Raw genomic sequence first — 282081 nt, 5'->3', positions numbered from 1 at the left:
AATTTCTCACTCTCTGTTGATTCCACTTCATCATATTTCCTCTTCCTTCCAGACGAGGCCGTGCTGCAGCTCCGCATTTCTTTTGGCATACTTTCCAGGTGCGTGTTTTACATGCTCTATTTTTTTTTTTACAAGTACAAAAGTGGGGAAAGTATACAAACAGACACTGCATACACTTCCAGCAGGGGGAGAAGGAGAAAAAATATATATATATATTCTTATGTCTGCTCATGAGCTGCGACAAACGAGGAGATGCATATGCGCGAGAATCCTCGCGGTCGTTTCGAGGATCACATTCGTCCACATCTTGGAAAAACATTTCCGCAATTTTATAAAAGCAGCAAGTATCTAATTTCATCAATTTTCCGAAAAGACATGTGTACTTTCTTCCTTTCTAGGTAGCGAGGTATATCCATAACTTCACGTGGTTCCTTCCAACATAGGGAAAGAAGCATCCGAACGAATGAAAGTCAATCCAAAGGAGTTCGCTCCCCCTTCTAACTTGTACGCCTGCACACGCATGCTGGAACAAATGCATCCTTTCCGCTCTCCCACGAAAGAGAAAAATAGCCTTTCTTCATAAAACGAAGCAACTGGCGCAGTAAAGCAGGAGAAAGCAAAAACTTCGAGACACAATTTTTAACCCCTTTAATGGTCTCCGTAGAGGGAACTCCGTGCAGACAGAATGGACGAACTGCTAAGCACTTCCAAAGACAGAAGGATAGAAAACAGACGAAACAGAATTAGGAAGAAACGTAAATCTGACAAAAAAAAAAAAAAAAAAAAAAAAAAAAAAAAAAGACGATGTATTATATGATCTCCTACTTTTACTTTTTATTCCCCCCCCCTCCTATTTCCTACACTTTCCTTTATTCACTTCTCACCCCCTTCGTATTTTTAGTAAATAAGCAGGGGGAGTCACCACACGAGAGCGAACAAACAGCCACAAGCAAAAACCAGAAGGGAGAAAACACCGACGAGGAAATACCAAACACATGGAATGATAAATCTAAATACAAATTTGAATATAAGAATGAAGAGTGTAATGTAAATTACGATAATCTAAAGCGGGAAATTGTTAAAAATTTGGAAGAAAAAAAAAAGGATTTTCTAGGGGAAGTATCCGCGCGGGTGAACCAGAAGGAACAGGTAATAAAAAGAAAACGTACACATGTGGTGCACCCTTTTGCGAGATTATCTCTCACGATGAGACAAAGACCCCTTATATGGACCCCATCACCACTGCACTTGTTTCTTTCTAATGTGTGAATTATCCTTGAGTGTGCAATAAAAGGAGACGACTCCCCATAGGTCCTCAACCTGTACAACAGAACTAAAGCAGAGAAATGCCACTCTGCGTATGATCATACTGAAAATACACTGAAGTTTCTGTCCCCTTCCCCTTTGTAAGCCCTTTCTGGAGGAAATAAAAAAGTATGTCGTTGGGTTGAACCAAAACACCTTCGCCATAGGCTCCAACGCAAAGGAGGAAAAACTGACAGAACAAATCGAAGATACTTACCAGTCAGAGTTCCAGAAAAACATCGCCGATGTGAAGGCTCTGGCACTCAAAGAAAAAGAGTCCTACAAAAAGAAAATAGAAAAATATTTCTCCCTCTTAAAGTATAAGGACGAAAAAATTAAAAAAGGTTATTGCGATTGTTGAGGGAGATTTTTTTTTTTTTTTTTTCCACCTTCGTGACACTTTTCTCCTTCGCTGCACCCCTTTTAGTGCCTCCCACTTTTGCACTCTTGTGATAACGACGGTGCTTCAGAAATCCTGCACTTTTCATCCTTTTTGCAGTGTGTGAAATTAACTCGAAAAATGTCCTATCCTTTATTGAGTTGATGAGAGACCAAATGGAGGGCTACAAAACATACCTGGAAGGTACCCATGACATTCATCCATTGCATACGTTACAATATATAACTTTGTTTACCATTTAAAGTGCGACTACTTTCTACATGAAGACTCATTTCGATTGAGACAACTTCTTATCCTGACCCTTTGCAGACATACTAACCAAAACGCGGGATGAGCTAAACTCGAAAAGGAAGAGCTTGCTGGTAAGGGCGGGAAATAATAAGAACGAAACGGGATCATCCAACACATGTATATGTTTACTCATGCAGAACACATATGCGCACCGTAATTTCTTCAACGCAGAACAACAATAAGGAGATACTAGAAGACTTCATGAGGATGAGAGACCTGGTTCGTCATGAATTATATATTTATATGACCCTTTCTTCATTTAATTTTTTTTTTTTTTTTTTTTTTTTTTTCCCTCGGGGCCCCCCTTTTTGAATGCCATTCATCCGGATAAGAACATCTCCCTTTTAAAGTATCCACAGTTACCACGCCTTTGCACCCCTTTTATTTTTTCCCCCCAAAGAATTCCACTACCTTTCTGGACGTGCTGGAAAGCCACAAAAAGCTGAACCATAAAATTAAGGAAAGTCACGAACAGAATCATCTAAATTTGAAGGGAAAAAATGAGTTACTGGAGGAAAACCTGGTAATGGAAAAAAAAAAAAAAAAAAAAAAAAACCTCATTCGCATGTTCATTAGCGTATCTACATCTGTGCATCCATGCCGTGGATATTACCTCCTATTCACCACCACCGATTATACACACCTCGAAGGATACGAACATGGAACACATACAAGACATCAACCGCATCATCATGGAGAGGGAAAAGAAACTCTACGACAACAAACTCCTGCAACAGAAAAACAACCACAATTTGAAAATGATAAATTTTTACAAACTCGAAATAAACAAACTGAGAGAGGCTCTCCTTTCCATTAAGACCTACTACTACAACTATAAGATCAAGTCCAAGTAAGGCTCACCAGTTCGGATCCATATGGGCAGGCACACAGATACACACAGATACACACAGATACACACAGATACACACAGATACACACAGATACACACAGACACAGACACACGGGTGGAATGTACCCTCAAGGCAGGCATTTTCCCCATGCAGAAAAGTTGTATAAATGCCCTTAATGAACAATAACATGAAGGATATTTATGATGGGGTATGCCTAAATGATGCCGATTCCACATTTCGCCCTTCCTCTATTTAGAAAAAATATCAGCGAGCTAATAAATCAGTACGAGCGAATCAAGTTTCAATTTATTCAGCTGCAAAAGAGACAGAAAAGTTATGAGCAAAATTTTCAGAAGAAGTATGCCAAAACGTGGGATTTGCAAAAGAGCGAGGTAATTGGTTTGACTCTCAAGTTTATGCGCCACTAATCCGCAAAAGGAAAACGGAAAAAAGTGTTTCCATGTCCCAGAGTGGAGATTCATCCATCCTTCTGGCAACAGTGTACCAGTCAAAACTCCCTCTTCACTTTTTCTCACTTGACACGACGCTCTCTCTCCCATTTCAGGCAAACAGACACATCGCTAAATTAATAAGTGCAAACCAAATAATTCATGAGCAAATTTTCATGAAAGAATTCTGCAAGAGAAATTATAAACACCTGCTGGAGGAAAATTATAACATAGGCTCATGCACACTTAAAGGTTTTTACTACATTCCCATTTAAGCAGTTTTCAGATCCTTAAGTTTGTCATCCACTCGATTTGATGGCATGTTGTAGTGCACATTGAAAGGAAGTTACGCCAAAACAGATTTCCTTACATACCTAAATCTATGTCTGCATATCCATTTCCCCTTTTTTGCGTCTTTCCCATCCCGTTCAGATGACTCAGAGTCGATCGATGCCGAAAACGTAAAGCAAGTCACACATAACCAAATCGAACAAGTGAAAAAGCTACTCCTCCAGGAATGTAACTTTCTAGTTGATGGGGTAAGCACGTAAAAAATTGACAGATGTAAAAATGAAGGCAAAGTTACCAGGCGAATTGACACATAAGAAGCTACATGAAAAACGAACCATACGTCTATCTCTCCTTACTTCCCCTAAGGATGCAGAGGATGAACAGGAAAAGCTGAAAAAAATTTTCAACTACATCGGCGTCCACACGCAAGACGACTTGGAACTCCTGACCCAGTTGTTCTACGTTGGTAAGAAGAATGCATGAGCACGAAAATAAAGAAGAAAATATGAAATTCCATCCCTTTTGCCAATATTCCTGCTTTATTTGCTTGATCCACTTCACCCGCACGAAAGACGATCAACAGGAGAACGACGATGGGGACCTGGCGCAAACCTCGGAATACACACTGGACATAATTTTCAAATACTACCAAGAGAAGGAAAAAGAAAATGTGTGCAGAATTGCTAAGAATAAGCAGAAATACAAAAATGTACGTACATCGTAGGATCTTCCAAGTGGTGGAAAAGCAAAACAAAAGAAAAATAAAATAAAATAATAATAAATAAAAAAAAAAAAATGACACTTGAAATAACACACGTTTAAATAATTCCGTGAAAGGAAAAGCAGAAAGGGCACGCCTTCCACAAGTGACCTCTCTGCTGAAATATTTTCCTTTTTGTGCCCCTTTAACCTTCTCAGAGACTAAACATCTCCCTAAAACTAATAATGGAACGAAAAAAACAGGAAAAGGAGTACTGGGATAACCTCGCTTGTATCACTCCCCATGACACGATAGAACTGTGGAAGGTTAAATTTGTTGTTTTTTTATTTTATTTTATTTTTTTTGCTTGTAAGGGACGCACTTAAATGTGACCCTACATGTAGTTACACCAGCATATCGGTTTCTTCTATCCTCCCCAACGTAAACTTCCCCTTTTTTTTTTTTTTTTTTTTTCCTCACCTCCACAATGCAGACGTTTTTAATTTTTATTGAAAAGTACTATCACTTGCTCAAGGAAAGAGCAACCATCATACAGAATATTTTCTCTGAGGAAAAGCTAGTAAAGGAAAATATGAATAAAATTAACAGAATGAAGGAAGCCCTCTCGAAGTTGTAAAAATTGGCAGTTCGTTTGTCTACTGGTAAAGAGGTCTGTTTTACATGGAGTCGCGCCGCAAAATGAGCAAACACACAAGCAACAAGGATACAAATGGAAGACAAAACGGAAAGGAAACGAAAAACGAAGCAAAAAATTAACCGGCTAGGCGAAAAAGACGCTCGTCCGCCCATCTTGTGAGTACCCTTTACCGCCAATTGGTTTCTTCCTTTTCGCGCCTTTAAATTTCCCCTTGCTTGTCGTAGATTTCTTTAATTTTCTCGAGTAAAGATTCATTGTGCTTTAATAAGTCGTACTGAAAGAAAAAAAGAAAAAAATATATAATAAAACTACTGAGCGCCAAATATCCAGCTTTTTTCAACAAAAAAAAAAAAAAAAAAAAAAAAAAAAAAAAAAAAGTCTTTCCCAATAATTCGTCAAACCTGTATCTCCTTTTTATTTTTATTTTCTTGCATTTTCTTTAAATTTTCGCTGCATTGAAATAGTTTCAAAAGGGTACATAAAGCAGAGCCCTTAATGTGGACATATTCGCACATTTAAAATGATTCAAAAGAGCTTAGTTGCTCTCTTAGCTTGTGTGTACTGGGCTTTGCACAATTCTCTGGACAGGGATTTTATTTTTCATTCCCTACTTCTTCAAAAGTTGTAGTTCGTTCTGCGAGTCCAGGAGCTTTTCCTTCAATTCAATCTCTTCCGCTGTCAGTTCGTCAAGCTAAAAATGGAGTCCACCAATTGGGTCAGATACTACGTATACCCATGTTAACAACACAACATGGTATTGCACACATGCAGATACAAAGTATCGAAGAAATGACTTACGAATAACTTATGCTGCTGCCACTGTTCCTTAAAATTCTGGTTGTTCATGTCATTATTGTGCTCTATGATATCAATCAGATTTTTGTAGTAGTTAATATTTTTTTGTATTTCGTTATTGATCCTTTAAAGGGGGGAGGAAGAGTCGATGGGAGGCACCTATTTATATGCACATATCGACACGTACACGTCAGCGTACACAACTTTGTCTGAATACACTTCTATAGGGGCATTACAAATACACACACATGCGCACAATTTGTGTGCGCTTTGCCCTTTTCGATTTACATTAGCAGGGCGAAGCCACGCTTCGGACACTCTACAGTTATTTGCCTTATTATTTCGTCTATTAAAAAAGAAGGAAAAATCATACAAAAGGGGGGTAATATATATATATATATATATTTTTTTTTTTTTTTTCAATCATTTTGGCTAGTTATATTTTTTCAATTTTTTTCTTCTTTCTTTAATTAAGACCTAATAGCTCAAAAATTATATTTTCTATGTTGAAAAAATTTAGTTTGTTCTGTTCGTTATGCTCTATATTCTTCAGAACGGCTTGTATCAATTCCAAGTCGTTTTGAGTGGTATCTTCTGATATTAACTACGCGAAAATGATGAACAGGGGAAATGGCATAAGCATGGGTTTGCAGTTTTACCCATATGGTCTGCACACCAGTCAACGTAACTGTTCAAATATAGACAGTGATAACTAAATATTTCAATGCAAATCAAGTAGCGTACACACACGAGCACCATGCATTGTCAAGTGACCTACGACTCCTTTTTTTGGGGGTTGGAAACTGTCCATTACCTGCACTAGCGTCTTTCCATTTTTGTTAAAAAATTTCACCGGGAATAACAAAGATAGGTTGAAAAAGTCATGCATGTGGAACTGCTTTTGTATTTTCAAAAAAATATCTTCATTGTAGCCGTTGCTAATTTGGAGGGAAATTATGACGTGGATATGCAGCAGTAATACACTTTGACTTTCATGGGAAAAAACAGACTTTTTCTCATACAAATAACAACCGTAAATCAGAGGAATAGGGGGAAAACCTAAACCGTTTTCTTTCATCCTCTACAATTGGCACAAATAACAAAAAAAAAAAAAAAAAAAAAAAAAAACAAGCTAAGCTGCTTACTCCTCGTCGATTTTTAGATCTTTAATCAAGCTCATGTTATCCTCCAAGTAGCAATTTTTCGTTGATGTCTTTTCAAAATAGTGCTGATATTCCTTCATTGTTTTCAGCATGTACGACTTTAGCTCTTTGCTCATATTAAAGCTGTTGCCATATTTTAGCTAACCCCATGGCAGCGAATCGCGAATGAACGATAAAAAAAAAGAAAAAAAAGTGTAACAAAGTAGAACAAAACCAAATGGCGGTTGTACTCCCGCGCCACATAAGTAGACGCCCAGAATGTTACTACGGAATCGGCATCTTAACTCACAGAGACATTCTAAGGTCACAAATATATGTGACCCTTTACACTACACTACACTACACTACACTATTCGTTCTTGTATTCATCTTATTTTTTATTTTTCTTTTTTACAATGTTGTGATTCTTTTCCATCTTTTAAACGTTAAAAAGGGGATAAGGAGGGAAGCCTAAATACGAGCGCGCAGGAAAAACTCATTTTACTTAGCTACAAAATTGTCTTCACAAAGATCAGTGCGAAAAAATGCCTTTCAACATGTGTAGTAAAAAAAAAAAAAAAAAAAAAATGGAAACATTTTGCTTACAATACGTTCCTAAATATTGGGACATTCAGGATAAATTTTGTCCGTAAAAAAATTGGCATAAAATTTTCGTACCGCACACAAAGCGCTGCTATTTTTTTTTTTTTTTTCTTTTTTCTTTTTTTTTTTTTTTTTTTTTTTTTTTTTTTTTTTTTTTGTATTACTATTTTGTACGTTCATTTAACGCGTACACTTCATACAATGTTGCATTTATTTTCCGCATCCCCCTTTTATTTTTCCAAAATAATCGAGGGGAATTTTTAAACCTCCCAATTTGTGTTTTCCATCGCGATTGCTGCTTTGTACAAACTTCCATCACTGCAAAGCAGGGCCAAGTATATGGCCTCCACGTAGTTACACTACCAAATAATGTCTACCATTACTCCCCACCCTCACTGGTGACATTCCATCATAATGAAAGATGAATCGTAAAAAAGAAAACCAAGAAAATGAGGGGGAATATGAGAACGTTTTAAGAGATCGTAAACTGAAGTATGAGAATCTGCGGAAAAAAAGTACCCTCCATAACAGGTTTATGTCGCCCATATTTAACCTAATAAATAGTGCAATAAACTTCCTGAAAACCCTTTTTAACATAGTAATGCCAGAATTATTGCGCACAAAAGAAGCACATAAACGTTTTGCTAAAAGTGTACCCGCACATGCATATATAATATATGTATGCAATTGTACACACCGCTACATAGGCAGCACTTCCGTCCGCTTACCCCTTGCGGAACAATAGCGTGTGTACAGCCCTTCAACAAATGATGTTAATATTTTTTTTTTTTTTTTTCAGCTAGCTATTTTTTTTAAAACATTATTTGGCTTGTCTAATGGCTCAAATGTAACCCTTTTTAACAACCATCCCTTCTTGCAACGAGGAATATGTGGTTGTAGAGGGGGCCCTCATATGCATATTTCTACAACATCCATGCGTACACACAAATGTGTGTATTCTCAACTGTACATGTAACCTCGACGTAACCTCCGCGCAACCCTCTCGCAGACCCTGGGCGGACGCAACGGCGACGGAGATGATGATTTCTTCAACAAGAAGAGAAAAATGGGAACTTTGCAAAAAAGCAGAATGATGGAACTGAAGAATTTGGGCACCTGTTTGGGAAGCTCCTGAGGGTAACTTCTCTTCCCTTCCCTTTTTCCACAGGAAAGTAAATCCAAACAAATATCATCATAAATGATTTGCCAATTTGAAAATACAAATATAAGTGTATAAATTGACAATGAAAAATGATGTTGTGTTTGTTTGCATCACATATATGAATTGTATATCAAACTGATTGGAAAAAAAAAGAGGAAAGGAAGAGACTTACAAATTCAGTACATTAAATTATTTTCTCTTTATTAAACATAATTGCCTTTTTAAGTGGAGTCTTTTTTTTTTTTTTCTGTCCTATTTTTAAATAATCTTGTTAAGCAATTTCCTGCTTTCAGGAAATTAGGTTATTAAAATAAGACTTAAAAGTTTTGTAAATTTAATTTATCGAGGTATACATTATTGACAATAGTTATATGTGTGCAAATGGTCCATTGGCCATTTAATTATCTGGGTTATGTCTCAAAAATATTTTAATACATAGGAACAGGTGTGCGTATATGTACATAAAAACGTGCACACATGCACATGCAGGCACGCACATATGCGTGTGCATAAGCCCACGGGTGATTAAGAACTTTATAAAAATGCCTAATTACTTTAAAATGGAAAAAAAGGATGAAATAAACAACTAAGCGTGGGATCATGAAAGAATGTATTAAGAAATCCAACGATGCAATTGTAAGTTAATTTATGAAGTAGGAAAATATATATATATATATATATATATATATATATATATATATTAAAAAGGTAACAAAGCAATCGTCAGAAAAAAAGAAATAAATAAAATGAGAATAAAAACACCTGCGCTAATAGAACATAAAGGGTAACGATGGTGTTACATAAAAATATTAAAACATAAACACGATGTCATGCGATCAAAGATGGGAAAAAATTACTTTTCCTTTTTGGTGACATTCTTAGGAACTGGATTATCGCCTTCGTCTTCACTTCTGATATCCGAAAAGTCTTCATTTTTCACTGCAATAAGGGGAAAAGGAGGCGATGTTTGGTCTGTACGCATGTTTGTTGATATGCGCCAATGTGATCTGTATAAGATTCATTTGTATCGGTGAAACCTATGTATTATGTGCACTTATATGCGCCGATTCTTCAGCTCATTACTTGTTTTGGCGATAAATATTCGAGTCATCTTCAGGATTAGGAAAAACCAGTAAAAATGCATAACCTGCGGTGGGGCCAGATGTGTGTATGTGTGTGTAAATAAATGAGACAATACATTGGTCCATTGTGCTGCTGTACATACATACTATCCGAAACAGATACATAGGTGAGGTCACCCTGACCAATGCACACCTGGCGCAACAAAAAAAAAATTCACTCCTGCCGCGTTATACCATGAGTATCCACAGAAGCACAACGGGGACTATACCGGCGGGTACGTCCATATAAGATGTTATAAACCCGTCGGTGTAGGATTTTATTATCTCCAAATTGCTCAGTGGAATGACAATATAAAAAAGGAATATAATAATACGGAAAAAAAAATAAGAAAAAACAAAAAAAATGTAAAATATTGTTAACGCTTTCTGATATCTGGGATTGGAATAATTCAAGCTTTTCGAAATATACAATGCCACGTCAACTATGTCGTGAACAAAAAGAACTAATAGGCCCATCCTCCAAAAGTTAAAAACATATGAATAGGATAGTAACAGAATTGTGGACAAATGATGTAAAATAAACACGTAAAAATCTTTTCTCCTTATTTCATATTTTAAGTAAAAAAGGCAGGAAGACCAAAAAGATATCTGTAGTAGGTAGAAATAATGCACTGAATTGTCTGCATACATATATGGCCATCCTCTTTTATTTTCCATGTACTCATCTTCGGTGACTAAAATAAACCATTTCCCTGTTGGTTCTTCAAGGCATTTTTTAACCCACCCGTTCTTGTTTTTCATGTAACCCGACATAAAAAATAGCAACATAAAATTATACAAAAAAGAAAAGCTATGCCAAAATGCAAACCAACAGTTTTCCTTCCATTTGTATATACATCCATCTTTTGCTATGTCCCATTTTTTGTTTATTCGATCTAAAAGTGATTTTCTCGATAAAGTATACAGTATATTATTCTCTCCAATCAAATTGGTATATATTCCTACTGCGTAAAATCTCACTATGGTTATGAACGAAAAAAGTAAAACAAGTACGAGGATGTCCCATCCAGAAAGCTTGCGGTTAACTAGGATCCATTCTAAGTTGCCTTTATTCTTCACGTTCGCGAAGTACTCATCTAGCGTGTGCAAGTAATGGTTCGTCATCGTTGCACTGGAATGGTCCACGAGTCGAAAGGTATGTAGGGGCAAATTTGAGGCGTCAAATTTTCGATGCCGAATTCAAAGTGGAAAAGTTGATGAGGCTATCTCCCAAAATTTGCTTTCACAGAACGAATCCCGATCAGCGTGTGGACACTACGGAATAGCAATGCATACGCGGATACCTACTCAATCAAAAAATGCAAATACGTAATTTCATCTTCGCGGACATGCAAAAATGAAAAATCTACCCCTTCCCCCAAAAAAGACAATTGCCCTATACATGCGATGGAGGGGAAGGAGTCTAAAAAAAAACGAATGCGGAGATATGAAAAATGCACAAATATATGTGTAGCTTCGAGGGTGGAATGGGGGCTTTTTATCTCCTCATAGAAAACAGGTTGCGAAGATAATAATGATCAATAGAATAAAACGTTAACATTTATCTATGCATATTTATGTGGAAGAACGCATGTGCAACACGCCCGTATGCTCTTTTCTGCGTATATCCATACGAATCAAACGATCAAAAGGTGTTAAAAAAAAAATTCACACTTTTTATATTTCCTCTGATTTTTGCCTCCCTCAAACTTGTGCGATAATGCGGATACGCGACTGTGTGGTATTGCTGCGCAAAAAGTTTTATACGTTCACGCTATGTGCATTGTTGATTGGGGGATTCCCAACGAAAGAACAAATGCTTCTCGAAAAAACCACAAACCTAACGAATCGAAGAAAATTGGGGGCCCTACAAGGGGGTGCAGGGGCCATGCACGGATAATCGAAAGCAAAGACAATACAAATGCAATGTCAGTAGTAAGCGGAAATCAATAAATAGTACCATTTGAAAAAAAAAAAAAACAAACAAAAAAAAAAAAAAAAAAAAAAAAAAAACACGGCGGGCAAAAGGCGATCTTGGACAAATACAAGAAAGCGATATAAAAACGTAAAGTATCACTGCGAGGTTCTTATAAAAACAAACTACACACTTCTTCGTTTTAACGCGAATTTTTCAATGAGATCATACCAATTTGATTAACTAAAATTGGTAATTTACTTGTGTAGAAAATAAGCATAGAAAAGAGCTTTCCAAATTTTAACTCGTCTTCAAAATGGTGCAAAAAACATATTAGTTTAAAAAAAAAAAAAAAAAAAAAAAAAAAACTTAATAGTGCCATCAAGTGCGTTATTCATCTACTAGTATCTGTTCCTCGCGAGGGAAGAATATTCATGCCCATGTAAAGGCGTCACAAATGAGAAAATGTATTTTCCGCTCGAGGATCAATTTAGAGGAAATCATTTTTCTTTTCTTCTTTTTTTTTTTCGTTTTTTCATGTGGTATTTCTCAAATGTTTACATAATATGGAGAAACAATACACAAATCCATTTTGGAAGACAATTTTTTTTTTTTTTTGGCAATTTTTCCCCACAAACCTCTCTAGCACACTTTTTCATTTCGTATTGTATTTCCTCGTTTTTTCCAACTTCTTTACTTTTTCCTTTATTGGCAATTCAAAGCGCTGTGAAGCGTGGTAGACATATTTTCATACGCAGCGCGTGTGCATAGCACTGTTTCATAAGCATGGACAAGTAGCTAGACGTTCGGAGTGATATTCCCCCCCTTGCTGACTGCTTGTTGTGCGCAGACAGAACTACCCTCCAGATCAAACTCCCGCCAATATGATATCGAAGCGGAGGCAGTAGTTATGGTATGCCCGTAGACAGTTCGGGGGAGGTTTCTTTTGTAGACGCTAAAATGTGAAATCATAAAAATGGCAAAAAAAAAAAAAAAAAAAAAAACACATATATAGGTATCATATGTGTACTCACCAAAAGACCCCAACTGAGTAATAAACAAGTGAAAACAACTCTGGTCTAATTTTAACTTCATCCTTTTTGTTCTTAAAAAAATGTTACTTTGAGCATCATACAGCAGATGGTGGTGTAAAAAGAAAGAAGCGATATGTCCACACAACGCGGCAACAGCGACAGTAACCATTTTATACAAACAAAAAGAAAAACATTAAAATATCACTAAAACAAGAAGATTGTTAGAATGAAAGATTACACAGGAAGGTTTTCACGGGGGCACCACTAGTCGGACAGGTGAAATTCCTCCTCACACGATTTTTCAAAACTTGTCTGCCTAACAGATCTGCGTCTCCTTTCCTTTTCCACGCTTTTGCGCTTCACTTCGCATGCGTAATCTACGGTATTCGTTAACGATTTTCTCTTTTTAACCTCTGTGTTTAACGCTTTGGAGGAATCAAAAAGCGAATCACCATACATGTTATTAACCGCCTTCTTGCCTCCATTGCCATGTTCTAACCCGTTCGTTCCACGCAAATTTCTGTCCACCCGCACAGATGCACCATCGACAGTGGGCGAATAGAACCCCGGTCGGAAAGAACAACCGCTCGTGCCACCATCCAACAGTGCGTGTCTCTTCCTTTCGCTGTTTTTACCTATTTCATTATCCTTTTGTATCATATTAAAATACTTATTGTAGGACTCAAAGAAGGCCACTAAATTTACGAACAAATCCTGTGAGTATTTCACCTTCCTTGTTTCATCCACGTAACTAAAGAGAGGGTAGAATGGCCTGATGTCTCCTAACCATATGATAAGTGCTAAGTATTGCTTTATCAGTAGAACTAAGCGCGAAATTATTAGCAGCATCTTCCCGTACACTTTTTCTACAAACTCGTGCACCTTTTCGAGAAATTTGTCCTTAAGCAGATTTTCCTCATCGGTCTCCATATCGACCTCTGCATTGACCTCCCCTGTCGTTTCCCCCACGCAGCAACTGCGGGCAAACTCCGAGGTACCCATTTCTCCACGCAATTCAAGGAAAGAGTTAATAAAATCGATGGATCTATCATATAGGTCCTTTAAGTGAAACTTGCTAACCTTCTTCAACTCCTGCAGTTCCTTGTCGCTGAAAATCTCCCCTGTGTGTTCCGCCAGAAGAACCAACATGCATCTATCCCTCGATATTCTTCCATTTTCTAAATATCCATGAAGCATTTCTACCTTCTTCACAACTGTGTCCCACTGAAACCACCGGTACCTTTTCGGCTCATTTAACCAATTACACAAAAACAAAATGTTGCAGAAGAGCTGCTTGAGAAGAAGATGCTTACTTGCTATCAGCTCGATGATCATTAGCTTATTATGAATATGCTTTAGGAGATCCTCATAAATAAAATGAAAATTCTCTATCAACACCAGATAGCGAAATCTCTTGTGAACATTTGGGATGGTACATATGAATAGGCAGAATTCTTCATCTTCATATGTTTCAAAATTTTCTTCATTTTGCTTCTCTTGGATAAGGGTTCCTCTGGATGAAGACATGGATGTGTGTGTTGCATTGTCTAACTCTTCTACCCCTTTGGACGAAAATGAATCACTTAAACAACCATCGTAGGTATTCATTCCTTTCATAAAATCGTATGTCTTCAACTCAAATTGATCATCCTGTTTTTTTTTCCTTCCCGTTTGGTCGTCATCCTCACCATTCTCATCTGACCCAGACTCTTCAACGTAGGGGTCACTGTCACGTGGATTCGCCAGACCCATTCCTTTTCTTTCGTCATCCCTCCGTGTATCTTCCCCTCCGCCTGCTCGCAACAACTTTCGAATTATCCTCCTTTTCCTCTTCAGCCCCAGCTGACTTTCCAGCCTATGCAAGGCCTCTGTCCAGAGAGAAAAATTTTTGCTACTCGCTTCCGGTATGGTGTGCAACATTTTTTCTAAGGTAGTAGAATCACATGTACAGAGAACAACAGCGGAAATTATTTTCTTCAAATTCTTAAATTCGCTTTGTCGTTTCAAAGAGCACAACATGATGGTTACTGGTTGGGTGAAGTACCCCATACAACTCAACCTCTTTTTGATTCTTCCACCCAAGGGATTATTATTTCTATAGTACGATTTGGCTAAAACATTCTTGTTCATATTTTTTTCTCTAACCCTTTTGGTGAACCACAATGCTAGTTTTTCATCATTGACTAACGAAACTGATGGGAAGAGAGACTCCATATTGATAGAATAAAAAATGGACACTCCTAAAAATTCCATCATTTCATTTTTAATCTCTTGTGACGATTTGAATAGACTAATTTGGCTCCTTCTACTAAACATTAATTTATTCTCATTGTTTATGCTGTATGGAGAGATGTTGTTAAAATTACCCTTTGCTTCTTCCTTGAGAATTTCATCGTACATGGCTATATCTTTTACGTTTTCCTCACTTGGAATCAAACTACCTTCCATGTCTTTGCAACTGAACAGACCTTCGTACATAGCTTTATCAAGGTCAATCATGTCGAGAGAAATGTATCCTACAGACGTGCTAATCTCTATGTGTAGATTCGCTCTGTTGTTATTAATATTTCTTTCTATCTCCACTCCTTCATTTTTCTTCTCTCCTTCACACAGCAGCATACTCCTCTTCAATGATTTCGTAAAATCAGATATATTCCCACTTGTATTTGATTCTGCACCTTTGGATGCATTCATAATTTCACCTTTTTCAATCCCTCCTTTTAACTTCCTTTTAATTTCGTCATTTATGCTTAAAATGATGCTTTGAAATTTTAGGGGCATTTCACTCCTTGTCTGTTTTGTTCTTCCCAGTTGGCCACTTTCAACGACTGTAAATATTCCACCTATACCTTCTCCCCCTTTTACGCGAGGCTCGCCTTCCTCTTCTCCACACGAATCATTGTTCAGGCGGCCCATTTCCTCACTACCCATGTGGTGGCTAAGAGGTTTCATTGGTTCCTTCTTATTCTTTCTCTCCATGTCTGGCTTATCCTCCTTCATCTTTCTTCCTCCCTCAGGGTGGTCTTTATCCATTTCCTTCGCACGTTCACCTGACGAGATAGTTCCTTCTCTACCCAACAAGGAGTTATGGTTCATACGAAAATTTTCCTCCCCCGAATGCGCACTCTTTTCATTTGAGTGGCCATCCATGTCATCACCAACAGGGGTTATCTCCCCTAGGTGAATGGAACTCTTCTCCTCACCTTTCTGCACCAATTTGGAAAGTGTTTCCTTCTTAAAAGATACAAAACCTGCGTTGTGCTCTTCCGCCTCAGGTGAGTAACCTTCTGTCCTCGCTAGACATTCCTTCATATAGTATTCTCCACGTTTGCCGTTTTCTACTGAGCTTATGTGAACTCGATCGTCTCTTCCTACATCTCCCTCTTGGTTATCCCCTAGTGAGTTACCACCACGGGCATGCTCTCCATCGATAATTTCGTTGCCCATTAGGAACTCAACATTTTCCAAAGTTAATGGTTCATATGAATGATGAAAATATACCACCATGTCGAGACTTTCTTTTCTCTTATTTTCCTTTATATTTTCATCTAGGTTATTTTCCTCCTCGATGCAAAGACCTACGGTGGACATTTTTTCCCTCTGAACCGCCACCCCATCGTACAAGTGAGTGACTTTTCCTTCAGCTTTAACCGTATCGTTAGCTGATGAGCACTTGAAATTTTCTCCCCCTTCGCTTGTTTTCCTCTTTTTGTTGCTAATAGCGAATGTGTTGCTTCTCATGTACACGCTTTTGTTTGGCCCACCCTTCCTGGCATCAGGGGGGGAAAAGCTAATGGGGCCACCACCAACAACTCCACTACTTCCACCAATAGTAGAATTCATCCTCTTCACGTAGACGCTATTTTGAAACCCGCTCGGTCTGTTCAACATGCCAACCTTCTTGTTCACAGCGCTCTCCCCCTTTTTCAAGTTATCCCTAGTTAAAAGTGAAGCCTTGTTGCTGCAACCAACTCCTTCGCTTAAATGGCTGTCCCTGTTATGGGCTCCTTTTGTTTCTACATAAACGCTTTTATTTAAGTTGGTTATTGGCCTATGGGACGGCGCAATGGATCCCCCTTTGTGTAGTTCATTTTTTACAACTTTCCTTGCAAGGCCCATATTTTTACTCAATAGGTTATTCATCCCGATGCCACTTCCAATGCCTCTCCCACTAGTAACATACACGCTCCTGTTAGTGAGAATGTCTTCCTTTTTGGCACCCTGCAATTTTGAGTGCTTGTCCATGTATATGCTTTTATGGCTAAAGGGAAGCTCCCTATTCAAGGCACCTTTAATTACACTCTGCTTTGACCCATATACAGATTGATTGAAGAGAGGCCGCCTCCTGAATTCAGATTGATGTAGCTGTCTACCAGAGTTGTCGTAACATGATTCTGTGTTCCCCTTATCATTGCTCAATTGTGTTTTTTTCTTTTCGAAATATTTTACGCAACCTTCGGAGTCTTCCTTGTATGCACTGAAGTCTAGAGCCCCCAGATTTACGTAGTTGGATTTGTTACTTTCGTGGATGATGGCACTGGATTTTGCATGGGAGGACTGGTTCCCTTGGTGATGAATCGTTTCCGGGGCTTTGGGCACGGAAGTAGGCACTATGTTGGTTGTATCTACGGGAATATCTCCCGAACTATACCTCTCCTCACTACAATTTTCCTTCCCTACCAACGGGGGGGAAACCCTCCCCGCACTGTCTACCCCCTGACCGATGCCTCCACACTGTGTCACCTCAATAGACCCTTCATTCATGGGTAACTTCATTTTTAATTTCTTTCTCATGACCATTTCTTCCTCCCATGTGTCATTTAACTGCTTCCTCCTCTTCAATCCCTCAAGAAGATCCTTCCCTCCATTTTCTTTGCATCTCCTTCTGATTACCTCTTCGTAAAAATTTACAAGATCGAGAGAAATCAGGTATGCACACCTGTACCTATTCAACAGGGATAGGAGTTTTTCGTTTATCCTTTTCAGCTTCACATTTTCCTGAAGTGTTAATGTTTGGTGGGGAGGGGATGAATAGAGGTGGTTCTACACATGTATTATCTTCTACCAATGGGCAGTTGGAGCGCGTGAACTAGGAGGGATAATCATGCGGCTGGATGGTATTCCCAAAAAGTTACGTTTACGTTTTTTTTTTTTTTTTTTTTTTTTTTCGTATTTCCTCAGCCAGTACATGATCCAACATGGTGCCAACTTCTATGGGTGAAAAACTTTGCTCAAGGGGAGATGATCATTGGACTTTAACGCATTGGTATGCATGCATCCATGTTTAACCGTATTTAGCCCTGTCCAACTGCAAGTGGATACGCGTAGTCACTTACGTAGAAGTACAGACTACTGCGTTACGTGTCTACTTATACAAGCGGCACTTTAGTCGTGCTCTAAAAATAAAAACGGATGAATTTTATTTTGACGTGGAATTTTTTTTTTTTTTTTTTTTTCATTTCCATTCGAGATTGTCGAAAATTTCCTCATTGTTTAGTGATGCATAGAGGTAAAATTGTTCATGCCGCAAGATGTGCGCAAAAAAAAAAAAATATGCACGATAAAAATAAGGCGGGAAAAATGTGCACGGTGAAATGTCCGAGAGGGGGAGGCCGCAAAATAATACAGCCCCAACCCCCCCAATCAAGTGCACACCTTGGAAAAAACGGACAGGCATTCCCCCCTCGTCCCCTTCGCTCAGTACATCGGGAGAAACAAAGCAGCGGGATGCTTGAAAACGGGAAAACCATTTAAAAGATAAAAGAAGGGCTTCAAAGTGGAGGGAAATAAAAACTACGGGAATACTCCTCCACCCTCCCTTCTTCCGGAAAAGTCATCTTAAAGACAAAACATGATTACACACCCGCGCAGCGGGGTGATTCTACATGGGTAAATATTACTCCAATTCTGATGACCAAAAAAAAAAGAAAAAAAAAAAAAAAAAATACTGCGCATTATAAACCCCATTTCGAAAAATGAGCATTCCTACCCCCTCCCCCCGGATTATTAAACCTTTATAAAACTGGGAACGAACTCGAACGGGTAGTATTTATAATCCACACCTTCCTCAGCTACCTGGACAATCATGAGACCAGATTGATCATTTCCTGCCTGCATTCCCACAGCGGAAATTGTTATTTGTTTTATATTTGCATCAATATTGTTCTCCCTATTGGCATGCAAATGTGCACAGAACACATGATTGACTTTGTATTTTTTTAACATGTCGTAGATAATAGTTCTGTTTTCCTTCTTGATGTGAAATTTATTTTTTTCTGTATAGTTGTGAAATTTCTCACTATATATCAGGCCAATATTTTCATCTTCTTCAATATGGTCATACATAAGGGCATGATGTAAAAATAAGAATTTATGCTTAACATTCTTGGAAACCATTTTTTTTAAAGTTTCTTCGAGCCATAAAAATTGTTTCTCTTTCAAATCTTGTACTTTGGTATCGTTAAAACAAAGAGCAGAATTTAAAATGATGAATCCACAATTATTGTAAATATAACTGTAGTATGCGTCTCCCCAAAGCTTTTCAAAGTTCTCGATTGTCTCGTGTGTTGGTTCATTTCCAACATCATGGTTTCCACAAAAAACATACATATCGATGGACTTATCCAATTTTTCCAAATCATTTCTGAAATCTTTATATTGGTGATCTTGTACTTCATCAATGGGGAATTTATTTGCCAAATCTCCCAATGTTATTACAAAGGGTGGTTTTATTTTGTTCGTTTTGATGATTGCTTCTTTAAGTAGTTTGCGCTCTTCAGGCCATCCGTGATTTCCCCTGATCATTCCATATTGTACGTCTCCATAGAGAACAAAAAAGAAGGGTCTGAACTTCCCTTCGTTCACCGTTTTCCCTTCGTTATTCTTTACTTTGATTAAAACCATTTTGTTTAATTCATTCAGGAATTTATCCCTCCCACAAAAAAAAAAAAAAAAAAAAAAAAAAAAAATCTATCTACTTAATCTGATCTTGCCTTCAGGGCATATGCCCAGTATCTGTGTGTTTCTCTTACAAATGTTGTCGGTCAGTAGTTTTCCTTAAATGCAATTTATTCAAGTCGTCACAAAATGGGGGCAAACGTTACATACACGTAATGTTACAATCCTTTTGCGCTTACGTAACTGTCAAACATATGACATATACTAATATTATGCGATGTATTGTAGGGTGTCCTCCTTTTACGTGATGCTTTGTACCTTCCGAATTATATAAGGATTTGGCGAAAAGGGGAAAATCAATCACTTGGCTTTCTTTAACCTTCTCACAGGGGGGAATCAGCGTATTTTACTTTAACATCCCTTTGATAATATATCTTTTTTTTTTTTTTTTTTTTTTTTTTTTTTTTTTTTTGCCTCTCCTTTTGGATTTATATAGATTTTGCGAAGATACCCCTACTTTAATCCTCCAACATGATGATGGAGCTATAATCCAGTTTGTCAAAAAGGGAAAAAAAAATTCACATCGCCTCAATGATTCAACAGCGTAGGTGATGATTTAATATCCCACTCCTTAACGTACCAGTGGGGGTACATACAAAAAGCGTGTACGTGATAAGTGCACGTTATACCGATTAGTGGTGCTATAAATAAAGCCTCCTACGCCACGAGAAAAGGCTGAATTTTCTGCAATTTATTTCGGCCACGTGTGAAAAGGCAAAAAAAATTAATCCCCCTACAGAGGTTGTCAATTGTCGTACATAAGGCAAGAGAGTGGCGGAAATATATTTTGCCCCACTAACGCGCGGTGCTCAAAAAATGTTAATCGCTTCATGTCAAAGGAACCCATATAATAACAATAAGGCGGGGAGGGGGGGGGGGGTATCACCATATCCCCAACGAAGCGACACAAAGAAACAACATATCCACCAAAACGCACCTCCCCAATGGTACATATTAAAATGTACTGCTTTTTTCCTCGTTGTGTATTAGCCAAATACAGAAATGTGTTAGGAAGAGACTAATTCGCTCTTCCGCCCAGTTACTCATTTGAAGGCACACCCCATGCCGAACAAGTAAATCGAATTCACGTGAAACAAAAAAGGTAACACAAACGTGCATTATCCCGTATGAGCATTTTGTGAATAGGTCATACTCCACCGTACCGACCACAGATCTTTCTCCACACGTTGCACCCCTCGTGTAACCTAAAATTGGTCGGAACGAAATAAAATGAAGCAGTACAGAAAGTGATACACAAAAGAGAGAAGTTTTTTTTTTTTTTTTTTTTTTTTTTTCTCTCCTATGTTGCTCACCCAAATTGCAAATTATTTCCCCCTGTAGTACGCCCAAATGATTGTGTAGAAATTTTACTCCCCTCAAGGGTCTCCACACGGGGGTGAAGGCGACAGTAGCATCAGAGCAGACCCGTTATGCTAAGTCGACCATGTGCCATATACCAATACGCTAACACTGCTACTTTCGCACCGCCAAAATGAAAGTCCTCGGGAGGGACGAACCCATCACCAAGTTTGAGGCCTTCCTAGTCATCAAGAAGGAACTGGAGTACGCCAAGCAAATAGACAAGCACCTCTGCAGTAAGCTGATTCTAAAGAAGGAAGACACCTTTAAAGAAATGTACGAAAAATATTTCATGAAACTCCTGTCCGATAAAATCCTCTACAAAGGAATACAAAAATACATCGCCGATACAAGCCCCCACTTGATACCAAAGGAATTCTACAACAAGGATTCCCACGAACTGGCAGAAATGACCAATAGCACTTCTGAAAAAATTGTTAATTTTTTTAAAGAAATAAATATGTACAATTTGGATAAGAAGGAGAAAATCCAAATGATCGACATCAACTGCGTTAATTTTGTGGACCTCTATGTGATTATGAACTATGAGGAGAAAAAGTAGGTGTCCACTAGGGGGCACTCCAGCTTGGCATCCCCATCGTCTTATCCATACGTGTGTGCAACGTGATGGAAAAAAAAAAAAAAAAAAAAAAAAAAAAAACGAAGCGAAGCGAAACAGACACGCGCTGCCTATATTTTTCTCACACATTCCAATTTGTACTACACCCATTCGGTAGTTGTGACCTACACCTTATGTAATTCCAACTGAATATTTGTTTTCCTTTTTATTCCCCCCCACTCCCTAAGGTGCGAAGAAAACAACATTGAGCATATGCTACACTTGTTGAAGAAGGTTCATATCTCTCATGCTGATAGTCCCATGGAGGAAAACACCTAACCCGACTGCTAATCGTTCAGGATGCACATAATCCACTTCACGAGAGGATCGTACCCATGTGTCATTTATTAATTACTCTTCATTACATTCCCATCCCCCCTTTATTTGTAACCTCCCAAATGTCCACCCTTAGTCGTTCCAAATAAACACTGGGTATTTCCCCTAAATGATAATTTAACTAAAATAGTGAAACCATCTCTGGGTATACGTACACCTTCGATTGTAGATATCCCCAAGAGTATCCCTTCCCACCCTGGAAGTACACCTTTTTTTTTTTTTTGTAAATATTTTTGCTCTGTTCAGCTATACTTTGTCGTCTCCTTTTTCTACTCACATCACTACTCCAATACGGTAACTTTTTAAAATATATTTTTTTTTTTAAAAAAAAAAAGTTATGTAAATAAAACAAGCGGTAACGATGTATCTGTTACTTTGCCATTTTAAAGCAACACGATTATCACATTTTTAAATTTACACATGCCACACGAATGTACATACACAAGAAACATACTTCAACTCAAAAATGTGCCAATCGTGCAAAAAGGAATGAAGGAGAAAAAAAAAAAAAAAAAAAAAGAAAAAATGGAAAGAGGCTATAAGTACACGAAACAGTTATACATATGTGCGCATATTATGTGTACATTTCGATGTGCTTCGTCTGCTGGGACATAGGTGGTCATTTTAAAAAGTAAAACTGGGGATGACATTACGTTCCACGCTCCATTCATCAGTTGCGCGGTTAATGCAAACTACCCCCTTTCGTTTCGCGTTTTTTTTTGCACCATTTCGTTGCGTTCCTTTTATGTGGCTTTTTCTCCCCTCAATTTAGTTGGAGCTCCACGAACAGGGCACAGCGAAAGGTAGGAGAACAAAACCCTGCTGCTCTGTGCATGAAATTAACGGTATTATAAAATGCACCACACAAATGTGCGTTACACTTTGCATAACACTACGTAAGCAAGTGGGCCGCTCCACCAAGTGAACAGTTCACACAAATTGACACAAGCGTGCTCCCTGTTCACCGCAAAAGCGTACGCTCAACTCATTTGACATTTTCTTCATCTGTCCATTTCAGCACCTGCGGGCATCATTCTGAAGAAGCCTTCTTCAAATACTCAATCAAATCTGCTCTTTCCTTCTCCTTTTTAATTCCAGCAAAAATCATTTTCGTTCCTGGTATGTACAACTTAGGGTTCAGTAGATATTCATACAAATGCTTATCCGACCAGACAATACCTGAGTTCTTATTTGCATCTGAATATGGGAAATCCGCTTCTCCAGATTTTCTTCCATAGAACCCGTGTAGGTTAGGGCCCTGCTTTACCGCTCCACCTTTTTAAGAAAATGGTGAGAAGGAAAGGTAAATAAATACATGCATATGATGCACGCACAGGTGCTCTTGGAGATTGCCCCCGAATGAGCATAACTTTGCTCTCACGGGGATGTACACTCCACACACAAAAAAGCAGGTACATACACAAACGTAGGTACGCACACAAACGTAGATACGCACAACAAACGGGGGGTCACCTCTCCCCTTACCTTTATTTATCGTGTGGCATTGCGCACACTTCGCCTTAAAAAGTTTGGCACCCTTTTGGTAGTCACCCTTAGGAACGTCTACTTTAGGTTCTGGCCTTACCGACATGGTTGTGCTGTTTTCAGAAGGAAAATTTTTTTTAATTAGGCAAGAATGCGCAATGAAGGTTAAAAAGGTGTGCACTTAAGTCGGCGCGAAATTCTACAATGGGCACGACGCTTGTTGGTGATATTATTCAAAAATGATCTAGAAAAAAAAAGAAAAAAAAAAAATTAAACATAAAAAAACAATGTACATATATGCCAACTGGGGCGTATCATAAATGTATTCATTATTTGCGCAAAAGATGTTCTCTTTAAATTGGGGATTTCTTCAACCATTGCCCTAGTTTTTTCCATCTGTTGTGTTTTCTTTTACCCTACATTAGATCATGCATACCTGTTGCGCTCTTTACGTGCGGTTTCCCTTAAGTTGTTATAAGCTCCTTTTGCGATTTTAACAGGTTAGGGGGGGGAGAAATGTAGCATACGTACATACAAACATACATGCGTACCTGCGCGTACATGTACATACAAGTATTGAAAACTTGGGGTTCAAAATTTACAAATGGTTTTAACTTCGCAAGTTAATCTTAACGGGGGGGGTGGGAGAAAATTTTTCTCTTTATAGGATCAAATGGGTAATTTTTTCAAAAGGAAGAAATGCTCTTTTTTTTTTTTAAAACTATCACGTATATTTATTTTTACTATTATGCTAATTTAGTAATAAAAAAAAAAAAATAATAAATAAATAAAAAAAAAACACATGTGAGGAACGTACATGTTCACACTTACTGAATTGTGCATAAATATGTAGAAAGCGTTTTGTATATTGTAACCCCCCCTTTTTATTTATTTTTTTTAACATTTTGCAAATTTCTCCGCCTCGGTCGTCCTTGCTACCGCACAGGGCAATTGGTACTCTCTTCCTTTTCACAAATTTATGCCCGCATTAACTGAGTGTTTCGCAGAGCTGAAAGGGCGGCATACAACCATCCACGCAGAACGTAGGCATAACGGAACAAACATAATATTAACACAAACGTACACTTATGTATACTTTGCGCAGATGAAACAAGTGTTACCAGGGGCACACCGGTCAATGTGCAAAATGGCGCTCTTTTCCTCTAGATCATTAAGCGAAACAGAAAAAAAAAAAAAAAAAAAAAATTGAAACTCTTAAATTATCACACAAGTGTACTTATTTCGCTTTTTACTATTTCCAATGATCACTTTCAATACTCAAATGGGGTGCATTGTTGAAATGTAATTTTTGTGGATTTTCTTTTTCCCCCGCCCCCGCCTGCTCTGCCACACAATCGAACAAATGAACAGTTGTATATTTACACCTACAACACTTACTCTAAGTTACACAGAAATTACATAAAAAGGGTAAATTTTTGTAACAAAAAAGGGGTGAAAAAAAAAAAAAAAAAACATGTACATAATGCATGTATTGTACGGTCCAACCTTTTTCCCCTCAAAATGAAATAAGAAGAAGTATGTAACTAATTTTATTCATGTAAATGTCTTCACATTCTGCATATTAATATTTAATAGAAGAAGAGTATACAGTTATTTTAAAAAAAAAAATTCATATAGACATATATCTTCCTCTTACCACGCAAACAATACCCATAACCTATTTCATACCCTCCCCCCTTCAAAAGGTAAATCTGCATGGAAATTTAACTCCTGTTCGAATTCTGTTAACCCCGGATTATTATACCTTTCCATTTTTTCTAATTAATTCATTTCCCAACAAATGGTGAAAGAAAAAAAAAAAAACTTAACGAAAGGGTAATAAAACGGGCAAATGGTCAACCAAAAACCATGCCGTGAAGGTTATCTAAAAAAAAAAAAAGAAGACCCATTATTCTTTAAATCTCTAAAAATGTGATGACCAAATAATGAAAGCGCGACACGTCGTGATCAACCCCTGCCCGTGCAGACAAAATAAACACATGATGAAAATGTAACGAAACCATTTCTCAAAATATGTCTATAACAGCATCAAAAATTTCCAGTGAGCTCCCCTTGAAAGGTGTCCTTTTTTGTAAAGTTTCAACTGCGTATTTTATAAGTAAAAGGTGCCCCCACACACCCCCAAAAAAAAAAAAAAAAAAAAAATTGTAAAAATTGTCTTCACAGTTCACGCAATAATGATTAATTTCAAAAGGTCGTAAAATTATTTTCAAAAGCTCCACACTCCCCCTTCATATATACTTAATAAGACATCGATCACGATAAAAACATCGAACGGAAACAACTGCATCATTCAACGTACATTCATATATCGCTGTTGATTTAGAATTCTCCCCAAATGGAAGTTCACAAACTCTTGAGAGCACACGTCTTGTTTATCAGTCAAAAATGCATATACCATGTAGTACCCAATGGAGCACAATAAGACGAGAAAAATGTCCTCAAAATAAAAGCAAAAAGGAAATAATACGAAAAGCGTGCAAAGTGAGATAATAAAAAGGTATAATTAAACCTTCACAAGGAGTAAAAAAAAAAAAAAAAAAAAAAAAAAAAAAATGCGTAAGGAGTATTTCTCTTTAAAACGTCATATGTGTAGACACACACGAAAAAGTAAAAACCCTCAGGAATTTTTCTTTTATTTCACGTTAAACAACAAAAAAAATGAACTCCAAGGCGGAAGAAGTACAAATAAAAAAATAAGAACATCTTTACAGTATTGCTAGCTGAGTATACGAAAATAAAAAAAAAAAAAAAAAAAAAAAAGGTGCTCGATAAATAGCATACTAAAGTGTAATTTAAGAAAAAATGGATGATAGTGATGTCGAAAATTTTGAAGGCGTTGAAGAACTGAGCGAAAACGATGAAGTCAAGCCGGAAAACGAAAACGATGAAATCAAGTCCGAAAACGGAAATGATGAAGTCAAATCGGAAAACGAAAACGCCGATGTCAATATAGAAAACGAAAGTGCCGAAAATAATCTAGAAGATGGTAAAGACAACGAAGGGGACGATAAAAACGAGGCCGAATTGTCTGATAAACTGAATGAAAAAAATGAAGCAGATCCTGTCGGTGAAAACGCAAATAACACATCGGCAGAAGCGAAGAATTTTCAAGATTCTTCCACTTCTACCTTTGACAAAAGTTCATTCTCGGCACCAAAGGTAAAAATGTGTAGGGCGTTGCATGGCCCTACGATTGCGAGAATGGGGGTGCAGCTCTGCACATTTTTGCGTGTTTGCGTTTTCGCTTTTCAAACGTTTTCACTGCATATCTGTTTTAACTCGTCACCATTTACCCCCCTCCCCCATGCAGTTCTATCCCTATTATCTCATGAAAGACCACGTTGTGCAGTACCTTGAACCCATAATTAAAAAGGCCAGAAGAAGAAATTTCATGTGCTGTTGTTGACGGAAAAAAAGGCCTAGACATGAAACTACCTTACGAAAAGTAGTTACAACACTGATGGGGCGTTTAAATATGGTGAAAGAAAAAACAAGAGGAGTTAAAGCCACGCGAAAAAGAAAGTGCATAAAAAAATGTAGACATATACATGTTACGCTTAGTATAGGCATCATGCATACTTTTTAGAATCAAATTGCTCTATATTTTGTTCCCTCTTTTAAGCATATCACATTTTCAAAAGTGCTTATTCTGCGATGTGGTATATGTGTATATATACGTATGAGCACATGACGCAGAAAAGGGTGGAACGTTTTGCTGTTCACAGGGAGTGCACTGATTATAGAGAAGCACATTTAATGCGCACACATGTTCCAATATGCACATATCGTTTCTCATGTGTACTATCTTCTCCTCTTTTTCCTTACCTGAATCGTATGAGAATTCTTGATTTCACATTCGAAATTTGAATTCAATTCAAAGCACAACTCTGCAAACATTCGGTTATGCCTCACTATAAATTTCAACAAAATGAAGTGGCAGATGATAATACGTTTTTTCGGGCAGAACCTCTTTTCTTCATGTAAAATGGAAAAAAAAATTCTCCCATAGAAATTTAGCCATATTATTTTAAATATACTCCTAAAAAGGCTAATTGAGACACAGCCCAAATGATGCAACTAGCAACACTTCTGGGCAACGTCAATTAACATTTTAAACAGGCGGTTATATGCTCATTTGCATAAATGGATAAAAAATAAAATTTCTCTATGTATCTAATTTTCCAACACTTCTACCTACACGTGGTTTTACCTAGCTTACCATAGCTTAAATGTTGTCAAATGAGCAAAAAAAAAAATTCGATCGAACTTATTTTTCGAGTAAGACATAGCCAAAAGGAGTGCCTGCTCTTCTGTCTCATTCGTTTGTATAATAAGAAAAAAATCGAAGCAGTATTTTTTCATGCGCAAGAATATGCATTTATTTATATATATATATATATTTTTTTTTCCCCCCAATATAGCTGTCTCCTCCAAATTGCGTGCTGTTGTAGACAATTCTTTTATACTCAAATAAAGCGCTCGAAGTAACAACGAAAATGCCTGAACGCGAAAGGCAATTAATGGGAAACTTCGTTTAGCTAGCCATTAGAAAAAAAAAAAAAAAAAATAGCCATTTTTGAGAAAAAATCTAGCTATTTGCAAGAAAAAAAAAAAAAAAAAAAAAAAAAAAGACTGCTTTTCGAGGGATAAACAATTCGAGAGTTGTTTAATCGTTAATGTCTATACGTGTATCTCAAAAAATATAATATGCAACCAGTTGTATTCTATTTGGTTTTCTCATTTTATTATCATTTTCACTTTTATTCTTATTTTCCGCCATACTTTTTTTTTCTTTTACAATTTGTCATAATTCTTCTTACTTTCCTCCTTTCGTAACAACTACTTGTAGTCTTTAGCAGAATTCAAGTCATATGCATAAATCGCTACTTTCTCTTTTCAGAGGAATTATTTTTCGCTCCCCCCCCTTACGCTTTTAAACTGTCCACATTCCTAAAGAAATATATACCCCTATACCTATTAACCCATTCACCCTTTCACCCATTCACCCTTTCACCCATTCACCCATTCACCCATTTCCAAGATGAAACGTGTTTTAATTTTGCTCCTATCCCTACTCCTTGTCTGGGCTTACGCTCACGGAGAAAGCTCTAATATAATCCCACACATGGTCGAACGAAAAAAAGATACGTCAGCGACAAAAATTTTTTCCCCAAGAACAACAGACAAGGAATGCATAAAATGCCTACCCGATAATTTCTGTGAATGTGAGTGCAGCTGTAAGAACAAAACGGGTTTTACCATGAAGTATAGACACGCAAGTAAAGGGTCCAAGCAAGCGAGATATAATGTACCTACGACTAAGAAGAATACCAACTCGGGACAATCTACAAATATGAACACTAAAAGTTCCATGCCTGGTGTACGTACGGAGGATCCCCCACAACAAGGCACCAGCGGGGGGAATGGAACATCCGAAGGAACTAACACCCAGGATGATAATATAAACGAATGCTCCTCCTCATGCAAAAGTGTCACGGGTGTTCAAACCGAGGAATGCAGCTGCTCCTGTTACTGTTAATTCGGATGAAAAAGGAATATCAGGCATCTACAAGTTTGGTGGGGATTTTACCGATTGTCTCCTTTTACCGAGGGGACTCCTATTCCCTTTAGATACAGCCTTACTGCATATGGACGTGCGCCTTTTCCGTTGTCACTTTTTTTAATGAAAGCTGGAACTGTAGAGCGAATATCTTGTCATACATCTGAATTAACGTTGCCCTTTCGTTTGTTCGAGCCGACCTGTTGGTTCCATTTAGATCCTTTTCAATCATAACATTTGTTTTTGTCCATGCGTCGTTACATGTGTGCCTCCTTTTCGCAAAAAAAAAAAAAAAATATATATATATTTTTCTTTCCCCTTTCTCGCTCACATGATCACACAACGGTATATTGTACACAAACATGCAACATAAAGAAATAAACCACGAATATTGCGCACCACTGAAAGTACCACTGTGTGTACACAGATGCACGGGCGTTCCCGTCGAGTGTCCATTTCGGATGCGGTTTCCCCAATTAAGAATACCATACCTCCGCGTCCATTTGAAGTGAACGGGCTGGTTAAAATCGCAAAAAGTTGAGCGGACTTCACCTTCCAGGATTGTTACTTGGTCTGCCCAACGCATATCATCCTTTTAAGGAGAAAGAAATAAGTACATGTGTGGAGTAATTCACACACATGAAATTTTAAAAAATATATCACCACGAGTAAACCATACTGGGGCAAAGTGCAATTAGCGCTGCATATTTTTTTTTTTTTTTTCCGCTTCTTTTTAAAGTTTTGATCCACCAAGTGGAGGATGTTAAAGGAGGAAAAATCAAGCGGTGTAAATTTCGAAGCAGTGAACCCCTTTAATTACGGCGCAGTGCAGAATAAAAAGGGAATAAATGAGTAAGAAAACGATATGGCCCTTTTTCTTCCTACCATGTTTGAATAACTCGCAATATCCGTGATCAATCTGACGCGGGGAAAATGGGAAGTCGTAATGGAACAGTTTGAACACGTCATCTCCCACTGACGCCGTTTGACAAAATAACAAAAGCAAAAGCGATTTAATTAAAAGGGGCGAAATGGTGGATATGGGGAAGTATACATTTGTATACATAAGATGAATAGCTTCTTTTTTTTTTTTTTTTTTTTTTTTTTTTTTTTTTTTCGCTTGTGCTGATTTAAGAAGAATCCAGAGTAGCGCATGTCAAGAGGGCCCTGATAATTACACACGAGGGCAAGATTTAGCATCACAGTGAATGCTAGAAGGAAAGGTGAAACGAGGCTACATGTGGAAAAGTACATACATATAAAGCGATAATAATCGGTGGGTAGCACCCCACGTCTACCGTCGCCCTTCATTGGGATGTTAAGGCGAATGGAACATTCCCACACGATCACTTGGAATGCACACTCAATAAATGTACACCCCCCCCCAACACAGACAATACATGAACAAAACAGTATGCCGCCCGTAATTTACAAACCCCCAATGCCCGTGCGCCTAAAAGCGCCCAAAGGAAGAATAGTACCGCTCAATGGCCCAGACATAAAAATAGGCAAGTCACTTATAGCTGCATGCCCCAGAAGAATAAGAGCAGAAAAATTGGCCGAAATGAAACAAATTATACGTAGATATTTAGGAAAAAAAAAAGAATATTTTCTCGATGTGCATGCTACGTATAGTGTAACAAAGAAACCAGATGGGACGAAAATGGGACAAGGAAAAGGAATCATCGATTATTTTGTTGCTAGAGTTCCAACAGGAAAAACAATTTTCCATATTCCATCCATCAGTCCGTTTAATAGCTTAGGATTTGAAGACCCGGTTTATAGAGTTCTAAAAAAGGCAGCAGCTAAAGTAGCCATTCCTTGTGTATTTAGGACACAGAATAATTTATTTCGAGTCAACAACGTAAAATATATTTCCCAGAAGAAAGTCGCTGCTGATCAAATCATACAGTTTAATCAGTACAGATCGAAGTTGTTTCAGAAGGGAGAATAAAAATATATACATATATATATATCCCACTGGGATGAATTACATTACAACTGTGAGATGGACAATACTGCACCTGTACCATACTTGCTCATAAAGAAATGTTTCACATAAACACTAAATGCAATTTTCTCCATGAGTATATGGCAGGACAGTCTATCACCATCGCCCCCTCCTTTATGGGAATCTTCCTTCAATTCGAGACGAAGAATGAAAAATATCCCGCAAGGACATTTTTTTTTTTTTTTTTTTTTTTAAAGATGAAAGTATAAAAATGTGCCAAATATATTTTCGGTATGTTCAAGCGATATCAGCAGCGCTGACAGTAGGTAGAACATTTCCTTCCTTTGCTTTGTTTGATATTTTTTTTCGTAAAATGGTAAGCCAACTAAGACTCTATTTTTATGCTAATTGCCACAAAAAAAAAGGCTCAATCGATTTTGCCCATTTTTGCAGGAGATGGGAGCAGTATCCTCTCCTCATATTTTGGCCCACTCGAGCGGGGAAATAACGGCATCCTATTTCTTTTGCCGAATGCATAATAGTAATTAAGAGAGCCTGTCTCGCATACTGTAATGGGAGGGGGGGGGTGGTCAAGATTCCATTACAATATTGGCATGGGGGAAATGTACTTTTGGCGTGCGTCAAATGGTACTTTTTCATTTACAAGGTTATGGATGAACTTGTTATTTTTATGCCCCCCCCCACATTTGATGGGGTCTTTTTTTTTTTTTTCCTTCCCCTATTGGCGCTCCAAAAAATGGGGAGGAAAAAACGTGAAAAGTTATTTACCCTCCGCGTTACGTTCCTTTTTAAGCAAAAAAAAAAAAAAAAAAAAAAAATGAAAAAAGGACACAACAAAAAAATGCGGCCATTGCGTAATATGCAACTATGTATGTAATTTTGTTTGTAGATGGTGACAACAATGAAATATTCTTTTTTTTTTTTTTTTTTTTTTTTTTCCCGAATTTATTTATATGCGGTCTCCTTGGGAGCGAAATTAAGCACTAAGCTTATTTTATGCAAGCGACCCCAGTCATATATTATCATCCTTCTTTTACTTGCATCCTCCCGCTGTTCATTTTTGATGCATATTTTTTTACCATCCTTGCGTTATTCCAACACGTTAAGTATGATTTTTTTTTTTTTTTTTTTTTTTTTTTTTTAAAAAGGAAAAATTTACTAATATTGGAAGGCCATTTTGGTAATCCTCACTAATAAGAAGTTACAAAAAAAAATAAAAATAAATAAAAATCTTTCATCCCATTGAACGGTACAAAAATAAGCATTCCCCAAGGAAGGTAAAAAAGAAAAAATGGCAATGTAGGACCAACAATTCCGTTGTATACTTTTACTTATAAGAATGTTTATGTGTACGGCACGACCCGTACGTGCAACTGAGCATATTATATACCTAGTGGGAAAACGAACTGGAGGATGGAAGAGCAGCATCAAGGCAACCCAATGGAGGATACGGAACATGCGTCCAGTAGGACGGATGATCAATCAGTGAACATGGCGGGTGAAGAAGCGCAAGCTGAGGCAACTCCCCCCAGTGGCAAAAATGACCAGAAGGGAGAACATAAGAGGAAGAGGAAACCTGCGGTGGAAGGCAAAGCAGCGACGAAACCGTTAGGCGAAGAGAACCAACTAAGTTTATACGCACAGATAAAGAAAGCCAAAACGAAAGTGCCTAGTAACGAGGGGAAGGAAGGGGGGGCAAGTGCTGACGCGGTTTCCTCAAGTAGCGAAGAGGATGAGGTGGAGGATGATGTAATTGAGGAGGAGAAGGACGATCATCTGGTGGGCCAACCGACCAGGGAAGAGGGGGAAAAAAAAAAGAAAAAAAAAGAAAAAAAAGAAAAAAAAGAAAAAAAAGAAAAAAAAAAAAAGCACAAGCAAAAGCAGGAGAAGCATTCAGAAGTGTTGTCAGATGGACACTCGACTGCACCCGCGCCAACGGACGAGGTCAATCCATCCGATTACGAAAGACTCCTTGCGTCGGAAAAAAACAACAGTGCCATCTGGGTAAGCTACATAGCTTATCACCTGCAAAAGGGTAGTCTGGAAGAAGCCAGGAAAACAGCAGAAAGAGCCCTAAAAACGATAGATATACACAAAGTAGAGGAAAAGAAAAACATCTTCTTCTGTTACATAAATATGGAATGCACATATGGAGACAAATTAAGAGAAGTGTTCAAGAGAGCTCTCCTCTGTTGTAATGAAAAGAAAGTGTACATGCACACAATGAATGTGCTAAAGGTAAATAAAAAATATAACCAATTGAAACAATTAAGTGAAGAAGCGATAAAGAAATTCCACTACTCCAAAAAGATCTGGTCGCATTATTTAGAAATTATACACAGCACGTTTAATGATGAAGCATATGCACACGAAATTCTATTGAAGTCTCTACATTGCCTCCCGAAAAGAAAACATCTACGTATGGTAATAAATGCAGCAAGGTTTGAATATAAGTATGCGAATAAAGAAAGAGGGAAAAGTTATTTTGAAAAATTAATCCAAGAATATCCGAAGAGGTCAGATGTTTGGTTTACATACCTTGACATCCACATCAATTCTTTAACCAAAGGTGAAACAAAAGGAGAAAAAAAAAAAAAATTAAATTTAAATCAACTTCAGTTTGTTAGGAATATATTTGAAAGATTTTCTTCCTGTAAGTTTAAGACAAGAGTTATGAAAATGATTTTCACAAAATGGCTCTTATTTGAGAAGAACCATGGCAACGTTACTAGCCAGAAGATGGTTCAGAAGAAGGCCTATGATTACGTCGAGAGTTTGAATGCACTTGCTTGATGCGTTTAGAGGGGAAAACACACCTCCTCACGTGTCCATGCGTTCTTTTGTCAAGCGGAACATTGCTTCTCCCCGTTTGAACGCCCCATTTTTGCGCCTTTTTTATTTGTCCCTTTTTTGCCCTTTTTGCCTTCCCCAGAGGGAATGCCGCCATGTCGTCGTCCCGCCAATTTGTGTACCCCCCATTTGTCTAATTTTTTTTTTTTTTTTTTTGACGCTACTCCACCCTTGTTATTGTTCCTCTGGATATATTTTCCATTCGTGCGAACAAGAGGGAGGGGGGGAGGTTTTCTCCCCCATGAGCATTTAACTTCTTCGATAATCTCCCAAAAAAAAATTGTCAATAAAAAAATTGTACCTTTCTGGAGTCATCTTCAAGTTGATTTCACTTCACCCACCCTACTCTACGACTTCTGCAAAAAACGCCGGAAGCCACCCCAGTCACTGGGCGCAGTAGAATTTGACGAACGTAAAAATTCTTCCAACTGACACAAAATATCATCCTCGTAGGATGAGTTCCCTTTCAAATGCTTCAGTAGCCTGTGCGATTCCTGCCACTGTCCACCCAAATACAACTCTAGCGCATTTTCAAAGAGCCTCAAATATTCCTCTGGGTAATTCATCTGAATGGATTTTATGTCTGCGCTCTTTGAATATTCTTCGTACAGCTGTGATGGGTATGTCAAGGGTGTTACAATAATTTTTGGTGACTTCCCCTTCACTGGCATAACGCATGCCGAGAAACACGCCAAACAGATGATAGAACAGCCCGGAAGACAAAAAAATGTATACGCATCTGCGCGTATATGGTTAGGTCGCAAAGATTTTACGTCATAAGCCAGATTGAACACTTCCTTCTTCCGACGGCGCCTCTCCGTCTTTTGCTTTATGTCATTCAAAATCTGGACAAGTACAAGTAAAAACATTATTTTATTTTATTTTTTTTTTTTTATTTTTTTTTTTTTTATTTTTTTTTTTTTTAAGTGTGTAAAAAACGAAAGGGTCTCTCCAAATGATAAGAATACCTTTATCATTTTTATGTCAACATTTCTGGCCACATCAAAAACTTCTATGTTTTTCTTCTTCGGAATCTGAAACGAGAAAAGGTTAAATGGTTTTTGCTTTTTTTTTTTTTTTTTTTTTTTTTCTGGTGGGTGTGGCAGATCCAGATGTACCTCTTCCCAGATATACAGAGGGGTAAGTGGAGCATAAACCATGTGATATTCCACATAGTCACATACACGTACGAACGGGTGATTGTCTCCTCTTTACCTTATCTAGACGTATGTCAAAAGTGTACAGATCTAGTGGGTTCCCACATCCCTTCAGAGTAACACGGTCTATTCTCCGCAGGAATTTCTAAAAGATATGTGAAAATGGGCAGTACAATAAAGGGTGCTCTACACATGGCATGCATAGAAGGAGAGGTGAAATGTTAAATGTAAAATATATCACAACGGAAGGGAAAAGACATGATTCAAGAGAGATAGTGATAATAATAACAACAGGGGTGGGAGAAGACAAAAATGTATAAACACCCAACTGCAAACCTTGAACCCATCAGACAGGTTTTCGTAAAATTCTCCAGAAATAACAACGTTCCTTTTGTATGTCTTAGAAATGTCCTGTAGTCTACTCGCTATGTTAACATTTTCTGATAAATAGGAGAGATCGATTTTGTAGCTGCTTCCTATGGCCCCTTCGATGGCCCAGCCGAAATGCAGACCGAAACTTAACTCAATGATGCTCTTTCCGAAGAGCTCGTGGATCTTCTCGCTTTTGAGAAAGGAACGTATTTTCTCCGACTGCAGGGGGTTAAGTTGGTACCGCGCCTTGGATTGTTGTATTTTTGTGTGTCGTACGAAGGTGCGTTTTCTTTTCACACGCAGTGCTTACCTCGTGAAGCCTGATTAGTGTCTTCACGGTTGACAGAAACGCCAAGTCACAAACCCTGTTTATGCATGCCTTGTCCGAAACTTCTCCCCCATTCCCCTCACCTCTCATGTGGCACCTTGACGTCAGCATACTTATCTTCTCATTGTGGAAATCCCTCTTTTTGCATTTCCAGACCAACAGGAATGCATCTCCGATGTTCTTATTTATAGATCCTCCGTAGAAATCGCAGCAGTCGTGAATTATCTCTGCCACCAGATTTATAAATATCATGATCTGATCGCGATGGTGAAGTGGTGTTACAGGTGTAGCTCCGCATCAGTGTGGCAATGTAGTGGCATCATCTCGGGGATGCGTCTGTTCATCTATTCGATAAGCACAAACAGGTAAAGACACCGAACACTCTAACCTTCTCCTTGAGGACCTCCGTTATTTCGGTGAAATTCCTTATGTCGCAAAATGAAAAGACGGAGTAAACCACTTCCCCATTCACCAACAAGTTCACTCTCTCCTGTGCATTGATATTTTTCGAAATAATTTTTGCGCCCGCCTCTCCGAATCCTGCACAGAGATTGAAGAAGCGGTAAGAAAGTAATGGGGCCGGTGAGAAAAGTTCAGCAAAAATGCAATTAGATATTTCGAACAGAGGGTATTCCCGGTTATGGTTGGCAAGTCTTCATTATGAGCACTTCACAAAATTCAAATGGACAAAGCAACATTTAAAATCGACCGTACCTAACAACATGAGGGTTCCTAGTTTCATCAAATTTTCCTCCATCTTCAAAATTTCGTAATTCTGCTTTATGCCTTTTCTGCATTTTCATGTATTTGTGGGGAAAATAATATATAGATGTAGACGTATCCATATGTGCACCTCCTCCTGCGTAGATGCCTTTTTCTTTACCGCTTCAAATTTGTGTTCCTTAGTATATTGTCCAGTTCATGGTTTAGAAGTTCCTCCTGCATCTCCAGTGCCAACGTTGGATTCGATCTAAGAGTCAGTGGGTTAAGAAGGAAGGTGCAATAAAGATATAGATGGACACATATACACCCGTGGCGCAGAGAAACTGATACAACTAAGCGGCGACCTACTTCATCAGCTTCAACTTCTTCAATATACTTTCTATTGGAAACAGCAGAAGGTTCAATTCGGAGGTAAAGTAGAACAGTATAATGAAGGAGAACTGCAAGGGAGGATTAAAGGGAAGGTGTCGACCTTGCTATTTTTTTTTTTTTTTTTTTTTTTTTTTTGGGGAATAAGGGAGGAGGCAGTACATTGTGATCCCATTTGTACGTGTACACCCTACCACGATGACAAGAATCTTCAACAGGACAACGTTCTTTATTCGCTTCTTCACATTTTCCTTAACATTTATGTAAAAGGTAAACTCGGCCGACTGGTACACTTTCGTTTCGTACCTCCTCAGGGAGTCTTCCGGGGGGGGTGAATTGGTGGGGTGGTTCCCATTGGATAATTACGTATGGAGCGTGTACATGAAAAAACGTGAAATAATACATACATATATATACGTATACTAAACTGTCACTTGATCTAAACTGCACATCTATGCACCACTAAAGTGCAATTTTCTTTTTCGTCTTTTTACTAAGATCCTTAAGTGTGCCACTGAGAATTACTTCCTCTTCGTCGTCACGCCCGTTTGGGGGGTTCATGCTTATAAATTTCAGAAGTTCCTTCTGCGTGCATTTGTGAAGTTGGTGGGGGTGGATATGTGATGCTTTCGATGCGCTGGAGGAGACTCATGCTTCGTTCTCTGGAAGGGCACCAATCCATTGTAGTGTTTACTCTCCCCCCTTCGCCTTTTCAATTGCAATCCTTTTTTACTCTCTCTCCTTACGTGTGACAGATGGGAAAAATCCCATAGCGTCCATTTTTGTGTCCCTACATTTATCTCCTTCTTGTTGATGAAATTTTGCAGTTTTCTCTTTGATTTAAAGCTAACTATGTATTCATGGGCCCCCTTTTCCTTTTGTATTTCCTACGTGGAAGGTTGTAGTTGCATAAGTGAGACAAGCGTGCCTACCCCATCGTTGCACGGGAGGTTCCACAAAGGAGTACCACCCGACTAAGTTTTTCTTTTTTTTTTTTTTTTTTTTTTTCTCCCTCTCTTTTTCTGCTTCCTTCCCTCGTACAGTGTAAAAATAAAGGGCCTTCAAAAATTCAGATTCGTAATAATCCTCCAAGGAAATTCTACAAAGATGGAAGGGGAGAGGGGAGCGTAGGACACACGTAGAGCGATACACACGTGGGTCCCTGGAAAGAGGGATATTTCAAATATAGGAGAAAGACATTCTTATTTTTGTTCTTTCCCATTTTTGTGAATTTATCAACTCCTTTTTTACGAACAAGTCAAGGTTGTAGATGAAGTACTCCATGGAGTTATTCTGTACTTTGGGGATGGACATCTGTGAGGAAGAAGCAGTGCACGAGTGGTGAGCTAAACGTGATAAATTATATCTCCACGAGAAAGGAAGTCTCTCAAAAAGATATGCTCTACATAACCATCACATGAAAACACTTACCGTCTCGATAAATATAAAGGATAGCATCACGAAAAACATGGACATAAAATATCTTTTTATCAGCGCCAGGTGCATTTTGTTCGTAAATTTTAGACTCTCCTGAAATGGGGAGAAAGCATCTCCATGGGGGTCACTCCATTTTAACCACTACACTTTATATGCACAAATGGCCACAGAATCCCTCCATGTAGTTTCGATCCACGTAAACAACTTCTCGCATAGAGGAAAAACCCCTACTTCCCCCGGAGTTTTTACCTTCAAATTGGTTCTATTTTGCATGCTTTCCATTTTTTCGAACTTTAGGGGGTGGGTGGGTGGTCCATAAGGCGGGGAAATGGGGGTTCTCATAAATGCATAAATATGTGGACATATATTTATATTCCAAATTGTACATTAGAAAAATGTATTCGCAACAATGCATCAGCATTACATTCCACTCATTCCTATGCTTGTACTTCTCCCTGGTATGCCTCTCGACAAAGCAAATAATCAGCCTATATATTTTTGTAACCCTCAGAGCCTTCACCAGATGTATCAGATAAACCACTTCTTCACTCCCAACATCACTTATTCCATTTATTCTACAAATGGGGAGAGGAAAGACTACACTAATAAGCAGTCATTGGTGCCACCATCATTTGCAGAGGAGGACCCAGCTCTTTAGTTCTCATCATCTCTTGGCCGTCCACCTCTCCCCTCAGACACTAACCTCTTCACATAGAAGTCGAACAAATCGAAGAGGTAATACTCAAAAACGAACAAATCGGAAAATAAGGATATCAAAGAGATCACTTCGAAAAACATAAAATAGCAGGTGTATGTTCTTCTCGTTAAAAAGTTTATCATCATTTCAACGCAGTATATGAAAATGAGGAGGAGGATCAGATAATCCGAGAGCGTGTCATACTTCTGAGAAGAGAGGGTCCATGTAAAGGTTTACATGATGTGAAGGTGTTTGCCATACTGTTTGCCTACTGGCAGATGCATAAGTGTAGAGCATAGGTAGATAAGCCATCTCTACTGATGACGAAGCCTTCTGTATTCATCTTTAACCTTTTCTAGAAGAATGTAAAAAACATCTTTGCTAAAAATTACAAAGAAGAGGTACAGAAGGTACAGTAGATTGACTAGCCTCGTCAATGCGTCAGAATACAGGTCCTACATTGGAAAGAGAAAAGTAATATGTATACGTATATGTGTATATATGTATATGTATATACGTATATGTATGTGCTTATGGGGGTAAATAAAAAGGTTACAAAAATGCCTTCGCTTATGGCTTCTTCTACTTTTTTCTATCCGTTATTTTCCATCACGACGTTGTCTCTGTCTTATTCTACCACTTTTCCATCCCTACCTCATATTTCGAAGTTTCCAATTGGTTATCATACTTTTTCTCTTCATCTATAATTTCCTAAGAAGAAATTACCCGCGGAGTCAAGTACAGTATTCCCTGTTTTTTATAGGTCTTTTAGAATGTGTATTCTCTGGTAAATGGGAGAACACCCTCCACGTTTGTATTTACATGCACACATTGTAGAAGCTACAGAACGGTGAAATAATACAAAACGGTTGGATAAAGCAATAATAATTTCCGTTTTCCGAGAAAATAGGCCACTACCAAAGAAGGGGAAATATTTACGTGGAAAAAAAAAAAAAAAAAAAAAAAAAAAAAAAAAAAAAAACGACATAACACACTATCGTAACATGTATCCAATTATGAAAATTCCCGAATGTGATTGTGGCAGAACAAAGGGGACGATCGACTCCTCATTGATCCCAGCCACATCTACTCCTCTCCCCTCATCAGTATGTACATTGTCAGAGGTAAAGGAGTATAAAACTTTTTCCTTGGATCTACATTTTAGGAAATATTTTTTTAGCTTCTCATTTGGGAAGATTTCCTTTGCATATATGTGTTTTAAGTCCGGCATCGTTTCGCTTCTGGATTTTTATGAACCACTGTAGAACGGGTAGTGGTGGGAGGAGGACAATAACAGGACAAGTCAAATACACGCCAAGACAGGATAGACATGTCTCTTACAACGAACAAGGCAAAAGTGTGAAAATTAAAAAAAAAAAAAATTTTTTTTTACTTTCTTTTTTCTGATGACATCGAAGGAATATGTTACTTCTCTACCCCCACCCAACCCCACGTATGGAAGGTGCCTATTCCCACTTCTACTTCTTTGCCTCAGAAAAGTGACATGTGCAAAACGCATTTCGTTACTTCGTAGACGTACTTGCGTTTTATTTCGATAGCGCACAATTTTGTTATCATAGATATTCACCATTTCACTGTTTCACCATTTTAACATTGCTTCTTTTTTTTTTTTTCAATTTGCTTTTCGCCTCTTCTCCTTATTTTTTCTCTCATTTAAATATTCCCCCCTTGTTGTGATTTCCCAATTTTAGCGCATCCAAATGTTTTGACAAATGTTCCAAAGCGCGTCAATCACGATGGATGTTATTTTTACCAAAAGAACGGAGGAAGCAATTTCCCATAGTGGTAACCCTGTAAGCGGAGATGGGTCATTTGGTATAGTCCCGTGGAATGTGCCGGAATGGATGCGCAATAAGGTGGAAAACTAAAAAAAAATTTTAAAAGACAAAGTAGAGAGATATATTTTCGCTCCTAATTAGCCCTTTCTATAAGCATTTCAAAATATCGTTCATTTTACTCCCCTACAAAGGGTGCACACGCACGTATACATGATAACATGGTAAAGTTTTGCGGACAAGCCTTAACGGAATAAAGGCGCCTCTGTTTAAAGGAGGACCGATCGAACGATAGCATAAAGGAGAGGAATGAGATTCATTTTCCACTCTACGCAGTTCCTATGGACCACTTCTTCTTGACAGATTTGGTCCTCCCAAAAAAACTCATGCCATATCCCCTACACATTTCTACCCGTCTCCACAAAAGGGGGATAGGGGCGGGGGTTCATTCCCCACCCTTCGGGTCGTTCCCGCGATGATATTGTTACGTTATTAGTAGAGAGTTCTTCGATTTCTACTCCTTAATTCCTTAATTTTTAATGTTCACAATTTTGCGTAGGCGGCAGCAAGGCCGCCGCGGCAAACACAAAGCATAAGTTTATTATGGACTAGGGATACATGGGAAAAAAAAAAAAAGAAGACTACACACTGTAAGCCTCGGTAAGATTATTAAAAATTATATGCAGATGCATTCCTTTTGGCGGCATGCAGGTGTGTGCAAATATATTTATATATGTGGAAAGAAGACGAAAAAAAAAAAAAAAAAAGGGTAAGTTTGGCAACAGGGGTAACTACAACTCCCGGACATCTCGAAATGGACGACTGCTCTTCTGTGGAGTTTTTTTTTTTTTTTTTTTTTTCCCATTTTTTCCGAAATCCTATGCATTGAAGTAAAACGTTACGATTCCCTTCTTCCCAAGCAGACAGGGCTCAATAACATATTCGGATAAATCAAATGCGCAGGATAAATTAAATGTTCTTTTAAAATCACCAAAGGATAGGTGCAAAGAAATGGACTCATCACCTTCTTCGACATGTTTTAAATTAAAATTAATAAAAGAGTGTTCAGATAAACAGTTGACCAAACTGGGCAGAAGCTGATTTGTAACTATATCTAATTTGGGTAATTTAATTAAAAATAATTTGTTTGGAATAACAAGATAAATACAGCTAACTGATCTATCATTTTTATAATAAAATCCTGCTGATGGAGAAATATCTAAATTTCCTTTAGAAAAGTTACAAGCGTGTATTCCATGTTCATCTGGTATTGAATACTCTTCACTAATTTCTCTCTTCAAATTTATTTTCACTTCTCCCTCTAACAACTCGGACACTTGTTTAGGTTTGATCGAGCAGAATAATAAAATGTCACTTGCGTCTTTGTCAATCTGCAGGTGATACTCCTTTACCTCCCTGTCTCTATGCACGACATCACTTATATTATATTTCAATTTGGGGGAATAGGTAGTAATGTCTGTGTTGTTCACTATGTTGTCTTTTGATGGACAGTACACCCGAGAATTCTGGAAACACTTCACTTCGTATTCTTTGTTAACCCATATTTTCACTTCTTCTCCGTGGTGTGGGTTCAGGTTGCACACCACTTTTGTTTTCTCCTGCGGAATGAAGTTCAATCTTTCTGTGAAATCACAGGAGCATATATTTGCGATGTTGCTCTGGTTGGCTTCATCTATGGGCATTACTACTTTTGCATTCCCTTTATCTTGTGCATCTCTTCCTTCCTCACCTTCCGCTTTGGGGATATCTCCTCCGTTGCGATCATTCTCCCCTTCGTTATCACTTATAATACTGCCATCGTTTCTATCGATGGACACGCCTTTTCCACCAATGACCCTTCCCACGCCGCCGTGAATCGGATCAATGACATTGCGTGTTCGTAGGCCCACCGCCCTTTTAGCACCCACTATCAGAAAAAGAAAGCACACCACCAGGGGAGTTTTCATTTCTACTTTGTACTTTCTCCTTCCTACTTTCTACACCTTCTTATTCCTACTTCCCACTTCTTACACTCTGTTTTTCTCTTTTTTTTTTTTTTTTTTTTTTTCTCCCTCTTAAGGCGAATGCACTTTTTCCTGTTTGCATGCATTACACATTTACGACCGCCAAATGTTACGCATTGGTGAAGTTACACTGGAAAAAAAAAACAAAAAAAACAAAAGGTTACGGTTCCTTTTTCAATTTTCTACATCCATTTGCTTCGTTCATTTGGTTAAATTCGCCTAATCAACATTTACATGGGTGTGTCAGGAATTGGCTAGCCACAAATTTGCTCATTCTTAGCAAGTGAAAAAGCAGGTGAAAGCCGGCTTGCTACACATAGGAACTTATGAAAGAGGGAAGGGGAGGGACACAAATTGATCTCTTCCTATTCACATTTACTGCGAGCATTTTTCCTTTTCAATTTTCACGTTGTTTTTCATTTTTGATTCATACATGCTTTTCTTCCATTTTATTTCATTATTTTATTTTTTCGACTTATTATTTTTTTTTTTTTTTTTTTGTTCTCCCTTCAAAGGTCCCTTCCCCTTGCATGCACAAAAAAAAAAAAAAAAAAAAAAAAAAAAAAAAAAAAAGCGTTGTAAGAACAAGAACAAACACGGTGGTAACACCACGCAGGCTTAAATGATCACCAAATCAAGGGAAAAAAAAAAAAAAAAAAAAAAAAAAAAATCCATAAAAAAAATATGGCACTATTTATAATGTTATTTTTGCCTCTTAAAATTTTTTTTTTTTTTTTTTTTTTACCCACTCAATGGTTACTCTTTTTTTATTTTTATTCTTTACCTCTTACGTGGATTATACATATGTGTTATTATATTTTTAGTCACAACTGCTTTATTTTATTTTTTAATTATTTTTTTTTTTTTCCACGAAATTTGTACCCTCCAAAAGGAGGTAACACCCACTTCTTGCTTGCACAATTTACAAACCTGGGTTCCCCCGAAGAAAAAACATTCGTTCGACGTACTCAAGTAGAGGCGCTTCGAACAACTGGGGATCTAGCTCTCAAATTTCGATTCCTATTCGGTGTAGCGAACTTGTGAAGGGGGGGAAAAACTTGAGATAAACAATTTTTCATCTCGTTGGTATTTTATTTATTGAGCCCCAAAACTTTCCAAACTATGTCCTGACAAAATGGACGCAGCTTACAAAAACCTCAGGCAAACATCAGTTAAGCGAAAATTTCAAATTTAATTAAAAGAGGCGGAGAAGATATTCCTCCTTTCAGAGAAAATAAAATAAAGTTGAAAAATATATGTACAGTACATATACATACTCTATTTTCTCTTACGCATTATGCTAAATTGCAAACGGGAAGGAAAAAAAAAATAACATAAAAGTGTAATACAAAAATGGAGGGGAAAAATAATCATGTTTTGTAGAAACGTATGCGGAGTGTTGTGCTAAATGTGCACACGAGAATGATATGTAAAAAGGAAAAAAAAAAAAAAAAATAAAATAAAATAAATGGAGAAATGTTTTTTTTTTTTTTTTTTCCTTTATCAGTAATAATTACACAAAATGGTGGTTCATACTATCGATTATGTAACATGAACGGCAGGGGTAGATTATGTATAAGAAACAAACGAAAAATTGGGTTAAAGGAAGGGAAAGCCACAAGGGTTTTACACAACTGCTAATTTGGCAAAACGATTATATATATATGTATACATATAAGGGTGGCAAAATTACAAAAACAACGTGTTCCGCGGGGAGGGGGGATCCACCGTGGTGCAAGGCACTTCAGCTGCATATACAAAACAGGGGTTAACTCCCAAGCGGCTTCCAGGAGGAAGAAAAAAAAAAAAAAAAAAATTATTAATTACACACACGGAAGAAGTAAACCGATGAGGAATAGGGTGGGCTCTTCTTATATTGTACAGAGTTTTGTTCCTTTTCCATTTTTTTCATTTTTTTTCTCCTGCGCCTGATTTCCTTCGGGGTGAATTTACCGCACGACAGAACACTTGGGATGCCTCGTAACGCGCGTATGTGAAATGTACACACAGTTATGTGCTACCCATATGTAGGTACGCATTTGCGCTGGGTCTACCCCTCCTCCTTATATTGGCCTGTTCCTTTCCCGTGGGCTTTTCTGCTACACTACTCCACAATGTTTGATATCAACTCAGGAGGGAATAAATCTCTGTTGTTGTTTATAAGCCTTTTCCACCTCACCATGGTCAGAAAATATTTAGTAATGAATTCTTCCACCAACTGGCAGTAAGGAGGTACCTTGTCCTTGAAGAGCTCCTCCTTTGTCACCTCCACAGAATGTTCCAACTGTTTATACAAATTCACTTTATTTAAAAATAATTTCTCTAAATTTCTAACCAAGTCTCCCTCTAGTTCGATCAATTTGTTATAAACTTTTGTCATGTCAACTCTCGAGTCCTTCCTATAATTAACCAAATTCATAATATCCTCTCGCTTCTTCTTATACTCTCGATTTATCTGTTCCCTGTTCTCTCTAACTATTTCTATAACACTGTCCACTGATCTGTATATAACAGAGAAGAGCTTTTTCATTTCTCCTTCGTCTTTCACCGTATCTAATTTATTCATCACGTTTTTGTACATGTTCATAAAATATGGCGACTCCAAGGTGTTCTTGCTAATGGAGTTCCCATTAAGGTTACCTGCATGGCTTAGTATTCTGCTTAGTAGCCCACCCAGAGCACCTGTCAATGCGTTTCCTAACCCTCCACTGGGCAAAACGTTGGATGTGGAATAATCCATCCATGGGGGGAAAATCACATCTCTATTTTCTTTATACGCATTAATGAGAAGCCCCTTCTTCTCATTCAGTTCATTCAAAGTGAGTTTAACGTGCCCCTTCCATACTCTCCTAATCGTTTTAAATTCGCTAATTAAATTGTCTGTCTGAATTATATTACTTACAATTTTTAAAATTTCATCAATTTCTCTTTGCATATTTTCAGAGGCAATATCAAATGAATTTGTAATAACCTTCATCTTCGCAAGGTTATCCTTATACACATGTCCAAACTTTTCAATATTATTTTTTATAACTTGTAGACTATGTGTAGGATGCATTAATTTGGCTAGCTCCACCTTAAATAGAATTACTTTCTCCGCTGCATTGTTAAACCCATCATTTAACTTGTTCAGGTTAGAAATTACATCTGCGTTCATATTTTTATTAGTTTCCTTAAAAAGATTAATCATCTGTGTGAGTATACTAATCGTGCGCAGTAGGCGGTCAACTCCCTTTATCAGGATTTCCGTTCCATTGAAATTCTCGATGGCATACCATGCCTTCATGTACGACATGTCCAGGGTTCTGCTTCTCGAATCGTACAGAAACTTATTCAGCTCCTCGTACAGCTTCTCATATTTCATCAATAAATTGAAATTTTCGTGTATAATTAAATCCCTCACCTTCTCCACCAAGTTAAGGCAGATCTTCAAAACTTCGGCGATGTCGTCCCTCTTACAGTAGGTTAAGGCATCCTGTTCCTTCACCCAGGAGGAGTGCTTTTCCAGGAGTACCATGGTTTTCTCGAACACGGGCCCGTCGTCCTCACCATCACTATCCTTTATATCCTTCTCACCATTCGTGTCGTCTACAGCGTCTCCGTCGGTTTTCATTTTATTTACGTACTCCTCATACTCACCCCGAATGCTTTCAATGTTCAGGAAATTGTTGTTCTTTACGATGGATAGCTTGGGGGAATTCTGGTGAATGTCCAACCTCGTGATTTCATTAGACATATCCATGTGTTCCTTCTCCAGAGTCGTTATCCGTTTTTGAAGTTCATCTTTCGTTTTGGAAACTTGGGTTCCCAATTCGAACATCAATTTCGATATCACATCTTCCACCAGGTTCAGCATGTTCATATCATTTTCTTTTCCATTTCCAGCATCTTCACTGATGGGAGTGCCCTCCTCACCCTGTATTTCTCTCTTAAATTTTATAATATATCCATCCACCTCATTTTTCAATTCATTCAATCCATAGTTTAAGTTATAAAGAGAAACAACTTCACCTCTTAGTTTTCTCAAAATGTCCTTAAGCGATGTTATATTCGAAATTATTTTATCCTTGATGTCAATAAAGTACACACTGCTTTTATTATCTTCACTTTTCTTTGTACTATCCACTGATTCATATACTTGATTAAAAATGGATGAATATTTTTTTTTTAAATTTTCAATATTTTCATATTGGCCCCAAAATTTATTTTCGAAATGACGATAATTCTCACCAATGTTGAAAGAGCTTTTATTAAAGTAATCAAAAATTTTCTTCACAAGATTTTCCTGCTTTGTAAATATAATGGTTAAAAATTTCAATAGTTCATTTTTGACAATGTCTCCCTTAAGTCCAATGGTGGATGGAAATTCTGTTACTAATAATTTTTCAACAGTTTTAATTATATTTTCTTCAGTTTTTCTGACACTGCTAATGTAGTTTTTTACATGTTCTTCTGAAATAAACTTTTCTATCGTAGCACGAACATCCTTGTTGTCAAATAGGGCTATAAATTCTTCGCTGAAATTTTGTCCTCTTAATGTACTTGTGTATACATCTTCATCATCACTTATATTTTCACAGAATATGCTAACCGTACTCGGTTTTATTAAACAACATAAAATTAGAAAATAACATATTGCAAAAATTATTTGTACCTTCCTCATTGAAAATAACAATTTTTTCCTTTCTTTTTTACTTCAAAAATGGAGGAAACCACAATCGGCAAAAGGGATGATTGGAAAAAAATATATAAATATATATATATATATATTTCACATTAGATTGTACAAATTGGTCTGAGACAACTTTTAACACGATTGCGGCAACATCGCATAGAAATATACTGCGATAAGATCATTTCTTCTTTGGGGGGGCTATCCCAAATGTCTGTTTTTTTTTTTTTTTTTTTTTTTTTTTTTCCTCTTCTTCCAAGGATGGCACAGATATGTGTTCCTCCGTATATATATTACATGTCACCTACGGTGTGGTAGTGTCTCGAATTGCATTACATACAACCAGAAGTGGTACATATGCCTACATACATACGTATCCTTCTTGCTTATTTAAGCTCCTCGGTTCGTCAAAAAAATAGCGGCAAGGGAAAAATCGTATCTTCCTCTACCCCTTCATTTGAGCGAAAACGCAGAACGAATGGCAACGACGAATTCCGCCTACGATCCCCGTATATATATAGCAGGGCTTCTAGAAATTATACTAAGCACAAAAAGTTAAAAAAAAAAAAAAAAAAAAAATTAAAGATATTGCCTTGAACGTTTTTCTGAAAAAGTTTAAATTAAAGAACTCTTTTTCCTTTATCGTAGGGAGTCTCTACAACTTTTAACTAGAAAAAAAATGTATGGATTTAAAAAAAACTGTAATATATAAAAATAAAAAAATGTATAAAAATAAACTTTTAAAAAGGTATCATCTTTAATCTATGTACATAGGTAAATCACCGTTTTTGAGAAACTGAAAAAGGAGTGAATTCTTTTTTCTCTTCCACAGTATGATGGTATGTGGTACTATTTTCAATTAATTATTTTTATTATAAAAAAAAATATATACCCCTTTCCTGTTTTATGAATAATTTAAAGTTGAAGGGCAGCCTAGGCCTACATAATATATAGGTGTGAAAGAGAGCGATTTGCAATTAAAGCGGGAAAAAGGCAAATGGAAAAAAAAAATAATAGAAGTAAAATTGTACCGGAAAAAATACGGCGCAAGGAATAATAATGCTTCCTTTTTATATGTTATTATATCAGGGTTATAATGAAATGAAAAAGGGGGCGGACATCATTTATTACTATTTTTTTTTTTTAATTTTTCCTTTCTCTTTTTTTCGACTTCCTTTTGCCCCAAACATTATTCCGCACCTTTTCACATTTATCTTGAGGTCGATCCCAATTAATGCCGACCTTGAAACATGGCGCTATACCGTCTGGATTTCTTCCCCTCCTAAGTCGTAGAAAAACTTTTCAAACGTTACTAAAAAAAAAAAAAAAAGAATGCGCCTTATTTTTTTTTTTTTTTCATTCTTCCGGGGATATTAAAAAATATTGCATCAAAATTTTATGTAGGCTAAATGGTTCTGATGTTACCCTGTAGAAGGGAAAAATAGGGCTTGTCTGATGAGAAAGTATCTACTGGATTGTAATAATATTATTATATATACCTTCTGTGTTACTCCTGTTGCGGAGGTACCCCCACTATATTATTATTTATTATGTTAGAAGAAAAAAGCCCGCCAAGAAAAAAAAAAAAAGAAAGGAACAGAACACCATTGCAAATACGCCCAGTGCGTTATACTTTATATATATATATAGAAAAAAATATATATACACGCTTAAGTATTTTTCTTTACTACGTTCCTTGGCCTTATGCTATATACTCTAAAAGTCGACACCTGTCATTTTCATCTCTACCTCCCGCTAACCGCCACGCATAGAACTTTTCCTTCGAAAAGTTAAACCATATAATAACTTTTTACCTTGCCGTGGTTTTGCAGATGCTTCCCGCTTGCGACTCGATTGGCAAATTTTTTTTTTTCGTTTTTTTCCTTTGCGAATAATGATAATATAAATCATTTTATGTTCTTCCTCAATGGCACGAACAAAATTACTGCGCAAGAAATGTATCCAAGGAAGGCAGGTCCCCTAAAGCACCTGGATTATAGGCACGTTTAAAAAAAAAGAAAAAAAAGAAGAAAAAGAAAATAATATGACTTCATAAAAAAGATTTACTCGCGCTAAACCATATAATATACAATAGCATATTTAATTACCTCTTTATATATTTTTGCTTGGTGGTAATTTTACATGCACTGTTTTTTCACCCCCAGAACATTCCCCTTTTCTGCATGCACGCCAACGGGAAAAAAAGCCTCCCCCAAATTTATACCCCGAGCATGCGTCAAAATTATTAGTTCATCCTTAAAATGGACTTGTTTGCTTTACCCCCTATATTATATAAATATTCAATGGCTAAAAAGGAAAACGGCAATGTTTCATGCGTGTAAAAGTAAACAATGTAAATGTGCATAAAACATATACATTATGTAACATGCATATGATCGAGGTGCCATGTTTATATTGTACTATGCGTGATGAGTATATTTCTCTCACCTTTTTTTTTTTTTTTTTTTTTTTTTTTTCACGCGTTCGCCTTATGCTTATTTTGCTACATCATCGGGAAAAGTCCTTTTTTTTTTTTTTTTCTCTTCCCTTGTTTCATAAAAAAAAAAAAATAAAAAAAAAAATAAAAAAATAAATATTTTATCGAACAATACAAATCTTCCAAACGCATAAGCGAATAGAAGCCAATTTTCTTCTCGAGAAGGAAAAAAAAAAAAAAAAAAAAAAAAAAAAAAAGTTGCAAAATTTCCCTGTACATAAGTATTCTTTTTTTTTTTGCGTTGAGTTTTGCCGCCAGGAGTTAAAAGGAGGCATAACAAGGGTGAAGAAGAAAGAGAAGCCAGACGATAATATCTCTTGGAAAAGACGCGTAAAGTAAACGCATCGCTCCGCCAAGCCACCTGCTTGATACTCCTCGGCACAATTGCCTCCCCCACCCACCATCACCACCAATGAAAGTTCTGTTCTATGCCACGTTGTCCCTGTTTGGCCTCGCCATCGTGAGCGTCAATGGGGAGAAAAACAACATCTTGAACTCCATCAAAAATGATGGAAAAAATGATGGAAAGAATGATGGGAAAAAAAAATCCAAAAGCCAAAACAAAGGCGCAAATACGAACATGAAGGATATGTTCCACTTCGAGGATATGGAAAAAATCAAAGAACTCATAAACGAGAACAAGTTGGAGGAAGCCAATGAGCTATTTAACAAAATGAAGAAAATTTACAATAACAATGTAAAGGATAACGAAACTGAGGACCACATGGACAGTAACAATTATGCACCAATGAAAGACGAAAATAAATTAGCACAGGATTTTATGAATAGCAATCAAGATTTCTTCTCAAATTTAATAAATCCAAATGACCTCCATGAAATGATAAGATTTTATATGTACTTGCAAGATCTGTTAAGTTCTAAAAATGAAACTTTGGAAAAAAAAATGGTGAAAACATTTCTTAGAAAAACAATTGAAAAAATGGAAGACAATAAAAAAACAGGAGAAAAAAAATCCATTGATGATATCATAAAGGATACAGAAGGACATGCACAAATGCTTGAAAAATTAGCAGATCTTATGAAAATAAAAAAAGAAAAATTACAAGATGAGGAGGTCAAAAATAAGTTAAACCAAATACTCATTGGTATGATGAAATTTATCGATTACACAAACAATAGCGATATTGCAAAGGCACTTATGGACGAAATAAAAATTAAGGAAGTTAAAAGTGCAGATGGTACTTCGAAGCCGAAGCTTCAAGTCAACATCGGAAACAGCAAGGCTCACTTGGAGATGCTTCAAAAGGCCACCAACTTTATGGGCATGAACATTGATCCCGAAGAACTCAAAAATCTCACCATCAACAATAAGTGGTACGAAAACTTTTTGAACAACCTTCTCAACGGTTCGGACGAATTGTAAAGACAGGAAAAATGAACAAGTGATGAGATGTGCACTGCCATAAAATGGCTCCACCCACCCACCCCCCTTAGGGGGAATCGCTCCAAAAGGTGTTTGTGCTTTACCAGAATGAACGAGTGGAAAAAAACGCCAAATTGATCCATACACGGGGAATCCCCCCCAAACAGGAACAAATCCCATCGTACGGTGCAAACCTCCTCACAAGAAAAAAACTAACATTTGTGGACGAACAAATCTGCCACTAGTGTTTGTTTTTAACATCGTTTCTGTGCGTGGATTGTATACCTTTTGCGTGCTCCTTCCTTCCTTCCCTTTTTTTTTTTTTTTTTTTTTTCTTCACATCAAGTTTTGAAGCTAATTTTTTTTTTTTTTTTTAGCTCGTCTTAATTTCACACATCACGAGCGTTCTTGGAGTTATGTTCACACTGTTGTAGGGTGACTTTGCTTTTCTTCAATATGTGCAGAAAAGGTTTTAACTCTCTTATAATTTTTTTTTCTTTTTTTTTTTTTTATGTGAATTATGAGAATAATAAAACGTTGTATTTTGTTCCTCCTGCGTGCCAATTTTTTATGTTTTTTTTTTATTTTTTCTTTTTGTGTTCATTCTTTCAATCCAATTTACATCCCTGTTGTATGCTTTATATATGGACACTCCTGAATTTGTGTGCATCGGCGCCTTGGCGCTTTCCCCAACAACTTCATTATGGATTGATTATATATCCAATTCAAAGCCATTTTTTTTTTCTTTACGACTTTGCGTTTTTTCCGTTGGACAAAGAAGATGATGAAAATGCTTTCTCCCGTTTTTTCTCAAAAAATGTTCCTCTGCAAAGTGTCCCCCGCAAAAGAAGAAATTTCAACCTTTCCATTCGAAGGAATATATTTTTTTTAAATTTTGAAAAAATCTGCAAATGGTACTTTAAGTGAAACTATATGCTGAGGGTGTACTCTGGGGGGAACAGAAAAAAAGGAGCAATGAAAAGAACAACAAAATTGGGAATGATACAGATGGCACTGCAGTCGAAGAGCCCGCTGAATAATCACCCATATGGGTGGAGTTAAACATATACAACTTCAATATAACGGGAGAAGGGATTGGACACCGGGTAATATATGCAAACACATGGCTAAGCCCCTTCCTGAAAGGTTTAACAAACAAGTGAGCAAAAGGACGATGAATTTTTTTCTATTTTTTTAGAAAGCTCTCCCCCTAAATTGTTGTCGACTTAAAAATGTGATCTTAAATTTATGTGTGGAAACCAAATGGGAATGCCAAAAAAAAAAATTGTTTTCCCTTATTTCTTTCACGAGAGATACGCAAATGTGCGCATTTTGGTGTACACCTCTCCACGCGCTCGTGTACGTGTATGCGTTGGTTCCGAAGCAGGACACATGCGCAGGGAGTTATTTTGTGCCTGTAGGAGGGTTTTCTTTATTTTTCGCCCACCTCGGGGCTGAGGCATATGTGAATCTTCATCAGGCAAATTCCCTTCACTTGATTCTCCGCAATTTATTAACCCTCACACTTGTAAGAAGGTTAACCCTTTAACTGCTCATTTCTGGAGCCCATTCTTTTTTTTTTTTTTTTTTTTTTTTTTTTTTCTTTTCCACTCTACGGCACAGGTGCGTTATGAAGAAGAATTCCCCCGGAGATTAATCGCCATTTGGAAACGTCATTGGGCTATTCAACCACACGTTTGTTCCGAAGACTCCTTGGTCATTTTATATAACCATGAAGTTGTTAACTGGCTCTTCAGTTATTTCATTTCCAAAGTCGACTCACATCATTTCCTCCTTCTCGTCACGCCTCCACCTGAGAAAAGAAGACCCGTAACCCACAAATAGCTAGGAGAATTCCCACCCAGAATTTAACCCCCATCATCACAAATGCAATAATTGGGAATTCTCACACACCCGCGCCGCCACCCTCCGACTGTGCAAACACTTGTTCCCACCATACAACCCTCGACCAAGTCCGGGCAAATATACAACAAAAAAACAGAAAAAAAAAAAAAAAAAAGGAAAAAGAGAGTGTGCAAAAATGGATGATGAGGACAGAATTAAAAGTATCTACCTTAGCTTGAAAAATAAAAACAAGAGAGAGTGGGCTGAGATGATGCAACATTTAACGAAAGACCAGAAGAGAAGATTAATCTTTTACATAAGGAAGAAAAATAAAAATTCCCGTAAGTTCATGGAGAGAAATATATTCACCTGCACATGTCTGTGTGGTACATTTTACTTTTCCATCTCATTCCCCTTGAGAAATACTTCCACCCCTTTTCACAGTCAACAAAATCAACAACATTAAAGTGGAAAAGAGCACTGAAAAGGATATCCAAAAGGTTAAGGCTAAAAGTAGCAGCCAACACCGACAACAGATTCTAGTGGATTATTCCAATGTAAGAAATGAGCCCCATATGAATGGAGTAGCCATATGGGAGAACTTAAAAAAAAGAAAGAAAAAATCGACTGTATATCTCCCAAAGGGAGTCATTCCACATAGAGCGTAACAGTCAAGCCGATTGGCTAGTCTCCAACGACAAGTTAATTGTCTCACTCACTGTTTTTCCCCCCACATACATACATACATATATACATATATACATATACATACGTACATATATACATATATATACATACATGCATATACATACATGCATATACATACAAACAAACGCACATACATGGACTAACCCATTCAGGTAAAGTACGATCTGAACTTAAAAAACTACATTGCCAGAATACTACGCATTTACAAACTTAAAGACAACTTTGACTTCACCAAAGCTCTCCACCTCTACATGAACATACTTTGCCATGTAATTTTTAAAAAATTTTCATTCGAATATAACAAGAGGGATTCTAAAAATAAGAACCTCCTGATATTCCTGAAGAAGCTCTTCCCCTTTGAGTTCCAAAACTTTCAAGACATATATAACATGAGATGGAGCAAAGATTTCAGCACTTCTGAAAATGTCTTCACCGTAGGAAATTCGACAAATGTAATAAACGAAGCAAGTGGAAATGCCACGATGAGTGATGCGGGGGCATCATATGGAACACACAGACAAGTCGATCATCCATGTGCCGATGATAACAACGTAAATCCTTCCCACGTGGATAGACAAAAAGATACCACAGAGACTGATAAATGGGCTAACATCGATTCTTTGAACACACATAGATGTAATTATGCCACCCTGGATGGAGAAACAGAGCATAATGTAACTCCTCTCAGTTCCTTGGAGTGCTCACTACCAAGTGGGGGGTGCGTACCCCCTGTGGAAAGTTCCCCAAGTGCAGTCACCTCTAATACAAGTGCGGTCCACCCCAATGTGTTAGTCAAAACGGAGCCCGAAGACCCAGATTACGACAGGTTCCGCCTGAACAAAGAAAAGGCAACGGAACCATCAGAGGTGGAGAACCACCTAAATAAAAACATCAAGAGAGAATATCCAGTTTACCAATTCTGTAGACACAAAGACATGAACCAAATTTTAAAAAACATATATGATGGAAGAAGGTTCGATTATAGAATTCGATTAAGGAGCCTTTTATCCAGAGGGTTAAATCACAAAGAGTATGAAAAATATTGTGACATGAGGGAGAAATTATTTAAGTATAAAAAAAAAAACTTTATTAAATGGCTAGCTCAGTTTACTAATATTAACACCTTGGATCTTTTTATTGTAAATTTTTTCATTTTTCTTTTCCTCGACCGATTATATTTGATTCTGGAGACATATATCCGACTTAACTACAACTGCAGTGTGGCATCTTCTTCATCGAATGAATATTTGTTCGACCATGTGGATGAGTTTCTAGACTTCACGCACTTGTTGGATAATCTATTTGGTGTGTCTCCTTGCGGGCGGGAATCTGTACAAGGGAGAGTCAATCCAGGTGCAAACGAACCAACGGAAGGTACATATGAGGTAGAAGTGCTCAACAAGCAATACGACAACATCGTGAAGGAGAACCCTCAAAATTTCTTCCTCTCCCTTGACTTGATCTACAGCCTAGACATATATAACTTTAAGATAAAAAACAAAATTTCCTTTGAGAGGCTAATCAGGGTGGACATGTCTTCTTACATTAATGAAACGAATATTTACGGCCTGATTCAGTTCGACGAGAAGAAAAACGAAAGCGCATGGCAAGCCTTGACGCGCTTCACCCTCATGCAGAACAGGTAACGCGATGAAAATATAAATATATATATATATATATATATATATATGTATCCCCCTTCATTTTTACAAAACGGTGTATGCCCCAATAGAGAGAACCATATCTGCAATACGCGCTGTACCTAATCTTTGGGTTCTTCCCAAGATGGAGAGCATGTACACATCTATGTACATTCCTATATAGAATCCCCAAAATAAGCAGTGTGTTTAATAGCGCCCATCATTTTTCTACTACCCCCGCCCCGAGTAGGAACCTAAAACTACCGAAATTCAATTGCTTCTCTATTTTCCTAATTGTTCGCTTCAAGTACTACCTAGACGAGTTTAAGCATTATGCCAATATCGACTACATTTACAAAACAATAGAGGAGGAATACTACCAAGTGGAGAAATATTTAGCAGATAAAAATAACACTCAGGGGAAAGGGTCCACCCACATGAACCCCTCAAATTGTGCACATGATGAGAACTGTTCTGCACCTTCTACAGGTGACACAGGTAGCGATAAAGAATTTGAATATAGCCATTTGATTCCCTTGTACCTGGATCTCCAGAAGGAGCTGAAAAGGGTAGGAATTGTTCTTCCTCCGAATCGCCAAAACGGAGAAGAGTTCTCACCGCATATTGGTGTGAGAACTTTTCTCCGTTTTATGGAAAGCATAATAAGTTTAAAGAAATTCATCACATGGGTAAATGTTTGAAATAATTTTCAGTTATACATTTTTGCAATGCTGTATTTACTATTCCCCCCACCCCCTCTCCTTCAGGTGAAAGAGTATATACGATTCTATGGGAACCTCCTATCGTTTGTGAACTTCATCGAAAAATATGCAAACTGCGTTCCCTCTAAGAATATCGTGAAGATAGAACCAGAGGAAACGAAGGTGGACTACTTCGACCACGCCTTCTTCCTCGCATCTCATTTGAGAGACAGGGTAAAGAAGGAGTAGTGTATGTGCTTTGATGTGAAACGAGTTATGCGTAGTCGCCGCCTAGCCACTTCCAACACAACAGAATTCAGTTTTCCCCTTTTTTTAGTTCCCACTAAATATATTCCCTTATCCGCTATGTGTTAAAGAAAAACGGTTTACTTTAAATTCGTTTTGTTTATTTTATCCTGAAAGGTGGCTTCTCCACTTTTTCATTTTTTTTTTTTTTTTTGTTTTCCAAATTCGTTCTACAGCCATGCCTTTGGCGCATTCTTATCTGCCATCTCTTCTCCTTTTATGTACGAAAAAAGAATGGACGGGTCCTCACATGCGCAGTATGAACCCGCCGTTGTACTTCCTCTGCAGAGGCATAACGATTGATACCCATATATAAAAACATGTGCAAACGCGCGAACGTGCCACGCACATTCGATCATCTCAGTTGAAAACGAATCCGCAAGAACTCGTTACAAAAGGGAGTTCAAAAAAAAAAAAAAAAAAAAAAAAAAAAAACATATACAACATACGTAATATATATTAATATATACGTATGTAAAGTCAAAATATTCGCACAGCTCCTCTGGAAGTGCAATTAAAAAAAATTGTCCATTACACGCGACGGCTGTGCACAGACACACAAATGCAAAACTCTGCTGATTCTTCACAAATAGGTTCCCAAAAAAAAAAAAAAAAAAAAAAAAAAAGCGGAATATAATGTATATCCTCCACTTTTAACACACTGCGTGTCTACACCAGGTAATCAACCAGATCACTATGAATCTCATCTGTGTATGTGTGTGTGATCCAAATTTACTTTTCGTTTAAAACTTCTCCTGAAGGTTGAAGGTAGGTTTTTTTAAAATGTGAACAAGTTAGGCGTGGAGTCAATCTACTAACCCGCTAACCAGGTGGTAGGATCCCCCGGGAGAGAATTAGCTTTTAAAGTCATAGGACAGCAAAAATCAATGTAGAGCCCTACTGTGTGCCTTGAAGTACTTCTCCCGGTAGTAGACAATTTTCCTTTTCTTAATTTTGGATTTCTTCAACAGGGACCAGAATTTGTCTTCCTAAGGCGGGGAATTTCGCAAGGGTATCGCATTCATGTTAAGGATGTGGCCATTCCATTTGGCTCTGCAAGAAGAATGGGATCTTCCTCCAACACCACAATGTGATATAGTAACTCTAGTACTCTCCTTTTTTCCTCTTTCCCTTTTACGATAAAAATGCTCACCTGTATATGCGTGTTGAACGAAAAGGTTGACAAATTCTTCACCACGACGTCCACATTCTCAACATGGTGAAATTTGTTGAAGTAGCTGAAAATGCACAGGATTGTCTGCAGGAGAAAAAATACAAGTGGTGAGAAAATCGAAATTATACACGAAAAAAAAAAAAAGAAATTAAATGGAGAAGTTCATTCTCTCACATTACATAACAAAATTGATCAATAAGAATGAGCCCGGAAAGGTCTTCTACATACACAAGGGAAGGAGTATCCCTCCCTCAAGAAAAAAAAAAAAAAAAAAAAAAAAAAAAACACAAAATTGGGTTACATTTTTGCAATTACCTCGTAAATTATTTTTTCATTAAAAAGGTATATGTCGAATAGGCGAATGAAAATGTGAAAGGGAAGACACCTGTAAAAAGAGGGAGAAAATATGTATATACATATATATATATCCCTTTCAACAAATGGACCTGGGTGACTACCGAAATGGAAAAAAAAAAAAATAATAAAATAAAATAAAATGGCAATAAAAAATTAGTAGACACTCCACATTGCCCATCGAAGTAGTGCTCTTATATTACGTCAAAAAAATGGTATAGATCCACTGAATGAAAATGTTATCGATGTTATACTGCTTGCAGATCTCCTTGTAGATTTCCACATTTTGTTTGTTCAATATTTCCTTGATGATGTAAGTATAAATTTTTATTTCGTTGTTGTTGAAGCTGTAGAGGTTGTAAATTTCCTTTCGCTCCTGTTAGGGGAAGGTGCATTTTGTTGGGCCATTTTGACATAGCATTTCCGAAGCATGCAAATGGCGTTCCCACATCAGCGAGTTACCTAAGCGCATCTTACCCTGATTACGCGGTAAATATGGTAAAGCTCGCTGACGCGACTGATGTGGATGCAGTGGATGAAGAAGCTGCACCTCTCTTACCATAAAGTTAGCAAAGTGCACGAAGGCCTTCTCCAAATTACAGTACAGCAAGAACACCAGAGCGATGTAGGACATCCCTTGAACGTACCTATGGACAAGATGGAAAAAATGTGTCTACACATATATATCTCTCTCTTTCACCACATGCATATGTGCACTTGGAAAATCACGCTTTTTTTCAGAATCAATAATCTTGCGCATATGGAGAGATAAAATGCTCACGCTGAAATCATCAGCCTTTTTCCTTACCCCAACTCTGGCTTAAACACAACGTACATCTGGAGCAGTGTGTTCAGCTTTGCCTTTGTCTCTCCCAGGTCCAGTGTCAACAGAAAACTGTCCGTACATACACGGTGCTTTCTGAAATATTCTTGATTCTTCTTTATTATATATAAGGTTCTGTCCAGGTCTATCAGAATTTGGTAGAAGAATTTCTGAAATGAGAAACGCTGCAGAAGGTTCAACCCGGCAATACAGTTATCCTCCTCCTTCCTTTGCACACTTTCCCCCTCCTTCGCCTCCGCACCATGCGGCTTCTCCCCCATATCAATGTTCTCCTTCGTGTTGTCTTCCCTTTTCTCAGTTACCCCGCTAGTGGCTTCCTTCCCACTCGCATCATCCACCATAGCACCTCCATCTGACTGAACCCCTCCAACGTTGCTATTTCGAAACGTAATTAACGACTTAAAGTATCTACTCACATGGTTATGGTACTGCTTGTTGTTTGTATAAACATAAGACTGGATAAAGTTCGTGTTCTTTATTAATATTTGAACAAAATAATCAGTTATATTTAGCTTATTTATAATATTAATTTCCCAAAAATATGTTTTGATAACAATGGGCATGTAATTGGTAATCATAAGGTCGATTAAGGTTTTTCTTTTTTTTTCGTTGTTAACCAAAGGTAGGATTTCTTCATACCATAATGTCACGGTTGTTATTTCCTCCAAATTGACAGGCATTTCGTTTACCTCTCCTTCTCTGTCCACTTTCCTTACACCTTCGTAACCGTGCTCGTAACTTTTTTGTTTTTCCGTGTGATTTTGCCCCTCAAGACCTTGGTAGTTGCCCCCCTTGAAAAACTGGCTCCCTTCGTTGGTAGCACACACTGGGGTACGACTATTGTTGTCACTGTGGTTGTCGTAGCAACTGGCTCCACCGCTTGGATTATCCGATAGGACAGAACCCTCGTTCTCACTCACCGGCAACTGCACATACTCGTTTTTATGATCATGCACATCCTCCCTATTATCCATTGTGTTCATCTCCACCGATGAGTATCCAAGGTCGTCACTGTTGTTGTCCATCCGCTTCCATCTGGAGAGTCTATTCTTCTCCCCCTTACTCCAGTACCCATCATCCTTCTCGTCCACCTCCTCATTATTTCTGATACTCCCATAGGCCGATATCCTAGCCGACGCCCTCTCTACCCCTGATCCAGTTGGCACATGGGCAAAACCCTCTTTACTTTTTTTTTTTTTTTTATTAAAAAAATTTAAAAAATAGTTATTGTTCACAAATTTTTTACTACTGTTTTTGTTCTTCTCATTCATATGACCACTATCAAATAAGTCTTCCCTACTTTTTATTAAGTGTTTTTGCATGTCGATTATCTTCCTCAGGTTTTTTATTTCATTCTGTAGATTTTTATTTACCTGTAACAGTTCCACGTACAATTCGTGGTATATAACATTATGGTTGTACTCATCATAAACATTTTCTGGTGCCTTTTCTTTACTCCAACTTGTTTTCTTCACCTTACTTGGGAAGACAAACTTTTCTTTTTCGTTTCCCTCCGTCGTAGAGTTGTTTCTCCTTGACTGTTCCATCTGCTGGGTTATTATTCCTTCCTCCTCTGCGATCTCATCCTTGGACAACATGGAGACTCTTCCATCCTGCATATGGAGAGAAGAGGAAGAAGACGCACTACCACTGCTTCTCCCTACCCCGGTGTGAGCATCTAACTGCTTTCCATTCGCCATTTCTTCCTGCACCATGGAATGCTTTCCTTTTCCCTTCTCATTAGTGAAGGCATCGTTCTGCTCGAAAATATTATCATTAAGATTAGCAATTATGCTCTCCGAAAAATTTTTATTCTTTTCAACCATGTCGTCGTATACACTGCAACTATCTGGGTCATCATTGTTCCTCACCATTTCGTTACTTTGCTTTCTCGGTGATGCTCCTAGCTTCGACTTTGCCGCTTCATTCATTTCGCCTTTATCCGTTGATGCATCATTTGTTGATCCTTGATTCCTTGCGGGTCCTTCCTTTGCGGCTACTCCCCCCGTGGCATTGTCGTCCTTCTTTTTTCTCCCCCCTCCCTTCTTCAAATGCATGGTTTCCGCAGGGACTGTTTCTGGCGGTGCTCTGCCGCTTCGCTCAGTGTCAGCATACTGATCGTTCATGCTTGTTCAGTTTTCACTTCTCATTCGCATCGCACCATTTTTCGTTTTCTTTTTTCTTCTCTTCCCCGCCTGCATCAATTGTAACCTTGCACCGGGTGTATTTCCCAAAAAATGTGCAAAAAAAAAAAAAAAAAAAAAAAAAAAAAAAAAAAAAAAAAAAAAAAAAAAAAAAACCTTGTTCAACCTGACCGAGAATAACTTGGCACATTTTTAAATCTAGCTAGAGGTTGCGGCTTCGGTATGGACGTAACATGGACAGTGCTCTTCCGTGTGTTGTGCATCCCCCATGCGTTTGGTCAACCCTCCATTTAGCTAACTCGTTCACCTGCTCATCCCTGTGTGCGGTGTCGGAATTCTTCCCACTAGCATGTACATCGAGGTGGCCTTTCATCACATGTAGCTGCCAATTCACCTACCTTTCTCTACCTGTGCAATGGCTACTTCTTTACCTCAGTCATCCTAATATAACATACCATACAACCCTAAATCCAATTTACATGGAACCCCCATGCCCATAATTATTTGTTACGCATCCCCTTTTTACGTAGGAAAATATGTACTCCTCATTGTGTAATCTGTTCTCATTTGCTCTGCTCGAATATCACTTACCCATGTGGGCTCCCTGGCCAAGCTAAATTTCCTCCACTTAATGTTTATTTTTTTTTTTTTTTTACAAAATCGGGACAGAGATAAAAAAAAAAAAAAATAAAATAAAAATAAAATAAAAATAAACATAGATAATTTGTCCCCACGACGGAGGGCGATGAATTGGCAAACTCTCCCCCGTGTTGGAGTGAAACCGCGCATACGTACATTTTTCTTATGTACCCGTCCTATACGATAAACTGTTAAGTCGTATATCTGCCAGAGGAGTTATCCTGGTGAAAAGCACCCCATTAGCATTCCTTTCATACGAAGGGAAAATCACAAGTGAAAGGTGTCACTAGCGTGTTTGCAAAGACGAGCTGTTTGCACAGACAAAAGTGTTTTCGTACAAACCATGTCGCACGAGAAGGGCGCAGACAAGCAGGACGCAGGGCGCGAGTACTACTACCTCTACATCTTCTTCAAAAATCAGTGCATCTATAGCATTGATTTAAAAAATGAGGAAAGAGAAAAAACGAGTTCGCCAAACAAAATCGAAAAGGAGAAGCTCCTCCTGGGATCCATCTATGCTCTCAACTACCTCTGCTTCAACATACAACCGAACAAGAAGTTAAAAAATCTCTACAAATCCATGCACAATATCAATAAAAATATCAACCACAGTTTGAAGACCCACAACCAAAATATTGCCAACACACAGAACAATCTACACGTTGGCAATTTTAACTCTTTCAACACCCCCTTTTACAAATTGCATTACTTCGAAACGCTCACAGGTCAGTTTGAAATGCACATAACTCGTTTCTATTCAGGCGATATTGTTTGAGCACCACCTTTGGGTAGCACATATCATTTGTAATGCCTTCCCTCTCATCTCCTGTCTTATCACATCCCATACATTCCACTTCTTCTGTCCTCACAATATGCAGCCTACAAATTTGTTATAATCACTCATAAGAGCACCCCGAATTTGTCCGGTTTTTTGAGAGACATATACAAGACCATATTCCTTGATTTTATCATCCTAAACCCACTTTACAATGTAGGAAAGACGAACACATATATCTTTGCGTAGGATTAATAGTGCCTTTTTCGACATAAGCAGATTTCTCCACAGCGAAGCAACCTTCTTTGTGTGAACATTTTTTTTTTTTTTTTTTTTTTTTTTTTCCTAACTAGACAGGAGACGAAATACGGGACAAATCATTCGACGAGAAGATACTTGACCGCATTAGGGGGCTGACTCCAGCATAGATGTGACTCACCATCGATTTACCAACCATTCACCAGTTTGTACCAACACCTTGGCAGTGAACTCCGGTCGGATTGGTCATCCACACATGTGTAAACGTATATATGTGTGTTCCACATGTGTACATTTCTACGCACACATATATGCTAACGAAGCAGTCTCAAGATGACCATCGGTGAAAAACGCCCTTATACTGAATAAATCTGAACAATACTTACTGACAAATAAATAAATTGTGTTTGGTTCCAATTGTAAACTGCCACCTAACCCTTCGCACAACTCGTCACGGACGAACACCCAGTACTCTTCCTCACTGATATAGGACAAAGTCAGACAAATGAACCATGGCGGTAGACGCGGAATTATTTTACGGAAAGCGGAAGAGCGAGAAACCTATATTCGAAATAAACATAGAAAAATACGGAATACTGAAAAGACTAAAACGGTTCGATCAGTCTGTTTCGCAGGGTGTAAAGAAAAGGTCGTTTTACAAACAACACGAGGCCCTTTCGCATTACGCCCAGTTGATTGAAATAGATTCAGACGTGAAGGCAGATACTGATGTGGAGGCGGAGGAAGGGGCATCTAGAAGTAGGAACGCCTATTCCAACGGACAAGGAATAATTATATACACGGAAGAGATAGAGAACGCTAAGAGATGCTTCGTACTGGATAGTCTGTACCACTTCCTGAAATTCTACTGCTTCTACGCGTTGTCGTTGGAAGATATATACTTCGATGATGGGGGGATAAGCGACGGGAAAGCAAACAAAATGCCCTTATGCAAATCGTCTTCATGCAAATCATCGCCATGCAAATCATCGCCAAACAAAGCGCTCACAGGGGGGCCCCCACCAAATGACCAGCCGATGCATCTCTACGAACTTATTTTAACGAACGAAAAACGGTGGCTCTTCTTCGACCTAGAGTACGACGTGCTAAATGGACACCAAAATAAGGATTGCGTGTTGTTCATATTCCTCATCGAGCTGTGCCTGTTTGTATACGCCAACTTCGATGTAAAAATTTGCCTAAACGATGCCATCATTTTAGATAGCTCCACTAGCGAAAAAATATCTTTCCATGTAATTGTAAAAAATATTCATTCACTTCAAGATGATGATAATTATTACGAATATTTAAAAGATTATTGTTACTTTTTTCAAAATCGCCTGAACAAGTCAGGTGATTTTTTTTACGACAAGTACAAGAAAAGGCAAACTAAGTTGAATGCACAAATGAAGCAGAAAAAACTTCTCCTCTTTGACAACGAAAATTGCATAAAATATTTTGTCGACCTGTTTATAAATTATATCGCGGAGGCCATACAGGAAAACGAAGATGCTTGTGTCATTAATTTGTCTACTGTTTATATAAGGCGTGAAAAGGAATCTCCTCTTCTCAGTGAAGACAACGCAAACTTCTCTTCCCTTGAACATAGTAAAGTGAGAGACAAAACAAACGATACCCACGATGAAAGCATCACTTCAGGAAAGGACAACACCACCTGCTGTAACTCCAAAGGGAGTTCTCCAAATTTATCTGAGCCACACGGGGATCATCATAAGGGCACTTCTCTCAACCCTGATTCGCAGGACGAAAGGAGCGAACCGAGCGAACACCCCGTTGAGGAGAAAACCCCGTTTGACCTGATAAACGACTTCAGCGAGATACACGATTTGTTGATGGCCATCAATGAGGGGCAGATTCCTGCAAATGATATGAGACCGGCCATTGGAGGCATAATCCCCGGTGATCAGAGTAACACCCTCTGTGGAATGGCACCCACGAGGGAAGGAAACAAAGAGAGCAATGCAAAAGAAAAAAAAAAAAACAGTTCCTACTTCTCCATGTACACTAAATCATTAAACGATATAGTGGAAAGTTATGTTAACAAATTAGAAAATGCAAAAGGAAATAATTGTTTTGACAGAGCAGATGAAAATTTTCTCATTCTTCTTTTTGCAATGAAGAGGGAAGAGAGTGTAGACAAATCGCTTGAAGAGAGTATCTTCCATATGGACAAGAAAAACGGTGAGTCAAATCCCCAGAAGGACACTCCAGGTGTAGTGGACACTGAGTGTATTACCCCATGTGAAGAGAGAAAAATTCACGTCCATGTACAAAAGGAGGAAATTTTCCAAATGGATAAAAAAAAAAATGGTGATCAAGAAATGGTACTGCTCAAATGTATTGTGGATAACTCTGTGTATAGCAGGAATAGGAACTTCCGTATGATATTTTCGAGCAAAAAGAAAAAAAAAAATAACAAAAAATTGATGCTTAGCAGGTATAATGTTAAGAGATATAGTAAAGCGAACGTAGACCATTTGATATTAAAAAGTTTGGTAACCTTTTATCAGGAGGATGATGTGAATTGTCAAATAGGGGAAGACGTAATTTTTAAGAGGGATCACATGAACAAGTTTAAAGAATCACATGGACACCTGCTCGGGCAGATGAACAACCCGATGTGCGCCTCCCCCCATTTCACTTTTTCCAGGTTCAGCAATGGAAATGCCAAAAGACCGCGCAAGGAAACAACGTTCACCAGTACAGATCTGTACGTACACAGAAGCATTCAAATGGACGACATTAATCATGCCCACGTGCACACCATTTTAAAAATTATTTTCTTCTGGAATTTTGAATTATATAAAAGTTTTAAAAAAAATAAAATATATCTAGACAAATTTCAAGGAGAAATTAGCAAGGAATATTTTTACAGAATTGTCTCCATCCATAATAAGCTACAGTACGATCTCTACAGCCATGACACGAGCGATGGGCAAGCCGCCACATCGGAGGAGTATTCTTCCATGGAAATGGCATTAACCCATGAAATAGACAAAAGAAATAGCACATCAAAAGACATACAAAAGGATGGACATGTGTTCCCTTTCCGAAAAGGAATAACCACACCACAGTTTTCCAAAAACTTAGATACATATGATCATTTATTTTTAAAAAATGCGCAATTCTATTCGTACGTTTTGGATGAATATACAAAATGCACACAGATAAAAAAAGAAAAAAATTTCTCCCTCCTTTTGCTCATAAAATATTTTATATCTTCTATCACATGCAACACGGAGGAGTACATTCTCCATTTCAGGGAAAACAAATTTTGTAAAAATAAAAATCGTGCACACAAATCGAATCACATATATATTGTTTTTAACCATCTGAAAAATTTGTTTGTGCAGAAATGCCACGACAGTGAATGCTCCCACTTCGTTTCTGAGATTTATTACCTGTAGAGTAAGGAGCACAGACAACACAACAAGGGCATCCTGGGGATAGCGAATCCCGCAATACTTATTTTATTCAATTTCTTACTTGCACTTTGCGGCAAAAAAAAAAAAAAAAAAAGGTCTTCCTCAAGGAAAAAAGACGAAATGACCATGTCTACAGAACTTGTATAATTCTACTTTGACAGAATGTCATATCCGTTTTTCAGCAAATCCGATAACTCTCGCTCATATTTGGATGCGAACATTTTGTTTTCCACGTGAAACAAAAGTGTGTAGAAGGAGTCCATGTCAAATTTATAATTAAGTATGTTATTTTTTTTTTCATTTTTTAAAAGATTTTTATTCTTTAATAAATTCCTCGTGTGGCATTTTAACCTCTCAGAGATGTTGTCACTTATACCTATGTAAAAATATGGTTTTTTTTTTTTTTGCGAAAAAATGCACAATATGTACACTACACTTTTGTTTTTAAAAAAAATGGGGACATCCTCATTCATTTCAATTTTAAACACTTTCCTTTTCACTGCATCTTCGATTTGTTCAATTGCTAAGGTCAGTTCCTTTTCCTGCATTTCTCGGGCCACTGAACGAATCATTTCCATGTCCAGAGTGGAGCTCCCCATATTTCGATCCTCACTATCGTTGGAGAAGCTTTGAACATATAATTCTTCTCCCCTCACATTCGAATAATCCTCCCTTTTGCCATCTCCCTTCTCTAAGTCTCCTCTCTGCAAAAATTCCAAACCGTGTGCCATATTTTTCCACCTGTCATGTTCAAATATATCCATCATTTTCTTTCCCTCAGAAAAATCACCTTTGTGTGTTTTCCCTTCCCGCAAAGAGACACTCAAGCAATATTCAAAAAAATCGTTCATATTTTTTTTTACATCCTTTACATCATTACATTTTACGTACTCTATAAACCTGTAATACAGCGTGTCGCTTAGGTTATGTATCAACTTGTATTTCTGTTGGTACAAAGTTAAGAGCTCCAACATTTTTCCATCAACATTTGTGTGTCTACATGTTTCCAAAGCTTCGCTATTTTTGCAAACGCCATTTTCCAGCGTGGCTCTTTGCTCATATGCTTGTGTCGTCAAATAATTTATGCTTTCATTAATTTTTTTAAAAACGATATTTTCGTTCAGGCAAATTTTCCGCAACAAGTCGTAGTTGTGTGTGATTATTATTCCGCAGTAATTTTGGAGGTAGTCTGACAGGGCGCTGATGATCACTGCATGAGGAGAAAAGGGAGGGGAGATATTCTTTCGTTAATCCTTTGTACATTTTATATTTTCACATTGAGGCTGTTTTTACCGAATAACCCTCCTATGGGGAAAAACACACACTCCTCGACATTACCTGCATTGTCAACTGGCGTGGTCGCTATGCAAGGTTCGTCGAAGAGAATGAAAACTTCTCCATCCCGAGAGGATTGTCTGGAGAAGGGGTAGTTTTCCTTGATCTCCTCGATAATTGAATTTATGTAATATGTCTGCTCCCTAAACAAGGACATGTTCTCTATCTGCTCTTGGTAGTTCACATTTTTTAAACTGTAGAATTCGCGAAATTTAGAAACGATGCTCTTTTCCTCGCAGGGGGCATACATGCCTGGGAAGGTGAAAAAAGAGTGCCACGATCAGGATTGCACAAAAGGTGGAGAAACATGAAACACTGTCAAGAATAAGCATTTGGCAACTTGATAAAGGAGGCGTCTAATTTGGACGGAACACAGTGAGCTTACCCAGGTTAGCCAGAAAAAGGATACATAGCAACGTAAACGACAGTGTAGTCTTTCCACTCATATTTTTTCCAGTCAAGAGAATGAACTTTTTTTTTTTTAGAAAAATATCGTACTTGATTAGGTTGTCTTTATTCATATTATATGGCTTGGCTCCTAAAATATACGTTAGAGAGTCATTCATGTAATTTTTTTTTTTATAAATTTTTTTTATCTCTCCGACTGAATCGGGATCCACATTTTGTGAAATTTTCTTCTCTTCTTCTTCACTCAGTTCGATAAAATGTTTTTCATCTGGATCATTCAAAGGGTCGTTCTTTCCATCCGAATTGTTTGCCACAACTGTATTTTCTTCTTCCTCGTACAGGCACTTTTGCATGTAACTTAACTTCTCGTCAATGTTGTCGAAGATCTTCTTTGTGTACCTCACGGTTAGGTGCTTGCAGATGGGCAAGCTCCACTTGCGCTTGATACTGTTTATGGTGTGGTTGTAGAGGGCCTATTCGTGTGTGTGTGTGTGTGTTTGGGGGGGGGAGAAAAGGTAAAGTGTGTACGTGCAAAAGGTGGAGAGAGGAACAGGGGAAGCTACGCCACGCATTAATCTAGCGCAGTGCAACCAACCTGAATGATCTGCAAAAAGTTAGACACGAAGGAAAGAATATGCACGGAGGAGGATAGTTGAACATTCACTCCACGGATAACTTCACTAATTCGACGTTTCTTCTTATCAATAGCAGACAAGTAGTTCTTGATTTTTCTCTGAACGTGTTCAGTCACATAAACGTTTTTCATTACGTCAGATTTTTTATTCAACGGATGAAAAAAATGCGAAGATTGGAAATTTTTTTTTTTCTTCTTTATCCCAATAACATCGTTACTGTTGTCCACTTTTATTATCTTCTGCAAATCATCTAAATCGTATTTTTTCTCCTCTCCATTTTCCTTAACATCAGCATAATCCTGAATGATGCTTTCAAGTAAATCCTTCCTCGCGGCTATGATCCCCTTATTTTGTTCAAGGAGCAAATTCTCGTTGATTAAATTATGCACCTCACTCTCATGATAAAAAACGAACTCATTAAAGGAAGGAATTTCAGATACGTAAAGAAAATTCGACGGATATATTTGCAAGTTGGCCTCCAAAATGTTTTCAATATTCTTCAACAGATGATAAAATTTTATGACATTTAAATTAAAGCTATTCTGGTGATTCATCACGCGAAAAATGGATGTCAGGAGAGAGTACTCGAATCGATCCATGCACTTGTGTACTGCCTGCACATTGGTAAATATTCTCTTCAATGTTGTATGATCAGCTTTTAAGTTAGACAGGAGAGTTACAATTATGTTGTTTCTAAAGGGTCTAACATTCGGAATAATTAAATTCTCTTGATTCTTTTTAATGTACTCATTTATGTATCTTATATGTTTCGTTACTTGGAAGGGGGGATAGAAAAGGAAAACGTTCTTAAAGAATTCCATCGATTCGTTAATGTTGATGGAGTTAGAGTCACTGTTGGATGCATCCACTATGTTGTAGAAGAGGTAACTGCTTCTGTTATCGTAACAATTATTCTGCCTGTACACGCCCATGTTATAACTGGTGAATATATTCAGGGGTGTGCAATACGAGTAATATGTTTGCGCATCCTTGGTCTGTTCGACCGATGTATCACAGTTATCCCCCTTAACGCGAAACACACTCTTGTTTCTTATAAGCCTGAAGAGGCCTTCCACATTTATCTGCCTCTTCAGTTTCTCCAAAATGAACAAATGAAAGCGTAGACTGTTGGAAAAGTTATTAAAGAGGTAATAATTCTCGACCCGAAAAAGTTGCGTAATTTTTTTCGTAAAGCTTGTATTGTGGTGTTGATGAATGTAAGCTTTTAAAAAATTTGTATTTTTTAAATAAACATTTAATACATCGAAAGTTATGTTGTCAAAAATAGAAATTGTTTTCAAGCTCAAGTTAATTTTGCTAAGGGAAAAAATATTTTTGCTTTCAATGTAAATGCACACAATTTCCTTCACCACGAAATGGTTCTCCAAATCGTATGTCTGGAAGAGGAGGCTGTTTCCTTTGTCAGACGATTCATCCACGTTGTTACTCTCCTCTTGACAGTATTGTATGTTGTTCAAATAAATGGGAAATTCAGGAGTTACTATCTGAGAAAGGTACCTCTTTTTCATTTTCAACGACTTTTCATTCATCTCCTCATACACACAGACATTTAAATTGTTACTCGTTAGTATATGTAGCGCTTTGTTGATACTTGTCTTGATAAATCCACATGATAATTTGTTGTTCATTTTTTTTATATTTAAAAATTCAATAAGGAATATACAATCCAATCCATATGTCTCATAAAAATCTCCAACCCTTACCAAAATAATGCAGTTACTGTATTTCTTTTTCTCTTCATTTAAAAATTTTAGCAATCCTTTATTTTTGTAGTTATCAAAATAAAGCAAATTATCATCCTTTAAATGTTCTACGCAATTTATGGCGTTCATATTTTTTAGCCTCTCCAATTTCTTTATCCAGTAAAGGGGAATTTTCCATTTGTTCTTGTACATCTGCAGTTCGTAGTCGGATGGCTCGAACTGCTTCTGGTGAACCGTACCGTTGTCGCTCCCTTCATCCGGCAAATTGCCAAAATTTTCTAATTGCTCCAGATTGCCCCAATTGCTATTCGAGATAATGCTCGCCCCACTGGTAGACTCATCAGTAGACCTATCCACCACTTCCCCTATGGTATGCTTATCCGCGCCCTTCTCCACCTGGGGGGCGCAGCCCTCCACCTGGTTTATCCTATATATATCATCCTCCCTAGTATATATCAAATTATTTACGTAGCACTTACTGAATCGAATTACACTTTTTCTTCTCCTCACATTCACCATAAGGACAACTTTTGCCTTCTCCAAGCAGTTAAACAGTAACATCTTTCTCAGGCACACTGTATCTTCGGAGAAAAGTACATAAAGGCCTATCAACAGGTTAAGGCACGTTCCGGTACTGCTTCTCATTTATGTGGTCTTCTCTTCTCTCCTTTACATGTTCCGCCTAGACTCTTCTGCATTCTTCTACAGTTAGTTGTGTGCACACAGGCGAGGGGAGGGTTCTTCGCCAAGAGCCACACACCCTCCGAATGTCTCCGCCGTGCAAACGCTCCCTACACAGGTAGGTAAACTCTTTACATCCATATGACAAACTCTACCTCACTAACCGCGTACTAATTGGAAGATATCACTGTACATCGTCTCCCCTCCCTAAGAGGGATATACACTTACACGCGATCGAAAAAAAAAAAAAAAAAAAAGAAAAACTCCCCAAACTGCCCATTTTGATCTACGATAGAATATTTCCCCACATGTCATTCCATTCATTTTTACAAAAATGTTCTTTTGAAATGTCGCCTCAAAGATGAGTTGCGTCACCACGTTGCCGCTTCCCTCTGCGAAAAAAAAAAAAAATAAAAAAAAAAAAAAAATAAATAAATAAAAAAATAAATAAATAAATAAAATAAATTGCCATGTGTGAATAACAGAATGTATAGCCAACAGTATGGATGATCATCCCGACAAGGTGCACCCCATACTCACAAGTCGTGAAATTGCTCAGTCAACAGACCCAACTGAACAGAAAAGTCGCGAAAAGGAAAGAACACCACGTTACTACCAAGCTGTTGCCGCGGTACAAAGTATGGAACACCGCAGGTAACCTGTCAACTGAGGAGATACACAGAAGCTTCAATCGCAGACGCGCGAATCCGAAGAGAAGTAATCCCCCTCTCTGTTCGTTTCGATTTCTTCCCTTCGAACGATGATCGGAATTACCATCATCACTGGGTTCCTGGGGGCGGGCAAAACCACCCTGCTCAAGAACCTCCTTAAGCAGAGCCGCCAGAATGGGAAAAAAATAGCTATAATCCATAACGAGTTCACCGAGAATAATAACAACATCGACAAAATTGTATTCAAGGATATAAACGATATTTATAATTTCCCTAAGGAGGACGGGGGGGCAGACAGGCGGGTGAGGAAGGGCACGAACGACCTGAACAACGAATGGAAGAATGACGGGCACTCCGATGGAGAGAGCGACCAGAACGACATAACCATTGTGAACCGAATCGAAAAGGAAGAAGGATACATCTACGAACTGAATAACGGTTGCCTCTGTTGCTCCAACAAAAGCAACTTCGTTAAATTAATAGAAAATATCCTTTCCATGAAAACTACTTACGACTACATCTTCGTCGAAGTGGCGGGGGTCTACGACAACATACAGCTGAACAACTTATTATGGCTAGATGAACTAAACAAGTCTCAAATTTACCTTGACAGTATTATCTATCTTCTGGACGCATATAATTTTGTGAATTCCTTTCAAGGGGGGGATTTATTCCACGGGCATGGCGCCCTGGCGGAGGCTGCATCACGGTTCGCTTCTATTCAGATTCAGAAAGAAGAGAGCCTCCCTTCCGAGGAAGAGGAAGAAAAAGAGAAGAGGAGAGAGGGAAATATGAACCCTCCCCCCAAGGACACCTCCCCAAACGAACAACTAATTGTGTGCGACGTTGTAATTATAAATAAGATAGACAAAATTAGTGAACAGGAAAAAGAAAAAATAAAAACCTTCGTTAGCAACATGAACCCATTAAGTCAGATTTACCTGACCAGTTATGCTACCCTCCCGATGGTACAACTAACAGAACTCAAATGTTACGAAAAAAAAAATATAAAAGATATTTTAGCTAATTCCTTGAGCAGTCACACTGCAGATCGTAAGGACGTATTCCATTACAACGATTTTGTGAATTGTTCACTTCACTATGAACACAACATTCCATATCTTGTGCATCTAGGTGAACAACTAAATAGAATGAAAAGTGAATTTGTCAAAAATACAAGTAAAAATACACTGAGACAGATCCTTTCTTTAAAAAAAAAAAACATTTTTTCTTTCAGAAAAATTAACGAAACTTTGGTTTCCCTTCTGTGGGGTAAAAATTTAGAAATTTATCGGGGCAAGGGTGTTTTTCTCGCCTTCAATGATGATGTATATAGCCATAAGAGTAAGTTAAAGCTAAACATGTACTATTACCAAAGTGTTGGTGATCTGTACGAAATCGACTTGGTTATGAGCGACCTCCATACGTTCTTTCCGTCTGCTCTGCATGAGATGCAAACAAACCTGGAAAGTGTGACAGTGTGCACTGATAAGGAGAATGACAATCTCTCTGAACCTTTCAACGATGGGGACGACCTATCCGACATTGAGAACTACCTTTCGGACTCCTCCTCCGGAAGCGACGGAAGCGATGCAAGTGGCAGTCCGGACAATTGCGGCAATCGCCGTAACAGGGATGGAGGAGAGTACAACGTGAAGAACATTTTAACTGGGGGCGACGTCTTTTCGTCCTCCTTCCTCTTCATAGGGAAAAATATAGATGTGGAGGGGATCAAGCAAAAATTAAGTAACTGCATGTGTGATTAAATGGGTCCAGTTGCCACCTACACGAATTGCTCTTCCACAGTTTTGGAAGAGGGGAATAAGCAAATGGATACGAATCATAGTTCACACTCTTTACATTTTTTTTTATGTCTTATTTTATTATTAATTTATTCTTTTTTTTAATGCACCCTATCCAGACAGGTACACACACATGCATGTGGATCCGTGGTTGCAGGAATTCGCTGCGCTACATCTTACACGTGGGATCTTTGAAACCCATTTGTCACTTACTCTTTTCACATTTCAATGCAGTATTTTTGTGTTTCCGTTTTTTCTTCTTCAAACAAAAAACGAGCAAGTGGAGGGGACAGAGCGGTTTCTTCTTCCGCCTTACCCCCACACACACACACACACTCGCATGCACATTTGGGGGGTACATGTATGCAAGGCAACACAACAAAAGGGTGTTTAAAAAAAAGGCGCATCGTCATGCAGATGTGGAGAAACACATATATGTGCGTCTTCGCATATGATAAGCGCTTCTCAGAAGTCACTGTTTAGGCAAAAGACTTGATCCTTTCTCTGTGCCATGACTCCAGATTTCTGATAATCAGCGACACGTTTCTCGAAGAAGTTGGTCTTTCCCTGCAGAGATATGAGGTCCATCCAGTTGAAGGGGTTCTTTGCATGAAAAATTTTCCGAGACCCCAGACACTCCAACAATCTATCCGCCACGAATTCAATGTATTGTGACATTAATCTTGAGTTCATCCCAATTAAATCGCAAGGTAATGATTCACAAATAAAAGAGCGTTCTACCTCTACGGCCTCCTTCACAATATTCTGGACCACTTCTTCCGGCAATTTATTTTCCAGAAGGCTATAAATCAGACAATTAAAATCTGTGTGTAATCCCTCATCCCGACTAATTAGTTCGTTACTGAATGTGAGTCCATGTAACTTGTTCTGCTTTTTAAACCAAAAAATGGCACAGAAACTTCCACTAAATAAAATACCCTCTACACACGCATTCGCTACTATCCTTTCGGCAAAGGAGTTCGTGTCGTTTATCCACTTGGCAGCCCACAGAGCTTTGTTCTTCACAGCGGGGATGTTCTCAATAGCGTGAAATAGATTCATTCTCTCCTTCTCATCCTTTATGTAGTTGTCTATTAACAAGCTATAGGTCTCCGAATGAATATTTTCAACGGCAATCTGGAAGGAATAAAATTTCTTTGCCTCCGTTATTTGCACTTGGCGTAAAAATTTGCTCGCTAAATTTTCCAACACTATTCCATCACTGGCTGCAAAAAAGGCCAACACATGTTTTATGAAGTGTTTTTCATTTTCATTTAATTTTTCGAAATCTTTTAAATCGCTGGACAAGTCAATTTCCTCAGCTGTCCAGAAGGAGGCTTCCGCTTTCTTGTAAAAATCCCAAACGTCTGGGTACAAAATGGGGTACAAGGTAAATCGGTCTGTCTCTTTACTCAGAATCTTCTCATTGGCCTCTTTGCTTTTTTGCAAATCGCTAAATGCCTTTTCCTTTTTTGAAAAAATCGGAACCTTCGAAATGTTCAGCACGTCCGCCATTTCGAGAAATTTAATTCAGGGCAGGGGATCCAAAAAAAAAAAAAAGGGTACCACACTCAATCGTGGAAGGGGGGATATTATCTTTAACACACACCGTATGCAAACACACGACGGCAGAGTGTATCATCGAATTGCCAAGCGAGCAGAGAGAAGTGGGCGAACACAAGCAGGTATACATAAGCAGGTATACACAAGCAGATATACACAAGCAGATATACACAAGCAGATATAAACAAGCGCAAGCAGAAAACAAAAAAAAAATTATAGTAAAAAAAAAAAAAAAAAAAAAAAAAAAAAAAAGTCACATTTATCATACGTTTGCTACAAAAGCGTTTTTTTTTTTTTTTTTTTTTTTTGCACAGGGATGCTGCACGCGACGTGGAAGTGAGAGAATACGAAAGTACAAAAGAGGAAAAAAAAAAAAAAAAAAATAAAATAATGTTTGTCACGGTGGAAAATACTGTTAAATGTAAAACAAAAAAAAAAAAAAAAAAACGAACGCCCGAATGAATGACAAAAAGAGTGAACGCAAGCGACGCCAACGGGCAATCGATGGACCGATAAGTAAAGGAAGTAAAGCAAGGGAAGGAAAGGAGGCAAAGGAAGGGATCCTTGGGAACATATCCTACCACAATGAGGAACTGGAAAACACGTAATAAATACAGGAACGAATGAATTTTTTTTTTTTTTTCCCTTCGTTGCGAGGCGAGGGGGCTTCTCCTCTCTGTGCCATGTGTATAGTTCAAAGGACGCCACAGGTACACATTTCCATCGTGCGAAATTGTGTGCATGCCTCATCAATTGAGAGCAGGCCTCCAATGGCTCTTCTCCTAATGTGTGTACTGCGTGCCTATCTACACACGTTTGCAGCGCGGAAAATAAAAAAAATGAATAAAACAAAATAATGCAATGCCAAATAAGGCAAAAATAAAAAAAAAATAAAAAAAAAATAAAAAAAATCGAAGGATATAACATGCTCCTTGCACGTGCAATTGTGCGGCGCGCTGGGAAAGGGAAAGCACATGCCTATTTGTCTCAGGGAGAGGCATATTTGTTTTTGCCTGCTCGACTGCCTGAAATCCTTTCGACAGTTATGTGTATCCTCAATTGGACGACGCAAAAAATGATCATAAGGGAAGTGGCATAAACCAGCAAATATATACTCAGTTTTCCCAAGCTTGCGTAAACCCACTGTAATGACATAACAGTTGTTCCATAAGACATGCAATGAAAATATTTGCTAGTGAAACTCACGGAGAAATCTTCATTTCCACAACATTTACGTAATATTCGCAGAATTTACCACATCCTCTCCGCTACAAATTCGCATCGGACTTCACCATTATAGTACCCCCTCCACGTCTATTTTTTTTTTTTTTAAAAAGAAGCGATTTTTCCAAATTTCTCACTTTAGCGTTAATTTGTGTGTGCAAAGTTTTGCCCATCTTTACATCACTTTTTTTTTATGTTTCTTTTTTTTTACAAATGACGGAGGGGATCCTCCCAGTTTGACAAAAATTACGAAAAAAAAAAAAAAGATAGACAGAAAAATAAACCACGCCCGCGCAGTCACTGTAACGGTGTCAGATGGTTATAACAATGTTGCCTCTCGCAAATACAGATATGCAAAAAAGGATAATGCCCTTTGACCTAGTACAGGGGTATGTTTACATAATGCATACCTACAACAACGTACTTATGGACAAGGCCACCCCGAGCTATGGCGCAATTGCCGCGTAAGCACCCCCCCCTTTCCTCTCCTTGTACACACGATGTGACCTACTAAATTCTCTCCTTGTGGACGAAAAAAGAGGCATATAATATAAAGTGCACCACTACACTACGAGGATGCTACAACAAACTGGAGGCTACTTAAGTCAAACTGTAATTAAAGTAAAAAATCGTGAGTCGAATACATACGGTCCAAGCGAACCAAGTCTGAAATTAAAAAAAATAAATAAATAAAAAGTTCATAATTCCAACTGCGCAATCATAGGTAATGCACAAGTATGCAAATCTGATATTCACTAAAAAAAAAAAAAGAAGAAAAATAAATACATACATAAATACATAAATAAATACATATATAAATACGTAAATAAATACATAAATAAATACATATAAATAAGTACATAAATAAATACATATAAATAAGTACATAAATAAAGTAACGTCCCTGGAATGTCTACGCACAACGCAGGAGGAAATATGCGTACACCCATGCACAGGCGACTGCAAATCACATCAACATCACCACCTGAGGCAAAAACGCAACTGCGCTACCTAGCACAAAAAAGGGGAACGCGCAGGCACGTATGCATATGCCATAAAAAAAATTTTAAAAATTAAGATTCATAAAAGGGAATCAAAAGGAAGAAACTGAATTATGCAAAATGAAATAAATTTCGCAAATTTTTTAAGTGGACAAAAAAAAAAAGAAATATGTAAGGGGAAAAAACTTTTAATTGTTTCAAAAGCAATTAACCTGGCACATGATATGTAAGTAATGCTAACGGACGAATAATCTATATGCGTATGAAAATGAAGAGACGCCTACAACTGGATCGTCCCTCTATATGTTTTACTTCACATTCTCCCCCACCTCTATTCGAACACATATGTGCATACGCCCCCCGTTTGCCTTCCACAAACTGTCCACGGAACTGAACCTCACCTGATTCAGATTTTCCCAATGGGCTTTCTGCAGAGGGGGCAGTCGTTGTTCCTCTTCAACCACTTAAAAATACATTCCTTGTGATAGTAATGCAGGTAGTTACATGGCAAAATACAAATATCATCTTCATTCAGGTACTCGACGCAACATATAGAACAAACGTAATCGGAGCACTCGATATTTATATGAAAGGAATGTTCCTCCATGTTATTTTCATGTACTACTTTAACATTGTCATTTTGTACGGAATTATTTTTTTTCTTCAAAACTTTCTGAAAGTATTCAAATACTGCTGCTGATTTGCCGTCTTTATTTGGCCCACCATTTCTTTCGCCATTTTCTTCACCACTTGTATTTGGAGCATCACAGTTGTTATCGTAACTTGCGGGAGGATGCTTATTGGCGTTATCGCTACCATTTTGATGATTACCATTTGCCGGGTCGTCTCTCCCCCTATCGTTAGGTCGAGTACCCCCCCGATTGTCGGACCCTCCTCCTCTACCAATAGCTACCCCCGCACGATCATAAAAAAGGTGCCTCTCGAGGTTACTCCTCGTGCTGCTGTTGCCACTGCGGGTTGGTCGGTCATTCGGGCTACTGCTAGGGGGATCGCCCCCCTTCGGATGCCCACTTCCATTTGCACTGATGTCACGAATGCAAGACGTTGCCGTCGAGATGGTCTTCCCCTCTGCATTTCTGTTTGACGTGGAATCACCTGAAGAAACTTCTTCTCCTTTATTATCTCCACCAGATGTAGCTATGATATGACCTCCCTCCATCGCGGTGGTTGTCGTGGCCTCCCGTGGAGCCGACACGCCCTCCCCGTTCAGCTCCTTCCAGTTGGTAAAATAGGCACTACCAAAGCATGCTTCCTCTTCACAATACTTCCTATACTCGACATATTTCATAATTTTCAACTTTTTCAAAATCTTCTTGGGCGTGGGACTTTTCCTCTTAACAAAAACTAAAACCAAAATGACAACTATAAAGAGAAGCCTCAAAATTATATATAAAAATATCGGCATAAAATAATATATTATAGCTAATATGATGGCGAAGGAAAAGGTGGAGCTTATGGGGTAATATTTATCTTCAAAAAAATAGATATATGCACACATGGAGAAATACACCAAAACAATAACATGAATTTTGGCCTCCACAGATTTTAACATTTTGGAAACTTCGGATTGTCTCAATAACACTAAAGACATATATAAATTTAGGCAAAGATGTAAAGCAAGCATGCTCAGGAGCAACCCACAAAAGTATGTCATTGTTTTCTCCTTCTGTGAAATAGGAGATAGCTTGATAAAATCATGACATAAAATACCCATCAGTAATGTTACCATTAATAACAAAGTCCCATGAATAAATATTGAACATATGTGAAAATTTCGATATGCTCTGCGGGATAAATTTATGTCTTCTTCTAACATGAAGCTGCTTGTACTGTCTGCGTTTTCTTCGGGTCTGTCATCCGCTGAAAAATTTCCTTCATCCAGTGGACAATCATCCTCTACATTTAACACGCCACTGATATTTGGAATGACCCCACCGTTGCTCGTCCCTCCAGTATTTGGAATCTTATCATTATCATCACCATTATCACAAGCCTTATTATCATGATTCATGTGCGGGTTGCTACACCCCTCTCCACATGTGTTATCATTTGGGGCGTTCTCTACATACGTGTCGTTGTTACTAATTTGGGTTTTGTGCTTTTTCTCCACATCGATTTCATTTTTAACATTTTTTACCTCATTGAGAATTCCTTCAGGCTGCGCCTTTTTATCACTGTCCACCTCTGTTCGGGGATTTTCCTCGCCTACAAATTTGGCACTTCCTTCTTCAATGTGGGATGCCTCGCCACTGCATCCGACACACAAAACACTACTTCTTAACTCGTTTTCCCCAACCGGAGCGCAATTTTCCACCTCTACAGATTTCTCATCATTCGCCGCACCTTTCATTTTCTCCATTGGATGGGGCATACTCTCACCATCATCTGTGGGGGACACATTTTTGTCATTTATAACTCCGCCGCTACCTTCTTCCTTCTTTTTTCGTTCTGCTATGCTGACCTCATTTCCTGTATGTTCGCTAATGCTCATTATATGTATGACGTACAGAGCACGGCAAATGGACTAAGCTTCTGCTTACAGTTAGCTGAGGCTTTGGTCCTTCTACGTTTATCCGCCCCTGTTCAGTAGCACGGATATATTTTCATATGTACCTGTATACATATGTATTTATGTATATTTTTTTTTTTTTTTTTTTTTTTTTTTTTTTTTTTTTTTTGTTAATTTTGGCTAGCTGACTTGATCTCCGTGCAGAGCGGGGGAAAACTCCTCTTCGGAAAAAAATAAAGAAATGTGCGGATTTCTCAAAATTACGAATATTCTCAAATTGTTAAAATTATAAATATTTTCAACACATTTGAATATCCTCAAAAAAAAAAAAAAAAAAAAAAAAAAAGTATTCATAAATTATAAATTACACATGGCGGTGTTCATTGTACACGCATCACACCTGTGCAAAGTGGATGGAACTTCAAAACGGCGTTGTTTTCTTACGGGGGAAATAAACGCTCACCTATCTTTTGCAAACGCGATGGTTACTTTTTTTTCTTACACTTTAATGCTACTTTATCACTGTAACATCACTGCGTTCGTATTACCATGTTGAGTGCTATACCGAATGAGTGGGATGTATCCTCTCACTATATACTACAATGTGTTTAACTGATAGTTTTATCACTTCTCCCACTATTATTTTTGCATCTGTTTCGTATGACGCTGTTTTGCATGTCCCTTTTTTAGATTTTCCACCAAACGTATGACAGACAATTAGCCGAAGGACTCCAATCGGATTCCTGCTGAGAAAACACTGCGCGTCGTGCCCTCTTGTAGTGTCCGCGTCATGTATCGTTATGCACACAAAACAAACAAACACTTGGGGGAGGGAGCGATGTGCGATGGACACAAGTGTGAAATGTAAATATTGTTGTACTCTACGTAAAGATAAAGAAAATATATATTTTTAAAATGGGTGCTGCAAAAGCAATGCGCATCAGGCGGTGATCATATTTTTTTTTAAAAAATACCATCTCATCAAATAATTTTTCCAAAATTGCGGAAAAACTGGAAAATTATTATAAAAGCCAGTGGGCGGCGAAAACATTTCTCTGTTATGGCGAAGGCGAAAGTAGTAAGGTGAGAAAAAAAACGGAATAAATATGGCAGAGAAGGAAAGCAAACAATACAGCAGAAAACTTAGCAAAAAAACACCGCAAAAAAAAAAAAACACAGTGAAAAACGCAGCGAAAAACACGGCAAATTCGTGATGCAAAAAATGTACCTACGGGAATATTTCACATGTGTAATATTCGCATATCGCACATCAAAACTTTTGCACAACGCGTATCACATTTTTTGCGTAACGCGGAATGTCAAAAAACAAACGAAAGGACTTTGAAAAAGGGGTCTTTCATGGAAAACGCGAAAACGTCGAGTGATAATTTCCCCTTTTACAGACATAAAAAAGGGTGTTCTCGTTTTGTCCTATTGAAAAAGGCCAATATGTGTACACGCGGAAATTAGTAGGATGCATATACAAAGGTCTTTTTATGGCAGTTCGCTCAAATTATGGGGTCTGTCCGTGAAATGCTTTGTTTTTCCGTTTATCGTTCATTTGGTTACATATTCCCGCGTTTGTGAGCTCATTCATTCGTTTAAGCCATCGCTTGCCCGATCGCATAGCCTTTCTTTTGCTCATTTGTTTATTTTATTTTATTTTATTTTTTCCCCGGGGAAGTGGAGGACGCCCTGCAGAGGACTATATGCGGGCAATGTTTTTAAGCAGCAAGATGAACTTCATGTACTGTACACACATGAAGAGTACACAGTTGTTCAAAAAAGTAAAATAAAAGTAGAACGAAAAATGACGGCTTTATTGATTTTATATATACTTAAAGTTCCATTGGATTGAGCGTATCACACACATGGTCCATGCTCCTTCTGCGAAATTTCCCAAACTTTGATCTTTTTTCTCAATTCTCACAACATCCAAATGTCGGAAAAGGAGTGCTCGAACAAGTCACCCAGTGGTGAGTACATTTAAATAAGGCTGAATGCACACATAAAAAACATTTACCCCTATTTTGTACGTACAACTTTACGCTTACATAAAAAAGCATTTTCTACATTTCGAAATTAAGAATGGAGACAAAATTTACCTGAACAGTCAGGCGAAAAAGCGAAATAATTTTTTTTTTTTTTTTTACCTGAACAATGTATGGTAAAAAAAAAAAAAAATTGACAAGCGGCTTTCCACATTTGCCTTGTTCATAAATCCTCCTTCCAGTGGTAAGCTCCTTGCCCCTTGGCCCATTTTCACATATGCCTCCCTTCTATGTGTAAAAACTTGTAACATTTGTGGCAGTAGCTTTGTTGCGAAAATTCTGTCGCCGGCTGTGCCACCTTTCCCCCTCTCCATCCGCATCCACCATGCGAATTAGCTAAATGTTCAACGAATAAGTTTTCAAATGACGGTGGTGAGGTTTTCAGCTTGATGGAAATTAAAAAAATTCAAATGTACGCGTGTGAACGTAAAAAAAAAAAAAAAAAATACATACGCAAGATGCATTTCCCTTCACACACAACCACACATAAGTGTACTATGTGTACAGGACGGAAAAGTTTCCTTCCGTGTGCGCAAACAGCCATGGGCTCCTGCCCGACCAGGTGACATCGCAAATCTTTGACTCACTGGATAACTGCGTAATTGGTAACAAAACAGGGTTGGTTACATAGTCTTGAAAAAACTTCGCATAAAACAAGTTCACTACTCCATTTGAACTTAACGAATAAAACAAATTGTACTTCTTGTGAAACTCCACCTTCTTCAAGGAACACTCCTGGAGGTGAAATTTCTTGTACGGATTGCACGACAGGTCCAAGTCAAAAATGAACACGTTCCCATTCTCATCCGAGGATAAAATGTAACTTTCGTTAATGTGTACATCCACGCATGTTATATTTTGAATGCCTCTTAGTTTTTTTACGATTCTCTCATTCTTCGACTTGGCTTTCAGGTTATATATCCTGCAAAAAGCAACGGCGAAAAAAAAGAAAAAAAAAGAAAAAAAAAAAGTGATCATATGCAAATGGGGCAGTATACATAACAAGCTGCATTCTGACGAAACCATTTTCAGCTCATGCATGCTGTATCTCCTGTCTTACGTGATCCCGTTTTCAAAGGCTGCCAAGAAATAAGGACTAGAGGGAAAGAACATGGACTGAACGAGGTCTCCCCTCTTTTGATTGTATTTCTTTATCAGTTTGATTGACTTCATTGATTTTAAATGATGCAAATAGCAGTAGTGGTACTGTCCAACTTTTCGTAAGCACGTTACGGAGAGGTAATTTCCTAAAGGGGGAAAGGACGCAGAATTAAATGAATACGTTACGATGTGCACACACAAGCAGAGAAGGAGGGGAAACAACATTCCCCTTTTTTTTCCTTTCCATATTCATATGCACTGTATTGGCAACTCCATAGCTATTTACTCCGCCGGGCTTACCATTTTTGTTCCACGAGAAGTTCCTTATTTTTCCCTCATGCTGGATTGCGACGCAATACTTTATCTTCTGCGGATGGGAAGGAAAATATACATATATATACATATATATATATATATATATATATATATATATATATATATATAAACAGAATAAAAAATGTAAAAACAAACATAAATAGGCCAGGTCGCGCTAGTCCACAAAGCATCTGAACGAACGGCCCTGCTACACCTGAACGACGAACGTGTCAATAGCCGCTTGGCACTTACCCGGTCATTCGGTTTTATGTACTTCCACTTCACGTCCACATCGGGGGAGTACACGTATTCCTCCGATGTTTTAAAATTTTTATGGAACACGCTCAGTAAACCTTTCGTCTTACAATAGGCCATAGTTTTACTCAACTGTTCACATTTCTTTCCAGAGTGTTTCTCCTCTGCGTCTTCCTCATTTTTGTCTAATTCATCATCCCCATGGTTCTCATCGTCCTCGTCATCATTATCCTCATCATCCTCATCATCATCTAGAGAACCCTCGAAATGGCCATCGTCATCATCGCCCGACAAATGTGCCGCTTCCCCCTCACTGTCACGCTCTTCCGACAGAGTGTCGTCACATCTGCTATATTCCTCATCGTCCTCAGCGGAATTCTTTCTCCGTTTGGAGTCAGTGCGGTATACTTCTTCAATATTATCCGCACTTGATTTGGCAGGAGGAATGAAGTTCTCATAATGGAAAAGAAAAATCGTATTGCCAAAGGACACCGCCACGATGTCGTACGCCTTATTGGCCTTTATACGAATGTTATCAAAAGATATTCCTCCCTTTTTTTCCCCGCCCTTCGCCCTGGGCAGTGTGGCCCCATAGTAATAGGCCAGGTCTATCACGGCAATATTGTATGATGTCAGAATGTCAAAGATATAGAGCTTGCCACACTGAACTACATAGACGATATGGTGATCTTCCATTACATCTATCTGGTTCAAGTATTTATTTTTGTCTCCATTAATGGCTTCATCCATGTTGTATTTCACAAATGGGTATTGCGGATATGGTTTCAAGGATTGGGTGGAAGGTAATTTTGGAAGTAAATCCTCCTTCTTTATATGAAGTACATTTTTCAATGACCTTGAGCAGAGGTATAAATCTAAACACCTCTGATATAATTCAAAATATGTTTTTTTATAAAATTCGATATTTCTGATTTTTTCAAAATTTTGAGGAATGAAAGCATCATTATTTTGTTTTAATATTTTTCTTCTCTCCGCTGAATTGTACATTAACTCAGGGGGAGGATTGTAACTGTATTTATGTCCTGGCAAAATATTTGGCAAATTCATTTCATTAAAGTTGTTAAAATCGTCGTAAATTTTATTCCTCCACAAATCGTAAAGTAGCTTATATTCATCGTCTTCTTTTTTATATTTTTCTGGATTCTTTTCCTTATCCATTAAGTGCATTATTATTTGTTCTATTTTTCTTTTTTCCTCTGCTGATTGTTTATACTTGCGGTTGGATGGCTCCTTCACTCCCAATTTGTATTCCTCCTTTTCATTTTCGTACACGTAATTTTCCTCGTTCAGATATTTAGCCACTTTATTTTGACGAATACTTCTGATTATTTCTAGGTCTTGGTTCGTAAGCTCCACAATTCGATTGTTTTTTTTATCTTTTATTTTTCTCCATGCGTTTTTGTCTGTCTTGGATTCGATGAAATCGTCGATGGCGTTTTCGTCCGTCTTCTGGATCTTATTTCCCCAGATGTCGTAGCCTGAGGTGAAGGGGTGGTTATCAAACAGGGGTGACCAAATGAAGTATGGATATATAGCTAGACAGAACTACACACGTGCATCTCCATCATAGCGGTGTTGAAAAATAAACATATGCACGGGAAGGGAGAGAGAAATAAAAAAAAAAGGATCACACGAATTTCCCTCCCCAACGTGGAAGTGCGCAAATGGCAAGATGCAGGGGAGAGTATCATCCACCAAGATTCCCACATCGGATCTATATGTCAATTTTCGCCTTACCCAAAATGTCCAAATCTTCGTAATGCTTCATGTCGAAATTCCCGAGCCTACTCAAGTTGTACTCATCGTCACTCTCTTCAATTTCTTCGTTTGCAAAAATGTTTTTTCCCCTTTTGGTGTTTTCGCTCCTTACACTGGAACTGCACAGGTCGCTCCCAGTGGTATCCTCATAATCCGTCTCCTTTTTGATATATTTTCCTCCATGTTGTTTTCTTCCTTTTGGTAGTTTTCCTTTCCCTTCCTTTGGGCTTTTCTTTTTTCCTGTTTGACAGTTGGACTTTTCGGATCCCTTCTGTGAAGTGATTTTTTCGTCCGTTCCGTTTTTACTTTTCCTTTCCGATTTATTTTCCCTTTTTTTTTTCTGTTTCATCCCCGCTTTGATTCCAGCTTCTACCAACTCCTCCGTCTGTGAGTTCTTCTTCTTTTTCTTTTTCTTCTTCATTTTTGCCGCCGTCTCCTCTGCCTTTCCTTCCTTATCTGATTTACCTTCTCGCTCCGCATCGAGTATCTCTCCTTGTTCAGTTTCCGTCTTACTATCAGAACCGTCCTTGGGGGTCTTCGCCATTTCCCCCTGTTGGTCCTTCCCTCCACCAAGGTAACTCTCTGCGGAGGTACTACCTGTGAGGTAATCCTTCTCTTCACTCATCTTCTGTGAGGCTGCAAAGAAGGGGTGTCCAAATTAACTCTGTGGCCGTATCAATAATGTGCCTCCCCAATTTGCCCTCAAAGCACTACACAAGGGAAGAACAGATGAAAAAAAAAGAAAAAACTCTTCCTTCTTCTGCTCCGTTCTGCTCCGTTCTGCTCCGTTCTGCTCCGTTCTGCTCGTTTGTTAAAACTCCCCCCCTTCTACAGGCCGATAATCCACAAATTCAACTGAAAAAATGACACTTTTTAAATTTTCCTATGCAATCAAATGAGGTATGGTATTCCCAACAAGGGGAACATCATTTGATCATCTTGGCTTGGCGAAGAATTTTGCTAAACGGGAGTGACCCTTCAGTGTGGTTAAAAGAGGAAAATTTACAAACGCCAGGATTATAACTTCACAGTAAAGAATACCATCTCAAGCTTGTACATGCGAAGTTCTGCAATAATTACGCGGCTGCAAAAAAGGCTCGCACGAATTTTTTTTTCCTTTTATCAAATTGATCGCTTTTTTCATCGGAACAAATACGTGGCCTCCATATCACAATGCGGGTCGGTCATGGGAAAGTAAAAAGGAACTCAAAACGCAACCCACTTAATAAATCGTTATGTGACATAACGTTAAAAACATGTCGTTAAAAAGGATGTGAAGTAACGACGCGCGAATGTCTCCTCCGTATTCTGGTGCTACTATAAAATCGCCGTAGTGGGAATTTTTTTTTTTTTTTTTTTTTTTTTTTTTCTGGCAAATTTTCGCTTCCTATATATAAAACCATGTTGTGGTCCCTTACAAAAAAATCCAATTCGGCGCTCCGAACGACGGTTGTAAGTATACAAATCGGGTATATCTATATATACCAATTTTTAGCAAATGAAAATACAGCCCATGGGAGGAAATATTATTGTGAAGGGATGGAGAAAAAACAACTGAAAAAAAATTAAAAAAAAAAAAAAAATGGAAACTCAGTTTATGCCCCCTGTATAGAAAAGGATTTCACATAAACAGAAAATATAATCTATATGAACAAAAATTATTTACTAATTCTGTGTTATATAACCTTTTCTTTCCCCTTTGAGAATTTTTTTTTCCACCTGCGCACAACCATTTATTAGTCAGTAGCCATTCATTAGTCATCAGCTATAATGTAGTGGTTCCTTTCTTTGCGCATTTACAATTTTGTAACTTTGGAGAAAGGTTCCCCTTTTCTCGTCCATATTTGAAGGGGTAAGAAGAAGAAGAAGATCCATCCTGGTGAAGGAGGAGCCGACTGGACTACGGAGCGAATCGACTTGGCCCCGCAGCAACCCCTTTTTGTGATGCCCAAAATGCAGTGAGCCAAATATGGCGAAACGAAGCGACAAGAAAAATGCCCCAATTGACAGGCACAAAGTGTTCGTTCGGAACATCAGAGAAAACGACGTAGCCCCCCTGGAGGAAGAGTTCAAAAATATATGCACCAAATATTTCTTCTTTAAAAATAAAAACAACTCCACGAAAAGTGCCATCTGTTCCTTCAAAACAGATCGTGAGGCAGAAAATTTTATCCAAAAGTACCACGACAAAAAAATACGAACCAGTAACATAAAATGCGAATTTGCCTTCAGGAAAAAGTACAATGATAAAAAATTAATTTCTATCACATATAGAAGACATAAGATTAACCACTTGAACTCCATACAATTGTACACCAATTGTGATTTGGACACCATAGTCGTCTTGAGCTACTTGAAAAACCTCTTCCTCTTGAATAAACACTTGTTGGTAAAAAGCCTAGATGAAAATGATGAGGCCGAGAGGAAGATGCCCACAAGGGAGGTGGCATCACAGGACACGGATGGAAAAAGCAGACCCAGGGATAATCATCGGATTGATGAGGACGAAGAACATTCAAAACAGGTTACACAAAACAGTGAGGGTAACACAGATGGTAACAAATCTGACCAATCGAATGATGGGGATGACATCCAAGTAGTTGCCGAGAGGAAACTCAAAGAGTTCGAAGAAATTGTTCTTAATATAGAAAAAGAAAAAAAAGATTTAGATAAAAAAATGACGAAAAAATTAATTGCAAAAATGCCGAATAAAAATAAATCTTTAAGTAAAAATTGCTTTGTCTACACCGTTGAATTCTTAAATTTAAAAATGGCTGTTCATTTCTACAAATATATTAATAGAAAGAATTTTTTAAATTATCTAGAAGATAATGTTAAAAATGGAGGGGAAAAAAATGTGTTTTTTTTTCATGATCTGTGCTACTTGAACAAAAACAACAGAAGAGTTATCGTAAAAAACATTAAAAGGACATGCCATGTGGAAAATTTACAAAAGTTATTCAAACATATAGAAAAGGATCCATCAATTTATTTTCCCAAGAAAGATAATAAGAAGCAGGGGTACGCCGTGGTTACCTTCTCCAACTACCAGAATGTGAAGAAGGCGCTTCTGCTGAACAAATCCAAGGTGTGCGGAAGCACCATCACCGTAGAGGAGGACAGGAATCCAAGGTTCCTCAAACTGCTCGGCGTGCAGGGGGCTGACGATGGGGAGAGTACCAACAACAGGACGCATGATGGGGAAAACAGCAACGACGAGAAGGACGATGGGGATAGTAGCAACGACGAAACTGACGGTGGGGAGAGTAGCAACGACGAAACTGACGGTGGGGAGAGTAGCAACGACGAGAAGGACGATGGGGATAGTAGCAACGACGAAACTGACGATGGGGAAAACAGCAACGACGAGAAGGACGATGGGGATAGTAGCAACAAGAAGGCAGACGATGAAGAGCGACATGACAAGCGAACTCGAGACCACGTGAGCGACGTCGAGGAAGGGAAGACACTGTTCATCACGAACATTCCTATGGGGAGCACCGACGAAGAAGTGCAGAGCTATGTCACCAAGAACATCAGCAAGAACTACATCTACATAAGGACATGCAGAAAAGACGGGAAAAAAATTTCTGCGTTTGTGAAGCTCAAATATAAAGAAGATGCAGACACATTTTTGAAAAAAATTGGCGAATACCACGAAGAGAACGAGGAAGAAGGAGAAGAAGAGGAAAACGTAATTGACAAATTCTACAACATGAAGAAGAAAAAAAAAGAAAGAATGAAACAAATTCTGCTTAAAGATCATAACAGTGGGAAAAATGCAGAAATTTTATTTTTCAAAAATAATTATTTAATGATCAAAAGGGCTGTGAGTAAGGACTCCATAAAGGAAAAAAAAAAAATTCCTATAGAGGAAAAAAACAAAAAAAAACAAAAGGACAGACTGCACAATAACATCCACCTGGTACAGGACAATGACATCAACAATGAACACCTGGGAGAAAACATAATAAAAAGAAACAACGACTTGATGGAAAAAAAGAAGAAGCTCTTAAAAAATAAAAACTTCCTGATAAACCCATGCAGAATATACGTTCGCAACTATCCAGCCTCTTTGGAACAAAATTTATTCAGGCAACTCATAACGAAATATTTCACCCCCCTATTTATGCAAAAGCACAATTTAAAAAAAAAAGAAGCATTCAAAAAAGCCAATGAAATTATTAAGAAAATGAAAATTATGAAAGATCACACAAAAGAGAAAGAACCAACACAAAATGAGGAAAAAAATAAAAAATTAAAAGATAAAAAAATTAGCAACAAAAATAGCCAAAATTTGATATGCTTCATCGATATTAACAAACATGAACATGCCAAGCAAATAATTCACTTTCTTCAAAATAGGAATATTTACGAACTGATTAACGAAATAATCTACAAAAAAAAGTTTCAAACCATTCGCAAAAATAAGAACATCATGTATGTCGATTACTGCATTGAAGACATACGAATGGTGCATATCAAAAAATTAAAAGAAGAAAAATTTTTAAATCACATAAGGCAAAAAAATGGAGCCGAAACGAACTCACTCACCAAAAAGACTATTAAAAAAAAGAAAAAAAAAGAAAGCAGAGGAAAAAGGCAACGTGAAAAAAGACGCCTTCTAAAAATGCAAAACGAAAACACAAACATCGCTCATATAATTAAGAGCACATCGTCAATCCATGTGCAACAGTCGAATGCGCCAAATGGGCCAGAAAAAGAAAACGCCCAAACGAATGGCGCACACAACATTAGCGCAACGAAGAAAAAATCAAAGCTTAAGTTGAAGGAAAAGCACCTCAACCAGGTTTCTCATTCCAAGGAGGCGAGTAAAAAAAAGAAAGTCTCCTTCCAATCCGAGGAAAAAGAAGAAAATACAAAAAAAAAGACAAGCAACAAGTTAATCAAAAAGACCGGGAAAAAATCTGCAACCAAAAATGATAAAGAAATTGTAAGGAAATGAGAAAAAAAAGAAAAAAAAGAAAAACACGTGATACCCCTCGCGCGCATAGGCCTACACTCTACTGTGTAGTCCACCTGTACGTTACTTCGTGTTACATTACCTTTGCACACACGTTCACTAACACACCCATTCACGCGATTCACACCATCCCACCTCCTCCGCAGGAATCGATACAAAAGGATGTTTTAAACTTTCTCAAGAAAAACAAAAAATAAAAATATTCGCCGTGGATTTCACCCCTATTTTTCCACAGCCCTATCGTTGTCTAGGCGCGAATTTGTTCTCCCCCATTTTAGGAAGTCTAGAAATCTTCGCGTAATTAGGGCTCCCACTACCTGTAAACATAGGTCAGGAAATGAATGTTTTCCACGCGTGCATGTTTGCCTTTGCCTTTTGTATTTTATTTTATTTTTTTTCGTTTTTATTTCTTTTTTTTTACCCCTTTTTTTTTCCTTTTTTCGCTTTTCTTTTCTCCATTTGTTTTATTACACTTTTCAAAATGTGTCCTTTAAGCTTCCTCAATGTGTCTTCTTCAAATAGGTCATTTTTTTTTTTTTTTTTTCGCTGAACTCTTTTTTGTTCAAGGTCACATGCTGACTTGTGCATAAAAAGAAAAAGAAGTCATAATTTACAATCTTTTTTTTTTTTTTTTTCAAAAATGGGGAAATAGTTCTGACTAGCCAATGAAAAGACGACAAATTCGTCTGAACAAGTCAGCAAAATGGGAAGTTACACGGATATATACAACTAGCCATTTTGCTATTTTTTTTTTTTTTTTTCTTTAAGAAGTGCAAAGCTCTTTTCACCAATACGCAAAAAGTGGCAAGAATACAGTGCCATACCATTTCGTGGAAACCTTGTATATTTGTTTTAATCAAAATTGTTAATCAAAAGGGTTAATCGGAAGGGTTAATCAAAAGGGGGGATACTTCCAAAAGGTGAATATACAAAAGTAGCTGGAGTACTTCTTTTCCCTCTTCTTCTCACCCTTTGCCTTTTCCGACTTATTTTTCCCCCTTCCGTTCCCTTGCCAAAAAATGCTTCAGTAGGGAAAAGCCCTTTATGGTTCATCTGTCCACGCCCATGTTCAGGTCGCACAGATTTATCCAAATTTTTGGACAGTCTGATTAGGGGGAAAAAGGGGGCCGCCGCAAAATGGTTGCAACGAGACAGGTGTAGCGAAATCAGCGTACCAAAATCAGCCCAGCAAAATGAGAACGGAGAAAGAGGCGCCACAAAACGGGTGGCCTCTCATTCCATACGTTTCAATCTTGAAAAAGAAAAATTAAAAAAAATTCCAGCTGCAGGGAGAAAAAGTTTAATAAGTTATCCACGTCCTTTTACCCATTTATCGGGAAGGTGAAAACTTTCCTGCCGTTTACCCAATTGGGGGCTGCATTTCAGCCATCGTTGTCCACCGAAATTATATTAAGTTGATTCATATTTTTTATTCTTTCCAAGCAAAAGTCATTCACATTCCTCCCCAGGGAAGACATATCTTCTTTTTCCAAAAAAAAACATGTACGTCCCGTAGGCAAATCACGTGTAGCTGGTGTAGTCGCGCGTTATAAACTCTACGGCAATTGTGTTCATTTCAATGTTGAAGGAATAGCCATTTTTTTAAATCATGCATGATGGTACATTTTTTAAATCATGCGTGATGGTACATTTTTTAAAATTACTTTGAGAACACATGGATGGTGAATAACTTCTTGCCATGGACAGGACCTTTTTCCTGCTAATCCGATGATGTCCATTTATTCCCCTAACACCCCCCAGGGGGAAAATCCATCCTCATTTTACACGTCTCCCCTCTTCCCTCGTAATGTTTAACCATCTTCCTGCTAAGGTAAAAAAAAAAAAAATAATCCACTACTCTTTTGTTAAATAGCAATATCATGTAGTCCAGGTATATGGATACTTCCCCAACTTCATTTCCCTGCTCATTTGCTTCGCCCCGCCTGGGGAGCTATACTCCTACCGATACTGCTAGCGGTGTGTTGCTTCCCCCCTCGAAGTCTCCGCATCACAACATTAAACTCCTTTTCGCGCAGAAAAGGGGAGAATGTTTCGTTCTTATTGGGTAGACAAAAAAAAAAAAAAAAAAACAACTTCATCTTTTTCCTTAATTCGTTCACTTTGTACACATTATTGTGTGACGCATCTTTCCGCTTTCGGTTCACATTTTCCTCATTGCTGTTGGAGCTACTGACAAACTCGAAGGTGGGCTGATTACTCCTTGCCGCTTTCGCAACTGATTTATTGGAGTAAAAGTGTTTTTCGCTCCATGCAGTGGATAACTCTTGCTCATCCACTTCCGCGCCATCTGAACTTCCTCCGTTCCGTCGTGGCACCATGTGTTGTGTCTCTTTGCTCATCCTACTTATCAATCACCGTAGTCTCATTTTGATTTGCACATTGCTTCCCATTTTGTTGCATAATTTTTTTTGCACGAGCAAATGGCACCTTTCTATTTGAACATCTATTACGCTCAATATGTGGGAAAATAACTTCGCCACACAGAAGAGAAGCTTCTTCCCTCTATTAGTAGCATCCCCACTATTTTCCTTTCCCTTTTTGCAAAGGTCCGAAAAAAAAAAAAACGGCCTTTTTTTTTTTTTTACCTCTTCTTTTTTTCCATTTTCATATGAACCGTGCAGAAAAAAATTTTCCACTTGGCACCGAATGGACCATTTTACAAAAACAAATTTTACGTCGTTCAAATGTACGCGTAGCGCATTTTTTTTATATTTTATATCCACGAGAATTTAACTAATACTAATTTTTTTTGTACTGATAGATAGGGAAAAAACGACGCAGTTACTCCGAACGAAGGTTCTTCCAAGCTGCAAGGGTTTCTTAAGCAGAAGGGCTATTATTAAGAGAGTTGAAACGAGCACAATTGCAGTTGACAAGAAAATTACTAGCCATCTCATGGATAAATAGGGGCACGGAAAATAGCGGCAAAGCTAGGTAAGTGAACGAAAAAGAAAACTCCCGTATGCTTAATATTTCCTTTCCCTTTTTTTCTGATTAAACGAAGTGTTGTCACAATGAAATTACGCCTACTTTCTGCGTATCAGTCGAAAACATGCGTAGAATGTGCATCACACACGTTACCTACGTTCGTACGTTCACGAGCACCTGCCTGGCTGCTACATTGTCAACCACTTCGAACTAGCCTGGGGATGCTATCATCCATTTATGTGCACGTTAACCCCCAGATGAAGTTGTTTGCATAGGACTAAACATCCTTATCGTGTGATATCTTCAGTTGCAAATTAAATTGAAGAAGCTTGCAACGTAAAGATACTTCACTCGTATTAGAAGTACACCTACATAGGACAGTATTCCCCATACTTGTTTCATCATTTTTTTTTTTTTTTTTTTTTTTTTTTTTTTTTGAACATTCTCAGTTAATATAAAATTGCATGAACAGGTCAGCAAAAAAAAAAAAAAAAAAAAAAAAAAAAAATGAACGAAGAAGGTGATTTAAATGTTTTTAGAAAGGACGAAGTTCCCGCAAAGTGTAAGAAAGAGAAAAGGGGAGATATAATTACACACATAATCCTAGATCGATGTCGTTGTGAGATTTACCATTTTTCATAAATTTAGAATGAGTTCACTATTCGGAGTTTTGTTATCATAGCTGGGGGGAATTAAAAACCATATGACCTGCAGCACATGTAATGGGAGTATTTTATTATTATTATTATTTTTTTCTTTTTTTCCGGCAGCCATAGAAGGTTGGATTATCATCATCACGAACATCCACGGAGAAGCAAGGGACGACTACATAAGAGATGTTTTTGAAAAATATGGACAGATAAAAAATTTGCACTTAAACTTGGACAGACGGACGGGTTTTTTAAAAGGCTATGCATTTCTCGAATTTGAAAATTTTGTGGATGCGAAAAGGGCCATTGATGGTAAGCATGTTTTTCACAAAAACGCGTACGACATGTTCCAATGCTTTTATCGGCGTTACTTCCGCATCGAACATAACTCACTTCGCTGCTGTTCGTGGTATTACACGTTGAAATAAAATCCGCGTGTGGTTCTCCTGAACCTGTATTGAAGTCCCATTAAACGTAATTTCCTTTTTTCTTTTTTTTTCCAGAAATGGACGGCGCAACGTTGCTCAATCAGGAAATTCACGTAGATTGGGCATTCGTTCAGGAAAAAAATAAGAATTGATTTTTTCCTCACATCCCCATATGCGGGACATAAATGTATGAAGTGATTTGTTCTCTGTCCCTTCCGACCCGTACACACCACCCCTTCCATACCGCATATCCCCATGGACGCAACGAAATTCTTTTTCCTCCGACAGAAAAATCTTCCTGCAGATGGACAGTATGTGTAGATTTATTCCTATCACAACAACTAGGCCTTTTCAGCTTCGTCCAAGGTCGAATAGTCGTAATTGTAACCGTTCGCGTGTTTTGGACGGGAGAGACGGCCATTAAAAACGGATCCGAAAACCCCATAAAGCAGCCTCTTGTCAATTTTTATTTTTTCTTGCAAATCCTTTTGCTACTCGGAAAAGATATCGTAACAGCACCATTGCACACGTTAAGAGGGCGAGAGAAACAAAAAAAAAAAAAAAAAAAAAAAAAAAAAAAAAAAAAAACATAATAAGGGCAAGATGATTCGCACGTGCAGCATACACGAGGCACAAATCAAACACAAGTGCGGTAGACACAAAAACAAAGGGAAGTATCGAAGGGGAGTTTAAACCGCGTAAAGGCCAAATCGGCTTTTGGCCAAACCCTGGAAAGGGTCTACGAAACGGCCTTCTTCTTCAGCAAAGACGAAATGGCGATGGAGAACGCCTCGAAGGAAGATAAGGGGTGGCGAAAATCAAGCGTGAAGTAATCCTTTGAGTTTTTCCCAAAAATTAAAAATATTTCCTCCTCATCGTTGTTCAAAATTTCAAATTTTTTTTCTTCTTTTTTTTTAAAATTATTTGTGATCACATCAAAGGGAAATTTTTTCTTGAGCACGTCTTTCTTAATTGAGTCCCCCTCCCCGGTGCAGCTCCCTTCGTAGGGAGAATGCGAGGGGGGTGCACACGTAGGAGGCCCCTGCGGAGGGTGACCATCTGTTCCTCGTCTGGCACATGTGTTAGCTATTGGGGAATCCCCCCTGAAGGTGTCACTGCTAACATACTCAATAACATCGTTCATGGTTTTTCCTACAAAGGAAGCCTTCCGCGCATTTGAAATTACACATTTTTTTAAAATTAATTGCAAATTTTTCGCACTTGCTAACTTAACTCTTCCATAAAAAGGCAACTCGTAAATTTCCTTCTCATCATTCCAAACTGGACATTTATTTTCGTAAATAATTTTAACGTCTTTATTAAGCTTGTAAATACTACATATAAAATGTCTAGGCAATTCACTTATTATATTTGATTCAAAACCTATCGAAATTATATTTTTTCTTTCAAAGGAAGGAAAAAAATGGGCATATTTTTCCGCTATGCCATTGTCATATATTTTAATTTTCATGCCTGTAAAATTGCAAATTAAAATTCCTAAAAAACCGGAAATGTTGAAAAAAGGCTTATTTTTTTCCCCCCCTTGGTAACTTTTTTTAATATTTTTATCATACCTGTACAAGTATACTTTATTTTCTCCCTTTTTTTTAAACCCCATTAAAATTTTCTTCTTCTGATTGGTCTTTAAAATGTAGCAACAGGAGTAATAATCGCTAAAATTTCGCAGCCTTTGTATTTCATTTATGACATATCCCTTTGGAATGTCATTATAGTGATAAAATTCCTTTTTAGTTTTTTCGATAAATGGAGAAAAAATTTTCTTGTCAATTAAATTCTTGTTAAAATGTAAATTCCCTTTGTTCATGTCTACCTCCGTGATGTTGTTACACACGTTGTAGTGATTATTCGGTTTGAAAATATTCAGCGGTCCATAAAACGCTACATCGTAGTTATATCCATCATAATTCCCACCGTGGCAATCAACGTAGAGGCAATTCCCCTGCAGAAGACAACTCTGCTTCCTTTTATTCATGTCTATCTCCGTTTCTCCCATCCTCTGTTTCATCACCCTTAAATTATCTCTCATTTCGTTGTATTTTTTTTTCACCTGACTCTTTGCCTTATCATCCACTACCAACCAACATTCTGGTAATTCCTCACTTTCAAATATTCGTACTAACTTCCAAAAGCAGTATTCGATAATTTCCCTGTTATGGATTTTATACCCACAGTAGGTTAACATGACAAGGAATTCATTTTTGATATCCTTCGCTAATATTATCTTCTTTAATACATTGAATAAGTAACTCAACTGAAAGGTATGCAGGGTAAACAAAAGTTCGATATTCAGGTACGTATCCCCCTCTCCTACAATACACGAAAGTATGTGTTTTATATAATTTTCCATTTCTTCGGTTTCCTTCTCACCAAGGGTGTTTGATCCTTCTGGCAACTCTTCCACAGGAAGACAATCCACCTCATCGGTGCGATCCACGTAATCCCCATCATGGTACACATAACCCGCATCCTCAGAAGCACAATACTCCTCCTGGGGGGGACACTCCTCATCATGGGTACCCCACTGAAATACATGACCACTTTTATCACTCACTCGATTCGTGTAATCCGCGCCACGAGTTTCATCCCCTCCGTTTAGCCTTGCAACATCGTCACTCTTCTGTGTGCAGTCGCTAATTCGCTTAGTATAAACTGTGTCCCCGTGGCCGTAACAACTATCCAGATCTGTGTACCTCTTACAGGGGGTCCCTACCCCCATTTGAGCGCGCGCCTCCACATTCGAATCATCTCCTCCATTTTCGCAATCAAAACTTGTACTATTGTCAGATGCGTCGTACATCCTCTCACTGTGATCATCCCCTCTTTGGGATTTCTCCACACCAATTACATCCATCTGTTTTCCTTCCTCCGAGAAGATTTCATCTTTTTTTTTTTTTTTTTTTTTTAATTTTCCCAAAATGAACTTATAAAATAAGAGATAATTTGATTCGTCACAAAATGTGTACTCCTCCTTCTTCAGCTGATAAAGTTCCATGAAGTTTATCTTTTCATTTTTTCCCCCCACCAATACGAATTTCATTAAGTAACTGTAAAACAAGCTAACCATTTCGATCAACAGATGAATGCTCCTCAGACTTACCAAATTCTGATTCGTTGTTATAATTATTTCGTAAAATTTTAATGATGCTTCTTTCCTCATTCGGGTGGAGTATGTCATGTGCCTTTTGTCTGCTCCGAGTAAGTACGCCCTGCGTTGGGGGGAGACACAAGTGTCGCGCATGTCTTGAGGTTGTTCAACCCCGTTGTTGAAATTATCATATCTGTCGTAGCGATCGTGGTGATCGAACCGCTCTTCAGCATTGTTCGAGTAATCCTGGCATCCCATCCAGTCGCGGTTCCCTACCTCATCATAACTGTCGCTACAATCCTTCGACGGCTCGCGCAAACGCACTTGATTCACCTTCGTGCCCCTCATTTGCACACCCTCATACGTGCAGTCTTTCTCTTTCCGCATGACATAACTGTATATCTTATTTTTCACCCTCTCGATAATGCCAACCCTGCTACTTATATAATAATGACTATGCTCATCGTGGGACAAATTTTTTAAAACCCCTTTTAGCATGGGAAGGGCATTCAATATTTTTGTCCTTATCGTAATGATGGTTGAAATGGTGTAGGTTTCCATCTCAACATCCTGGCGATCCTCTGCCACACTCGTTGCGCATGGTGCACTTTTTTTATTAACGTTATTGAAAACATGTGGATCATCTTTCGATAAAAAATTATTATACACAATATGGTCGATGTCAGACTGGTTCCTAATTTCATGAACATAGGAATCTATATTTTCAAGCAATGTCTTGTAAGCTAAAACATATCTATCCAAAACACACTCCTTCTGTACATACTCTGTTACAACCAGTATGACGTGTTCGCAGTTGTAGCATTTACAAGGTTCTTCCGGTTTGAACTTCTTTCTTGAAATTAATCCTCCAACGTTCTGCTCATCCCCTTTTATATCATCATGTTTGTTGTAAAACTGCTTTTTTATTATGCTCTCCAAATGATATTGTCTATCTTCCCACTCGGTCCTGTGAACCTCCATTTTTTTTCTTCTCTCTGCATCCCCTTCGCCGTTTCGCACTTAACTCCTTGGAAGGCTACTTCCCAAGAAGAGCGAAAAATGAGGAAGAAGAGCAGAAGGTATATCAGCCGAAAGATGGAAGTTTAGGGCTCACAAGACCAACCTCCTTTATGATATTCCTTTTGGATGGAGGACATACCACCCATGGGAATACTCGTAGGAGAGAGAAAAAAAAAAAAAAAAAAAAAAAAAAAAAACTATGGTTGGCAAAGTTCATATGACATGCTCATATTGTTATCACTTAATAAGTTTAAGTGTAAACAGAAGGTAAAGGGGAAAAAGGCGGGCCCAGGTTTCACCTTAGCATTGCAACGACAAGGGGGAGTTACAAAAAGGGGGTGGGTACCCACCTTACCCCTTAACGGTTAACATATATTGTGAATGTGCAACGTCTGGGATAACTTCAGTGCAGAATTAAAAAGAAACAAAAAAAAAAAAAAAAAAAAAAAAAAAAATACAAAAATGTGTGCAGTGTATTATGCTGATATATATGTGCACAGTTTCAAACATATTGCGAAAATTTTCGCTCGATTGCCCAGGAACGAGATGCCATACCAACACGCCACTAATAATACAGAAGCCCTGTATCTTTTAAATTCTTCCTTAGGTAATCTTTCCAAAGACAATCGTTTTGTAACGCGGGACACATGCCTCCCTATTCGCTGCGCTCACCTCGCTCTGTAGATAAAAAAAAAAAAAAAAAAAAAAAAAAAAGTTAAACAGAACGTGAACTTTTTCACACACTTGGACTTGATCAAATTGGCATGAATTTGTACAGATTTATTTTCCTTCTGCGTTTTCCCCTACCGTCTTTTTTTTTTTTTTTTTTTTTTTTTCTTGTTCCCCTTGGTAACTCTCGTTCTTGTCCCACTTGTTTGCTCTTTCCTTTTTCTCATTACAACAAGGTCAGGCGACTGGGACACGCTCCCATGTGGACATTTTCTTCCTTTCAAAAGGAGCGAAGTTATTCATTTTTTACACAAAGGATTAGCAAAATTGGAAGGTGTGGGATTATTCATTACGGAAAAAAAAAGGAGAAAAAAAAAAAAAAAATTGGTATGTATTTAACTTTCACCAACTGAATAGGCTGTTGCATATGTACCACTGTGCCCAGGTGGGGGAAAAGTCGTTTCTATACGCATCCTCAAGGGAAGGGAGAGAATCATTGGTCATGTATTTTATACGTAATATTATTATGTGCATTTATTTTATTTTTTTTTTTTTCCCTTCTATGGCAACGCATTTCTTTTTCGTATCAGCTAGCGTCACGTTTTTTTATGTTAAAGACGATCGCCCACTGGTGAATGTCGTATACCAAGAGAAAGAAGGGGAAAAGAAATCGGCCGAATGAGAAGAAAAGTAAAGAAATTTTCTGCACCAAAAAGGGGAAGGAAGTGAAGTGAAATTCCAGAAAAACCTTCCTGGGCGGCTAACTCTAAACTTGCAAATGATGCCAACTATATAAAGCACCTTTGAGATGTTTCTCCAGCAGAGATTTCACCTGTACATCATCTAGCGTAGGGCGTGTGCGGCGAGGAACATTCCAGAGAAGGCATTCCCCATTTAGCATACAGCTTACATGCATTTAAAGTAGCGTGTACGTGAATCCCTACACCGTATGTGCAAGCATCTTTTGCCTGCTACACAATCTGTCATGCCGAAAGCCCTCACGGTCAGTCGGTTCTCTTCCACTTTTTTTCTTGCCACCTTACGGGATGCATAGCACCTTTATATGGGGAAATAACCTTTTAAATCTCTCAAAATGACACAACGAAGATTTTTATTTTGCCTCCTTGGTTGGAAGGGAATAGTTTTTTTTTTTTTTTTTTTTTTTCTAAAAAAAAAGATGGCATTATAAAATTGCGCGAACTTTTATGCGCAAAAAAATGTATATCCCCAGTTATAGGAATAGTGACATGAGTAATTATGTCATCACTGTGATCATTTGTGGCTTATCTTCTCCAGGCTAGCCAGGGGGGAGGAGCCTTTTTTTTTTTTTTTTTTTTTTTTTTTTTTTTTTTAACCTTCAGTTTTAATGACCTGTTTGCAACATTCCGTTCGCAGCAGTTCCCTTTTTAACAGTTCCATTGTAACAGTTCCTTTGTAACAGTTCCTTTGTAACAGTTCCTTTGTAGCGGCTCCATTTTAACCGGCCCTTTTTAAGATTTTCCTGGGGGCGATTCTTCTCATCCCCCGCCTAGAGCTGTACACAAGCTCGCACCTTCCAAATGTGACGACTTGGCACATGTCAAGTGCTACCAGTGTGAATGTACCCGCCTCCTCTCAATAACCGAGCAGCATCGAGGTCGTCTGTTTTCGGGCACTAGATTCACACGAGCTCATAAGCGGTCAGGAGAAGAAACGAACAAGTGATAGAGGAAAAAAAAAAAAAAAAAAAAAATTAACGTGTGAATGCAAACGACATGGCGGCAGACGAAACGGAGCAAAACAAAAACGAACCTGAATCAGTCGAAGATGTGGACCCATCGAACTTGAAGAGAAAAAGTGATGGATTCCTCTTCAGAAATTTTAAAAGGCTCAAGCAAAAACTGCAAGGGAATGGAGATCAGGAGGAGGAATCTGAGAAAGAGCCACCAACTGAGCAATCAGATGATCTGCCTGAGCAGAATCCAGACGATCAGGACAACCTCAACCCTCGTGTGCACATCTCAAAGAACTTCAAACACAACAAGAAGAGTAAAAAAATTATAGATGAAGATTATGGAAATGACGGAGAGGAAGAGGAGGTGGTGGACAAAGAAGGAAACGATGAACCGACAGATCGCAGGAGGAAGAAGCCTAAAAGGGTGAATGATAACCATGATCAAAACGCAACGAAAGAAGGAGTGAGCAAACATGATGGTGTAAAAACGAAAGTTGATTTAACAGTTGCAAACCTGAATGGGAATGATGTAGAAAAGGGGGGGAGTAAGGAAAGAGAGTCAATGAATAATAACTCTCCTGTGGAAAAGGAACTTAAAAAATCCAAGGTGGGTGAGGAGGAAAACGACGATGAGGAGGAAAATGATGTTGAGAACGAGGAGGATGACAATGACAATGACGATGAAGAGGAAGAGGAAGAGGAAGACGATGACGAAGCGGATGAGGACGAAGAAGAAGACGAAATGAAAGGATTCATCGTAGACAGCGAAGAAGAGGAAGAGGACGACGACGATGAAAACGATGATGATGAAGAGGAAGGCAAAAAGAAAAAAAAGAAGAAAAAAAAAAAAAAAAATTATGATTATTTTGAAAACAAAAGCCTAGACGAAGAAGATCTAGAACTAATAGCAGAAAATACTGGAATGCAAGTAATTCGTAGCGAAAAAGACACGAAACATCGAAGATTAAAAAAGATTAAAGATTTACAAGGGGGAGATGACGACGATGATGATGACGATGACGATAATCTCTTTGCAACAACTGCAAAGAGCGATGACAAGAATGAAAACAAAATCGATCGGCTAAAAGATAAAGACTACTTTATTGACGATAGCGAAACGCCACAGAAGAAGCACAAGGCGGATCTGAAAAACAGCCTTTTCAATTACGACGATAACCAGTCTGATGGTGGCGAAAATGAAAACGATGTCGAAGCAGATGACGATGAGGAAGAAGGATACCCAATCTCATCAGAAAATATTTACAAAACAGATTCTTATATCCATGAAATTATTAGCCAAACGTTTGGAGATGTTAATACTGTTCTGGACATAATTAACGTATCTCCTGTGAAGAAGAAGAAAAAATACGATTACGAAAATGATGAAGAAGACGACGAAGAAGAGGAAGAGGAAGAAGAGGAAGATGAGGAGGAAGAGGATGATAACGAGGATGACGACCACGCCGGGAGAAATCGCGAAGGACATGGGGGTGATAACCTGTTCTCTGGGGATATCCTTCTCGACGATGATGAGGAGGAAGAAGGACCCAGGAGAATTAAAAAAAAAAAGAAAAAAAAATCCATCAGCTTTTTTGATCAAATTAATGAAGACATGAAAAAGAAGGGGTTGGAGGAGGATTCAGATTATGAGGTAGATGAGGGGGAGTATGAAGTTGATGAAGAAGAAAATGAAGTCGATGACGACGACGATGATGATGATGATGGTGATGACGAGGATAGTGACGACGATGATAATGATGATGACTCTGCCGATGAGAACGACGAAATGGACGGAGAGAGCGACCGTGAAATTTACGAGCAGGAATTCAAACAAGTGTGCGATGAAGAGTACGAAAAATTTGAAGAATACGAGGAGTACGACGATTTTGATGATTTTGACCATCTGCCCTATTATGATGAGGATGCCATAAGGAAGAAGGACAAGTATGGAGGGGGGAAAAGGGATAAGGTGAAAAGGAAGAAGGTTTTAAGCATCCTAGATGAGAGCGACAGGGAGGAAGAAGATGATAAAGATGATAAGGAAGATGATAAAGAAGATGATAAAGATGATAAGGAAGATGATAAAGAAGATGATAAAGATGATAAAGAAGATGGTGAAGATGAAGATGATAATGGAGAAAAGAATAAAATAGCAGTGGAGGAAAATCAGATAGACCTGTTCGGAGAGGAAGACATGGTCGAGGCGAAGGAAAAAATGGGAAAAACTAAAAAAGGAAAAAAGAAATCGAAAAATAACAAGAAGAAGAAGAAGAAAAAAAAAAAAAAAAAAAAATTAGATACAATATCAAACAGATGGAAAAGAATCGCAGAACCGGATGAAAGGCTCAGCCAGTTATTAACAAAAAAAGATGACCTAATCAGGTACTCCGATATCCCAGAAAGATTCTACTTCCACTACAGTAAAAGAAAAACCAAATTAAACAAAAAGTTGTTACTCATAGAATCCAAGTGGATAATACATAAACTGAAAGAGAAATATCCAAATTATTTCACAGTAAAAAATATGGAAAAAATAATCGAGCAAAATTACGACAAGACCTATACACATATAAAGGTGCAGGAATTTTTAAGTGATAATTTTCTTTTAAAAAAATGTATCCTCACATTAACGTTATTATTAAAATATAAAAATGAAATTCCATTTATTTTCTTTCACAAATTCTACTTAATCTCTCCACCATTTAATTTAAATATACTATGGGATATATATGAGTTGGATGCACTATGGTATAAAACATTCTCCAAAATGAACAGGCTAAGAATTAAATTAAAGTTGTTAAGTAATTCATATAGGATCCATTCAAACGTCTTTGACATTCTCGATAAGAACAATGATCTGTACTATGAGGACATCAACATATTTTATTTCTATGTGAAGAATGAACTCTTCAGGGGGATGAAGATGGAAGAAACTGCCCATGGAAAGAACTCCTCCATTCTTTGCATTAAGGACGAGGGGGAGGAAAACGCCGATTTGGAAAGAGAAAATACCATTGGAAGAAAGGAAAATGTGCCCAGTACAATATCCACCATAGCGCATGTAAACGAAAAGAAATATGTCCATTCCGGGGGTACAGGTGACGACGACACGGACAACCAGAACCTCGCGGATGATCTCTTTGGAGAAAAACTGCTAGAAGAAAATACCTCAAATAAAAACGAAGCCCCAAAAAAAACGATCAAGAAAGACGAAGAATCTAAACTTTACAACGAAAAGAGTGTCCCAGGATTTCTCTTCCTTGAGTATGTAAGAAAAAACAAATTCAATATTTGGGATGACTACCTCCTCACCACGGAAGAGTTTTATGAAAACATCGCTTACATTTATGATTTAATAAAGAATGAAACGATTTGGCCAAAAGACGATGCGGCAGATGCAGGAGAATCGCAGGAGCATCAATACGACGACTACAAATACGGGGATACCAAAACTAGCCGATATGCCAAACATGAACTGGGAACACATCATAGCAAAGCGAAATACAACAAAGAGCAATTAAGCACCTTCACGTATAATTGCTCCAAGATTAAACACATGGTTACAAATGTTCCAGAAATTTATGGCAACGATGTGAATAATCAGAATCAGGTGGAGGAGTGGTGTAAATCCTTCTTCACACGAGAAGTATCAAACAATAAAGAAATTTTCAAAACCCTCGTTTGTTACTATGCAAAACTCTTGGCTTCTCACCCATGCGTGAAATACATTTTAAGATTCTTCTTCCTCAAATACGCTTCCCTCACGACTGTGAGTACTAGCCAAGGAGAAGTGAACATCGATGTTAGCAACCCAGACTACTTCTCCTTCCGATTGTTCAGATTCCCAGTGTATCACTTGCTATGTGGTGAATATAATAAGAGCGGAGGCGAAACCGTCGACAGTAGTGCCACCGAGGTGAGTAAGGGGAATACACCCTACCGCCCGTCTCACGACCCATGCTATGTGCACAACTACAATGTAAACTTTTTCAACACACAACTGGACGAAGGAGATATCAGCATGGACCTGAAGAAGAAGGAGTTAGAGAACTACTACGCCAAGCACAAATACAAACACATCTATCTAGAAATTCTAAAAAATAGAGATAACAAATTAGTGAATCTGATTATCCACCCAATATTGCCGCAAGAAACAGTTCCATGGAAAACGGAAGATTTTGTAGAAAGGGAAAAATGTAAAAAGAAAAAAAAAAAAAAAAATGATCGAAATTTGAAGGCCTTCTTCGAAAAGGAAAAAAGTAAATTATCCAAAGCAGAAGCTATGGACAACGAATGGATCAACAATCTCCTAAAGCAACTATCTTACGCTTATTGCTATAACGACCTTGAGGACACCAACCTCTTCGTGCATGTACAGAAGAAAATCTTAAATAACTTCCTGTGTGTTGAATTATTGCCCTTGTTTAAAAGAAATATAGAAAATATGTTACTCGCTAGTGCACAAAATTGGCTCATGGTGTACATTCATCAGTCTTTCTATCTTACACTGAATGTTAAACCAATTAAAATTTACAAAAATTGGGAGAAGGAAAAGGCCAAACTACGAAATGGAAGAAACGAAGATAATTATTCTTCAGATTATGGGAGCAGAGATTCCTACTCCAAGTACGACGATGTGCAAAGCAGGCACCTGCGCCATGGAGGGAAAAAGAAGTACTACAGTGACGAATCTCACAACAGCAGTAGTGATGATCATGATGATGGTGGGAAAAGATCCAGGCGCATCCGAAAGGAAGAAAAAAAAAAAAACAAAAAGATGGAAAGCAAATGGGGAGAAAGTGATGACTTAACAACACCAGAAATGAAAGAAAAAAAAAAAGGGAATACAAAAGGATCTCAGAAAGGAGGGACCAATTGGGATCTCAGTGCCGACCAAAGTGGAGATACCAACTGGGATCTCAGTAGAGAAGAAAATGCGAAACACAAGTCGGATAAGCGGTCAAATAAGCCCGAACTCTTCGACTCATCACACTCCAATGGAAGTGATGAGGAATACAAATCCGACGGAACAATGAAAGAAAAAGAAAGTGGATACATGAAGCATCTGTCCTATGATGATAACTATTCCGACAAATCTGGAAAAAGTTACATTTCTAACAAACCAGATGAAGAAAAAAAAAAACAAAAAATTTTAAAAAGTATAAAAAAAAATCATAACGTGTATGAAGTGGTGTCCATAATCTGTGAACCCATAAACTATGGGATCAGGTTACACATAATGGCTTGCGACATCTATGGTGATATTATCGAATACATCTACCTAGATAATCTCTACCTGGATATTGGGAAAAAGGAGAAAATGCCAGTCGAGCAGGAGAAAATTGCCAAAGATATTAATATATTTAGCAACTTCCTCCGGAAGATAAAGCCCGATGTGATAGTCGTCGGTGTTAGGGATGTATACTCCTACCTCGTCTATTCCTACATGTTGAACTTCACCAACGGGGGCATGCAGAACATAGGGGATGATGCTCATCGGTATGGCATTGGGGGGAGCACTCACCAAATGAGCAATTCGCACCTGACGGGTATCCCTGGCAAGTATGTGGTAATTCCCGAAAATCTGTACATCCCAAGCATAGTAACGAATAGTCTAAAGTACAGCGCAGATTTGACGAGCAAGTATTCGAGGGAGGCGCTACTCTGTCTGTCCCTGTGCCGCTTTGTACAAAATCCGCTCTGTGTAGTTATATCCCTTTTTGAGGAAGAAAATAAAAACATGCTTAACATATGCCTGCACGATTTACAAAAATATATCTGTAGCTACAAGTTAGAGTCCCTGTTCCAAAGAATTATATTAGATGTTGTAAACAAAACCGGGTGTGACATAAATTTCTTGAAGAAGAAAAAAAAACACTTGGGAGTTATGTTAAGTTACGTGGCTGGATTAGGTTTACGAAAAAGAGAAGAATTAATCAAACTTTTACACAACAGGAATTTAAGTACCAGGGAGGATCTACTCACCCTATCATCGAATAAAAACCTAATAGGGAAGTGCATCTATCGAAACTGTTCCTCCTTTATTAGAATTATAGGGCACGCGGATGAGTATGTCGAAGCGCTAGACAACACAAGGATCCACCCCCTCAATTGCTATGATATTATCCAGGATTTATTCAAAAACGTTATAGACACAAAGAAAAATAACTTCTTAAAAAGCACTTACGACATTGTTAACTATATTATTAATAAAAAAAAACTTATTCGAAATATGGAGATAAAGGAGTATTCTAGGAGATTCTATGATGAGAAGAAAATATACATTTACCCCTACCTCAAGTTTATTCAGACGGAACTAATGCATCCGTATAAGGACTACCGTTACAACTACGAGCGGAAAAAGGAAGAAGAGTTGTTCTACCTAATAATCAATGAAAAGAAGGAAAACCTAGCCATTGGATCTGAGGTTGTATGCAAAATGGACTACCTTAACAAAAATAGCAATTATATTAAAATCACCATTCTACCATACAACATTAAGGGTATCATTACCGATTCGAAGGAATTTCTACGACAACTGAAAAAGTATTACATTGAACGAATGAACCTAATTAATTCTAATTTAGAAAATATAAACACATCAAATAGGAGATACCACCATTACGGAAATAGCAGCAATTTGAAGGACACTGAATATATTAACAACTCCGTCTTGGGTGAATTAATCAAAGGGAGAATCTCTTCCATCAGCTATAATTTGTACAACCGCTTCGAAACCAACTTCCAAGTTGTCGTAACGGATGAAAATATCAAGAAGGTTAAAGAGCAGACACTTATGGATAGTTTAAAATGGCCACTCACTTATAATTATCTTTCCCCTTTGGTTGAATTCGACATACACCACGACACAAACACGTTCATACAAAACCATTTCAGAAAATTAAATGACAACGAGGATTTTGAAGATTTCTATGAAGAAGACGAGGAGGACGAAGACCAAACAGAACAGAATCCATCGCATGATCCACATCAGGATGGACCTATGACAAATCGCATTAACAACAATAGGCAACAAAAATTGAAAATAAAAATAAAAAATAAAAATAAATATTATCAAAATAAAAAGCTCATAAATCATCCTCATTTCAAATTATGGAATTATCATGAAGTGCATGCATATCTTAAACAGACGAATATCCAAATAGGAGAGTCCATTATCTACCCATCGAACGAACTGAACAAGTTATACTTACACGTAAAAACATCAGATGATCCTTTCATCATTGCCAAGTTTACTGTATACGAAAAGAACATTCAGCATGCAAATAACAGTGGCACTGCCTCCCTACATAAGCATCTCCAGGGAATTCAACAAGTGTACCTTATAAATAACGAGCAGTTCCACTCCATTGATCAAATAATCTCTCTCTTTTGTGAAAAACTAAAACAAAACTTAATGGAATTGTATAACCACCCCAAATGTAAGAGAAGAAAAGACTGGGAAGAAATTAGAAAAGAACTATCGCAAGAAAGTTTACTGAAACCTGAACATATCGTCTGGGCCCTTATCCCCCCCATTCCCTTCCTACCCAAAAAGAATGCCAACGAAAATGATAATAAAACTGCCAGTCCAGAGTTTAATCCCCTTCGATTTACCCTTATGGTTATCCCGCCACATAATCATCACCAACAGCTGTACGCAAATTATAACAACGACCTTCATCGAAAGGATCACATCGTTCTCCAAGATTCCATCTACGTCGACCATAAGTCCTTCAAATTGTGGACCAGGGTTGAGCGCAACTTTAAGAACCTCATTACATGGTGGAAGGAGAAAGGCTACTGGAACAGACAAAACGAGCGACAGGAGTACATGAACGAGAAGAAGAGGAAGATGGAGGAGTACCGCCGCCTCCGGGGGGGCAGACCCTAATGACGGGAGTGACAAGCCAACTGAAATGACAACTACAGTCGAAAAATATCGTACACTACCCCCTCCCAGTGCATGCAGAGCCGCTATATGCTGCCTACCCAGGAGGAACGGAGAAGGGTACCAGTGAACTGTAAAGGAAAAACTTAACCGTAGTGTGCACTGAAAGAGAGTGTGTTATAGGCAATTTCTAATGATTCGTCCCATTTGTGTGAAATTTCCTGAGCGGGAATGAAGTCCAGAAAGGGGAAAATATATCTTCGTCCCCATACACCTCCCGTGCGGGCCGTCCTTTAGCGCGTGCACATATGCATGAACATGCATCTATCACGGAGTAAAGTTGACGGATAGCCTATTTTTCGTCCAATGGAGCTAAATCTTTGTCGTAGCGTGTGCCTTAATCACACTTTTAAAAATATAAATGAAGATAAATAATGCTTTTTCTTTTTTAACCGTGTCTCCGTTTTTTATAAAAAAAAAAAAAGAAACAACCCATGTGTTTTATTGAACTTGCTAAATGGAAAATAAATAACAATGATGTTTTTCCTACAAAATTAACATTTAAACAAATTTGAACAATGGTGTTTTCATGGTTAAATTGCGACGCCTCTCTACACATGTGTGTTCATTCATATTGGGAGAACCCCCCCCCCCTCATACAAGCTTTTATTCTTTTATACCTCTCTGCGATATGAAAAATTCGACCACTTCAAGCACACACCCTCCTCTGCAGGTGGGCTGTAAAACGATAGCGCTATAATTTTCTCCACCTCCTCAATGTGGAACCCTTTTCGAATGAGAAGTGTTTCTGAAAATTGGAGCGAACAGATGAGAGCTAGTTCGGCCTTATAAATACATTTAAAAGAAATAATAATTACTATAATAATAAAACACACAAAATATTTTTCTACACACTTATAACCCCTCTGTTACCACTTTTGCGTTAATTTCTCCGTTCATTTTTTCTACACCACCATGTGAAGAAAAGTGGTTATTAAAGAAAACCCAAAATATCTACAGAGCATTTTCTAATTCTCACCCATTTGTGAAGCGCTTATACTTCGCAAGGAACTACAAATGACAGTACCTCCAAAGGGTTTTAAATGCACCCTGAACCCTCCAAAGAAAAAAAAGAACCCTCTTTTTGATGATTTTTCCTCTTTCATTCGTGCCATATAACCGGTAAAATGCACGCATTGACATAGATGTTGAGATCAATGCGAACGTTTAATTCATGGTCTCCCTCCCCTTTCCATTTATCTATTTCTCGTGCCCCGATAAAGCATCAGTCATGCCTGTTCTATATTCACTTTTCCACCCTCTGTGCGTTGCATAAAAATTTACCCATTTAGTCAATCTGCCTCTAGTCGGCCCACTTTTCAACCAACAATTTTATTTTTGCCTGTCGTGCGAGAAACGGTTCTCACTCTGCTTAACTAAATGGAGTGACAAATAAACGCAGTAATTCGTTATGTACTTTTATTTTTTTTATTTATTATTATTATTTTTTTTTTTAAGAGGAACGACATAAATAATCATAGGCCACTGACGGCAGAAATCAGAAAGCAGTTACCTCCAAACTGGAAATACATTTTCCAACAATTTGATTATAATAAAAAAAAAAAAAAAAATTTCAAATTTCTAGTGAACAAATATGTAAGGCCAAAATTTTGAATCTTTATCCTTAGGAGGGAGGGAGTAACACATTGGGACTGGTTTTGCTTTTGTTCTTTCCTTTGGAAGTTTTTCAGAACCTACTTATCTGTTATTCATTCCCCTTTGGCATTGGAACCTAACATATCTTCATGCACAGGTATAACCTTGTAATTATACCTAAATGCCATCGTAGCAATACCGTTTTGTGTTTTCCTCTGCTCTTGGGCTCGTTTCCTTTATGCCTTTTTCAGTCCTTCTGTTTGTTTTTACGTCCCTCGCCACCCCTCTTATATTTGCTCTCCGAACTTGGGTGTACTTTTCTCACCCTATTTTGATTCACCTAAACATATTTTGCCTTGTTTTGCCATATATTTTTTTTTTTATTTTGTTTTGCTCTTTTCTTTTTTTTTTCTTTTTTTTTTTTTTCTTGTGTGTGTGTTTCTTTTGCTACCTTGGTTAGCTTCTTCCGGGGTGTGTCCCGCTAGGCAGAGCTTCTTTTCTCAATAGCTCAGTTCATCCACAAATTTTGTGATCATTTAGCCTATTTTGTCCTCTGTACAATACTGTCCCCCCGTCCAAGCACATTGACACGCATATAATTGTACCACCCGTGAGGTAAGCACCCAACCTCCCCCCGTAGTTTCCACTGGAGAAAAAAAAAAAAAAAAAAAAAAAAAAAAAAAAAAAAAAAAAAACTTAAATGGGTATTCGCAAGGATAAGTTAATTTTGGTCGCCACCATTTTACACCTCCTTAAAATTTCTGTTATCCAAATGACTACAATAGTTGGTCATCGGGGTTGTGGAACCAGTGAAGCAGGGGGGACTTCCCCCTACCCGGAAAATTCACTGTACTCATTTAAGAAAGCACTGGATGAAAATATTGATGGAGTTGAATTAGATGTATGGCTAACCAAGGATAAGGAAGTTGTGGTTATCCACGGCACGGAGGATGGGTTGCTAGGCCATACCTTACTGTACGATGAAGATTCAAAACAAAAACACATAGAAGAATTAACAGCTGAGGAAATCCAGAACTATCATTTTAAAGAGCCTTGGATCATAACCAAAGGTAGGCAATTTTATCAGCAGGGTTCCACGACGTCAGATGTATCCAGTGTCGAAACGGAAAACGTGGCAAGTGACCATGCGGAGGGAGAAGGCATAATTGGACACAACGATAAAAACGTATTCAGTTGCAACAGTGGGCATTACCAAGGTGAGAATTCCCACGCACTTCATCTAAAAACCCCCGTGAAAAATGGACAGACAAATACAAAATTCGCTACCCTCAGTAAAGAAGAAAAGGAAAGAAAAAGCATCGAGTACGCAGAATATAAACAGCCCTACATAAATATGAATGAAAATGATCAGTTGGAAAAAATGTTTGACGAAAATTCCTTGCAGAATTTGTTTGCAAAAGAAGAAACGGAAAGCGAATTCCACCAATTGCCTACAGAAGGAAGGAACGCTCCAATGGATGACCAACTCCTAGAAGAAGAATTTATTAATTCCATAAAATGCAATTTTTGTAAAAATCTTTACACAGACTATGTAAGGAAAAAAAAATATAACTTGAGCAAAAAAAAAAAGCTGTTCATATTTTTATCAAAATTTTATCATGTACCCCTTCTAAAAGATATACTTAATTTGTACAAAGAAAAATTATCATATGACATTGAGCTGAAGGGAACAAATGAAGATTTGGGGTTCCACTTATTGGACATTCTGGAGAATTACAAAAACTATAAAATAAAATTTAGCTCATTCAGTTGGGTACTAAATAATGGAGAAATGGAAAAAGAAAGTGAAGAGAAAAAAAAAGAGGAAATTTCTAATGACACTTGTGGCCACCCTGAAAATCAAAAACAAATTGATTTATTAAGAGCTGTTCGAAATAACAGATTGAATATCCCTGTTGCTATGCTTTTTTCTGACGATGAAGTGATGCCAAATTTTGTTTCCATTTTATCCACCATGAAATTCTATAATGCTGAGTGGGCACACTTTTCCTATAGATCCCTCAAACAACCAGTCATCATGCATGGAAATAAAGGAGAACAAGTCGTTACTCCTCCCAATGACATCTTCCAGATGCTACGTAATAATAATAAAAAAATGATGATTTATTGGGGCACTGAGGATAAGGACGAATACGAAGACCATTTGTTTTACATAAAGATGGGTGTCGACTCTATATGCCCCAATAATATAGACATTGCTAGACAGGCCCGTTTGGACGCTTACTCAGCGTGAGTATACCGCCGGGGAAGTATCCCTCCTGAGAATGTTTTCGCATCAATTTAATCTGAATTTTCGTTCAGCGCGCGTTAACTTTTGTTTACACGTATATACACACAACAGGCAGCTCCTTTTTATATACCATCAATTCTTGCACCCCCTCCGCAACATATGCAACGTTCAAGTTTCAATTTTTTTCTGTAATTTTTTTTAATCCTGGAATTTTTGCGAAATATGAGAAAGGGGGGAAAGCATCAAAACTATATGGTAGTATCTCCTTTTCTGAATTAGCAAAAAAAAAAAAAAAAAAAAAAAAAAGAAAAAATTCACCAGAGGATACCAACTTTTTAATTAAGCTTTTACTGTTATGAGAGATTCATGTGGGTGGGCTCTCATGTAGAGAGGTTGCCTTGCAAAAGATGCCCTTTTTTGAGGCGTTTTTTCTGCTGCGTGTTAGATTGACTTTTTTTTTTTTTTTTTTTTTTTTATGTGTGTGTTTATTTATTTTATTTTTTCTCTATATGAACTACCCCCAAAGGAGCCACATCCCCTCGATAAATTTATAACCATTCCTTCGTGTAGAATAAAAATGCGAAATGTACATTTCCGGTTTGGATTCCATTCTGGGTTACCCATTAGGTTTAAGTTCACACAGGCAAGGCACATGCATCTGCAAGGGGCCTATCCGTGTATGTATTACCACTCGATGTAGGAGAAAAATTTTCGCATCCGGCGAGTAACCCTACTCCTGTTTACATTTCCTTTCGTACTCTGAGCTCCCTATAATGAGTGGAAAAATCACAATGAGGTACAACACCTCCCACTTTTGTTAAAGCGAACAAAACGAAAAATAGAGTAAGCCCTTCGGCAGATAAAAAAAAAAAAAAAAAAAAAAAAGAGCACGCACACCCACAGCCAATCGCTGTACTCTTCCAAACTAAATGAAACTAAAATACTGTTGGTATGCATTTTACATAATCCAAATTGTGACATGCGTAAAGTGGCAAAACAAATTGACTGATCTTTTCTTTTTGAATTACGTTGGCAACCATTTCGTAGTAACAAAGGGGGGGAGGGAAAGAAGGAAGAACATTTGGCGCAAGGCATACGAAAATGGCAAAAGGAAAGAGGTGAACATTTTTACAAAGTGCGGCGGGGAAAGGATATCCCACGTGTGGAGCAGTAAGAGCGATGAAGATCAAAGTGATTACACCTCGAGTGGCGTATCCCCTGAAGCGACTAAGCAAGACACCGCTAACGGGGACTCCACCAATCTCGCCGCTATCCATGATGAAGACATTTTAAGAAAAAAAGGGGCGCAGAAAGAAGTGGAAAAGAGTGTCGTCCCGCTAAACATGGACTGGGTAAAAGTGATGAACCTGATCTACGCAAGCAGAGATGTGGACGCAACTACGTTGGCTTTCAACGCGGCCATGTCTGCAGTGGAAAAGAAGGGCTGTCTGAAAAGCATGTTGGAGCTATTCGAAGTAATGAAAAAAAAAAATATAAAACCAGATTTGGTGTCCTACAAATTGTTGCTCCGACTATGTGCCAATTACCATCTCGGAGACCACGCGGAAATTTTATTTGACGAGATGGTAGAGACGGACAAATTGACTCCAACGTACGAAATTTACGCTCTCATGATAAACTGCTTTGCCAAGGTGGGGGATGGGCACAAGGCTGTTGAATTTCTGGAGAAGCTGCGGAGCGACCCTCTGGTAGAGGGAGTAAACAACTGGGAGGTAGACGGTAGCGGTGATGGGAACGGTAGTGCTGGTCGCAACGTAAGCAATGATGGAAACGTAAGCAATGATGGAAACGTAAGCGATGATGGAAACGTAAGCGATGATGGCAACGTCAACCGTGGAGAACGCGGAAATTACTTGTGGAAGGACCACTTTGACGAACAGGCTGCCACAGAAGAAGACGCAAAGGCTGAAGGAAACGCATACACAAATCAATTTAAAGATATAACGAAAAAGATCAAGCACATCGAAAAGGGGAGCAGCAAAATCCAGTACAGCGAATACACTAATGTAATTTTCGCATGCAATATGTCAAATTTACCTGAACAAGGAATAAAATATTTCGAGGAATTATTAAACACAGGAAAGTACATGCCCTCTACCCTCCTGCTGGAGAGCATATTCGACTTATTAGCAAAGAATGGGAAGTACGAAAAGTGTCTAGACTATTACAACAAACTGAAGGACGATCCGAATTTTAAAAAATATATTAATGTTAATATCCTGAATAATATTTTGAAAGCACTATGTGTACATGGGAAAATTAACATTATTGAACAAGTGTGGAAAAATGAATTCGATGAATTAATGTTAACTCCAAATGCTATTTCCTATGCATATATGTTGAACGCATATAGCATTGTGGATGATTATGAAAAAGCATTCAAGCTATTTAAAGAAATGCAAATGAAAAAAATGTTAAATAATAAAAATATTATTCCCTTTGTATATACAATTCATGCCTTTAAAAATTGTGGCATTTATAATTATGCCATTTATGTTTTGAGAGTAGCTAAATTGTTAAATGTCTCTTCGGAGGATTTACTGAAGCTTTACAACGACGCCATGGTTGCATGCATAAATTCCAAAAAGTACGAAGTCGTTATTTCGCTTTACGCAGAATTAGTCACTATGCAAGAAAAAGGTGCACCTTCTCTGGAAATTAACATCAGCACGCTTGGGTTCGTCCTCTTGGCCTTTAAGGAACTGAACATGCGCGACGATTTTATCAATTTGAAAAATTTAATAATTCAGAAAAATTACAAGTTAACTCCGCTGTGTGGGAAGTTGGTTAACGAGCAGCAGAACGACTAGTGAGGGGCCATCGGAGCGCACAACGTGAAGGTGCAAACATTTCGTGGATACATGTCCGATGGGTTTACACATACCATACTTACCCCTCCGGGGAAATTTGTTTCGGCGCACTCTCCACCCCCCCCTTCTTCTTGTACTTGCGCAGAAACTGGATCTTGCGATTTACCAGTTTGGCGTCGTGGCATTCCGCCTTGAGAAAATTCAAGTCCACCTTCAAATCGTTAATCTCCTTCAGAAGGAGCGAATTCTCGTTCATCATTTTGATTTTCTCTGTGCGGAACGCCTCCGATTCCTTCTGCAATTTCTCCTTCAACACGTCTATCATATTTTCAAGATGCTCCTTCTGGCGAAGGTATTCCGAAAACACATTTTTCGTATCGTAGTTTTTCACGTCGTTCACTTTATGGAACTTATTATACAAGTTCAGGAAGGACGCGTTAAATATTTTCTTATCATGAAGGTGCAAATAGCACTCTTTAATATGTTCCTGTAAATTTTTCAAAATTTTTTCATAGTTTCCAATTGTTTTATTATTACATAGCAAATCGTCATGCAAAGATTTTATCTTCATTTTGTATTCATTAATTTCTATCTGCAAGTTTACTGTTTTTTTGTGATTGTTTTCAAAGCACTTTGACATTTCTTCAATTTTTTCTCTCATAATTTTTATTTCTGAATTTTTGGGGGCTAAATTCGACTCTAAATCTTTTATTTTTTGCGAAAGGACAATTTTAAGCTTTTCCAGTTCTTCATTTTTTTTGTTCAAATTGGATATGTTTTTGTTCATGCACTCGATTTCCTCGTCCTTCTCCGCGAGGTTGTCTTTCAACGTTGTCACTTCGTCCTTCAGGTGGTCAATGCTCTGCGTGGGTGGGGACCGGAAGTGAGTATCGAAAAAGCGCTATAAACACCAAGTGGTTGCAATGCGAAGCAACTACCGTACATACGACAAGCGGTTGCAATATGAAGCAACTACCGTACATACGCCAAGCGGTTGCAATATGAAGCAACTACCGTACATACGACAAGCGGTTGCAATACGAAGACATGGTAATGCACCCTGCACAGGCAGTTCACCCCTCTTTACACGCAACTCACCTCCTGTAGCCGCTTCGCAGTGATGTTGTTCTTGACGAACTTCTCCTTCTCCACCTGAATGCTCTCCTTTAGCTCTCCCTCTATGTGCTCATAGAGTTTGAATTTACCAAACCAGTCATACTTGTCCTTTTTGAGCTGACCAATCTGCTCCTCGTACTTCTGAGATATGAGAAGAATCTCCTCATCCACGTCTTCCTCGATCTTTCTTATATATTCTTCTTTTTCGTTCTGCAGATTTTCGTACTTGTCCTTCAGGTTTTCTATGAGTTCATTTTTTTTTTTCACTTCCTCATGCTTCTGCGCTGTCAATTGTGTTACCTTCATTTGGTGCTCCTTTTGCAGGTCAAGGAGTTCCTCTGTCGATTTCTTCTTATATAAATTAAACTCCTCCTGAATTTTCAAAAATTTTTCCTCACATATTTTGTTCGTTAAATAAAATTGTGCATTTAGCTGATTCACAAAGTAAGTGTGCTTTTCCTCCAACTCGTAGAGGGATTTCTTACACATCTCCTCCACGTTCTCCTTCTCCTTGATGATGTTTTTATTTATCTTTAGAAGATTTTTTATTTCTACATTTTTTTGTTTATCTAGTTTGTTCATCTCCGACTTGTGAATCGATTCCCTATTTTTCATTTCCAGTTCCATTTGGTTTTTCAAATTTGTAATTTTCTTTTGTAATTCCAAAAATTCTTTATTTTTTTTTTGTACATAGTAAAAGTCAATCAGGATATCGTCGCTCTCTTTTTCTTCCTCCTTCAGCACATAGTTCGTTTGGTTTTCCAGATCGTACATGAGGAAGTTATTTTTCATTTTACTCTTCTTCTTTGGTACATGTAAACCGTGACCGCTTTTGTTATCACCCTCCCCTTGGTTCTCACCCATTTCTGCGCTCAAGTCTGACAGAACTAATTTCTTCTCCTCGGTGGTAGCTCCTTTATAGGGGAGAACCTCGTTGGAAGAGCCTTCAAGTCCTTTCGGATCGTCCCTTGCGGTGGGCAATTTCCCCTTAGACAATAACTCTTCGCTGTACACACCAGTTGTGTCATTGGCACTCCTTACGTGTTGCCCCTTCTTCGAATTGTCCTCATCGTTCTTATCATCATGCATGTATTCCGTAGCCATATTTCCAACCTGTGCAGGGTTTGTAACCTCCCCTACGGAGGAAGAATTATTTTCAGACAAAAAAAAAGAATCCATTTTTTCTATCGAGAAAATGTATATAGAGCCATCCCTTGAACAGCTAAAAAGTAATTCCCCACTTGCATCTAGTTTCAAATTAACACAGTTCAAAATGTGGCAAGGAATTTCCAAAAATAACCCACAAAGAGGAAGAAGATAAAATCGTATTCTGCAATAAAAACCATTATAAAATGAGGCGATGAGAAATTTATTTTTATAAAGTAATATTTTATCTATAACATATTCTGACTCAAGGACACACTCCACCTTACTATTACAAAATTGTTTTATAGTTTTATCATCACAAGAAACGAAAACATTTTTCATTTCATTTGTTCGAACGTTGTTAAAACTTTTATATTCATTTCCATATTTCCCTTGATTCGGACTATTATCATTATTCTCTTTCTTTGTTTCTTTTTTCTTATTTTTCTCGTTTAAAATTTCTAAATCTATACTTAAAAATTTTTTATCCTTCTGCATCACTTCCATGTTCTTGTTTCCATTATTGTATAGGGAGTATTCAAATAGGTAGCCATCCTTCCCGATGGAGAAAATCGAGAAGTCGTTGCAATTCCACACCAAGTCGGTAATATAATTAACGTGACTCTTTAAAACATACAACAGTTCGTATGTGTATGTTTTGTATATATAAATTGTAGAAATTTTGGAGACAGCCATGAAACTTCCTCCGTTGGAAAATTTGCAACATGAACAATTTTTTAAAAAAAATTCTTTTTTTATTTTTAGCTTATTATACAGGATGTGGAACAATCTCAGTTTGTCTGTAAAGGCTACAAGAAGTAAATGACCTGAACAGTGAATAGACAAGTGCAACGGTTCATTATTAAAAGAGTTGGACATCACTACTTCTTTCTTCTTGTAGTTAATTATTTTTATCACATTGTCATCGTAGCATAGGATGATTAGAGGGGGTTTCATGCACACGTCGAAGTCGTTTATCTTCGCGGGACTCACATCCTCCAGTACTGTCTCGACATGCTTTTCGTAGTGCTTGAAGGGCGGGTGGCTACCCATGTCAAGCGGGGAGTGCTCATCCCCTATAGGTAATGTGTCACCCCCTGTAGGTAATGTGTCACCCCCTATAGGTAATGTGTCATCCCCTGTACGTAATGTGTCATCCCCTGTACGTAATGTGTCATCACTTATCGGTGAGCGACCCACATCTACGATGGCATGTTCTGCATGCAACCCGTTGTCCCATTTGCCCCTCTCTTCGCCCCTGCTCCCACTGCATCTCCCCCGCCACATGTCGAACTTCTTCAAGTTCCCATCATGCGCCAAGAAATACAAAAATTTCTCACACGGGGAAACCAAGCAGTAGCCATTCATCAAAACAGAGAAGTTGAATGGTACGGAATAGTTCGATACGTAGCACATGTTGGTACTCAGATCTGGGGATCTCTCATAAATATGCACACTCTCATAATCGAAGAGGAGAAAACCCCTCGAAAGACAAGCTACCTTTACAACCTCCAGCCTACTCAAATGCTTGTTGCATATTTTCACTTTCTCCTTCTTAACATCGTAAAATATGAGGTGATTATTTTTGTTCGTTAGCAGTAGAACGCCATCACTTAGCCAACAACAGTTGGTGAAATTACGATCGATTTTATCGAGTTTTTTATTTTTTATTTTTATTTCTACTAAGTTTCTTTCGACGTTGTGGTACAGGAATACGTGTCGCAGGGTGGGTGTCCCCATTGGGGGCGTTTCCCCCTCCGCCTTTTGTCCTTCCTCGATATGGCTACTCTCCTGGATAGTATTCTTATGGCTCTCTCCACGGGTGGCGTAATCGATAGTTCCATTGACAGTTCCGCCGGTAGTTGAATGTCCAACCCCATTGGCAGTTGAATTTTCCGTCAAATTTGCAGTCACTTGGCCAACACCACTATTGTTCACAGCGCTCACCGAGAGCAGTGCAATGTAGGACGAATTTTGAGTATTCAGGCAAATTTCACAATAATCGGAAAAAAGGGAGGGAGAAAAAATCTTGCAAAACATTAACTTTTCCTGTAGCCAGTCGTAGCAGAAGAAAAGGCTCTTGGTACTTCCATTCGTTAAGCAATACACATATTTATTTTTTGATGAAAATGAAACGTTCATAATTTTGCACTCATTGTCTGCAATTTCTAAGGTTAACCGTTTGACCAGTTTAGAATTCTTGGTGTATATGGAGAGGAAAGGTTTCCTAATGGACCTCTCCCCTAACACTAGGAGCTTTCTATCATTGCTTATCCCCAGACATACAATCCCGTAACTGCTTTCATCGCTAAGTAGAAACTTTTGTTTTTTTTCTGAAAGTGAGTGGATGACTCCATTGGTTCCTATGCAGTAGAAAAAGCAATTATCCTCTAGAAAATAAAATGGATTCTTTATGTTCCTGTTTATCCCGTATGCATAGATAGCTTTGGTGAAATAGGTTTCTTCTTTTTTTTCGAAGGCATACATTTTGGCCAAGCACTCCCCTCTTTAAATTTTTTTCAAACTTGGTTTGTACAGCCACTGTGAGACGGCATGTGCGACAATCCCTTTTTCGTCCTGACCGACAATTGCGGAGAGGAACATCCGAAACAAAAAAAAAAAAAAAAAAAAAAAAAAAAAAAAAAATACACATAAGTTGATTGTATATACATTTGGGAAATCATTCCATTCTGTTTTACTTTTTCTTTAATTTACACTACTTTTTATATGATATCCATCGTCCTTTCCCCTCCCCTCTCCCATTTTTTTTTTTTTTTTTTTTTTTTCGGATTCACCTCCCGTTTATGTGTCTACTACCCATTCACCAAAATGACAGCTCCGGACCACTCGAAAGCAATGAAGCAGAATCGCCTATAAGAATAGACGCACCTATTCCTTTTTAACTTTTCTCTTATGAGCCCTTCTCACAATATGCGCATTATCCCCCTTATTCTAATTTCGTAACTATATGGGAGAGTCCCCTATTAAAAGGGTCTACTTCGCGAAACACACTTGAAATACGCATTTCACACACACATTGGTTCGCTTTTTTTTTTTTTTTTTTTTTTTCCCCCCATTTTCCGCTAACTGTGCGCACTGAGTGGGTATTCCATTTCGCTTAACCTCGCATTAGGTCCCTTTCGAAGTTATGTTTACATTTCCATTTTACACTCTTTCCTCACTTGGCACGAATGCAATTTGTATCTATATGGCTTCCCTATTGCTCAGCGCGCAAAACTGGACAAACATATCAAAACAGTGATGAGTAATGAATCTCGCATGGGAGATGGAACCACACATTTGTTCGTCCATCTATACTTTTGGCGTTTATGGCACTTGCATGGGTTCACGCTCTTACGGCAAAGTAGAGAAAAGAAACGGAAATTATTCTCACACACAATGGTTGGTATATCCAAAAGGGCGATAGGAAATATAACAATTAGTCATTCCTTTTTCTGATTACTTTCCTTTGTAATGTCTAGATAATGGCTTCTTTGGAGAACGCTTCGTCTCATCTGGTTGGGTCCAGTCAAGGCTTCAGATAGCCTTTTCCCTCTTCGCCCCAGATCCTCTCACCTTTTGTTGTTATGTAGCTTGTAAAATCCGTCACATTTGCACTAAGGGTGCTACGTGAAATAAACTTTTTAAGTATGTTCCCTTTATTGGCTTGCATAAAAAGGTTTTTTTTTTTTTTTTTTTTTTTTTTTTTCTCTCCGCACTCGTTGTAGTTACCAATTGGAAGAACAAATGCGCCTTCACCAGGTCGGTTATCAAGCACCTTTGGGGTGAAGCCTTACGAGGTTACGTTTTTCCAGATGAACCTTCTCGGGCCGTGACCACCAAATTGTCGCAAATGTAACAACCTGCCTTTGTACTTCCCCCGATTTTCACTTTAAAAGGATAGCTCTTTTTTTAATGGGCAAAATTGTGGAACTAGCCAAAGAAAGGAGATAAAAAAAAATAAAAAAAAATAAAATAATAACTAAATAAAAATAAGAAAAATACGTCAAAAGGAGAAAAGAAAGAATTTGAAAAACAAAACAATGTAATGTTGTGTAGTTGTGAAACCCCACCTTCACGAATCTCCAAACTTGGGGGCTTCTATTCACCGACCCAAGGTGTGCGCGGCAGAATTGTTAACCAAAGGAGAGCCAACATTCGCCACTTACGGGAATGTTGGGTCCCATCTGATGAATGGAATTCTTTTTGGGGTAAAGCCAGGTACTTGGAATTGTTAAGCAAGAAAGTGGAGACATAAAGTGAGATGCTCCCCCCCCCAAGTGCACAACTCTTCCCCTTGAGAACACGCATGTGGCCACTCACCTCGAATCAACAGCCAAACAGGAAATGAACGCGCTTTACCTCCTGCTCTGCATGGTCACGCTCAAACTTGTGGTAACCATACATACAAGAACCCAGCTGAACTTCCTAAAGAGCACGTACCAACTGAACAGATGCAAAACACTCAATCTACGAAGAGTCTGCAGGAAAATCAAGCCCAGAAATAACAAGTTATTTGTATCCCTATTTGACGAATATGATGAAAAATGTATAAGGGCACTTATTATGGCCAGAGAAGTGGCCAAAAATAACAACGAAAAGGAAATCCTACTAAAGCATCTCCTAATTGCCATCATCAGGATTGACTCTAACCTAGTAAAACATATTCTAAACTTTTTCAATATATCCCTAACGACCTTTTTGGAAAAGTTAAATAAGGAAATTAATAAAAAAGGGGGGGAAACGAGCCTTCAAACGAAACAAGACGAACAAAATGGATCCCCAGGGGGGGATATCCCTCGACAAGCAGGGATTGAAATTCAGGAGACACCAACAAATCAGCATCACGCCGATGGGCGAAGCAATGATGTTGTAGAAGGAGAAAGAACGTATCAGTCGAACGACCAAGATGGAGAACACAAACTTATGAATACCTTCATCAACAAACACATCCAAGACATAGAGGACAAAATAAATCAACTGAAAAATATAGACAAGGGGCAGAGTGATATTTCCAGGGAGGTCTACGATTCCGACAACTCTGTGGAGGGGTCAGACGAAAGGGATGAGACAACTAGGAACCTCATCCATGACGCTGCGAAGCGAGTTTTGGGAAATCACTCGGGCGATCTGGAGGATGCCCCTGATGGACCGCCCCTTCTGGATCCGGAGAACGGAGACCAGTTGCCCGACGAATTATCAAGCGATCTGTCAAAGGAGTTGTCCCGTCAATTGCCAAGAGACCTTCCAAACGGTCTGCCAAATGAACTACCCGACGAAAAGGCCGACATAAAATTTTCCGAAAACTGCAAACGAGCTCTTCACAACGCGGTGCTAGAAGCAAGGAGGAAAAAAAAAATGTTCGTGAACGTGACTGACATACTCATAGCCCTCATCAACATGGCACAGGAAAATGAGAATTGCGAATTCTTAAAATATCTCAGTGAGCTCAACATAAGCGTCAACGATTTGAAGAGAGAGCTAATTGGTTATGATGAAGAGAATTCCTTTGCGCCCCCCACTGGGAGAACAAGCCATAGCGATCAGCGAGATGACGACCAGAGTTCTAATCAGGCAGATAGACGTGAAGAAAATGGCTCCCTCATGGAAGCGATCGAAAACAGAGATGACAACCAACGAATGCGCAACGTGAACAACGAACAATCAAATCACAACTTTATGAACAACCTAAATAATGACTACCTGAACCAAACGAGGGAATTCAAAAATTACGAAGAAAATAGCTTCCCCTCAAACAACAAATTATTTGGCTCCTCTTATGTGAAAGATTGTCTAACAGATATGGTACATGCAGCGTACGAAAAAGGGGATGAACATTTCTTTGGAAGAAAAAAAGAAATTAAAAGAATAATAGAAATATTAGGAAGGAGAAAAAAATCCAATCCATTACTGATTGGAGAAAGTGGAGTCGGAAAAACAGCCATCGTCGAACATTTGTCCTATTTAATATTGAAAGATAAAGTGCCATACCATTTGCGCAACTGTCGAATTTATCAACTCAATGTTGGTAACATCGTAGCAGGGACCAAGTACAGAGGAGAGTTCGAAGAAAAGATGAAACACCTCCTAAGCAATATGAACAAGAAAAAAAAAAATATTCTTTTTATTGATGAAATTCATGTTATTGTAGGTGCAGGAAGTGGAGAGGGATCGTTAGACGCGTCCAATTTGTTGAAACCTTTTCTTTCATCAGATAATTTACAATGCATTGGCACCACGACATTTCAGGAATACACAAAATATATCGAAGCGGATAAAGCACTAAGGAGACGATTTAATTGCGTCCCTGTGAAGCCATTCAGCGCCAAGGAGACTCTCCTCTTATTGAAGAAAATTAAATACAATTATGAAAAGTACCACAATATTTATTACACGAACGATGCCCTTAAATCAATCGTTATGCTCACGGAGGATTATCTGCCTACGGCTAATTTCCCCGACAAAGCCATCGACATTTTGGACGAGGCCGGCGCGTACCAGAAGATCAAGTATGAAATGTTCATGCGGCAAAGGCTGCGCGATGAGCGTGGTCGCAGGGCAGATGCAGAACCGCGGAATGCGGAATCGGCCAATGGCGACCTCGCAAATGGAAACCTGACCAATGGAGAACAGATGATTAGTCACCAGGTGAACGCCACGGAAACCAGTAGCGATGATCATCCACCTGGGAAGCTACGCACTGATGACAACCAACCCGCCTTCGTCCACGAGGACAGAAATGTCGAAGCAGAGAATTATCTCGAGAATATGCACATGAAGTACGTCACGTCAGATGTGATCGAAAATATTGTGAGTAAGAAATCCTCCATATCATACATAAAAAAGAACAAGAAGGAGGAAGAAAAAATTATAAAACTTAAGGAAAAATTGAATAAAATTATAATAGGACAAGAAAAAGTAATAGATATTTTATCAAGATATCTGTTCAAAGCCATAACGAACATTAAGGATCCAAATAAACCCATTGGCACCTTGCTACTATGTGGGTCATCAGGAGTTGGAAAAACTCTGTGCGCTCAAGTGATATCCAAATATTTATTCAATGAAGACAACCTAATCGTTATCAACATGAGTGAATATATAGACAAACATTCAGTAAGCAAACTGTTCGGTAGCTATCCAGGGTATATAGGTTATAAGGAAGGAGGAGAACTAACTGAAAGTGTAAAGAAAAAACCATTTTCTATCATTCTTTTTGATGAAATTGAAAAGGCACACAGTGAAGTTCTACATGTTTTGTTGCAAATATTGGACAATGGAATGCTAACAGATTCGAAAGGAAATAAAGTGTCCTTTAAAAATACCTTTATCTTCATGACAACCAATGTAGGTTCCGATATTATTACAGATTATTTCAAGCTCTACAATAAAAATTACGCAAATCTGGGCTTTAAGTATTACCTTAATAAAAAGAAAAACAAGGAAGAGACAGATGGTTCTTCCCTCCACAAGGGGCAACTCCCTCAAGGAGTTAACAGTGTAGGTAACTCAGTGGTAGAACATCCAACCGGATTAAGCAACAACAGTGCGACCGACGTGCAAATAAATCACAAAAGAGACCACGAAGTAGAGAACCCCCCCACACAACAACCAAGTAGCTACGAACTTTTTGAAGAAAAATTACGAACCAACGAATGGTACGAAGAGTTACAACCAGAAATAGAAGAAGAACTGAAGAAAAAATTTCTTCCAGAATTCCTAAACAGGATAGACGAGAAAATTATTTTCCGTCAATTTCTCAAAAGAGATGTGGTGAATATTTTCCAAAATATGATTGAAGATTTAAAAAAAAGAATTAAAAAAAGAAAAAATCTCAATTTAATTATCGAACAAGATGTTATTAAATATATTTGTAGTGACGAAAATAATATTTACGACATGAATTTTGGTGCCAGATCTATTAGAAGGGCACTGTATAAATATATTGAAGATCCCATTGCTTCTTTTTTAATATCTAATTTGTGCGAACCAAATGATTCTATTCATGTTTCTCTGTCCAACGGTAACAAAATTAATGTGCAGCTTTTGAAGGCGTCCGTAGATCAGCTTGTGTTGTAAAACGCTCTACCCGTGTTCGCTCGCTTTTTATAATCTCCTGTCCCAGTAGAGGTGTGGAGAAGGTCGGGTGGGGAATTAGTTCACTCTATTTGTTCCTCTACATGCGACGAGTTGCCAGTTGTTCACCGTGCAACTCTTCCATTGGTCGTATGTGCACATCAAGCCGCTTCACTGTCATCTGCACACACATGCACTTGCAAATAATGTGAAGCCTAATTTTTATCATTCCCCTGGATAGGTACTTCTGCCATCAGAGCTTTTATCATTTCTTTCCTTTCCTTTTTTTTTTTTTTTTTTTTTTTTTTTTAAATTGGTAAGCATCATTCGCGAATTTTTTTTTTTTTTTTTTTTTTTTTTTTTTTTTTTTTTTTTTAATTTTGACTAGCTACTACACACCACTCTTGGTGAGCATACAAAAGTTGCAAATCCATTCCCTTCCGAACAAAGAAATGCTCGAAAGGAACCGAACACGGTTTTAAAATTTTAATCTTCTTAACCATGTCGTGAGCAAATGCCTTATGGTTCTTAACCCCCTTGGTACATTTTTCGCAGCCTGAGGGGGCAAACAGGAGAAACTGCGGTAACCTTTGCATATTCTCCCTAAAACTATTAAATTATCAAAGGAGAAGGGGGGAAATACAAATATACGAATATGCCTGAGGACATCCATGTGCGCATGTTAGTCATATCCTCTTCATTTCTGTCGCTACCCCTTATATAGAACCTGTGGAAGCGCAAGGCACATTTTGAGTAAATACGAAAATTTGGATCCCGAATGAGCTCGAGGGGGCGTTCCTTCATAAAACAGAAGTATTCGCGTTTTCACGTGATTACGTTGACAAGAGATCCCTTTTCCATGAGCTCCCTCTGCCATGTCCATCACTGATAATTCCAAACTGAGTATAACCCCCGTGCCAACTCCTGCGTGCGCATACGTAGCCTCTCCTCACAGAACTACACCCCCCACAAAAAAACATATACACACAAAAAAACATATACCCACAAAGAAACATATACACACAAAGAAACATATACCCACAAACACATATACACACAAACACATATACCCACAAACACATATACCCACAACACTTATACCCACAAACACATATACTCCCATACCAACATGAGCGGAAAGCTGGAAGACATAGGCGAACTTGTTTTGCTTATCGGAGATTTCCATTCCCCCATGAGAAACTTAGGACTCCCCGACTGCTTCAAGGATCTCCTTAAAACAGACAAAATAAAACATGTGTTATGTACAGGAAATGTTGGCTGTCGTGAAAATTTGGAACTCCTAAAAAATATTGCGGATTCGGTTCACATAACCAAAGGAGACATGGACGATGAGTATGATTTCCCTGAAGATACTTCTCTCACTATTGGGGATTTTAAAATTTCACTAATCCATGGCCACCAAATTATTCCTTGGGGGGATACGAATGCACTCTTACAATGGCAAAAGAAGTATGACAGTGACATAGTCATTTCAGGACACACACATAAAAATTCTATTGTCCGTTATGAAGGCAAATATTTTATTAACCCCGGGTCAGCAACTGGAGCCTTTCAACCATGGCTTTCTCAGCCCACCCCAAGCTTCATATTAATGGCTGTGGCAAAAAGCTCCATCGTTGTTTATGTGTATGAGGAGAAAAATGGGAAAACGAATGTCGAGATGAGTGAGCTTCAAAAGTGACTAGTCATTAAGAGGAATTGGGATGATACACTCCCCACACACACTTGGAGCTATTAACTAGGCTGTTACTCCATGGTGATATTCTTTATTAGTTCATTTTGTAAATTCTCCAACGCACTTTTCTCCAAGCACCAGAAGTTATACATTCTACACCTCTGAATTCAGTCCCCTTTTTAAAAAGCCATACCTAAGAGGGTAAATATATATTTTTTTCTCTTTCTCCATTGGTTTAGCTAACAGGACCTTGTCGAGCACTTGCTAGGAACAAATTATGACATAGATATGGAACTACCTTAGTGTTATTGTGCCTTAATCACTTTTTTTTTTTTTTTTTTTTTTTTTTTTTTCTAATATCTACGAATGCCTTGGGCAAACCGTTTGTTAAGTGTAGCACATGATACACAGAGAGGTAGTACTTGGAAACTGCCGCAATGAAAATGTGCAAACCGAACCTTAACATTTTTACTTCACCTAAGAAGTGCTCTATCTGTTTGTTAACCCTCTCCCCCCGTCAATAGGTTTAACACATGGAGAGTGGGTCCACAGAAAGTTCCTTTCAACCATTAGTTTGGTTGCCATTATGATTCTCTTTAGAACCACGTGGACCTTCCGATCTTTTGTAAATTTAGTGTAAACCAAATCACAGCATAATACAGAAGAAAAAATGATTTGATCAGTGAATCATGAAAGTAGGGGCGCAGCGCCATCCCCACAGTGGTCTTTATTACCCATTTGCAGCAAATACACTATCACGTAAAAATAGAACCCGAATTTTTTGGTTCATTTTTTTTTTTTTTTTCTTTACACACGTCAGGTGTGTCTTCCTTCTATCGCGTTCTTAAAAGAGATAGATAAAAACATACACTCCCCCATTTGCAACGTCAAACATTGCGTCGGCATGGTGAAAGCAACTTCCAAACGTTGGGCATTTAAATTTATGTAACAATCTCTACAATGGATACCGTGTTTTCCTCTCGGGGGGAGGAGGGGGATTTTCCCACTTGCTTGTCTTGAAAATGTCCATATATGTGCATGTATACGTGTGAGCACATATTAACAAATAAAGAGTTTTTGATGAAAAAATAAATTAAATGGTGGAATCAGAGACTACGCGGGATTATTTGCGTGCAATGTATTAACTATGTCGTTATGTTCTTTGCTTGTTTTCGTTTGGATTTAATACATTTTAGGCTTTGGCGCTTAGCGCTTTGTGCGTGGCGCTTGGTATATAGCATATGGATCCGTCAGCGCTTGATCCAGGGGCACGGCAACTTGTAACGTGAACACACATATAGACAGATATTTTTAAAAAAAAAAAACAAAATTTAAACAATTGACACATGCAAACAAAGGGTTACGCAGGGTAGTAGGCATTTTGATTCTGCTCCTGGGGATAGGGGGTGTATCGAGAAAACTTCTCGACTTGTTGTTCCACATCATTCGTTAACTCCGTTTCGTGTAGGGCGGGGGACACGTGGTTCACCTCCGGTTCGAAATAGTAAGACCACAGAGATACAGCTCCCAGGGCCAACCACAATAGGAAGTTTGAGTAGCAACCCGAGTTGCAAAATATTACGAAGATTTCTACAAAGGGGGATGGGGAGGGGGGGGAAAGGACACAAAGGTGAGGTATTAAGAAATGGGGAAGGGCACATTTACATTTGGCAAACTCCAAACATTCACTTCTGACGCTGGGCTCAAAAGGATGAGCAGAACACGCCTCCTCCCCACTTACCTGTCAATCCAGCAAAGGCAAACATCACACCGTTTATGTACGCGTGCAAATCTCCGGCTCCCTCATCGTGGTATACTTCCAACAAGTATGCGGCGAGACCATATAGCAAACAAGAAAAGGCATGGACTAGCCTAACAAAAATAAAAAAGACCCATTCGCTTCCTCCCTCATTGAAATGCACATACCATTTCCTTGTGTAAAATTTGGAAATATACAAATAAAAAATGAACTGCAGAGTTGCACTTATGGTATCTAAAAAGGAGGCCAATCGCAAAATCTTCGATCCGGCTCGATAGCCTCTTGCCCAGCTGAAGAAGAAAATTGGGGGTGAAAAAAGACAAACGCAATGAACCAGGATTGTAAGAATTATTGCGATGGAAAAAGTGAAGCGTGAATGGGGGAGCGTGAATGGAGGAGCGTGAATAGGGAAAAGTGAACGGGGAACCAAGAATTCCTGCCTCCTGGGAGATGAGTGGGTCATTTCTATCAGCGCTCTTATCTTTTAGTATCCTTGTGAGGAATTCATTTTACGATTTTTTATTTTCTTCCTATTTTTAAGGCAAGCATGCGCATCCGTATTGACGATGATTTCGTTTCGTATTTCTCCCTTTCGTCCATTAAGACGCATGGAGATATACCCTGTGGTACTAACACTAATTTCCCCACTCCAGATCCGCTCCCCTCTCTCCCCTTTTCGCCTCTCTTCTTACCAAGTATCATCCGCAAGAAGAACCTGAAAGGACATGATAAATATGGCCCCTATCAAGTACACCCCTGACCACAGCGTTATGGAGTTTCTGAATGCCTGATCCAGACGATATTCATCCTTCATATTTTTTAAGTCATAACTGAATAGTCCCTTTCCCCCACTTGACCAATACGCCATAAACAGAAAGGTGAGGGCAATGAACTCCAAGAAAAATCCGATTCGAAGGGTCGTCCCGAAAAACCCACTTATCTGGAAACATGGTCCTCTATTGGTGTGACAGTTGTCATCAAGACCGTCTTGTCTGGTCGTGAACCACATCTTGACGTAGCTTGTGTAATTAGACAAGGTTGTTGATCCCAGTGAAATTGTCTACACCGGTGAATTTAGCTATCGTATACTTACTCCTTTTATTATACTTGCACTTGTGTCTGCACTTGTGTCTACACTTGTGCGCGCGTCTGTGTATTCAACCGATACATACGGCCTCTGCTACCTCACCGTTCACTTTACTTTGTCTTATTCCCCTTTCTTAGGTTTTTCCTTTCTAATCCACAGGCTGCTGTTTCAACGAACGGATAATTTTCAATTCTCAATCCTTTCAAATGTGCCACAAAAAAAAAAAAAAAAAAAAAAAATATATATATATGTATATAAACGGAATAGCGAAGCAATGGTATAAAATATGGAAACGGAAAAGTTCGCACTCATAAACCTGATGTTATGTACATCCTTTATTTTAACAAATAAAAGGTGTTTATCATTCGTGCAAACTTATTGTGTATGCACAGATATAACCGCTCTGAACTGCGAAACGAAAAAAGAAAAAAAAAAAAAAAAAAAAAAAAGTGAAATGCAGCGAAATGGCGAAGGTGTGAAGCGGGATTTTGATGTAGAAGCAGCGCAGTAATGACTTGGGGATGCACGCAAAAAAAAAAAAAAAAAAAAAAAAAAAAATTACGTCCCAGCGCAGCGGAAATAATTTGAAAATTTAAAAAGTGCAAATTTTATTTTTACTAACAATGACAACAGGGAAGTATGTACTTACTATGTACTTAGTGTGTATTTGGTATGCACATATATATATACACACGTGTGAGTACATGTGTACATTTACGTGGGAACGTGGGAGGCACGTGTTTACACGAATACGTTCTTGTATACACTAAAACTGTGACTGCGCTCCTTTGGGGGTAATCATGTGTACACCCTTCCTTTAAAACTGTTAGCGTGATTGAAAAGGGAGTGTGTCGCGGGGCGAGCGGCGTAATGGACGCGATGGACACAATGGACGACGAAGCGGACAACGCAGTGCGCGGAATATGTTAGCAAAGACTAAAAAGAAACATGGAAACCTACATGCACATAATTAAAACTTACTCTTTTAATTATGTACCAAACAACAAAGTCATTTTATAACTTCACGTTACACAAACATAAAAGTGGTGGTAATTGAATGACGGAAGTTTGTGAAAGATCCAGCTATTTTCCAAGTACGGGAAGGAAAAAAAAAAAAAAAAAAAAAAAAAAAAAAAAAAAAAAAAAAGCGTAACATTGCATGTCATCACATGTATGTATATATATATGTGCAATCTGTACGATACGTACTCCTAAGTTATAAAGATACAAAAATTCCATTAAACATGTGTGATAATTTTAATTTTTCTAAAAAAGGGGAAAGTGGTTTTTCTTCACTTATGTATATACATGTTCCTGTTTCCACGTGTGTTACTCTTTTTTTTTTTTTTTTTTTTTGTGCGCATTCCCCATGTACACATATTTGACCCATGCGTGCACGCACATATACACATTTCCGGAACGATAAACATGCGTAGAAATAATGTCCCGCTGAATTGTGTACACTCGTGAACGAATGTAATAATTTGCGTGTTTCAATAGATGGAAAATTTTTGCTAAGGCTATCACAAAGTCGAAATTGGTGCGTACTGTTTCCTGTTCTGGTACTTTATTCTGTTTTTTTTACGTCACTTTTTTCCGTCAATTTTTTTTCCGTCAATCTTTTTTCCATCACTCTTTTGCGTTACTTTTTTCCGTCACTTTATTGCCTCATTTTATTACCTCCTTTTCCTTTTTTTTTTCCCCCCCCCCCCGTGTGCGTGTTGCTGTGTTCAATATATTTCCGCACGTGCGTATCCAAGTGCACACGTACAGATTTATACGTAAGCGCATTTTTGCCCCACCTGTTGCTTCTTCATGTTAACTTATTTACCCCCTTTTTTTCTGTTCTGTCCCACGCTGTCCCACTTTTTACAACACTTAACCCGTAAGATAGGATGGATGAAGACCAAGTGGCAAATGTCCCCCTTGATAATCTGTTCAGGTTAATTTTTTTTTTTTTTTTTTTTTTTTTTTTTTACACCCCAATTTTTTCTTTTGATAATTTAAGTACACGCCCTTGAGACGGACACCATGTTGGATCGTTACACAGGGTTGAGGACTCACGGATGGGTATGGCACACTACCTCATCCTGTACACTGACATGTACATACGTGCGTAGTCACAATACATCGACGTGCAAAACGCTAAAGTGAATCTTACCCCCGTGTTGCTAGAACACAGAAATATTTGAGTAACCTTTTTTTGAAATTAGAACTACCTATCCATCAGCAGAGCACCACCGCACTGAAACAAAATTGGCATATTTTATGCGTTCATCCCGTTAGCCTCCCCGTGTTAGTATTCTTCATCCGTGGCACTAAGCACCTAAAAGCAGTATGCACACAAGATGCTCGTAGCACTTTGTGCATACCGACGTTGTCCTTTTGCATCTGATAAATACATTAAACATGTAGCATTTTCGTGCCCCATGGGATACTACGCATGTGTACATTTCGCAGAACTGAAAAGCAACATCTGTACCATCCCACAAGATCCATCGGCGAATTTTTAATTCCTTTGCACATTACACAAAAGTGATGGTTCGAGTGTGGGGGGGTCATATGGTGGGCACCTCAACGCGATCATATATTTTATCATGGGGGAAGATTTCCCCTGGATGTTACACTCACCTAGGAACTAACTCTATGGCAATTAAATCTAAAACACCTGTGCATAATTACCACGTGTATATGTTATCGTACACGTTGTAGCATCTTCTACCTTTGGTCCCCCCCCCCTCCCCCCCCCAAATGACCCTTCTCTTAATCCCCCTTAAAATAACAGCCTTGTCCGATGGAAAGCATGCATTTCACCACACAAGGAGAACATACTTAATGAGGTTCAAAAAAACGCAACAATGTGAAAACTTCCCACTCTGTATATTATGTGGCACAACGTGGGAAATTTCGTCCTGTTCCAAAGTATATCAAATGTGCATACTCACACATTTATATATTTAAATGCGTATGATTTGGTGGTGAAAATCGCTTCCTTTCTTTTTTGTTTTTCTTTTCTTCTTTATTTTGATATCCCCCATCTGCAAGGATAACTTATCAAACGCTTGATCTACTTTTTCACATTGACGGAAAAATCATTTTTTCACATTCACATGAGCACTTGTGTAATTCCACCCAGTCACCATTGCACATTCGTCCCTCCAGTAGGATTTATACAACCGTTAGCGCGTAATAATTTTTTTTTTTTCCCCAAAAATGCGTATGCCTATGGAACACATTTTCTTCATCGAGAAATCCCCCCTCCGTTGTTTTTTAATACAGCGTTATGTTGAATATGAGGCGGGGGCCACATGCCATGTCAAGGTGCCAACTCTTCTTCACATTCCTCTTGCCTTATTTCGCAAACCGGTTAGGAAGCGAATAATCGCTACATTTTTATTGAATTAATTTCATTTTTCCAAATTAACGCAACGCCACTTAACTCGTTTTTCCTTCGGCGAAAATGTGTCATCCCCACCGGGACTTCTCTTCCCTAAAAGATATTTCAAAGGAACCACGACAGTTGATATTTTTACAATTAAAAATTTTGTTAAAAATAAAGTGAGACCTTTTCTATGTGTTATAAAAGAAATACACTCCTTCTGTGCAGAGGAGGAAAGTTTTTTTTTTTTTTTTTTTCCCAACTGGTAGATGCCTGTATCACTTACAGTCATTTGGTTACATAACAGTGGGTTCAGGAAGGTCCTATGACATTCCTCCTATGGTAGGAATTGTGTTAAATTACCATGTACATTCCTCACTCAGGGAAAAAGTAGGGTTCATACAAAGGAAGCATCAAGGTTCATAGAAACACCTATGTGGGGTAAATAGCTCCTTCGTAGTGAACACCCAATTCAGAGGAATGCACGGGGGGTGTACAGTTACCGCGTGGCCAGTAGGACCAACATTTTTAGGCAATAAACTGGTCTCTCCATAGTTGACTCTGCGCAAGGAATATATTTAGGTTGCCAGGTGGGCTTCTCCTCCATGAAGCCCCTCGGTTCAAGTGTTGCCCTAGTTCATGTTCCCAAAAAAAGAGGGAAAAGAACACACACCACGTAGGGTGACTCACAAAGTATCACATAAGAAGAAGAAACAGAATGAAAACATCAAGGGGGAAATAAAAGCCTACGTGAAACTTTGCAACCGATGAAAAGGACAACCAAAGAAACAAGGCCTCTCCATATTCCACTCTCCATCCCTGGCAACCATGGAGAAGTCCAAGAGATACGCGAGTCTGCTCAAAATGATGGACCGAAACTCCTTCCCAAAATACCGACTGCAGCAAATACTGGACAATATGTACAAGGCTAAAATTACCAGTGTAAGTAAAATGAAAAATGTTCCTACTAATATAAGAAGAGAAATGAAAAAAATATTTAGCGAAAATCTGCTAAGTATAAAACCTTTGAAGGAGTACAAATTTGATAGGGCATACAAAGTCCTCTTTGAATGTAAAGATAAAGAAAAGATAGAAGCCACATCTCTAGATTTTGGTTCTCATAAATCCTTGTGCATATCAAGTCAAATAGGTTGTTCCTTTGCATGTAAATTCTGTGCCACTGGTCAGATAGGTATAAAAAGGCAACTCGAATTAGATGAAATTACAGATCAACTTTTATATTTTCAATCTAAAAATGAAAACGTAAGAAATGTTTCTTTTATGGGAATGGGAGAACCATTAGCTAATCCACATGTTTTTGAGTCCATTAAGTTTTTCAACAATGTCAACCTCTTCTCCTTATCAAGTAGACGTATAAATATTTCCACGGTGGGGCTTCTTCCTGGAATTAAGAAATTAAATGATCTTCACCCTCAAGTAAATTTATCCTTCTCTTTACATTCACCGTTTTCTGAAGAAAGAGACAAACTTGTGCCTATCAATAAGTTGTTTCCTTTCCACGAGGTTTTAGATTTGCTAGACAGTAGAATAGCCCGCACGGGCAGACGCGTATGGATTAGCTACATCCTCCTTAAAGATGTTAACGACTCCAAGGACCACGCAGAGGCACTTTGCAATCACATAGTTCAGCGCCCACGCGCGGTCAGGTACCTCTACAATGTGTGCTTAATTCCCTACAACAAAGGTACCATTCGTGCCTGTGCCAGTCTTATACATGAGATAAAGGTGCAACGACAGTGCGGCCATATTCATGATACTATGGTAGTACGCCCTTCCATGAATTTGCTCTGTTTTGTGTTGTTTTGGACATTTATCCTTTGAACTTGTATGTCACCCCTTGGTGCTCCCCACCTTTCCTTAGCAAAGAACGTTGAAGAGAGCTTTCACAGAGTGGACGAGGAAGACAAAATCCTTCAGTTTGAGGTAATCCCATTTATCACTTCATCATATTAACGCCATTTAATCTTTTTTATATCTCATTAGCACTTTTTTTTTTTTTTTTTTTTTTTTTTTTTCCACTCCCTTGGAAATTTTCAGAAAGTGTTGAGGAAACACGGAATATCATTTTTCTACAGGTTCAAAATGGCAGAAATGTGGAGGGGACAATTTGTCTTCCCGTCACAATGCCATTTAATCCCTCCCTATAAAGTGGCACTTTTCAGGGGAGCCTTAAATTCTTTTCTTTTATTTCGTTCATTTATTTTTATTTTTATTTTTATATTATATTATATTTTTTTTTTTTTTGCCCCAATTTTTAGAAATTCCTTCGGACTATCCATTGACGCGGCATGTGGTCAGCTGTACGCAGGTAATGTGATCACACGGGAGAAACACCCGTTCTGTGAACTCCTCTGTCAAAACCGAAACCATGAGGGGTCTCCAAAAACTGGAATAGACGCACCTTTATGATTCATGCTGCGTACCTTACCAACTCTCCGCAGGTTACGAGCCCAAAATAAGGAAGGAATCAATAGGAGTTCGGAATGCGCCATTATTGGCACAATAAGTTACATGCTTTTTTTTTTTTTTTTTTTTTTTGTGAAGATTAATAGCAAGACAAAGAGTTCACTCAGGTACATTCGTCCAATTGTATCTCCTTTTGGCGAAGACGTGTGTATATTAGTGCTTTGTTGTTTGTTTTTTTTTTAACTGTTATGCTTCTCTTCTGTGTTGCATTTACTTTGTTCCATTTTGTGTTCGCACACATAGGGGCAAGCTATTCCCACCGTTTAACTTCCACAGCTCCGTTGCCTCCTCATCAGGAGGTTCCTCGTTAATAACTCTTTACGCATTTTGTACTTCTCTGAAGATCGAAACAATGTCTTCTCACCACATCATTTTGTGGCTGCACGATCAACGAACTTCGAGGAAGTGTATTCAAAAAAAAAAAAAAAAAAAAAAAAAAAAAAAAAAAAAAATGTATGTACACACTACACGTTTGCACCACCCGAGGCATTTACTAACAAAGAGATGACATTCGTTTTTACCATTTTTGCATTCTATACAAGTGATAAATTAAGCATAAGCATAATTTATGTGCATTTGCATGTTCCTAGACAACTTCCATTTCTTTTTCATTTTTGTAAAGTTTGCCATGCTTTTCACACCTAGCGCAAGTCTGCAGAGAAGCCACATCCTCTAAAGTATCCTTTGTCCACCACGACAATTTTGTGCAGTTATCTATCACTCCAAGTGAAATTCACTATTTGCGATTCATTCAAAAGTGTATGTCACTGCTTCTGTTTTACCCAAAGCGGTATTTGTCTCTTTACCTTGTTTGTTCTTAAGAATAAAGGTTGAAAATATTTCCGCCCCTTTGTCAACAAGCGTACCTATAATTGGGTAAGGAATTTTTTCGTCCTCTTCCACATCTGATAGAACACCGTGGATATACGTACAGCCGATTGCCGTGTGAATGAACTGCATACATGTTCACACGACGAAATGTCAAAATCATTTCTTCACGCCCAACCTGTACATTTTTTTGATTAACTATTTCTATACGTGGCTAACGTATCTCTCAGTGGTTAACGCGCGTGCTTTTTTTTTTTTTTTTTTTTTTTTTCTTTATGTTCATTGGATCAAAAAAAACTCTCGTAGGTCTTTTCATGACAATTGTGGAGAGCCCCCTTTTTCTTTGTCTGCGGAAATATCACTCTTCTTGAGTGCGTATTCGTCCCATAAAGGAAGGAGCTCACACCGGTCTCCACAATAGAACGTAGACACCACGTCTAACATTAACGTAGAGTAACAGATATATCGACTGGCTCCACAAAATGGTAAACACCAAATGCATGAAAACCCTAGTGGTTGTCCATCTGCTCATCCAGTTGTTGATCCAGATAGCCCCCCTGACGACCCATGCCAAAGAATGGTGTAAAGTGAAATTCGAATTTGGAAAAGCAGATTACGCAGAATGTCAAAGCGAAACGGAAAATATAGCCAAGTACATGATACATACAACTCCAGTAATTTCCAACGATGTAGATCTCTATGCTAATGTATCCTTAGTAATGTCCAACGGATATGGATTCAAAACAAAGGAAATCAACATCGGAAGTGAAGAACAAGGATTGTTAAGCAAAACATTTGCAGTGGCAACTGATATAGGAAGTCCAGAATATGTACACGTAAAAATAAATTCAGTAAAAAAAAATTGGAAATGCAAAAAAATTACCATCTGGAAAAATTACAAATATTGGGTCTTTGATTGTGCCGCTTCGTTAAATGACAAAAATCCCCAAGGCACTTATTTCCTCTCAGGAAATAAAATGTACACAGCATTTGTAAAAACGGGAAATGAAGTCCAAGCAGGAACAAGTGGGACCGTTGACATCGTCCTGGTAGGAAATAACAGAAGAAGCAATACCAAAGTGCTACACGAAGGATTCCAATCTGGTGTGCTAAAAAAAATAAAATTTCAAGCATCAGATGTGGGAAAGATAGAAGACATTATATTGACAAATAATGCCAAGAGGGATGATCCGTGGTACTGTGATTTTGTCAAAATAAAGAGTGACAATAAGCTTTACATCTTCAATGTTAAGAGCTGGATTGGTCATCCTTACGAAAAAACTGTAAAGATTAATATAAGGGCAGATCAAAGTGTAGATGGAGGGGCAACAAAAGACATCGACTGTCACATCAGGGGAAATGATTTAATCAATATGAATAATTTGCCCCATGCATTACAAAGTAAGGTGCAAATATTTAAAGTGAGATGTCCACAGAATTGTCAAAATGCAGAATTTGCTTCGGTAGAAGGTTCCTCTATTCATCCTTCTTCTTCATCTATTTGTACATCTGCTATTCATGATGGGTCCTTAACTCCAAGTGGAGGTTCTATCATAATCACAGTTGGAAGCGACTTACATCAATATCATTCTGTTAAGGAAAAGATAAATAACATTGAAGCTATTGATGTTCTTACCAAAGTGGACGAACCCAATTTCTCCTTCTACACATACCGTCTAGAATCCATTGATGATGTGAAGAGTAACGTCCGAATCGTAGATGCATTTGGAAAACTGTCATCCTTGGGGAGGTTAGAAATTAGACGAAGTGACAACACCTGGGGAACTGTGTGCAAGAAGGGACCAAATTTCACCTTCTCCGATGATAGTGCTAAACGGGCTTGTGCAGATTTAGGATTCGCAAACGGGGTGTATATTAAGGAAATGTGTTTCAACCTGAATGGACAAAATTATTGCGCAGGTTATAAGTACCCGTTCAGTAGTGCAGGCATGGTATGTTCTGGAAATGAAAAAAGCTTACTTAACTGCAATGCAGATGATTCATCCCATTGTGTAGACCACCACGATGATGTTATCATTCAATGTCTAAATGAACAGACCAACAAGGAATCACTTAGCGACGGGATGATCAGACTAGTCGATATAACTGGAGCACCCACTACCAACGGAATTGGAAGATTAGAAATGTTTTACAATGGCTCTTTCGGTTCTGTGTGTTCAGAAGGATGGGTAAAAGAAGGAGAGAAAATCGCCTGCAGAGAATTGGGCTACACAGGACTAAAGGGAAACGGCTTCTCCCACCACCTGTGTGCAAACATCGCAGGAGAAAATCTGTGTGGACATGATGCAGATAAAATAAATGCAGTAAATATCAAATGCAAGGGAGATGAAAAGTCTCTCCAAAATTGTGCACATGAAACGCACGAAGATATTTACTGCTCCCACGATGAGGATATCGTTCTTGGCTGTTCCGGTGGGGAAGGAGGAGAAGAAGAAGAATTCCAAGGGGGTAGCCAAGAAAATGCACAAAACAATCACCATATAAGCACAGCCCCAGGACTTAAAAAACATTTCTTAACATTGGAGAAAAAGAACTTTCCGCGAAAAATCGAATTAACATGCTTCGATAAAATCGTTTCCATAGCAGATCTCAGCGCCGCACAAGTGGGAGAGGTCTTCTTAGCTAGCTGTCCAGAAAAATGTGACGAAGAAATAGGAATTATCAAAGGAACATTTTTATATACCTTCGATTCGCCCATATGCAAAGCGGCCATACACGCGGGAGTTCTCTCAAGCAATGTCGCAGATGACATCGTCCTCATCATATCGCACAAGCATCACAACTTTGTCGGTACGAAGCGAAACAATGTCGAATCGCACGAATTTGCTGGGACCTCCAAGGGTTTTAGCATCAGTATCCCGACCAGGTCTATCATCCAAGAGGAACGAAAGAGTAACCACAAATATGCAGAAGAAAATTCAGACAAAGCTTTTTCGGATGATGACGGGTTGGAAGATCAACATGCAGAACATTCATATTCACTCCTGGCACCCCCGCATATTCAGCGACAAAATGGGAGATTAACCACAAGAGTGATAGGGACTCAACCAACATTCCAGTGGATACCCCCAATGGGCTCCCCAGGATTTAACGGAAAAGAAAACGATTTCGTTAATTGTATCAATTTGCCAAATGAGAAGTATATTAAGAGTATGTCTAACTTTACCTTCATCATTTATTTCACTGTAAGCGGTGGAGCAGGAAACTGGAGAACCCTACTATCTCACAGCTTGTGTGACGGAATCTCCATTTCAGTGAACGAAGAAAACGAATTGATAATTGAACAGAACTGTAATCCCCACTTGTTAAAGAGCAAATTCAAGCCAGTCATCGGACAAACTTACCACCTCGCAGTGGCCTTTAACAAAACGAACAAAAGTGTCACGCTCTACGTAAACGGAAAGAAACTTCCCACGGAGAAGGTGAAGTATGATTTTACACTCAATGGAGATTTAGTCATTGGCAGATCAAACCAAAGCACGACAGATTATTTTATCGGAAGTATCCACCTCGTTGAAGTGTACAAGTTTGTTTTAGCCGATGACGAAATTAAGCAGTTGGCAAATGCTGCTCTCTCTTTGGATTACCTCAGTGGAGGTAGCGATAGCAACTACAACGATATAAGAAGAACAAAACGAGGAAAGAAAACAAGTGGAATGAACAGAAAAACGGTCGATGGAAGAGAATGCATGACCCCGTGTAAACCCCAAAGTATCATCAACAAGGAGCTTCAAATAAATGCAGAGCAAATCAACCTATCCTGTAAGGATGATCTTTTGTCCCACCAATTTAATAGCAAAATTGGATCCCATTTTTTGGTTCACTGTTCAGATAACTGTAGCAAATCCAATTTCATTGTAAAAGGAAGCAATAACTACTACACCCCAGATTCCTCCATATGCAAAGCAGCCATACATGCCGGGGTGTACAGACCTAAGAGAAAAAATGGAGATGAAAATAACTCTTTTATTTTAAAAATTGTCAATGGGTTATTTGAATATAAATCAGCCAGGGGACACATGGGTATTGTTTCAAAAGCGGAAAGACAATCTCAATTACGATCCTTTTCTATTTTTCCTGAAAATGACGATAACATTCTTTCCTGCTCTTCTAATGGACACTTATTTTTAAACTTACCTGTTGGAGAAAAACGAACTATCATATGTCCATCAGGTTGTGACAAAATGGAAGGCAAAATTTGGGGTACAAATGTATACACTCCTTCGTCTACTTTATGCAAAGCGGCCATACATTCTGGAGCTTTATCAAATCAAGGGGGCCTCGTCGATATGTCTATTGGCTCAGGTGTGGATAAATTCACGGGCGCTACACAGAACGGAATTGAATCCCATTCATCCGCTCAGCATAGCCGCTCTTTAATATTTTCGACCCATTCTCAGTAGGAATTTAGAATGAATACATGGACGAATGGCGTCTAACATACACGAGGTGCTTTTCTGCCTCAGGGGTGGTTGGATGCTACATACTATTCCTCATGGCAACTACACGTTGACGTGAAGAGAACTTTTGCCATACAGCCATGCTGAGATAAAGCTACACATCACAAACCATCTCGTTGCCGATTTTAAATTTATGAAATAATTCTTTTCCTTGTACGAAATATAGGAGCTACCTATGGGGTATTCTTACGTTTCCCTTCTTTTCCCCTCTTAGCTAAACCTACGCACAAAATGGGGCACAGATTATTTAACCGAAGCGGCTCAGCGGTGAAACCACCAAAGGTATTTTTTCTGTTTTTTTTTTTTTTTTTTTTTTTTTTTATTTTGCACCTTTTGTAATGAACTCTCTTCTCTAGACCTTTCCACATTCGTGGGGTACCCTCAACAAGGGACAAAGGGACAAAGGGACAAAGGGACAAAGGGACAAAGGGACAAACGAACCACGCACGGCAATTTTCTGCACAAGCAGGATGAACGTTTCCACGTTAGAAAAAATGACCAAATGGACAGTGTTCGCAACATGGTGGCTTCAACAGAAAAATGGAAAAATGAGGAACCTACCAGATCGTAAAAATCAGTCTATTCACTTCCCGGCTGCTTAATGAACAAAATGATTTCCGCTCAATTCGGGCGTTCTTTTTTTTTTTTCCGCGTAAGGACATGTTTGCATGAAGGGGTGTGGTTTGTTCCTAGTTGCATTTTCCAGGGAGACTTGTTTTTTACGCAATTGGTGAAAAGTAATGACGTGTGAACTCCTGCACTTTATATGTCCAACTTTTGTATTTCATGCTTAACATTTGTCATTTTATATTTACATTTTTTTTTTTTTTTTTCACTATTGAGCGGACATCTGTCAGCGTCAGCTCCTTACCATGTGTCCATATTGGATGTATCAGGACGGGGGCCCACTCTCATTTCCATCGTACCTTTTAGCATAAAGAAAAATGCGGAAAATGGGTCTACCTGTGCGCGGCAGACATCACCGCAAATTTGCCAACTTGTCGCTGAGTACCGTTTTTGTGACATTTTACGATAACCCCCTTACGTAAAATATAGCAAAATTTTGAAAAAAAAAAAAAAAAAAAAAAAAGAAGAAGAAAATAATATATGTATATATATCTATACATATTAGTGAGGAAAATAAAAAGGCGCAATTGTTTCAAAAGCATCGCTTGTACATTTAAATTGCCATCCCACTGACGCGGTAGAAAAATGCGCCTTTGCAACGTTCACTCCCCTGTATGTGCTGTACTTACTGAATTATTCCTCAAGGGGTAGCGCTTTCCTTTGGATCGAAAAAAAAAAAATAAATAAATAAAAAGAAAAGAGCAATTTTTTTTTTTTGCGAATCCGCCCACTCTTCTTTGCCTAATTTGAAAAAAGAAAAAAAAAAAAAAAAAAAGAATCGAAATGACATCATGCCAATCACCAGCCAACCGTAACGGCACATACCAAAAAAATACATAACATTACATATAGCCGTATTATTGTATATTTGTTGTGCTGATCGAGGAAGGATACAACAATTTCCTTGAATGAAGCAACTTCTCGGAAACGTGATTGCTTTAAAAAAAAAAAAATAGCATATTTTTATAGCTTAGCAAAAGCGGAAAAAAAGAAAAAAAAAAAAAAAAAAAAAATATAGAACATCCAAAAAGTAAACGTGAGCCGCTATACTCAGCTGAAATGAAAATTTGCGTTTTTTTAACATCGCCACGTGAAAAAGGATGTAACCCAAAATATATACCATCTTTTTAAAAGCAGTCGTGGAGAATTTTAACTTCGTCGAATTTTTATAATATGCCATTTTTTCCTGAAGGCTGTGTAAAATAAGCGCGAAAAGAATATATATGCATATATGTATATAAACGACGAGAACTGCTTTTTCCATTTGTTTTAATTTCCCCCCATTTGGCGCTTGAATTCAACCCCTACGCAAGCGCTGTATGCATTATAAAAAAAAGCGCCAACATATTAAAGAAGAAGAACTGGCGCAATCGTAATAGAAACATATACTTTTGGTGTTTGTAAAGGTTTCTCAAATTTGAATACATATTTTTACGCTGACGCAAAATGACAGGTATTTAAAAAATTAAAAAATGAAGTTACAAGGAAAATACAGTGGCAATTTTTTTGCCACCCATTTTTTTTTTCCCTTCAGCATTGCATAATATGCCCCCTTTTTTTTTTTTTTTTTTTTTTTTTTTTTTTGTGATTAAAAAGGGGGGTTATTCTTACGAGCTTTGTTTTGTTTATATAAAGACGTGTACAGATCCCGCAGTTGTACCATAACAAAGCGCGGAGGCACACGGGTTCACCTTCTCACGTTTTTATTTCTTCACACCCCTTCCCCTGTAGACGCATTTCGAGGCGGTTCCGGGAATTTCAAAAAAGGCAACAAAGATTTCAAGAAAGGAAACAACAACAATAACAATAATAATAATGCGGTGCGTAAGGGAGGCATGTGGAAGGGCAACAATGGAGGACGAGGTGGAGGTGGTCCAAGGGGCGGAGGTGGTCCAAGAGGTGGAGGTGGCCCAAGAGGCGGAGGAGGAGGAAGAGGCGGAGGAGGAGGAGGAAGAGGAGGAGGGGGAGGAAGAGGTGCTAGAGGAGGAGCAAAATTTGGTGGAGGAAATAACAATAAAAAAAATTTCAAAAAAGATGGAAAATCAGGAAAAGTTATTGTAGTACCGCATAGATTTCCAGGAGTTTTTCTACTAAAAGGAAAGTCAGACATTCTGGTAACAAAAAATTTAGTCCCAGGAGAAAGTGTCTATGGAGAAAAAAGATACGAAGTAATGGGAGACAATGAAAAAATAGAGTACAGAGTATGGAATCCATTTCGTTCAAAATTAGGTGCATGTTTAATGGGTGGTGTTGGAAACATGCCTATCAAACCAGGATGTAAAGTTCTTTACCTAGGAGCAGCGAACGGAACATCTGTATCTCACGTATCCGATATGGTCGGTGATGAAGGAGTTGTTTATGCTGTTGAATTTTCTCACAGATCAGGCAGAGACTTAACGAACATGTCGAAAAAGAGGTCCAATGTTGTTCCCATTGTAGAAGATGCTAGACAACCAATTAAGTATCGTATGCTCGTAGACATGGTGGATGTCGTTTTTGCTGATGTGGCACAGCCAGATCAGGCACGTATTGTTGCTATGAATGCCCATATGTTTTTAAAAACTGGAGGATGGTTCATAATATCCATTAAAGCTAATTGTGTTGACTCCACTGCCAAGCCGGAGGTCGTCTTTGCGTCAGAAATGGAGAAATTGAAAAAGGAAAACTGTAAACCGAAGGAGAAGCTAACGTTGGAACCTTTTCATCGTAACCATGCCATCGTTTTGGGTATGTATAGGTAAAAATTCCCGAAGGTTAAAGGGGTTTTCCACATGGGCATCAACCCGCATTGTTTGTAAATAACGCTTCACTATCATGGGTACGGTAAACTTATCTATCACCGTGCACAGCTTGTGGCTACATCGGAATCCGCATTTGAGATTCGGAAAACAGAGGAGCAAACCAGTAATGACTCAGACGACAAAAAAAAAGGGGGTAAACAAAATAAAAAACTATCATATAGCTTACCTCGAAAGAAAATGAAAATGTTTTCGTGTTCCTACGCCGCCGCATTACCACCTGCACAGTAATGTATAATTATTTTTATTAATCCGAATGCGACAAGAAAGATGTGTACACTGTGCATTTATAGTTCAAGTTGCAGCAACTTCGTCATCGCGAATGCACGCACACATATGTTCACATCACACGTACGCGTTCGAAGCGGATGGATGCCCTCCATCCCCCTTTTCAACTTCCCCTTGTTTTTAATATTGCATTCGTATGTGTAGCGTATCAACTTTGCACACTTATAGGACACCACTTTTATCGCATCACCTATTTTGCTCATGGAGCATGCGCAGCTTTTTTGTTAATCAGTATGTTTTTTTTTTTTTTTTCCCTCTCACCTTGGGATAACTAAATTTAAAGTATGCAACTTTTCTTATTTTTTCTTTACAGTATGCTAACCTTTTGATTGCACAGCCGACGGAAACATGCGGGTGAATGCATGTATTAAGTGTCCATATAAAAGGGTGTGTATGTACATATACGGGCGGCTCCCTCCCATGTCGGAAGGAACCACAGAAACACAAAAATTAAATGGGTTTACATAAAAATGCTTCTTCTGAGAGATCTCAAAGGAAAAAAAAAAAAATGATCAGTTCAACATTCGCACACACACAAAAAAAAAAAAAAAAAAAAAGAAAATTTTTTTTAAAGCGTACTACATACAAAATTGAAAATGCATCGTCTTTAACAACGTATACGAAAAAAAAAAAAATAAAAAATAAATAAATAACATGCCAGAATATACTTGACATACTTTTATAGGCTTCCAAATGTGTTTTCTTTTATGCGCTTTTACTGTGTCTTAGTTTCCCTTGGAAACCCCAATTTGTCTTTTTCCTTCTACCACATATTGAGCACTTGTTGTGGAAGAAAAATCAGTTAACACAAATTTGAGCGCGTATTGCGCGTGAATGAATTGCAAACTGTGCCCATTCTGCGCGTGCCCAATTTTGGGGGGACTTGGCGGAACAGGCTTATGCGTCAATTGGAGGAACTTCCTGCGGCACCTCTATGATGACGGGAGCTGGAGAACTTTTGATGAATTTATTCTGAATAACATTCGACGTTATCATCACCAACACAATTAAAATAAGGACGAGGGAAATTCTGCAACACCAGGTCGTCTGAGAATGTTTTCTCATGACTTTCTTAATTTCCACATTAACTTCTTTCACATTATTTTGCGTTTTATCAGTGTGGTCCTGTAAATCTATAATTATTTCATTTTGTTCTTCTGCCTTGTTCGTTATAAAAACGGCATTGGCACCTATTCGATCGATAACTTCTCCGATTTTCAAAATCTCCTCGTTAAATTTTTTATCTCGTTCTTTCCACCTGTTTATTATGACCATGTCATCTTCTTCGTCATTGTTGTTGCTCGTTTCTTTTCCTGAAAAATTGGAAAAAAAAAAAAAAAAAAAAAAAAAAAAAAAAAAAAAAAAAAAGTCTAATGATGTCACACAAACGGGAGAAAGACATCAACATGGAATAGTACGCCTCCCACACCTGCGTAGGTGGAGGGGGAAAATATAATCACTTACTCTCCACCTGCTGTTTATTTTTAAAATCAGAAAAATCTATAACACAAGTATCCTTAATGTGGTCATAATTGCTCAGCTTCTTGCATTCATAAATTTGCTTTTTCAACAACTCAAAGCTTTCGTTTTTATCACATAGCTCTTCCTTGGTGTAGGTATATTTTTTCTTTTCCTGCTTTTTTAAAATTTCTTCTAACTTTAAAAAGTATGTATCAAGATTTTTCATATTCTTATATATGATATTTCCCCTTTTTATCACCTCGATGTTATTGCCATGGACATTTTGTAAGCTTTCCTTCTCCCTTATGCATTTTCTGGTTTCATCTAGGACATTTAAAATGTGTATTTTAAGATCATTAAACGGGTCACAATTTTTTTTCTCAATTTCTATTTTTTCGTCTGTCTTCACTTCTGTTTTCCTTTTAAGATCTTCCAACTTGTTTCTGATATTGTCTAAATCCCTTGTGTCATTTCGCCTGTTTCCATACGCCTCTTTTTTCTCACTCCCCTTATTCATTTTTGGCCAAGCTAGTTGCGATGTTTTCAGTGTTTATACATATGTCGCCGCGCCTGTATGTAATGCGATCCATATGCGCATGCATATAACGTTTTGTACTTTTGAAACACGTCTATCTGGGAGGGAGTGGCCGCAAACCGCCTCTTTCGCTATACTTTAAAGAGGGGTAAACTTGCGTGCAGAAAAACGTGGGCGGGAAAAAGGAAAAACAAAAACGGCGATTTTTTGCTTCGTCATATTGGAAAAAGTGGCGCTAAAATGGAGTAAAATGGAGTGAAATGGAGAGAAGATGGAAACATGTGATGGCAAAACAAAATCGCTACGATGGTACGAAAAATCACCACCACATTAGCACATTCGAAACGGGGAAGTGGGGCACATAAACGTATACATCCGCATGGACGTACATATTATCATGTGACAGACAGGGGGCAACAGAACTGAGTAAACGCTCAGCTCTTCAAATGCAAACATTTCCGTGTAAACATTTGCCACATTATTTGAGCTTCAAAAATGGCTTCGAAAGAATTGTAAAAACATCAACAATATGAGCGCCACGCGGACGCGAAATTTTCCGCATCAATTTCTCAAGGGCCCAAAAAAACAGTTAACGGCCGAATATCAATTCTGAAAAAAAAAAAAAAAAAAAAAAAAAAAAAAAATACGCCGCATTTTACGCCCATATACATACAGATATAATTTTATACTTAAATGCCAACAAATCCGATGTAGGATCTTCTGAACAGATTAAAAAAAAAAAAAAAAGAAAAAAAAGAAAAGCACACGTCTCGGATGTACAGCAATAAACTTTGTATATATAGCTGGGTCGGGCAAAATAAAATATGTACGAGACTTCCCAGCTTTCCCATCTCGCCGCTTAGCGAATGCTGAAAGTTTCTTTCTGCATCCCTCAAACACATCCCAATTGAATTAAGGAAGTTAAGGCCCTTATAACTCCCCATACGTATTATATAAAGCATATACTACTACTTCCGCACATCCCGATGATTGTGCGTATTCACTCCAAACAGGTCGTGTTCCCTCGCTCATCGTGAAAAACCTCCTCTTTTTTTTTTTTTTTTTTTTTTTTTTTTTATCTTGGGATGAAGCATAAATGTAGGCCTTTTCCTCCTACCCATTATTTTCCACTATATGTAAAAACGATGACATATGGGTCTGCATTTAGCTGAGTGAAAAAATTGCATATCATTTTGTAAAAAATATGCTATTGTAGGAAGACGTACAAATTGAGGAAAAGGCAATTATAGGCTTTCCCTTCCTTTGGGGGAAATTAACTGCTAGCCATTTTTACCTCAATCCAAGTCCACATTATGTGCCAGCTCGTTCATATATATTTGTCCCCTCTCCCTCTTTTTTTTTTTTTTTTTTTTTTAAACACCTTTGTTTATGCCTTCAGAAAAAATGATTGACAAAATTAGTATGCTTCTTCTTGTTCGTTCATCCCTCATGTTGTAAAAATTCGCTATAGCATCGTTGCCGATGAGTATATAGTATACACTACGCACGGCCCTATGTGACGTACTGTTAATTATGCCCTCTGGTAATTTTATAATATGCATGCAGGAGGTGTACCACTTGATACTTAAGAGCACAGTCGTTTCATTCTTTTTTTTTTTTAACGTATTTAGGTGTTTACTGTGGTTACTTCCCATACGTTGCTTCTACGTCCAGTGTGCATAGCCCTTTCATGGGAAAGACGTCTACATGCGCGTACGTACGATCGTGACATACGTATACACGTAAGAGCGCTTCGCACGTTCCCCCAAGTAGAGGGCATAACATAGCTAACCTTTCTCTGTCATTACCCCTTGCAAAGGAAAACAAAAAAAAAAAAAAAAAAAAAAAAAAAAAAAAAAAAAAAGAAACAAATGTGCCCCGTATATTTACGTACAAAGACCCACGAATGAGGAAAACGGCCTCTGCAAAAAAAAACACCGCTGCAGTGTGTGGAGGTCTGAAATGGTTGCTACCGCGCCTTTGTTTTTTTTGAAAGGGCAATTATTAGGTTCGCTCCGTTTTCTTCTCCCTATTTTACTTGCGGCACTGGGTTAACCTCGTTTCGCTTGCGTAGCTTGGCTCATGCCATTGTACGATCCCTCTCCCCTTTTCAACGCGCAGCCACACAATGGACAATAACTACAACAATGCAGAAGCCCCCGCTTCATACCCACCCAATGTACCCACTCAGCCCAGTCAACTGGGTCAACCCAATCAGCTGGAACAAAATGGCATAAACAAGCAAATGTATGACTACTATTACTACAACAGTAACCCCGATGGGTCCATGGGCAACAAGATTGGTTATAACAATATGCCAACAGATGTCCCCTTCGACGGTAATGCTTGCATGGGAAGGCACCACAACTTTGACTACCGTCGTTGTTCCTGTGTTTAAGGAATCGAATTACTGCACCATTCAACATAGCACACACACATCCCTCTTCACGACGCAGGAAATTATGCTCTGAATTACGGATACGTGGACCCGTCCTTCTATCACATGAACAGTGGAATGCACCCCATGGGTAATATGATGAACCCATACAGTAACGCCATGAGCAGATTCCCAAGCAGAATGGAAGAACACCCAAATAGCTACAGATATAGCAATCCAGACCATACCTATAGGGGGGGTATGAAATATAAAGTGGGTGCAAACAATGCATCTAGTAGCTCCTTCCATTCATCTCTAGCTAATTACAACAATGAAGAAAAAAAAAACATCCTCGAAATGACAAACACTACAACGTACAATGTAAATACCTTACTTAGAAATAATATTTTATCGTCCGAATATTTCAGATCGCTAGTTCCATTGAAAACCTTTAAGGAGGTCGTAGAAGAAATTCATTTATATGCGGACCATGTGGAACCCTATTGCATTGGAAGTACAAGGGCACCCTCGACTCTTTTTTGTTGCCTCTATAAGTTATTCACCATGCATTTGTCAGAGAAGCAGGTGAGGCATGAACCTTTGTGTCAATGCTACCCTAAAGATCACCACTTGTTAAGTGTGTGTGTGTGGGGGTACACCATAGTGATTCCTCTACATACGAGGGATGGTGTCGACATTACCTTATCAATGTAATGCATAATATTTCTTCACATCACATACCATCGTTGTATCATTTCCTATTTTTTTCTCCTCCAAACAGATGAAGATGTTGATCGAAAGTCGAGAATCCTGCTACATACGAGCCTGTGGATTTTTGTATTTGAGATATGTCCACTCGCCTGCCAATGTTAGGAATAAAAAAAAGGAACCCCTCCAATGGATAACATATTTCCTCCGTGGAAATTGGGATGCTCCCTCCATAATCGCATCCATGCGTCTCTGTGTTATATACATGTCCCATTCTGTCAACGTTATTTTATTATTTTTTATTTTTTTCCTTCCTCCTTCACTTTCTAGCTGTGGATGTGGTTCGAACCCTACCTCTTGGATGAAGATGAGTTTATCACATCGGCTGACAAACGGAAGAAGCAGACGATAGGCGAGTACACTCAATGCCTCTTGGCAGACGATAAGTATTTCAACACAGGTTCGTTTAGTGCGTCGAATTAGTTGGGTTCTGCAACCCAGTTGAGTTGTATCTGCCACAGGGCGAGGAACACTCGTATGTGCGTGCCTTGAGCATGTACGCTCCCCTTGTGCAGAACAATCATATCAACATATAACTACACTCCACTATGTTCTCCTTGTAGTTCTCCCTAGAATGCCCATAAAAATAAAAAACACCTATGGAGCACGATTGATGTTAATGAATGACCATAGGAGGAGGCTCAGAAGGAACAAGGAAAAGATGCACAAATTTGTCAAGGGCGAACCCATTATGGCCTATGTCAAGTAAGCGAAACACACATATGTGAGACCACGAAAAAGAGGGATTCACTCCTGATGAAATCTCTTGCATATCCTTATATATATTCCTGCAAGGGGGGTTGTGTTCCCACGGAGAGCGCATCAGTTTTCCTCCTCGGAAAGCGAAATCACAAGTGGTCCTTATGACCAGTAGGCTCTCTACGTTTGTGCATTTTTTTTTCATCTTTCACTTTTTCGCATTTTTTCTATCCGCTCATTTCCTTCTTTCCTTACCTTCCCTTGGTGACCACCCCAGCGGAGAGTGGGAGAAGGGCGAAATAGGAGGCATCGTGAATCACGGGAAGGAAAAAATTTTCATCAGAATCAGACAAATAGATGGAAACGAAAAACTCGTTAATATGGGATACGTGAAGCTGGGCTCGGGGGACCCCGACAGGGAAGGAGACACAGAAAATGGGGATGGCACCGAAAGGAGCCGAAACAGGGATGAGAAAACGCACAGAAGGGGTAGCAGAAGTAGGAGCGGTAAAAGGAGGAGGCGTAGAAGCAGGAGTAGAAGCAGGGGCAGAAACAGGAGCAGAAGCCGGCATAGAGGTAGACACAAGGATAGGAGTCGCGATCGAGATAGGAGTCGCAATCGAGATAGGAGCCGAGATCGGGATAGGAGTCGCAATCGAGATAGGAGCCGAGATCGGGATAGGAGCCGAGACCGGGATAGGAGCCGAGACCGGGATAGGAGCCGAGATCGGGATAGGAGCCGAGATCGGGATAGACGCAGAAAGAGACGAACGAGTGAAGAACGGAACGAAAAAAAACACTCCTCGCACGACAAGTCGCATAGAGACCACCGTGATAGGTCACTCACAAAACGCGGAAGAACATCATACGAAGATTTGCACAAGAAAAAAGATATGTCCTCATCTAGATCGTCCAGGTCGTACAGTTCCGAAGAAGATGGTAAAACCCATAGAAAAGACAAGTACGAACTTAATGAAAACGAATTAATTAATAAATATAGAAAAATAGAAAGCCAAAAGGCACTCGCTACTGGAAGAGATTATGCTCGAAGGCCGACGTCATACAAGTCCTCTCTGACCGTAAAGATGGAGAATATTCATAACAGAAGACAGTCCATTTCCAGATCTCCTAAAAGAATAGACAAAACAGTAATTCATTCGCAGAAGGATGAAAAGGGAACCGAAAATAGTGCGATGGAAAACTCCAAATTAATGCAACTAATGCAAAAGTATAACAAAGAGGAAGATGGTGAGGCGACAAACAAAATGAACACAGGGGATATGGATGAAATGGATGTCATGACGTTGGGGTAATTTTCCCAAGAATGCTTCTCTCTAAATTTTGTTTCGTTTTCCTATTTATCTGTTATCCATCCCGTGGGGGGAGCGTCAATCGATAATCCTTTTTCTGTTTCCACTGCCCACATTTTGACATTTGTTAAGGGTGAGTTTTTCACGAAAAATATCCCCTCTTAAATATGAAAACTCTTCCCTCACCACAAAGTTGAATCCAATTCGATGTTTACAACTCCTTCACACCAAGAAGACTTATTCATGATTCAGGGTAGTATGTATCTCCCATTGGAGCCACTTGTGCATCTGTCTACCCATCATCCTATGTGTACTCACGTGTACATACATGAGCATCTCGTCTACCACCAGATATCCTTTCAACGCACCACCAACCTCACAGAAGTAAATTCAAGACATAATTTTTTTTTTTTTTTTTTTTTTTTGCATATCACATAAAATTTTGCACACATAAAAAACAGTTATATGTAAATTTTGAATTCGAAATGTTTAAAGTTTTTAGAAAAATGGGAAATAATTAAACTTTTGTTTGCTATTCTTTTCTTTTTTTTTTTTTTCTCGTCAAAGGGTGAAATAAACGAATGGACCAAAAAAGAAGGGAATATCTATAGGCCGATTTCAATTCGATTTTTCAAATTTGAAAAGAGGCACACCCAGGTATACCAAAAAGAGAGACAACAACAAAAAAATAATAATTATAAAAAGCGTAAGAAATTTAGACGGCACGAATGGAGAGGTGAGGAAATAGCCGCACAGAACGGGCGAAGTAAAACGACGGGGGGGGGATGCAAAAAATCAAATACGTAGGAAAATTAAGAATGACAAAAAAAAAGAAAGAAGAAAAAAAAAAAAGCTTTATCCTTTTCCATTTCTAATGCCTACACGTATCCTAAATTATGCACATATTTTTATGGTGAAGAAGCAGTCCTTTCATTTCAGGTGACACCCTGCATCTGCATTCATTGAGGGTTCCCCTTCACTTTGCCTTTTCTTCCGATCCAATCATTCCTCCGGTTAGCTCTGCTCCAATCTCTTAGAACATATCTTCGCGTACAATGAGCGCGTGGACCATGAGCTACATTACACACGGCATACACACGCATGTAAAGGTTACCGTGGCTACTTCGTGTTGCATTCCCCTCATATATAGTGCTTTGCATGAACATCCTCGCAGACATGCATACCCTTACGGGAACTATTGTTCCTTCTTGAAATTTGGCTCATATGTACCTGTTTCAACAAACTGTTTATTTTTTCATAATACTTATTTTTTATGTGATTATATTTTTTGTTTGCACAATAATTTTCTCCATCTTCTACGCTGTGCAAATGGAGGGGTTCCCCTTTTAATAAAATGGATTCTTGTTTAGTTGGGATACTGTTATGATCCAGATGTGTGTGCCTGCTCATTTTGATGGTGCCGGCTTCGTCCCTGGAGTCGTTGATGGAGGGTGTAGGGCAGGAGGCACCGTCACTTGACGGCGCGACGCAGTTACGACTGTGTGTGCCGCTCTCATCGAATTCGTTGGAGAAATTCAAAAAATTTATTTTTCTTCGCTTTCCATTTTCTTCTATGTGAAAGAAATACAATCTATCTAATTTTTTTCTTTGTTCTATATCATCTTCCACCTTTTTGCAAGAGATTTTATTAAGGTCAAAAAAAACAGGCACGGTCGTGCATCCTTTGGCGTTTAGTTCGCCTTCATAATGGCATGCCACTTTTGCCTTTTTCGTATTACAAAACGTGTTGTTAATGAGGATATATCTTTTCATTTTCGATTGAGCGCGGCTTAAGGTGCAGGCGCATTTATGCGAACAAATTGAGAAGTGGCGGAAACAGAAAGCAGAAAAAAGAGCGAAGAAAAAGAGGAGAAAAAAAAAAAAAAGAAAAGAATTCTACACATATATACGCATCGTGCGCACACATACACCACATACATGTTCCAGCCTTAGGTCGTTTGAACTTGGAGTCACATTTCTTTTATTCTTCCCCTTACGTGATGCATTCCTTCACTGTTCACGTGGACCCCAACTGCTATATAGCTGTTCACATGCCAGGCATATACACAGGAGCAAAAATCTAATGCACATAGAATAAACTCGAGGACAAATATAAAATATAAATATATTTTTTTTTTCATCCCCTCGATACAAGTTCATTTTACGTGCATATATTTCTTGCCAAACACTGGCTATACTCCATATGTTATGCGTATATTATATCTAATTTGAAAATTTCAAAAAAAAAAAAAAAAAAAAATTCGTGGCATGTCCTTATTCGTAATTCATAATTTGACATACGTGTATATAGCGGATCGGCAATAGGGTCCAAGCGCTGTAACGTGGTGGTGATATTGTACAAAGCGCGTGTACTATATATACATATATATATAATATGGATTTCTTACACGTGTGCTAAAGCGGTAACCTCTGTGGTGTATAGCAAGAGCCTTCCATGCTGCGTACCGCTCACCGCATATGTACTGATACGCGTAAGTGTTTTTATACGTCTCGGATACGATACGTAAAATGATACGTACCGTATGTACCAGTACCTGTACGACGTTTACTAAACTGATACATAAAATTCCTTGTTAAAAAAAGGAGGCGGAAATGGAATAATTCATTCTTAACAAGGCGTAAAAATATGAGCATGGAAGTAGGCACTGGCACGAGCATACGGCATAGTTATAATCTTTAGCACAAACGTGAGCGTTTTTACATGTTTTTTTTTTGCCTGCCTTGCACGATTCGCTCATTTCGTCCGTCCATACATACGCACGTTCATAAACCACAGCATGTTTGCTCGGTAGGAAAAGCAATTTTCTTTTTTTTTTTTTCCATGACTCAAGCAGAAAAGCTATTTCTTCTCATTCGTATAAGGAAAAAATAAAACGAAAAAAAAAAAATAAATAAAATAAAATCATGGATTAGCTTTTTATGAAATTATTTTCTTTAAGAATTCTCAATTTGCTCATTTTTAAGTTTGTACATAATAAACAGTTACATTTTATTTTTTCATTTTACTAATTTTTTCTTCTCATTCGTAATTTAAAATTTGTAGAAACAGTTTACATCATATTTTTTTTTTTTTTTTTTTTTTTCTGTCCCCATTTGGTATAGCACAAATTTTTTTGCGAAAAAAAAAAAAAAAAAAAAAAAAAGGACAACAAAAAATTGTTTTATAATTGACTTTAAGACACCCCGAATCTTTCTCGTGACTTTTGGTATGCTAAAAAAGGATGAGACTTCTTACGCATAACTTTTTAAAATGGTACGTTTCAGAAATAGACTTCTTGGGAAGTGCATGCTTGGCCGCGCAGGAGTGTACAAATGTATTGTATTCAAATGTTGCGTGTGGAGACAGCCCTACAAAACATGCGCAAGGGCGTATATATAATGCAAATGTACGTGTATATATTTGCGTATTCTCCATATTATCATATATTTATATATTCTTATATATGGTTGCAAATACTCTACATTTATGTGTGCGTATGCACGCACGGGTTTGCTCACCAATTCCTATAAGTACACATATGCTTTCTCAAATATTTGTATATATTCATACGTATATATATGTACGCATTTCTTCTATGTGTATGTATTATATCCCTGTGAATGCGCCCTTATATGGACTTAATCATCGCCTAACCTGCTCTCACACCACTTATACACTTGTTCCTCCTTTCAGCAACGAAACCCAGTGTAATGGGGGATATCCGCTTTCAGTGGCACTGAACAAAGATGCAGAGGAAAATATGAAAATACTAGAACAAGAAATTAATGTAGAATTTGTAAAAAATGTTTTAACGAAGGTGGACTATGACGTTTTGTATCAAACGGCTAAACAGGTACATGCCTCTCATTGTACTTCCTTTTTTTTTTTTTTTTTTCATTTCCATTCCATGCTTTCTTCATTTTTATCGTACCAAGCGCTTTGTAGACGTAAACATTGCCCACGTATAATATTACGATATTGCAATTTCACAGTGTGCCCTTGTCACATTGTCAAAATCTCTTTTTTCGTCCGTTCCCCTTTCAGCTAGGGATAAATTTGCTGCCTAGCTACACAAGTCAACACCTTGAGGATGAGGAATTCCTGAACTCAGTTCACCATGCCCTTTTTAAGGTACCCACATGGGAGAGTAAATCGGTCTTAGCATTTCTCATAAAGGGGAATTTGCAATGTGATTACGTCAAAATGTGAAAAGCATCATAGAGGCAAAAAAAAAAAAAAAAAAAAAAAAATTTCAACCCATTATCATTTTGTAGGTGCACATAATGGAAGGAACGTTAATATGCCCCAAATGCAATGCTTCCTTTCCGATAAAAGATGGTAAGCATCCCTCGGCCCTTTTGAAGATGACCGACGAACTCGCAATACGCACGATGCAGATTTTACACTTATATATGTGTGTGTTTATACACCTAAACACTCATCGCGACAACTCTCCCTCCCCCCAATAGGTATTCCAAACATGCTATCGGGAAACGAGAACCAAACGGCGTGACCCCTTTTTTTGTTTCTTCCTTAAGCGCATTTGACAAAATATTTGACGTTAGGATACTCCACAATTATACACGACTCATCATTTTTGAGGAAAAATATTTTGGGCTCCTGATAACTCGATTGGCTACCTGAAGACAACACATTGTTAACATCCTGGCTTCTGTTTTCCTTTACCTGTGCATTTGTATACACGTGTAAATCTTCATTTGTACACTGTCGTCCTAAAGTGGTGTACGCACCGCCTGTTTCTTTTAACATTATCGTTTGTGCCTTTAGTTTTTCCCCATTTATTTCAAAATTGTTATTTTTATTTTTTTTTTTTTTGCAAGTATATGAGTCAGACAGGTCACTTTGCTTGATGCAGTCTCTGTCAGATTCGGAACATTCTTTACCGTCGTGGTAATTGCTATCATTGTCATTATCATTGTCATTATCATTGTCATTATCATTGTCATTATCATTGTCATTATCATTGTCATCGCTGTAACTACCAACGCGGGCCCCCTTTTTTGTCCCATCAATATCCCAATTTTTATAATTCAGAATTATTTTCTCAATTATATGCGCTACAGAACTGGCCAACTTTCCGTTTGAATTCCCCACCTGCGCGTTAACCCCCTCGGCGATTTGTTCATTGAGTTTACTCTTCCTTACACCTTCATCCTTAAGGTTCTTTTTCCGCGCCTTTGTCTTTTTTATTTTTTCCCACAAGTATATGTCCTCACTAGAACAAGTGGAGTAACCATCCATGGTGTTTGTTTGGACACTGTCAGAGCCGGCCACCCCATTTGTATAGTTCTTCCTTTTATCGGCACTAACGGAGCGTCCACTTTCCTGATGATTAACTCTGTTCTTCTTTGCATCACCATTGTGCCCCCTTAAATGACTACCTTCCTCCCTTTTTACAGCGCACTTATCCTCGTTCCCCTTTTTTACAACAAGAAATTTGTAAGTCTTACTTGCCCTTTCTGATTTGTTATTTTCCCATAATTTTTCCTTGTTTTTTGGTGAGTCGCCTGAACTAGCCGAAGCAGACGTACCAGATGAACCGTCTGAAGGGTGTTCTTTTTTAAGAACATCAACTTTGTTACTTTTTTTTTTACCGTTGAGGCACCTATTTCGGTTCTCTTTTGAAGGATTGGTTCCAAAATGTTTCGTTTCTCCGCTTTTGTTATTACCCATTTTTGTTGGATGTGCATGCTTTTTTAGATTGGTTTGGACCTCTCTCCCCATTTTTGTGTCTCCTCCGCATCCCTTTCCCTTACTTCCACTATTACTACACACCGTCTTGAAGCACGCAGATGGATTTGTTTTATTTTCCTCCTTCCCCGCGGAACTTTCATCTCTGCACTTTTCGCACTTCTTCGACGCATAATATTTTAGTCTTGCCTTCTCGATGATGTCAGCACTGATTGCCATTTCCTTCTCCACTGTGAGACCTTCCATCCCGCTTAATGGTTCACAGCTCATCACCTCTTTTCCATTCCCCCCCTTTTCATGCTCCATGTTATTTGTGAACGATGGATCCTTTCCCGTGCTATGCAAATCATTAATAAATTGTCTCTTTTCCTTATTTTTAAAAATTTCATCATGGGAATGGGAACCCAGTGCAGTTTCACCATATCCTTTTAGCACATATTTACAGCCACTTTTTATCACACCTTTTTCCATAACTGTTTTCTTCACCTCCTCTTTGCAAATGTGGTTCGTCACAGTACCATCATTCGAGTGGTACCTACCTCCATGTTTGTTATTCAGTCCATACTGATTTTGCTTCCTTAAACTGATTATTTTTCTTTCCTCATCCATCATGACGTTACCCCCTCGTCCACACACATTTCCACATGCAGTGAGAGCATGAAAGTATGGGGCATTAATACAATTCATTTTGTGAACAGTTGGTACAGTTCTGTCAAGTAGACATCCGGAGGACCGAGATCTATCATGTGTCTGATGAGACAAATCATTATTTTTCTTGAAGACGATAGAGTTGGCTGATTTATTTCTCCTCAAACAATTTTCATTTTTTTTTTCGTTACAGAGGCTGTTATTCCTTATGTAGGAGAACAGCTTTGTGAAGAGGCCTTCCTTTTTGGGTTCATAATCCCCTTTTTTCTCCACTTTGGCATTCCTTGAAGAAAGAAAGCAACTTTTTCTATCCGAGCCGGTTACACCTGTTTTTCTCTTAGGCAGGCACTTAATACTTATCGTGCTGGATTTAATAGGGTTCTTATCCTCTCCTTTGTAGCTATTCGTCCTACTCGTATTTTGGCTCTGCTTTGAGTAACTACCATGTTCTGTTTCACACTTTTTTTCGCTCAACTGGGCACAGTTCAAGGTTCCTAAAATTCCTCGATTCGCACATCCCGAGGCTTTTTCACTTACCACCGCAAGTGGGTTATATTTGTTTTCTCTCGTTTCAAGCTTTCCCTTTCCTTTTATTTTTATTAGCCTCTTCCCTGTGTGTACCTTAGGCTTGGGTACTGTGTCTTTCTTGTTTCTATTTCCTATCATACCGCTTGACACCTTGGAGTGGTAACCGTTTGAGTGCATGTTGGAAATCTTATTCTTGTCCATTCCTGAGACATCATACTTCATTGTCCCCTCCGGAGGAGAGGAAACGTTCCGCTCATGCGAACAGAACTTATCATTTGTTGGATCCTCGACGACCAGATTTGTGAAATTTCCAAAAGGCATGCAACACGTGTAGGAGCAGATCCCTCCCGTCGGCACTCCACTAAATGTGCATCTTTGTACATATCGATTCTCCCCAGATTTAAAATTCGATTCTATAGGATCAAATCCATCTTTTTGTGCAGTATCTGTGGGGATATCCGTTTCGATATATTCTGTGGGGGAGTTTGTTCCTTTAGACGGTGCTCCACATTGGCTAAGATCATTTAAGTGAAAGGAATGATTTTCGCTTCCTCCAGGAACAGAACAACTAGTACATAAGCAAGGATTAAAAGATTTGACACAATTACATTTTTCTGCCTGCATGGTTGATTCGTATGTCTCCTTCATATGCGTGTCATTCCTAACGTCTTGATTGTTACTTAGAATGATCTCCATAAATGTTGACGGTTTAGCCTTTATTAAATTTTTATAAAAAGTGGTATTTTCCCAATTTTTTCCCTTCTCTTTTTTTTTTCCTGTATCCGCCTTTTGCTCTTTTGTACGCAGCAAATTAATCTCATTTTCCTGCATCATCAAACACATTTTTAACTTCTCGTTTTGTTCGCTTTTTAAATTTATCAACTTTGTTAAGGTTTCCATTTCTGCGTCCATCTGTGCCTTCACTTTCATTTCTTCCTCTTCTGAGGAACGAGTGGATACACTGCGTTTTTTCTTCTCCTCTACTCCTCCCTTCTTGGACACGCCTTTTCTTGGAACAGTTTCATTTTTTACCCCTTTGGAAGTGTCTTTTTCTTTTCCCCTTTTGGTGAGCTTCTGTTCACGCGAGATGGCCGAATCGGGTTGGTGACTATTCGGGTAGCTAAAATTGTAATTTGATCTTTCCTCCTTGTCTTTTGTGATATTTCGTAAGCTGTTTTTCCTACCCACTCTACCATCTGACTCACGTGGGAGGTGCATCAATTGACTATACAGTTGATTCCCTCTTTCCTTATCATACTTCCCTTCTACTATGTGTACCTTATAACATTTGATCGCTCTTTCTTCATCCCCTTCTCGATTTATCCAATCCTCTTTTTTCTTCAAATGAAACTTATTAAGCTCGTTGCAGCTTCCGTATGATTCCATTTCCACCTTTTCCTCTTTAATCAATTTTAACAGGTCCTCCAGATTTAAGTTGCGCTTTTTCAGATCATAATATACGGAACTATCGCCTAACCCCGCCACGAATTCTTTTCTCCTCATGTCGCTACTTCTTCGCTTATTCGAGATGGTTGTATCCCTTCCGCTATTTCTGTTGCTAGATTCGTGTAAGTAGGTCCTATGCGTGCCATTTTCCTCTACCGTTAAGAAGGAACTTTTTTTTTTTTTTGTTTTCCTTTTATCTTCCTTCTTTTCAGTGTCTTTGTTTTTTCCTAAGCAGTATTTCCATCTGTCTTCCACTCCCCCTATTTCTACATCTACACCACTGAGGATTTCTCCACCCACAGGGCACGCCACTCCGCTCTGCACATTCCGTCGAACGGGATTCCTCAAAGCACTTACACCAACACAATCGCTCATCTCATGAACTGGTCCACAATTCTTCTCACGATAGGTGACACCAGCAGTTCGTTCGCTCTTTCTGTTCATTACTTTGCGTGCGAACCCGCCAATTGGTTCTACCCCAAGTGGCAACCGTCCAGTGCTTTCCCTTTTCCTTGGTGGCATATTTTTCAAATTTAGAAGAATCTTTCCTTTTTCACACATACTTGTGTTTTTATTTCCCTTCATTTGGATGTTTCTTACCCCAGATATATGAGCATATTTAACCTGGTTTGCCGGCTGCTCACGAGTTGTTATTTTCTCGCGGTTTTCAATTGTCGTGGGCACATCCCGATTTATCCCCTTCTTTGAAAGAACCGATGCTGAAACAACCTCCCTTTTATTTCCCCCTCTAGTTTCCTCCTCAGCTTTCTCCTCAGTTCCCCTCCTTGCATCCTTCCTGGATCCACTTCCGCTATGCCCACTTCTCGTTGATTTCACACCCCCCACACAGGAGTCTGATTCAAAGTTGATGTCCACTTCTCCCGATATAGAGATTTCATACAAGGAACTTTCCCTTGAGGAGATCCCATAGTGCATGTCTTTCTGTTTACTTTCTCTTTCAGTAACCCCGGTAAATGGTTCTGGACGCCTCAGTTTTCCCCTCGTTATTTTTTTTTTCTTCTTCACTGTGCAATTAGGGGTTTTCTTTTTATCCATCTGCCGTTCCTCCTGTTGGATCTTCTTAGTTTTCCTTCCTTTTCTAGTTTCGCTTCTGTTTCCAATTTTATATATGTTACCCCTCAGCAAAATATTATTTGACACTTCCTCGGCTTCTCTACTATCTCCTACCTTGGGTTCTTTCACAACATTTGAGTTAATTAAAAAATCATAATTTTTTCCCTCCAGTGTATGTCTACTATTTACAGACATGGAAGCAGTTTTTCTTTTCCCATTTTGCGAGTGTATTTCTTTACTTAATATTTTTTTCCTTGCCTCGTTGACGTTAATTTTTTTTATATATTCTTCTTGTTTCTTTTTTTCCTCTTCGTGTTTTCTTTCTCTCCGCTGAGTGTAACTACGTGAGTCATTAGTAAAGCTACTCGTTTTTCTCCCGTCCCGTTTTATGTCTCCATCTGCACTACGTTTGAGCCCGTATCTGCTGCTGTTTATATTGGTCTCCACTGATAAATTTCTGTTTCGTTCATTTTCAAACTCTTCCTTATGTACGTACACTTTGGAGTGTTTTCTCTCCACCGCACTGGAATATCCGTTTTTCATTTGGTCTAATATTTTCACACTTGAGGGGACACTGCTTCTGTGCGTCCCTTTGTTTTGACTCACCACTTGGCTCTCCCTTCCTGTAGCGGCTTGATCTATAAAATTCTCAGCTACTTTACGACTACTCTTCGCCGCCCCTTTTGCTCCCCCATTTTTTGCTCTTCCACGAGAGCACCTTCCAATACACATCCCCCCACTTCTCCGCCTCTTAATCTCGTCATTCTCCTCTCTCCAGCAACTAACAGCCTTACTTTTCCCCCGTTGTGACACTTTCAATTTCCCTCTTCTATTTACTTCAACGGAGGAGCCCAAAATGGGGATCACTTCCCTTAGGTAATCTTCCCAGTTGTTGTAAAATCCAGGGTGCATACTCAGCGGATCGTATTGCGCCGAATGCTTGTCACCCCTTTGGGCTTTCTTCGAGCTGTTACATTTCAAATTGGGGAAACAGTTCTCGCTCGGAAAACAGCAAGCTTTCATTAGTCGGGGGATAACGCACTTTACCATTTGGTCAAAGGGAATTCCTGCAAATATATATATATATATATATATATTTCTTTATTTCCAATTTTCTATGTAGCTTCCCTTTATACCCCCGTGCAAATTGTCACTTGGGTAGAACTAATCTGACTTCTACCGTTTTCACTTTTTTGCATCACTTTTCAAAATATTTGCCGCGATGAATGCCCTTTAACTTATCTTAACCCTCCAATATATTCCCACACACACGTGTGTACACATATATATGTATGTGTATTTTTCGCATGCGTTGAGAAAGTCTCCACAAGTAGCCATCTGGGAGACAATATGACACCTCGTATAAACCCAAAAAAGGAACTTCGCATAGAATGCTAGACGGATGTTATTTTATTTTATTATTTTTTTTTTTCATAACTTTTGCGCAGTAAAAGAGAAGCTTATGTTCTACCGTCTAACAATTAAAAAACAAACGAATATTTTAATTATTCTAAAAATTCTACCATTATCTTCTCAAACGTTTAAAAAACAAACCCAATGTAATGAAAAAGTATGTAATATTGTGGTATACCAGGCAGGAATTGACAAAAAAAAAAAAAAAAAAAAAAAAAAAAAAAACTTTAGTCTAAGAAAGACTACTCAAATGCTAACATACTGATAGCACTTCATCACGTAAGAAATTTTTCCATAATTTTGAAATGGTGAAAAACTCAACAATTTGTTGGGAAATTAAAAGCATTTCACCATTTGTTAAACAATTCGGTAATGCGCAATTGCAGCGTGACTTTACAACAATAAGGAAACCATACAACTTTGGGAATTTTTTTTTTTTTTTTTTCCTTTTTGGCATTGCCATAAGAAATATTTCATCCCCTTCATGTTACACTGGTAAATGCTTAAAATTAATTCTACTTTTATGTAGGCACTTCCTCTTTCAATTTACCTCTATTTTTACAAAAAATGTAACTGCACACTTTGAGCACGGGGATGCCCTGTCTACACAGGAGTCTTCTTTCTTTCGTTAAAGCACCTGCGTCATCTTTTTTTTTTTTTTTTTTCTGAGATCAGACAATGCAATTACCGTTATGAATAAAATGAACTTTCCTGTCAATGTAAAATGACAATTTAACTCTACCCGTACATTTTCTGCATATAAAAGCCTTTGGTGGGTGGGCAATAGTTTTATTTTGTTATTCCAAGGTGCAGGAGAACAGTTCTTAAGGGTTTAATAAGGAAGTTACACAGTTACGGCCGGAACACATGCAGGTGTGTTGTATATGCGTTATGCACATTTACAGGGAGCCCTCCTTTCTGTTTGACACGGAATTGAGCGCTAAAACCATTAGGAACAAATAAAACACATTTTTTCAAAACAAAATAACTGAGGTACCAAATTCTGCTTCCCTTGCTGCAAAATTGCAGTTAAAGCAGCGCAAAAGAAAAAAAAAAAAAAAAAAAAAAATTATTTCATTTTTCTTTAAGAATATTATCTTGGCACAACAATTTATTTTTCCAACTCAGGGTCACGATGCTGCAAAATGTGCCTCACAATTAAAGCCGATGGAACATTTCATCCTTTTTTTTTTTTTTTTTCTTAACCACATGGAAATATTTATTTTAAATGCCTTTTCATTTCACGAATCATCAAAAGCAATATATCTGGGTAAAAAAAAAAAAAAAAAAAAAAAGCAATATGTATAATGTATACCCATTCGTGTGTACATAAGCACACATATAGGCTCATTTCCTGGCCAACATAAATGTGGGACTTTTAACTAAGGACCTTTAAAAACAAATTCTTCATTACAACGCGGTTATTAAATATTTAACTTGCCAATGCCCGCAGGCAATTTCTTCCGCTTATATATCCAGCTCGCATTGCGAACAAGCGCAAAAAAAATAAAAATAATAAATAAGGAGTAATACAAAATAAATAGTATCAAATGTGGAAAAACGCGTCAAAGAGAAATAAGCCGCCTTCGAAGGGAAAGTGTGCAGAACAGATCTGTCTACATAAGACAATTGAGCTGTGAACCCTCGGCAAAAACGCGAAAAAAATATAATTTTGAATTTTTGCAATAAAAGCGCAGCCATTTAAGTGTAAAAATCCAGCCAAAGTAGAAAAAGCATTAAAAAAAAAAAAAAAGACAAATTAAATATATAAACGAGTTCATAAGAAAAACAAAGTTAAAAACCCACAACGCGCAACCAAAGTGTGAGCGCCCTATAAACAAATCACAAAATGCACATTCTGAAAGGTTCACATTTGGGTTTTCCACATCAACAAATGAAAAAAAAATTATAAAGATCAACTTTTTTTTTAAATTCCTAAAATGCATGTACAGTCAGGTGAAATATGGAGGGTGTGTATCTAATCCGTTACCCAGCTAGCTTTAAATGGACAGCTGTTGGTGTAAAAAAAAAAAAAAAAAAAAAAAAAAAAAAGGAAGAGAAAAAAATTATGAACAAGTCATACAAAAAAAAAAAAAAAAAAAAAGACATTTAAAAAAATAAACTATGAGTAAATGATAAAAAGAAGACGTTAAAAAAATAAAAAAATAAAAAACGAATGCGCCTTAAGCTTGTTTTATGTAAACAAAAAAATGAAAATTTTATGCGCCTTATACTTATCCATGTGAACATTCACATTGACGTAATTAAAGATATGTGCATGTTTTTTTTTTCCCCCCCACATCCCTTCGTTAAAATTGTCCAACGGTCACTTCCTTTCCAACTTCCACCTGGGAGATTCGCTTAAGTAAGACTTACCACACAAGAGGAAAAAGTTCCAAAAGGAGCAAGTAGCATAGCCACAGGGCGATAACATCACAAAGCAGCAACAACGCCACAACAGAGCAAACCTCCAAGATGGAAAAAACGAAAGAGCCAGTCATGCCCAAACCCTTCCAAGCTGCGTACAGCTTCGAAAGCTACGAAGAACCAAAAAAGTACAACCTCGAAAAAAAGGCGAAAATATTTACCCCCACGTACTTCTTCGATGGGAACTCCTGGGCAGGACTGGAAAAACCGTTGGTCCTTAGAAAAACGGTGTTTGATGATGATCGAATAGTTATACTAAAATCGTTCGAAGACAGAAATCCACCACCAGAGTTGGAGCCATCCTTAGGTGGAAAATATGACATCAAGGTATATAAATGCAGAGATATAATAGTATGTATCGAAGGGGAGCAAAAAGTCTTAATGAAATTGCCCATAACACAGAATATTATTACTTGGAATAGCTCGGAGCGACTTCCAGTTTTAGCCAAGACATGGAGACCCACAATCTTTATACTAAACCAAGGAAATGTATTCATTAGAATTATCCCAGAGAAATGTCTAGTTATAAGCAAAGTGAATGACACAGATTCATTTAAAGTAAGTTGCATTAACTATTCTGACGGGTTCTGCTGCTGCCATCCTATTAACAACTTAGCTTTGTTGTATGGTGCCTATGAGCAACACCAAGATTCCAGCATCATGAAATTGCCGAAACTGCCCTTAAGTAGTGGGAAGTATAACTTCTTTATACATTTTTTCTCATGGGGAACTATGATAGTGCCGAAAAATATTAACGTGTTCAAAGGTCATTTCTGCGGTTTCAAGAAAAACACAGCTGCCTTAATTATCGTACCGCCAAAGATACACATATATGTGGAGTTTCGCAGCTCTTCTCCTATAGCAACCTCCATGGATTATAAGAAAGATTTCCTGATAACAGCAAGGAAGCCTAACCTTACCGACTTGGAAATTTATTTAATTATTCAAGATCAGTTAATTAAATATGATTATTCATATGACCTTCGATTGAATAAGGACAAGGCACCTATTTCCCTTTTGCATATTCCTATCAAGTTTAAGATAACGAAAGAAGAAAAAGAGAAAAAGAAAGAGAATCCCTACTACAAATGCAAATGGACCTTCATCGACACCCTTGATCAGACTTTCATTACGGATTCGTGTAATTCATCCTCGGAACATCTGATGTCACCAGATTTGGCTTGTGTGTTTGACGCGGAGACAGGTATGTAAAGTGGGGAGCAGGAGTGGAAACGCTCAGACGAAATAGCTGCACAAACAGACGTAGCTCCACATCGGCATTACGATAGGTTGCCATATACAGGAACTCCGCGCCAATGCTAACCTTGTTGGTTGCTAAAATTTTTTTGAATAATCCATAAAAAAAGTGTTAATAAGGGTTGGGCACTTTATCATAATATGTGCATACCTAAATTAGGCTATATATGGTTGTTCCATCACTCCAACTGATGAACGGAAGGGAGAACTGTGGGGTATTGCACAGATATGCGCCACGGTTTAGCCTCTTAACAAAATTGGGAATTCACACAACATACTTTGTACCAGCTTATGCAATTTCATTGCACATAAAAATTTGCATATGAATCGATTCGTACAGAGATACTTATCACATGCATAGCCCTTACACATGTACCTGGAACAAATGCTTTTTTTTTTTTTTTTTTCCCTCTCTCCGCAGGCACGTACTTCTCTACAGAATATGGAATAAACCATTGCAAAACGTTTAAGAAGTTGCGCGTCAGCAAATGAGGGGTGTTTTTCTTGGAGGTAATAAGCGAAATATGTGTAAAATACGCAAATGTTGCGATGTTGCCATATGTTGCGGGGGGAGATAAGGAATGCTACCTTTTACATGCTGCCCCGGTGCTAGCGTGCATGAGTGCGTTCACATGTGTAAATATACATAATTCGTGCGCGCTTACAGAAGGAGCTTATTCATTGCGTATAAGCGGGGACGAGCATATTTATGTCTCCATGGCCTTTTCTCCACTTCTTTCGAAATGGTGATTTCACTTTCGGTTCGAACATTCTTTTATTTATTATATTCATGCGCACTTCTGATGTAATTCCTCCCCCACCCCTCTGCCTTGCGTTTCTTTCGCTACTTTGTCTGCCGCTCGTCATAATGCCATTTTATCATTCCACATTAACACATACACAACTGTATGGTACACAGATGGGTGAAACAAATGCCCCCTGAACAATACACACATACAGACGCGCATGCGATGGTACTCATATGCATGTAGTTTGGCCAACGCGCTTTCGCTCGAAAACACTTTTGCGCAATTTCAATTTTGCAGGTGTAAAGGTTAGAGAACACGGGAAGGACGGGGACACACCTCTGGACTTATTTTTCCCAAATAATCACAAGGGGCCAAATCGACCATGCTATAAAACTGTCATTAACGATGTGTGTTCTTCGTTCACGTATTGACACAAAATGAAATGAATTGAAGTTTTGCACAATCAGTAGCAGCCGAGTTACTACGGACGGTCCTATCTGCATTTGTTTTAGAACGTTTCCTATTTTTTTTTTTATTTTATTTTTATTTTTTTTTTTTACCTTTTATTCGCATACGAAAGAGTGAAGCACGACGTTTTCAAACTATTTTTATGTATGTACATTGCTTAAAGGCAACTGCGCAAAACGATAGCCAGATGCACAAAATAAAAGATCTTTTGAGCTTCATGAGGTGGCTAGGTGTTTGCCTTTAAGTGAGTGAATTAAAAAAGCCTACCTTCGGCAGACGAAAGCACCTTTTTTTCCCCCCCCTAACCTTTTCTTTCCGCGCGCGAGTGGAACACAAAACGAATGTACGTATTAATTATATATATATTAATACGTACATATAATACGTACATAAATACGTGTACATATAATACGTACATAAATACGTACATATAATACGTACATAAATACGTACATATAATACGTACATAAATACGTACATAAATACGTACATATAATACGTACATAAATACGTACATATAATACGTACATAAATACGTACGTATAATACGCACGCGCACATGGTATATAAAAATAGCAATTTTGTACCAATAAATAATAATATTTTTTGCACTGAACGTAAAAGTGGCCGATCCCCTTTGCCCTTTTTCTTCCCTCAGAACTTATTTTTTCTTTTTTTCTGTGCTCAACGTAAAAATGACCCCCCCCCCTGGACATTTTTTTTTCTCCCTCCCATAACTCAGTTTTTTTTCTTTCTTTTACGCCTAGTAAGGGTAAAAATTCATGTATAATATATACCCCGGGAACTTACTTTTTTTCCCCCGCGTGCATGTTTCTATTCTATTTCTTTTTCTCATTGCATTGCACTACTGCACGTCAGCGATCTTGACGGCAATTCCGCGCATTAACGTTTACCTGCGAAACTGGTCGTGGAAAGGCAGATAATTTAAACATATAAATTCGTCCTAACAGTCATTTTATGTAAATTGGGAACAACGTCAAAAAAAAAAAAAAAAAAAACTTCCATTCAAATTGGAAATATTTATACTTATATATTTGCGAGCATTTTCCTCGTAAAAGAAAATTGCGGAAATGGGGTAACTTCTAGTAAGTGCTCTCTCCATATATTAAGATTACTTGGAAAAAAAAAAAAATTAATAATCTAGTCCTCGTTTCCCTATATATCCATATTTTATATATTATAAAAGAGTTAAATTTTTCAAATTAAAATTGCAAGTTGACGCTATTTTTTTTTTTTTTTTTCCAAACAAAAGAAAGCACTATTGACAAGATAGTACATAAATATATATACATTTATTATATGCATTATATATATAAGTACATTCGAGCATTTTTAGAGTTATGTTACGTGTTCTATAATATCTTTGTGCGCATTTTAGCCCATTCATTATTTTTTTAGTCGGATTTTACGTAAAACCCGAAACCAAAGGGGGTAGGGGCTGACGGGGTAATATATAATAATATTAATGGGGTGCTTGAAATCGCAAAAAATATGACAAAAGTGATATTAAATTTATTTTATTACCTTTTAATATAAATTTATAAAGGAAAAGAACTTAACTTATAAATTACCCATTAATCCATATATACTCCCATAATACAGCAAATAGTCGGAGGCAATATAATCACGCATGTATAATATAAAACGCTTCCATATGTTTTTATTACCATTTTATTTATTTTTTTTTTTTTCAAGTTTCCATGCGCAATCGCAAATAATAAAAAAACAAATTTGTTTTCCCGCTATTTTTCTAAACAATTTTTCTGTAAATTTTTGAGTAATGTAAAATTTATAATAGTTTACTTTTCCAAATCTACAAAAAATAGCGATAAAAAATATATATTAATATTTTCCTTCATTCGCTAATCTTTTTTATTCATTCATTTTTTCATTCATTTGGCCATTCACCCCTTTTTCGCCTATTCGCCCTTTTCGGCCATTCAAACCCCATTGGGTTATTTTCATACTTTCTTTCTTTTTTTTTTTTTGTTTCAAAAAAAATTCTTTAAAAAAAAATTATTTGTAAGATTTACAAATATTTTTTATTCCCCCGGCATCATTGCTGTTCGAAAATTCGTTTAGAAAACTCAATTTCATCCAAGTAAGTTTAAGCGAAGAAAGTACCATAACTCCGCTAACGCTAATAAGCAAATTAGAGAGAGCGAGATCTGTTCGGCATTCGTGCGTGAAGTATATCTATAATATATGTATATTTCATGCCTCCCTATTATCGCCTTCTCTTCTTGAGCGCGCTAAAATTGTATAATTGAGGTTATGTACCAATTGGATGTACTTTCCCTGCGTCAGTGTTATATAATATTTATCTGCACTTGGCCGCAAGTATATATATATATAAATATATACGCCAGGGCGATGCGCATATCTGCCGAACGGTTGGTTCCATTCGATCGGTCGTTTTGCGCTAAGGCTCACATGTTCACTCGTACGGATCTGTTTTCCCTACGCGAATGAAAGAGTGGCGCGCGCAAATTTATGCTATACTTTATATGTATATACTTGTTTGCCTTGCAAGTGATATACATCTCCCCAAAATTGTCATCCATCAGATTTGTCTTCCCTTTTATATGCCGTCCTATACACTTGCTTTCGATGAGAGACCAACCATACTTTGTGGATGCTTACCTTATCCATTTTACTAATCACACCTTCATAATTTTTTACGTAACGCTTCACCCCCGCAGAGGAAACCCTTTATGCTTTAAAAGGAACACCTAAGCATATAAGTAGATGCACCCTTTTGACCCCTCCGTAACACTCATCCAGAAATACCAACACACATACATCTAAATCAAAATGGATATAGCAGTGAAAGAACAAGACTACTCAAACGGGCTTATCAAAAACTCAGCCGCGTTTGAAAATCTCAAATTTAGCAATATCAAAAATTTTAAAGTTCAGAAAAGATTCCAAATACTCTATTTCATTCTGTTTGTTTTTGTAACGGGGATATTTTTCTTCTTCCTAATTAGTACCTATTTCTTTTCCCCCAATTATAACGTTAACAAAATTGTACAGAACACCGAACATTTAACTTTAGCTTTTAAAATAGAGAGACCCTATGACAAGGTATTAAAAACTATCTCCAAGAAAAACTTGAAAAATTATGTGAAGGAAACCTATAATTTCTTCAAATCTGGATATATGAAACAGAACTATTTAGGAAGTGAAAATGATGTAATCGAATTAGATGATGTAGCAAACATTATGTTTTATGGAGAAGGAGAAGTTGGAGACAATCACCAAAAATTTACACTCATTTTTGACACTGGTTCAGCCAACTTGTGGGTCCCAAGTAAGAAATGTACTTCCCTCGGATGCCACATTAAAAACCTGTACGATTCTAGCAAATCCAAAACTTACGAGAAAGATGGAACTAAAGTTGACATCACTTACGGATCTGGAACCGTAAAAGGTTTCTTCAGTAAAGATTTAGTAACCTTGGGTCATTTGTCCATGCCATACAAATTTATAGAAGTCACCGACACCGATGAATTAGAACCCATTTACAGTAGCACCGAATTCGATGGAATATTAGGTTTAGGATGGAAAGATCTTTCCATCGGATCCATTGATCCCATCGTTGTAGAATTAAAGAACCAAAACAAAATAGACAATGCCTTATTCACCTTCTACCTTCCCATCCACGATGTCCACGCCGGTTACCTAACCATTGGTGGAATTGAAGAAAAATTCTACGAAGGAAACATCACTTACGAAAAATTAAATCACGACTTGTACTGGCAAATTGATTTAGATGTACATTTTGGAAAACAAACTATGCAAAAGGCCAACGTCATTGTTGATAGTGGTACAACAACTATTACCGCCCCTTCAGAATTCTTGAACAAATTTTTTGCTAACCTAAATGTTATTAAAGTTCCTTTCCTTCCATTCTACGTAACCACTTGTGATAATAAGGAAATGCCAACTCTTGAGTTCAAATCAGCCAACAACACTTACACCTTGGAGCCCGAATATTACATGAACCCACTTCTCGACGTCGATGACACCTTATGTATGATTACCATGTTACCAGTCGACATTGATACCAACACCTTCATTTTGGGAGACCCATTCATGAGAAAATACTTCACCGTTTTTGACTACGACAACGAGAGTGTCGGTTTTGCTATCGCTAAGAACTGATCGGAATGGTTAGGAGAAGAATCAAGTGGAGAGAAGAAAAAAAAAAAAACAGGGGCTAATATTAACATTTACTCTTTCTACTACACACATCACTTTGGAATACCATCGAAGGACAGTGCTTTTTTATTCCAATGACGAAACATAGAACGGAAATTAAATAATATGAAAGAGAGAGAAAAAAAGGAGACTGGCAAGTAGCGGAGTTACACACACATTTATGCGTTGATGCTATAATTAGAGTACAGCCTCTGCCCGAGGGGAGCTGATACCCCCCCTCCAAAAAAAAAAAAAAAAAAACAAACAAAAAAAAAAGACGTGGTAATATCCTTATGTTATTTATTTTCCTTTTCTTTTTTTTTTTTTTTTTTTTTTTTTTTTTTTTTAACTCCCTTACGCCTTTTTCCGACCCTTTAAGTCATTTTCATTATTGGTAATCCAATCGAGTAAATGAAAGAGGAGCTTTTTTATAATATTTAGAACGACCATGATTCAGCGGGCCGGGCAACTTGATCGGCTCCGCCCCAACTGTCACTGTATGTTTAAAGAAAAAAAAAAAAAAAAAATGTGAAAATAAGCGTGCCTGCTTATGTGTGTTGTCGTGTTAACCTTCCTTTTTTTTTTTTTTTCCTTTTCTCTTTTTTTTTTTTTTTTTTTTTTTTTTTTCGGTCTCTCCTTACTTTTAGCACGAATGCATAATATATATTCCTATGCGTGTGGACCCATCCATCTATGTTTTGCATGAAGAAGTTTATATCTAAGGAGAGAGGAATGTACATGTAGATAGAAAATAACAAACGATAAGTGATAAATGATAAAGGATAAATCTTCTTATTACCACATGTGTATACCACATTTGCGGTTGGTATGTATGCCCATGTTACATACGTGCCCTCATGTTTATATGTATGCACACCACGTCTGTACCATAATAATATGAAACAGAGAAATCAGAAAACTTCCAAAGGAAACTACAATGTTGTAGATATATGTGTATATACGTCTTTCTTCCACATAAAGGACACAAAACAGTTTGGAAGGGTTGACAGCGCAGCTCTGAGTTATAAGTCTCAGGGGTTATCCATCTCAACTTAAGAATTGACATTTTTTTCGGGGTGGAAACACCAGATGAACGATAGAGGAAACACCGGTCCCTGCAACGTACTCTGCCGTATGCTCCTGCCTTGTCTTTCTATAATTTTTACGCGCTCCACATATCCGCGGACTGACGCACCACCATTAAACTGGGCATCCTACCACCGTTATATTTTTTTTTTTATCTCGCTGGTGTTGCAAACGTGTTGACCATATTTAGAGCGTAAAAAAAAACGCAGGGGCCTCAACCGGCGCCAAGTTTATTTTCACCCCTCGTGCATGCAGCAGGAAGGCCTCCTCAGTTATATACCCCGCATGTTGTGTATGCGAAGGGGACACTGAGGAAATAATGAATAAAAACAATGACACTTGCTACTACGCGGGGATTTAAAATATACATACATATATATACATACATACATATACATATACATACATATATATACCGTAAGAAATGGCTAAAAAAGGGGCTAAAGAATGGATAACACCTATATCATCAGTACATAAAAAAAAATAAATGTATGGTGAGCCAACGTCACTATACGCGGGGGTGGGGCCCTAGTGGGGAGGAGGTGTATATACATATATAAAATATAGCACATATATACAACATGCGTAATGGTCGTGCATGTGGCACACCTTATCCTGGGGTCGCGTCGTAACTGCCTTCGCAACGATCAAACTGAGGAGAAAAAGTAGAAACTATATAATCATTTCCCTTTTTCCCCCCCGCATCCCCTGTGTTAGTTGTCGTAAAAGCTCTTCATCTTCCTCTTCCGTTTGTTCTTTTTAACCGATACCAGCCCAATCGCACTGCTAGGGCTGGTGACACTAGAAGGGGTTTTCTTCTTATCTTCATCGAGGAATTCTTTGATGTATTCCTTTTCCATTTGCTTCCTATACGCTATGCACTGTTGTTTGACATTTTCAATTTCCTCGTAGGTCATATTTTTGGTAACCAGAAATCTTTTGGCTCTCCTCTTCCCACCGCTAACTTTATACTGGGCTGTCCAGCTGCTTCTGCTTTTTTCAAAATAGACTCCAGAAACACCGGTTGGTCCAAAAACCTCTCGCAGATTTTCCTGATCAACGCTTGTAAATTTTTCTAGCTTCTTAACTCTTGAAGATTTTATTTCATAATTTTGTGAAGGCGACAAAGATTTCACATTTTTGTTTTTTTTTTCCGTCTGTTGATGATATTTTCCAAATTTATTTCTTCTCATAGTTCTTAACTCTCGATTCGTTGCTGATTTGTTGTTTAGGTCTTTCGCCGCAGTGTTACTGGCCCACATTTTATTTTTTCCTCTTCCTATGTATCTGTTCTTAAGTTCCATTTTGGCTACACGCCCTCTTCTTCTTCCAGGCCCGGTGGTTATACCTACCCCTCCACCAACACTTGAGGATCTCCTTCTAGTCCTTACGACAACTTTAGTTCTACCTTCATCTTCCACCTCATCCTCCTCATCATAATCACCGTCGTCACTATCCTCGTCATCACCATCATCATCATCGTTACCGTTATCATCCTCCTCGTATGCTAATCCTCCATCGGTGCCTTCACCAGCGCTTCCTCCCAGTCCTTGTTGATGATTCATATAGATAATTTCATCTATAGTCCTATTCATTTTTTCAATATCATTCTTTCTTAACATGTAATATTCTTCTGAAGTCATTTCTCCATTGAAACAAATTTTTAAATCATCATTAGGGTTCCCATTTTCATTGTGAAAAATATTCAGGTTATTACAATTACAGAAAAAATCACTTTCTTTCATAAAAACATCCAATTTTTTGTAATTTCCATTTTTTCCTTCATTTAAATTATTTCCAAAATTATCATATTGAATTCCTGAGCACACAGAACAAAAGCTCTTCAAGTCTACTGAGGAAATTTCCACGTTGTAAAAATCCTCCTTCCCGCTTCCATATGTTTTGTTCGTTTCGCTGTTCGCTGCATCGCTGTGTGTACCACCATCTACGCATGTTGTCCCTATGGTGTACAAGTTTCCAAAGTCCCTCTCTGCTTTAAACCTTCTGTTCAAATCTCCCGTACTTACTTCTCCCTCATCCTTCCCCTGCTGTGCATGATTGGATTCCTCTGCTCCTTCAGGATCGCCGCTTCCATTGTCCCCCTTGGCTAGATTATTGTTATAGCTTCCCCTGGGGTCGTTGGCAGGAAAATTATTATTATTCACCTCCACACCGCCGCCACGTGTCACCTCACCGTATCGAAAGTTCTCCAAATAATCATACAGCTCGTTTAAATCTGTTATCAGTATGTTTAAGTTGTTTAAAAAAATATTGTTACGAAGGTGCCCTTTGCTACTACGCTTGTCTCCGTGCGCTCCTTTCGCAGCTCCACTTTCCGCCCCCCTTGCGGTAACCCCTTCCTCATTGTTCATATTTTTCTTCCCCTCGTAACCAGACTCAATCTCGGTGTTCTGCACATCACTGTCACAACTATCCTCGTTAAATTCGCTCTCCTTAGCGCTTCCATTATCATTAGTGTCGCTATCGCTACTTCCACTACCCTTACGAAGTAAGATTCTACTTCTTCTAATGTTTACACTTCCCAAGAACTTTGCAATCACTTCCGCAGTGCACCCCGAAGTGCTCCTGCCTCCCTTGTACCACTGCGAAGAGGGAGTATAATTCGGTACCATCTTCGGTTCCACCACGGGCAGAGGAGCTTTCTTGTTTTTCCTTTCAGTAGTTTCTTCCCCCTTCATGATGGCATCTTCACTGGGGGGATTATTCCCTTCAGGTTGATCCTTTGCATTGGAGGTGTTCTTCCCCTCTTCTGCAGTTCTATCTTCCCATTCGAACTTCGCACCCGTATAATGGTGCGTGCTCTCTACCATGGACACACTCCTTGCCTTTTCATCAAAGTGTTCGTAGCTTTTTCCTAAGCGCTTTCCATATCTACCGCTTCTATCACGACTGCAGTTTTTGTCGTTCATCTCCGTAATTTCATCTGCAGTAGTAAATGCTCTCCTCAGTTTGTGTGGCCAACGTGTGTTCCCAGCATCATATTCCTTCTTCGCTATAGATGGTCTCCCCCTTCCATGTTTCGTCATCCAAGTGAAGGCTTTTTTGGAGGGCCTTCCCCTTCCAAGATGCATTCCTTTACTATGTTGACGAATCACTACATTGGTTTTGTTTTCCCGGGGTGCTTGCACCTCGTCTATCATCACACAAAACGTTTCGACAAATTCACTTATGAACTTCTCGGTGCCATTCTTTCTTAAGTTATCTGCAGGGGAATAATTCACATCTTTGTATTTCTCAACAAAGGAAGAAATTTTATTCTTGTTAATGTAAAAGGAGTTCCATTTTTTGGTAATATTAATCATCGTGGGGGAATGGGTACTAATAAAAAGCTTCAGTTTTTTTTTTATATCTGACGATTCCTCCTTATTGAAAAAGTGAAAATAATTTTCACTGGCATTCAGTTTGTTCACATATAAATGCTTGCATGGGTCATATAGAAAATTTAAAAATTGGGCCTCTTCTTCACTTTTGTTGTTTTCACTCTTTAGGTTGTATATGTTGCTACTCCTGTTTCTCTGATGGGGAGTTTCTGTTTCTCGGTTCCATTCCTCCGCTTGGTTTTCCCCCTGATCGGCCTCCACCACGGTTGGCAGATGTGGCCGCAGCTGCTGCGATGGCAACTGTGGTAGTAACTGTGGTGATGAATGCCTTGGCGACTGGTGTGGAGACTGGATTGGCAACTGACGTGGAGACTGCGTTGGGGACTGGATTGGAGACTGCCTTGGCGACTTCTGTGACAATTGCTCCCGCTGCTGCTTATGCTCAGCGCCACCCGACGTACTAGACACCTCCCCGCCGAGATCTCCGCTGACGCAAGGTCCACCAAAACACTTCGAAGACTCACCTAAAAAAGTATTCTTCCCATTTATTATGTGCGTAAAGTCGTAAAGCATAATATTCTCCCCCTTGTTAGTAAAGGTTGAAAAAATCTTTATGCTTACTAAATTGAAATATATATAACAAGAAAATATAAATTTCTTCAACAGAAAAAAGTACATATAAATGTCTTCCTTTCCGCACAGAATCTTATATAAATGGTAATTAAAATTTGACATGGGTCCATCATTTGTGCAAATGTAGATAGAGCACCACTTTTTCTTTTCTTTATATAGAAGCTGATATATCGTCAGGCAATTCTCCTTAATCATCTTTATATCATAGTTGTATGGATTCGATGTTGAAATGAAGAAGCGACAAGAATTGGATAGCTTCTCTTCATAATTATTGGAGTTAACCTTCTCACGATAATAATCCATTAGTATCCTTTCCACATTAACTGAATTAGCTGTTAATGCAGTGTCATGCATATCTCTTTGTGCTCTTATTTTCTTCCGCATTATTTTTTCAGGTGCGTCAGGATTATATATTTTTCTTCCACTTTTATCGCACCCGTCTTCTCCTGCCTTGTACTTTTCCTTCCACATTGGATCCTTGCCGCTGGATTGTGTCTGTTCTGTTGTCGCTACGGTCACGTTGTTTGCCACACCGTCATTCCCAACGTCGTTACGTAAGTGGATTTCCCTGGGGTACAAGTAGCTCGCGTTGTTATATCCGTCGGTGCTGAGCGTGCTCGCGGGTTTTCCAGCTCCGACAGTGTTGCACGCTTCAACGGTATTGCACGCTTCGCTGCTGTTGCCCGCGCTGAAGTTGCTCTGCATAACGGGAGCATCACACACCTTCCACTCATCATATGCACTCGAATTTTTGAACGGATGGACACTCATGTCTGCATTCGTGTTAAGGTTCACATCTGCATTTAAGCTGTCACCGACGAGACCCCCTCTGTTTTTCTCCTCAAGGAATATATTTGCCACTTTATGGATCCCTTCAAACATAGTGGAATCTAAATTTGAGCTTTCCTCCCGATGGTTGCTACCATTGGTGCAGTAACTGGGGTCATCCGCTTTGATTTCACAGGGGGGAGTCGCAGTGGTGCTACTGGAACTAACTCCACCGGTACTCACATTAAGTGAAAACTTCTCCTCCCCATCGTGGTAGTGTTGCTCATTGTTTGTAGCATATTCCTCGTTTCCGTCCCCACAATTGTTACCATCAAACGTATAATCCGTCTTAGTGTTCTTTTCTACACTGCTTCCAATATCTGTCGCGTGGTTTTGAGCGCTACCCATTTCTTCATCCTCTCCACAGTATTCGCCAGATATACCTTCCCCTTTACGGATTATTCCTTCACCCCCTTCTCCATCTTCCTCTTCCTTTTCTTCAGCATTCTCCACTTCTCCTTCTTCCTCTGCCTCCTTGACGTCTTTCTCCCTCTCGTATTTCTTGTTAATACTCTTGAGAACTCCAAAACACAGATTTCTTAGATTACTTGCGGCGTTCACCATTTTGGGAATTCACCGGCTCATCTTTCGATTCCGTTTCTTTTTCGCTCTCTTTTACTGTATTATGTTCCGACTGAGGGTCTTCTCACGGGAATCGCCCAGTGGGGTGGAACGTTGTTGTTCAGATGTATACTACGCTTATTTGGCGCAAGTAGGCACAAATGTACACCGTGCCAGTACACAAGGTTATGCACTAATCAAATGCACGTTGGTACTTAATAATGTACCATAATCATATACACATAAAGGCTACGGATGGGAGGGACATGGCACCCCCGCTGCAACCACGAATGGTAGTTTCAGCCTAAGTGCTTCCTCTCCCTTTTTTTTTTTTTTTTTTTACAACACGAAAAAGGGTTCTAGAAATTGGGTTCTAGAAATTGGATTCTAGAAAAATGGGTTCTAAAAATTCGTGTTCTAAAAATTTAGGTTCTAGAAACTCAAATTCTGGAAAGTTGAATCTAGAATTATAGGTTCTACCAATTTAATTGATTTCCCTTAATTCTTGGAGTGTTCACTCCGCACTCAGAATTGAGCTGCTCATAATGCTATACTACCGTAACAATAACCTGTTACTGTTACTGTTATTACTATTAATTTTGTTTTTTGTTTTTTGTTATCATTAGTATTTCTATTATTCATATTTTTTTTATTAATATTACTGCTTTATTTTAGGTATTTTTTTTTTTTTTTTTTTTTTTCCATCGTGGTTCTAACCTAGCCAACTCGCAGCCCGCTAACTGCGCAACGGAAATTTTTTTCTTTTTGGCGGGCAATACAGGGTTACCTACGTCGGTATTCTTACCTGTACACGTATATATATACTAATATATGTATTTGTACATATATGCAACGCCTTCCTTTTGTTTATTTTGCGCATCGGTAAGGAATACACAGTTCTTACTACTTTTGCACCTCTTTTTCTATTGTCGGACTGGATATGGCACTACCCCTCTTGATGTATAAATAAATTTATGTAGATACATATCTAGCACTTCTGACGCGCTTCCTACGCATTTAAAATTGCGCTAGTACTTGTCACGTATATGTAAATAATATAATACGCGTTTCTAAAAGGCAGAGGTGGAAATATAATCTCTTCTTCGCAATATTTTCTGTTTCAACACCTTAATGTCATCGATTTTCCACTGGCAATATCTTCGCTTCGGATTTATTTATAGCACATATGTAATATCTACGTTTTAGAAGTGAAAGGCGAACGCATTCGCATAATCTATCTACGTTCTTTTATTGGGCGTAGTAAATTGGAGCACAGTTGTATAGATATAATATGGCTACTGCTGTATTTATATAACCCACGCAAATCTAGGGGAACCGCAGAGCAAAATCGTTCCTTTTAGTTATCTGTAAATAGCACCCTATTGGAAATATTCATTTATGCACAAATATAAATATATTCAAATGTACTAATATATATATATATCTAATTTTTTACTATTTTTTTTTTTTTTTTTTTTTTTTTTTTACAACCTTTTTGTGCTTTCGTTACATTCTGTTTTTTTTTTTTTTTTTTAATTTGTTGTTCGTTCACGGATAGATAAACGCTACCTACGTCCTTTAGGTCAAACAAAGTGGGAAAAACGGCTAAAGCGTTTAATCTACACAAATAGGAAATATATGCATATGGAGATGTATGTTTACATGGAAAAATAGAAACATGTTTTAAATGTTAACTAAAATAGATGTACGTTTAGGTATACCATAGAGGAGGGAGGGTGGCAATCTGTAGAGTCTTTTTTATGTTACAGAAATTGCTTCTCCTTTTTAGATGCACGTGGGGAGTATCACATATGTGTATCTATTGGTAGGGGGAAACTTAAAAAAAAAAAAAAAGTACTAGAAGAAGGCTGCTAATTTGTGTAGGCAAACTTCACGCGGAAAATAAGGGGTTTTTAAGGGTGGCATGAATCGATAAAGGTAGATAACTTATCATACTGTGTGATACGTGCACACTCTGTGTATGTTCTACGTAGGAATATCACCTGGATCAGTGGTGATAGTCTCTCGGTTGCAATTCGAAGCGGACAACTATGCCTGCCACACAAATAGCAGTTCTCTACGGAGGCATAAATATTTGTGCACGAAAAAAACAACAGAATAAATTTTCAAACAGTTTTCATAGTATACATCCAATGTGACATACACCACAAGTGGGTTCATTCAAGGATAGGCAGATGAAGTTCGGTTACTTCGAATCTGTTACCACAGTTCTGTTATCACACTTTTTCGTAAATAAAATTTTGTTGCTCTCTTCTTTTTTACTTGTAAAATGTACATATATCACTGTGTTACACACAGGGGCGGAGAAGGGATGACACTTTTTATGTGTACATGGAAAAAAAAAAAAAAAAAAAAGAAGAAACGACACATGTATGTGTACACTTCTACCACAAAATGTGTATAGATTCGGGCACTTCACACCTTTTATAATCAGCACCGTGAGCGTAAATTTCATTCGTCTTAATGGTGTAATGAGATAACGTTGCACGGAAGTACATATGTACGGAAGGGGTAAGTGCTATTTCGCCATGTACCACACACATATACATACATTCAAGCCACACAAGATAATTTATGATTCTTCATTAGTATTCATTAGTATGTAACTACCCCGTAAAGTACATGTGCGGATGAATCAGAGACTCCAGTTATTAATTGCGAGTCTTGCAGGACGTACATATGTAGATCCATCCATAAAAATTACAATAAATTTAGCTGAAAAGAGAAAATCACCAAAACTCTAGTACAACTTTCTCATTGCATACATTAATTTGTACAGATGCAAAATTTTATATAATAACAAAATGGTTTGAATTATGAAGTACACTCTTTTAAAATAATATGGTACAAGTAAAAAAAAAAAAAAAAAAAAAAAAAAAAAAAAGTGGATGCAGGTGTGAATCGTTAGGTACTACCTGAAGGTAGAACTACCTACTAGTTCGCTGAAATTTCCAGAAGAAGGTAGATGTAAATAAACTTCACTCGATTAATTTCTCCTTTTTGTACATTCGTTCAGTTGATGCGAAAGTGGCGCAATTTGTGTGTGAATATCCACCGCTGTATGCACCTAGGCCTATACGTACCAGTAGGTGCGAAGTTTCGCAGAGGGAGAAAATTGCTATGGCTAACGTTGGAAGAATGTACGTTACTAACGAATTTACCTATGCAACCACATGGGCATACATGAGATACTCAACTGCACAGGAGAGATATCCCTTCTGTTGTACAGGAGAGCAATTATCTATTTTTCCCCCAGCGCTTAAATTCTATGGATGAAATTACAAAACTAAAAAAAAATGCTCTTCAAGTAGGTTCTTAAAAGGTGCGCATAAAACGGACCCAAAACAAAACGGGGGATACAGTGGTAGAACACACGGTATGTATAAAAGCGCGGTTCGGTTAAAGGAAAAAAAAAAAAAAAAAAAAAAAAGTTAACATATAAACTTAGAAAAAAAAAAAAAAAAAAAAAAAAAGGCATTAATTGTCCCTATTTAGTTGTCAGAAAAGTGGGACTTCTTTCTTGCACACTATGGGCAAATATACATATAAACAAATAACCACTGTTCAGCAGATTAGCACAAACGTGCCTACGTGCCAGTAGGTTAACGCCCCGTAGAACTGCAATAGCAGAAGGGACACGGTGATCGAAGGTGCGCAATCCGAAGGCGCTTAAATGGGACAATAACTAGCACACTCCTCAATTTTGCGTGTGCATGTGTATTCGTGCCATAGAAGATTGTTGCAAAAATGAAAAAATAAAATATACATATATATATATGCATAGATCATGAATGTGTGCATTTATGCATACATTCGTTTACCCATACGTGGTGCTCCTTTTACGTTACTGTACGTTTTCTTTTTTTTTTTTTTGAGTGAACATATACTAATTTGGGGGTACCGTGCAGTCTATAACGCTGCGGAGAGCCGCGTGTTTACAGTAAACGGAAATCTCGCTTTTATACATATGTATAGATACATACACATAGCACGGATTGTGGGAAATTTTGCCTTAAAATGTGAAAAGCGGTTTTGTTGATCAAAGCCAAGGAACATGTGTCGTATGCACCAAAAAAAAAAAAAAAAAAAAAAAAAAAAAAAAGAGCCTATACTAATTATTCGCTCATATATGTAGGTCTAATGGGATAAAAAAAAAAAAAAAAAAAAAAAATCTGTTCAAAAAAACATTTTTGAAATAACTTCCAAACGCATTTTCATTACAACTCGCGGAAAAGGGAGTTGTACTTTTTTGAGCCAACAATTTGGATAGGTCTCTCCTTTCGCTCAGTTAGTAGTCCCATTTGAGGGGATCCCGACGGTAGCGAAAACAAATGAGGGAGTCTTCACATGTATAAATGAGCAGAGAACTGCTACTGCATGTGTACTTTTGACATACGGTGTATATACACTCAAGGCGCACCTACTTGCGGATACATAAATTTTGCACATAGGGACATCTATTCACACAGATCAATTATTTTACCTTCCGCTTGGCACACATATATGTACCTTTTTATAGATACTTTAGATATGTACCCTTTGTGCACGTGTGGAGGGGAGTTCCTCCGGTTTGCAGAGGATTCTTCGCAATGTACGTGAAGGAGCACTCCCCAAAAAAAAAAAAAAAAAAAAAAAAAAAAACAGTCGTACAAAATGTCGAAAACGTATTGCCGCTGTGGAACGTACCAGTCACAAAGATTTCAATACGTTGGCATGCCCCACAACTGGATAGTGCTTACGTTCGAGTTGCAAAAATGAAAAGGCTACAAACAGGATGGGGATTTTTATCCTCCTTAGTTTAGTTATTTAAATGTACGGAAATGCTAAACAAGCCGTATTTATCATTCATCACTCTGTCCACTGCTCCAAACACACTGTGTAATTGTTACTCCTCTCACAAATCATACTATTTTGTGAAAAGGAAAGCGGACAAAGGTGAAATTCCCAAAAGTACGTTCTACGCGAGAAATGGGCCTACCCGTAAATGAGGGTGTGGTACCAGAACGCACGAAGAAAGGGATTAAAGCATACAAACACAGAGCAAGTGGAATGGAAAACAAAAGAATAAATTTCGGCAGACATAGACGCCCACCATAAAGGTAAGAGGGAAACGGAGACACAGTTAAGGAGCGCCCATTTATAAAAATAAAATTGGCGTTCCCAATGGACAAAGAGAAGGAATTCTCCCTAATGACGAATGGACACACTTCCACATGTAGTGTTATAAGTGTGCCTCAAGAGGCATACCACGGGGAGGTACCACTCGGGAGGGGATTCCACGGGGGTAAGTACAAATCGTATAAAGGCCCAAAGGGGTATAGAGACAGATGAGCAGGTATTCAAATTTTTAAGGTGTGAAGATGAGCAAACAAGTGGAGGGTCAAAATAAAATAAAGAGGGACAAGTCTCCCTTCGACTAATCTTTGTCGCTGATTCACTTCCACAGGCGCATTTGCCATGTGTATATCTTTACATGGAATCTTTTTATCAGTTGGTAACATTCACACTGGGTGTGTATTTACGGATGGATATCTACATTAACAAATATGCGTCTGTCATTCGAATAAACATTTTTATTATCAATGCGTAGTGCAAAATGGTAAGAAAAAAAAAAAAAAAAAAAAAAAAAAAAAAACAGCCTTAAAAGAAGGAAAAAATATGCATTCAGGAAAAGGGATAAATGACGCCCCAACACACACAACTGGCGCTCTCCTTTTCTCATCATTATTTTGAAAATAGCTCGAAGAAGAAAATCTCCTAAGAATGTAGAAACATGCTACTGCACAGCGCATATAATTCGGCGAGCCGAACTATAATGAATGGCTTGGTAATTAAGGATTGCTGATGCGTATGCAGGCTCTACAAATGCATCCCTCGGGACGGAGCCGAGAGGCACAGCGCCATAAATGGAAAATAGCGCATCGTGTGTATCTTCCTAATTATTTTGCACAGTGTGTACTGATAATGCACGTGTGCGCAGGCACTCACTGCCACAGTGCATTATAAATACATGTCGCACAGACACCCACAAAGAAGGAAAAAAAATACGCTGACAATCATCAATTATCATGTTAGCCAAAGGTAATAAGGCTAAAACCGAAGGAGGATTCACCTGGGGTGTGTCAAAAAGAGAAAAATGCCGGGGTATGTGTGATGCGCTCTGCTTTTTATTGGGCACAGAACACACCGCTCCGTGTGCGTATTTGTATTTTTTTTTTTTTTTTTCTATTTTACAAAGGAGATTCGCTACATACACATTTCTGTGTACCCCCATTCGAGCCGCTACACATTAATCATTACTACACCGTATCAGTATAAACATCTTCCCACTCCGCGTGGGTCTCGTCTATTCTCCGCGAAAATGTGACCGGTAGGCACGTGTACATACGTGTGCCGGTATCCACGTCTAGCGAGCCCACGCAGAGGCATTCATATCAAGGCCGACGAGCGATAGGTAACATTACTATTTTTTTTTTTTTTTCGTTAGTTATATTCGATTGGTAGGTGCAGGTTACTCTTTCGGTATGACAAGAAGGTATTTCGCCAAATGGCATTCACATATTCGTAAAAAGTGCCACCTAAACCGACATATAATTCTGCTCAGAAGCGTTTTTTATAATACGAACTATGGGCGGGAAGTAAACAAAAAGGGAAAACGTATTTTCCTTCATGATGCGAAAGGAGTGTGCATCTACTCTTCTTCATATGTAGAAAGAGTTTTGCCTCTTTTTTTTTGTATCCCCTTATTTTATTCGAAGGTGACATTATAGAGGCGCTCTCCCCATCAGGTGCCCTTGAACTTACGGGACGTTGAATTTAATTAGCGAAAAAAAAAAAAAACGCAAAATGGAGGGGAGGAAAAAAATTGCAAGAATTGCCAAAGGGCAAAAAATTTTCAACAAGGACAAGGAAGTCTTTACGATAATGTAATGGTAATCGTCCGAACAGGTCTTCTTTTTCTTTTAATTTTTTTCTCTAGGAATTTTCTTAACCTTTTTATAGTGCCACCACTTCGATGCACAAATTAGAAACGGGTCCCCTTTGGTGAAGCGCCTCGTTTGTGCACACCTGTCAAATATCATTCACCTATATCTCAGTGTTGCCACCGTTTTCTCTTCTTATTGATGATGTCCTATTTTGGTACAAATATTGATTGGCGCAGATTGCAAAGGATAATTTAAGAAGGGTGTACTGGTGTATCCTTTCTACTAATGCAAAAATATACAGTCACCTTTGCATGCAATTATTTTCTGCACCCCCTAATGAAACAACAGCAAATTCCTCCTTCGCAAAGCCGTGTGGCCAAGGACCTCTGTGGGGTAAATAAAGGAAGACTCGACACAAACTGATATTCCTCACTTCGTAACACAAATTTTGCAGATGCGAAATTGATGGCGGTTTTGAAAAGATATATAGATGTCCCCACCCATTGGGTTCATCACAAGAGTATATGCAAACTGATGCTCTTTCTTCTATAATAATCTTCGCCTTTCCCGTTCTTTCTTGCGTCCGTTCCGTTTTCTTCTTTTTTTTTAGCACTGTGCTCATGAAAATGGAACGCTTTCGCGAAGTAGGTTCTTTCCCCCAAGCAGCTGTCCCCCCCCTGAGGCCATTTCTGGAAAGCCGTTTTTCAGAAAAAAAAAAGAAAAAAAAAAAGAAAAATGAAGTAACGAAACAGTCTTTTATCAATCCTATTTGTCCACACAGTCATTCTGTTCTATTTATTAACCATTCGTATTTGACAAAATTTCATTTGTTGCAGTTCCCCTGGGGGGAGTCCTATTTTTTGGTGCATTTTATGGGGCCTCATTTCTTTGGTCTCTTTGAGCCATTCATGTTTTTCATGCATAAAATGGGGGGGCAGGAGGGGGGAAGGCGACTTTTTTAACATTTCGTGGTATGAATGTTGCCCCCTACGTAGCAAAAAAATTTACCAAAAAGGTACTTCAAAATTGATCCAAATTAGTGCAGAAAATTAGCCCAAGTGTGCATGTGTCCACGAAAGTGCTAAATTAAGAAACCGACTTGTTCGCAAAAGTAGAATCTTCCTTTTTCTCCCTATTCCGAATCCCGCTTGGGATCATGGGGGATAAATCCCACTTACCCAATTCACGTTCATGTTGTGTAGACCTGAAGAAGAAATCAGACAAAAATGGCATCCCCTTTTATTTTTCAAGCTTGCAAAAAATATGTCCACCTTCAAATGGCGGCACTTGAAAATAAAAAAAAATAAAAAAAAAGAAAGGTAAAAAAAGTGAGAAGCAAAAAAAAGAAGTGGGGAACGAGTTTCCTTCTTCATTTTTCGTGGTTGCCAATTAGTTGTTCCATTTGCAACTTCCCTGTTTTTCTATTGTGTTTGTCCTCCTACCGATTCATCCGTCTACCCGCTCATTTCACTTTTATTTCTTTTTCCTTTTTGCAGTGGATTGCTTTTTATATGTTCTACACTAGTATGGCACAAATGCAACTTTTGTTGCAGAATTATTCTCATTATAAGCTATCAAAACATGCTCTTAATTTTACCCCTTAATTTGTTCATAATTTGCCCTACATTTTAGTTTATTTTATTTTTTTTACCATTCCATTTTGTCCCACCGTTCGACTTGTCAAATATGTTTGCAAAAGTGGAAAAAAAAAAAATAAAAAAAGGACGGGAAAAAAAAAATTACAATTTTTGAGCCCCAAAATAGACCACTTCCCTTTTGTTCAATTTTCTGCTTCGCTTTGTGCATGTTGTATGTATTTCCGTTATACATTCGTACGACATGGGATCATCATTACGTCAACGCATTGTCTCATCGTTACACCATCGCATCGTGCCATTGCTGTACCACCGCATCACCTAAATTTAATTTTTTTTTTTTTTTTGGATTATAAGTCCACTGGTGCCCCGTCATGAATGTCTATACAGGTTTTCATCCACACAGGAAAAATTTTTCAGAAAAAAAAACCGCACGTAAATTGTACTCATTCCACATTTTCCTTCCTCTGCTGCGAAAAGGAAATTCATGGATGCGACAGAACTGACAACCTCTATCCCCCCCGAAAATTTCTCACACTTGGGAAGGCTAAAGAACGGGGGGGAAATTAAAGGCGTGAGAAATGTGGGTAGTTTGGAGAGTTCTTCCCACTTGAGATGTACTAACAGTTGGACATATATGAATCACCTCGCGAATGCATGCAATTGGGGCAGTTTTATCCATCTGCAGGATTTGGACGATACTGACTTGGAAATCCAAGAAAACCTAAAAGAAGCAAAGAAGAAAAAGTTTATCAAAAAATACGAGGAGAACAGAGAAGGTAAAATTTGAAAAAAAAAAAGAAATTCATAACTTGGCTCTTCATTTTTTCTCCATCGCAAATGGTTACAAATTTGGCTACAATGATAGTACTCCGGTGTATATAAACAGTGCACGCCACACCACCTCTTCATATACTTGGTCTCTGAAACGTCTAGTTTATTTTTTCCACAATTCGTCTGCTTACCCCTTTGTAGATATCCTGCGAAGAATCATCAACAGCCTGAGGGACGACTATCCGAACAACAACCCGAGTGGCGGTCTCCAAAGTTACTCGTCTGAGAAGAGGCACCAAGTTGAGTCTCCCACAAGGACCGAAAACTCCAATGTAGAACGTTTAAGGAGCATGAGCTCAACGCACGGGTAGGTGTCTGAATGAACCATGGCAATTAGATTCATGTGTCTATACATGTACCTACACATGTACCTACACATATACCTACACATATACCTACACATGTACCTACACATGTACCTACACATATACCTACACATATACCTACACATGTACCTACACATGTACCTACACATATACCTACACATATACCTACACATGTACCTACACATGTGCCTACACATGTACATGTTCAGATGCACCTAACTAAATGGATACCCACTTGGAATTCTCTCGCCCCTTTCTCCCCCACGCTAGCTTATTGAAGATATTCCTCATAACCTTCTTCGCCTCCCTCGTCTTTTTGGCCTTGGTAGTTTTAATAAAATATGTGTACAGGAAATTTAAGAAACACATGGAAAATCGGTTGGTGAGTGGACACAAATAAATGCACCTTTATACATATGCTTATTTATGTGGATCTGCGCTCTCCGCCTTTTAGCCAGTTTCTATTTTCTCCCCTTTCTTTGCATCCTCATTTCGCAGCGCAAGTACAATAGTGGCGTAGAAGCGCTAAATTACATCCCCTAGTGTGTTATAAGAGCAAACCATAATTCTTTTCAGTTGCCTTGAAGATCTACAAACTATAACCACCACATGTGTAGCTCCTTTAAAGAGACAACTCATAAATTTTTACAGAGAAAAAAAAAATGAGTCACTACATTTGAATGACAATTTTAAGTCTTCCCTCGTGGAGGGGATCCTCTCGAGGCATTTGAAAAGGCTACGTGCACATATGCATATGCTCGCCGATTTTTTCGTTTTATTTTTTTTTTTTAAAAAAAACATACAACATGCCACCCTTCTCCGCATGGGGATCACTTTTTTTTTTAATTTTCATAAACGTAAATATTACGAACAGCGCCCTTTCCCTCGTCGTCCCATCGTTGCCATTTCATTTTATTTTTTTTCTTCCAAGGGGATTTCCCCCGTAGTGGCGCAAAATTGGTTGGGAAAAAGAAAAAAGACATCGAAGCATGTCACAAATCTTCCGTTTAAAAAATTTAAAAAAAAAAAAAAGTTTCCGTTTGGACACAGAAAAAAAAGGAATTATTAAGACAGAATAGGATAAATCAGACTCGTTAAGGAGATGCACACGAAAAGCTACTCCTAGTGTAGACCGCTGCAATGGGCAATGGGCAATGGGCAATGGCCCCGAGAATGGTAGGGGAAGAGTGGTAACCACGAAAAGGTATAAGAGGAGTGGTAACCACGAAAAGGTATAAGAGGAGTGGTAACCACGAAAAGGTATAAGAGGAGTGGTAACCACGAAAAGGTATAAGAGGAGTGGTAACCACGAAAAGGTATAAGAGGAGTGGTAACCACGAAAAGGTATAAGAGGAGTGGTAACCACGAAAAGGTATAAGAGGAGTGGTAACCACGAAAAGGTATAAGAGGAGTGGTAACCACTTGAATGGCGCCTCGAAGGCAGGAGGCACAAGAGATACAGGAAATTCATTAGAGGGATAAGCCAATGGCTAGTAAAGGGCCTTACAACTGTACAACTGGTAGGTCGCGCAAGAAAAAAAAAAAAAAAAAAAAAAAAAAAAGAAAAGAAAAGAAAAGACACATATATTTGCTGCACCTCACAGCGCATTCTCCTACCTAAATCATCTCAATTTTTTCCAACCTATAATTGTACACATACTTCTCCAAATCATCAAAATTAGTGGTCCTCTCCTTAAACCTTTTCTGAAGGAGAAGAAAACACTTTTCCTTTTCTTGGGATGGAAGGAAATTGTTAATGAGGTTCACCAGCATACCCCACACGACCTTCAACTGATCGGCGGTCATTACATCGTTGAAGTGTGCTGTTGCACTTGATTGGACATATGTTCCTTTGAGGGAGTCCTCCTTGACATGTTCGCCTTGTTCAGGGGATCCTTTGGCGACTTTCCCCCCTCCCAAGTCTTCTCTTCTTTCTTCAACAAAATTCTGAACAACTAGCTCCAAAATTTTGCTAATCATCAACTCATACTTATTCTCGCCGCTCATCCTTTTAGTATCCCTGATGAGATTGAAAACCTGCTCATAAATTTCTTTCGACAGAATTTCCCTAAAGGATGATATGAGTGATTTGGCGTTTTCCAGTTTGGTGCTGGAGAGCTTAGCTCCAGGTGCCTTTTCCTCATCCACCACATCAGTACTTTTAAAAATGTTAAGTTCTTTGTTATCATCGACCAAAATACTCTTCTCCTCTTTTTTCCCTTTGGTGATATTCTGTATCATGCTAAGTATTTTCGGTTGGTTTTTCATCTTCTTAATTGGGTTGAAGACAAATTTGTTCTGTGCCATGGAGTGTTTGTTCCTGTTGGTCTTATTGTTACTGCTCTTGATATAACAGTCTTGAAAATTCTTCCCGATTTGTTTCATATAGCTATTTGTATTTCCAGTAGCGCTGCTGCTATCTCCCTCCCCTTTTGTATTTTCCCCTCCACTTGCACTAGCGCTTACGTCTAGATTATTCTGTTCTATCCCCTTAAAGAGTTCAAAAAATTTGTCTATGTCACTTTGTATTTGTTCGATATCTCTATATATGCGAAAGTGAGTTCTGACCCATTTGGAGATTTCTTTAATTCTCTGGTTGTTGGAAAATCTGGAATCTAAAAAGAAAATAGACCCGTAGTCATTTTTGTGTCGAATCACTCTTCCAATGGATTGGTTGATAGACCTCATTGCTTCTTCATTGTACCATTTATTCCCCTTGGAAATGTTCGATAAAGTCGTGTTGTTTGATAAGGCACCCGCTCCATTATCCCCACCTAGAATATCATTTGGAGGAGAAAATTCGTATTTAAAATTGTCTAGAAATTCTTTCTTGAAAATAATTTTACTGTCATATACATTTCCATATGGCAAACCACAAATAATGACTCCCCTACAGCAGTCATCCTTGAAGTCTATTCCTTCGGAGATTTTTCCTCTACAGACCCCCATAAGAATGGCTCCTTTTCTTTTTTTTTTGATAATATATTCGTACTGTTGTAGAATGTCCTTCAACTCTGCTGCTTTATTTGGTTCCACGAAAATCGTCTTGTATGAATTTATTTTTTCGAAAATTTTAAATTTTTTCCAAGCGTTCACCGTTTCGGTCATAGAACTGTACGACGAAAAGAAAATTAACACACCGTAAGGGATGCAAATAATAAGGTCGAAAATACAATTCCCCAACGCCTGGATGTAATTATCATTGCTCCTATTTTCATATGTCGAGAGCAAAATTTGATTGTTGTAATGTGTCATGCATCCAACAAAAAGCTGATGAGATTTTATTACATGATCATTTTCAAGAATATGTTTGAACGAGAAATAATTCCCGCTAAGTTGCTTCGAAAAAGGTTCAATTGGAGACAGTGTTCCCGATGTTACAATGATCGAATTCACTTTTTCTTTTAAAATTCCACATAAACTTGCCGTGGCGGAAAAGCACAAAAGTGATATATTCTTGCTCATGGTGTAATTATACTTATCATATACAATCTTGGTTTTACTTTTAGTAAATTTTTTCATGTTATCATACACTTTGCTTACATCAGCACATTCAGTATAGGGTACTTTCTCTTCATTAATGAACAATTGAAAGTATTCAATGCAATTCCGGACTACATCGCTAAACAGGATGCTAAAGGATTTACGTATGTTATCAATGGTAGCAATATACTTGTTGATATTTTTAACATCCATAGCAGTGATTTTAAAATCGTTAATATATCTATTCAGTAATTCCACCATGCATGTCAACAAAGTGTGGAATTTTTCAAAATTATCCTTTGTTATATTTATGTTATTTTTTTGAAAAATATCAAAAATTTCTTTTCCTTCATAGGTCTTATGTTTTTCCTTAATTTTATTTTTCCCACTTATTTCCAACCTTTCATTCTCCAGCCAGGAGATCAACGCTGTGATGCTTCTATTTAGTTTGAACAATTCGTCCACACTGATTCTTTCTCTCATTTCCTTATCAACATCCTTCACTTTGTCTAACACAGTTAACGTAGCCTTGATGCCATCCAGAAACAGGTTCAAGTCTGAGTCCTTAATTTTGAACGACACTGCCTCTTCTGCAACAGTTTCTATATTGTGGCCTTCGTCAATTATAATGATGCTATTTTCTAAGTTTAGCTTGAGAATTTTCCTTGTGCTTTCTTCGAAGAGGTAATTATATGGAAGCAGAATTACGTGGCATTCATTTTGAATTTCCCTCGTTGCGTAGAATGGACAAAAATGAATATTCTGTCCTACCGAGTTCCCTTTTCCTATCTCACTAAGTGTTTCGACATCCATCGGAATCGTAAATAAATGTTTTAACTTGTACAGGTACTTCAATCCATTGTGGTACATGCACTCCCCATTCTTCCTCGCCCTCTTACACATATTATTTAACATGGTTCCCTTATAGTTGTAGTTAATGTTGTGAACACATAGCTGATCTCTGGAACCTAAAATAGTTGTTAGAAGTTTATACTTTTCATTGTTCTTAATAAAGTATACATTTTTTAACTCCTTTATCACTTGCTTCAACTGACTGTGGGTTCTAGATGCATAAATTATCTTGGGAAAGTCATTAGCGGGGGAAGCTTTAGGTGGGCTACTTCTGCTATTTTCATTTTCCTTAAAATCTAATGATATGTTCTTCTTATTTTCCGTGATGTTTATATTTTCTGAGAAAGCTCCCTTCTTTTCCAACACGTCTACCAGGTAGCTAATACTCGCGCAAAGCAGACAGAGCGTCTTCCCCGTACCAGTAGGGGACTCCAAAATCGCATTCTCCTTTTTCTTCAGTGCATTCAAAACGCTCAACATGTAATTATACTGACAGTCGTACAGCTCGTAGGGGAAATACACCTCTACGTCGTTGATAGTGTACCGATGGTTCACATCTTCGTTCTTCACCACTTTGTACCTCTTGTGAATTTTACCCTCCATGGAGTTTCTCACACGTTGATATACCTCTCCTGCGACCGCCTTGAATTGAACACCCCTGCGGTTCAACTTCCGGAAGCAACAAAATTAACTGCTGAGCGGGGGGAAAACGATTGTGTTGGAACGTATGCTCCTACTCACTCGATCAGGGCGAACTGAATAATAACTTTTACGAGGTTTTAAGTTGATAAAACCAAATCGACCAATTCAAAGTTGCTCCAAAATTCGGTTATAAATCCCTTCAAACTGTGAGGAAAAAATTGTCCTAAAATTACACGGAACTATCTTAAAAAAAAAAAAAAAAAAAAAAAAAAAAATTTGAAACGCCTGTCTCAGCTGAAGATCACAAAGGTACACATTTCATATGCTTCGAATACTGTTTGTAATTATGTTTCTCCTTATTTTTTTTTTTATTTCCTTCTTGTGAAGCATTTTCTTTCTCCCCTTCTGCTCAAACGAAAATGAGAGAACCCTTGATGATTAACTCGGAGGACATCTTTTCACTTCCTCCTTTCGCGCACAAAAAGAAGAAAAAAATTTGCGTTTCTTTTTAAAATGTATCATATGTATGTCTCTTTCTCCTTGTATTTCTGCGCTTCTTATTCAGAAGCCACGTTCAACCTCTTTGTTCACGTGTCTGGCGAGAGCGTCCCTCATGAGTGATCATTCTATGCATGAAAACTCGCTTACGTGGTCTTTCTCCGAATGCTCTCTTTTTACGCCTAGCCAAAATAAATGCAAAAAAAAAAAAAAAAAAAAAAAAAAAAAAAAAAAAAAAAAAAAATTGCGCCAGGAAATTCTCCCCTTGGGCAAAATAAAAAATTTTAACAGTATCCACGGGGAGAGCATACAGAAGGGAACACAAGTGGAATAATTTGAAATAGTTTTAAATTATTTTAAAATAATTTTTTTCCTTTTAAAGTGTCTACTAGGTCTACTCAACATGGTTACAGAAAAAAGGTGGGCCTTTTAAAAATCACGCAAATTAAATCTTGATTTTTTTTATGTCTCCCATATGGCAGCTTTATATGCTCAAATGGACGCTTCAAAAGTGTATGTAACATGAGGGGGGGAGGAATTTGTTTGTCTTTTAAAAAATGGAGAACACCATACGGTGGAGGCCTTCAAATGGGGAAAATTCCCGGTGTGTTTTCCACGTGCCTTCAAAGAAGGTGGTAGCAATCCGGGCGGCAGAAAAAATGCATACTTATTCAAAAGCGAAACACCACAATGAATTTTGCGGCCTTGGAATTTTACAGAGAGGAGTACAGCACAATGGTAATCAATTAGTAATATGAATAGGTGGAAAATGGCGGGTGGCAACTCTTCATATGTTTAGCACCCCCACAGGAACGTATTCGTTGAGATGTGGATTATCACAAAAGGAAAATTTTCCTTGTGTGCATCAGCATCAATACGTATATATATATATATATGTAATTAGTTAAAATAAAACATTAAAAGCTGTATTGTGCTTATTTAAAGATGGGAAAAAAAGGTGTTTGTGCTTAAATCCTGCAATGAGGCATCTCGCTCTTACAAACCCTATTCTTATTAGGAAAAGTAAAATATACAAAAAAAAAAAATGGAAAAATTGTAAAAAAAAAAAAAAAAAAAAAAAAATGTACACAAATAGGAAAGGCACTTTTCCCCCGATCTGGTCCCCCCCTAGGACGGTTTGCATTTGTATGCACCATAATAGAAGCCTTTAAAAAATTGCCAATCAGGAAAAAAACGAACCCTAAAAAAAAAAAAAAAAAAATCAAAGTTTTGAAGGACCCAAATTTCTGCAAACGAAAGGAGACTGTTCCGAAAGATGAAAACATTTTTTAATTTCATATTTTGCATGCTAAAGGGAAAGAAATTATAATTTTTTTTTTTTTTTTTTTTTTACGTATAAGTTTTTAAATATATTTCTGGTCCATTTCTACTCTTCTTTTTCTATTTCTTTTTTTTTTCTTAATTTACCCACCTCCCTTTGGCTGCAAACGCGATGTCCTTCTTTTTTTTTTCCCATAAAAACGGGCCTCTTCCATGTCACAAAATGGGCAGAGGTAACATGATCCAATATTAAAGGAACACAAGAAAGGCACTTTTTACTACTTTTTCAAGTTCACTAAAGGGAAGGGGAGAAAAGGAATAAAAAAAAAAAATAATAAGCGCCATAATAGTACGTCATGCAACAGAAAGTAAAAATGAGCGAAGGGGAAAAGGATATTTCAATTAATCAAGCTACGGAGGAAGAGAAAAGTAATAACCATGGAAGCAACAACGTGGACAGCACCCTCCAAGAGAATAGCGATAACATCTTCTCCAACAATGAAGAATTACAAAAAGAAATTAACAAAATGATTCAAAGGAACGTTGTTTACTTAAATATAAAGAACAAGAACAACACCATCAAAACGATCAAGAAAAATAACGTGAATGGAAAGAAAAAAGATCACAAAAATACGCATTTGAAGCGATTGATGAAGGAGGGAAGAAATTTGGAGAATGATATGCTCGATGAAATTAGCGAACGCAGAAAAAAAAATAAAATAAAAAGGGAACAGAAAAAGGCCAAGAAGTTGGAGGGCGAATTGAAGGTCGGAAATATGACCGTTATTAAGGACATTTCCAAAATGAGGAAGTGCGATAAAAAGGCCAAGAACAAAATATACAAATTGTCTTCAGACGTTATTCACAAAATTTTGAAGAAAAACAAGTGAAGATATTGAATGGACAACAAATGCCGCTTGTTTCATCATTCGGTTGATGCATCATGAGGGTTATATGCCACATCAACGCAGGATGCCTTTTTTAGTTCATTTTCACCAAAAGTTCTGTTTTCATGTATGGAAACATGGCCACCACGCCTCGTAAAAGGTACTATCATACTGTATGCGTAATCCGTTCATATAGCGTCCATACATAACGAACCCTTTGCGCAAAGGATCATGTACACCTCTCTTTTAACGATAAAAGAAGGTGGTGAGATTCTTCCCAATTTGAATTTATTTGTCACCCACCCCAAAAAAAAAATAAAATAAAACATTTTTAACTTTTTTTTTTTTTTTTTTTTTTTTTTTTTGGACATTACTTATTTGATATTAAAATTTTTGCCGATTTGTGAAAGAGCTTATTAGTTCTTAACCCCCTCTCTCGTGGGCAACGTAAAAGAGCAAATATTTACGTGCAAAATCACATTCCTGTTCCATCTGTGGGAATTACGTGCATACATCCATCGCACCCTCCACACAGGTATACAACTTGGGCTGCTAACAGCTTATGCCACATGAAAGGAGCAGTAAATGTAAATTAAAATTGGGAAAAGAAAAAATAACTAAGAGTTGTTCCCCAACCATCATTAATTCTGCAATTATCATATGAATGTAAAGAAGGTCGCGGTTGGACATTTAATCCTTTTATACAAATTATATTTCTTTTAACGTATATTCTTATTTCTCCTATCTCCATTAATCACATCACCCCGCATGATGCCTCATAACATATGCATACACAAATATACCTAGCAACAGTTATCTTCTTCACCCATTAAACTACGCTAACGCTCTTGGTGGAAAACAACAAAAAAAAAATATATATATTCGGTGCGGAAAATAATCCAAAGAGGATCCTATTATGTGAGCGTTTTGGTAAAATATCCATGACGAAAAAAAAAAAAAAGAAAAGAAAACAATACACATTGAGAAGGCGCTAGCCTGGCACAGCATCGCTTTATTATTATTTTTCGATCCCATGTGAAGAACTCGAAGCTGTAAATTTTGAACATTCAAATATCGCCAAACGGTATAAATATATATGCATTTGGTCATCATAAAGGTTACGTAGCATAAGGACTCACCTTCATGGGGTAGTTTTTTTTTTTTTGTTTTTGCCCTTTTATGACAATATTGGAAAATGCGAAAATGGGGTCACTGTGCGTATAATAATATAGGTGAATACTTTTCCACGTGCGGATTTTTTTTTTTTTCTTGGGTTGCCTCCCTGAGGCATATATAACCCCCTGCAGTTACCGCTGACGCCGCCGCTGCGCACAGAGGGATAATTGGCAAAACCCAATCCGAACCGAATCGCGCCTTCCCACAAAAAGGAGAAAGCTGCAACTCTGTTTCAGGTCATATAATCATGTAATAAAATAATATACCATATGGGTGAGGTGAATACAAAAAAAAAATATCTTTGGGTTGATGGAAAAGAAGAAAAATATAAAGTGGTGCACTATAAAACTGTGCGAAGTTCATTCCCATTTGTTAGCAGCAGAGCACCGCTATGTTTCTACCACTTTAAGGGAATTTAGCAACCCTTATTGTTTTAATGACATTTATATTTTTTCGCGCGGGATATATTTTTCTGTTCATATATAATATATACACTTTTCCAAATGGGCAGCGGAAAAGTATAAATAAAATATGTACATGCGCATTTTTATACATATATATATATATATATATATACATACCCTCTTCTTTTTTATAAAAAAGGCTAGGTGTTCACGTTAACCCTTTTCGCGCATACGTGCTTGGCACATATTTGTAAACCCGTAAACCCAATAATACGACGCCCGTTCAAAAAAAAAAAAAAAAAAAAAAAAAGGTTATAAAATTGATATTATAACGCATCATGTGGCATTTATTTTTTTTCATTTAAAAAAAAAAAAAAAAAATTATAAACTTTTTTGCGAACATTTTGTAACCCTTTTGATATTTATCAAAATATGTATTCCTTTCATTTTGGAAACTAACGTTAGGAATATTTTAAGAGACTCCTTCATCCATATAACGGAAAAATAACAGTACACTGTTTAGTCGCTTAAAAGGTAAGTTGAGCGTATAAAAGTGGAGTATGCAAATAAAAGTAGGGCTCATGGCCTGCGCATACGTATGTACGCACAATCGCACAACTGTACAAGCTTGCATTACTCAGCGCGATGCTGCTACTGATAACAAAAGAGGAGCACATCATCTCAAATCGGCCGCGCGAAGCTGCACGTGCGGTGTTGTTCACCATCCTTACATACGTGCGCAGGAAGGGATGTCAAAGTTAAAGCCCTTATGCTTGCGTTGCGCGAATTAGTCGTACATACTTGTGAACTGCATAATTACCGCGTAGTATTTGCCCGATGCCTATACATTTATTTCTTTTTATTTGATCGCTGCCCCTAGTGAACCATATCCCCATGTTGTGTTTATTATGCGCCCTTAACCATTTGCGTTATTTGGAGAGAAATATACCATAATTAAAAAATTATCACCACTTATGCACGTGAACATATCTGCGTGAATGCACCTTCATGCGTTATATATTATACATATATGTGAAGTGATAAGGCAGAAGAAAGTTGCACATGCATATGCTTTCTCGGTAAGGGGGAAAAATATATACCCCCCTACCCCACACCCCTATTTGCCTATTTTGAATAAAACCTTTGTACATTTACCTTTCCACATTTTTGAGAAAAATGCCTTTTCTGTATTATTTGCTTACGTGAAAATGCACACATAATTTTTTTTTTTTTTTTCTCTTTGGAACCCCGCTACAGATGGGTATCAGCAGAGACGGCCGACACAAACTCCGCCTTACCGGTGGAAAAAAAAAAATCCACAAGAAGAAGAGAAAGTATGAATTAGGAAGGCCCCCATCGAACACCAAATTGGGTAGTAGACAAGTCCATGTTGTTAGGGGAAGAGGGAAGAATCTCAAGTATCGTGCAATCAAACTTGATTCAGGCAGCTTTTCCTGGCCAGCATTTGGAGTTTCAAAAATTACCAGAATTATCGACGTTGTTTATAATGCATCCAACAATGAGCTCGTCAGAACAAAGACATTGGTTAAAAACTGCATCGTCTTGATTGATTCTCATCCATTTACTACATGGTAAGTTGCGAACGCCACGCCCATGCAAGGATAAAAAAAAAAAAATGCCAAAAAGAGTCGACGAAATGGAGCAAAAAATATATGGCACAGCCATAACGGAGCACGTTAAATAATCAAAGGGAAAGAGGAGGAGATACCCTTCAGACAACGGCTAGCGTTTTTTTTTTTTTTTTTTTTTTTTTTTCTTTGATGATGATAAGAATATATACCATTTAAATTTCCGAAAACAAATTTGAGGAAATAATATATTCGTAATATAGCTGGAATTACCGACTGAATAAAGAAAAAAAAAAAAAAAAACAGCTCCAGAATTGGCAACTTTTAAATTATATGTCTGTCGTTTGTTTGTTTTTTTTTTTTTTACAAAAATTAAGAAAAATTACATCTTTTTTTACCCTTTTTTTTAACCCCTAATAGGTATGAAAACACATTTGGTGTAACCCTAGGAAAGAAGAAAAAAGGAAAAACTGATGAAGAGAACAAAGAGGAGAACAAAGCTGAAGGTGAAGAAAATGAAGAAAATAATGAAGAGAAAGATGAAAAGGCAAAGTCGTCATACTCGGTAATTAAGAAGATAGGAAAATCCAAACAGATCGACCCAGCTTTGTTGGAACAGTTCAAACAGGGAAGAGTGTTGGCTTGCATCAGCAGCAGACCTGGACAGTGCGGTAAAGCTGATGGTTACATCATTGAGGGCGATGAGTTGCTATTTTACAAGCGTAAAATGGACAAGAAAAAGAGAAATTAACTGGATATATCTGTGTGCTTTTATTTAGTGCAAAATATGGTTGCTTTGCAAAGGAAGAGAAGAAGAGACAAACAGAAGAAAATTTTACACACACACACCCATTGCACGAGCACATTTATTATATAACATTACATAGCTGTACAAGTACTCAGTGCGTGCACGCATATACGTGCATCACGTATATATGTGTATGCTTATGCCAACCTATCTTTGCACCCCCCTTTTTTCATTTCTAACCACCAGCTATAATGACAAATGAATGTATCCCCGTACTACCCATACCATGTTGTTAAACCTTTTAATAGATTTCCAATTAAAACTTAATTTAAGTGCAAGAAAAATTGCACGAATAATTTTAAAAACGGTGTAATATTTTTAACTCAAGCCCCCCCAATGAGGGTAAAACGCTCACATACGTATATTTTTACACTGTATATGCATTTATATGCTTTTACAATGTGCGTATTTTTCCCAGGGAAAATAACGTCAAAGAGGAACAAACCTATACCCAAATGATCCTAAGCAGTCGTACGAAATGTGGTTTGTTCTCGTTGTGGAAATATAAACTCCCGCATAAATTTTTTCCTTTTGAGGGAGCTCATGGTCAACAGTTATGTCCAACAGATCTGCTTCCCTGTACCTACCTTCATCGGCGGGTAAAATATGCTCTCTCCATGTAAATGCTATTTTATCATTTATTTGGTCCTTTTTCCCCCGTTTATCATATTAAAACATGGTAATTTTTTCAAAAATGCAACATAAAAGGGTAAAAAAAAAAAAAAAAAAAAAAAAAAAAGTGCTCATATATACACTCGTGCAGAATAATGCAGCAAAAAATGTTCGCCGTGATCTGCGTAGCAATTTTCTCCATGGGGCTAGGAAAAGAGGGGAAGTATGTTCAATAAAAGGGGGAAGGAGAAATTTTTTACTTCACAAATGTGCAAAAACACATGGCGGCCAATTTAACGCGAAATGAATGTTTAAGATGACTAAAGGCACTGCGGAATTATTTCCCACTCCGGTGAGGTCTCTTCATCATCTTCCTGTTCCTGCTGCTTCTCTTCGCCCCATAAGTTGAAGATGTCTTCATTGACAGACTTGATCTTTTTAACCTTGGCAACAATGTTAAGGGAGAAATTCCTGAAAAGGAATTCTTCGTAGTTTTTAAAGTCCAAGCCGTCTAAAAGGGGGGAAGTGTGGGGAGCGGCAAATGTGGAGAGCAGAAAATGGGAGGAACGGTCATGAAATAGGGAGAGGGGGAGCGCGCTGCACTGGACAGCGCTGTTGCTATGAGCGCTGTTGCTATAACTGCTGTGGTTGGGGATGTGGTACTTACTGAAAAAGTGAACGTTGAGCGAGTTCAACAAGCCAGAATTATCTATGGAGAAACTGTTGTCCGAGTAGAAGGTGGCGAACTTTTTATTCTGAACCACCTTGACTAGCGACTTGGGTAGAGCCCGGATCTTGTTCAAGGGGGGTTGGTGAGGGCCAACGGTGGCCACGAAACCCAGGAAGGTGGTGCCGGACATGTGTGTAGATGATAAGACTGGCTTCCATATGTGCAGACACTCATCGACGCTCTTTATAGAATAATCTTCATGCCACAGTAACAAATATTTTTTAGGATAAGGGAATAGAAGGTTAAGAATTTCTTGGGCAGATGCACTTGTATACATGCTGTTGATTGATATATCTGTCATTTCCAATATGGGAAAATTATTATCCGCTGGCTTGGAGGATGCATAATGGCCAAAAATAATTTTATGCTTATTTTTACTCATCATTCCTCTATCCTTAGGGTCTATATTTTCCGCTTCGTAGATGTAAAATTGCTCCGAGTTCTTGACTGGATGGTTAATCTGCTCGGCATATATAGCCGCTTCGTCGTTTCTCTGCGATCTGTTGAATCCGAAGATGTCGCTTAGCAAATCGTTCGATGGCGACTTGTGGATGGGGTCTCGTTCACTGGGGGGGGCGTTCCTATTCGCACCAACACCTAACGATGCACCTCCTAACGATACGCCACCTAACGAAGCACCGAGAGCGTATTCGCTAACCTCTTGGCCGAACGGGGCCTTTTTCTCCACGCCAAATGTGCCTCCCTCCCTGCCTTCCAGAGATTCCTGAACAATTCGCTGGCTAGAAATCCTTCCAGACCATATCACCTTAAAATACGTATGCTCGGTAAGGGAAAACCTAAAATTCTTAAGGTACTTTTCAGCTTCACTGAAAAATTCCTCCGCATATCTCTTCTTATCCTCTATATATAGGTCCTTCTGGAACTCCGTTTTTTTCATATTTTCCACAGGGTTCAGAGTAAAGCACAGCTCGTGCAAAGAAATGGTGGAGCCCAAAATGTCAAATAAAACATTGACATAGTTGCTATCCCGGATATTTAAAAAGTCGAAAAGGATTCGAATATCCTGTTTGCTGCAGATGTAATCTAAATCATCCTTGTCAAAAATTTCTTGAAGTGTTAATTGTTTCTTTTTTAAACTTTGTCTCACAGTTTGTTGCATAATTTTAAAGGCATAAATATCTCCATTCCCTTCAAATAGCTTTTTTTCCACCATTTCTAATTCGATATTTTTCTTAATCAACAGGCTCTTCTTCTCAGGCATTTTCAGATTACTCTTTGTTAGACTGTCCTTCATTATTCTCCTTTGCAGATATAAATCATTGAAATAGCTAAATCGGTGCTTTGGTGCATTAAAATTCAAGTACTGCAGTAACAAGTTCACATGTGCATCAATAAATTTTCGATCCGAGTTAAAAAATTTGCATACGCTGTACACTATTTGTATTTGTCTGGAGATATACTTCCTCAGATTATTTCGGTCCGTAATTTCGATGGGCGTGAACCAAAAGTGGTAATTATACAGATTTATGTGTACATCTGAAAAGAAGTTTTCTTCCTTTACTGGGTCGATTTCCATTTTTTCCTTCTCATAGATGGATAGCATTTCTACGTTTTCTTCCTCCTTATCCGCCCCCCATACTGTAATCTCCCAATTGTTTGTATCACTCACGTTTTTATTCTTTTCTACCTCCTTTTTCTTAATCTCCTCCATAAAAAAGTGATCCATATCGCCCCCTTCGTCCTTTTCCTCCAATGCTATGCTAGAGAGGTTGTTGTTTAGTCCCCATCCGTCACTTATTAAATTTTCTTGGAACATTTCTTCTTCCATGAGGTTTTCTATTTTGTGATTTAAATCGGGACCCTTCTCCTCTACTTGCGCATTGTTTGCACCACTTTCAAGGACAAGATTTGCATTTTTCTTTGGATCCCCCTTGGAAAGAAGGTAAAAACTGTCTGTCTTTGTTAAATAGGAGAATCTACCGGACAGGGCCATGGCCACTTTCTGCCTATTGAACTTCTTATGCATGTAATAACGCAACGTTTCCGCTTCCTGTAAACTTACAATGATGTACTTTTTGTTTTTATTACTAAAGTAAAGTTCCATTCTATTTAGTAGAGAAACGAAGCTGGCAAACCTGTTGCCATCAAACTCATTTTGTTTCACATGATCTGTCATAATTTTCGCCAAGTCGTAAGAATATTTAAAAGGATTGATGTCCAGAATATTTAGGATCTCCTGTATATTGTCTTCCTTTAGAATATTCCAGATATTTTCCAAAGCTTCCTTTTCTGCATATTCATCATAATTGTTGTGCTTCTGTTGATTCAAGTGGGTGACTTGTTCTTCTGCATTGTGCACACATTCGATAACGACCAGAACATTCATAATCTTCTTCCCCTTTTTTGTGTTGATTGAGTCTAAATTTGTAAAATTTTTGGAGACATACACATAGGAGGGGAAGTTCAAGTAGATATCATTTACTGGTAGTTTATTCAGAGGGATGAACAGATGGCTATCTTCCGTCAACCGATTGAACTTCTCTACAACTTTATTATTTATGTAAGAAATGGTACCACCAGTTGCTTGTTCCCCTTTGGTTTGATCTGCCTTTTTTTTTTTTGTCTTAGCTCCAAATAAATCTGAGTTAATATCGTCCATGGTCCATCTGTACAATTTGTATTCATCTTTCTTACATTTTATGTTTTTTTTTTTTTGATCTTCCGTAATTTTTTCTTCTTCCTTTTCTTTTTCCTTTTCTTTCTCCTTTTCCTTTTCTTTTTCCTTCTCCTTTTCTTTTTCCTTTTCTTTCTCCTTCTCCTTCTCTTGTTCATTTTCTAGACTGAATAAGTGGTTGTCAATCGAATTATCATCCTCCGCATTGTACTCATTGCTAGTGTTCCTCTTGGTGAAGTTTTTCTTATATGACAAAACACACTGGTCTTTCTTAATCTTCTTGAGTTTTTCAAATAGATCTAAAATTACGTGCGGCAAATTTGTCTTCATGAAATCCTTTCGAGGAAAAAAGGCGTCAAAATACATTACGATAGTTTTATTGGAAATATCATAATGTAAGCAAAAGTAGCGATAAATAATATCCTGAAGAAATAATTCATCCTCTTTGGTGAAAATATTCTGAAACTTCTCAATCAGCTGCACTATGCAAAGTAATGAGCTGCTCTTGGAGGGTACCTGTGTCTGTACGTCAAAATCAATACTTGTGTTGAAAATATCCAAATAATCTCTATAATTAAAAACACCAATGTTTATGTAATTATCTAACAACATCTTGATACTCTTCCTCTTTATAATATTAACTATGCCATGCACACAGAGAAGCTCACATTGCTTTATGTTGTTACTTATGTTGTTCAAAATGAGGTAGTACGTCAACTCTTTTAGAACCTCTTCCTTTGATTTCTGTCCTAAGTGAATACTATTGTAGCAGTCGATCATGTACATGCATTCTTCCCGCGGGTCCATCACATGCCGAGGGTCCTCCTTCTCTTCATACCCCCCAAAGGGTACGCCATCAATATCGTCAACCTGGTGAACATTACCATGATCATTTATATTTATCTCATCGATGGAAGAGGATTTCTTCCCATGTCCACTTTGATTGTTTCCAACGCTGTCTATGCTGGACGCGCTTTCCCCACTGCTACTACTCAAGATCATGGTCGCCTCCCCGATGCCGTTATCAGACTCCGTCTGACTGCCTTCACTGTAGTTCTTGTTGCACTCGCGCATAACTCGCTTCTTCCGTTTGACGAACCTCTTCAACATTTCCTTCTCATCGTGCGAGGACGGGTTCACACGTTCTTGGCTACAGTGATTGGAGTGACCTCCTCCACCTTCTATTCGTACCCCTACTGATTTCCCCTTCACGATCTCCGCCAAAACAGTGTCCTTAAACAGACTCGTGCTTATGTTCATCAGTTTCACCAGGCACATGGGGATGAGGAAGAATATCTTCTGGTTCATGCCAATTGATCGCAAGCGAAAAACTCCTTGGCTGAAAGAAGAAATGTCATTCCCGATATTAACGGTAACCAAACTGTTCGCATTCACGTACTGCTTTATGTCCTGACCAAACGTATTGATGTGATCAAAGTAGATGAACCGTTTCTTAATTGGAACATAACAATCTTGCAGAGGAATAATTTCCACATTCAGGTGCAAGTTATTTTCTATTTTATTTCCACTTTGTTTATTACTACTTGTATTTTTTTTCCTCCTTCTTTTCATAGTCGATTTGGTATTCTTGCGTGTTTCGTTCGTACGTGGAGTTGTCTTCCCGGTGTGTGGTCCACTATGTATCTTGGCGTTTTCCCCTTTTTCTTGGCACTGCATAAGAACCTTATTTCTGTTTTTTTTTTTTTTTTTCCTCCTTCCTCTTCTTTTCCTTTCCAGGGGCAACATGCACATGTGCTTGCCATTATCGATGTACACACAGCAGTCGATATAGTCCAGGAATTGCAAAATGTAGTAGGCCACTTTCTTTGGCGAAATATTATTAATGAGGTACCCTGTATCGATAAGGCTATTAAATTTTATTTTTGAAAAAGACAAACTCCTTAAAATATCAATGGGCGCAATTTGAGATGGCAAGAAAATAAAGTTCACTATCTTAGGATCATTAATAATGTTAAGTATAGAACCAATTGTTCTTTTTTCAAATTTACATTTATGAATTTCTTCTGGCAGTATATCATTGCTTGTGCCACTATATCCTACTACATACTTAAACAAAACATTGTTCGTCAAATCTTGGGAATTCGATGAAAGCTGCTTCTCTGTATGCTTGATATATTTGTTAAGGATGATTCCCAACAGGAAGTAACTAATTAGTAATGGGTTCTTTCTCGTTAAATTGTACAGATCGTACAACATTTCTTTATCACCTAAATCTATCCTATCTATATTATCTACGTAATTTTTTCCTAGCTTGGTTCTCTTACTGTGTTCTCTTCTCTTGTTGATATTGTTGTCATATATGAAAAAATTCGTGTTGTTAATATCCTTTTTCGTTTTCCTTATTTTTGCTCCACTCGTTTCGATCACTTCTCTGTACAAATCGTACATGTTTTTTAACTCTCTCTTCGTTTGTTTTGTGCTTCTTTTGATCTCTTCACCTGTTTTTTTAGCGTTTATGTTCATTTGTTCACCTGTTCGCTTCTCCTTCACTAGTCCTTTGTGCGATTTTCGCGCTTTCTCTTTCGATTTTTTCCCACTCCATTTGTCGGTGGACATCTCCCCGTTGGAAGACTTATCCGTATCCATCAAGCTGCTCCTTTTAGAAGAACTTCCATCACCTGCTTGGTCCCCACTAGAGTTGCCGTACCCGTCTGTCTTCTCCGCAAGAACATCATCACTGGCGCTTCGCTCGTCGCTGGTACCTCCCTCATCACTGTTCTTTCCCTCATGGCTATCGCTGAGCACAACACTGCTGCTTTCCCCGTCAGTGACACTCCCCTCGGAGGACTCGCTCTGCACATGCTCGTAATCCTTCTCCAGAGAATAGTTGTACAAAATATTCTTCATGCTCAGGATGAAGTCAAAGTACCTCATGCCTTGGTACCGATAGGATAAAATTGTTAGCGAAACTACCACATCAACATTTGTAAATTCAGACATTTCAGAGGGAGTGTCTTTCCCAATGTACGGAACGGCCAGGAAGTATCTACTCTTGCTCATGATCATTTGGCACCTATTAATCTGCTCCGCGGAAAGGATTCCATAATGTACCGTATTCACTTTAGAAAAAACGAATGGCAAAATTCCATTGATGTAAAGTCGACAAAGATTTAAAATTTTACACAAAATATAATCCAGCGTATTTATCTTTTCAAAGATTTTAAAATGGTAATCACTTGATAGGACATGCATATCTTCATTCCTCAGATTACTCGCATCGGTAGAATAATTCTTGTTAGAAAATTTCTTTATATTTAATAATCTCCTTATGGTGGAGCTACTAAAGTTGTTATCTTTGCACCTATTCTTCACGTTAATGTCATTGTAGCCAATGCACAAAGGGATGCATAAGTAGGATTCAATCACCTTTTGAGACACGCCACTTATCTTATAGCATAGTAAAAAGTAATATACATAGCGAGCAATGATCCAGATTATATTATCATACCATTTAAAATTTATTATGTGGAAATGTGGGATCAATGAAATGTCGTGATTTCTTATTCCTTTTTCGATTTCTTTGCTAAACGTGTTTAGAAGATCCTCTATATATTCTGTGTTTGTATTGAAGTGGATATTCATGGGGATAGTGAGCTTCTTATACACAGGGTAGAAAAAAAAATCTATCAGAACCCAACTTAGCTTATATCTGAATAAGCTCAAATCAATGTACGTATATGATGTGCCCGTTTCTGCACTATTTGGCATCTTCACAGATCCATATCTGTTTGTTTCATTCATTACTAAGCCAAGTCCACTCCCCGATATGGCAACATCTGCCATGTTACCATGAACTCCCCCATAATCACCAGCATCCTCTTTTCTATACAGATGCGTTGATAAGGAGTTGTTAAAATTGTTGATGGCTCCATTTTTGAGTCTCATTCTGTTGTCAGTGCGGGGATGGTCTACATGGTAAGAATTGCTACCTCCCGTACCTCCATAATTGATATGTTGGGCTACCTTCCTCACATCATCATCTTCATCGTTACCTCCCTCAAACTGCAATTGCCTCTGTAACTGTCTCTGGGCTTGCTCCTCCTCCCGAAGCTGTCTAATATGATTCAACAAATTGGCACTAACTTCTCTCCGATTTGCTACGGCAATTTTGACGCTCCTAATATCCACATCGTCGTTTTTATTATCGTACAGAAATTTCAAGTAAGGGTTGTTCATGAACACATCAGTAAAATTTCTCACCACATTGACCAGATCAATCTCTCTGTTTGTGCCATAAGGCCAGTGTAGCTCACTCTTCAAGGGATGCAAAACGTTATCAATTTCGTCAATCAGTAAAATACTCTTATTTAATATATCAAATATTCTAACAGACAAATCGAGCTGTTTTTTTAGCATATTGTAATCACTTGTCGTGGGTGGTTGTGCAGACTTCGACGCATGACCAGATATACTCGTGCTTGCTTTTTTGAGTCCACTGGAATTACCCGCATTAAATGAATTCTCATCATTTTGAAACCCTAGAAATTTCGTCAGGGCATCGGTAATGTGCGTTTTCGCCTTCTGTTTAATCATGTCAAACGTTTTCATATTATTTAGCTCCTGTATTGTGTTCACCAATTTAAGGAACAGGGACTTGATGCAGGTTGGACTCGTCACCAAAATGTATTTGTTCTCCAGTGCAGTACACAGACTTACATACAAATCGGTAGTGATATTATCGTATCGACTGAAATTGAAGTAGTAGATGTTCTTCTTTATGATGGAGGAAAATCTCGATCGGAATGTATTTATCGTAAAATGAATTAACGGATGGGGACACATATTAAATACTAAGAAGTAGTTGGAAAAAATTAAAAAGTAGAGAGGTGATAACACAGTTGTTTTTCCTCCTCCCATAATAATTTGATAACAGTACTGTTTTTTTTTCTTTATAAAATCTCTCTTAAACTTCTTTATCATTTTTACTTGCTTCTTTCGTATTATTAAATTGTTCGTGTACTCAAAGATTAGCAGCCTCGGGTCGTACGTGTAGTAGCAATTGGTACTTTCCCCGCTATTCACATTGTCACCGCTTTTCACTCTATCCTCGTGTGGTTCATCCTGGTGCAAACCCAGAAATAATGGATCAATCATCTGGCGGTCTAAACTGTTCAAGAATTTCTTTGCTCCATTTTCTTCTTTCTTTACAGGGTCATTTCTCTGTCCTTCCTCGTACTGGTCACTGGAAAAGTAGCACGTGGACACATCGGAAGAATCCGAATTGTAATCCAAATTTTTGTGCACGATTTTTTTGTGGCTAGATTTGTTCCGCATTGTGAAATAGTGCCTCTCAGTCAGCGTCAGTTGCGTGAGGTTTTTCGTTCCCAGCTGAATTGTGTTGATAGCTTTGTTTATGATTTTCTGCTGTCTGTTCAGGAGCTTACTTAGCAAAGTGTCCGTTCCATTCTCCACGTTAGGGACTGCACTGTCGTTGCCACGCACGCTCTTCTCCTTCTGCTTCAAAATTTTCAACTTCAAATTGTACACCTTGAAGATATTCAAAATATTTATTACGCTACTTATGCACTCGTGCAGGAAAATTTTCCGATTCATAATTAGCATATATAGCAAGACGATGTTAATAAATTTCTTGGCATTCTTTTTCTTCAGATTCGGGTTTATCATGGCTAAATATTCATGGGCGTACTTGGACATGAAGCACCTTATGAGGATTTTTAAATTTATTTCCTTCTCTGCCTTTCCTAGAACACCGAATTTATACATAAAATAGCTCGTAGCCTGCTTGTCTTGTGCCCCCTTTTTGCGATTGTTAGCTTGGTCTTGCTCATTGTGTAGGTCTATATCTACGAGGTCTTCATTCCAGGGAGTATTCTCTTCGGAGAAGGCTTCCTTATCTGCGGTCATCCCGCCGTCCCTCCCGTTGCCATTACCAGTGTCGTTGTCACTATCATCGTCATCGCTGTGACTGCCACTGCCGATGATATCCTCATCAGCCCCCTCGATGAACTCATTAATGCACTCCAGCAGTTTATTGTCCCCCACGAAAATCTCCAGCAAAATATCCTTAATGCTAACGAACATGTTTACGTACTCCTTCAGTTTTTTAATATTATTGAATGTCATTTTAATTTCCTCAGCGCTGAACCCGACGAATTCATATTCGACCTTTTTCCGCTGATAGTCCAGATAGGCGTTATAGTCATTTTTCATATTCTGGATAAAATTCTTCGAATATGTGTTTTGGCACGATATGTTACTCTCTTCGAAGTCAAAATTTAGCATATTTTTCCTATCGGTTGTGAGGTGCTTAGGTTGCTTTAGAAGTGGGGACATGTCCCATCTTGGGTCTACTTCTCTTCGGTCGCTAACCACTTGGGAGGGTGCCTCTATCGCATGGATTGTGGGCTCTTCAGTTCGCTTCACCCTGCGCAGGTACTTGTACAGCTTCTTAAAGGGGCTAAAACATAACTCGTTGAGGAGATCGGAACTGACGTGCACATTTGGCTTAACATCAAAGGGTTGGATGACTCTCTTCTCACACATGTAATCGTCGACGTTTATGTTAATAATGAGTCGATACTTAATTACATCGGAAATGGATATAGACAGATTATTGTCCACCATGAGGGGTAGAATATTCTTTTTAATTTTTTTTTTTCTATCCTTTTGGAAATTCTGAACAAATTTAAAAATATCATTAAAGAAGTTAAAAACAGAGTCATTCGCTTTGAAGAAGTTTAAATAATTCTTTTTCATTTTCTGGTCGTCAATTTTTGGAAGCATGTTCACAATTTCTTGATGGTTAATAATAAATATAAATATGTAGATAATTTTGCTATACTGACTTATATTATAATTGTAAAAATATAGATACCTTGAGAGAAGGTTTCCATAGAGGAAGGTGTTCTCTCCTTTGATTATTTTGACATTCAAATTGTTAATAAAGTAATTGTAAATTATAAAAAAGTTCTGTATGCCCAATGAGTTGATTAAACTGTTCAGGTAGTTCAGAGCTTCCACGTTGTTCTTATCTTCCATCTTCTTGTAACTCATATTATTAATAATATTTCCAATATTGTCATACAGATTTATGTTCATGAAGATATTTTCATCGATGTTGTTAATGTATTTTACTGCTTCCACTTTGGGTACGTTAATTGAGACGACTAGATTGTTATCCTTTGTTTGTTTTTCCTTCTTCCCACCTAGACAATTTTTGAGCGATTCGAAATTGCTCCTTACGTTTTCAAAATGGCTTTTACCCTCCATGCTGGGTTGTATTTTCTTCTTTCCCATATCGTAGCCATTCTGATTATACGTCAAGCTGTACTCCGGAGAGGCCAAATTCATCTCCAACTTCTTCGTCGGGTGCAGTTCATCAATTTTGCTTTTCTTCCGGTACTGAATTTGGTACTTCCTCATCTTAGCCTGATTTTCCAGCTGCTTCTTCCTTAAAATGTTGTAAAAGAAAAGTGGATTGCACTTGTCTGATGTCATCTTGGATTCTAAAATGCTATTAAGAATAATGTACCTATTATAAATAAGCTTGTATTTATGTATGTTGATGTTACAATTTTGGTACAGGAAAATTTCCTCATCGATGGTTAGTTTGCATTTGGCTTTAATATAAATCAAATTGTTTATATAAAACTGCATGTCCTTAATGATATCCCAGTATATGTAGATATGCATATTTTGGTTTTCTTCATATGGTGCATTATTGCTTTTATGTTGATCGTTTTTTTGGCCACTATGCTGTTGACTTTCTCCGCGCCTTCCTGTTACACTTTTTTTTTTATTAAAATCAGTTTTCTTCTTGATATTTTTCTTTTTTCCATTCAAATCATCATCGTCCCCATCGATGATTTTTTCTTGTGCATTTAATTCCTTCTTTTTGTTTTCCTTTTCAGATGACACGTAGTTACTGTCGTAAGAGGACGAGTTCTCTGATGCACCGTATACACTTGAACTGTCTTCACTCTTATTCATTGTATCATTCACTTGATTTTTTCTCCTTCCATTTTTGGTGTCCCTTCCTTGTAAAGCGCCATTTCCACTTTTACTTCCTCTTCTGTTGGCACCTCTACTGGTGGTATAATGATTAGCATCAAACCCACTGTTATATCCCTCATTCCCACTGGAAGAGTTATTATCATTCGGTCCTGATTTGTCAAAATTCCAAAGAGATTTAACATAGTGGAAAATGTTGTAGTACTGATCCATGTTCCACATGTCTTTTCTGGTGCCCATTCGATGCCTCTTCTTCCGCAGAATAATTTTTATCTGCTTAGACAGCGTGATAAATATTTTCAATCTGCATGCACACGAGTCTACATCGGAAAATATGCTACTATCACAGTAGTTTAAAATGTTTAACAAATATTTTATCTCCTTAATGTCATCTTTGCACACGCTCAAGTTGTTGCAATACTCGACCACTTCTTCATGTTCCTTCTGTATATACTTATACACGATAAAAAAGAAGCAACTGTAAATATTTCTAAAATTGATAAAGAGCTTCGAACTATGGATGGACAGAACTATATACTGCAGACTGGACGCTGTGTTCGTTTCCGCATTTTCATTCAACACATCTACGTTTTTATTCACATTCATATTTATATTAAAATTATGATAATAAATAGTTACATACATGTGATTTTTTAGCAAAATATTTATATGTTTCTCCAGGAGGGTACACAAGTGGATATTTTTCTTGTTAAATTCTTTATACAAATTTGCAATGTTCAGAAAAAATGGCTTATTCAGTAGAGACACAAGAAAGAAAAAATCACTTTTGCTATTCTGCAGTAGAACCGTGTTATTCATCTTTTTTATTACGTTGTATATGTAGTTATACTTTTGGAGATTTCCCGTATATAAATGCATGTTCAGTTCTTCGAAGTGGTACTTATATGAATCCTTTTTCGTCGCCGTGCTAGATAAAACACCTTGGTTTTCACTTGGGTCATCCTTTTCACTCACGCCCATCCTTAGGTCCACATTGTTCCTACGCAGTGTCAAGTTTAACCGTGGTATTTCAATCAAGTCGACAGTTATGGGCATGCTGCTTACATCCACATGTTCGGAGGTACCTCCAAAAAGGGAAGGAACACTTAACGTATAAATTAGTATATAGGTAATATGATCGAATTTCATTAATAAGTTGTAAAAATCTCTATACACCTCGTTATTTTCATAACTTAGGATATTAATGAGAGTCATGGCCCTGTAATCATTGTTTACTCTCAAGGACGTGATTCTATTTGAATCCTTAGGTGAATTAAAAATTTGTAATTTCTGCACAACCCCGTAATGATGCGTACTAAGTATATGCTTGCTCTCTTCACCCTGTATGTGTAATCCTTTCTTTACAAAATTAAGGCATTTGCTCTTTTTGCTCGCCTCCTCGCTGGAAACGAGGCCTTCACCCCTTCCTCCCTCGAATAACCTAATATAGATAATAGAATTTCTGTTCTTCCGATTCTTCTTTAAACTTTTTATCTCCCCAATAATACTTCCATCCGAATTGTACCAGAAATTGTAATACTGCAACAAAATGTTAGGGACGAATGTGGACAAGTGCACTGGGTTCAAATACGTTTGCACCTGGATGTTGTTGTACAAATTTCTCGATATGCTCACGCTGTATTTATCATACGTCTCCTTACTGTTATAGTAACAAAGACGCACATTGTTATTTTCAAAATTGTAAAACAAATTCTTGCATCTGTTTATGCTCGTTGAGAAGTACACCTTCTTAACGTCACTACAGTAATACAGCTTCTTCACAAAGCGATTCAGTTTAAAATAGATGTTGTAAATGTAGATGCAGTTCATGTCTTTCCTATAAATTATTTCTCGAAGTCCATGTTCTTCCTCCTCTTTTGCTTCTTTATCAACATGGCTCTCGTTTTTTTTTTTATTCTCCTTTTTTCCCTCCAAATTGGTGACACCGCTTTTTATTAAATTACCCCCCGCGGATTCCTTGTAATTTCCCTTTTTCCCTTCTTTGTTCGATCTTCCTTTAGTGCGCCCGTTAGGCTCATTTCCCGCACCCAATATGGCGAGGTCTCCTCCTGCCAAGCTACTTCCTCCGCTGCTCCTCCCGCTACTTGCGTCGCTGCTACTAGTACTACTAGGCATCAACCTCGTGGACGCCTTCTCCCCATTGTCCCCCCCGGGGTGACCTTCCAGGTCGTACCCATTCGAAACAATCCTGGTGTCATCACTAAAGGAGGATTCCTCCGTTGTGTTGATCAAGCTGCTATCATATTGGTTCTCCTCGTATTTAAAATTGAACAAACCCTCAATGTTCTGTGTCTCATAATTTATATTAAAAGACTTCAGTTCTAAAAGTTCCTTATCCTTTCTCGCTCCATAATCATCCGATCCCCCTAGGGCGTTGTTGTCTTTACCCTTCACATCTTCTGCACTGATTCGGATGCCCTTAGTATTATTATCTCCATTTGGTCTACACATGTCACTTTTTTTAAATTTCCAAATAATTCGTACGTACATATCGTTATTCTCCTGCTCGTACAGAACACCCGTCTTGACTTCGCTCGACAGAAAGTTGTAAAAACAAGTCATATTGAGATTATCACCAGATGCATTTTCGCTACTCACCTGCCCCGTCTTCGTCGGGCTAAATTTCATGCCGCTCAATAGGCTACCACTTTTGATGTAAAATATTTTGGATTTATCATATTTGTACTTCATTAAATTTTTTAAGTTTATTTTGTTGGAAATTTTCCACACTTCTAAATTATGTTTCTTCCCTATAATGTTAAAGGAGCAGAAATTTTGATAAGATTGCGTAATTAATACCTTCACATTTTTTTTTTTTATTCTACTGCTGTGGTGTGCCCTTTTTCTCTTCTCATTCCTCAGGTATGTATTTTTATTGTTGAAGAAGACGTCTCTGTAATTTTTAAACTTCTTAATATTATCGTTCAGCGTAATGATATTATTATCCTTGTAGGAGAAGGTGAATAGCTGTAGATTTATCAGAATGTTTTTTTCCTTTACTATTTTTTTTATATAGGAAATGTACTTATTATTGCTGAGGATACTGTCCCTCTTGGCCTTTGCCCTGGCTCTGGCTCTTTGCATCCTTAACTTCCTCTTCTCGCTACTGGCAGTGATGTTTCTATTGGTGATTTTTAAAAAAGAGGGGAGGTTTAGGATGGGGTTTATCGAGTTGGATGGCAATGACTCCGTGTCGTGTAAGGGATTCCTGATGGTTCCATCTTTGTAACTTTCATCGTCCTGATTGTCCAAAAAATCCCTTCTCCTTCTTTGCATCATCTTTATTTGCTTTTTTTGTTTCTTCTTTTTTTTTCGCTTCTTCCTCTTCAATTGGTTTATCTTTTCTGCCTCCTTGTCCACTTCCTCCTTTTCATTCGGTTCCTTTCTTGTCTTCCTTCTGGACTTGGCACGATTTTGCTGATCCGTACCTATTTTCCCTTTTTCCCCAGAGAGGCCTCCATTTTTATCCTCTCCGTCCTGTTTACGATTTGCAATTTCATCAAAGGGGAGTGACTCCGCTTCCCTCTCCATGGACGCGGCGGCATCTCCCTGCTGGCTCTTCTGCACCGATCCGTTCGCCACCTCCCCCGCTTTTTCGCACTCATCCGATTCGTCCTCCTCCGTGGATGAAAAATCATCGTCGTATGATGACATGGAGGAGTTGTAACTAATGGATGAACCAGACAAATCAGCCGAACAGGACGAACTGGTTATAGCAAGCGAACTGGAAGAATCAGAGGAAGTGAAGAAATAATTCGAGGTGGCCATTTTTCCTCCGTGTCGTCTACCTTTCCCTTGCCATACCTCCCCCTTCTCTTCGTCCTCCCCCCGGTTTCCCCTACCATGTTTCACATTTTCTATGGTATAAATTCCCACGTGCTTGAACTTATGCGCGGGCATCCATTTCCTTATAATATTTTCATTCGCGCGAAAATTCAAAAAAATATTTGAGTTATATCGATTGAGTCTCCCACCACTGGTGTATTCGTTTTTGTTATTCTCGTGAACACACGCACAGACATGGATAGTATGCTCGAAAATGATGTTCCGCTCCATTTCGTTTCTTTCCAAATATTTCAACAGCATATTTCTATGCCTATGTATAGAAATAAAAATGTCGCATTCGCAAAGGGAGAACGTCTTAATGAGTAGGGAAAAGCTATCACTTGAGGGGTCTCCATCAGAACCAGCGAATTCCATTGGATTGGCAATACCCTTGTCCTTGTTCCTACCTACGTGGGAGAATTCCATCCCTCCTCCGCTCAAGCTGTCAGTTGTATTAACAAAAAGGGAACCCAACCCATAAATATTCTTCAAATCGGCGTAGTTGGTTTCCGCGTTGAAAGTATAATATGTTAAAATGAAAAAAATGGAAGACAATAAATTTTTCACATTGTTTCGGTTCAACTCCCTAAATTTGATATCCTTATAAATTAGCAAAATGCACCCGTGGTAAATGCAGCATGTGGTTATGTCATTCTTCTGGATGCACAATCTGGCATACTTTAACAAAACGTCAATGACCTCGTCCTCTAGTTTTCTCTTTATCTTCCTGTAGTATGTGTCCAAATTGGAAAAAACATCATCGGAGCAATATAATTCATTTTTAATCAATTTTTTCCTGAGCTTATTAAAAAAGTGAAGTTTTCTTTTTTTCCTCCTTCTATTTCGTTTTGCCCTCCCTGTCTCACCCGATTTGTGTTTCTCTGCACCTGGGGCCACCTCCCCCTCAGTGCGCTTCCCTCCATGTACGAGTCCCTCCTTTGAGATAATATTTTCAATGTTTCGCAAGTTTCTCCGTATTTCCCTATTTGTCTCGACTAACAATCCTATGTACGAATTAACATAAGTGCATAACATAACAATAAACACCATGATGAGTTTTCCGCTACTGCTGTTCTCCTTATCAAAACTGAAGAAGAATTCCAAATAGGAGTAAATACTGCAAAGGACATTTTTGGGACTCATAATCAGTTCGTTCAGGAGGAGCCCATATTTCGTGGCGAAGATGTTCCTATCCTTAGTAGGGATGTAATTATCTTCCTCCGTAACTTTATACTTATTTTTAAAAATGTAAGGTTCGAATAAGGTGCAGAGAAGTAGTTGCTGGATATCAAATGATTGGAAACTCTTAATTCTGTTTTTATCACAAAAAAATTCCAGAATTAGGGGAATTCGAATATATGGGACAGTCAAATATTGTAACAGAATTTCAACATCTCGCAGATTCAACGAGGGGTGAAAGAAGGGCAAATCGTTAACGTATAAAACGTCCAACTCATTTTCTATATATGTACTGGTATACATATTAGGATTGGAATAGGTTAAAATACAGTTGTCTTTCTTACTCTCTTGGGATTGCATAAACTGGTAGAGGAAGGAAAAAAAATTCAATTTCGTATCCTTAGGAGGACACATATATCCACATATATCAATTTCACGATTAAAAACACTCACATGTAACTTGTTCTTGTAACTAAATTTTAAATTTATATCGTCGTACTTGTAAACCCGCACAGGTGGTAATTTGTCAATATAGGGACACATATAGGACTTGAAAAGGAAAAGCATATCTCTAAGATGGTAAAATTCTGGTATTAGCTGTTTGAACAGGATATTTTGTCCACAATAATATTCTATGATATGATTTTTCTTCCTATCTAACCCTAAGTCTAAACTGATATTCTCCAGAATTTCTATTTCACTCGTGTTTATGTCGTTACTTTTCTCGAATAAAAAGAGCTCACTATTTTTGTTAATTTTCTTTTCATTAATTTTGTAAAAATATTCTATTATATCTGACCTCATTATGTTTAACTTTGGATTTATTATGAGAAAGTAGTTGCTAAAACATTCCAACACTGATATGTCTATGCAGTACCCAGACAATTGAATTCCCGCCCCGCTATCTGCATGTGCGCATTCGTCCAGCGAGGAGTAGCTGTCATTGTCCGCCACGTTTCTGGAAAACTGCTTTATCATTTGGTAGTGACTTCCACCGTTTCTACGTCCTCCTCTTCGCTCTGCACTCTCGCTCTCACTGCTCCCAACGTCTATTCCCCCCCGGGGATGAACCAAATAACTCCCCCTGCCAGTGGAGAATCCATTATAATGCACTGCAAACGGGGAGCATACATCCACACAAGGAATGCGCAATAGAAAGTCGTACAAAAACAAAAGCATGGAAGAGTTAACAATCTTATACATGACGATTTGCTTATTCTGGACAATCGAACTGGATATAAAATAAATATTGTTGTGCATGTGGTATATTTCCTGGAAGAGACTAATCTGGAGTGATCTCTTCAGTTTCTGAAATTGAGATAAATAAATAAAATGCTTCGGGGATGGTAAAATATTGTTGAGCACATGCGAAAGGAATGAAAAGGCCAACAAGTAGCAATGCTTAATATAGTTCTTCTGATTAATTAATATATTTGTTATAATATTAGTCTGGTAAAGAATAACGTAGAGATCGTCTAAAGTGTGAATAGTTCTCCTCGAAATGTAAAAAGAAATGGGAATATTCACATCCTTTTTTATTTCTATTTTTCGGTAATTCTTGTACATATGTTCCTGTAATAGTATTTCCATAGGGAATTTAATACTATTTTTGTAATCCTTACCTTTCATTATTTCTCCGCCTCCTGTTATCGTTACATCTGCATAAAAGCGAGACTCCACCTTGGTGTACATATATTTTACAAATAACACCTTCTTCAAAATTTCATTAAGAATCTCATTTTTTATCATTTTATTTTTATCGTATATGCCCATTTTCATTTTGCAGAAGTATTGGTGAAAGAGGATGCACAATTTTCTGATGCTCATGTCTAGGAAGACGAAAAATGTTGAATCTATTTTGTTTGGGTCCTTTTTAATTTCGATTTTCCCGTAGATGTTGCTTTTCGGCATGTTGCCGTCATTTTGAAGGTACATGTGTTGTCCGTCTCCACCGCGCTCATAGTTACCACTCAAGTGGTTAATGTCCATTGTAGAGGAAATGCCATCACCTGGGTAAGATGACATGTTATTCCCAAAAAAAGAGGCTTCCTCCTTTTTGTCACTTCTATTGGAGAAGATGTTCTCTTTTCCTGTACCCATGAATTTCGCGTTGGAACCATCGAGGCGATTCTTCTCTGCACTCTCATATACAAACAAATCGTCACATAATTTCAAGACGATGCTATAGTACAGAAAGATTTTAAACACCTCGACGTCTTCCTCTGGTATATTCAAAACTTTCAGAATGTAAATTATACAATAGTATAAGCTCATGGAGAAGGAGGTGAATTTATTTTTGTAAATGTTTACGTATATGCCTCCGTATTTCTCACTTTGGTTTGCCGACTTTTCGTTTCCCATTCCGCCACCGACGTATATATGTTTTTCCTCCTCCCGCCGACTCACATTATCGATAAAATCGAAGGCACTGAAATAGTCTGATTTCTGAGGGGGGCTATTTTCATATGTCTTAAATTTATTTCCGCTTTGCAAATCCCCTGAGCCACTTCCCACATGGTCCAAGTTGATTAACTTGGGCACTTGACTTGGGTCGTTAAATTTTGTCGCTTGCTCATAACCTCTGAAATTTCCCCCCGTGTGATTCATACTCCGATAGCTCAAATTGTTTCCATAGTTATACGTACCGCTCAGGAGATTCTGAGAATTGGGGGAATTCCCCGTCCGGCCCAAGGCGTCTCCGTAGGGGTTAACATTTAAGGTGTCGACACCGCTACTGCTAACATGCCCCACATCGCTCCCCCCCATGTGGGATACTCGGACCGTTTTATTATTCTTCAAATTCCAGTTGTTTGTCAAAAAGGAGTTGTTCAAATATGGTAGCAACACCTGATACAAAATGTCCACGTTGTCCGGATTGGGAAAAATATAAAGTCGGTACAGACACAGCCAAAATAAAGAATTCGTGAGGAAATTTTTGCTAATATTTTTTATACAGAGAGTTACGTCCCTTAGGAGAACACCCAAGTTATCCACTTGATCAATCTTGAAAGGATGATACTGAATGCCATAGATAGAATTATTTAGAACTGTGAAACTGTACATATTATTTTGTTTATGAATTATATAGAGAATTTTAATTAGCATTTTTTCCTTTTGTAAATAAAACCCTCCCGGAAGAATCAAAAAATTATTATCATTCAAATTTTCAATCTTGTTTATTATGTCCAAAATAAATGTGTACAGATTATTCACATCCAGGTACCCATTTTTCCTATGATTATACGTATGGTAGATAGAATAAATCCTCAAGAACAAGCTATAATCGCAATTATATAGTTGATTTTTTACAAAGTGAAAAATATCCGACAGTTTTTTATAATTTAATGTGTCATTTATTGTGCTGTTATTGTAACTGATTTTCCCCAACAAGTTATCTAACAATTGCACGAACATACATATGTGGTTGCTTATATTAATACTAAGGCTCTCTACTTCGTTGTCATCTTTCCTTCTCCTCACAACTTCGTACACGTTGTCCTTTGTGCTGATGTTCAGATCATAAAAATCTTCGCTCAAAAATTCGAGCGAGTAGGTGTTGTTCCATATGTAGTTACTCATTTTGTCTTAGCGCATGGGAACCCAAGGTGGTGAAGCAGTGTACAACACAGGCTTATTCCCCTTACTGGTAATAACCTGTTTGCACACACAAAAAGGAGAGGTATAACACTGTCTATACCCTCTAGGGGAAGTGGGGGGAAGGTATAACCCACTCCGTTGCTTCTGACAAATGGAGGAACTCCTCACCACCCTGCTAGACGTTTACAATTTGAACAAGCTAACGGGAGGAGGATCCTCTAAAGCAACTCCCTCCTCTCCTTTCTACCTTAATTCAGCCATACATATGTGAAAATTACACGTCACGCACAAACTCGTGTATACACATGTATGTACTTTTTAACTGGGTGAAAAAAAAAAAAAATTAACGCAACTTGCGCATAAAATAGTGTATTCACCCTCCTTTTATTAACTGCTACCTCCGATGGTTTATTTTCACGTTCACATGACGGGTCTCTCACTTAACACAGAACCCTGGTCTGAGCAAGAACAATGTCACGCTGACATGATGTTCATACGAGGACGTACTCTCGTATATCTTCATATAAAACATGCAGTTATGCATATGCTTGTGTACATGCAAAAATATATCATGCGCAATCTCGAATGCCCTTTTTTTTTTTTTTTTTTCGATGCAAAAATAAAAGGGCTTCTTCTCCGCAGAAAAGATCAATTCGTTTGGAAATAAAAATACGCACGAAAATGCAAATATAAAATGTGGAAAAAAATGTAATTCAAACATGTGAACAAAAGTGACACTTCAATAATTTCCAAATGGTATAATGTAACAAAAAAAAAAAAAAGAAAAAAAGAAAGGAAAGGAAAAAGAAAGGAAAAGAAAAGAAAAGAAAAAGAAACGGTACAGAAGGAAAATTTATTTGAACTAATCTTTATTTCTTAAAAAAATAAAGGCACCACAAGGGTCAATTTATTTTTTTCCTTTCTGAAAATGCGTCCTCACCTATGCATATTTACCCGACGCGCATATATTCGCCATTGATCAGACCACACTATACCGTGGAAGTATGCAATATATAGTAAAATTTTAAAAGGCTGAAATGTGTCAAGCACAAATTTTATTGTCGCACATGTGGTAAGTGCTAAAATGCCTCATTTGACGTAAGAATAAAGAGCATAGCATTTGTTTAAATCCCGAGGGGAAGAAACCCGGCTTGACGTCTAACCCGTAACACATCGCTTGTGTAATGGCAGGCGCACCTCTTGGGCCTTTTCGCTGCGATTGGGTCAAATATACTAAGGTCTTCCCTTGTTAGTTTTAATCACAGTTGGTGGTTTTTCCCTTTTTATAGAACTACCAATTTTTATATCCCCATCCATCAATTCCGTTCAGTGATAGATTCAAGTTCTCAATTCGCTCACATAGGGCATTACACATGTTGCTTAAAAAAATTACACATTGGGTTGCAATCAAATTAAAAGGGAAAGGGAACCCCTATTTTGACTCCACTTGAGAGGTACTCCAAGGATTGCACATCATCTGCATAAGCGTATATATTTGTGCACACATTGAGATGTGGTAAAATCAATAACCCCCGAATTTTTGAACGTACCCTGATACTTTGCCAATTTTTCCCCTTTTTATTATCCCCTGTGGATTCACAATTTTACATACACCCAGATAAGATAAAGACTAACAAGCTTCTTCTGTGAAGCGGCATCTGGAGAACGGACCTGTGACAAGGCAATCTACATGTATATTTATGTGTACACATGATAATCCTCTCTTTGCTATGTCATGCGCTATGCACATTATTCCCCATAGCACACGATTCACTTGTGTGTACGCACTACATGGAGTGTCATTTTTAGCAAAAGCATATAAGACCGTTAGTGGACCATGACTTAAAAAAAAAAAAAAAAAAAGGACACACCCATCAATCGGGAAAAAGAGAAAAAAAACAGAATTAAATTTTTGCATTCACCATTTTTGAAAACAGTAACAACCCTTAACACAGAAAAAAATAATTGGCGCAGCCATGAGGCGATTGTCTACTACTAAGGGAAAGAAGAAACGGGTTAAAAGGATAAAAAAAAAAAAAAAAAAAAAATTGAAAGCAAAATGGAAAAAGGTAAAGGAGAAACAAAGTGGACCTTCCCCCATAAGGATGGTAAGGCGACAAAAGTAGCTTGTCAACAAATAATACATTGAGTATATTTCTCATTCCAACTATTGCAGTTAATTATCTTCGTTTGTGTGTATACCTTCTTTTACTTCCTCGTACCGAACCTCCTTTGCAATCGCATGAAGATGAGGAAGACGCTCCTCCCGACATAAACGTATGCATAGGCGTACATATAATCTCTTGCATACATTTTAAGAGACTTCAACACGTAACACACCTACGGGAATTTGTGTTACCCCTTCAATCTGAATGTGGAAGTTATGATTCAATAAAAGTTCCAAAGATGGAATAAATTCAAAGGTTTCATACGTTCAGATTATTCTATTCAAATCATGAAATGTTCTTTTTTTTCCTCGTCCATTTTTTAAAAAATAGTAAATTTTTCCTAAGGATAAAAATACTCACTGTACCTCAACTCTTAGCAACGGGATTGTTAAATAATTGCGATTAATGATCATAATCATTATACGCTTCTCAAAATTGATTTGTCGTGTTTATTGGCGCTTTAAGGTATACTTCTTTTCTTACCATAAGTAATAATAAATAGGCACTTCTGCCTCTAATCCGTATTGCGATTTTTTTTTTTTTTTTTTTTTTTTTTTTTTTTAAATGACTCCCTGTCTAATGTGTAAAAATACAGAAGCGTCAATCTTTTGAAGAAGCATAGGCCCAAACCTTCACCGCCATCTTTGTGCCTTACTAAAAGTTTTGCTTCATACTTTTGCAGTGAAAACAGCCTATTTTGAAGAGCCCTGAAAGTGTAAGGATTATCGGTAAGTGAGTGTACACTTATATACGCTCACTTACCTACCTGCGCATGTGTCCAATTTTGAATGATGCACATTTGGAAAGGAGACTGCTCCCCCTGCTTCTTCGAGTCTCCCTCTCTTTGTATAAACGCTCTACGAGGAGCCCCCCAACACCTGCTATTCATATTTTTGAAGAACGATAAAAAATTTACCCGTCGCCCATTGTGAAAAAGCCTAAAGATAAAAATGCACATTATCATGTGCAAATTATGGCCTTAACGTAATGTAATTGAAAAGGTTGCTCACATTCCCCCTTGTCTCATTCCGAACTGTGCATCAGTAATTGGTGTAGGTGGAATTCGGTAGTCTACCTTCATGTGCGACACATTTTCTTGGGTCACCTTTGATTTTTTCTTTCAACCCTACTTCACTCAAAGTGAGCTACGCATTTGTGTCTCTTCCACCGAAGAAAAGAATTCCCACGATGAATAAGTACATGAGTTCGAGTAGCACCATTTTGAATAATAAAAAGAATGTAGAAAACGCCATAAAAACGAATCTGGTAGCTCAAAAAACAATCGAGGGGAATAAAAATACAAAGAATGAAGAAATTTACTCCGAAATAAAAAAGAATTTGTTAAGATTAGAGAAGGTATTTCTAGACAATGTACTTTTACAAGTGAAAAAAAAAACTACGGCTGGCACCAAGAACTCCATTGAGAAATCAGCCATAAATGAATTAAATAAGTACAAGAAAAATATCGAACTGCTAAAGAGCAAAGTAAGCATAGAAGACAATACGGACAAAATAGTTAAGCTAGAAAACAAATTAAAAGAAAATGAAGAAATATTACAAAAACTAAATAATGATAAGGAAGGGCTGGAAAATATTTCCAAGCAACAGCTAAAAGCAATAGATGAAATTTGCCTAAACGAAACGCAACTGTCCATACAAACAAAATATGAAGAAATCAGACAATTAAAAGAAGAACTGATGAAATTAAAAAATACCTATATGGAAAATGAAAACATTTTGAAAAAAAAGCAAGAACAGTTAGTCAACATAGACAGTCAGTTAAAGAAAAAAATCTTCGCTATTAAAAATGCAAAAAGTAGCAACAACGGAACGAACGTCAATGCTAACAGTAGCAATGTCTCCACAGTGAATAACACAAAAAGTATCTCGAATTACCAAATTCAAACGTTGAAAGCTCAAATAGATATGATAAATGATAATATAAATGCCGACGCTCAGAGCTATGAGGAAAAAATATCCGAACTTGAGAGCAACATCAAGTCGTCTGAGAATGACATTGAGTTTTTAAATTCGCAAATCGCAGAAATAAAGAAGGTGAGAAAAAAAAAAAAAAAAATGTGCGTGTGTTACTGCTTAGGCAACAACTCCAAATGCGCATTTGCACACATGTCCTCATTTCCTCCACCTCTTCTTTCAGAACATCGAGAATGTCACCTTGGAGATAAAAAAAATGAGAAAGCAGAAGAAGTAAAAGTAACTTCAGCAGAACAGTAACATCTTCTCTTCGTTTCTAGCCAATACCGCAGAAGGAGGAAAAAAAAGGGAAGAAAAGGCAGTCGTCTGCACAACATCCAAAGAAATACGGCACAATTCTACATGTACTGCTCCTATTTTATTTACTCCTCATTTTTTTTTTTTTTTTTTTTTTTTTTTTTTTTTTTTTTAAGAACTAGCCAAAAAGGCTTCGCTACATTTTTTAAATACTTCAAAAAATTGATGATAACCTATTTGCCGTCAACTTTCGTCTTTTCAGAAATGACAAAAAAAAAAAGAAAGAAAAAAGCCGAATTGATATGCCAAACTAGTATAGCGGCTAAATCGTAAATAGGGAAATAAAAAAGAAAAAAATGACAAAAAAAAAAAAAGAAAAGAAAAAAAGCTGCGCAAAGATGGGTACTGGTTAGACGAATAATAGGGCTACGACAAACAATTATTATTCGTGTGTGTAAAACCCTTAAAAAACTATCCCATAGGACGAATTAAAAAAAAAAAAAAAAAAAGCAGCGGAGCACATGTTATTATACAAAAGGTACTGGAAGCGATACATATCAATATATGCACATATACGGGTTTATGCGGGGGGGGGGGGGGGGGAAAAAACTTGGTCCCCTCTCCGTGACCCACCTATTGAGTTTTCCTATATCTCCTGTACCAACTGAGGGTAGACTCGGTCAGGACACCGCTGGTCCTTCTTTCGTTCAAAATGGAACGAAAGTTTACATAGTCATCGAGGGAGTGACAATTATTCAGTAAGTCTCTCAAATCAGTGTGCACTTGAAAATACTTATATAACATTTTGAACAAATGTCCCTTTAAATATTTTGGGTTAGACTCGTATTGTAAAAACAAATCGTAATACTCATTCACGATATCCACTGCGTGGACATTTTGGTTTGAAAAAAAATAAGGTTTTTCGAGTAATATTTCTGCACACATAACTGCGTCAGCCTTAGTATAATTTAGGCATTTTTGTACATCTTCAAAATGTTCAATGGATCCATTAGCTATTATTGGGATGTTTAATCTTTCCTTGATTATTTTAATAATTTCATAATCACACTCTTTGATATTTACGCCTTTTTCCTCCTTTGTCCTTCCATGAACAGTAATCATTTTGACATTACGACTTTGTAAATCATAACAAAGGTTTAACGTTTTCTGATAATCTTGGTCAATTTTTCTAATCTTACATGTAATTGGGATGTTGCAGTTATTCGTTATGTCTGACACTAAGTTCACCACTTCGTCGTGCTTATGTAGTAAGAAGGCTCCATAATTTCCCTTTTTGGCAATTTGCTGCGGACAACCTAAATTCAGATCAACAGCGTTCACGTCATTCTTAATATACTCAATTGCGCTTAAAATAATTTTTGAATTGTTCCCACAGAACTGTGCAATTACAGGTTCATCTTTTTTGCAACTTTGAAAATAACCTTTCCTATATTTTTCATGCTCTACAAAATTTTTTGCATGTAACATGGGGGTAAAAGCCAAGTGACAGTTGTAATTTCTGCATAGCAATCGAAATGCTAATTCGCTCAAGTCAACCATGGGAGCTAAAACATGCTTGGGTTTTCCTATTTGTTCCCAAAACGTTTTTTCATACTCCTTTTTCTGTACAAGTTCGTCCGATTCTTCTTCTTTCATTTTGCGTCTGTTCTGATGATACAAATGGGGCGTCTTGCGAAGGTGGAAATTGCATATAAAATTTTGACTACCAGATGTTGCACATAGATTTCTGCAAACAATTTCTTGCTTTGGGGTTGGGTCAAAATATGTGGGGAGTGGGGGGGGAGATTCAACTTTTTATGGCATCACGGCTTTTTCCTTCAAGTTCATTCCTATGATCGCCCTTTTTCTAGTAAGAAGAATTAGATCTCATGCGATCACTTTTTCACACATGCTGTAGTTTCCACCTTTGCCCAACAACTGCGCGCCCATAATTTAATATATATTCCTATGGTCCACCTGAATTCCCCTTTCAATGCAGGTCAAATAGATTAGGATGGTACACGTGCGCATTTACTAGCTTAGTCAAGATGGTTCGCATATTTCCTTGCTGCCAATTACCATTATATCGTTACAGCTTACATTTTAACTGCTACTTTTATGTTCGTAGGAAGGTATTCATCCACGTGAACAACATACAGGCATATGTTTATTTATGTGCCATTCTTCCGCGTGGCAGTAAAAATCAGTATATGATGCTCTTCAAATTACAAATAATTTTAAAAAAGTTTTAAAAGAAAAAAATTGCTATAAAAGATGAACACACAAATTGAGCAAAAAAATTAGGAATGGATAAATTATTCGCAAAAATAGCCAAAACGGATGGCCCTCCAAAGGTGTTGAAAAAAACGCCAAAACGACTTCACTTTATATTGTGGCGAAAATTTTGTTTTCTCTTTTTCCTTCGCGTAGGAAAATTTCTGCTGCTAGTGCAGTTGTGGGCAAAAATGATGAAACAGGGACAGAAATAAATAGGCTTTCCACTGGGAATGCTTCAACAAAAAAAGGAAAATTGTATTAATAAGTAAAAGGAACGCATAGAATTGATAATGCAAACGACATGAACGTTGTTATTTGCTTATGCGAACCAACACGGCATGGGCTCTTTTGTACATATATTTACGCAGAACAAGCGTAAATTTGAAGAAGATCATGAGCGGGCGCACTTCCTTCCCGTTTCTCTAAGAGGCACAAAAGTGCCCAACGGGAATAATTTTAAAGTGACGGGTAAACACGTCAAAGGGTTAAACAAAATTTTGACAAAATAAAAAAAAGGCAACTTTTCGAAGTCGCATAATATGAAGCTAGAAGTGTGTGTGGGGGGGCACCTTGGTACATAACAAATGGAGCATTTACCCCTAATGGATACCATCCTCTATTGTGGTGTGCTTCCAGTAATTTATTAATCCGATATCTAAAAATGGAGGAAAGAAAAAATAATGTGATTTATCAGGGGGTACGTATTATTGAAGTGTGCTTCCCTAAGGGAGAAAAAATCACATCACACGACCTGTCGCGAAACAGAGCAACGGCTTAGCAGTCAAGCGAGGCACGAATTCTACATTACCCATTGGTTGTGCGCCATCAAAGAAGGTATGGCAGTCAAGGGTGACAACTTCTCCAACCAACTTCCCACGATCTGTTAATTTAATCTGATGCAAATGGCCCGCACTCCTATCGACAAAAAGTATACACTCATCTCCATCAACTGATAAAAAGATAAAAGATAAAACCTCCTGCTGAAGCGGAAAAAATGAAATTTCTTCCTTGTTAAAAGTTAACAAATGATTTCCATCTGCATCATGCGTTAAGGGGATGATTAAGATTCCTTTCAAATTTTCTGCAGTGGCGTAGATTGTCCAAGTGCTTTCCTTAAAAATCAACGTGTTGATAACAAATTTATATTTTTTCAAATGGGGAGAATTACTAAAAGGCTCCTTCAACTGTGCCAGTTTACACACAAAGGGGGCGTCAAAACATATCGTGTCGATAACTTCCTTGGTCTTAATGTCCCACATGTGGAGGTAGCAATCCGCGGCGGCAGAACAGAACATCTTAGAATTTATCAGAACGATGGACGTAATAAATAATTTGTGATTTAAATAAAAGTTGTATATCTTGTTTATTTTCTTATTTTTCACAACTCTGATTTTTTCATCTCGATCTCCTATTATTAAAAAGTTGCTGTCGTAATGTAGCGCTACGACTGCAGAGTTGCATGTGAGGATTGGGTACATCAACATTTCGTTTTGGAAGCACTTGGAGTAGTGACGCTCCAATTTTTCCTTCACCTGGGCGAGCTTTCCTTCCTCGCGAGGGCGTGTCTCTAAAGGGAACGTCTCACGAGGGAACGTCTCACGAGGGAACGTCTCACGAGGTAGTGATTTTCCGGACTGCCCTTCGTCACCTTCTGTGTACCCCCCTTCTGCTTTATCATCTTCTTCTTCGCCTTCTTCATGCTCTTCCCCCTGAAGCATGCGCTCGAAATTATTCATGAAAATCAAATCCTCGTCCTTTTCCTGAATGTCGTTCAGCGAATCCTGCAGGTAGCTCAATTTTGTGATGCAACTGGAGTGGCTCTCCGTTGGAACATCCTCCCCTGTTGGAGTCTTTCCAACCGTTGAGACTTCCCCCATGGCGAAGGACCCGTGCGCCACCAAATTGAGGTCAAACAAGTACACATCCCCATACTTGTCAATAAAAATTATTTCAAACTTCTTATCCTCTTCCTGTACATATTTTAAAAAGAACGCCTTGACGATTTTTTTCTTATGCACAATTTTGTGCCACACGGACCATTGCTCATCATAAATCACTATAATTTTATCGTCACCAGTTGTCAAGAAATATTTTTTATTTCCATTTTTATTAACATCTAATGATCTAATAACACTTTGATGCTCATCGATTTTTTTCACAAATTTTTTTTCCTTGAGGGAATAAAATATTAGACTGCTACCATAAGCGTAGATGACCTGGTCGTTGTGTAACAGTATTGGCGAGTTGGCAATGCTTGGGTAAATGTATTTTTTTTCTTGTTCGTCTAGGGGATTCTCATTTGCTTCGTTCTCCGTGGGGGTAGACCGGCTTCCATATTTTCGTTTTCTCATTTTAAAGCAGTTTAATAGTATTTCAGGTGGAAATTCCGCTTCGGGGGATTATTACATGTCATGCGTGAAAGGATACCACTTGGGGTTATATACCTTTTTGCACATGCTCACTGGAGGAGAAGGCTATGGCCTATACGCCCTGCTCCTGCTTCGGTGCGTAGCCCCTCCAATTAATTCTATCACCTAAAGCTAGGGAGTAGGTCCCTGTGGCCAAACTTCCCGAATACGCGTGGGATAAACAAAAGGGAAAAATAGAGCGAGGTATTATTCACGCTACAAGGAACACTTTCCTTTTTTCGCGTTCGCCACAGTATTAAGAATGTGATGATTTTCACACGAACAAGTAAAAAAATTAACTATAAATTTGTTCTGTACTTTTCAAGTTGGTTAAAAGAAAAGAAAAAAAGTAATTGCCGGGGGATTTCCTCAAAAGGATGTGCTCTTTCTTTCTATGAATACATTTTAATGACAAAAAGTGGGCAACCTCTGTACATTCTTGCATCTATGTATATATATGTTGGTAAATATCCAAGGGTTTCTTTTTATTATTATTTTTTTTTTTTGTTTTTGTTTTTTTTTTTTTCTCTTTCCCTAGATGTTCCCAGAAAAGCTGCGCATAAGGTGAACATGCAAATATTCTCCGTAATTTTTTTTTTTTTTTTTTTTTTTTTTTCCTCCGTTTTTTTGCCTAACCAGGGGATTTTCTCCTCATTCGCTCTACTCGCTTCAAGTCCTTCCTTTTTATAATAAATTTATCTTGAATGCTGTTGGGACCATTCTGGCTTATATTTCCCCATTCTGCACACCTCAAAATGGTAGTTTTTTTTTTTTTTTTAACACGCTAGGTTAAATTGAAAAAAAAAAAAAAAAAAAAAAAAAGGCAACACTTATTCGAGCTTACTAAATTTGGAGAAGTCTTCACATGAAGAGTGAAACTCTTGGCTCATTCGTCGATAAACATAAAAAGATGGAATAAGGTATAGCAGAAATAAACCACATACCATTCTTGTCACGATACCTTCAAGATAACTAATTTTTCAAGATGACATTGAAGGTACAGGGCAATCGCGCGGGGAAGATATAACGATGTATATGCGGAACGGTGATCCACAAATAGGAGGACAAGCATATGCCTGAGCGGAAACTCGCTGAAGGTATAAGTGTGCACATATACATGTACACATGTGTGTACGTGTGTGTACTTATTTGTGCCTGTGGGAGTGCCCTAGCCCCTTTGCACCCCCGAACATCTCGACCCACCAATTTGACAGTTATGAAAACGAAAAGGGCCTCATTCATAGCTATCTGCGCATGGTTCCTTATCGAGACGTTCTCCTCTGTGAGAAAGAAAAGAATTCACAGCATCCCATATTATCCAACAGACAAACGCACGCATGACATTAAAGTCGTTGCAAGGAGAAATAAATTTGTGAGGATAAAATTTCGAGACAATGCTTCGTCTCCTCAGGATAGACGATTTCCCTACCTTTTTCTCAATCGAAATGTCATTACATATGTACAGTTAGGAGAATCAAGAAAGCAACGTTCACCTAATGGTAATGCGTTGCTCCAGGACAACCGCGCTAGAGGAAACGTACGGGCCACAAAGTTATTCGTGAGGAGGAAAAACGTAGGAAATACCACTGAAGAATCGACAAGCGCAGAAAAGGATGAAGTGGTAAAGGGGAAAGTAAAGACCCGCCGGGGAAGGCAAAAAAAGGAGAAGAGCCTCACATTGGAGAATGAAGGCGGTGCTGCAGCGAGTGAGGACATATCCACCTGTGAAGGGGTAGTGGAGGGAGGGGAGGATGTGAGGGCGGTTAAAGGGAATGAAAAGGGAGAAAGGAAGAAGGGCGAAAAAAAAAACACAAAGAAGGGTACCAAAGAGATCGCTAAAAGGGGTGTCAGAAAGATCGCTAAGAGGGGCACAAACAGAGGGGAAAACCCGCAGGGAGAACCCCTTCACCGAACCACCACCTCGGGGGAATCCAATGAAGACCAGTTTGACGAAAACGAGGCGCTCGAATATTTTGCGGACGAGTTTTCCATGGAAGACGAAAAAGAGGAAAATACGGCACGGGAGAATAAGGGACGCAGAAAGGGAAGTCAAAAGGGAAGCAAATCTATCGGCAAGAAAGAAGAAGAGGAAGAAAACTCGGAGGATAATTTCTCGCCAAAGGAAGAGAAGGATCCCCTCGCAGAGAAGGAAAAACTGGAGAGGGAACGCAAAATCGAGTTCATCAAAAAGGTAGAGTTCATGCTCCAGGAAGAGGAAAAAAATGAAAAGCTTTACGAAGAGCGAGAAGACATTGAAAAGCTGAAGTTCGGTGAGAAGCCCCCGCCGGGAAGCCAAGAATTCATGGATACGATTTTAAAAAATGTGCACACAGAGAAGCCGATCAATGTACCAAATTCATCAACTCAAACGGAGAAATACGACCTCAGGAAGAAACACCTTTTTTACGAACTTCTCCGAATTAGCAACTCCAACAGTTTCCACACACAAAAAATATACACCCACAACGATTTAATATATGGAATGAAGTACAGAAAGTTGGGAGAGAGCAATCTGTGCGTAAGTGAACTGTGTGTAGGAACGAACATGTACGAAAATGAAAACTTCATCAGCAAGGACGATGTGAATGTACTACTCAATATGGCATTTTACGAATACGGAATAAATTTTTTTGATATTTCTGAATATGACCCATTTCCACATGACCCAATCAGCTACAAAAAGGCGAAAAATAGAAACATGAATTTATTCCTCAAAGATAAGAAAAGAGAAAACATCATCATAAATTTACGAATGTGTTCCTCAAGAAATGTGGACAAAATAACCAATGGAGAATATTATCTAAGTTGGATTATGGAAGGTATGAAAGATGACACTCCTACATTTTACAACATAGAAGAAAGGCTAGATAAAATTCTAAAAAATTTGAATACCAACTATGTGGATATATTAACCATTGATATGCCTGAACGGTATATACCAAATGGTGCAAAAGGGGAAGACACTTACATATGGGGGTTTGAAAATTTGAGTTCTTCAGAAGATACACAAAATGGAAAAGAAGTTATGTCGATAGAAGAACAGTTTCACATATTGGAGAAGTTGATTCTCAAAGGGAAGGTACGACATATCGCTGTTTCCAACGAATCTGTTTGGGGAATATACCAGTGGTGTAGTTTGGCAAAAAAAAAAAAAAAAAAATTTATGAAAATTGTGTGTGCACAAAATTTGTACAATTTGTTACATAGAAATGAGGTAGAATCATCTGGTCTTGTAGAAATGATTTTGCGAGAAAATTTTAATGTACCGCTAGTTCCTTATGGGTTGCTAGCGGGGGGAATACTGACGGGGAAGTATTTAGACCCGGAGAGGTATCACACTATGGGCCCCGACACCGTCCTAGGGGATGATCAGCTCGATCACGACTTAGATGATTCTAAAGGAAACAAAGCCGAAGATTACGGTTATTTATCGTACGGACCAAGAAATGGTCGATGCAATAAATACCCCTATCTATACAAATCACACAGGTGTGTGTGGGCTCAAGACGCGACAGCCGAATATATGAAGTTAGCTAGATCACACGGCATGTCCCTAGCCCAGCTGAGCTTAAGCTTCGTTTATAGTAGACCATTTGTTGCTTCCTCCATAATTGGCCCCAGAACCATAGGTCAGTTAAAAGATTCCGTTCTTGCGCTTAACTATCCCATGTATCAACACACAGAGTGGGATTTGCATGAAATTTTCTTACGATATAGAGGATGCACCATGGATGGAAATACAATTCTTAATAGTCTTAAGGACCCAAACAAAACTAGCCAAACGGCTTTCTACAAAAGTGCAAATATCCCTATCCTGAGTGGAGGCACCCACTGGAATAATTACCCCCTCCCATTTTTTAACAAAAGGTATGAGTACACCGATATGAAAGAAGAACACGATCGAATAAAATCCACCTTTGGATTGAATGACCAACCAAATGATTCAAACTTCATCAGTGCCCGCATATGGGTCGAAAGGGAAAAAAAAAAAGGAGAATACTTCGCTCTGAAGGAGAGCAAATTGTTCGAGTGGGATAAATACAAAATATACAAAGGAGTAATGACCAAATTAAGTAACAAAGAAAAGTACCTCTATGATACATCCGACTTCCATTTCTACTATAAGGGTAACAAAATTTCGGTGGTCCCTACCGATGACGAAATTTCCAACTTTTATGAAAACCGAGAAAAAATGAAGAAGGTCATCACCCAAACTATAAATGATTGCCAAGAGTTGTATCAGTATCAAGAACAGTTGGGCCAGGAAATGCCAGACATTTTTAACAACCTCAATATCGACCTGATTTATAAACAACTGTTGAACAGACACAACATTAACCCTTTGGATAAGGACGAACTGAATTCCATATACCAATATATGAAGATGACTCCTGCGGAGTTAAAGACGGAGGATTTCTGGTATATTTACAAGTATAACCCGCTCGACACTTCCTTTGCCTTCCGCACGGGAACAGAGCCATGAGTGAGTGGAGCAACTAGTACAAGGGAGGATCGATCTTTTGTGTTTCTAGGAAGAGACTCCCCCAATTTTTGTCCACTCCCTAACCCTAGTCGAACGAGGGGACTATTTCACTACGCTTAGCCAGTGGATCCTTTTTCCTATTATCATTTTTATCAGGAACGCGATGGTGCCCTCCTTAAAAGGCTCATCCGTCCCTTATATTTTCCCTTTTTTTTTTAGTGACAACATTTATTCAGTTATTATATTTTTTTTCCATGCATAACTCTGTTTATGCATTTCCGTTTCGCGTTGCGTTTTTTTAATTTCTTATTTTTTCTATATACGATATTTCGCGTGTTTACCGCTATGATGTAGAAACTTACACTGCGATTCGAATAGTGGGGGCAATCAACCGGTGGGAACCGCTCCAACTGCGATTCGCGCTTTGCGAAAATTTGTAACAACTCTTCTGCTAGTTGTGGAAATCCACTTCATTAATCTATGAGCGCATCTTCTTACCATAAACAACGGTACATGAATACTTCTCCAAGGAGGACTCACCACCCCCCGAGTTGACTTGTTCTATTTCTTCTTCGCTTAGGAGGGGCGTGCACATGTTGGGTGGTAATTCGGTTACGTCGTTATACCTGTGTGCGATGGGTGGGATGACATCTATGTAGAGGTGCGCACAGAGGAATGATGATGAAGAGGGAGACACATGTGTATGCACAATGATACAAATATATATATGTATTTATATATATTTTCCCTTTTTTGTGACACCTTCCATCCCACTTACATCACTACCGTGTCAGGGTCGTACTTGTTCCTTTTCCTCAAGTGGGCGGTTTCATTATTCGATTGGCTTCCACAGCTCTGTTCATGGGTAGGGATATTTCCACCCAAGTGGGTACACCCTACCTTCCGATCAACTTCCCCTTCCGTGGTGATGCCTTGCTTCGTTACGCCAATCGCAGTGCCCACTTCCACCTGCAAATCTTCACCTTCATCAGACTCATCCTCATCATTATCATTCAGAACTAATCTGTCGCTTTCTCCATCACTTTGGTAATCCTCAGAATTGCCTTCGTTCAGTTGTACGTTTGAAGAAGTGGACAGGGCACTCTTCTCTTGACTTATAAAATAATTCACATGTGTCTTCCCCGCGATCTGCTTGTTCACGCTAGTGAGGGTCCTTAGACAATGCACAAAAGGGATTCCCCTGTGCTTGAAGGAGTTTACACTTGGGCCCTTGTCTACAAGTGGTTAGGGTGGGAGAAATATGCAGTTGTGAGGGAAAAGAATGAAGAACATGTAATTGCACAGATGATGAAAAAGAAACACCAGTGGAACAACATTGCAATGCAACGTCATCTTGGTAATATTGCTATCCATTTTTTTCTTTTTTAATAGTAACATGATGCTAGGAGGTGGTGCCAAGTGCAACTGCGGGTACTGATGCGGAGTGCCATTTCTACAGGCTAACGGGACGCACGTTGTATGAAGTATACGTGTATGTTTGGCTATAAGCCCATACTAGAGGTGACATAAAAAAATTAACCCTCTTTTTATACCGTAACTGTTATTTACATTGTTCCTTAAATTTATAGCCCTCTTCCGTTAATTTTGCAAAATGTGTTAAGTGATACTTCGAAAAAAGTGCATCTACAAAATTGCAGCAATTGTATACTCTTCAATTTTGAATTTTTTTTTTTTTTTTTTTTTTTTTTTTTTTTTTTTGGAGGGAAATAGGCAGTGTTATAGCGGTGGGTTTTTTAAAATTAAAATGCATAGCCCCTTTTGGAAACCACTGCGCGCTGCATTATTCCTATGTGCGCAAAGGAACCGCACGCGAATATTATTCTGCACGGAGTGAACTTACACATGCATAATGGCAGGTTGAACAAATCCAGGGGCTCAAGCCCGAAGGGGCACATAACCTACTCCGCGCTTATTGATGGCCATATTTCCCCCTGTTTCGCCTTTACAAAATGACACCAGTATTGCAAATTTTTGGAGGATTTTCAAATGACGAAAAGAAATATTGTTAAGCAAAGGACCTTCATCACAATTCGTCACCTTTTTTTGGTCGCCCCTTTTACGCACTCATCATCAATTGAGTTGGCAAGCGGGAGGGATGAATGATCTGCGCGATGCCCTACTTTGTTCGAAGGGGGTAGGCCCCGGTGAAGTGTCAAGAGGGGTTCAGCGTCAGCCATGAAATATGCTTGTCTGCACATATGCCTCTATTTATACATTCCTCGTTTATGTCAAGATCGCTCTTTCTTTTGACACCGAGGTAGGGGGTAGCACAAATGTTACGCTTGCAACGGTTTATTCATCCGAAATCAGGAGGATAACCATTTCGCATTCTCTCCCATGCAAGATGTAAAGAATAAGTTGCTATTGCGAAAGATTGGCATGCACAGGCAGAAGAAGGACAATTACTATGTGAACAAGTAACCAAGGGGCGAACCGAATGGAGACGACATAACATACGCGTAAAAATGTGCACCAAGAGGGTTTTCCATTCTGTGCTCCCTTGTGGAACAAAATTTCTCCATGTTGGCACACATTCCGGATGATGGTGACAGGGGTTATAGACCCCTTCTATTCGCTCACCTTAGCACGGAACACACTAGATATGTTTGCTCTACACATACACCCCCCCAAAAAAAAAGGCATACGAGCGGAACATTTGTGGAGACTACCCTCTGCGGACAGTGCATAAAAAATGTTAATATAATACCCCAGCCAAGGGGTCATGTTGTTCAAAAGATAAAGTTAATAAATGGGTTATGTCACGAGATCCAATGTTCCTCCTACCACATGCTACTGATGCACATGCCAAAGTGCAAGGTTGTATACACCTACCATATACACACGCCTGTTCCTCATGCAAGAAGGTCTTCCCACACAGGTATTCTTCTCCCACGAAGATAACCCTTGCACGAAGGGGCACCTTCCATCCATACACCCAACGTTGTTCCATGTGCAAATGCATACTACAAAAAAAAAAAAAAAAAAAAAAAAAAATCCCCACCTCATGTTAAAATTGTGATATTAAAAAGTGGTAAAGTAAAATTGAGAAACAATTTCTTCATTCTGTTTTTCCTTCAAAATTTATACTGAAAAATTCAAATTTCCATTTTGTGGATTTCGAAATTTTAGGGAACACTGCGCTCACGTCATGGTTGAAAATTCCTCCACGAAAGGAGAATGGGGGAAAAAAAAAAAAAAAAGAAAAAAAAAAATAGAGAGTTTGCGAAACAAAATTTCGTTGAACGTGGCCCCATTTAATTATTTTTTTATTACCACATATTTTAGTTCACGTTATTTATTTTTTTTTTATTTTGTGCCTTTCCCGCATTGTGTGTTTTTCCCTGTTTTCCTTCCGTTTCCCTTCTCGTTCACGTTTGTTTTTGTTTTTCTCCACCTCCCCTCCTTTTCCGCGTTCCGCATCGAGAATACCTCGCCCACCCACCGCCATACAGCTGTGAGGCCATAAAATCCGACTTTTCTTGAAGCGAAAAAATTTACATACGCACGCAGACCAGCAGTTCCAAAGTGCACACATGTGAAGAGCATACTTCCCACTTATCGGGTCCACTATTCCCGCCACATTCACCTCAATTTATTTCCCCCCGTAAGTTATTCCCATAACGTGCGTTTTGTTTTTAATTCCCAGTGTACCTCCGTTCGTCAGTCGGTTCGTCAGTCGGTTCGCTGGTCGGTTGGTCGCTCCGCTCTTTTGTCTCTTCGTCGAAGGCTCCTTGTGGCAGTGGCACACGAGTCACCCCTTTTTTTCAAAAGGAACGTGTTCACCGGATTGTACACAGGAGGGAAGCCCCCATTTGTACCACCACAGATTCTACATACAAATAGCGCTTGTACCTACACCACCGGTGACCCACAGAATGGTCTTCATCACCATCTCCGACGACAGCAAAATTATAACCAGTCTCGATGTTCACGAAGACACGGAAATTTTCACCATCATCAACATTATCGAAAATGATTTCGCGCTAAATATGAACGAAAATGAATTGACATACAACGGGGCCGCCGTTAACAAGTTCGACACGGTGAAGAAGCTGAATATAAGTGAAGGAGACCTGCTCTTTGTGAGGAAGAAATTAAATCTGGATTTAATCCCCCAAGGAAATTCTAGCACTCAGGCAGGAATGACAGCAGCGGCAGTAGGGGCAGCTTCCAGCTCCACAGGGGCTGGAATTACTCCCACCGGTGCTAGCGGTATAAACTCGAACAGCTTTAACAGTGCGGGAGGAGTAAACAATGCAACGTTTAACGCACTGATGGATCATTTTCGCACCTTCCAAGAGAACGAATACATAAAGAAAGAAGTGGAAATTTTACTAAACCTAAAAAATGACAGAAGCAGGATGAGTGTCCTACAATTACAAGACAAACAATTGTATGATGCTATAACTAGCCAAGATGTTGAAGCAATAAAAAAAATTGTAAAAGAAAAATTGGAAAATGAAAAAAAAGAAAAAGAAAGAGAACAACGTATGTACGAAAATGCATTGAAAGATCCACTCTCAGAAGATGCACAAAAATATATTTTTGAAAATATTTACAAAAATCAAATAAACTCAAATTTGGCATTAGCCCAGGAACATTTCCCTGAAGCATTTGGAGTTGTTTACATGTTATACATTCCTGTTGAAATAAATAAAAATGTGGTGCATGCTTTTGTCGATTCGGGGGCGCAGTCTAGTATCATGTCCAAGCAATGTGCAGAAAAATGCAACATTTTAAGATTAATGGATACGAGATTTACAGGAATTGCCAAAGGAGTTGGTACCAGATCCATTTTAGGGAAAATCCACATGGTCGACATTAAAATTGGAAACTATTTCTATGCCGTTTCGTTAACCATTATTGATGAATATGACATTGACTTTATATTCGGCTTAGATTTGTTGAGGAGACACCAGTGTCAAATCGACTTGAAGAAAAATGCCCTCGTCATTGAGGATAATGAAATTCCATTCTTGCCGGAGAAGGATATCATTGCTAATTCATCACACAGCATTGACTTCGACGCCATGAAAGAGTCTACGCGTGGGGTCTAATTACGGAGTGGTTAAGAAGCGAGTCGAAAATTCCCACACACACACACACATTTTTCTCCTTGTATGCATCTTTACCTATTTGCGTAATTTGTATAAATTTTCCTTTTTTTTTTTTTTTTTTTTTTCCACACCTGAGGTAAAATTCTCCGTTTCAATTTTCGATTTCCCACGAATGTGCCAACAGTGGATCTTCAATTTTACGTGACACGACCATTTGGTACACCCGAAGAGTGCATCTCCCCCTCGCGTGATCAAGCATCTTCTGTGTAACCAATCAGAAGCCTTTTTTTTTTTTTTTTCTTTTTTATACACATGGAAAAGCGCCCACGCCCAAACTTTACCATGTAGCATGAAAAAACAGTTTCCTAGGTGAAGCACTCCTTCCTCTCTTTGGGATTGCACGTGGGTGGAATTTGTTACGTACCCAATGGAGGTTATCTCATTTGAAGGAGGCAAACCATTTGATGTTTTGAATACCCATCTATGTAGGCATGTATGAATGCACATGTGTGCTACTCTACTTTTTTTTTTTTTTTTTCCATTTAAATTTATTGCCCGTTCTGCCGTCCTTCAAGGCAACGCGAAGCATTAAAAAAAAAAATAGCACTCCGTGAGAAACTGAATTATTACTGACAATGGGGATAACCATGTCGACTTTGCAGATCATGGGAAAAGATCTCAAAAAGAGAAAGTGCGATTCTTTTCCCCTGTCTTAGTGGGAAGACATCGCTTTGTTACACCGCACACACTTTCGTGGAACGTGGGGAATCCCATATTTTCACCTCCACTACAAAGTCGCAATTCGTTGAATGTCCCAAATAAAATGATTCAAAAAACGGTCAAACGCGGGAAGGAAACAATAGGTCGCTTCTTAAGTGTAAATGCACGCGAGAAACACTTAGCTAACACTTTAAAAAGAAAAACATATAACTTTTGACAACTTTTCTTTTTCGTTTTTATGTTAACAGGTGAATAAAAAATGCGCAATGAAAAAAAAAAAATAATAATAATAATAAAATAAATAAATAATATTGAAATTCATAAAAAGTTATTTCACAATGATAAACAAAAACTTAAGAGCATACAAAAAAATATATTTTTTTACGAATTTAATCAGGTTTCCTCTCATATGCGTATGGCGGTATGTGCGCGCTTTACTTCACTGTATGCATTTCTGTGTTCTCGATCGGTATTTTAGTATTAGTATTATGTATGCCGAGGGGAACACACGCATATATATGGGGGTGGGAGGGGAAGGGACATGGTGGCCATTATGTTCCACCAAGATAAACACACGAAGGGAACGAACTGATCCGTTACAGTTACGTTTCTTCATAAGTAAGTTACGGGACCATTTATCCATTCCAAAAATTCTCTTTCATTTATGGAACATTTTTGGTGTTCATCTAGGGCATTAAAAATGATAAATAAATCCAGGAAGTCAAAATATATATATCCATTTGTGTGATCCGAACACATCCTATTGAATTCTTCAAATTGCATTCCGTGGTCTGGATCTGCTACACTATATTTTCTGTAACAATCAATATAGGCCCCCTTCGATACTAGCTTTATTGTCTTTTTCAATTTTTCCAATCTTAGTGATTTTCTTAATGCGATTAAGAAGCCAACTACGGCAACTCCCAGAATGAAGCTACTGAATAGGACGACCCAGAAGGATCTAAAGAAGGTAACCTTTTTCGAGTTTGGCCATAGGTTCAAACAAGACATCGATCCTGCAGGAAAAGGGGGAGATGCGTTCGTTCCCAATGAGCGAACCGATTTTTATTGTTCATATTTTGGGGGAGGGGCTAACAAATACGGGTGCACTGTGAAAATAGAACGTACGCAAAGGTCGTAGAGGCATGTCTGGGCACCCTATCCGCTCCTTAAGAAGCATGTACCTACGACGCTTTCTTACCTAAAAAGAAGAACCAAACTGCCTTTCCTGTCAACCTCGTCAAAAATTTTATGTACTTCCTAATCATAATCCTATGCTTTGCGGCCCATCTTGGCGTTCCTGGAATGTCCAAAATCATCATGATAAGCCCCATGGTTCTGTACAAAAGGGCATATATGCAAAAGGGGCGTATAGGGAGAAGCACATTATGCGGTACATGTAGACATGAAGTGTTTTCCCCAAAGGGAGCCTAAAATTCGTGCACTCCTAAAAAGGATATGTTTCGCACTGTTCCAATATCACACACCATGAACCACTCATCACGGTTACTTACATTAAAAAAGTGGAGACCACAAAATTGGTGAAGTAAAAATATCTTAACGATTCCAGTAATGATATTGTTCCACAAAAAACGGTCATTACTCCCGAGGAAAAGAATAACGTTTGGTATCTCACATTTAATTTCATCAAAGTGTTTTCAATTGTTTCTCCTCCCTTTTCCACCTTCTCGGCGATGTGTGCTCCGTTGGTTTCATCTTCTCTTTCTTTGCTGTTCAATAGACCTTGGTATTCTTAAATTTAGGAAAAAAGGGGGGGGGTGATGGAAAGCGGTGGTGTTGGCGCGTTTTGATACATTGCAATGTGCCGCTAGGCAAAATGGTAAGGCTCATCACAAAAGGCAAAACAACGCAATGGTAGAAGCATAAATATCACTCCTCGGGGGGATATTTTGTGCAGGAGAAGCCTATTCAAAGGTTCCTACTGAATATTTCTCCCTCTCAATTATTATAGGGTATATCAAAAAGACCCTCTCGACGTGAAAAAAAAAAAAAAAAAAAAAAAAAAAAAAACACATAAGCACATAAGCACATACATACATAGGTGTATAGGCACACGGGTGTGTATACAAATGTAGCATTCTTTTCTTCATACCTGAATCCATTTTATGCTCGTACTATTGGGTAAATGTTTCTTCTTGTTTGCCTGCTTGGATTCCCAACTGCTTATTTTTACAGTTTTTTTTTTGTTGTTCTCTTTTTTCCCTCACGTTTGCGATATGCTTATACTACGAAAAGCAAACTCGATTTACAGAATTGGAAAAAAAAAAAAATTGTGCCAATTCTCCAATTTTTCTTTTTTCTTAAATATTAAGGAAAAGGGGCAAAATATTGGGCCATAAAATAAGTGTAAAAAAAAAAAAGGCAAAAATTACGCGAAAGTGGAAAATGAAATAGGCACAAAGCTATCGAATATATACATAGTTGCCGTGTGACATGTGAAAAGGTCAAATGAGCGCACTATGTCCCTGTGGGAGCTTTGAAACGGGAAATGGGGCAAAATAAATGGAATGGGAGCGGAAAGTATGAAAAAATAAAGGGCGATAAATGCGCAAAGACGCAAAGTGAAGAAATCCTGTTATATTAAAGCAGTAGGAGTGCCAAAACTGCTATAAATCACGAAATTACGTTGTGTAAATATAATTCCTGTTTCCTTTTTATTTCTTTTCCTTTCTTTGCGATTTTTTTTTCTTTTTTCCATGTCCCCGCAATCAATTAGTACTAATAAAAGAAAAAATGCAAAGCGAAAAAAAAAGAAGGGGGTGATAAAAAATATATTAAAACTTCTAAAACGTTGAAACAATATGCAAAATTTTTTACTTCACTTTTGATATGTTTTTTTTTTTTTTTTTTTTTTTTTAATTTATATATGGAAACAAAAGACAGTGACACGTTTGCATGCTTTATGGTAAACAAAACAGTTGGAAGGAAAAAAAGGCATAATCCTTCGTACTATGGCGGGATAAAAGAAAAAAACGTACACATATAAGGTGAATTAAATTACAAACGTGTGTACGCATTTGTGTACATGTGTGGAAATGATTTGGTCACTACCTATTCGCCATTTTCCATGTTTAAATTTCTAAAAAATTCTTCACATTTCCGCGGACGAGGGAAGCTCCATTTACCGAATTGAAAAATCGCGCATTCGGGAAATTTCGCACACAGTTATTACGAAATGGCGATGGTAAAAGAACAAAATCAACGATTGAAAAGTTGACCGCCCTGCCAACCTGCTCTGCACTGCGAACGTAAATCCGACCACGTACTACATCGCGGTAAAATATACGCAAATGCGCAGAAGGACGATTTTTAATTTTTCTTTTAAAAAATGCCACGCTGGAAGAGGCAGGCCACAATATTCTACATACCGAGGGAATCGGGAGAAATGTTTTAAATGAGGTTAATCACGCGAACGCCCCGCATACGTACACACACACACACATGGCGTATGCTAACATGTACACAATCGCACAGATAACGCCAAGAGAAATAGTGCATTAAAAAATCGCAGATGCATTTTTGTAAAATGCGGAACGCCGAATTAAACAACGATGGTTGTCTAAAGAGGCAGAAATTCGCCCAAACGCCGCTACAAAAGGTGAACGAATTATTTGGAATTGCTGACCAGCATTGTTGTCCGCGTTGAAAAATTGGTGTGTAAACATTGAAAAATTGGAAAAAAAAAAAAAAAAAAAAAAAAAAAAAAATTATATATATATGTATACAGATTTAAACAGACATTAACAGATATAAACGAAAATAATAAATGCATAAAAATTAGAACTAATACAAAAGACAGGAAAGGGAAAAATTATCAACCAAACGCATACTCTTCGGCAAGCACGAATAAATCGAATTTCTTTTCAGTTCGCACGGGCTAACATTTTACCATAAGTTACGAAATTGCACACCTCTTCTTCTACTCATATGTTTTGGCCAAAATAAAAAGATTGGACAAGGAGAATATTTTCACACTTCTTCGTTTTTTCCCCCTCATGCTTCTTTCCATTACGTAACGGTAAATGTATGTAGACTGGTATACGTTCTCTCTCCGTCTTCCATTCTTTTGCAAAAATTAAAAGGACAGATGGAGCAGAAAATGTCATCACAATAGGTCATCATAAAAAACGAGAAAAGGTTAACAGACATTGGCGGTTATTTTTAAAAAGTATGCATTTTAGTAATTTGGAAAAACCATAATTTTTTTTTTCTTTAATTTTCCTACATTCACCTATCAACTGTGTGAAAAAAAAGACCAATGAATTGACTAGCCTGGTCAATCGGCTGATCAACTGAACTGGCCAAAGTGTGGAAGACTTATAGAGGGTTTGAGAGTGACATAAGATCAAACAGTATAAACGAGTACAAACATAGTTGTAGCAGTAGATGAGTATAAAAGCGAATAAACGCATACTTAACGCTGATATTACCTGTAGTATCATAAGACATGCTGGTGGAAAGGGGCAAAAATGATATGGTACCCCATGTTGTATTTACCCTCAACTATACTCCTATGTGCTAATGTATATATACACTCATACACACATTTCTGGAGGGGAAACTAAGCATAAGAAGTCGCTACAAAATTTAAAAGCCCTCCTGTTTATCTCCGTTGGTTCACAAAAAGGGCGAAGACGCAGCCCACTACCCTTATTCCACATTCTCATTTTTAGTTCAGGTTAGATACCGTTCTTTCAGGATTTTACCACTCGCAATTTGTGCTTCTTAATAAAAAAACGTAGAACGCAATGCCAACTTGGGTACAACATTCTCCCACTGTTCAGCATCTCTAGGTTAATGGACGGGAGGGGGGTATCCTCTCCTTTGCATGCATGTATGCTTAACCGGAAGTGCGTCTCCACAGTGGTTCAAAAAAGAGTGCCGCCTTTGAAGAAGGACTTGATAAATTCTTTGTCCGCAAACGCGCAATCCCAAAAATCTTATCTTTTATGACGTGTCATGTTTTTATCACATAGTTCCACGTTCTCCTTTGGAGACATCCATTGGGGGGGAGTAAGGGGTGAACGATGCCTCCAACAATTCTGCATAAGTAACAACCTATCTGGAACTGCTCCAGGAGAAACACTTCGCTGCGTGACAAAGGGCCATGTTTGCATTTAAAAGGGGTTGGTTACCGTGACGAAAAGTGGATTCAGTAATTTTCCACATGGAAGGGCACGTATGCGTAGAAGTTAAACGTGATCACCAGTTGTGTTTCGATATGCCTTTAGCTACACGCAAGGCAACGAATAAAGCGGAATTCAAATGAGGGAATCATAATTTGAGGTCGCGCAAGCGGAGTTTTTCACATATTCATTTATCCGTTCATTTCTCCTTTCCTATTTTACCCTTCCTTCGGTTAATTTTTTCTCACATTGTTACATAAATTCTGTGGGATGGGCCCAAAAAAATACCTCCCAGCGCGGGAATGCAACTACGTCATTCCAGGTCAGCCAAATGGCAAAAAGGATGCTCACATAAATATTTGCAGTTCAACAGTTTAGCAATTTAAAAAAAAATAAATAAAATAAAATACCAGTTGAGAACTTACGGGGATTACTGGAAGAAAAAAAAAAAAAAAAAAAGAAATTTTCATTTTAAATGTATGAAACGAAATGTTTCAAAAAGTCCCCTTCAATTTGTGATACTCCAATTTGTACACTTCGTTTAAAAAAAAAAAAAAAAAAAAGTTGCGTCAGTCAAGGAGTGTCAAACTGTGCCATGCAGCGCGAGGCGCCGATGGATTCCCCAAGCAATGCCTACTAACTACGCAATGATAAAAACAAGAATGAATGAAAATGCCGTAGTAAAATCGAGCAGTCTGCGATTTCTTTAACTACGTACAAGCAGGCGCATGTGGGCATTTTTCCCATTATATATACGTATTTATATATATATAGTTATATATATTTACATACGCTTATGCGCGGTACCATCGGGGAACGAAGCAGGGCCCGGAAAAAGGACATCCCCTAAGTACGTGTGTGTACATGTGTGATCAATCTTCTCCATAGGGGGGGTGGGGAAGCAGGAAAGAGTATAATTTTTTACAATTGGTGATGAGAACTATTTAGTACAAACAAATCATCAACGCGAGATGCCTTTACCTTTTTTTAAGAAATGGTCCAAGAGCTATCCTGGTGTGAATGTATATTGTCCGAAAGGTTCAGCTACCTCCATCCGATTATCAAATTAACCATGTCTGTTTTGCATGAGTGGTATTGCTTACGAATGTGTACATGGTCATATATTTTCCCTTCTTCTTACCCCCTTTTCTTCCATTCCTCATTTTGTAAACATGCTCACTGAAATTTTCTGCCTTCAATATATATCCCTGAATACATCCTTGTGTACCTTTTTGAAAAACGAAAAGGCTGTTACCTCTGCTTTCTAATAAAACAATAGAGTGCCCTTTGCAAAGAAATGTTCTTCTCCTGTTAATCTTCATTTTTTAACAATATGATAGAGATAATATGCCCTCCGGCTATCCGTCCCATTTTGCAGATTCGAAGCAACCGCATAAGTACGTTGCACGTCGACATGAAAAAAGAAGCCCTGCAATGCCAATACGTATAAGAGCACATATGTACACTCTTAAGAAGGGGGTTCCCTGAAGCGTCCATCTAACGCTATTCGTAATAAATATGTATATGTGAATATATGTGCGTCCTTACGTACGTGCGTCTGTGTGTATGTATTGCCTTAGAATGCGACAAGTGGGCCCACCACTTCGTCCACTTTCATGTACACCCGACATCAGAGTAACAACATACTTCTCCCCATTGCAGATATAGACAATTAAAATGGAGACATGCGCACATTTTCCAACCCATCGAAAAGTATTCCTTCATTAATACATTTTAAAAAATATATAAACACACAATCTTCACCCATCCATCCTTCAAAAAGAATCAACAATGAAAAATGATAACGCAGTAGTTTACAGGAACAATACTTGGAGCATATACAATGTATGCCTCGTTCCCCTTTTTTTCCGAATTGATTTTCCATTTTTATTTTATTTTATTTTTTTTTATTCCTTGCTTTGTCACATTCTTATTCATACTATAACACATTTCTCCGTCTTCAATAAATTTTTGCAGAACAAGTCCAATGCCCCTGGGAATAAAAAAAGAAGGTGCGCTTCGTTGTGCATGCTTTCTGCATGTGAAACGTAGTTAGACTATGCAGTGAACGTACTTTTTGAAAATTCAGAACGGAATAAAATGAAATACATTGTCTGGGCGCATCGCTTGGTCCGCATCACAACGAATAAGCAATCGATGTGCTTTGTACTCCCCATTCTCCCATTACTCCCCTGCAGCCGAGTGGAATACCTGACCCTCTTAGGGAAGGGACAACTGTTTGACGAAGCGGTAAACGAAAATGAGAGTAAGCAAGGTGAAGTGACTGACATGTACATTTACACAGGCAAGGGAGTCGAGAAGGTGTCTATAAACACAGGGGCGAAAGAGAAAACAAACGAAATGCACAAAAATAAGCGGTATCAGTATTTAAAGGATAAAATAACGAATGCATTAAAAAATCAGGAAATCGTAAAACAGAATACCAGTGAGAATGAATTTCCAAGTGCTAACGAAAATGATCCCAAAGATGTCTTCATTTTTGATAAGCTTAAAAATGAAATAAATATTTTAAGCACCAAAGAGCTAAAAGAAGAAGAGGAACTTAAAAGGGGAATCGACAATGCCACAGTGGATACTCATCCGTTGGAGGGGTTATCGTTCCCTCATACAGATGGGCATAAAACGGAAGATATTTTTCCTGCTACAGATGTGCACGCAGAGGCAATTGCTTCTGTCACTTCCAACCATGTGGGCGAAAGTTCCGCATATGTAACAGATAACGTGGGAATTCTATCTGGTCAAGGTGGATACAACCATCATGATCTATATAGAGAGGATAATGAACCTCTGTGCCAAAAAGATGAAAGTGAACTCTTGATCCAATCGGAGGAGCGAGCCAACCTTGACGATGAGAAGAAGGAAACTCCAAATGAGGTGCAAACCGTAGAGGAAAACTCCACCAAACAGAATGGTGAGTTCTTCATCTATACGGAAAAATGTAGTGACATCAGCAGCGAAACAGAGGATGATATTTCTTCTGAGTCGGAAGTGGACGCCCCCAAATGGGAAAGCCAACCGGAAAGGAGAAATTTCATGCCGGGTTTGAAGAAGAAAACAGGGGAAGTAAGAAGGAGGGAAAACTTCCAAAAAGGGAGGATCGTGGAAAAGCGTAAAAACGGGAGACAGGTGATGTGCAAAAGGGGGATGTACGAAGGAGGATCTGTAGAAAATGGATGGCATGAAGAGGGTTGGTATGAAAAGGATTGGTATGAAAAGGATTGGTATGAAAAGGATTGGTATGAAAAGGGTTGGCATGATAAGGGCCTGCATGAGAAAGGATGGCATGGAAAAGGCCCCGCTGAGAACAGCTGCGGCGACGATAGTCAAGGGGAATACAGCCGGTACAAAAACGCATACACAAAACAAGTACAAAGTACCCGTCGGCTCGGCGAATTGCATAATGTGGAAAAAGAAATGCACCACCTCAACGTGGAAATCAACAAGGTAAAGGACAAAATGAAAATAATCAACAACAAGAAAAACGGAAGAATAAATTTGTTGAATAAAAAAATTAATAGTTTGAAAAGCAAACTGAGCGACACCTACGTCAATAATCTGAACGACGACATAAATATTATCAACAGTCAAATCGATATTTTATTTATAAAAAAAATTAGCAAAATGTACATGCAGATAAATTACTACGTGAAAAATGTAAATGATCAGATAGTGAAGAATTTATCAACCCAGAAAACTATGGACAACCTGGATGCGTCAGTATACAGCCACTTACAAAGACAAATAAGCAATATAAAAATGCAGGTGAATAATTTACATGACCAGTTGGACAGTCATATGTACCAGCAAAAAGGCAACAAAATGTTTAACCAAATGAATAGCCAAATTAACAACACCAGTAATCAGATTGGTCGACATATCAGTGGCCAACTGGATTGTCAAAGAGTTGGACTCATAACGATGGACTCAAAAGTAAAAATTCCAAATGAGCAATGGAGCTATCATAGAAACTCCAAAGGATCAATCGTCATGGAAGAGGACATATCCCTCTCACACCATGAAAGAAAAATGCACAAAAAAACAGATATCGTTAAGAAGGAAGATTACCTCTACAGAGATAACCCCCTTTGTAATAATACCTATAAGGAGCTGCATCCACAAATTAACTTCGGCAATGCAGATGAGGGAAGCGACGGAGATGAGGATGCAAACTATTATAACCACGTTAATAAACACCACAATGGAAGTCCTATTAACGTGGAGGAATATCTAATTGAAGGAAACTCTTATTCTTCCGACGCCAGTTTTACAAAGTATGGAATCCATGGGGGAAAAACAATCCGAGGTAGAAGCAAAGGGTACAATTCAAGTGATAGCTGTAGAAGCAAAAATTCAAAAAGGAGAAAATATAAAAATCATAAGGGACCAATTTATCATCAGCATGAAAGGAAGAAAAAATTAATTAACCTTTTTAATCATAATATAAAGTGGGGAACTGATAAATGTGGTAATGGCATGGACACGGTGAAGCCTCAATGGGAGATCTGCGCAGATGGTGTGCGTAGCCGATCTGGCGTTGATACAAGTGAGCACACAGATCTACGTAATGATGAAAATCCATTGGGAGGTCAAGCTGTAAGTTGCGGAAAGGAGGATCGTTTTGTTCAAGACCAGGCACCGTCAGCGCAGTTTGGTGATCAAGGTGGTAGAGTGGGTACAGTCCAAGCGACTGAAGTAGTCGACGTGGAAGAAGTGATTCGAGGGAAGCACGTAATGAACGTGGGAAACGTGTCGGATGTGATAAACGGGATAGGACCATCCGAAGTGGAGGAAACTGCTGACAAGAGACCAAACGCAGAGGAGGAGGCATATCGCCCTTTCAGCGACCAGAAGCTAATGTATTTGAAAAAAAAATTGATGCAGTTGAATTTATTTAAAAGGAATCAAAAACGGAAAAATGAAGAGGATGGCCTAAACCAATACGAGCTGAAAGCCGATACTAGCGAACAAACGAACGAAAAGGAGAAAAGAATGGCTCCTATGGAAGTAGGCAATGGGCCGGATAAAGACATCGAATTAGTTTCTCACGCAGAGAAAGGGAGAACGTTAGAGAATGAAGCACGATCAAAGAATGAAAGGGCCAAGTTCATGCTTGTAGAGGAAAGGCAAGAAACGGAAGGTGGAAGCAGCGTCAATGCCTATGATAGTTACAATACAATACACCACTGGGAACAGCCATCTAGCCAAAACGACAGGAGAAGGAGAAGCTACCCCAACGGAAATATCAACAATGCAAATGAGTCCAGGGACTTCATGTCGATGTTTCAAAAACTGGTTCTTAAAGACGGCGAGAATGGGCAAAGAGAACATAAAGTGCAAAATAGTTTACTCCACTTTTATTGCAACACCGATGAGGATTATGTAAATGTAGCCAACGGCTCTTGCCTTGGTGAAAAGTCTACATTACTTCCAGATGGTAACCAGCGGAATATGGACGGAGGAGGAAAAAACGTAGATATGTTTAGGCATTTTTTTTTCTTAAAAGACGATATGAAGGCCTCGGAAAATATAAAGGAAACTACTAGCATGGATAATACAAGTATTCATCAAAACGGAGTAGGAGAAAGTAGAAACGGATGGGGGGCACGCAGTAGCTATGCCAGTGGAAGCCAAGTAACAAATGAAAATTGGTGGGACAGGAAAAATGCGCAGATCATGAATTCATTTACCATAGACCAAATTTATGACTACACGGTGGATTATTATCACCAAATGAGAAAATCAAAGGAAGGGAATGATCCCAACACCTTCACCAACGTATCAGATATGCTCAATGAGAAAAATAAAATGGACCTTTAGTTCTCCAATTGTTGTGTAAAATAGGAAGAATAAGTCGGGAAAAAAAAGAAAAAAGTGAAACGAAAAAATACCGTTTTTTTTTTTTTTTTTTTTTTCTTTTACGTCAACAAATGAGCCGTCGTGTAGTGGTTGACTCGCCAAAATTTGAAAGTGTGCACTTGCGTCTTACCACACCTGTGGATACAGTTTTTTTCATGACTACTTTTCCACTTTTTTAGTCGTGCTTTCCCAAATGCGCACACAAAGGCGATTTTTTCTCCGCCCCAAATGAAGACCTGTAGGAGTCAGTCAAAGGAAGAGAGACAACAGAGAGGGACGGATCAAAATGACGAATAAAGTTCCTCAGCGGGGAAGTAGACACATGCTATCACCATGCATGTGCGATCCAAACATCAGGAAGTAAAAAATACGCCGCAGCGGGGAAGACCTACCCGGACGGCGACCCATGGAAACGCCAACAGGTAAGAAAAAAGGTAAAAGAAAAAAAAAAAATCGTAGTGTTCTAAAAAATGTAATAAAATGAAAAAATAAAACAAAATCGCGCTGCGCTAATATTTAGAGCGCGGACGGTTATAAAAAAAGTCAAACGACAAGGTCACAGCAAAATAGGAGGAAACACCGTGTTGCATGAGGCGCAATGCGCAGCGGTGAAAAGCAAAAAAATAAGGTCAAAAAAAGGCGAAAGAAAAAGAAAAATAATCTTTAAATAGCCTTAAAATTGCCAAAGATTCCCTCTAATTAATGGCATCTACACGCAAAAAGGAAGAAGCGTCGCCACCTTTTTTTTTTAGTTCAACGTGATAATGAAAATGTGCAAATTTGTCATTATCACATTTTTTATGTTCTTTCAATTTTTTGGTGCACTCTATTGTGTGTCCTATTCGAAATTGAACTATATTTTTTTATTTCATTTTTTCTTTTTCTGTTCTGCTTTTCATCATGAACGCATCATGTGTGTTTCGTACACGTCTGAAACACGTTCTCCCAGTGATCTCACAGAAGGGTATACGTTGGCATATGCACTGAATGACATATATATATTTTTTCTTTTTTTTTTGGGGGGGGGAATATTTCAAATAATGGCAATGCTAAACGAACTAGCTGTATTGTCAAAAATTGGTTATAGCAACTTTATTTCGTCCTTTTCTAAGGAAAATAAATTGAACATTTATTTTTTCTCTTAAATTAAAATTTAATGAAGCTTATTCTCCGTTTGTTCTGCAAACATTAGTAACGAAATGAACTCCGATCCTCGCGCTGCGTAACACGCAAGAAGTAGGCTCCTCTCCAAGGGGGGACTTATCAAAAGAATTACATTCATATAGCTAACACATCTGTGTTATCCATTACACAAAGGCTATCTTTGTTTTACCTATTTTATTTCACCTTAAGGAACTGCTTCTCGTAATGACAGGTAAATTGCGACAGCAATACCAATGGCCATGACAATTTGTTGTTACGCTCGTCCAAGCTACCTTCGACAGAGCAATAGTGAAGAGAAAAAAAAAAAAAAAAAAAAAGATTTTTTTGCCCATTATTCAAAGGTACTTTACGCCTTTTTTTTTTTTTTTTTTTTTTTGTTTTTCTCCTACGCGTATAGAAATATATAAAAAGCTCCTAATAAGGTTTGCATTTTTCCTCACGTGTATAGGTATAATTTTTCAATCAGATGTTTTTCTTTCACTGCGAGTAAAGGGGTATTCCATTTTTTCTTACACATGAACTTTTAATGAAGGGGCAAATATTTATTTTTAAAGATCCCAAACTTTCTAGTACTGCTGCGCTAAAAATTCTACGATTTTTGTTGCTCCTCGCGCAGTAACATCACAGTGTTTCTTTTTCTTCCTTTCTTCCTTTATTCCTTTTTTTTTTTTTTTTTTTTTTTTTTATACCTTCTCATCCTTGTCGAATTTTCTTCTCAACTTTTTATCCGCGTCAAGGTAAAGTGTTACCTTAATTATTCTGCTAAACGTTTAACTTTCAACCTTTATTTGTATTGCCAATTTGATGTGCGGCCTGTACTTGTATATATTTACGTGTGCAGTCATGAAACCTTCAATACTTTTGTTTTCGAAGAAATATAAAAATCTGAGTATGATATAACAGTATAATCAAAAAATTTCAAATGCCCTTAAGCTAAGCGTGAAAAAAATTAAAAAAAAAAAAAAGAAAGAGGAGAAAAAACACCCTGAGGAAAAGGGCATGTAACATGTGCCCTTTCGCAATGCAGTTGCGCCGTGAGAAGTGATCGTGTCGAGCGTGACGAATTATATATATACCGCATCGATGTTTATTTTTCTACACATTTACCTTTATGTGTAGCCACCACTTGCCCGCAGTGAATAGGTAGTGGGTGGTACCTGTAATTCCCAGGTGGTGCCACCTTTTTGAGGAAGCCCAGGGGGAGGGACAAACATATCTGTATGTTCGTACCAATATTTGCGTACTCATTGCGCCCCCTCCCCCATAATTCATAGAATATAATCCACATATAAGAAGCCGCAAAAAAGCCGAAATGGGGGGTTCCGTAATCTCCGCTTCCTTCCTGTTGTCACTGTTTATCACAAACCTTGTGTATGAATACATTCATACATTTAACTCGCTAAAATTGAAACACAAGAAAGATGCAAATAACAGCGGAAATCTTCTGCATTTTTTTTTGCACATTCAAATTTTGAAGGACATAATTTTGTTGTCTATAGTTAATTTCTTTATAAAAGTGAAACTGTTCTTTCACTGCGTTGTAAGATATATCCTTTTTAACAGAAAGAAGTATATCCCGGCCGGAAGCCAAGATAAACGAATTGTAGGTGCGGACAAGCATTCCGTTGGTGGGGACAGCAATTACGTCGATGCGCATAACGAAGGAGATTTCAACAAAAGGAAAAATGTTCAAGTGAAGACAATTTACTTCATAAGGCATAGCGAGTCCGTCTGGAATAGCGTTTTTAATAGAAGACTCACAACAAGGACATTTCTAAATTTATTCCTAGTCTTCGTCTACGAAATTTTCTTCTTCTTCAGTAAAAAGTCGGTCCTTGTAGATTCCCCACTCAGTAACACAGGAATTATTCAGTCCATTGAATTATCAAACTTTCTGCAGCAGGAAAAAAATGGAACAAAAAATGGAGATAAACTTTGCGTCGCTCCGATAAGCGCACTCAATAGGGAAGATGAACAGACACGCGTTGACGAAGATGAAGATGTCGAAATGGCAGATATGAATAATCAAATGGGGGATAGCGCAGATGGTGATGATGGGGAGAACGACTCTAATGACAATTCTTCTCCAAATCAGAACAATGACAGTGCGAACTATGCACATAAGAACACTGGGGACGATGGTCCTGTCGTCGATTATGTACATGCAGGTAATGGAAGGGCAGAAAATAGTACGGGCCAAATTCTAAGAAAAAGAAGAGCTGGTCAAGATGCGGACTCAAACGCAAATGCAAATGCAAGTACGAACAGAGGCACATACCAAGATGGAAATGCATATACTGATCCCGAATCGATGCTGAACCGAAGTGACACCCATGTGGATGATAATCATCTTAATAACCAGAAGGACCATCCAAATGATCTTCAAATGAATAGGAACTATTACCAAGAAAAGTACAACCCTAGGGAAATCATAAACCAAAATCTGAAGGATCATATTGACATCCTCAACAGCAGTGTAAAATATCCAAGTGCCATTTTGTGCTCAGATTTAAGAAGGGCAATATCAAGCTGCTTCATAGCCCTCTACAACAGGATAAATAAAAATAACGAACCAATCCAGGTACTTAATTCACTACAAGAAATCAGCAGAAATCCAGACTGCGTTTCGCTTTTCGATTTTCACGACAATAAATATATTAGCACAGATGTTGAGAAATTTGTACACAAAGATGTAGAGAAAAATTGTGTAAAAAATATACGAATTAAAAGAAATTTTGTAAATAACAAATTTTTGGATACCCTCTCATACATTTTTAATAATGACAAGAATATATTTATCATATTTGGCCACAGTTTGTGGTTCCTCCTCTTTTTCAAGTACTTCCTGAAGCAGCCTCACAAGGCTAAAACGCACAAAATGCAAAACTCGGGGATCGTTGTTTTTAATATAATTAAGTATGACCAGGATAACAAAGTCAATTACGAAATTGAGAAGGACAGCGTGCGTGTGCTGTATAAGGGATTTCTCGACGAGGAATACAACAAGTTTGACTAGGCGCTCTTGCCGTTCCCACGTCAAACGGAGAGGTAACAGAAAAACGTTCACCGTTTGTCTGATATGCCAATGTCCTGGAAGAGTATGAACAGAACGGGGGCCCCTGGTGCTGCCTCCCGTGAAACGTAATATTACAAGCCCAGGGAAAATTTACACACCAAAAATGTGACTGTGCCAGTGGTTTTGCAAAAATTAGCAAAAATTGACAGAATTGACAAAATTGACAAAACTAGACGACTGCTCGTTCGAAAGAACGGACGCAGTTGGGGGGGACAAGAAAAAAGAAAAAAATGCACAAGGGATTTACCCGCGTCAGCGGATAAAATTATGAGGACAATTTATGTCTTCAAGAATACCCGAAGGCGAACGTTACGATAGAAAATTTGTCGTAAAAAAAAAATACAAGTTGTTGCGAAACCATGCGAATGTGCAACTGGATCTAATTTTTTACAATTTTTTTTTTTTCGTTATACCTGCAGTATGCATAATGCGTGCACTTCAGAGTGATACCATGTTCTTCTTATCAGTCTTTGCGTACGTACACACATTGCAACTTTTTTTTCTCGGCATTTTCTGCTTGGGAATTTTTTTGCCGTCCTCCGCAAATAGCGCGAATGCACATACGCGCAACGCAATTATTTACACTTTGAGGCTTTTTGAATCAATGTAACATAAATGAACACAAAATTCACCTTTCCACTTTATTTGTTTTGTTTTTATCTTATTTTAATTTTACTTCCTTTTTTTTTTTTTACTTTATAGAACTGCTTATTTTTTTTTAAAAGGTTTTTAATTTCTTTTGTTAAATACCTCTGTACTTTTTTTTGGGCTAACCTTTTTTTAATTTTTCTCTATATTTTTTTTAACGCCCTATTTCTTTTTCATTCATATTTATTTGCATGTATCTTTGTACCATTTTCTTCTATGCTCTAGGAAAAATACATTTTCTTCCTATGCATTTTTGATTTATAATATCACGCCATACGCATTTTCTTTTATTTTATCTTCCCTCTATAATTCATATTTGATGTTTTATGTTTTGTATTTTTTTTTTTTTTATTTATTATTTTTTTTTTTTTTTGACGCTTTTTTTTCTTCTTGCAGTATTGTATTTTTAGCTACTGATAATATATTCTTACCGTGTATGCGCGCACTCGCCTTTCCTGAAGACTTTTTTTTTTTCTTCTTTTTTCTTTTTCTTTTTTTTTTTTTTTGGGGGGGCTTGTTTAAATTAAAATAAAAATGAGAACAGAAAAAAAAAAAAAAAAAAAAAAAGTCTTGTTCCTTTTTAATATAATATTCAACCATACGAATTTATATGAATTATGAATTCGTTGTTAATGTTAATTTTTTTTTTTTTTTTTTAGGTTTTATATTTTTTCATTTATATGATAAATAAGAATATTAGACTGGACAAAACGAAGTCTAATGAACGCCAACTTGGGCGGATTTAATCGAACATAGCTGACATGTATTAATCAGTTCTGGTAAATCCGTTTTGGTTAACCAGTTCATGTACTAATTAATTATGATTTATCTACAATTTGACTCATTTTGAAATGCTATTTTTTTTTAATTAACTGATTAATTCATTATTACCCCTATCTTCCAGCTGTTTCACGTTCCCCATATCTTGTCCCTTGTATGTTCAAGTAGTTTTTTATTTTTTTTCATTTTGTTTTAATTCGCTTTCATATGAGTACATGAATTTTTTTCACGAATGAATACGTCTTTATTTGTCCAAAGGCGTACATACGGAGAGATATCCATGTGCTTGTGCGAAAATGTAAAGTTCGCATTCCTGAGAGGGGCTGGGAGGGATTCTAGGAGCCCCTAGGATCCTTTTTCCAACTCCCTTATGGGTGCTCAGATGTATGTATGATTTATTCCACTATTTTAGACCTTCCGCTGCGCTTCCCTTATAAAAGCGTATAATCGAAGGAATCGTTGAGCGAAATTTATTTTCAAAAAATTCTTCATTCCCGAACGGGAAGGGGGACAACAGTGCCAGGAGAAAAAGCGCGCACTGTATATATTTTTCCTCCATCCGAGGAAGGGTGCATTTTTCCACTGGGAAAAATGTGCTATTGAGTATCGACACATGGGAGTGACGCATCGTACGGGTTCCTGGGGTAGACGCATCAGACACACGCATCAGACAGATGCATCAAACAGATGCATCAAACAGACGCGTTGTAATTCCTTAATATTTAGGAAGCCCAAGAACGCGTATAGCACACGTATATATATGATCATTTTGAAGCTAACACCCTGTCGAAGTGTGGGCATATCAATTTATTCGTGCACTTGTTTTTGAATTCAAATAAATCGCTCGCCCCCGTCTCTCCTAGCGAGTATTAGACAACGTATGGTGACGAAGACGGATGAGTGTACCATCGCAGTTGTGTTGATTCATTTTAATTTTACGCGCATATATCTGCATATGTAGCAAGTGCAGAAGAAGGGGAAAGACAATTACAATTGGAGAAATAAATAAGCACAGAAAAACGTTACACAGTGAAATTAACAGAGCAAAAAGTAGGTAGAAGAAAACAATGTCAAGTTAAAGAAACAAAATCCCCCATTGACAACCCTCTGGCCTTTTTTTTTTTTTTTTTTTTTTTTTTTTTTACTCCTTTACTTGTTGTCAAAATGTCTGTGGCTGTGCTTGGCGCCCTGATAAAAATTAAGCTGATCATTTATTGCTTTAAGAGACTCCTACTGTTTAACAAATACAAGCACATGCAACTAGAAAAACAGAAAAAGACTAGGAAGAATAAATTAGAAAGAGCCGCATTAGCAGCCGGGGGAGGGGCACTTGAGGATTCCGCTTCATATGATGGACCCGTAAAGAAAAACCTCCAAACGAAAACCGTTTATTTTATTAGACATAGTGAATCAATATGGAACAGCTTGTTTAACAAGAAGTTAACAACCAAGAATTTTTTAAACATTCTTCTTATGTTTTTCTACGAAATATTTTTTATATTCAGTAGAAAGTCCAGTTTAATTGATTCTCCATTGAGTAAATCTGGTATACAGGAATCCATCGAATTGTCCAAATTTTTAAAAGAAAGCATAAATGATAGTGAAAATGCCGATTTGCTTGTGGAAGAAAGGCTTAGACAGTTGGAGTACCTAGATAAAGCCACGAAGGAGATTGATACCTTCTATGGTAAACTATGTAATGGTGATTTTGATGCTGTTACCATGGAAGAAGAAAGCTACGTAAGTATTTGTAATGATTTTTATTGTAGAACTACTGAGGAAGAAATGAATTATGCAAAAATTTGTGATGGGGATGAAGAGCTATCGGAGTTAGAAGAGCATTTTAAAGATATTTGTGATGGATACTTTGATGGGTTACTATACAAAGGAGCTAAGTTCGTGCCTCGTCAAATTGCAGGAGATGATGATTATGTCTCGTCAGACGAAGATAATCAAGAAGAATCATCATCATCAGGAGATGATCATCCTTTTAAAGATTCAAAATCAACCAGTTCAGATTACACAGCTCAAATGACACAAAATATTGATTCTCAAGGAAATACAGATTCTTGGACAAATACTAATGGAAGAAGACACAGAATCAGAGCCATACCGGATATTATCGATTCATCATATGGATATTCCATTCCTAATCAAGTTCCGGTGACTGATTCTACTTGTAACCCAGTCACAGTGCCTGATTCTATGCCCAATACAACAGAAATATCAGATTGTCTACCCAATACAACAGAAATACCAGATTCTCTACCCAATGTACCTATTATGACTGGCTCCCAGCCGAATGTATCCATTATGCGAGGTCCAACAACTGGGATGCCACAATCGATGCCTCCTTTAGACAATCATACACAGATAGCAGATTCTTACATGAATGTAGCGCAAAATATGCCCGCCCCCATGGCCACGACCCCAACGGGAGGCTCAGCCACGAGCTCGCCTCCCATGCCAATAGATCCCCTTATGTCGAACGGAACAGGGATTATGCCCGTTAATGTGCAACATCACCAGGCACAAAAATGTGAAGGGCGTAAAAAAAAAAAAGATAAACTCAAAAAGGAGAAAAGGAAGAAAAAAGGAAATAAACAAAAAAATGAATGTAGAAAATGCAAAAAAGATGAAACCACAGTGGACGAATTGGAAACTGAAGAATGTAAAGAGAAATGTATTTTTGGCGAGGAGGGTGATAACATAGATGAAAAAAAATTCAAAGATAATGACGAAGGAGTTAATCACGATGATGAAGAGCACGATACGATAACTGAGACCGATACAGGAAGTCTGGTGAAAGACAAATGTAAAGAGCCCATGGAGGAAACGCGTGAATTGATATCTGAAAAAGACGAGACTTCCAGGAAGGGCGCACTCGCAGATGCACCTCAAGAGAATCCAACAAAAAATTTTACACCTAAGAGAGATACTAACACAGAGGCGACTCCACTCAAAGTAGAGGAACCCAACATTATTAAACCTGACGATTGCAAAGTTCCACAAGCTGATGATACTGCGGCTAAGGGTCCTATACTCGGAAGATTTCGCAGACGAAGGTTGATGGATTCTACCAGTCAAAAATCGACTTTAGGAGAAGAAAAAAAAAGCACCTCTAGCACGATAGGCACCAAAAAAGGAAGTAAACGCATCAGAGCCCTAAAAATTCTGAAGAGAGGACAAGTGAAATTAAAACCTTTGCGTATTGGAAGGAGACCTCGTCGTACCAGCACTAAATCCAGTCTCAATAATGATGATCTTATTAATAGCTTACGTAGTCTCGATCTTACCACCAGTACCTCCAATATGAATGAACAATATTCTGATATGTTGCAAAGTGTATTTAGTGCTAGCAATCAACTTAAGGAGCTAGGAGGCACGGACAACGAAGAAAAGGCAAAAAATAAATTAAAGAAGAAGAAGAAGAAGGAGGAGGAGGAGAGTAAAAGGAAAAAGAAGGAAAAAGAAAAAAAGAAAGAAAAGGAGGATGTAAAAGACGAAATGAAGGGGGAAGTAAAGGAGGAAGTAAAAGAAGACCTAAAAGATGATATAATGGATGGTGTAATGGAGGATATTAAGGAGGATGTAAAAGACGAAATAAAGGAGGATGTAAAAGATGACATAAATGAGGAAGTAAAGGAAGAAGTAAAGGAAGAGGTAAAGGATGAAATAAAAGAAGAAGTGAAGGAGGAAGTAAAGGAAGAAATAAAGGATGAAATAAAAGAAGAAGTGAAAGAAGAAGTAAAGGATGAAGTGAATGGGAAAGTGGATACAGTTGACAAAGGGGTGACGAAAGAAGACAATGAAGGGAAGGAAGAAATGACGGAAGAGGTGCCTGAGGAAATGAAAGAGGATGTAAAAAATGATGTAATGGATCATGTTAAGGAGGAGGTGAACGAAGAAGTAAAGGAGGACGTCAAGGAGGATGTAATGAATGATGTTAAGGAGGAAGTCAAGGAGGAAGTCAAGGAGGATGTAAAGGATGATGTTAAGGAGCAAGTAAAAAATGATATATTGTATGATGTTAAGGAGAAAGTAAAAGAAGAAGTGAAAGAAGAAGTAAAAGAAGAAGTGAAAGAAGAAGTAAAGGAGGAAGTAAAAGAAGAAATAGAGGAAGAAGAAGAAAAAAAGGGAATAAAAGTGAAATGGGAAAAATGGAAGAAAAATATGAAACACATAAAAGAAGATTTGAAGACAGATCTAAAGAAGGAAATGAAGGATGAAATAAGAGATGAAATAGAAGAAGAGGACATAGAAGAAATAAAGGAAGAAGAAAAGCGAATAAAAAGGAAATGGAAAAAATTGAGGAAAAATATGAAACAAGTAAGGGATGAAGCCAAGGATGATCTAAGCGATGAACTGAAGGAAGAAATAAAAGATGAAATAGAAGAAGAAGAAATGGAAGAAGAAAAAAGGCGAATAAAAGTGAAATGGGAAAAATGGAAGAAAAATATGAAACAAATAAAAGAGGATTTGAAGACAGATCTAAAGAAGGAAATGAAAGATGAAATAAAAGAAGAAATAGAGGAAGAAGATATAGAAGAAGAAGAAATGGAAGAAGAAAGAAAAGGAATAAAAGGGAAATGGAAAAGATGGAAGAAAAATATGAAACACATAAAAGAGGATGTGAAGACAGAAGTAAAGAAGGAAATGAAGGATGATGTAAAGGGTGATGTAAAGGACGAAGTAAAAGACGAACTAGAGGATAATGTAAAAGAGGAAGTAAAGGAAGACGGAATGAATGAAGAAGTAAAGGAAGACGAAAAGGAGAAGGTGGAGGAGCAAGAAAATGAAAAGGAAGAAAAAGAGAAAGAAGAAGAAAAATCAGAAGAAAACTCGAACAAAATAGATCTCTCCGGAGGAGAAGATAATATAGCACCCGAAATTCTTGATGAACAATACAAATCAGAAAATTTGTTTAATATGAGTATAAAAGAACACATCGATGTTCTTAATAATACCAAATATAAAAGTGTTGTGTTGTGTTCAGATTTAAGAAGAGCCATTACAAGTTGTTTCATTACAATGAAGGATCGACTCAAAACATCTGGTGAAAATGTATATATGCTGGAATCACTACAGGAACTTAGTAGAAATGCAGACTCAATTACCTTGTTCAATTTATACCATAAGTATGTTACCCCCACGAATAAGAATTACGTCAGTCAAGATGTTGAAGCTTTGATAAACGAGAAAGTTAAAATGACTCAAAAAAAACACGAAGGTAGTTTCCAGGATACACTCTCATACATTTTTGGTGATCCAAATAATATCTTTATCATTTTTGGTCACAGTTTGTGGTTTTTAAGCTTCTTTAAAACCTTTTTAAATGGACCACACAAGGCAAGAAATCACAAAATGAGAAATTCCAGTGTTGTCGTATTTAACCTGAGCAAATATGAAGATGAGCACGGAGAGGAACATTATGAAATTGACCACGACAGTGTTAAGGTTGTTTTCAAGGGTTTCGAGAAGAAGGTCTACAGTAAGGACTAGATGCCCTTAAAAAAAAAAAAAAAAAAAAAAAAAAGGGAAACAAAGAAGACCACTCCGGTGGGGAGTTACAGAATAATAGGCAATGTGCAGTGAGAACTCTGAGTGTATAGCGCCAGAACAGGCGCTTTACCGATGAGTAATTCCAAAATATTACTTAAAAAAAATAATAATAAAATATGAAGGAAAGTTGAAGCAGTACAACAGAGAAAACGCGAGAAAGGTGTGCTAACATCTACTGTGAAAAAAAAAAGGGTGCAAATCAAGCAGGAAAAAAGGTACATAATAGGAATAACAAAAGCAGCGGTGTTCTGACATCACTATTTTAGAATACATAATCCTACCTGTTTAGGAAAAAAAAATTAAAGAAAAATGCTAAAACGTTTTCGTCAGAGCCACCCCCATTTTGTATTATATTAAAATTCTCCAAAATTTAGTACACTTCATTGCTCGGTTTATTGTATTTCCCCTGCGTAAATTTCACTGGTACATTTATCCGTTTATCTATTTGTACATATCTGCGTACATTCCCTTGCCACTATTATTAATGGTAATGGTAGTAGCATTTTTTTTTTTTTTTTTGCATTCATTTTGTGCCTTAATTTGCTTCATTCATTTTGTGCCTTAATTTGCTTCATTCATTTTGTGCCTCAATTTGCTTCATTCATTTTACCCCCTAAATTGATTCACTCCCGTTTCTTGTTTTCAATTTTCTTATTTTTTTTGTCACAAAATTTTGCTTAATTCGAAAATCATATTTTTAACGTTCAGCAGTGAACTACTGCTAAATTCATACCTGCGTAAAAAAAAAAAATATATATATATATATATATATATTAATTAATTATTTCGCCCATTGTTCAGTGGAATAAACGGTTGGACAGCGTCCTGCACAGTGTTCACCTATCGTGTGCACATGTATACATACGCATTGATGCGCCCGCATCCCGTCTATCTTCTGGTTACCTGTTCATGTTAACTATGTATCTGGCCTTCCTCAAAAAGTAATAGTGGGAAATTCTGTTCTTATGAAATATCGATAGAAATTGCAAAAAGGTAGAAAGATCCAGGGAGTATATCTCATCGCAAAGCTGTCGCAACAGGGCGCAAAAAAAGACATTGTCCTTCTGAATCATGTGCAGATGATCCATAGATCTTAATATGCGCAGAATGCTTGGTGGACTGAATTTCAATTCTCCACGTGCCATTCGATCCTGCACAACTTGCTTAACTTCTTTAAAATATGATAAAGCCTCATTCTCCTCTACCATGATAGAAAAGTAAAAAAAATTGGCTAGCTGCTTTTCCCTCAAATAATAATTAAAAAAAAAGTTCTGCGAATGTGTAAGCGTCTTTTCAATTTGTTCCCTTTCAATTCCAAACTTTTCACGCAGGTACTTAAATTCAGGATTGAATAAATTCAAATCTATTACATACTTTTCGGATAAATAATTCACTTCCTTTTTTTTCTCATTGTACAGAAAGATTATGTCGCTCTTTGATGGGTCTTCATCCTTCCCCACACTACTGTAGTAATCCTCTATCAATGTGGAACCTTCGTTGATAGTATAGTCCACATCGCGCAGGTAAATTTTCTTATACATATGCAGGTACACCAAACTCACATCCTTCAACAAGGATATTAATTCGCTATCCCGTACGCTGTTGTCCGTAACAATTTTCATACAGTATGTTAATAAATAGGCTGGCATGGTATGCACATCTCTACATATTCGTTTGATGATCTCTTTCTTTAACTGCTCTACTTTATCATTTGTGAACTTGGATTCGTACAATCCTTTAAAAAATAAGTACACTTGAAATAGGGTAAAGTTATTTATATTGTATTTCACCTTGCCGTACAGGAAATCGTTAAATAGGTGAAAAGAATGGCTTAATTTTACTTCCAAATTTTGGGTACCTTTCTCTTCACAGGTGTCTACTTCATCCCCTTTATCGTACACCTTCTTCGCGCTCTCCTTTTGTGAATGGTTCTTACTGCCGTTTCGTCCCCATCTATTGTACCCTTCTTCCAAGACACCATATTTCAAAAAGGGGTATGTCACCAGGGATATATTTTCCAATGAAGTGTTACTTAGATCATTCAAAATATGGTTGTAAATAATTTTGTAAATCCTCTTCCGTTGTACAAGTTTGTCCTTCAGTGCGTAGAGCAAAATGCTCAGGTAGTTGTTATCAAGCATGTAATACTCCTTTTCAATTTTTGCGAAAATATAATTCCACTTTAAAAATTTTCCCTTGGTAAAAATACAATCGGCAAAGCATAAAATGGATATGTGCTTTATATTTAACTTTTCAATATTGTCGTTCAGGTAGTTTACTAATTTGTCTACCACATTTCTGTTCCTCTCCTGGAAGAACAAGTTGACCCTATCTAGTTGGCAATACACAAGGAGAGCCGAACACACAGAGTCAATTTCACTCAAATCCAGATCGTACCTATTAAAGGTTTTCGAAATGCTATCGAACAGTAAATACGCGCTGTTCACATTTTTCCTGATATTTAAGCAGTTCCCGCTGTAGGACTTGCACCCATTTGTGGCACTACTATTAAAGGTGTAAAAGGAGCTTATTAGACTTAGCACACTATTAACGTCGATGTCGTTTCTGTTCAAGATAAGCAGGGAACTGTGTTCGACCACCTTTTTGTACACTTCTTCATTATAATAATTGATATTATTATTCATTGCATAGAGTATATTCGCGCAGTTTTTTATATTTAGGGAGTACAAATTGGTAGAGATATTCCCAAGCATGGTGAGAAAAAAATAGTGGTTATAAAAAAGTGCCTGCGAGGCGTACTTAAATATATAGCTTAACACATTTCCATTTACTTTGTGTGCAATTCTTGTGCACCTGTTAAGAATATTTTTCCAAATGAAACTATCCACAATGTTCTCTTTTATGCATTTATTCATAATTACACATAGAGTTATTTCGTCCATTTGCTCAATATACAAACTTCCCCCCAACTTGCTATGCAGCGATATATTTGGATATCCAAAAAAATTTAAACTTGTCTTTTCATTTATCATATCTTGGTTCGCATCTTCCACAACAAACTGTTTATTCACATGTTTCTGCTTCCAGTATTCCCCCTTAATGTTAATTTTGTGCACATTTGAATTCTCCGCCAGGGGCCTCCTCGTTTTGTATTTATCGTTTTGCTTACTCCATTTCCTTTTGCTTGGGGGGTTATAATGCCTTTTGCTCAGAAGGAAGAAGAAACATTTCTGATTTGTTTTCATTTAAATTATATTTCTTTGTAATGTTGGCAAGAGAAGTAGAGCCACACATGGGTTTATTAAAATTGGACGGAATGACAAAACGTTAAGGTAAAGAAAAGATTATCTCAACATCAACAGAGGAAATCTGGCACAACGTTGTAATTTTGGAAAAAAAAAAATATATATATATATATATTTTTTTTTGGCCTTTTGCACACACATCGAAATGAGGAAACTGCATTTGTCAAGCTCTTCTGCAGCTGCTTCTCTTTTCACCACATAATATTTTGTATACCTTTAAGAGCACCAAACTCCTTTGCCCACAAACATTCTTTCATTTTACAGAAGTTGCCCCTCAGCTTCCATAGGTGTAGTTACATAGTCTTAAGGTGTTCGCGCGGATGGTACTATTTTGTGGGTATGTAAAATGTTCTCTAAAAAAGTACTTCCAAAAAAATACAGCTAAATAGCTAGCCCTCATCAGATTTTTTTTTTTTTTTTTTTTTCTCTTCTGTTCAGGGAAAAGTTGAATAATTTAAAAAAAAAAAAAAAAAAAAAAAAAAAAAGCTAAATAAACAATTATTCAAACGTGAACATAAAGCATCACACATAATTGTGCCATTTTAGCGCTTTCCCTACAAATGCATGGAACGAAAAAACACCCAGATGAATCTTCAAAAGTAGCATTTCAGCACAAATTGGGATGGGCCTACTATACGGTGGAGGTCAAAAAAAAAAAAAAAAAAAAAAAAACATTTAAAGGTAGCACTGGGTACCTCGGGAGTGCTGTGTACCAAGGTACATACTGTGACTGCTGTGTAATATTTAACGGTGCATCTTTTTAACTCTGTTATTTTTCCATTGCCTATGAACAATGAAGTAATGTGCCGTATATAGAAAGTACTTTTTCGAAGCCACATTAGTAGGATCACTTCGCTAAAATTCTTGTCGCAGCTTCGTCCTGGAAATTGTATTCCAATTGGAGGTACTAGGAAGTGTGCATAAGTGGCAAATAAATATATATGTGTGTGTCGCAGAAAAACCATGCAATGTGGGAATAATTTGCGCATCTCCCTCCCAACATCGTGTTTTACCCCCCAGATAAGCACTTTACAAAGGTTTATTACGTTATGGCCAACGTATTTTGAGTTACTTTTTTGGCTAGCTGTAAGAAATGCTAAAGAACAGTTTTAGGAGGAACGTTGTTTTACCTTTTTTTGGAGGACACATGCGACCTAAGTGGAAAGTATAAGGCGGTTTGAAGAATACACAAATGAACTGCATTAAAACACAGCTCATGTCTGACGAACTGGCCATGCCCACACGGTACCATACATTTCGACTTTTTCAAATAAAGTACCTATACTTGGAACTCGCTAACAGGAATCTTCCTTTTAGCAAGAAGTTTTTAACCCACCATGCTAAGCTACCCGCTTGAAGTGAACGTTCGTAGGGAAAATTTTTAAGCCAATTTGTATGCACACGCAGGTGCCACGCGTAATGAAGGTCGTCTACAATGGAAACCCATTTGTCTCAAAAATGTGCAAATAAATAAAAATAAAACCATTGCATTTTTTAAACATACAACCGAATGGAATGGAAAATATAATTTTTTTCAGCCTCACAACGTATGAGGGAAAAATTGCACCATTCCCTGCACAGTTATGTTCAAGATTTCCAAAATGAGGAAGCCGTTTTGTATGAAGAAAAAATTTCATTTTTTCTTTCAAATTAACTCTTTTACGTAATGGGAATGTGTTGCTAACATAGACATGCAATTTTTCCTCCTTCCATTGTTTGCATTTCTTTGTATAACACACATGGCAGTTATAAAAATTTACTCTATTATTATCTTCCCCTCGTGTATACTTCAACCAATTATCCGTAGTCACTTTTCATATTTCCTTTTTTTTTAATGCTACATAGTGTAAAGGCATTTTAAAAAGTTAAATAAACTATCTCACCTCATGAAAATGTTTCACATGTACAATATGTTCTTCGCACATATGTGACATGACGGAAAATGTGGATTTTATTCCCCAATTTATTTTCTACTATATACGGGGGGTTGATTATATGAACCTTTTAGGCGCCCCTTCAAATTGCATAAAGAAAAAAAAAAAAAATATATTTACTTATGTGTGAATATCCCTTGCTCTATTTTAATGGCAATTTCTATGTAGACAAAGAATTCGAAAGAACTAGAAAAGACCACAAATATGTGGCGGAAGAAAGCAATTAGGATTTTCCCCCTTTGAGCATCTTTACACAATTTGGTAATGTAATTTATGGGGAAACGTAAAAAATTTAACATCCCTTATGGATGAAGGGAATTTTATACATTCCTGTGTAAACACTTTTCAACGCGCTAAAAAATTTTGCCATGTACCATTCTGTGCAACTGTTGTGATAAAATGTGAACTGTCCAAGAAGAAAATAAAATAAAAGATTAATGTTTTCGGCAATATTGCGAAAAAAATATATTATTCCGAAATGGCCACGCGCTTCTATTAGTTAATTAGGCATCCTGGTCCCTTTTTCCCTCGTGACAGATGTAATCACGCAGCGGTACGAACGTGGATACATGCAAATGTTCATGCATACGTGAGAATATCCTAACACATCGCTGTGTTTTCCTCCATGTGGCAGATATAAAGCGGCGCCCTGGAAAATACGCCTGTGCTGGAATGTGTGACGAAAAAAAAGGTTCCGTGAAACGACCATCAACATTCACTCGAGAAACATCACCTATAGGCATATAAATGCAACTTTCATGTAACCATTTTGAAATTTAGGAGGATAAAATAAAATTTCACTTCCGCTGAAACGGCTAAAATATGAGTAGATAAACGCGGCCCCTATTCATAAAATGCGACATTTTCTTAATAGAAAGGAAAAAGAAGAATACCGATTAAGAACGGGGCAAAAAGGGGGAAAAGAAAGTACACAGCAGGCCATAATAAAAGGTAAAAGAAAAAAAAAAAAAAAAAAAAAAGGAAGGAAAATTAAGCGACGCTAAGCAAAATGGCAACAATGCAGAATAGGCGCAATGGCGTAGCACAGCCGAAATGTACTTGGTTTGCAAGCCATGCTCAAACGAACCTCGGCAGTGCACTATAAAGGCAAAGCACATTTCTCGCGCGCAAGCTTACCCCCGTGGCACATTTATGTGCATTATGCATACGTACATACATGCGAATGCCAAGCGAATGCGATGCGTAACCGTTTCCTGGGAAAATTCCGTATGAGGATTACCCTTGCTGTATTGTAGCAATGTAAATAAGCACAGGAAGAAAGTAATATACCGGGAAATGATTTTTTTGTAGAATAGTTACGCACAATTTTGAAGGCTCATGTGACGCATGGTTAAAAGTATAAAATTTTAGCAGCACATTAGCTAAGCACAAATTTTGTTTTCATATCTTTGCGCCATGCCCCCACTCATGCAAATGCGTTTTCCTCACTGTTACTTTTATCCTTATATTTACATTACGTTTAGTTAATTTTCGCTTTTTTACTATTATTTCCTTGCGAAAAAACAAAACAAAAAAAAAAAAAAAAAAAAAAAAGAATCAACTCCCCACGTACCAAACGGAAAAAGATAGATAACCTTTTTATGATGTAATGTAACCCAGTGTGATGAAATAAATGACAGCGAAGCTTCAGGCGGCGAAATATAAAGAGAGAACCACATGGCTGTAAAGCATATGGCCGTATTCCATAGCGCTGCGAGACCAGTTACGTCATACTGTACTACACTTTCACCAATCTTGAAGGGAATGAGATAAAGTACAAAAAAAGTACAGAGCACAAGGGTATTTCCCCGCCGCGCTGACATGCCGTTCACGCCGTCACTTTTCTCTCCTTCTATCCATTTGCTTACATTCATGCCTACACGCACGTATGCTTACGCCTTTAAACGTGGAACACCTTGAAAAACCCACGAGACTGAGAATTTTATTTTTTTAAGATTGCATCACATGTGAGGGAACGATAGGAAAAGCTGCAAAAGCAAAAAGGGAAAAAAAAAATAAAGCCAAGTTGGAGAGTCTCAAGAAGTAAGCGCAGAAGGGAACCATACGAAGGGCAAAAAAAAAAAAAAAAAAAAAAAAAGAACGTTAACTCAGCGTTGTTTTTGTCCCTCGAGCATACGTGCCATCACTCCGTTACGTATCTCCCTTTCATGCATGCGTAGAAGCGCGTATCAGCACACGCAGAACTTACACAAGCATTCCCGCTACTTCTCACATACATGCGTACACTCTCCTTTATGTGCACGCCCCTTTATGCGTACATACCCTCGTGTCAGAAGGCCCCCCCTAAAAGGGAAAGAAACCAAGTGCACACGCGTTTGAGCAAGTATCCATAAAAGGAGCGAAGAAGAGCCGCACTCCTCATTTTGCACTCGCGATATTGTACCACCACGCTTTACGCGGCAAAGTCGAACTCGTATGAACACCATGAACAGCATGAGCAACATGAACAACATGAACAATATGAACAACATGAACAACATGAACAATATGGGCAACAGTACACAGGCGTTTAGTGCCGAGAAAAATGAAGGCACTTATGCAGACACAAGGATTGCGGAGCAACAACAGCAGCAACAACAACAGCAGTGCAACTACCAAATGAATAACCCGTACAACCCTGCACCATCCATCCCCATAAAGCTGTTTGTCAGCTCCGTTCCAAAGAATTTAACAGAAAATGATATAAAAAGCATATTTGAAGAATACGGAAGTATCAAAGATGTAGTTTTCATAAAAGACAAGAAACCAAACGTAAATCGAGCCAATGTATTCGTGCGAATGGAGTCAATATATTATGCACAAAAGGCTATCCAAGATTTACACGGCAAAAAAGTACTGTGTGAAACCTTAGGGCCATTGATTGTAAAATTTGCCATAGGGGAGTTGGAAAAATATGGCGTAAATATGCATAACGCGAATGAAAATGAAGCGAAATTATTTGTTGGCTCCCTTCCAAAGGAGATAGCAGAAGAGCAAATAAGAAACCTATTCAATAGATATGGAAACGTGACAGAAGTATACATCATGAAAAATAGCAACGGGGTTAGTAAAAGGTGTGCTTTTGTTAATTACGCGTACAAAGAGCAAGGAATATTTGCAATACAAAATTTGAATGGAAAAATAGCCATCGAAAATGCGGAGAAGCCAATTGAAGTTCGATTTGCAGAAACGAAAAATCAACTACAGGAAAAGCAACTGCTAAACAGGGCCCTACTCAACCCGATGAACAACAACAACAACGGCAATAACAACAATAACAACAATGGCAACAATAATAATCAGAACAATAACAATAGTAACGCCTTTTTGCAGTCCCAACAATTTAAAAATATGCATGTCAATTCTTTTAATAGATACCCTGTACATATGAATTATAACTTACAAAACAATGGCGCTCACCAGAGAAACACAAATAATGATGCCCATTCCCCATGGAAACAATATTTTTCGAAAGAAGATGGACGACCATACTATCATAACGAAATAACGGGACAAACCCAATGGCATAAGCCGAGAAAACTTGAACAGGATTTTGTTAATCCATTAAATATGAATGAAGTATCTGGTCCAGTCGGGGCAAATATTTTCATTTTCCACATTCCAAATGAGTGGATACAAAATGATTTACTAGCTGCCTTTTCTCCCTTTGGAAATATCATTTCTGCACACATTGCCACGGAAAAGGACACTGGCAGAAACAGAGGGTTCGCTTTCGTTTCGTATGACAATGTAGATAGCGCAATAAATGCTGTTAAATACATGAATGGATTTTTGGCGCATAAGAAGAAGCTTAAGGTCACCATAAAGAAGGGGGAGGAGCAGTACGTGCAGGCACTACTCAACCAGAGGAGCAAGCTGAACACCACCGACAATCGAAGGAATTTTATGAACGCCACACCACATGTGTGATTATTCTCCATTCGTGGGAAAATCACCTCATGTGCGAGGAAACATATATTTATATGAGGGGCGTTTCCCCATTTTTGCTTGTGCACGCACCACGTTGGTCCATTTTAACGGGAGTAGGAACTATTCCATTAGGTTCGCAACCCTGTGCGTGTGCACATCAGAACATATTGGACAGCGTTACACGCGCATGCGTACCGCCCACTTATATGTACGTTTTGTGTATCGGAAGAAAGGTTGTTCCCAAGGTGGATCGGGCATAGCAATGGGGATATTGAACGGAGGTGAAAAAGGCGGACGAGCGAAGTTGCATAAGAAGAAACGGAAGAACACACGGCATGAACAAGAAGAAGAAGAAGAAGAAAAAAAAAAAAAAGGCCATTTAACGCGAAGATATTACGATAATGCACACCTCTTTTTGTATAGCTTCATATTTGTTTTCAACTATGAATTTTTTGTAGTAGCGCTCCTACTGTGTATGTATGTGTGTATTAGTGTATTTTTCCGTATGTACATGTACCTACACATAAACCTCTGCAATGTATGTGACCTTCATGTGAGTGCTTAAATTTTGCAGGCACATATTTGGGCCTCCATGTTTACTTGAGTGAGAGGTGCGCAAGTGCGCATTTATATGCATTTCCACGTGTTCCATGTTCACGCGCGCACCTACATGGAGTACCGCAGATGATGCGAGGCACGCGAAATTGCGCATGGTATATATGGAATTTTATATCAAAGAGCTTTTCGGAATTAAAGAAAAAAGTGCAATTTGCTCTACGTCATTTTAGTGCCGCTCTTTAATGACTTTAAAATTTGCATGTTCTGGTTGTGTGGGTGTCGATGCATAATTGGACACAGCGCAGCCGGAGCCATAGATGGGGTTGTATTTTTTTCCTATTTTGCGCACGCGCGAATTCACGCTTGTTTGTTAAAGCACGTTGTGAATGCCCAGAATTAGTTTTACTAGTGCATGTACACTTCTGCACGTGTGCCCCATAGGCTTCTACTATGCTCCCACATGTATATAGTATATTTATAATTGCATGTAAAGATGTGCAGTTACGTTGTATATACAGGTGTGCATATGTGCAGTGAGTGGTGTGTAAATGCACAGGTGTATACATGCTTGTGGAATAATCGAGTTCATTTTTTTTTTTTTTTTTTTTTTTTTAAAAATTGATTTTGATCGTATTAAGTATGCAGCGTATAGTTTAGCCGCCTGTGGAGTTACGGGGCTTAGGGGGGTTCCAATTAACAAAGTGTTTACTTGAAGTGACGCGAATACAACTGAATTATGCTTCCTGTCCCTGCGCAGACATATACATACACACATTTACATGTGTGCATAAATGTATAATAGCGGAGTATTTTACGTCTCTAAAGACAGAGAGGCGAAACATTTTTCCTTCATCCACTTGTAGTCTTTCTTTTTTTCTTTTTTTTTTTTTTTCATCCCATGTACTGATGAAATGTAAATAAGCAGAAGACAGAATGCTATTTTAAAAACGTACCAAAAAAAAATATACAAAAAAAAAAAAAAAAAAAAAAAATTAATTAAACTTGTAAGAATTTTTGTAAACAAAAAATTGTTCTGTCTTCAATCCATTCGGCGTTTAAGCATGGTGAAGTGGGCAACCTGGTTACTTGCGCAACTACGCATGTAACGTTTTTAGCGAGCACGTTATATTTGTGCACATGGACAACGAAGCACGTTTAGTGATATTAGGTAACGTTGTCTATTTTTATGACGCAGGGCTAATGGATAACCTCACTTGTAGTGACCCTTTGTTCTCCGCTGTGCATGGAAATGGGACGAAGTCAGGAAGGACGACTGACTTTTCATTCACACCTTGAAGCAATGGTATAATGATGAAGCATACCAAACGGGGGGGAAAAAAAAAAAAAGAAAAAAAGCGATGCTTCGTTTTGGTTAAAAAGGGTAATTCTTAACAGCAGCACTTTCAAAATAGTACATCTCCACAGTTTCTTTTTTTTTTTTTTTTTTTTTTCCCCAAAGATTGTGACTGTTAATTTTAACCGAATACTAAAGAAGCGACATTTTGAACGGGGGGAAAAAGTACATTTGTACTGCCCCATTCCCCTTCAGGAGAACCCAAATGGGGGAGGGGGATTGCTATCTGTACGATTGTCGAATGGCCATTGGGGGTTGTTGACCTCTCCAATAGGTTGCATTGTGTTGCATTTGGGTAGACTTAAGAATGCATATCTATGCAAGGGTTCTCACTTCAACAACGTTTTTTGGAACTGTTCAAATATCAGGTCAATCAGGTGAATTAAAATTTCATTTCATGGAATAGATAGAGGGGGAGAGGTGACGCATTTCACACCCGTTTTCACCTTCACACATCTGCGTATGGAATATGTCTACCTAGGTGTGCAAATTCCTATACATACATTGTTCAGAGGAAGTATTAGCCCATGCAGAAGAGTCAGGAACGGTACATGTATATAATCAGTACAAAGTTGAAATGTGCTAAATGGTAATGAGGGAATGCACAATTTGTCCTACTTGGATTGATAAAATACACAACTCCATTTACCTGCAGAATGATGTTTCCTCCGATATATGAACTACTCACCCGCACCCTCGTCGCTTTTGCGCTAACCTGTTCTGCGTTGGTCCATTATTACACATAAAGTAAATCACGCTTAAGCAAAAGAGAGGACTGGATGGGTGATATATACGGTCAACCTCACGCAGGTCTGGCACACGTGTACCTGAAACCTGGTCCATGCTTCAGAAATCTGAAAGTTTTTAATCGCAGGATCATAAGGAAACGGTTAATTCCCTACTGGTACATTGCAGATTCACGTAAAGGTTTACAAAGTTTTTAAGGCCCCACAAAGGAGCCAGAGATAGGGCTACGATATTGTGCTCTTCGGCACAAAGTAACAGATGTAATCAGCTGCTCTGTAAATGGTCCCATGTAATAAACATGTGTACTTACATAATTGTGGGAGGCAGAATAACCCTTTTCCGTGCCCCCCCAAAATTTTCATCCGTTCCTCTTAATAAATGGGATGAAGTGCCTCTTATTTTTTTTTTTTTAATTCAGTTTTTTGCAAAGGTTAAGATGTTCCTTCTGTGCGATAAGTGCGCAGACTGCAGAAGAACGCTCAAACCATCTCTACTTGCAGTCAAATGTATCATCAAAAAGGTTAACTACGTCAGATTTTCATACAAGCAGATGTACAGGTATGCGTAAATTCGGGGAAACCTGTGTTGGTGTTATTTTCTTCTTTAATATGCCACTTGGCCATTCTTTCTGTGCCTTTTCTTTACATTTCTTTTCTTTTTTTTTTTTTTTTTTCTTTTTTTTTTAACTTCTTGCACGTTGCAGTGGGCGTTTAACAAATATTTTATTTTCAGTTTAAGCATACTGAGATGTTGCACATACAGCTTATACGACATGTGCGCAAATGCATTTATATGTTCTTGTATATACATAGGCGTTCTTTTTCCAACGCCATAAGCATATGTGGCGCGGTGAACAAAAATTGTGAATAGGCCACATGCGTAACAAAAATGTTCCGGTATCTCCTATTTAATTTTTTTTTTAGCAATTTTTTGACCTGCGTTTTTTCGTAAATTCCATGACCCAGTAAGAAACAAAGTTTTTTGCCTTCTTACTCGCAACGTACGTTTGTAATAAAATTTCGTATGTGAATATACAAAAATGCCAGTGATTTTTTTTTTTTTTTTTTTTTTTTTTTGCCATAGGCAAAACTTGAGAGTATGATTTTTTGCGTTGACCTTTTCCTTCATTTTGGTTCATTTTTGCATTCATTTTGCGTTCCCTTTTGCTTTCTTTTTTGCGTTTTTCTTTACGTTAATCCTTACGGTCAGTTTTCCCCTTTTTAATTTAATCCTTTTTCCTCTTTCCCATTTTCCTCATTTATGAGAAAATCTGAGAAGGTTCTTATCCCCGAAAGTTGTTACACATCCATCAGTGATGTGAACTCCACTAAGTAGCAGCCCTCCAAGCCATAATTTAACCACACATATTTTAGCGTGCCCCTGTGTTTATGTACTTGCGTATGCATATTTCTGCATAACACCATTTGAAAAGCCAAGTTTTCTCTCCCTTGTGTTTTTCCTCACTTTATTTTATTTATATATTTACGTATTTATTATATTATTATTTTATTTTTTTTTATCGTGTTGTTCTTCCTTTTTTCGTACCAACTTGTTTCAGTCTGGGAGTCACCCCTACACGCATGTAAAAAGGATAACCATTCCAGAGTTACCTCGGCAGCGTTGTTCTTTAAAGGGTTTTTTAAAAAAAAAAAACTGCAGATATTTTCTCTTACGAATAGCATGGTTTGTTAATTTTGAAAAAAAAAAAAAAAAAAAACACTGCTTGTGATTTTTCCCAACTGATTCTCGCATATATGCCCAAGTACATCAATCTCATGAATACATAAATGCACACATAATAAGTATGCACTTATATACGTATGTTTGTCCTGACGTTATGTAACCCTCTCCACGTATGCGCGTGTGCACGTAGGTACGATTAGGCAAACCGTGTACTTCTCCTCGCGCTTATTCACCCGTGCATTTGTATGACCACATAAAACATGCAACTGCAGCTGCGCTTGTCAGCCTGTGCCAAAGCAAACAAGTCCATGCGCCCCGCATCTACACATCGGTGCACACGTGAGGGTTGCTCGTCGACGCGTAGCCACACAAACAGGCACACTACTCCAACGCCTTGCTGTTGTCAAAATTGAAAAGGTAGTTCAATTCACACCTACCATCCACGAAGAAAAGAGAAAAGCGTATCACCATCAATTGAGTACTTGACAGATACACACAACAAGGGGCGTTAATGGTATAAAATGGTTTGTGAAAAAAACTAAAGGAAACAATGCCAAAACGAAATGAACAGGTTAAGGAAAACAGTGGTCCCATAAGCGATTCATCCTTTGGAAGTAACAGCGAGGATGACAACTCAAAGATAATTGGCAATGGGGTCGAGGAGAAGAAGAAAAAAAATAAATTAACGAACGGGGATATCAATGTAGGGCAAAAAAAAAAAAAAGAGGCAATCAATCGGAATAATCACGTAGAGAATGACCAAAAGGAAGCACACAACAGTGATAACTACGATGAGGAAGACAAAACCAACATAACGAATGATGATAATTATTCCGAGGAAGATAAAACTGTAGACAGGACCAGAAGTAAAAGCAGGAGCCTTGACACAAATAACGAATGTGCAGATGATATAGACAAACTTAGAAATGGGAATAACCTTACATACAAGAAAAAGAAAAGCACTGATGAAATAAACGGAAAAGTAGAAAATTGGGAAGATCAAAATATGATGAAAAATAACCAAAAGATAGAATATAGGAGAAGGAAAAGTAGTAGTAAGGAAATAAAATGTTACAAGGATTTAAAGCATTTGAAGGAATATGCTAATGTAAAAAGTACAAATAATCGATTTACAAATTTTATTCGATTCTATGGATACAGGGGGATACCCAATAATGGAAGTAAAAACAAATTGTCCATATCCAGCCAGAATAGCACCAGTCATAATATAAATTTGAAAAACCATGAATGGAATCTAGATACGTTTAAAACGAGATGCATATCGTCCATAATACTCATATTTCTATGTTCCCTAACGGTGGCAGCTGGACACTTCTACTGTTCTATTTTAGTGCTAATATTGGTAAGTTTCGTATATAGAGAAATTATATCTCTGAAGAGTGTAGAAAACAAGGACAAAAAATTGCCAGAAATTTTTTACATAAGATGGTATTGGTTTTTTCTAACCATATTAACATGGGGTATTCCGTGGATAATCCCCAAATTGAAACATCAAATAGGGCTCTTCAAATACATGCTAAAATATCACTCGATAATTATGTTCATATCAGCATTTTTTGGATTAATCTGGTTTATACTATCTCTAAGAAAGTTTTCTTTAAAATATCAGTTTTCTCAGATAGGTATCATACTGCTATCTTCGCTATTTATCGTAACACAATCGTTAATGCACATTGCAAATATTTACTCAGGGTTAATTTGGTTTATAGTACCCGTAACTTCAGTTGCTGTGAATGATTCCTTTGCCTATATATTTGGAGTCCTCTTTGGAAAAACAAGATTAATCGAATTATCCCCGAAGAAAACTGTTGAAGGATTTGTTGGGTCATCTGTTATAACCGTTCTGTATGGCATAGGTGCAACGTACCTTTTACAAAACTATAAATTTTTTATTTGTCCTCAAAATCACATTTCCTTTATACCGTTTTCTACACTGCATACGATGGACTGTGAAAATAGTTCTATTTTCAAGCCAAAATATTTTACCCTACCAAGTCAGTTATCCTCCCTACTATCTATCAATAGGATATATTACACCAACATGGTTTTGCACGGATTAGTTCTGAGCCTATTTGCCGCCTTCTTGGCACCCTTTGGTGGCTTCTTTGCATCAGGCTTTAAGAGAGCACTAAAAATTAAAGATTTTGGCCATGCCATTCCTGGACATGGTGGAGCTACCGATAGATTTGATTGTCAAGTTTTTATTGGTATGTTCACATACATTTATTTGAAAACATTTGTTAAAATTAAAGGGAGGATTAATTATTCCTATGATGTCCTTATAGACTCAATACAGAAATTGGACCATAAGGAAGTGTTGCGCCTTTTCAATCAGCTAAAGAATATGATAGACAAGAAGAGGAAGAAAAACGGTGACAAGAAAAAGGACCACCATAACAAGCACCCTTCCAAGGATGACAAGTGCAATGGAAAGAAGCAGCTGCTGACCTAGGCTCCACGCGCTCGTCTGTTATATACAGACTGATATGTATATATGTGCGTACATATATATGTACATATAATGTACATTTTTATGTATTATTTATCTCCACTAATGCACCGTTGATAGCAGTGCTTGGATGGTGTGTATCCCCACGTTGTGCAATATACATGTGCACACACCAAAGTTTAAGGAAGCTCGCATTTTCGCGCCCCTTCTTAATTAAATTATTCGCCTCACCCCCTATATTTACCCTCCTCAACTTTTGTTCATATTTTTTTCTTTATACACATTTTTGGCGTACCAAAAATGTCAGGTGATAAGAAAAAAGGAAGAAGACAAGAAAAAGAGAAGCACAGTATACACGGACAGTCCCCTCCCTGAATGTGCTCCCATGTATATTCCTTATTATCACATTAAAGAAGAAAAAAATTGCGTTCGTTTTTTTTTTTTTTTTTTTTTTTTTTTTCTTTTTTCCTTCCCCTTTGGTTTGATACGCTCTTGTGTATTAGTCCAAATTTAAAACCGGTGGTGTAAGGCACAATTCGCATGTGCGTAAGAACCAGTGTATGTATATGTATATATATATGTACATCTACACACCAACATATCAGCATTTTTGCATATGTTTTTTTTTTTTAAATTTATCTCAGCGTTGAATGGGTGCTCCACACGCATTATAACGGTCAAATATATTTATGTACTGCGCTCCTATATGAGTATGTATTATTCCCCAGTATACGAATAAGAAATTAATTTAATTAATTACATTGCATGTTCGGAAAAAAAAAAAAGCCAACATATGAAAAAAAAAAAAAAAAAAAAAATACATGCTTAATATATGTTAACTGTTTATAAATATCCCTTTAGCTAACCAGCTAGATTTTTTTTTTTCTTTTCTTTAACCTTGTTAGTCCATTTTATCCCTATTTAGGTTAAATGCTAATTTTTCTTTTGACATTACTTTTTTCCTTTTCGTTGTTTTTAAGATTTAAAATAATTTTTTCATCTTCATCTACTACACATTATCCTCTTTTTTCTTTTCTTTTTTTTTTTTTTTTTAATAATTTTAGGAATACATATTTGGTATTATATTTCTTTTACATTTAACTTCAAAATGATGTAATTATAAATTATACCAAAATAAGTAGCATAATTTGAAAGACAATTACGATTTGTGCTTTATTCGTATTACAACTGCAAAATGGTTTTTCTGTAAAATTTTATCAAGTCTCCTATAGTAGACAGGTCTATAGCGCACTTAGGTAGGTGCGCTGTTGCACATTTGATTGCATCGTTTGGAATTTATTTTTTTATTTTTTATTTTTTTGCGGGGTTAATTAAAATTCATGCCCAATACGAAAGAGAGCTGTCTATGCAGGCACTCATGTGCGGTGGACAATATTGCCACCCCGGTACATAAAAAAATGAGGCACGGGGTATAATAAGGATAAGATAAAATTAGCAAATCATGCAAAAAAAAAAAAGGAAAAAATGAAGGTAATAAATTGATGGTACCAAATTATAAGTAATGAAGAAGAAAACTCGTTTTTGTAAGTATTTACCGCTGGGGGTATCCCTCCGTCAGCGCAGCACATCGACAAAGTGCAGTGCCACAAACGATGCGCGCGCACCGATGCATGTCGACTATGTGTTAAAGAGGGTGTGTTGCGCGCTTCTTATGGAAAAATCAAATTTCAAATGAAAACAAAACATTAAACAGTGCGAAGATAGCACGCACAATGGTTTAAAAAAATAGCGACGTAGAAGCAAGACAATGTCTGGAGGGTGACGCAACACCTTTCAATTGCATTGAACTGAATGACTTGGTTATGCCCCAGAACGCCTGGACATATGAAAAACGATGTAATACGTTCCACGTAGGTAGAAATTTATCCAAGAAAAATATACATTTAATCACATTTAATGGGGCCGCATACTCCGCAAGCGCATCATACCCTCTCCTTACTATGGCCCCCCCCAGAGAGTGTCACTTAAAAATGTCTCTCAACTCCTCCAAATATTCCAGAATAGAATTTTTATACAAAAGTTCTACCTTCAATCCACTGTACAATTTGTGCAATCTGTCAATACAATGTAACGTCAGAATTATGTCCACATTATCGCTTAGAGATTTGGGTTTTCTGTGGGAATATCTAGAAACATTAAGCATTATTATTCCCCACAGACCCCTTAAATTGTTGCTCTGTAATTTAATGGCTAGACAGAAATACTTGCTGCTTAATTCTAACTGACTAATGGTGTAGTGCAATTCTGCGCAGGTTAATATGTAGTACAAATTGGTGGGTAGGTGGAGTAAAATTTCTTCAATACAGTATAAGGCATAGCTATACAAACAGTTTGTTAAATATATTTCTGCCAATTCATGCCATGCTTCTATGTCCACTGGGAACTCCTTCAAATGTTCATTTAATAATTGTATAACTTGATTCATATCATTTTCTATTGTTTTCTTTAAACTCACAATTCTTGCTCTTATTAAAATATCGCAAGAATCTTTGCATAAATAATTCTTATAAATATCTAACGCCTCTCTATTTTTTTTTTTTGATTCATATACCATTCCTTTCAGTACATTTAACTTTTTCCCATCCAACTTCCCGAACTTTTCATTCAGCTTATTAAAACACATGTCTACATATTCAGTTAAATTTAATTCAATAGAAGCTTTTAAAATGTGTTCGTAAAGACTCCATTTGAAAAATGAATTCTTCCTTATATTTTTTTTTAGTAATTTCATGCCATAGTAAATTATTAATTCTTGTATGTCCTTCTCCAGGGCACTCTGATAGTGCTTTTCCAAAATGGCATAATCGTTTTCTCTATATAATATAATTCTGCCTTCCTCCATTTTGCATTACACACATGAAGTGAAGGGGCTAAAATATGATAAAAAAAAAAAAAAAAAAAAAAAAAAAAAAAAAAAAAAAAACAGCTGTGGGGAGATTCAAGGAAGACAAAAATTATTTGTTCCTTTTGATAGGACGAAGCTACAACCTGCATAAACTACCCTAAAGAAGGCTTCTTTTTCCACTTTAGTTTTCCCCACATGTACAGGCATATGTGCATCCCCTTTTTTAGCCCTAGTCGGAACTTTCCTTTACTCGTTATTCTGTTTGTTCTGTCCTTAGCATTATAGTGAGAGTAAACTTTGCCCAAATTTTCCCTTTTTTTTTTTTTTTTCTTGCTTGGCTACTTTTTATTTTACAATTGTGAGCATATAATTTGTTTGCTACTAGCTGACCTTTTGGGGGTTCCCCCTTTATATGTAAAACGTTTGCCAGTGGTCTTCTTCCCTCCCAAAGGAGATCGACAAGCAATTTATAGCTGCGCGATTTTCTGTTTTTTCCTCCCTTATTCGATTGTTCGATTATTCCATCATGGAATTATTGCATTACTGCATTATTACCATGTAGCATTGTTACGTTATTGCATATAATATTATGCCTCTTAACATGTACAAAAGCGAATATATTCTTGTACCTCCTTTTCGAGTTATCTAATCACCAGAAGGGGACCATATCCAGCAGACCTTCTCCTCTCTATACTTGAACAATTCGTGGTACCTTATTTTTTCCGTTTGCCTATTTTCTTATTTCCAACACAGAACGGCTCTTTCCTATCTACTCCACGCAACGTATTATGTGTATTACTTTTTGTCGTCCACACGCTTATACATAATGCGCGTTCCTCGCCTTCTGTTTGCGTTCGTGCCTCTCTTTCGGGAAAATTCTTCACTGAATTGGCAGAACGAATCATGTATTCTATGGGCACTTCAAACGATACATAGTTAAAATAAATAACGAAGCGCTGGGCTGGTCGAACCTTGGCGTGACTTTTTTTTTTTTTTTTTTTTTTGGGGGGGGTGGGCTTTCCGCAGGAACAGA

At 37.9% G+C, this 282081-nt stretch overlaps 66 protein-coding genes and 1 pseudogene across 66 annotated transcripts in view, besides 1 other annotated feature; 37 read left to right on the top strand and 30 right to left on the bottom strand.

Moving 5' to 3' along the window:
• Nucleotides 1–89, bottom strand: part of PKNH_1354800 (tetratricopeptide repeat protein, putative) — a gene marked incomplete at both ends in the record, with an annotated part of 3801 nt that extends 3712 nt beyond the window's left edge. The window contains one exon of the mRNA XM_002260923.2: nt 1–89. This exon is cut by the window's left edge and continues 3712 nt beyond it. Coding sequence (XP_002260959.2) covers nt 1–89 — 89 coding nt within the window.
• A 596-nt stretch (nt 90–685) lies between these two features.
• PKNH_1354700 (conserved Plasmodium protein, unknown function) lies at nt 686–4924 on the top strand (the record flags this gene model as incomplete). Its single annotated transcript, XM_002260922.1, has 15 exons — nt 686–755; nt 902–1149; nt 1412–1649; nt 1805–1888; nt 2015–2067; nt 2168–2215; nt 2397–2519; nt 2647–2846; nt 3104–3239; nt 3413–3548; nt 3729–3835; nt 3954–4053; nt 4160–4296; nt 4506–4613; nt 4781–4924. The coding sequence occupies 15 exons, from the start codon at nt 686–688 to the stop codon at nt 4922–4924; spliced, it is 1932 nt and encodes a 643-aa protein (XP_002260958.1).
• Nucleotides 4925–5144: 220 nt separating this feature from the next.
• On the bottom strand, nt 5145–7318 carry PKNH_1354600 (dynein light chain, putative; the record flags this gene model as incomplete). Its single annotated transcript, XM_002260921.2, has 9 exons — nt 5145–5219; nt 5347–5395; nt 5557–5636; nt 5744–5864; nt 6029–6086; nt 6218–6344; nt 6555–6678; nt 6886–7043; nt 7298–7318. 9 exons carry the CDS (start codon nt 7316–7318, stop codon nt 5145–5147), a joined length of 813 nt encoding a protein of 270 aa, XP_002260957.2.
• A 588-nt stretch (nt 7319–7906) lies between these two features.
• PKNH_1354500 (selenoprotein, putative) lies at nt 7907–8626 on the top strand (the record flags this gene model as incomplete). The annotated part of the gene is made up of 3 exons (XM_039113604.1): nt 7907–8083; nt 8285–8332; nt 8495–8626. 3 exons carry the CDS (start codon nt 7907–7909, stop codon nt 8624–8626), a joined length of 357 nt encoding a protein of 118 aa, XP_038969977.1.
• Nucleotides 8627–9500: 874 nt separating this feature from the next.
• On the bottom strand, nt 9501–10893 carry PKNH_1354400 (uncharacterized protein; the record flags this gene model as incomplete). Its single annotated transcript, XM_002260919.2, has 3 exons — nt 9501–9586; nt 9731–9794; nt 9964–10893. 3 exons carry the CDS (start codon nt 10891–10893, stop codon nt 9501–9503), a joined length of 1080 nt encoding a protein of 359 aa, XP_002260955.2.
• Nucleotides 10894–12981: 2088 nt separating this feature from the next.
• Nucleotides 12982–17917, bottom strand: PKNH_1354300 (nuclear formin-like protein MISFIT, putative; the record flags this gene model as incomplete). Its single annotated transcript, XM_002260918.2, has 2 exons — nt 12982–17715; nt 17906–17917. 2 exons carry the CDS (start codon nt 17915–17917, stop codon nt 12982–12984), a joined length of 4746 nt encoding a protein of 1581 aa, XP_002260954.2.
• Nucleotides 17918–18723: 806 nt separating this feature from the next.
• Nucleotides 18724–19620, bottom strand: PKNH_1354200 (serine/threonine protein phosphatase CPPED1, putative; the record flags this gene model as incomplete). Its single annotated transcript, XM_002260917.1, has 1 exon — nt 18724–19620. The coding sequence occupies one exon, from the start codon at nt 19618–19620 to the stop codon at nt 18724–18726; it is 897 nt and encodes a 298-aa protein (XP_002260953.1).
• Nucleotides 19621–21166: 1546 nt separating this feature from the next.
• Nucleotides 21167–21931, top strand: PKNH_1354100 (DNA-directed RNA polymerase II subunit RPB4, putative; the record flags this gene model as incomplete). The annotated part of the gene is made up of 2 exons (XM_002260916.1): nt 21167–21591; nt 21841–21931. The coding sequence occupies 2 exons, from the start codon at nt 21167–21169 to the stop codon at nt 21929–21931; spliced, it is 516 nt and encodes a 171-aa protein (XP_002260952.1).
• A 1087-nt stretch (nt 21932–23018) lies between these two features.
• PKNH_1354000 (cytochrome c, putative) lies at nt 23019–23579 on the bottom strand (the record flags this gene model as incomplete). The annotated part of the gene is made up of 2 exons (XM_002260915.1): nt 23019–23263; nt 23474–23579. 2 exons carry the CDS (start codon nt 23577–23579, stop codon nt 23019–23021), a joined length of 351 nt encoding a protein of 116 aa, XP_002260951.1.
• A 2720-nt stretch (nt 23580–26299) lies between these two features.
• On the top strand, nt 26300–26903 carry PKNH_1353900 (conserved Plasmodium protein, unknown function; the record flags this gene model as incomplete). Its single annotated transcript, XM_002260914.1, has 2 exons — nt 26300–26656; nt 26808–26903. The coding sequence occupies 2 exons, from the start codon at nt 26300–26302 to the stop codon at nt 26901–26903; spliced, it is 453 nt and encodes a 150-aa protein (XP_002260950.1).
• A 1635-nt stretch (nt 26904–28538) lies between these two features.
• Nucleotides 28539–29036, top strand: PKNH_1353800 (secreted ookinete adhesive protein, putative; the record flags this gene model as incomplete). The annotated part of the gene is made up of 1 exon (XM_002260913.1): nt 28539–29036. One exon carries the CDS (start codon nt 28539–28541, stop codon nt 29034–29036), a length of 498 nt encoding a protein of 165 aa, XP_002260949.1.
• Nucleotides 29037–30471: 1435 nt separating this feature from the next.
• Nucleotides 30472–31011, top strand: PKNH_1353700 (ribosomal protein L16, mitochondrial, putative; the record flags this gene model as incomplete). The annotated part of the gene is made up of 1 exon (XM_002260912.1): nt 30472–31011. One exon carries the CDS (start codon nt 30472–30474, stop codon nt 31009–31011), a length of 540 nt encoding a protein of 179 aa, XP_002260948.1.
• Nucleotides 31012–32442: 1431 nt separating this feature from the next.
• PKNH_1353600 (uncharacterized protein) lies at nt 32443–33822 on the top strand (the record flags this gene model as incomplete). The annotated part of the gene is made up of 1 exon (XM_002260911.1): nt 32443–33822. One exon carries the CDS (start codon nt 32443–32445, stop codon nt 33820–33822), a length of 1380 nt encoding a protein of 459 aa, XP_002260947.1.
• Nucleotides 33823–34226: 404 nt separating this feature from the next.
• Nucleotides 34227–40193, bottom strand: PKNH_1353500 (adenylyl cyclase alpha, putative; the record flags this gene model as incomplete). The annotated part of the gene is made up of 22 exons (XM_039113603.1): nt 34227–34490; nt 34653–34724; nt 34848–34913; nt 35095–35181; nt 35373–35627; nt 35719–35991; nt 36125–36276; nt 36451–36527; nt 36620–36706; nt 36808–36899; nt 37023–37147; nt 37323–37413; nt 37575–37715; nt 37870–37927; nt 38084–38142; nt 38260–38358; nt 38515–38556; nt 38690–38840; nt 38969–39168; nt 39313–39417; nt 39617–39673; nt 40077–40193. The coding sequence occupies 22 exons, from the start codon at nt 40191–40193 to the stop codon at nt 34227–34229; spliced, it is 2670 nt and encodes an 889-aa protein (XP_038969976.1).
• Nucleotides 40194–41636: 1443 nt separating this feature from the next.
• Nucleotides 41637–42725, bottom strand: PKNH_1353400 (cysteine-rich small secreted protein CSS; the record flags this gene model as incomplete). Its single annotated transcript, XM_002260909.1, has 1 exon — nt 41637–42725. One exon carries the CDS (start codon nt 42723–42725, stop codon nt 41637–41639), a length of 1089 nt encoding a protein of 362 aa, XP_002260945.1.
• Nucleotides 42726–44886: 2161 nt separating this feature from the next.
• On the bottom strand, nt 44887–47445 carry PKNH_1353300 (conserved Plasmodium protein, unknown function; the record flags this gene model as incomplete). Its single annotated transcript, XM_002260908.2, has 1 exon — nt 44887–47445. The coding sequence occupies one exon, from the start codon at nt 47443–47445 to the stop codon at nt 44887–44889; it is 2559 nt and encodes an 852-aa protein (XP_002260944.2).
• A 2918-nt stretch (nt 47446–50363) lies between these two features.
• On the top strand, nt 50364–51335 carry PKNH_1353200 (conserved Plasmodium protein, unknown function; the record flags this gene model as incomplete). Its single annotated transcript, XM_002260907.1, has 1 exon — nt 50364–51335. The coding sequence occupies one exon, from the start codon at nt 50364–50366 to the stop codon at nt 51333–51335; it is 972 nt and encodes a 323-aa protein (XP_002260943.1).
• Nucleotides 51336–53376: 2041 nt separating this feature from the next.
• Nucleotides 53377–56478, top strand: PKNH_1353100 (conserved Plasmodium protein, unknown function; the record flags this gene model as incomplete). Its single annotated transcript, XM_039113602.1, has 5 exons — nt 53377–53521; nt 53625–53737; nt 54041–55530; nt 55779–56097; nt 56296–56478. The coding sequence occupies 5 exons, from the start codon at nt 53377–53379 to the stop codon at nt 56476–56478; spliced, it is 2250 nt and encodes a 749-aa protein (XP_038969975.1).
• Nucleotides 56479–57267: 789 nt separating this feature from the next.
• PKNH_1353000 (GTPase-activating protein, putative) lies at nt 57268–61033 on the bottom strand (the record flags this gene model as incomplete). Its single annotated transcript, XM_039113601.1, has 7 exons — nt 57268–57290; nt 57437–57524; nt 57689–57793; nt 58025–58094; nt 58267–58439; nt 58623–58710; nt 58872–61033. 7 exons carry the CDS (start codon nt 61031–61033, stop codon nt 57268–57270), a joined length of 2709 nt encoding a protein of 902 aa, XP_038969974.1.
• A 1000-nt stretch (nt 61034–62033) lies between these two features.
• Nucleotides 62034–62893, top strand: PKNH_1352900 (trafficking protein particle complex subunit 1, putative; the record flags this gene model as incomplete). Its single annotated transcript, XM_002260904.1, has 3 exons — nt 62034–62415; nt 62569–62681; nt 62819–62893. 3 exons carry the CDS (start codon nt 62034–62036, stop codon nt 62891–62893), a joined length of 570 nt encoding a protein of 189 aa, XP_002260940.1.
• A 342-nt stretch (nt 62894–63235) lies between these two features.
• PKNH_1352800 (conserved Plasmodium protein, unknown function) lies at nt 63236–66151 on the top strand (the record flags this gene model as incomplete). The annotated part of the gene is made up of 1 exon (XM_002260903.1): nt 63236–66151. One exon carries the CDS (start codon nt 63236–63238, stop codon nt 66149–66151), a length of 2916 nt encoding a protein of 971 aa, XP_002260939.1.
• Nucleotides 66152–66318: 167 nt separating this feature from the next.
• On the bottom strand, nt 66319–70916 carry PKNH_1352700 (DNA mismatch repair protein, putative; the record flags this gene model as incomplete). The annotated part of the gene is made up of 4 exons (XM_039113600.1): nt 66319–67379; nt 67508–67756; nt 67890–68385; nt 68508–70916. 4 exons carry the CDS (start codon nt 70914–70916, stop codon nt 66319–66321), a joined length of 4215 nt encoding a protein of 1404 aa, XP_038969973.1.
• A 796-nt stretch (nt 70917–71712) lies between these two features.
• PKNH_1352600 (COBW domain-containing protein 1, putative) lies at nt 71713–73389 on the top strand (the record flags this gene model as incomplete). The annotated part of the gene is made up of 1 exon (XM_002260901.2): nt 71713–73389. One exon carries the CDS (start codon nt 71713–71715, stop codon nt 73387–73389), a length of 1677 nt encoding a protein of 558 aa, XP_002260937.2.
• Nucleotides 73390–73890: 501 nt separating this feature from the next.
• PKNH_1352500 (ribonucleoside-diphosphate reductase small chain, putative) lies at nt 73891–74940 on the bottom strand (the record flags this gene model as incomplete). The annotated part of the gene is made up of 1 exon (XM_002260900.1): nt 73891–74940. One exon carries the CDS (start codon nt 74938–74940, stop codon nt 73891–73893), a length of 1050 nt encoding a protein of 349 aa, XP_002260936.1.
• Nucleotides 74941–77619: 2679 nt separating this feature from the next.
• Nucleotides 77620–79725, bottom strand: PKNH_1352400 (RING zinc finger protein, putative; the record flags this gene model as incomplete). Its single annotated transcript, XM_002260899.1, has 1 exon — nt 77620–79725. One exon carries the CDS (start codon nt 79723–79725, stop codon nt 77620–77622), a length of 2106 nt encoding a protein of 701 aa, XP_002260935.1.
• Nucleotides 79726–82289: 2564 nt separating this feature from the next.
• Nucleotides 82290–85869, bottom strand: PKNH_1352300 (ribosome biogenesis protein BOP1, putative; the record flags this gene model as incomplete). Its single annotated transcript, XM_002260898.1, has 5 exons — nt 82290–82716; nt 82855–83041; nt 83196–83262; nt 83463–84964; nt 85224–85869. The coding sequence occupies 5 exons, from the start codon at nt 85867–85869 to the stop codon at nt 82290–82292; spliced, it is 2829 nt and encodes a 942-aa protein (XP_002260934.1).
• A 1344-nt stretch (nt 85870–87213) lies between these two features.
• Nucleotides 87214–90425, top strand: PKNH_1352200 (RNA-binding protein, putative; the record flags this gene model as incomplete). Its single annotated transcript, XM_002260897.2, has 2 exons — nt 87214–90198; nt 90375–90425. 2 exons carry the CDS (start codon nt 87214–87216, stop codon nt 90423–90425), a joined length of 3036 nt encoding a protein of 1011 aa, XP_002260933.2.
• A 24-nt stretch (nt 90426–90449) lies between these two features.
• PKNH_1352150 lies at nt 90450–93146 on the bottom strand (annotated as a pseudogene).
• Nucleotides 90450–93146: a sequence feature (conserved Plasmodium protein, unknown function, pseudogene).
• Nucleotides 93147–93684: 538 nt separating this feature from the next.
• On the top strand, nt 93685–94407 carry PKNH_1352100 (RNA-binding protein 8A, putative; the record flags this gene model as incomplete). Its single annotated transcript, XM_039113599.1, has 3 exons — nt 93685–93739; nt 93948–94139; nt 94331–94407. 3 exons carry the CDS (start codon nt 93685–93687, stop codon nt 94405–94407), a joined length of 324 nt encoding a protein of 107 aa, XP_038969972.1.
• A 587-nt stretch (nt 94408–94994) lies between these two features.
• PKNH_1352000 (uncharacterized protein) lies at nt 94995–98342 on the bottom strand (the record flags this gene model as incomplete). The annotated part of the gene is made up of 1 exon (XM_002260895.1): nt 94995–98342. One exon carries the CDS (start codon nt 98340–98342, stop codon nt 94995–94997), a length of 3348 nt encoding a protein of 1115 aa, XP_002260931.1.
• Nucleotides 98343–100804: 2462 nt separating this feature from the next.
• On the top strand, nt 100805–108658 carry PKNH_1351900 (uncharacterized protein; the record flags this gene model as incomplete). Its single annotated transcript, XM_002260894.1, has 1 exon — nt 100805–108658. One exon carries the CDS (start codon nt 100805–100807, stop codon nt 108656–108658), a length of 7854 nt encoding a protein of 2617 aa, XP_002260930.1.
• Nucleotides 108659–111011: 2353 nt separating this feature from the next.
• Nucleotides 111012–112565, top strand: PKNH_1351800 (glycerophosphodiester phosphodiesterase, putative; the record flags this gene model as incomplete). Its single annotated transcript, XM_002260893.1, has 1 exon — nt 111012–112565. One exon carries the CDS (start codon nt 111012–111014, stop codon nt 112563–112565), a length of 1554 nt encoding a protein of 517 aa, XP_002260929.1.
• A 926-nt stretch (nt 112566–113491) lies between these two features.
• PKNH_1351700 (pentatricopeptide repeat-containing protein 1, putative) lies at nt 113492–115393 on the top strand (the record flags this gene model as incomplete). The annotated part of the gene is made up of 1 exon (XM_002260892.1): nt 113492–115393. The coding sequence occupies one exon, from the start codon at nt 113492–113494 to the stop codon at nt 115391–115393; it is 1902 nt and encodes a 633-aa protein (XP_002260928.1).
• A 79-nt stretch (nt 115394–115472) lies between these two features.
• On the bottom strand, nt 115473–120142 carry PKNH_1351600 (WD repeat-containing protein 65, putative; the record flags this gene model as incomplete). Its single annotated transcript, XM_039113598.1, has 2 exons — nt 115473–116255; nt 116492–120142. 2 exons carry the CDS (start codon nt 120140–120142, stop codon nt 115473–115475), a joined length of 4434 nt encoding a protein of 1477 aa, XP_038969971.1.
• Nucleotides 120143–122002: 1860 nt separating this feature from the next.
• PKNH_1351500 (ATP-dependent Clp protease regulatory subunit ClpC, putative) lies at nt 122003–125734 on the top strand (the record flags this gene model as incomplete). The annotated part of the gene is made up of 1 exon (XM_002260890.1): nt 122003–125734. The coding sequence occupies one exon, from the start codon at nt 122003–122005 to the stop codon at nt 125732–125734; it is 3732 nt and encodes a 1243-aa protein (XP_002260926.1).
• A 1126-nt stretch (nt 125735–126860) lies between these two features.
• PKNH_1351400 (vacuolar protein sorting-associated protein 29, putative) lies at nt 126861–127433 on the top strand (the record flags this gene model as incomplete). The annotated part of the gene is made up of 1 exon (XM_002260889.1): nt 126861–127433. One exon carries the CDS (start codon nt 126861–126863, stop codon nt 127431–127433), a length of 573 nt encoding a protein of 190 aa, XP_002260925.1.
• Nucleotides 127434–128787: 1354 nt separating this feature from the next.
• On the bottom strand, nt 128788–130195 carry PKNH_1351300 (glideosome associated protein with multiple membrane spans 3, putative; the record flags this gene model as incomplete). Its single annotated transcript, XM_039113597.1, has 3 exons — nt 128788–129017; nt 129169–129476; nt 129879–130195. The coding sequence occupies 3 exons, from the start codon at nt 130193–130195 to the stop codon at nt 128788–128790; spliced, it is 855 nt and encodes a 284-aa protein (XP_038969970.1).
• A 4285-nt stretch (nt 130196–134480) lies between these two features.
• On the top strand, nt 134481–136179 carry PKNH_1351200 (radical SAM protein, putative; the record flags this gene model as incomplete). Its single annotated transcript, XM_039113596.1, has 5 exons — nt 134481–135357; nt 135535–135596; nt 135711–135748; nt 135932–135981; nt 136115–136179. The coding sequence occupies 5 exons, from the start codon at nt 134481–134483 to the stop codon at nt 136177–136179; spliced, it is 1092 nt and encodes a 363-aa protein (XP_038969969.1).
• A 1270-nt stretch (nt 136180–137449) lies between these two features.
• Nucleotides 137450–141391, top strand: PKNH_1351100 (LCCL domain-containing protein, putative; the record flags this gene model as incomplete). The annotated part of the gene is made up of 1 exon (XM_002260886.1): nt 137450–141391. The coding sequence occupies one exon, from the start codon at nt 137450–137452 to the stop codon at nt 141389–141391; it is 3942 nt and encodes a 1313-aa protein (XP_002260922.1).
• A 2130-nt stretch (nt 141392–143521) lies between these two features.
• On the top strand, nt 143522–144816 carry PKNH_1351000 (rRNA 2'-O-methyltransferase fibrillarin, putative; the record flags this gene model as incomplete). Its single annotated transcript, XM_002260885.2, has 2 exons — nt 143522–143528; nt 143807–144816. The coding sequence occupies 2 exons, from the start codon at nt 143522–143524 to the stop codon at nt 144814–144816; spliced, it is 1017 nt and encodes a 338-aa protein (XP_002260921.2).
• Nucleotides 144817–146058: 1242 nt separating this feature from the next.
• PKNH_1350900 (uncharacterized protein) lies at nt 146059–147139 on the bottom strand (the record flags this gene model as incomplete). Its single annotated transcript, XM_002260884.1, has 2 exons — nt 146059–146474; nt 146626–147139. 2 exons carry the CDS (start codon nt 147137–147139, stop codon nt 146059–146061), a joined length of 930 nt encoding a protein of 309 aa, XP_002260920.1.
• A 2146-nt stretch (nt 147140–149285) lies between these two features.
• On the top strand, nt 149286–152314 carry PKNH_1350800 (pre-mRNA-splicing factor 38B, putative; the record flags this gene model as incomplete). The annotated part of the gene is made up of 6 exons (XM_039113595.1): nt 149286–149496; nt 149614–150119; nt 150316–150402; nt 150573–150702; nt 150866–151007; nt 151279–152314. The coding sequence occupies 6 exons, from the start codon at nt 149286–149288 to the stop codon at nt 152312–152314; spliced, it is 2112 nt and encodes a 703-aa protein (XP_038969968.1).
• A 1137-nt stretch (nt 152315–153451) lies between these two features.
• Nucleotides 153452–154084, bottom strand: PKNH_1350700 (conserved Plasmodium protein, unknown function; the record flags this gene model as incomplete). The annotated part of the gene is made up of 1 exon (XM_002260882.1): nt 153452–154084. One exon carries the CDS (start codon nt 154082–154084, stop codon nt 153452–153454), a length of 633 nt encoding a protein of 210 aa, XP_002260918.1.
• A 1469-nt stretch (nt 154085–155553) lies between these two features.
• Nucleotides 155554–156825, top strand: PKNH_1350600 (multifunctional methyltransferase subunit TRM112, putative; the record flags this gene model as incomplete). The annotated part of the gene is made up of 5 exons (XM_039113594.1): nt 155554–155585; nt 156006–156165; nt 156357–156443; nt 156587–156650; nt 156782–156825. The coding sequence occupies 5 exons, from the start codon at nt 155554–155556 to the stop codon at nt 156823–156825; spliced, it is 387 nt and encodes a 128-aa protein (XP_038969967.1).
• Nucleotides 156826–156845: 20 nt separating this feature from the next.
• Nucleotides 156846–162770, bottom strand: PKNH_1350500 (conserved Plasmodium protein, unknown function; the record flags this gene model as incomplete). The annotated part of the gene is made up of 1 exon (XM_002260881.1): nt 156846–162770. The coding sequence occupies one exon, from the start codon at nt 162768–162770 to the stop codon at nt 156846–156848; it is 5925 nt and encodes a 1974-aa protein (XP_002260917.1).
• A 2838-nt stretch (nt 162771–165608) lies between these two features.
• PKNH_1350400 (conserved protein, unknown function) lies at nt 165609–167309 on the top strand (the record flags this gene model as incomplete). Its single annotated transcript, XM_002260880.1, has 2 exons — nt 165609–166764; nt 167239–167309. 2 exons carry the CDS (start codon nt 165609–165611, stop codon nt 167307–167309), a joined length of 1227 nt encoding a protein of 408 aa, XP_002260916.1.
• Nucleotides 167310–170869: 3560 nt separating this feature from the next.
• Nucleotides 170870–172222, top strand: PKNH_1350300 (plasmepsin IV, putative; the record flags this gene model as incomplete). The annotated part of the gene is made up of 1 exon (XM_002260879.1): nt 170870–172222. The coding sequence occupies one exon, from the start codon at nt 170870–170872 to the stop codon at nt 172220–172222; it is 1353 nt and encodes a 450-aa protein (XP_002260915.1).
• A 1835-nt stretch (nt 172223–174057) lies between these two features.
• On the bottom strand, nt 174058–178710 carry PKNH_1350200 (AP2 domain transcription factor AP2-G2, putative; the record flags this gene model as incomplete). Its single annotated transcript, XM_002260878.1, has 1 exon — nt 174058–178710. One exon carries the CDS (start codon nt 178708–178710, stop codon nt 174058–174060), a length of 4653 nt encoding a protein of 1550 aa, XP_002260914.1.
• Nucleotides 178711–187736: 9026 nt separating this feature from the next.
• Nucleotides 187737–188952, top strand: PKNH_1350100 (conserved Plasmodium protein, unknown function; the record flags this gene model as incomplete). The annotated part of the gene is made up of 4 exons (XM_039113593.1): nt 187737–188028; nt 188225–188390; nt 188680–188791; nt 188908–188952. 4 exons carry the CDS (start codon nt 187737–187739, stop codon nt 188950–188952), a joined length of 615 nt encoding a protein of 204 aa, XP_038969966.1.
• Nucleotides 188953–190026: 1074 nt separating this feature from the next.
• Nucleotides 190027–193347, bottom strand: PKNH_1350000 (FANCJ-like helicase, putative; the record flags this gene model as incomplete). The annotated part of the gene is made up of 1 exon (XM_002260877.1): nt 190027–193347. One exon carries the CDS (start codon nt 193345–193347, stop codon nt 190027–190029), a length of 3321 nt encoding a protein of 1106 aa, XP_002260913.1.
• A 2174-nt stretch (nt 193348–195521) lies between these two features.
• Nucleotides 195522–196055, top strand: PKNH_1349900 (conserved Plasmodium protein, unknown function; the record flags this gene model as incomplete). Its single annotated transcript, XM_039113592.1, has 1 exon — nt 195522–196055. The coding sequence occupies one exon, from the start codon at nt 195522–195524 to the stop codon at nt 196053–196055; it is 534 nt and encodes a 177-aa protein (XP_038969965.1).
• A 2834-nt stretch (nt 196056–198889) lies between these two features.
• Nucleotides 198890–199972, top strand: PKNH_1349800 (40S ribosomal protein S8e, putative; the record flags this gene model as incomplete). The annotated part of the gene is made up of 2 exons (XM_002260875.1): nt 198890–199224; nt 199642–199972. The coding sequence occupies 2 exons, from the start codon at nt 198890–198892 to the stop codon at nt 199970–199972; spliced, it is 666 nt and encodes a 221-aa protein (XP_002260911.1).
• Nucleotides 199973–200961: 989 nt separating this feature from the next.
• PKNH_1349700 (conserved protein, unknown function) lies at nt 200962–220602 on the bottom strand (the record flags this gene model as incomplete). The annotated part of the gene is made up of 2 exons (XM_039113591.1): nt 200962–201152; nt 201309–220602. The coding sequence occupies 2 exons, from the start codon at nt 220600–220602 to the stop codon at nt 200962–200964; spliced, it is 19485 nt and encodes a 6494-aa protein (XP_038969964.1).
• A 3374-nt stretch (nt 220603–223976) lies between these two features.
• Nucleotides 223977–225000, top strand: PKNH_1349600 (conserved Plasmodium protein, unknown function; the record flags this gene model as incomplete). The annotated part of the gene is made up of 2 exons (XM_002260873.1): nt 223977–224843; nt 224947–225000. The coding sequence occupies 2 exons, from the start codon at nt 223977–223979 to the stop codon at nt 224998–225000; spliced, it is 921 nt and encodes a 306-aa protein (XP_002260909.1).
• Nucleotides 225001–225653: 653 nt separating this feature from the next.
• On the bottom strand, nt 225654–226676 carry PKNH_1349500 (tRNA-dihydrouridine synthase, putative; the record flags this gene model as incomplete). The annotated part of the gene is made up of 1 exon (XM_002260872.1): nt 225654–226676. The coding sequence occupies one exon, from the start codon at nt 226674–226676 to the stop codon at nt 225654–225656; it is 1023 nt and encodes a 340-aa protein (XP_002260908.1).
• A 1220-nt stretch (nt 226677–227896) lies between these two features.
• PKNH_1349400 (WD repeat-containing protein, putative) lies at nt 227897–229648 on the bottom strand (the record flags this gene model as incomplete). Its single annotated transcript, XM_002260871.2, has 2 exons — nt 227897–227952; nt 228106–229648. 2 exons carry the CDS (start codon nt 229646–229648, stop codon nt 227897–227899), a joined length of 1599 nt encoding a protein of 532 aa, XP_002260907.2.
• Nucleotides 229649–230777: 1129 nt separating this feature from the next.
• Nucleotides 230778–234188, top strand: PKNH_1349300 (oxidoreductase, aldo/keto reductase-like protein; the record flags this gene model as incomplete). Its single annotated transcript, XM_002260870.1, has 1 exon — nt 230778–234188. One exon carries the CDS (start codon nt 230778–230780, stop codon nt 234186–234188), a length of 3411 nt encoding a protein of 1136 aa, XP_002260906.1.
• A 478-nt stretch (nt 234189–234666) lies between these two features.
• Nucleotides 234667–235639, bottom strand: PKNH_1349200 (conserved Plasmodium protein, unknown function; the record flags this gene model as incomplete). Its single annotated transcript, XM_039113590.1, has 3 exons — nt 234667–234814; nt 234967–235423; nt 235585–235639. 3 exons carry the CDS (start codon nt 235637–235639, stop codon nt 234667–234669), a joined length of 660 nt encoding a protein of 219 aa, XP_038969963.1.
• Nucleotides 235640–238084: 2445 nt separating this feature from the next.
• Nucleotides 238085–239266, top strand: PKNH_1349100 (DNA damage-inducible protein 1, putative; the record flags this gene model as incomplete). Its single annotated transcript, XM_002260869.1, has 1 exon — nt 238085–239266. The coding sequence occupies one exon, from the start codon at nt 238085–238087 to the stop codon at nt 239264–239266; it is 1182 nt and encodes a 393-aa protein (XP_002260905.1).
• Nucleotides 239267–240598: 1332 nt separating this feature from the next.
• PKNH_1349000 (conserved protein, unknown function) lies at nt 240599–242109 on the bottom strand (the record flags this gene model as incomplete). The annotated part of the gene is made up of 4 exons (XM_039113589.1): nt 240599–241002; nt 241188–241324; nt 241501–241738; nt 242100–242109. The coding sequence occupies 4 exons, from the start codon at nt 242107–242109 to the stop codon at nt 240599–240601; spliced, it is 789 nt and encodes a 262-aa protein (XP_038969962.1).
• Nucleotides 242110–246924: 4815 nt separating this feature from the next.
• PKNH_1348900 (conserved Plasmodium protein, unknown function) lies at nt 246925–250971 on the top strand (the record flags this gene model as incomplete). Its single annotated transcript, XM_002260868.2, has 3 exons — nt 246925–246978; nt 247111–247145; nt 247332–250971. The coding sequence occupies 3 exons, from the start codon at nt 246925–246927 to the stop codon at nt 250969–250971; spliced, it is 3729 nt and encodes a 1242-aa protein (XP_002260904.2).
• A 2515-nt stretch (nt 250972–253486) lies between these two features.
• PKNH_1348800 (conserved Plasmodium protein, unknown function) lies at nt 253487–255190 on the top strand (the record flags this gene model as incomplete). The annotated part of the gene is made up of 1 exon (XM_002260867.1): nt 253487–255190. The coding sequence occupies one exon, from the start codon at nt 253487–253489 to the stop codon at nt 255188–255190; it is 1704 nt and encodes a 567-aa protein (XP_002260903.1).
• Nucleotides 255191–257842: 2652 nt separating this feature from the next.
• On the top strand, nt 257843–262180 carry PKNH_1348700 (conserved Plasmodium protein, unknown function; the record flags this gene model as incomplete). The annotated part of the gene is made up of 1 exon (XM_002260866.1): nt 257843–262180. One exon carries the CDS (start codon nt 257843–257845, stop codon nt 262178–262180), a length of 4338 nt encoding a protein of 1445 aa, XP_002260902.1.
• Nucleotides 262181–262903: 723 nt separating this feature from the next.
• On the bottom strand, nt 262904–265446 carry PKNH_1348600 (conserved protein, unknown function; the record flags this gene model as incomplete). The annotated part of the gene is made up of 2 exons (XM_002260865.1): nt 262904–262973; nt 263144–265446. The coding sequence occupies 2 exons, from the start codon at nt 265444–265446 to the stop codon at nt 262904–262906; spliced, it is 2373 nt and encodes a 790-aa protein (XP_002260901.1).
• A 4430-nt stretch (nt 265447–269876) lies between these two features.
• Nucleotides 269877–271370, top strand: PKNH_1348500 (CUGBP Elav-like family member 2, putative; the record flags this gene model as incomplete). Its single annotated transcript, XM_002260864.1, has 1 exon — nt 269877–271370. The coding sequence occupies one exon, from the start codon at nt 269877–269879 to the stop codon at nt 271368–271370; it is 1494 nt and encodes a 497-aa protein (XP_002260900.1).
• Nucleotides 271371–276262: 4892 nt separating this feature from the next.
• On the top strand, nt 276263–278185 carry PKNH_1348400 (cytidine diphosphate-diacylglycerol synthase; the record flags this gene model as incomplete). The annotated part of the gene is made up of 1 exon (XM_002260863.1): nt 276263–278185. One exon carries the CDS (start codon nt 276263–276265, stop codon nt 278183–278185), a length of 1923 nt encoding a protein of 640 aa, XP_002260899.1.
• A 1978-nt stretch (nt 278186–280163) lies between these two features.
• Nucleotides 280164–281045, bottom strand: PKNH_1348300 (uncharacterized protein; the record flags this gene model as incomplete). The annotated part of the gene is made up of 1 exon (XM_002260862.1): nt 280164–281045. The coding sequence occupies one exon, from the start codon at nt 281043–281045 to the stop codon at nt 280164–280166; it is 882 nt and encodes a 293-aa protein (XP_002260898.1).
• Nucleotides 281046–282081: the final 1036 nt, after the last annotated feature.

The sequence above is a fragment of the Plasmodium knowlesi genome, assembly GCF_000006355.2.
Source record: "Plasmodium knowlesi strain H genome assembly, chromosome: 13".
NCBI classification, from domain to species: domain Eukaryota; phylum Apicomplexa; class Aconoidasida; order Haemosporida; family Plasmodiidae; genus Plasmodium; species Plasmodium knowlesi.
This window is presented reverse-complemented; position numbering and strand designations above follow the sequence as displayed.